Raw genomic sequence first — 247,103 nt, 5'->3', positions numbered from 1 at the left:
GCCATACAAACCGTAAAAAAAAAACAACACAACTTTTTCCCTTCTTCCTCCCCTTCCTTTCTCTCAGTGTCTACTTCAACTTTCTCCTGTTGTCTTTTTTTTTTTTTTTTTTGCTTCTATCAGATGTTCATGAGAGCGGGATAAACTCATGACACCAACCCCCCCACCCCCCCCAACAACAACAACCACACCCTGCCCAACACCGTGATAATGAAGTTGTCATTTAAAGTTTTCTTCCCCTCCCCCCTTTTGGTTTGCCGTGTCAGCCGTCAGCAGAGAGTAAATACCCATTGCTGACTAGCTTGAATTGGAGTCACGAGATCTCTCTCTGGATTAGCGCTGGGTACCAGCTATAATGATACCTTCTCTTTTTCTTTTTTCTTTTTTTTTTTTTGATATTTAATCAGAGATATCAAACTCTCGGGTCATATTCTTGTTCATTCATTGTGAAATAAATTATGTGTTGTTTGATTCTATTTAGAAAAATCAGATTAACAAACAAAAAACAAGAGGTCACCTGGCATGATTATTTTTAGGAGGTATCAAATTTGAAGTACAGTTTCCAGAGGTACCCAGCCCTACTTTGGAACTGTGCCTGTATTTAGCTGAGCCAGCTTGCTTTTGATTTGATTGCACGCATCTTTTTATTTTATTTTATTTTATTTTTAAATTAAGAGTTTCTGCTCTCTTTGGATACACCTCAGGAATCTTTGCTACTCAACACCACGCCCTCACATCCTCATCCTCACCTGTCTCAAACTGGAGTACCTCCTCTTTCGCCGAATCTTGCGCCTCCTATGTCTCTTTCTTGCCTCGTCTCCACTTGTTAGGGTTTAGCCGTGCGGTAATAGTTCAGTGTCTTTAGTCAGTTTGAGGAAAACGGTATTAGGTAAGGTTGGTCGATAACTAAAAGTGGACATAATCTGCTCCCCGTTCTTTTTAAGTAGCCAAGCATGAATCACAGTTCAAAATAATCCTTATTTATCTCATCTTCTGAAAGAAACCGTCACATGATAGAGATATTATATTATTATATTAGGACTATCCACTTTTTCTGACATAAAGTTCCACCAATCATTTAATGCCAGATCCCCACAGCATTCATTAGTCGTACTGATCTCATTACAAAAAAAAAAGAAAGTTGAATTATCAAGGGTGCAGACCACTGAATTAATTCCCACAAAAATGAAGAGTGATATTAATAAAGACAGGAAAAATATCAGCCTGCCCAACCAACACAGTCAACCTGACCTAATGTATCTGTAGAACCAAAAATCTGGTCTATGTTTTAACCACCTTCATTCTGCACTGTTCCAATTTAGACTTAATTAATTGGTTTTGATGCCTTCTCTTGAGCTGGGCCCACTGGCGTTGGAATTTGAGGGTTATTTCCCTAGGGCCTTGGTAACACAGGCCTAGAAACCAGTTGGTGACCCCATGACAACCAAAACCCTCCTCGTGATTTCTTTGGTTACCTGTAGCTTGCAGAGAAGATGCCGACTTATCTGCAAACACTCATTATTTAACCTCTGAGACGTACTAGAAACCAAGAATGTTCCCCTTCAAAGTAAAAGTTCTTAGAAACTCCTAAAACCACTTGGCTTGACAGTTTGAAACCCTTGCCGACCCAACCGGCACACTCACACAGCTAACCATGGTTAAATGAGTGGAGACGAGGGGATCTCTTCTTTCTGTCTTTCATCCTGGTGCCATTTCTACGTGTCGATATTAGTTAATCTTGTAGATGTCAGGCAAAACGGATGTATCTGTCGTTGTTGCGAAGGCGACAAATGACATATTTGAGTCTTTATTTCCTCTGAGGGATATTGAACACTGGTGCCGGCAGACCTGCAGTCTCTCCTCAAGCTTTGGGACGGTTTCACATATCACAGTTTAAAATCAAGCTCTGTGTGCAGTTAGAAAATACTGGGGGAAAAAAAACACGAAGAAACTTCTTTCTATCCAAACGATTCACATTCAAAACAGTGAGGCTTTCTTTACAGCACTGTATTATGACGTTTTGGTGAGCAAGAGCCAGTAAGTATACAAGTAAAACACTAAGAAATTAAATTGATTAGTAATCAGTTGAGCAAATCCTTTCATTTTGCACAAAAAAGTCTGTAATGAAGCTAAATGTTTGGAGAATGTAGATGTGTGCCAACATTTGTACCAATCAGGGCCAAATTGTTAAGTTATCCCACCTAAATCTAGAAGATTCCAAAAAAAGGATCTTCATAGTTGAACTGTAAAAGTTCTTTAAGCAAATTTGACAGCATAAGTTTGAGGTTATTTCCGCACACCATATTGCAACAACACCGCAAACCTGAAGGAAGTTGAAGCCATCGTCTTATTTACATATTGTAGCATGAGTACAATTTTTTGCATCAGTGTCGCTTCCTTATGCTGCTCCACTGCTGTTCAAAAGCACCCGTTGTCCGAGGTCCTTGCAAAGCTTGAACAGTCAGGGACGATCAGTACTGCAAACCCCAGCAGCCCTTCAGTAAGTACTACCTCACTTGCAGGGATTTCTTCAGTATAGAAACTATGGCAAATAAACCAAAATCATAACCAGGTTGCTAAAAAAAAAAAAAATTCTAAATGTTCTTGATTTAGGGGAAAGGTTTCAGTTTAGGGGTAAACTTAATTTGTTCCCTGAAGGTCTGACAGACAGAAACAGAATAAGGCTACAAAGAAGTTTCCTCATTTCCACCACAATGTGTTTTCTTGTCCCACAAAGGGAGATTGAACTGCAGAACGAAAAGGATCCTTGAATGACACCAACATAAGGGAAAAACACCAGTATTATTCTTTTTAGTTCCCATGTTTGTGTCCTCAAATGCAAAACCTACTCACCAGTTTTCCAGCAGCCAAGTGGATATCCAAAAACTGCCTCCAAACTGGTTGGTTACCTGCCAAAGTGGTTGACAAATCTTATCAGCCACGAGCAAAGAAACTCGCTGCTGTTTGGTTGGCAGTCACATCCTAAGCACTGTAGGGGAAAGACTTCCGGCTTGAGTTTAAACTGCGCTCAGAGAAACCGACCCAAACCGACAAATACCATTCAGGGATTCAGTACTATGCTTTTCTAAGTTCTAGCGAGTTATATGCAACCAGTGCCGCAAACTACCCTACACTTCTGTAGGATCAGCTGCAGGAGTGAATTTCAATACACACACACACAAATAACTTGTAGCATTTTTTTTTTTTTTTATCCGTGACCTTGCATATTGATATGTTGTATTTATTTTTTAATTTACTGGCCTGAGGTTTTGGGGATTGGAGCTCGAGTGCAACTCGGAATAAAGTTCTGGCACGAGCTTTGGTTTTTGTTGGGGTTTCAGGGTTTGGGGTGGGTTTTCAGTTGTAATTCAGGAACTACTTTCATTAATTGATTCAAAAAGAAAAAGATATAAACTGTACTCATGCTTCTTTCTATTCAGTCTATGGACAAAATGACCGAGAATGAATGTTCTTCAGACTCCTGGATTCCAGTATTGTGTGTACTTCGATGGATTGAGCCCGGCCCTGTGTAACTTTAGAGGGCTTTGCGTTTGGCTGGTTTCGTGTGATTGTGCCCTGTCCCATAGAAACTTGCAAAGCCCAGCGTATTTGGACATCCATTCATACACCTCTCAGTTGTACCGGCTCTGTGGTCCATTAGGACCAAACCGACCATCCAAAGGACGATGGAAAAAAAGGTCCTCAAAAACCTCTGGTCCTACCATTGTTTTAGCATCTAAACTTCCAAAACAAAGCAGATATTTGGGTCTGTTTGTCTTCACCTGATCAAGTACCCAATTAAAGCAATTGACGACAATCTCGTCTACCATACATTGGTTCCACTCAGGTCTTGACCATGCCTGTTCTGACTCCACCAAAGGAGCATCTACATGATGCATTGCTGAACTGAACTTTGAGGATCTGTAGCGTTAACTTCTTGCACTGAAGAGTTAGGAAACTTCACCAAAAGAGCTTCTAAATACGCAAGAATTCGGAACATGTCATTTTAATAGGTGGCGCTTCTAAAATAGTCCAGAATGAACATGACCCTACGGATCTATAGCTCAAATATTTAAATTTTGTGGAGTAAAGTTTTTCCTCTGGAAATTTTTGGAAAGTATTTGAGACATTTCATGTAGTAGATGTATATTTTTCTTTAAACTAGCAGCTTCTTCTGGAATCTCCTTTATTGGCAAAATTAGCTTCATTGTAGGGGGAAAAGGTAGAATTTTTTTTTTTTAAATTAACTTTTTGTTTAGAAGAAGCTTTAAAGAATTATTATTCATTGTCAGTGGTCTTGTGAGCACCCCCAACTGAACGTCAGCCAGTTTCTCAGTAATGGGTAGTGAAATGGATCCTGCTAGAGTGATTCAACTTTGGAAGCACCAGTTAATCAAGTCAGTGAAAATGTAACTGATTGGATGTTGTCTCTGTAATGAAGATGCCAGCAGAGGTACACCCCACCCCACCCCCGACAAATGCTCATGAGAATCCTCTTGATTGGTAAATGTTCACAAAAGAGGTTGCACAGCTTTCTAGATGGCAACAACAACTGACAGCCTGCAGGGCCTGTTGTACCCAATGTTCTCGCCCTTGCAAATGTTGGTGAACACTAAAAGTGCTGTCATATCCACTGGCCACACTTTGGTGTTTTTTTTAGCTAATAGCATCGGGGGTTTTGTCACCTTTTCAGCTAGTGCAGGAGCTACCAGATTAAATTACACTTTCTGAGTTTCCTGTTTTGACCTCTGGCACTGTTGTGGAGATTGTGTCTTTCGTTCAGGAGGATAGTGCAGCGAGTAGCGAGGCAGTGTTGATATCAGTGTTTGCAAGATAGGTGGTCACCTCAAAAGCTGAGGTGACCAGCTTTGGAAAATAGTCCAGTCATATTCGACCCCCCTGATTTGTATAATTTATCTTGAACTTCAGCCTTATCCTGATGAGGAGCAGTTGACTTGGCGACCTGAGAGGAGTGAAAAGGATGGATCTTTTGGATATTTAAAGGTGTATGGATGGGTCCTGCGCATGTTGAAGCTTTACATGTTTCTACCTCGACTTCCTCCAGCCCAGCACCTCACATTGCTGTGCATATAAACAGTGAAACATTTGTGTCTTGTTGCCCCCACTATTTTAAGCAGTCTAGGATCTGTACAGACATAAATACCTGTATCAACTATATACTCTGAGCTGAATCTTTATAAGTGCGTGTTGAACTTCAGTGTTTCCTCTACATTCATTTATACTTTTCTTGTGTTTTGACTCAGCACCCAGGCCTGTAAAAGTTTCCCTTCACTAAGCTGGAGGCTCATTGGAGTACTTTGTAAGGCAGAAAGAAAACGAATTGTGATGGTTCAGCCAAAGGTGTTCCTCAGGGAGCCTGCTTGGATCCCCTGATGGTTACATTTTAAAAAGCCCTCCGAGCTCTTTAGGAGCTGTTGCAATATTCCCATACGTGCTACTACAATCATCCACTACAGGTTATTTCATTCTAACTTCCCAGTCTCCTCCTTTTTCCTGCTGGTGGTAAAGAGTTTTAGAGGAAACATTGAACTCCATTGACCCCCACCGCTAAGACTGTCTTGGCAGTAAGAGAAGTCTGGTTACCAGGCCTGAAATTTCTACAAAAAAACCCACAAAACAAATCAAAAAAATAACAAAACAAACAAACAAACAAAAAAAAACACTACTTTGACCCCACATTTCTCAAGGCTCTCGAGTTGCAGCGCTTATCCAGGGTCTGCCAACACTGTCTCCAATGCTAATGATGCTCACAGGTTGTTTAAGGCTGGGAGAAACTGATCAGTCTGAACATGAAACTTCAGTGTGTCATGTTTTAAAAAGAAAAAAAAAATCCTCTCTTCAGTGATGAAAATGTCTTTTTTTCTTTGCTCCTGATACATGTGACTGTACATTTTATGTTACTGAGAAAAAAATGTGAAAAACAAGAAAGAAACTAAGGTCTGCAATTTCAAACTGGAAAGTGAAGTACATCAAACAAACAAACAAAAAAAGAAACAGCCCACTGGGTTTTCCTGAGCAGGAATGAGTCTTTACCAGCTTCAAGGATGTCCTCATCCTGACCTCTCACAGAAGGGATGAGAGGAAAACCTCTTGAAAAAGTGTTACAGCAGAGGAAATAAACTTCATGAACCCTGTGTACATTATGGCAGAGGAGGCAGGACTGATCCCTGATTAGCGCTGCGACTCTTGGCTAATGTTAGCCGGCCATGGTTTTTATCAGCTGAAGTGATCCACGTGATGTAAATAAATGTGTTTTTAGATTGTGAATGTGTTTTCTTTCCTTTTTTCCTCTCTCTGAATCACTGCAGTCTGGAGTTTTAACTCATTTTAGAGGCTTGGTGTTTTCCTGGAAACAGTTCGGTTTTCATTTTTAGGGACTTTTTAATAAAGATACATCAGATTTTAAGAGGTAAATCCTAACCAATGCAAAGACAGTTATCTTTAATAGGTACACATTGCTAGTACTAGATTAAGTACTTTTGCCTTTAGAGTTGTCTTAATTCTTTGTTAGCATCACACAGTTACTGCCGATGAGAATCTCCTGTTCCACCACATCTCAAATCTGCTCTATTGGACCTCAGATATGGTGACTGTGGAGGCCATTTGAGCACAGTGAAGTCTTTATGTTCATAAAACCAGTTTGAGATGATCTGAGCTTTTGTGACATGGTGTGCTATCCTGCTGGAATCAGCCATCAGAAGACGGGTACACTGTGTTCATAAAGGTATGGGCTGTGCCCGTGTCATGGCTCTGAACTATGGAGCACAGTTACCTCCTTTCCTCTCATTCAGAGAATTAGATTGGCTCTTCTTAAGGCTGATACTCGCAGGTCCCTTCACTCAGTTACAAGCCTTGCTTAAATGCTCAGTGCTCCATGTTTAAGAAAAGGCAGTTAATTTGAGGGTGGGAGGCTGGGTTCCCTGTTGGAAACATGAGGCTTATATTTGGAATTGGCATTGCCAGTACAGCATGGCATTGCACACTGAATAAAATCTTTAAAACTGTAGCCACAAATGCATAGCATACCATGTAAAATAAAACAAAAAAAACCTTCATGTTTATAAAGCTGGATTTATTCAACAATGTACCTTTGAAACTTGATTCTAAAAGAGCAGCAATGAGGCTTTTGAAGCCTAGAAACAAAATATCTACCAAGAGGACACCTTGTAATTAAATGAGTTCTTTTTATTGCCACTAAGGTGAATCTTCATTCAGCTCACGGTCCATCAGGAGTCACACTGCTGCCTCTAAAACGACAGATATGACCCCGACTGGAAGCACATTTTGGGTGCAGACCAGTCAGGTGATCATTGTGCATAAACTCTGTGTAAAACCATCGTGGGAGCAGCGATTCTTGTGAACTGTGGAGGGACACATGCCTCACTGATCCTTCAGTTTGTTTAAAAAAAACAAAAACAAAAAAAAAAAAAGACTTTTGGCACAATTACATTTTTGTCCAAGAAATCAAAACTACAACTTTTATCCAGGTTATTGTCAACTGCACAAAATCACCACTAGATGGCACCATTCAGCAGCCTGATGCTCACGACCTGAAAATGATGAAAGCTGGACGCTTGATGACACTTGCTAAGTCCAACTATTGATCAAATGACACAAGCACATTAAGCTGAGTTTTTGTATTAAGTCGTGGGGGGGTCTATCTTCAGCATAAACCTCTTTAACTTAGAGGGTGAAACATTTAATCGCACAAATGACAAACTATTCATTTCCTTTTATTTTCTGAACGTTTACAGTAGGCAGCAGTGCAAACCTTAAGCTCTTCAGTCCAAGTCAAAACAAGCTTCACAGACTCTGAATTCTAAAAGTTCTGAAGCTCTACCCAAATGCCGACATGGCCCACTGCTTGACGTCAGTGGGGCACTGTGGGTACTTCTGCAGGGCCTCCATGATCTGGCTGTGGTCCAGCGTGAGCCTCATGAGCTGGTACTCCCTCTGGACTTTGGCCGAGGAACCATCGACAGGCCGGATCAGCTCCAGCTGCTGCAGGTGCTCGAACGCCTAAAGGCGAGAAGAGATTAAGGGTCAGTCAGCAAACCGATTGTAACGGTGTTCAGGAAATCTCCACTTTCCCCCTGGTGTGGGGTGGGGGTTTGGTAGGAAAGACTGGGGGAAGAGTTTCGAAGCGTTTCTACCAACCTTCATGACAACAGGCTGCTCAAAGTTGTACATGGAGTTGGACTTCCTATGCAGGAACTTCTTAAACTCTGGAAACAATCAGGCACAAGTGAAGAAACAGACGGGACAGCTTCTTCTACTTGTGTAATTTAATCGTGCGATCGTACCATTATGGACCATCTGAAGGTTAAATGGCTCTCCTTCATACACATCATTGAGGTGCTTCATGGCGATGACCAGGCACAGCTCCAAGATGGACAAACCTAAAGAGACACAGCTCACTTAGACTCTTCGGACCATGGGTAAAAAACACTCCTTTGTTAGGATTTGTACTCACCATGGAGCATGTTAGCCGTGGTGTCAGTAAAACACATCCGGCTGGCCTCGAGCAGGTCGGCTGGTTTGATGGTAGGTTTGGCGACAGAGACGTGACTCAGGCACAACATCTGTAAAGACATTTAGTACGAAAAGCAACAATGAAAGAAAAGGAAACACCCAAAACTTCCCCAAACCGAACATCAGAAATGTTCTTCTCACCAGCAGCATGTGCAGAGAGCGAAAGTCTTTGCTGGAGTTGAAGTGTCTCTGCAGGACTTCCTCCACAGATTTGTCCTCACACAGAGTCTGAAGACCCAAGAAAACAAAGATCAGTACTTTGTGCTTTGTATGTCTGCACTTCTGTTCAATGTGGAAAAGGTGTGTACATCGTCTGCCGTTCAAATGGAGGCCAGAGATGACATCGCTGTCTGAACCATGTTAGCTGGGCAGTGATGTTACTACGGTCACTCAAACAACTCAAAATTAGACATTTTCTGAACTTTAGTGAGCTATTTAAGGCTTTTAGGGCACGAAGAAGGTAGAGCACAAAAAACAGCAGTACCATGCAAAAGCCAACAATCGTTTCGTTATATTTTGCCACCAAGCCATCAGACTGTCATTTTTTAAAGTGGTCTTGAGCAACAACTCTTCAGGCTTTCTGAAGGTCTTTCCAAGTTTTCCTTTGGATAATGCCTTCTTTTTCACTAAGAGCCATTAGCTGAAATCATGGCATATCTCAGTGTGGTATTCAGAGTTTTCTTAAAACATTTCAGGAAACTGGACAAGTGAATAACAAAAGTGGAAAGAGAAGAAGTGCAAGTCCTTAAAAAAAAAAAAAAAAAACTATCTACAGCAGATGAACAGTATATGAAGGTCATATCCACAGGACTTCAGAGATTCATCTGGACCTTTAGCTGATCCATCTACTATTCACCGAAGTTTAATCACAAACGGTCTCAGTGGCTGTGAAGAAGCCATTCTTAATGAAGGGAAACAGTAAGAAAAGGCTGAGGTGTGAAAATTACACAAGAACTGGACTGAAAATCAGTGACAACGGGTCGTAATAGTGATGAATCCACATTTGGAGTCTTTTGCTTCAAATCATTGTCAGTATGTACGGGGAGACAACAGTGAGTGTCTACAGCCATCTGTAAAACACGGTGGAGGCTCCATCATGGTTTGGTGCTGCATTTGCATTTGGCAACAGCTTCAATTTTTAATCACAACAATGATCCTAAACTCACTACCAATGCAGTAAACAGAAGGAGGTAAGGATCATGTTGACAGAACAGAACAAAAGGCAGAAACATCCAAAGAAGAGCTTTGAATGTCCTTCAAGAAGCCTGGAGAACTATTCCTGAAGACTACTTAAAGACATGACTAAAAAACTTTGTGTCTGCCTGCTAGCTTCACCTTTACACCAGTGTTCCACTCCTGAGCGAACTTCTTGTCAGGAAAGCTGTCCGGCACACTGAGTTGCGTCCAAACCCGTTCCAGGTACTGGGTGAAGTTGAGGCTGCTCAGCAGGTGGATCTGACGGTGGGAAAACCGCGACTTTACCCGCTTCTCCAGCAGCTCCAGAACATCCTGAATGGAAAAAGTATCACGACACTTATTAAAAACACCTACCATTATCTAAGTAGGGTTTCTGAGAGGTGTTCTGAGGCCCACCAGTCTGCAGGTGACGCCGACCACAGCGATGGGAGCCTGGGCGGACTGGGAGACGTCAAACAGGTTGTAGAGCAGAGTCTGGTTCTTGTGGTGGGCAAATAAGTCGAACTCATCCAGGACAAACAACACTGGGCAACTACTGCTGCGATTGCCTTTTAGGAAAAAAAACAACAACAAAAAACATCAAACCTGCCCCTCTAGTCTGAAATCAGCTTTAAATATTTGAACTTTCTCACCTTTTTTTAATGCCTCCAGGAGGAAAGCCAGATTTTCAGCAAAGCTTCCCTAAGAAATTAACGAGGTAGAAAGATCTTTGTAGGAGTTTTCAGAGCTGAAAATGTTTATAACAGTCTCTCTAAATACTCACAAACACTTTGTCTCCAACAACATTTTCCAGGTGGAGCTGTCTGGTTATTTCTTTCAGCGCTATTCTGTCATCAGTCTGCAGGAGACCTGCGGCAAACACACAAACCCATCCATCCAATTCAGATTTCCAGCAAACGTGTGGGTTCTTAAATTGTGAAGAATTTAAATGAGGTTTGGTACCACTGAGGTGAACCTGAAGAAGGTTCTTCTGCACCTTCTCCTCCTTCTGCAGGTCTCTCAGCACGCACTGCAGCAGCTTCAGGCACAAAAAACACAAACCTCGCAGGATTCACAACAAGTCCACACTTTAAAAAAAAAACAAAAAAACCACAAATTCATTTTTCCACGGCTCACCGTCGTTTTCCCTGCTCCTCTGGGACCCACGATTAGCACAGAGTTACTCTCCCCGTGGATCGCCGTCCGCCTCAGCAGCTCCAGGAGGTGTCTGCAAACACAATGGGTTTAACTACAATACCCACAATGCTTAGTAAATATACACCCCCATCTCCTGCTTCTAATAAGTGGGAATCTCTCACTGGGGAAGCTCGTGTTGTGGCCGAGTCGGCCAGGAAACTGGGACAGAGCTGTCACCCAGGTGCGACTGAACTGGGCCACTGAAACTCACACCGAGCTCCAGGTCTGCTCTTAATTATAGATGACAGTTCTACTACAGGCCTTCTAAACCATCCAACACCTGTAGGAACCGAAGCCAAAACAAAAACAAACACCCTTTACAGGTTATTTGCCTTTCCCAAACACTTAGGACAAATTATTCATGGTTTTATTTTCACAAGGCCAGATTACAACCGATTCCTCCTCTCCAGTATAAACAGTAAGGTTGTAATGGCCTCGAACTTTTAACCTTTTACTGATCACTAGTAAAGGTACCTTTCGTAATTACACCCTACATACTGTCACTATATGTTTCACCACAGTGGGCAGTGTTTTACCAGTCAGTGTGTTTTTACATTTGTAAGCCTCTTTCCAGACCTCCACTTTAAACAAGAATGTGTTTTTAAAGGACAACCATAACTAAGTCACAACACGCACGCACACACACACACACAGGCGCAGGCACACACACACGCAGACACACACACACATGCACAAACACACACACAGGCGCAGGCGAGGATTAAAACAGGCCGATCCAGTTGAAGCTATGAGGCAGGAACCTGTGCCAGTCATTTCTCCAGTTTCTTTTCTCGCACTGATTGTCTTGTTTCTTATTTTAATATCCAACTTTGTTTGAATTTAACATTCTGATTTTCTCTGTGATTTTCTTGTAAACTCTTTTTCATGATACTATGAAATGATTCTTTTTGGTAAATGTGTTGACATTATTATAAAATCACCTCTATCCACAGGCCCTGTTGTTATGAACTTACTTGTACTGAGCTTCTACTCCCTCCGGTCTGTCAGGGAGCCGCCTCTCACAAAACCGCTCCCTTAAAATCTGCTGCACCTGCACAGAAACATGTATTATAAATAAACTACATTTTATTAGGTATATTTCAGAGTATGACACTGAAAAACTCACTGGCTGTTCATACACACACCTGTGTGATGCATTCCCCTATAGGCAGATGAGCATCTCTGGCCTTCCTCTTACTCATGATGATGTGACTGTCAACTGCAAAACGTGAAAAAGTTTCAAAACGGGTCAACTTCAACATGCCACTAAATTCATTTATCAGGGGGATAATACTGACACTTTACATTGCCGTTAGGTGTCAATTAAATGCACTAACATGGTGGAAACAACGGTTTTAATTCCAATAAATAACTCTTTTTTTTCTTTTTTCTTTTTAAGTTTACGCCAAACGTAAGACTAATAATCACCAAAACGAAATAACATCACTTCAGGACATGTTTACAGTTGTGCTGTAACCAATGTTAGGGTCGATAACAGGTGAGGATAAAACACTTTTCAATTCGGCATGCAGCTGATGCAACAATACCAGTCTATCCCATAGCTGCCTTTGACTGCTTATCTTACAATTTGGTCAAAAAATGAATGTCTAAATAGATTTTATGTATGCCGAATTAGAAAGCGACTCATAAGTGTGAGAATCCGTCTCGGGCTGCATTCAAGGCTGAGATCATATCCGCCGACAAGTCAGGAGAACACAAAATTGCCATTTTTACAACAGAACTTCGGTGCTACACGCTTGCGACGCAACCCAGGGCTTTACTCGAAGATCTGCTTGCTAAAAGTGCGCTGAAGAAGCACGAATGTTTTCCATTTCTAACTTTGATTACTTCTACCGTTGTGTAAGACAGGTGTCAGCTAGTCGAGCTTCTTTTCCACACACACATCAGAACAAACATACCGGGAGCAACGAAGAGACGCCTCAATCTTCGCGGGAATACTCCTCTGCCAGCGATGACGGCTTCCGGCTTTGACTATATCTGCTTTCTGATTGGCTGTGACTCAGAGCAACGCAGAAGAGAAACGCTGTGGTTGTAGAATTATATTATTCACACACACACACACACGCACGCACACACGCACGCACAAACCACCAAATAAAAAATGATTTAAAAGAAAAAACATGACATATATTAATTTGCAAAAGTCAACAGTTGTTTCTTTATATTTTGTTACCAAGCAGACAGACTTTGTTGTATTGTTTTTAAAGTGGTCTTGAGCAATAGTTCTTGAGGCTTCCTGAAGGTCTTTGAACGTTTTTCTTTGGACATTGGCTGCCTTTTCACTTATTTTCTGCTCAGTCCTTGTCCCTGACCAATCTTTTGCTAGTTAAACCACTATGAATCATTCAAGCATAAAAAAGACTGAACCACTGTTGTGCAACCACAAAAACACATCATTTGTTCTGTCTTTAGTTGGATCTATGAAAAATGTCAAAGATAACACAGTTTGACAGACGTTAAACAGTATTTTTGTACTAACAAACATGATTCCTAAAAGCTATTAGTTGAAAACTTGGCATAGCACAACATGGTGTGCAGTGTGCCCTAAAAAAATCTGAGGAAGCTGGACAAGTGGAGGGCTAAAGAGCTGTCAGCCTTCAAAAACCATCTACATCAGATGAACAGTATCTGAAAATCATGTCCTTAAAAAATATGAAAGAATCCAGTAAAGAGCTGACACAGAACCATCTACTGTTCACTGAAGCCTCATCAGAAATGGTCTCAAGTACAGATTTACATTTGAAACTATGTAAGCACAAAGCTATTCAAATACATCAATAATATTAACATAAATCCACAACAATTTAAGTCACGTTGTGATTTAATAACTGTATCAGCAGTAAAGAAGACATTGCACAGAGGTTGTATTTGAATGTGAATATTTGAATAACCCATTCAGGTGTGTACAGATTTTTGAACTTGTTTAAAAATATATAAATTAAAATGACAAAATATTGTTTTATTTTTCATTTCAATTTAAAATACAATATTTTTAATCTGTTATTATAATAAATGACACATCCTTGTCTTGAGGGCAAGAGGTAAAAACAATGTGTCTTTTTATGCTTTTCATGAATTGTACATGAACATGATTTTATTTGTTGAATTTTATATACATTTTATTGTTTTTTGTTTTTTGATTGTTTTGTTTTTTTGGGGGGGGGGGGGGGGGGGGGGGGGGTTCCAAAAAAAAAACCCAATACATTTTATTGCTGAATTTGATCCAAGTCATTTTGGCCAGTTGTTATAGGTGGTTGCTAGGCAACATGATGGCATCATAACATTTGACATAGATAAGAACCTTCAGGAGCCTAAGACATACTTGTGTGCCAAGTTTGGTTGTGCTGCTTGTGATCATGTAGGAGGAGTTGGTGGACAAAGAAATGAACACACAGACAGATTTTATGTGTTATAGTAAGATATATAAGAAATAGTCTGTCGGCACTGAGAAAGACTACAGTTATGTGTTATTATATATATATTTATTTGTGAAACTATAACAGCCACTTCTGCTCTGGTTTGATAAAATTAGGAGGGATGGCTCATGTATATGTCTAAAAGGCCGCCTGCATAACAGCATCTTTTACTCACTGAAGCTCTGGAGACACTTAAACGCTTCCTGCGGCTTTTTGGTTGACTGATGAAAAGGAAAAAAAAAAAGACACAGCAAACCGCCAGATATCTCGCAAATCGTCTCCCTCTCTCCGCTCACATTTAGCCTGTCACATTATTCTAAAATACGACCCTCCGCTCGCACATTCAGCCCTCTGTGTTTGCCCTTAAAAATACATGAAGCGCTCCTTCCTTCAGCAGCCCTACACTGAATTCATTTAACGTCTCCTCAGGTTTGACCTTCACACAAAATTCAGGGGTTTGCACCCTGAGCTGCATCTCGTCCTCGCTTCAGACGGCTGAGCTCATGTTTTCTTCAGCTTTTATGACCTTTATTTATCTCAGGAAATTATTTTGCTGAGTGTCTGTTTTTGCTCCACTGCCACTTTGTGTTGTATTTTTTTGATTTTTTGTGCACGCAGCCAGTCAAAATTAACCTTAATGAGTGTCATCTTGTTCATAAATATGAATAGTTTAGTTTCTGCTAAAAGATGTTCTTGTAATTAATCATTATCATTGCAGTTTGTAGCTTATGGTGTTAAACACTTATCAAATTACACTTCATACACAGTATTTAACAAAATACCTGTAAGGTATTAGCAAAATAACTAGTAATTGGATTGTTTTTAATTAGGTGGTGACTTTTTTTCTAACCCTGTGAGTCCACATATTCTGAGTTTCAATATGTAGCCATTGGCTTCTGATCATTTTAGTACATTATGCTTAATATGTAAAGACCACCTTTTATTTTCGACAAAGTAAGACATGGTAATGATAACGTTACAAAAGTTAAAACTTCTGTAAGAGGTCTTTATGTTAGCTTACCTTCTGAAACAATGACCGCTTCCCCCGACCACCAAAAAAGGAAAACAACAGTTTTACTAAATTAATTTCCTGTCACTTTTTCTACCTTTTAGAATTAATCAAAGTGATTATTTGGCATTAACTCAAACTATTTTGCAGATCAAGTCAGCAGAACGTAAAGATCACTGTGTTCATTTCTATTGTTTCTGATGTGAGCCAGTCATGTCTTCCTGAGAACCAGCCTATTCATTTATGTCCTCTGTAATGGACATTTGTTTTTGGTCTATATCTTTTGAGTGATTTGAGATTCTTAAAGTCCTGATGTACTAAATAAAGGACATCCTGGGCTTTCCACTGATATCTCATGTGTTTGGGTGGCCTCTTTTAGCTCCAAAGAGGAAAGGAATCACAAAAATCCTTTTGCCTTGTCTTGATTCTTCTTTGCACAGATTCAAAAAGGTGATGGAATCATTCCTCTGAGATTTTGGTCCATGTTGACATGACAGCATCACACAATTGCTGCAGATTTGTTGGATGCACATCCATGACGTGAATCTGCTGTTCCACCACATCCCAAAGGGGCTCTACTGGATAGAGATCCGGTGACTGTGGAGGCCATCTGAGTACAGTGAACTCAGTGAACTCATTGTCATGTTCAAGAAACCAGTTTGTGATGATCTTAGCTTTGTGACATGGTGTGTTATTATGCTGAAAGCAGCCATCAGAAGATGGTACACTGTGGTCATAAAGGGATGGACATGCTCTGCAACAACGCTCAGGTAGGCTGTAGAGTTTCAATGATGCTCAGGTGGCACTAAGGACCAAAAGAGTGCCAAGAAAATATTCCCCACACCGTTACACATCCAACACCACCCTGAACTGTTGATACAAGGCAGGATGGAGCCATGCTTTTATGTTGTTTACACCAAATTCTGGCTTGATCCTGAATTGTATTAGTGGAAGAAAGTGGACAGATGTAATCAAAGTATACAGAAGAGCATCTCTGAACAGGCAACATACTGAATGTTGATGCAGGTGGTCTACGGCAGCAGAAGATCATAGCAGGTGACACTGCTAAGAACAGGAAACTGAGGTTACAGCTCATCAGAAATGACCACAGCCTACCCATCTTCCGTCAAAGACAAAGTGCAGCCTGTCAATCCTCGCTTAAAGTCAATTAATTAGACTTAACCAACTAACCTAACCCCATACATGTTTTTGGACTTTAAAGAAAGGAGTTTGCATCCAGTCCAGTGGATGAATCCAACCTAGGAGCCTCTTGTGAGGTGAAAGTGCTGATGACTGCACTGCCATGGCAGCCTTCCTTGGTTATAACAAGTGTCTTGTCTTGGTTGGCATATTGATTATTGTTTAAAATTGTCTAGTTTTAGTTGAATTTTTAGTAGTTTCATTTTTGCTTTGCAAAGTCAGCTGACTTGACATCTTGATACCCAGTAAACATCTCCGTGAAAACCTCGTTGGGGTGTTTGTGTTGTAAATGCGTCCAAACTGACAGAAAGAGTGAAAGCTGAATATGAAATGTATATAACTAATTGTTGAGGTTCGTTTTAGTACTTAATATAATCATGCCACAGTCAAAACAGTGTTATTACTAACAAGTTGCCTCTAAGTCATTTTTCTGCAAGTAAATTCAACATTATTTATTTGTAATACAAAAAATGACTTAGTATTTTGTTACCAAGAAGGTTATGTTTTTAGTAGGATTTGTGTCTGTAAACACAATAACTTCAAAAGTTGTGAATGAATTCTGATAAAACTTTGTATGAGTGTAGAGTGGGGTCATGTTCACAATCCATTCAAATTTGGCTTACATCCACCAAGGTCTTCAAGGTCAACTCAATGATGTATTGGTGGAAAATGGACTAAAAGCCTTATAACTTTGAAACTATGATGTGTAGTGTCACTGTAGTCAACATATATTACTAGTTTTATTAATTAATATTCAATAATCATCAATTTGATTTGATTTTATGACTTTGCTATGCACATTAAAGTAACAAGTTACAACTGTCAAATACATAACAATTGAATACATGTACAATGTTCCATTTTTGGGAAAACAAAACCTTGTGATTAAAAGCTTTTTCCACTTCATATTTATTTAAATAAATTTTATTAAACATTGAAATGAACAGTGTCTATTGTCCAAACTGTAATAACAAGAAATGGTATTAAAAAAAGGAGAAAAATATAGATCAGCAAAAAAAAATGTATGTACTTTTTTTTTTTTAACAGCAAGCAGAAATACTGTGTGTGATTTCCATGAGGTCTTTAGGCTAAGTCTTTATCTAATTCCAGTGATCTATAGTGTAAAAAAGTATATTAGTATGGAAAAATACCAAGGCAGTGAGGAAAAAATGAAAGAAGCACAAAACATAGTGACCAAAAACCATGAAAATCATGTGGGGAAAAAAACTCCAAAGGATTTAAAAAACGGAAGCAAAATTGTTAATAATAAATAATAATAAGAGAAATTAATAGTCTTTTTGTCAGTCTCCAAATAAAAGCAACAATCTATTCAAAATACAGTAGGAAAATGGAAAAAAAAAACCCCACAATGCATCTCAAATCCAACAGAATGAAAGTGAAAGCAGGGAGTTGTTTAGTATGGAAGGTTGTTTCCAGCACTGGTAAGTTTAAGTTTGAAACTGTTAAATTACTGACCATCTTGAAACTTTGAGTTACTTCTGAGTAACTCCAAATTTCGAGATACCTAACTCAGAATTTCACAAAGTTTTCATAAGTTGTTAGTGAGTATCTCAAAACACAGAGGTATCTTGAAATTTCAAGTTATTTCAAGCTTGAAATTTTGAGATGCATAACTCAAGATGTAAAATTTTGAGATACATAAATCGAAATTTTAAGTTGATTTGAGTGAAGTTGTTAGATAAGTTTTCAGTTTGTAATTTTGATTTATTATGTCTTAATGTTAAAATAAAAATCTTGAGATTTTGATTTATTAAGACCAAATTTTGAGATACATAATTTGAATACTTTCATTATGAACCCCAAATTTCACATTAGGTATTTTAAAATGTCACGTTACTGACGGATTATTTCAAAATTTCAACTTACTCAGAAGTAACCAAGGGTTTTTAAGATATGTTATCTTGGAATTTTAAGTTGTTAGCTGAAAATTTTTAATAACATAAATCAAAATTTTGAGTTATCACCTTGAAATTTCGAGACTTTTGGATAACAAAAAATATTCACTCTTTTACTGGCAGAAGAAAGCTTAAAAAATTGGGAAAATGACACAATAATGAAGTAATTTTTAGTATAATTTTTACGTGTTTTTCTGTATTTTTAACCACACATTGAATTTATTGAATTTTACCTTTTTTACAGGAACTTACATTATATAAAAAATGATAATATATTGGCAGTAAATGATCAGTATATTTTTTGTTTTGTATTTATTTTTGGTGGATGAGTGTATACAGGATGACCTCAATGACCCACAGTACATTCATAATGTACTGTGAAACGTTTCCGTAGTCTTTAGGAAATAAAATAATAAAAAATAAAAATAAAATAATAAAAAATAAAACCAGTTCTATATCTCCCAGGATTAAAGTCAAATATGTGGAAAAAGGGATCAAATAGTTTTGCAGCCAATTCTGCCTCAGGGGTCCCTGGAGGCCCCTCAGGCCTCAATGTGGGACCCGCCGGTTCAGGCTGTGGCTCAGTGTGAGTCCCCATCCCAACCCTCACATCCAGGTTACCCCTAACTTTTTCCCCTTTCTTTTTTTCCCCTTTTGGCCATGCAGAGCTCGTGTATGTGAGGAAACGTGCATCACCTCTCCCATCTGCTGGCTGGTTGAGCTCGGCGCATGCGCAGTGCGGCTCTCCATCATTTCCAATATCCCAGTGTAGGAGAACCAGCAGAGGCAGAGAACTAATGGGTAGGCTGCTTATTCTTATTTTTCCTAAGCTTGCAGACGCACTGTTGCTCGCCCGTTTCGCTGTTTCGGCTCCGGTACGCATTCGCCGGGATGCCCGGGTAAGAACGGACAGTTTACGGTTTGATTTGACGCAGACAGAAACGTTAGTGCCTGAAAAGCGTCTCTCTCTCTCCCTCTCTCTCTCTTCTTCTTCTTCTTCGCTCTCCCCTCTGCAAACGCAACGGGCTTGCACGGCTGTTAGCTAGCATGCTAAGCTAACCCGTGCTAACTCGGCCTTACCCCTGGCCTTGCCTGCCCCCCTCCCCCTTTGGCTCGAAACCTCAACGGCCGGGCCTAGCTGCTTCTTCTCTCTCTCTTTTTTTTACTTCGACAATTTGAAGTCGGAACCCCGGGCCTGCTGGTCCCCGGCATGCACGAACCCAGCTCCGCGGTTCCAATTAAATGCTGAAACGTTATTAGCGTAGCCGAGCTCGTCCTAATTCATTTTCGTTACAACAAGCTAGCTAAGCTAACGGCAGCTAGACAGCTGACGCTTGGCAGGCTAACCCCCCAGCTAGTTCAGATGCTGTGTCCAGTGCATCAAAAAGGCAGTCAGACAGGACTGAACCCGCTTGTTGACACGGTCCCCTCTTAATGCGGAGGCCCCTCACACGATGGAGCTCGAGCTAATGGTTATTAAACCAACATTTGGCTCAGTTGATGAGCAGCCCCAGCTAATGTCCACCAGGCTAATTGGCTATTATCTAACGTTTAGGTTGTTTTGGTTGTGTACACAAGCGGTTGTCATCTTCCTCCGGCTTCGGGTGGGTAAAAAAGTCTTGTCATTCAGGCTATGTGGCTGTCAACTTTGAAGGCTGCTGCAGGACAATATGGCTAATTTATCCCCGAAGCTTTCCTTAGCCAAATCCAGCAGGCAGGAGCTACAGCAAGATTTAAGTGCTGTGCTGAGAATTAATGGGTTTAATCTAGCCAGCGGTGGATATCTTATGGGTCAGGACAGCGTGTCTAACCTTTGTGGTGTTGCAGGTTTATGCTCAGCAAATAGAAGGTGCTTTGTGCTGGTAGCTCTTCACTTTCATGAAACTGGACAGCTGTAAATATAGATGGAAATTCACTAAAAAACCTTCATATTGAACATCTTCAGCGCAGTCTCGCAGCAGTTTATGAATTAGTTGCAACCTTTAATCTATTGATTAGTGTTTCATGTACTGTACTCATGCACTGATTTGTGTCGGTGTACGGCAAATTAATGTTTTCCACTTTAAAAAGGTGAAAGGCAATAGAAAAGTCTTTAGCGGCCCCTCATTTCTGTATACTTTTCTAGGAAATGGGAAATGTGTGCAAACATAAATGAAGATACAGTATATAGAGCAAAAAATGGACCTGTACAGTTCTGCTGGGCTTGAATGTCAATATCTGGTGTGACCACCTTTACTCTTCAGCACAGTCCGAACTCTCTTAGGCAGCGTTCTTGTCATTTCTTTAAGTAGTCTTCTGGAATAGTTCTCCAGGCTTCTTGAAGGACATTCAAAGCTTTTCTTTGGATGTTGGATGCCTTTGGTTCTGTTCTTAGTTATTATGAGGTCCGGGCTCCGGGGAGGCCAATCCATGACTGACAGTGTAGCATTTTGTTTTCTTTTAGTGCACTGGCAGTGTGTTTGGGATCATTGGTGCATCAAAATCAGACTTCTCTGCATTCATACTTGTTTTACCATCAGTTTTGACAAGATTTCCCACATCAGTGGCTGAAATCTAGTCCCAAACCATGATAGAACCACTCACAGTTGTACCTCTCTTTACATACTGGCAACAATTTGAAACAAAAATGTCAAATTTGGGTTCATCACTCCGTAAGACCCGTTACAACTGATTTTCCAGGCAGCCCTTTTGTGATTTTGCATAAGAACATGACTTTAATATACTGTTCATCTGCTGTAGGCCTTCCAAGTCTTCTTGTGTCCTCTACTTGTTCAGTTTCCTCAGATTTTTTTTAAGGACATGCTGCACACCATGCTGAGATAAACCAGCTAATAGCTCTTTGGGAATCAGTTTGTTACTTTTTGAACCTGTCAGTCTGTGTTATTGTTGGCATTTTTCATAGATTCGACTAAATAAATCAGGAAAAATTATGACTGGACTGAACCCCAGTGGGGAAAAAACCAGTAAATGCCCAAAGAAAAACTTTGGGAGACCTCCAGAAAGCCTGGAGAACTATTGTTCAAGCTTTAAAAAATAGCAAAGTCTGGCTCATCTGAAGCAAAATATAAAGAAATAAGGGGTGGCTGAAGATTTTCACAATACTCAGGTATAGGTTTAGGTACTAAAAGCTACTGTACAAGTTTAGAAAAAGATCATGGCTTGGGTTCAAATACAACAGTTGCTTCCTCTTTTATAGCTTTTTTTTTTTTTTTTACTTTGCTATTGTGACATGTCACTGCTGAAGGGTCTTAATACAAACACAATGCAAACACGAAATATACCATCTATTGAAATACATTGCTTATGAAGTTGTGCGACCTGCCACAAAAAATCCCTATAATTTGTGTTCTTGTACATCAACAAATAAGTCTTTTTGTGACACTTTCATGTTTCGCTGTGGAAAAAACTCTCAAAAACTGTCTGCACCTGATAACCCTCTCAACTTTTTTTCTTAATTAAGGAAAAAAATGACAATAAGTAGTTCTTTGAATGCACAGATATCTCATCTAAATAATGGGTAAGAGCATTTCTACCTGTAATTTTCCTCTTCATGTCTATGTTTACCTGGACTCTAATTTTCAGACTTTAATGGGATTAAAAGCCCAAACAGAATAAAAATGCTCCATATAAACACCTTTGAATGCATCTGACGTAGGCTCACTTTGTTGTAATTAGGGTACTTTTTCCAGTACCGATACACAGGCACCAACTTTCTGCTAATACCATGTACTAAACCAGTACTTTTGTTAATGAAACTGTCGTTCTTACTGTGAGGAACATTTGGGAAACTGTTATGTAGATATCCAACAAATTTTTCTGGCACAACTTCACCTAATTCCAAGGTGCACGAAGAAGACAAAGATCTGATGACATGAAGACTCCAGCGACACATAAAGTATTAGGGAACAACTTTATTGGTTTTATTTGAGATTTTATTGTATTTTCAAAGATTATGTAATTGCCATAGCCCCACGTTTGGGGCTATGGCAATGTATTTGCGTTTTTTACATCAGACTATTCCTAAATTAAAGACGTCTAAAAACAGTGGTATAATCTTTTTCATGCATTGACCTCATAAACTTGGTAAATTTTTTGCTGCGTTCTATCAGCTTGTGTCCTGCATCATAAATGCTTGTGGAGGTATGTTTCTCCAAGCTGGTGCTCTGTAATGACCTTATCTTTAAGAGTAAAAAGTGAAATAAAAAGTAGAAACAAATGTACTTAAAACCATAAATATTCAATTCAGGGAGAGATTTGTGACCTTCACGTCATAGTATTCTTGAAAATGTGCTCTATGCCTTTATCTAAATGTGTATGGAGGTATGTTTCTCCACAACTAATAAATGGCATTGTTATTCCTAGCTGAACTGGTCCTTTTAACTTAGTTAATTATATACAGACTATGAGAGTTAAGAGCAACCCCATAATAGGAACATCTGTCATGAAAAGAACATAAAATTTCCAAATTTAGAGTTTAAAAAGAATTATTTTCAAAATACATTTAAAACAGAGAATGATAATTCAGACATACATGCAATATTCATAATTCTAACAGTTAAAAACAACACAATAATGAGGCACAACAATAAAAAGACCATTTTAATCCAATTTCAGACAGTTCATTAAATCACATGCCAAAAAGGCTGAAATAAAAGACAAGATATATATTTGTTGTGTGTGTGTGACATCACACAACGTTTTGTTCAGATTTGCCCACCTGTTAAGATGGAGATGGGATAAATGCAGACATATGCTATGGTCATTAGTGCAAGATAGTCAAAATGTGCAAAATAATTATATATAAATGTAGTAGAGGCCACTTTGTGCTCCTATTTAGAGTCAGCACTGCATGTATCTCTGTATGCAAGTATTTCTGCTAGAAAGAGAGAGGATGGCTGCAATTTTAAGAAATCTGCCAAATTTATACTAAACAAGCTGTTCATCTGCATAAAGGCAGCTTTTTTAAGTATGTTTTGCCACTTTAAAAAAAACAAAACAATTTTTCAAGCTGTACTGGTCCTCTTCAACGAGTTTATTATATACCAATTCTGTGAGTTAAGAGTAACCCAATAATGGAAATAGCTGTTCTGAAAAGACTAAGAATTTCCAAATGCAGTGTTGTTGTTGTTTCATTTTTAAAATTATTGCTAAATAGGTGGATAACAAAGAAAATGCTGTTGTTAAAGTCACGTATGCAGAAAGTATTCATGACTATTCAAGTTTGTCAGATACTGCATAGAGAAGACCTTTGGAAGGGTGTTTCTCCTCTTACAAAAAAAGGGTTTCTGTAATTATTAATAAACTCTTTAGTGATTAAAATCAATGGTGGGCACATTGGTGCCAAAAGACCATTCATATCTAAATTTAGAGATTTTTATTCAAACATCTGCCAAAAATATGAAATTAAACAAAAAAGCTGTCGAGAAAGACGAGTGGATGACGTATTTGTGACTTTTACAAAGAAAGCAGTGTAAAAGATGCTTTTCACGTTTTTAAATTTGCTGTTCTGGTAGCTTGATAAAGACTCTTGTGGGCTTTTTACCGCCAGGATTTATTTATTTTTATTTTTATTTTTATTTTTTTGTTAAATTGTGAATAACGCAAAAATCCTGCTGATGTCTATTCTGGGAAAAAGAAAAATTGTTCATTTCACCTGGGGTCATGCTTTCAGTCGTGACACTGCCACTGCTCTTCCATAGATTCCCATTTTAAAATTAAAAGCCAGCATCATATAAAAAGCAGACTCTGGCATCTTTATTCCCTCACCACTCAACCAGTTACAGCAGGATGCTGGAGGTCTCTTTGTGTTCAAAGGGAGTTCTTCCTCCCTACTGTTGCCCAGTTCTTGCTCATAGGGATCATCTGATTGTTGGGGTTCTCCCTCTAATACTGAAGGGTCTTTACCTTACAATACAAGGAGGCTTATTGTGAATTTTCAGTCTACTTTTAGCCTCAAATACAGATGAGGGGTTCATGCTGTGGAGCTCCAAACCTCCAGCGTTGCCTTCCCGCTGTGTTTTCCATGCCAGTTTCTCTCAGCAGCCTCGTGTGCTTCCTGTAATGAGAAAATGCTCACTCACTTGTTAATGGGGTTTGACTTTATCTAGTGTTTTTTTTTTTTTCTTACAGTTGAACTGATTGGTTGAAATCAACCTGTGCAGACACACATTTTACTTTGCCATTGGTTATGTCAGACCCTGTGTAATACCAGTAAGACTAACAGATTATCTATTTTAATGCTTCTGCTGGACTGTGACTGTGCTCCCTTGATTTTTACAGTTCCCAAAACAACTACTCCTCCACTGTTATCTCTTCTAATTGGCTTTATTAGTTTGTCACTCTGCAAAGACCTTAAGTCTTCCAGTGGGTTATGTGCTCCATTCAAACTTACCAGAGTCCAAATGCTGGCAAACTGGCGTTGCGTGCTCCTAAAGTCGTTTGGAGCTCATGTTCTGACCTGAATTGTGAGTTGGCGAGTAAAGGTTGTCGGCTCATAGATAAAGAGGTTTTCCTCTTTCTCCTTTTCTTGTCCCGATGACTTAAGATCGGTCAGAGACAGATTGTCGTTAGAGTTGAGTGAAAGTCCAGCTCAGGCATGAACCAAAGCAAAGAAATCTACTTCTTGACCTAATAATGAAATGCACACAGGCCACTTTGTCTGATCATATTCTTTAATATTTGGACACTGAGGGAGAACGTTTTCATTTACATAAGCTGCCATCTTTAATGGACCACAAATTTAGTTACTCGAAGATCTTTGGCTGTGTTTCTGCTCGTCTTTTTTCTCTTTAATGTGATTTCTTATCTAAAACAGTTTGTAATTTTTTTTACTCATTTCCTATTGAGGGTGCATTTCTTCCTTTTGTACCACATTAACTTTTCCCTCTCTTGTTCCCTACTGTTTTGGTGACGTGTGCAGCTGGATTCACTCCAAACTGTAAAATTCCCATCACATTCAAGTGCATGCACTTTTGGATGTGTGAGATTGACCTTTCTGGGTTTTTCTTTTTTTTTTTTTTTTTTCTTTCTGGGTTTTTCCATACAAATCTGAGTTGGCATATTTAAAAAGGGGTTGCAACATTTACCTTCATTTTGTGAATACTTTCAGTTACAGGTCCTCAGAGTAGATGATGTACGGCTAGATACTTTCATAGCTAAGTAAACACTTATGATAACTGTTTAATAATTCAGTGTTGAAACGGGAGCGTAACAAACCTCAGAATTATTAACAAAATGTCACTTAGTGTTGTGGACGGTTTCTGCTGTCTGCAGCATCGTAGATGGTCATCTACAGTCATCGTTTCGGCACTGCTGGTATCTGCTACTGTTGCCAATCATAATTTTTAGCATTGATGTGTTTTTATTTTGTTTTTCTTTTCTTTTAAATTTCTGTTTTGTAATTTTAAAAAAAATCTAACACCTTTAGCCAGGAAAAACCCTGATAGCTCAGTAAAATAAATGACCATATGGCCAAAAAAATACCTTTAAGAGCTAGAAACAAATTTGAAGTCAAAATAAATACAATGAAGTTAAATTATTATAGATTTCAATGAAAACTTTGAGTAATAACAGAGAAAAAGTTCATGGAAAATAAAACAGAATACAATTAACCTACTAAATGCACTAGTGGAAAGTGCGGTGCAAGAAAGCATGAAGTTGTGAAAAATGCCTTTCATACAGAACCTAATTTTAGCAAATATTCACTTCTGAAAATCTGGATGACGATACTTTAAAGAAAAAAAGTAAAAAAATTCTTTTCATCCGCTGTTCAAGTTTTTGCTTGAGGTCTAACTTTATGCACTATAAGTTGAGAGATTTCCTCTCATATTTCTCTTCTATGGTTTAAGGAGACAAAGTAGGAAAACGAATTTCAAATACGTATCTCTGTCTTTTTTTTCCATCCACAGTTGGTGTATTTTATACAACTGCATTGGTTTGACTGCCAGTGTTTGATCTCAGACAGTCCAGCTTGTAGTAGTTTTATCCACCTCCTCCTGCATCTCTATGTAGCTGGCAGAGCAGTAGGTGGCAGGGTGCACCTTCACTGTTCCCCAAATTCACATCAGGAGTTAGAGACAGGTAGAGGTAGCTTTAGTAGGTGTGCTTTATTGAAGGCTGGGAGCCTTTATGCATCTTCCTCATTGTTCTCTTCATGACCGCCACTGCTATAAACAGCTGGCAGGAGAAAATGCAAACAGCCCGAGATGATGAATCATACTTCTTGTATCTTCCACGTGGTATCTCCAGCTGCTGCAGCCATGATGTGCAGTTATGTTTCGGGAACTCAGCTCTGCTGTCACCTATGACTAAGAAAACACACTTTCAGCATGTTCAAGCAGCAAAGGAAACACACAAAAATGGGTTTCATTTCCTTTTCCCACTGTTTTTTGTACTTTAGGTTTAAGGAAATCCTCTGTAAAAAGACACGTTTTTCTTAATCCTCCTGGTTGGGAGTCCTTGCTGACAGCGAGGACATTACTTGACCACTTGGAAGACGTCGAACTTGTAGATTTTAACCTAGGTGGATAGAAATTCACCATTCCTGTGATATCTGCGGTGAAGTCGTAGCCCTCAAGCTTTACAGTCTACCAGGACACAGAATTTGTTTGGGACAGATTCTGAAAATTAAGCGATCGAAAAAACTAGCATATGCTGTATTCACATGTACCCTGTTTTTTGTAGTGCAGATGTGTACTGATACTACTGGTATGTCCATTAGCATGGCTGCTAATGACAACAACTTTCATGTAGAAAGTTGTAGTTTGGACAGCATGTAAATAGTTTATTGATATCGGTTAGAGAAAGATTTTTTTTTTTTTTGTTCGTCCATGATTGCCAAGACTTGAGAGAACATTTTTCGAAAGTCAAATGTGGTTGTCCATAATAATTATATGTGTGGTTTGAGAGAAACTGATAAAATTCTGTTTACTTTTGATTTTTTTTTTCCCCTTAAATTTTGTATTTGTGCAGGGTTCAACATAAACAGTGGCCGAATCTTTGGAGCCAGTAATCATTAGTTTTTAATGATTAGTTTTTATTACCGTCAGTATTTTCACAATGAAATGCCAATGGAAATCAAACCACCCATATGGATTGTTTAAATATAACAAAAAACTGTTTTGTTTTTTTGTTGTTGTTGTTTTTTAACTGCTTCCATCTACTTTTTACACGGCAGCGGCTTAGTAATTTAAGTAGAGGCTAAAATGGAAACTGTCTGCTTGCAGATAAACTGATCTTTGTCCATCCAACGGCTGGAGCCATGGACTGGTCGCCAATCTGGCGCAGACTTAAAACACTCAAACCAGAGACAACCATTCACAGTCACACTTATGGGCAATTTAGAATCATCAATTAACCTAACCCCTATAACGGCATGCCTTTGGACTGTGGGAGGAAGCTGGAGTACCCAGAGAGTACCCACGCAAACACGGGGAGAACATGTGAACTCCACACAGAAAGGCCCCAGGCACGTGGTAGAATCGAACTCAGGACCTTCCTGGTGTGAAGCAACACTGCTAAACACTGTTGCTACCTGATAGAGCTCTAAATCTGTAAAAAATTTCTTGTAAACTTGATGCAGGCTAACAGCTGCCTCTCTTTTAGAGCCTGTGATGTATGATTTTCAAGACTGGTACAAATATTTAAAAATTTAATCGACCAATATTTTTTTGCTCAGTTAGATGAAGACAAAACAGATTCCCCTAACGTTTGTTATGTATATTTATTTTTAACTCCTTTACATGCATTTTACTTTACGTACTAACTGCACTGGAAGTATCAGTCTGCTAATAAATGACATGTTATTTTTATGCTAACAGTATGTAAAGTAATTTTAATTGGCTTTATTTTGGGGGAATTTAAAGTGATCGACCTGCCCCAGTGGGGGGAAAACTGTTAACACTGTTATTGTTATGTAAGCTTTTGTAATTCATGTGGTATGACTGCAGCATGCCTTAGAGATGATCCTAAAAAACTGATCCATGAAGCTAGTTCGTGCATAAGAAGAAGTTCTAAAGAAGGGTAAACCAAAAATAGGAAAAAGGAGTAGGATTGCGTTAAGTGAATAAGATTAACTGCTGATCAAAATAATCATGCTTATGAATTTTTGTGTTGTAGAGTAGCTCTTGGTGGTTGGTAATTTAAAAAAAAAAATCACAAGTGTTTGATTGAGGTCAGGCCCATGATTTTACGAGTCTGTATCTTTCCAATTTGATGGAATAACACAAGAGAGCATGCCTCAAAAAAACAGCATTTATAAAAGCCAAAGATGTCTTCAAATAGCAACGCTGCACTGGGCTCCTACAGGGAAGTATAATTCATTTTTCCCTCCAGTGTGAACCCAACGGTAGAAACAATGTCTTCTCCAGACTTAGACTTATGTTAAATTAGATTTTAACTGTGCAGCAGAGGTTTCTCCTTTTGCTGTTGTGTCTTTCCAGATAAACTGCGTACGTTTAACTGCCACCTCTTTCTTTTCTTTTTTCTTTCTTTCTTTTTTTTTTTTTTTTTTACCGTTCTTCCTCTGTGGTGGTGTCACTGAGTTTGGTCTCAGTTATGAGTCAGCAGCACCAGCGGCTGAGAGGAAGCTTTGCATGGAGCTCCATCACTCACAGGCTCTATTCAGCCTGATTACCAGCTTTGACGGGCTTCTCCTACTGTCTGATAGGGAGACGGGGGGAAGCTGACAAAACTGCTGCAGTTTTGTTTTTTTTGTTTTCTTTATATAGACTTGAATGTTGAGGCAAGATTAAAGACCTGTTGTTATGAAAGCGGTGAGGATAAATTAAAGCATTTTCAACAATCAATTGCTGTGTAAACCTTCGTCTAATATTTAAGCGATTAAGCTACAGACTCCTAGTAAGGATACTAAAGCAAACAAAGTTTGTAAATCTAGTCGACTGCTACGACTGAACTGGTGTACCACATTGGTATTGGTTCTGGTACCAAACTTATTAGACAGCTGATGATGATTTTCTTGCAGTGAGATGTTACTACTTCTAGTAGCCAGGCTTTCTTTGCATTAGCTTGCTTGACAAAACGTAAAACCCCAGTAAGAGTTAATGTGTATCACAATGCTGGTTATCACCTTTCTTTGTTAAGACCTTGATTATACTTTGCTACAGACATGGACCATTGGAGACTTGACGGCTGAGCTATCATTTCTGTTCCATTTCTTAGAAGGTCGCAGAATAACTCAAGTTTTCTGGCTCAAGTTTCTGAGCTGCAAAGAGGAGTTCATCTTGTCAAGAACAGTTTGTGTATTCATGAATTAATATTTTTGTCTCCCTCTTGATGAAGTCGTTGATTTGTAATCTGTACATTAAAGCTTTGAAACTTTAAACTTGCTTTAAACATTAAAATCTAGTCTTTTGCTTGCGGTCTGCCTCCGTCTCATAGCCTGAAGACCCAAAATTAACTACATTCTGGTCTACGTCATGTTTGCAGACTGTTCGTGGACTTTGCTTGTATTAAAAGCACACTTCTTGTCATTCTGCATTTTTATTGGTCCACTATATGTATGTCACATTACAGCAAGCACCAAGGCTCCCCCGGCGGGCATGCTTGCGCTGTTCTTTGACGGGTAACTGTTCTTGCATGGCGCAGTGGTGCTGTTGTCGTGTTGAAGGTGAAAGACCTTTAATAAAGTAAGGCACCTTGGTTTTACTATTACTTTTACTCAATATCCTACTCATAGACCAAGAACTCTTTATAATCTGTGGTCAACTATAATTCCCGGACTCTTAGTAGTACATTTACAATTGCTTTGGTCTCTGAATGATAGCAATAGTCTTCATTAATCGTCATCGATCAATCACCAATAGATCGTGGTGGTAGTGTTAAGACTGTCCTGCAAACTGGAACCAAGAACATTTGCCTTCAAAGTAAAGGTTGGACCTTTTGAAATGTGTTAAAGCATATATTTTCCTTAGAAGGTGAAATGCATTTTTGCAGGTTTCACTAACACTCAGTGGTTTGTTAGCAAATGTTTCTAGACAAATTGTCATCGTCCATGTAAAACACAAACAACCATGGCAGTCTGTTAGCATTCCTTGGGAAATTCTTTTATCACACTCTAATTGTGCTAATTTTGACCATAATTTACAAGGTCAAATTAGTGTTTTACTCAGTATGGCTTGAAATTAGTGTCTGAGCACATAAACTGATCAGGAAAATGTTTTCTGAGGTCACTCTACAGATGCAAGGGGTTTTCTTCCCCTAGACGTCTATAGGCAGTCCTCTTTGCAGAGTCAGAGAGTTCACCTCCTAATGCTCATTAAATAGAATACAGTTGTAAGACAAATCTGCATCGGCTTCACTTTTCAGAGCCAGGAGCTAAAGATATCTCTTCCAGCTTTTTGGGTCAGGAACCAACTGATATCAACATATCAGAGTGGCCCCACCCTAATTGTAACTGTCCATTGAGCCACAAGAAATTATTTAGATATAACTGCAGATTTTTGTTATACCCTGTATGTCCCCGTATCGCCCCAAAATAAATTAGAGTGCATCATGGGGGTTAAATTTCTTAAGTAATTTAAATTAGTTAAATTAGTTCTGAACAAAAGGCTTTGTGGCTTAGATATTACCTTTTACTCTCCCCTCCAAAAAGAGGGAGTATGTAATTGGTTCCGTTTGTCTGTCTGTGTTTTTGTTAGCAGTTTAGTCTCCACAGTTTACAAGATATAATTTTCAAATTTTGTGTGATGGTAGATACCAACAACAGCTCAAGCTGATTTAATTTTCATGAAAATCAGGTCAAGGTGACACCAAATTTAAAAAAACAGTAAAAACTTTATATTACCCACAATTTCACAACAATATACTAGGCCTTGGGGTACATGAGTACCTGGATTGGGTAATCATTTGACCTTGACCTTCATTGTTAGCACCCAAGGTAAAACTTAACCTGGATACAAAAAAAATAAAAAAGGAAACCATATTAAGTATAATGTTTCATGAACGGGCATGGGGAGGGCTGTACAACAGACTTTATCTTTTCAATGCAACGCCCTGCAACTGAAGCCCTTGCCCTTCGGGGGAGTTGCGCTCTTGATGTGCTTTTGTTAACTAAGAAATCATTTTCTATTAGGGCTGTACGCCTGTTAAATATTTTTGATGTGTAATTCTTTGTTTCTTGTTCTTACACCTCTGTCTTTTCTCCTCTGCCCTCAAAGGAACCATGGGAATACCACTACCCAACTGCATCTGGGAACCAATATGTTGAACATGGTCCGCAACATGTCCGCCTGAGGGGAGCCTGTTCTGGGCGGTGAGAGACAAATGGTGAAAAATTAAAAGTAAAGCGACTCTCCCCTCAACGCACAGCTGATTCCTCACCCCAACCCCCCACCCCTCCTCCTTCTCCCCTCCCGAGCCGGATGGCTCCGAATGACGAGCTGCAGTAATGGAAGTCCACCCGCCGTTCAGCACCGTGGCCATGAAGCAGCTCAAAGGGTAGGGTCTGCCGTGAGCTCGCCTCACCCTACCCACCCTGCATCCCCATCCCCCATCAGCTCCACCTGAGAGCACACTCCCACTCTGAAGTGAATATTCATCATCCTGAACCCTCCCTCCTACCGCCACCTCGGCCACGGCTTTGGAAGACAAACATGACGCGCATTGCGAAGACGCTGGTTGATGTCTGATATATATACCTCTGAGGTGTCGAGCGTAAAACCAGCGGAGCAATGAATGGCGGAAAGGACTGCGAGGCGGGAGATGAGAGGCAGGCCGTCCCTGTCCAGGTCCCCATTGGCTGGCAGCGCAAGACAGAGCACGGCGGAGGGGTCGTGTACATAAGGTAAGAAAATGAGATCAAAACCATCAGAGATTTCAAAGCAAACATGGCTACAGATTAAGAGAAATAGATCTGTGAACCACTGCACATGCTCAGTACATTTAGACTGAAAGCTGTTTAATAAAATGTTTAAACTAATTATGGGCATGAATGTCATGATAATTTCTGGCTTTTAATGATTTCTTTAAACTGTTCTTTTTTCAGAGTGGAATGATTGTATAGCATACATCTTTAATGACTTTATAAAACAAGTACTGGGTGCCCAAGTTTCAATTTATTTTGTATTTTCTCTAATCCACACACGGTATATATAGTATATATAAATACAGGCTGTTATACTGTCTATATACTTGCATTTATAGGGGATTTGGGAAGGCCATTTCAGAAACTTAGTTACATCCGAAACCCAAGTTTCATCCATCCACTTTTGATTTTTATCCACTTTGTGCAGTGCACCTTTACCACTGTCAGCAAAACAGGCCCAGAGAATGATGCTACCACCACCATGCTTGACAGTTGGTGCAGTGTTCTTGGGTTTGAAAGCCTCATCTTTACTCCTCCAACTAGTGCTGGGCGATATGGAAAAAATATTTATCACGATATGAATTATTTTATATCACGATATACCACCTGACCTGTGGTCATCTGGAAAGTATGCAGTCTGTAAACAGCGAGTGGAGAGGGTGCAGTCTTTGTTTTGAGTTACCGTAAAGCATGTCGCAAATCCGGGTTCACGTAAAGCAGCACCATGTCGCAAAACCACAAGACGAAGTTTCTTTGCAAAAAATATCATTTTTTTATACTTTATTTTCTCTTGCATAAAGTTAAGAGTATGTATAGTGAGAAGACAACACTAATATATTTGCCACAGGCTATTTAACCCTTTACAGGGCTCGCAAAATCGCTAGCCCGACGTCCCGGGGCTAGCGATTTTTCCAGTCGGGCTACCAGAATCTATCCCTGCCCTGCCCGTCGGGCTATCATAGGAAGGAAAAATATATGTCAATGGTTTTGCATTCTTTCGGAAATGTAGCTGGGTAAATATGTCATTGGCATCGGTGAACCACTGCCAATATGTGACTAGGGCTGCTCAATTAATCGAATTTTAATCTAAATTACGATCTGGGCTTTCAACGATCATTAAAAATGACTGAGCCGATTATTAGCACCTCCCTCGTGCTTTACTCTCGCGCTGCTCCGTGTGGCAAATCGAGCGCACCTCTCTGCGTTTCGAACACGCGGCACAACAATTAAGAGGAGCTAACAGAGGGAAGCTCGGAAAGCTAAGCAGAAGTTATTTGGAGAGGAGAGTGACTGCCGTTGGCTGAAAAGAGAGGTAAAAAAAACCCTTCAGTGGTGTGGAAACATTATGGGTTCGCGGAGTCAGACGTGGATCAAGTAGACATAGTGTGTAAACTTTGGTGTTGTAGCTGCACCACAGAGCGACATGGCAAAGTTCACTAAACATAGATGTTTACATTTTATTTTTTATATTGCAAACATTTGCACTGTTATCAGTATTTGCACACTATTTTATACTATTTTTGACAATCTTTAAAGCCATTATTCAATACATTGTTATTGTTAAATAAATATCAAATAATCGAGATCTCAATTTCAGTGAAAATAATCGTGATTATCATTTTTGCCATAATCGAGCAGCCCTATATGTGACATATTGAAATCGCATTTGAATTTGCGCTTGTTTTTTGCTTTCACTTTGCAATCGCGCGAACTGTGTATAGAGAGCGACGGTACTGATTGGTGAGTGACGATAATTTGCGCACCAATTCCTCTGACATCGTCTTATCAATCGTTAGTTTACTATCAAACATGACAAGTGAAATCTCCCGCAGGAAGCTTAAACATGTGAGAGGTTGATCGCGCAGAGAATCGCTGAGCGTTATGTGAGTGCGTGTGTAAAGGCAGCAGGATATATATTTTAGTTCTGCTGAGCCAAATAAGACCAGTCAGGGTGAAGAAGTGACAGCCAAAGAAAAGCTTACCACAAAACGGAAAAGTTATGACAAATCAGACTATAAGGCAAAAAGAAAGTGCAGCTTTATGGTTTCATGGACAAAAGAATTTCTGTGGCTGGAATATGACAAGCTAAATAACCAGGGGTGCACATAAGTGGTCCGCAGGTGCGCATTCGCTGTCAAAATAAAATACGCGCACAAGATAAGAAGTCGCAACGCGTGTTTGCGTCCATAAGATTTTCTGGAGGAGGACAGACATTTGTTTAGAACTCTTAAAGATGTCGAAGAAGCTCCTTTAAGCAATTACTTTGGTGTTCCTCCACCTCCAAAGAAGTGTCAGATGGAGTCCGAACCACAAAAGAAGCGCGTATTCTAGGAAAAGTGGTTGCAGGAGGTGAGCTGGCTTTAAACAAATGATGAATGCACAGAGATTTGGTGCAGAATATGCCGTGAAAATCCCACTCTAGTGGACAAAAACAGTGCCTTTTATATGGACGCAAACGCGCGTTGCAACTTCTTATCTGGTGCGCGTCTTTTATTTTCACAGCGAATGCGCACATGCGGACCACTTATGTGCACCCGTGTAAATAACATAATGTTCTGCCGGGTGTGCTGTTGGTTTCCCTCGATTTCTGAGTCCACAAGTGCCTTTGTTACTGGGACCAGTAATTTTAAGAAAGGCCCCCATTAGAACCCATGAGAAATGCAAGAAATGGATTATTGCTCAGTCTGCAAATAACATACTAAAAATCAACCTGAAAAATCTGTTTAGAACAGCGTACTATGTTGCAAAGAGTGAACTACCACTGGCAAAATTTAGCAGTCTTTGCAAACTTCAAAAAGCAAATGGCCTAGATCTTGGTTCCACTTGCCTCTTACCTGTGATTTCAGTGGAAATTTCAAATTCAGGATCTGACAGACTGATTCCTGTTGTACAGTTCTTACAAGTTCATAGAAATTTCTGTTCAATTACAACCAAGTATTTGAGTTGATAATTGTAATTTTTATACAATATTGTAATTTGTGTTTCAACAATTTTTTGATTAATGTTTCCGTTACAATATTATACATTAAAGTATAATATTGTAACGGAAACAAAACAGGAAACAAAACATAAAAAAAATTGCTCCCTTTTTTATTCGGGCTACTTAAATTTATTTTGGGCTACCAAAAACTGAAGAGTCCCTGCCCGAAGGGCTACCAGGGATTTTGAAATTTTGCGAGCCCTGCTTTAAGACCAACCATAGAACCAAGTCCGCCAGAGCTTATGTTTACATTTTACATGCTGTAGTGCCATTTGTGGGAGCATTTCAAGTTGCTATACATCAATACAACCGTTATAGCCCAAATTTTAATAATATGTATGCATTAAGTCCATAGTAACTACATAAATTGCAAAAAAGTGCAATAAACTACAAAAAAATTGAAAATCTTTTTTTTTACATATATTTCTAGTTAGAGAAATTTAAGAGGTGTATCCCTCAAAACTGTAAATACAAAAAAGTTGCACAAAATAGTTTCCTACCACGAGAAATTTATTTTGAGTGTCTTCATAGTTGTATTTTTGAGATACACTAATTTTTATATACTACAGGGAAAATGAATAAATGCAAATTTGCAAAAAAACAGCATGTGCATCAAAATAAACTATTTCCAACAGTGTAATTTGACTTCTAAGCATCCCAGAAACGATACAGAAAAGCATAAAGTCAAACATGACTTTTAAAAACACCAACATAGGCTTTGAAGCTAAAAAACTACATTTCCGTGAAAATGACGTCACTTCCGGTTTCGGACAGGTAATGGCGGACATGCGATAGTTCGCGCTGACTTATATTCCAACGTAGGAAGTGTTATGAACAGCTGATCGGATCGGCAAAGCGTGTTTCTGGAATATTATGTTTTTGTTCCTGCAAGTCTGGAATATTATGTTTTTGTTGCTGGAAGTGCTTTTTATGCAATTTTTGCAAAGCTATATGTGGAAGGAAACCGTGACCTAGGGCAAGCTAAATTAGGGTTAGAAACGATAGAGACGATAGAAGACAAATGGCACGATAGACACTTTTCTATCGTCCACACGATATATATCGTCATATCACCCAGCACTACCTCCAACTATAACTCTATATTTGAACTCAAGGCAACGATATAAGTTCAATCGTTGTCTTGCCACATAATAAACGTTTGTAAAAGAGGTCTATATTGGAGCAGGGGTTTCTTTCTTAATTGGCACCCTCTCTGGTGTTCCAGAGGTTTCCAGTTCATGTCAGGCTTGAACCTTGGTAGTTTCTGTGCTGTTTCTGAAGATCCTAACCAATTTCCTGTGTGACAGTTTGGGTCTTTTTCCACATCTGAATAACTTGTACTTACAATTGTTTGAACTTATGATCTTCGAGTCTGCAGTTATTTAGACCTTCCTAACTTGTGTAAATCTACAATTCTCCTTCTTAGATCTTCAGTGAGTTCCTTAGACCAGCGGTCCGCAACCTTTTTTGCACCACGGCCCGGTTTATGTCTGACAATATTTTCATGGACGTTCAAGGTGTCGCGGATAAATACAACAAAATAAAGCCAGTACCGGTACCAAAAAAAGAAGATTTATTCATAAAACACGGAAAAAGACCCAGGGAAACCGAGTTAACGATAAAAACAATAAAAAATAACGATACAAAACCGATTAAAAACCCTGAAAACCATAAATTTCACACCCGAGCCTCATCTCTCGCGGCACGGTACCAAACGACTCACGGACCAGTACTGGTCTGTGGCCCGGGGGTTGGGGACCGCTACCGTAGACTTCCCCCACTGTTCTGAGCATTTGTAAGTCCAATGAGGGCTGTTAAACAAATCCTTTCTGTGCTGCAAAGAAACTACCAGTTTTAGTCAATCGTGATCACTAAAAAGAAAAAGCCTTGTCAAGTTGAGACATCATAGAGCCTTCAGCACCACTTATTAAAAGATTTTGAGCCTGTATGTATATGTTTGAGCCTGTGTGGATTATAAAAAAAATCCAAACTTGTTTTGCCCCAAATTACCATGACATTCATGTTCTTGATGAGTGTATGTGTGGGGCTAAATGGCTGAAAGTCTAACCCCTGTCGTCCACCAATCGATTATCAGTCTTTTTAAATCAATCTTAAATTGCATCATTTTGTTCCTATAAGAGTCAAGAAGAAATGAAAATTGTCGCCACATCTATCAGCTCATTATTACCACTAGTCTATATCATGACTAAAAGTGTGTTCACGAACAACGAAGGTGATTGATGTCATGTATCAAAGGTAAGCGTCAGGTTTTGGTCCCAGTCATTTGAATTCAAAGAGCACCCAGCAGGCTTGTTTACTGTGCACACAGGGTAGAGTTTCTCTAACTGATCGATGAGCAGAAGCATGGCAACTCTTTGGTGATGATGCTTCCTGTGTCCAGTCACAGTCACCTGATTTAGTTTCCATTTGGCATGAACTAGACACAAATTTCTCCACTGATCAGCCCACGGACACAGGTAAGCTGCAGACAGTGAAATGACTAACAAAGCGACTGCTCCTCGTCGGTCTCCTCCGATGAGTCGAATCCTTGTAGGCTGTGAGTTGGTGTCCTTCCCGGCACGTGCGCTCACCAACCACAATGAACCGAAGCAGTTGGCTGGTGTCAGGTTTATTTTGGGTGTTGGAAAGAATCCTGTCTGTGACCGTGGCCTGATACTGTCACAGCACACTTGTATTTGCTGATGTTCTTTTACATTTGAAAGCATGCTTTTGCTTCAGGGATGATCCTCACAGTTGTTTTTTTTTTCATTCTTTTTCACAGCCACAGTGATTGATGATTCAGTCTTTGGCTGGTTTGTCAACCAGCCACTGTATATGTTTGATAGGAACTACCAGCGGTACATACTGTTCTTCTTTAGAGGTAGTTTCTTTGTGCCAGCCTTCGAGTGCATAGAGACCCCTTTTATATCCGTCTTTGGTTAAAGCTCGTTCTAATGTTTCATCCAGGGGTGTCAGACTCCTTTTATTATTACATGGGCCACATGCAGGCTAATTTTATCTCAAGCTGCCGTGACTAGTAAGAACATTGCATAATAACCTATATGTCTAAGTTTCTCCTTTCTTTAACCGGTGTAAAGATACAAAGGCATATTAGGACTAGATTAAAAACAATTATCACCCAGAAACCCAATTTGTCCTGTGCATGTGTTCCATCCTTTCACAATAAAAGTCCTTGATTGCTTAGCTTCTGCACACAAAATGGCTCACAGAAGTGTACTGAAGTATTAGATACACTTTGCATAATGTGTGCCTCCAGAACTGCCATAATGCTTCATGTTATAGATTAAACAAGGCACTGGAGAATTTGGTCCATATTCAGAGATACTCTTCTACACATCTGGGTTGTAATGAGTAGTTGTTTGAGTTACTGCTACCTTCCTGTGAGCTTGAAACAGTCTGGCCTTTCTCCTCTGACCTCTGACATCAACAAGATATTTTCTCCCAGAGAAATGCCGCTCACTGGATAATTTCTCTTTTTTAGGTCATCTTCTCTAAACTCTAGTGATGGTTTCTGAAATACCCAGACCAATAACCTTGCCACATTAAGTCACTTAAATCACCTTTCCTTTACCATTATGATGCTCATGTTGTCCTGACTATGCTTAAATGTAGCAAAAAAGGGGAAGTACATTATTAAGACAACCACATTTTCACAATTTCACTTAAGGAAAGATGAATGAAGAGAAAGTAAATGACAATTATTTTATGTCTTCATGTAAAGTGCATATATATTGTTCAGGTCAGGTGTTTTAATACATGTAGATGGAGATTATTCCTCCACGGTTGATTTCATGCTAACTACTATCCAAAAACAGTCTGAAGGAGCTGCCTCAGAGAAAGGGAAAAAAATCAAGTTTGTGTCCATCGTGTTTCTTTTCTTCTTCCACGTTAACACTAAAGATCAGTGTTCAGGAGCTCCAGTCTAAAAATGTTGAATCTTATTTCAAACGAGTGTTTCAGTAAGCTTCCCAGAAGGAGCATTTTTGCTGTGGATCGTTGCCAGCTTCAGCTTCAGCCTCACCTTGTTGTTGTTCTCTGTGTGCAGTCCCAGTGGCTCGGTGCTGTCCAGCTTGGAGCAGGTGAGGACCTACCTGCTGACAGATGGAACCTGCAAATGCGGCCTGGAGTGCCCACTCATCCTCCAAAAGGTATATTTATTTATTTGTTTTCTTTTGGCTCTGATTAAAACACAGTGAGATTTTTACAGCTGCTCCAAACTGAGCTCCAGATGATTCGCTAATTAGAGATTAAGATGGAGGAGCCAATCTGTGACGGAAATTAAAATTCTGTTGTCCACAAATTACGGCTAAACAAGGACCCCTAAATTTAAACTGGTGTGTGGTGTTTGTTTGTACAGGCTCCTTTCAGAGCTCTAATCATCAGGCAACTTGAGTGTACAGTGATAACTGCTGTTTCCTTTATTTACAGTAGAGATTTAATGTAACACAATCACGGTTTTCAGTTATTGTTATGCAGAAAGGAAAAACACGAACTGTATAAGCAAAAATTACATTTATTTATACAAACTGTCAGTTTTATCCTATTAAACAAAATCACAAGTTAAATCTCATCTTTGGCATTTTTTTGGGCCGTTATTTGACAGTGCAAAATAAACACAGTATGGACAGGAAAGCAGGGGGAGTGAGGCTCGGCCAGGGGAGCTATAGCACGGCTACATATGCCTCTTTTCCACTAGTACCTTCTCCACTCGATTCTACTCGGTTTCAGTCGTTTTCCATTACAATTCAGTGCTTTGGGCTGTTAAAGCAACAGGGCCAAAAGACCCGTCATGTCATTTGTATGCGACAAAAACAACACAAAAATGGAAGATGTTGTAGGTATAAAGGTGATGGTGTGCCTGCTGTTAAACCGAAAGTAAGCATCTTCACTTCGTCACTGGACCACGGTGTCGGTGTTTGTGCAGCCATTGGCAATAAGTGAGATTAAAAATACCCACTAAATAAAAAGTTTAATACCACTAAAAACTAATTACAGACTGCTAAACTATAAACTGTGCTTGTTTGCAAATACTAACTAACCACTAATAAAACTTTGCCTTCTAGGGAAAACTTGTTCTGAGGCCAACAAACTATACAAACCACAGGTGACCATGGTAACCAGCTAGCAACTGAAACCCTCTTTGTGACTGATTTCACCTAGCAACCTTCTGCAACCACTTGGCAACTTGTCTGGGAATGCACATTTTTCCCTAGTGACTGGTGATTGCTAGGTGGCTTGCAACCAGTTTCTAGGCCACTCCCTAGAGTAGACACTCCCCACACTCTTATTTTGAAAGTACACTTGCTGCTAAACCATTAGCATCCAGTCTTTCCAGTTTTCCTTACTGATAATGCCAATTAGGCGGTTGTTTTGGTGGTCCCCTACACTGGGCTCAAAATGGAAGAGTTGGGAGTCTACGGGATGAGAAACTCCAAAAACTACTTTGTTATTTATGGCCACAAAGTTTCTACTTTAGAGTCTTCTAGTTTCCTTTCAGGACCACTGCCTCTATTGTCTGCTCTGACAGCTTTGAATGGTGGTTCTGAAGTTTTATTCTTCAAAGAGTGCAGAGACTCAAATCAGTGTGGCTTAGAGTGAATTGCAGGAGTGAAATTATAAAAGAGTATACAGGAAAAGCTCTCCTGTAGCATAATCCTCTCCTATTTCATACTCAGGATGTATGAAATGAACCCAAGCTGACCCGCTGATCTCTGTAGGACCAAACTACAAATGTTGGGGTTATGTGAGGCGTCACATTACACGGGGTAATCTGACCGATTATCTTTCCTGATGCTAAATTTGTCCCCAACACTCCACGCCATTATCAGAATGATTTTGTAGCTGCACGTCTTCCCTTATGAGCGCCCCCTCCCTGCTGTCTTCTTAGTATCTGAAAATGAAGATGCAAATATTTTTTAAGACTCATTTTCTGGTCTTAAACATTAGTGCACTTTTACATCTTAACCGTCTTAAGATGTGGGATATCACATATCGCATATCATGAGGTGCTTGGGAGAGCCGCTGCCTCCATGTTTATCTGCGATTTAGTCTATGTACATCACTGCCTGTGCTGTTAAGACAGCCCCAAGAGATGATGAGCGTGAGGAAAATACAGTGTGCTGCCAGACCTGGATGTGATTTACATAATATTCAGGGGTGGTCACGTGGCTCGGGGAAGCAGCTTCCTGGCCTCAAAACTGATCCTCACCATCCTTATTCTGGGCCCACAGCATGCTTTCTTTTCTTTCTTTTTTTTCTTTTCCTTTTTTTGTGGGGGGGCTCTGATTAGTTGCAAAGCGTGATAATAAGCTTACTGTTATCTGTGAATCCATGATCACGGGAGATCCCAGTTTTCTCTTGAATGAATTGCAGTTGCTCTAGAAGCCCACGGGTGACTGGATGGATGGGTGGATATCTATGTTTCTGTGTGCACTGATCTAAGAGGACTGTTTAAGCAGGGTTTTTCATGCGTACTGATTTTGCACAGGTATGTCAAGGAAAAATACTATTTGATATTCACTGGAATTTCTTGGACGATTCCTTGAAGATCCTCCCCCAGCCACTCTCAGATGACTGGGCATTGTTGTGACACGCTGGCTTTACCTGAGGCCTGCACTCTGAAGCAGGATTTGGGGCGTAGTGAGGAAACCTCAGTTTTAGGAAGACGAAGGTTTACTTCTCATCACTATAGTAACCTATGCTGGAGAATTAAGGTGCTCCTTAGCAAGCTTTGTTTAAGATTTGACATTAACGGGTATTTAATCAGCTTGCACTCACCAGTAATTTCTCTGGAAAATGGTGTCATCATTCCTAAAAGATCCCTCTGGGAAAACAAGGGCAGTTGTTGACCTTTTATTAGCCTTGCGAATAGCCTCAAACACCAGTGATCGCCGTTCACATAAAAAAAAAAAGTTTAGAAATATTAACCTTTAGTGTAATGAAAACAACTCTGTTTCGTGCTACAATCAGACTAAGGAAAACAGTGATTGCAGACCTGCAGTATGAACAAAATTATAGCAGCCATAGGTGTTCAACACCCTTTCGTTTATACAGTGATACATTCGGAATACAACCAGTTACATTTAGTCCCCTACTGCAAAGAGTTGCGTTGCAGGAGGTAGTAGTCAGTCTGCACTTGTTTTTGCAGACTGACTCAGATTGATTATAGTATTTAGACTTCTGCCGGAAATAGTGCTGGGCGATATGGAAAAAATATTTATCACGATATGAATTATTTTATATCACAATAACGATATATATCACGATATACCACCTGACCTGTGGTCATCTAGAAAGTACGCAGTCTATAAACAGCAAGTGCCGAGGGTGCAGTGTTTGTTTTGAGTTACCGTAAAGTATGTCGCAAATCCGGGTACACGTACAACAGCACCAGCTCGCAAACCACAAGATGGAGTTTCTTTGCAAAAAATATCATTTTTTTATACTTTATTTTCTCTTGCATAAAATTAAGATCATGTATAGTGAGAAGACAACACTAATATATTTGCCACAGGCTATTTAACCCTTTAAGACCTACCATAGAACCAAGTCTGCCAGAGCTTATCTTTATGTTTTTACATGCTGTAGTGCCACTTGTGGGAGCATTTAAAGTTTCCATACATCAATACAACCGTTATAGCCCAAATTTTAATAATATGTATGCATTAAGTCCATAGTAACTACATAAATTGCAAAAAATTGTAGTGCAATAAACTACAAAAAAATTGAAAATCATTTTTGTTTGTTTTTTTACATATATTTCTAGTTTCTATTTTTGAGCTACACTAATTTTTATATACTACAGGAAAAATGAAAATAAATATTATAATGCATCAAAATAAACTATTTCCAACAGTGTAATTTGAGTTCTAAGCATCCCAGAAACGATACAGAAAAGCATAAAGTCAAACATGACTTTTAAAAACACCAACATAGGCTTATAAGGCCCTTTCGCGAAAATGACGTCACTTCCGGTTTCGGGCAGGTAATGGCGGACATGCAATAGTTCGCGCTGACGTATATGCCAACGTAGGAAGTGTTATGACCATCGGCAAAGCGTGTTTCTGGAATATTATGTTTTTGTTGCTGCAAGTCTGAAATATTACCTTTTTGTTGCTTAAAGTTTGGAATATTATGTTTTTGTTGCTGCAAGTGCTTCTTATGCAATTTTTGCAAAGCTATATGTGGAAGGAAACCGTGACCTAGGGCAAGCTAATGGCATTAGATGTAAGTACAACTCCTCTGGTTTCACATGCAAAAAAAAATATTGCGCTACCTTACGTGGTTCCAGTTCTACAGGGATTTAAAAATAGTTAGGTAAAACGGAGTGTACCTGCTCTGACCGGTTGTAAAGGGTTAATTATATATTTTATGTAATAATTTATAAAATTTGGGTTAGAAACGATAGAAGACAAATGGCACGATAGACACTTTTCTATCGTCCACACGATATATATCGTCATATCGCCCAGCACTAGCCGGAAATGTATGTCCTTACTTACAAAGTAACTGAAAACCCCTTTTAATCCTACGCCGTAACCTGAGTCGCACCTCCCAAGAAATGCGTTGGATTGAAGCAGCCCACAACTATTGTGAGCAACCTGTTCTGCACCGTTAGTTCCTCCTGTGCATTTCCAGCTACAGTTTTTTATTTATCAATGAGACAAACAATCGTCACCTCAGTTTAAAGAATAATAATCAGTGTAAATATGGAGTTCCTACTGGGAGATTGCTGAAACTACTGAAATGGACATGAGGAATTTTATGAAGAAGTTAAAAAAACAAATAAAACAAAAAAAAAACCTGGCTCTGCAAAGACTCCCTGCAGAAGTGAAACTCAGGCATATGTTGGGAATCGGACTGTGTTTATAAATTATATGGCAGTTGTTTGCAAACCTTCACCAATCTGAGGGTGATTGCAGTCAATCTGAGTTGGACTGTGATTGTTTGGAGACAGGTTGCCTTCCCACTCAGCGACCTGTATAGTGATCTTGAGATTGAAAGTGGTTGCCCAGAGGTTGCATGCTCAACTCCTGGATGACAAGTTAGCTCTTTTACTAGTCACGAGAAGACTGCTTACTCTGATGTGACTGGGACCTTAATGATAGAGGTCCCGGTTGATCTCTGCTGTCAGGTTTTTTTCCTGGATACAAATAGGCTAAACTTTAAAAATGTGCTGCTGTAATAATAGTCTTACTGACCAAAGCACTTAAAGCTCTCTCACATTCACACGGTGCTTTTAATGCGCTTCACTCTCACTCGCAGTATGCTGAGCTGTCTGCAGCAGCTGTGCTGGTTTCAGTCTGCTTTATGTCATTCTTTATCAGTTTTATCTTCCTTTGTAAAACCAGTTGTTGTGCTGCCAGTGCACTTCTCTGTTATAATCATTGGGGAGGTGCTGCTAACATCACCTCTTTCATGTGAACACGCTCGTAGCTAGATTGATAAATTGTGGGTTAACTTATCAAGTTGATAACAACCTTTGTGTGACTGCTTGACCTGATTGATGATGTGTTGGTAAATAAAGACAGATATGAAAAAGGCATCCTGGGTATGGTGAATTTGATTAACACTGTATATGATATATATGTATATATGACAGAAAATGGGGAATAAAACCAATAAAATGGCTAACAATAAAGGCCATTGCATGAGAGCACAGAAACATGGTGCAAAACGTAAATTAATTAAGCAAAAAGATTGTGAGTAAACAAGCAAAACGTTGACCAAGTCAGTTCAGTGACTTCTATCCACTTTTATATATCTCCTCAGGTGTTCAACTTCGACCCCGGGGCAGCTGTCAAACAGAGGACAGCGGAGGATGTGAAAGCAGACGAAGATGTCACCAAACTCTGCATTCACAAGAGGAAGCTGCTGGCTGTGGCCACACTGCACAAGAGCATGGAGACGCACCCGCCTCTGGCACTGACCAGTTCAGGAGGAGGTACGAGTATATGTTACAGCTCTGAAACCATTTGTCAGGACACTTGGAAGTTAGCTCCTATAAATCCAAATGAAAGAGGACAGTGTTGATGTAATTTATGTCCTAGTTTTGGGAAATATCAGTGAGTTTGGTAAGTAATTTATCCATTGTAGAAGTTCAAAATTCTAGCTGAACTTATACACAATAAGCAAATGAAATATTTGGAGGTTTTCAGGCCTTTCACGTTGCCTCGGTGATATTCTGTCAAATCCACTCACTTTTATTTGGACTCGAAAATGAAGACAATCATAAATACTTAAAATTACTGTCTATTCATATATAAATCATACTTTAAGATGTATAAAACAGAGAAAAAGAAGAGAGAGGGAGATGCAGAGAGAAATTTATTGACACAAACTTGGAAGTAATAGATATAGAGTAATATGAAAATAATCAAGAAATCACCTATCTGTTTTGTGTCTGCTAATGGTCAATCCACCTTTACAGTTGTACTACTGAAAGTGTGATCGCATCAGTTAAATGCAAGATTAAAAAGGTGTGTGTTTAAGAGCTTTTTAGATTATTTTCAGTTTGTATTATTAGGGAGTCCAGCATAGCGAGCACCACAATAATCTGGTTCATTTGAAGTGAATGCACAAGTGTTTCATAATCACGTTAAGTTAGGAATTGTCTTATTTTAGCGATATTTCCAAGAAGGAAGAAGGCTCTCTTGGTAAATAACTTGCCAGCCTATTAAAGTCCTACATTTTGAGTTAAACTATACATGGAGGTGAATAATAGTTACTTTCTTCTTCTGACTAATGTTTTCTCCAAGCTGTTGGTCCTGGTTTAACTCAGACTTTCCTTTTCTTTCTTTTTTTTCTCTTTAAGGTACATCGTCTGTGGTTGCTGTGCATTCCACAACTCAACGAGCAATAAGGACTAAACCCCACGATGGCGTGTCCAACTCTGTTGGCCCTGACTGTAAGAACCCTTTCAAGGTGATGATGGCAGCCGGACACCATCAGCAGCAGCAGAGGCTGTATCCACCCCAGGAGTTGGGTGGGGCCCAGCAGCCAGAGCATTACCCTGGGTACCCCAGGCTGCAGAGGCTGGGCAGCGGGGAGCCAGGCCCTAAATCCCCTTACCGGTCCGGGTATGGAGGCATGTTGAGCCCACCTCCATCTGGTGCTAAGCTTTATGGAGATGGCTCGCAGTCTCCCAGTACAGAAACTCTGGGCAGCCCTGAGGGCTTTACAAGGACCAATCCTTGTGGGTTTCCAGGAGGCGGTAGCCCTGGCTCAGCCTCTATCCACGGAAACACTAGGACACCTCTTTCCCCGCCTAGTGTGATGCTTCACGGCTCCCCAGCGGGCCAGCCATCGTGTGCCATGACAGGAAGGACTAGCACGCCCCTCTCCCCAACGGCCACTGCCAAAAGCCCTGTCATTAACATGAACATGCCGCGGGGGAACTTCCCCCCTGGTATGGATATGCCCCGTGCAACATTTCACCATAAAACACAGCCCCCTGTGCACCCTGTACCGCCCCCTCCATCCATACCGCCATCCTGTGCCCTCCAGAAAAGGCAGTTAACGTCTGAAAAGGACCCCTTAGGCATCCTGGACCCCATCCCTAATAAGCCAGTCAGCCAGACTCCCACCAATGCCCCAACACCCTCCAACTTCCAGCCTAACATCCACTCTCAGGTACCAGTGATGAATGTAAACATACCCCCTCCCGCCATTGTTCCCTTGCCAAGCAACTTACCGTTACCCACAGTGAAGCCTGGGCCTGTGGGTCATGGTGGCCATGTTCAAAGGACTCAGCAGGGTGGTCCGGCTTCCTCCATGTCTCCCTCCCCCGTTACCTCACCTGTCCACATGGCTGGGCCTGCGCTTGGGAGAATAGAGGCCTCCCCTCATCGCTCACGTTCATCCTCCACCTCCTCTGACCACGGTAACTTTGCGATGCCCTCGGGACATCAGGCCCCGTGTGGCACCATAAAGGTTCCTCCTCGTTCCCCTCGATCAGCTATGGGGTCTCCCAGGCCCGCCATGCCCTCCAGCCCCTCCACCAACAAAACCGATGCACTCCATCAGTACAAAGACTCCCAGCTGCTGCCCAGTATGGCAAATTCAATTGGCGCCCAGCAGCACGGCAACCCCATGTACTCTCCAACCTCTTCCTCCTCCTCATCATCTTCTCTGGCCACGCCCAGTGCTTCCCAGAAGGGTCACCCGGGACTCCTGGGGATGCCCCTCAACCAGATCCTCAACCAACAGAATGCCGCTTCCTTCCCCGCCAGCAGCCTCCTGTCAGCCGCAGCCAAAGCACAGCTAGCAAATCAAAACAAACTCAGCGCTGCTGGCAACAGCACTACTGGCATGGCTGCTGGTGGTGTTGGTATGTCAGGCATGGGGGCAGGTGGCGGAGGTAATGGAGGGGGTGGAGGGCATCCTGGCCCCGTGAGTGGCCCTCGAGGCATGGAAGGACACAGCACTTTAAATCCCATGCTCCCGCCAAACTCCACCATGCTGCTCAACACTCCTGAGGGCCAGAGCGGCCGGGCAGCTCTCAGAGACAAGCTCATGGCCCAGCAGAGGGATCCCATGCGCAAACGGAAGCAATCATCCGGGAGCGGTGCCGTAAACCACGACAACAACATGGTGTATAGCATGCTCAGCAAGCCAGGCATGGGAGGACACCACATGCCGGGCCCTAGTGCCACTGAGCAGCTACGAAAAGTGGGCCGACTCGGAAACCTTCACCCGAACACCTCCATGGCCCAGCTTCTTCAGTCCATGAGCAGCCACAGTTCCCACAGCCTGGCAGGCAGTGGTCATCGTCCAGGTCTAAATCCCGGACCGGCATCCGGCGCTTCAGGAGTCACACCGCTACACTACAACGACAGTACGGGCATGGTCCCCGGTGGCACTCAGCAGAACCTCCTTGTCCAGCAGAGGCTGCGGGGTCCAGGGGAAACCCTGCAGCACTGCCAGAACATGGACACCTCTGGGGGCCACCTGGGCCCACGTCCAGGCCAGTTCCCGGACATGATGGCTCAGATGCAGGCATCCTCCATGAGTAACTGTGGGCCTATGGGGCCAGGCGGTACACTGGTGGGACCTGACGGCATAGCGCTGGGGCGCCCAAACACTAACCCCCCACCACTATCGCATCCTGGCCCCCACCCCTCACAGCTTCATAGCATGGGACGGACTAACATGGTGATTTCACACGGAGGTGGTGATGGAAGCTGTACCCAGAGCGTCTCCGAGACAGGTGAGATGAGATTAAACCTACCTACTACTAGCTGTATGACAGGTAGAATTTATTTAGAGTAGAGTTTATTCAGGATTCATTACAACCTGTCACATTGTTCAAAACCTCCATCTAGGTAACACATCTCTATTAAGGTATGATTTTACGCAATCTCAAACTATAAGGGAAGACATTACTAGAGTGTCATTTACTGCCATGTATGTTGAATACTCTGGTGCTACGAAAGAAGTGAAATCTTTATCATTCAGAAGGGATGCATTTAATCTCCATTGTTTCTTTGTGACCTGTGTTCCAGAGAAGTACTAGTGGGGAATGGTCTGACAATGTGATTGGGATTAGGGCTGGGCAATATGAGGAAAATCTAATATGATATTTTTTGGCTACATCACGATACACGATATATATCACGATATGTTTAAATAACCTCCAAAAACAAATGTTATTTTAAACCATATAGTGCCTAAAATTGCACTGGTATACTCATTCAAATTAGCCATTCAATGTTTTTTTTAATTATCCGTTCGCGGCATGTGGGAGGGGGAAAAAACTCATAGTGAATTACATGCAGACAGCTTAGTATTGCCATGGCAATTTATACTCGATGGTTACGATAAAGCCATTTTAAGCATCGTGCGTAGAAAAACTTGCGATACATCGAGTATGTTCAATCCCTAATTGGGAGTATCTTAACATTTTTAATTCTATATATCTCTACTTGTGAGGTGAAAAATAAGTCTGTTCTAGTGTAGGAACAGTGTCTACTTGGGTAAAACGTGAAACTCCTTTTAGGAAACTTAGACCTTCAGACATCCACCAGGCCTGCTTCTGTAGCTTAATATTCAAGCATATTCTACTTACCTGTGATAAGGGAGCCCTAGAGGTTGGTTACCAGTCTAATGATTGAGACATCATACAATGAAAATCTTCCCTCATCAGCAACAGGCCTGAGCTATAGCTGATATTCATTTTAAATACATGTTTGACAGAGCCTAGGTCATCCTCACTGGGAGCATATATGTTGACAAGGCATACCTCCCATCCGTCAATTAATCTGTTCAATAAAATGTTATCTTCCCTCAGAGTTTCTGTAAAATTAATTTGTCTGTGGATGAGTATAGCTACACCTATTTTTCTTCCTAATTAATGTGAGAAAAAATACACTTTTCTGCCCAGGACTTTTTTTCAGGTGTGTTTCCTGCAGTAGTGCTATAGAGACCCTTAACATTATAACTTATAACTTTTAATCCATCCATTGTCTACAGATAAAATAATATTTTTTATGGAGAAGAGGATTAGGTAGGAGGGTGAGCCTCGAAAAATGCACTGCTGACTGGGCTGGGGTCTTGTGATTCTAGTGGACCTGCTAGCTTTAGCTGTGTACTTGTATTTTTGCAGTTTTTCTGCTTTTCAGCCCTCCAACATATATGTTTAGCAGTTCTTGTTTTTAAAGACACAATGAGTAACCACCCAGGACAGCCGGCACACGTAAGTAACCACTTATTTATGAAGTTTTTGTAGATTGTCCACTGTTTTCGATGTTAGATGAACAGATGCTAGCATGGCTGCTTGTGTACATGCAGGAGCGTGAACCTCTTGTCCAGGGATTTGCAGTTTACGGGTTGTTGTTCTGCTTTTACACAGTTTGGGCATTTCTTGGAGGGAGAAAGGCAGAATCACCATCATTTTTCTGACACTGTGCTTTGTGCCGAGTTGCCAGGTGGCTCTGTAAATAGCTTTGCAACCGCATGTATAAAAAAATGAAATAAAATAAGAAAGAGTTTTGTGGAAGCATGATTACTCAAGAAGGGCCTTCTTGAGTAATTGTAAACTTAGAGCTCAGGTGTGTGCTATGAAGGTCACAGGAATGTGAGATTACTGGCTGTGTTTTTGGAGAAAAATAATGGTGAAATGCTTAAAATTTTAGATGTATGTTGGTGAAATTGCCAAGATTTGGGAGAACCGTTTTCCAAGTGATCTATTTAAGGAAAAATGTGCCTAATAACACAGATAGAAACAGAATAACCTCGGCTTACATCCCTTCCTCCCCTCCCTGCGATAATCTCGATTAAGATGTGGTTTCTATGGTTATGAGCGAGCTAAAACCGAGGGATTTAGGTGATAGGCCCTGAGCCTAGACCGTCAGGTTCCTCCAGTATCTCTGAGCTAATGAGCGGGAGCCCCCTCATCCTTTGGAAGGCCGGGCTAATTGTCAGTCAGCCAGTGTTTCCCTTTGTTTTATTTGTATGCTAGCATCAGTCAATGGTGTAAGGAGATGGAAATGGGATCTGCATCACGCTTTAAGGGAAGCAACCCAGATAGGGCGCTCTAAAGAGCTTCTCCCAGCAAGCCGGTCGCTATAGTAACGATAGACCCTGAATGGAGACCAGAGTGAAGCCTTTGATGAGGGTTTAGGCCTGTGTGTGTGTCTGTTGCTGCTTGTGTATTACAGTGTGTGTATGTGCATCTGTTTATTTGTGTGTGTATGAGTGACTGTATGTTTTTGAAACTGCTGAAAGAACCTACATCTTGTTTTTTGGGGGGTTTTTTTATTTCCCCCTCCTCTTTCCTGCATGCTGAGGGGACTGGACTCCGAGTTTATGTATTCATTGTGTGTCCATGTGTCCTCATATGGTTTATAATAGCAATATCACCAAGGGCTGCTGCAGGCCACCTGTTCTTATCACCAGGTGCCCTGTTGGTCTGATTTTTTTTTTCCCCTTCCCAAAGTCAACTCATTGAAATTCAGGTGGTCTTCTGTAGGCCATGAGATAGGGATGGGAGGAGAAGCATATGTTTAAATGAGATTAATTATAGCCTGAGGTTTGGTTTCAAGTCTCCAGAGTCAAAAGTACTGTTTAATTCTTCTTTTAAGTACTTAAAAGAAGAATTTTAAAAAAGAATGACAAGTCATCCAATCTGACCCCCTCAGAATCTGCTGGATTTTTTTTCAGTTATTTTTTTAGTATATTTAATGTAAATTTTTACTTTCACATTAGGAAAGGATGCGTACTAGGAAGGATATACTATACTAGGTTGAAATGTGGCTCATTTTAATTATTCTTTCCTGCATACAGGATATTCACATGGAAACACTGAGGCTTTGTTAAACTACAGCAAAATTAAGTTCCAGCATGATTATTTCTATATCCTGCCCTGAGAATTAGATTCATACTGGAGGAATCACAGATACAAGATGAGCCTCAATGAAATGATTTCTCTGCCTCCTCAAATGTTGTCCCAACTCTAACAAGAGCTCAAACTGCCCCACTGACATCCTGGAATTTGTACCAATCAGGACCACCTCATCATCGCTTGATGTTGACTTCATTTTCTTTACAGTGCTTTGTCTTTTGTTGAGGATGAATTTTCCACAAAAACTCTTGTTGTGTATATGTGCTACACAACAAAAGAGTTCAGATTCCTTTAAAAGGGGGGGGGGGTAAAAGGGGAGTTTTTCCTTCCCACTGTTGCCAAATGCTTGCTCATAGGGGGTTGTCTAATTGTTGGGGTTCTCTCTAGTATTGTAGGGTCTGTACCTTACAATAATAATTGCCATATCACAGCTGTTGTTGTGATATGTTGTGGCTCCATTTTCTTAAGCACTCCATTGAAGTAGTCTTTTAATGCAGACACTAAACACCTTTCTGTTGAAATATTTCAGTTTCACAGTACTGAGGAACATTTTAGCTATGTGGATAAACGGAATGACTCCACCAAGGATCAGTGTAACAATAGAGATTATTTTGAGCTGTGACTCATGCAAAGCTACTCTAACCGAGTCCAAAAATAAAAATATGCAGCGAAAAATGAGCATAAAGGTGATGTTTTGATGAAAAATTGTAGGAAAATCTCCCAGTTCATGCAAGCTTTGCTCCGACTGTCAGAAGATGAAACCAATCCTGCAAGCTGTTTGGAAACAGAGGACTATATTCCACATTATAATTGAACCAGCATGTAGGCAGGTCTGACTCAACACCATATGGAGTCCAACGCTGCAGAAGAGGAGAAGCAGCCTGTTGCCTCCACCTGTTGCTTGTTACGTCTGTTTTCTATTAGTTGAGATTATGTTGCCACGTTTTACTGTTTTTCTACTAATTTCCACTGAATAAGTTCATTTGGTTTCCTGGATGGTCTCCTGTTGTTAACCTGTTCAGGGTGCAGAAGATAGCCTCAAGTGCCCTTTGTACCATCTGCTTTATAATGCCTCACGATGCATCTACAGCTGTGTTTCCCGCACTAGATCAGAACTAAAAATATTCTGTGATGCTTGTGAACCTTTAATCAAAATCTTGGTCATCACATGAGCCCAAAGTTGCCTCAGGTTGCCCCATGTTGCAGAGCGAGTGCTTCCAGTTTGCAATGCCAGTCATTGTTGGGCTTTAACACACCAGCCAATCAGGATTGTAGCTGATCGTTTTCTTTTTTGTGTGTATAAAAAGCACAGGGAGTTTGGCTGGATTTTAGCTGAGTGTATATCAGTACATTTGACTGGGAATTCCTTGTTCTGCTCAGTAGATGCCTGCAGTATAATTACTGCAAGAGAAGCTCAGCATTAATGTTTTTAGTGATCGTTAAAGATGTTCTGAATGCTTCATTTTGTTTTTTAATGTCAGAGAAGAGGGTTAAACAACATGAAAATAAGTGTGGATATTTTCATGGATAGGAAATTAAGCGTTATGCAACTCATATTAGACTATTATAAACATTTTTTGAATGATAGTTGAGCGTACTTACAGTGCTATGAAAATTTTCCAATTTCTTAGTTATTGCATTTTTTTTTACACTTAGTCCTTAGCCCTGCAACAGGCTGGCGACTTGTCCATGTTGTCCCCTGCCTCTTGCGCTGTGGTAGTTAAATATAGGCTCCAGGTTTTCTGTGACCCTGAATTGGATGAGTGAAAGGAGATGGTTGTGCTACCACTGGCAGTTGTCTTTGCAGAATTGTTTTAATTTAGCCACTTTGGGTGGTTTTCAAACATGAACGGCCTCTTTAAGTCCAGGCTTTGACTAGGCCACTCCAAAACCATTTGTGGGTTGTTGTTTTTTTTTTTAGCCATTTAGAGGTGGACTAGCTGGTGTGGTTTGGATCATTGTTCTGCTGCACAGCCCAAGTTCGCTTTAGCTTCAGGACAATAACTGATGGTCAGACATTATTATAGGACTGGGCGATATATCGAGTTTTTAAATATATCGATATATTTTTATATGAGATGTGACCCCCACACATGGGGGCTGCACGGCCTAAAATCCTTTCATTTTCTCAAAAATCGACAGTGCGCCTTATATTTTGAATTCTGGTTGTGCTTACTGACCGCGAACCAATTTTATGTGGTACAGTCGCTCAGCATTCTGTCAAATGTTTTAGTACGACTTTGGTAAGCTATAAAGCCGCACCGCGTAATGGATTGTCAGAGCATTACCGTACTGTGTGCGTATAAGGACCACAAATGGCACCTGTTAATAGACACGGTTACAAAGCAGATTTCAAAATCAAGGCTGTCAGTCACGCACTAGAACTTGGGAACAGAACAGCTGCGAAGTCTGTCTTTGTTATTATGCTCAGCGTCTTTTAGTTTACATTTTGACTGCACAATTGTGAGCTTTTTGTTATGCACAAAAACAACATTGTTTTATTTTATTTATGGAGCATTATTATTTAATAAATGCTGATAATTTATTTGTGAGTAATTTCTTCATGTACATCTACGCTGTATGTTAATAAAAGTCCCTGTGAGATCTGAGACACAGCTTTGACTAAGAACTCTCTTTTTGTTCTTACTTTATGGCTTTAAAAAAAAAAAAAAAAAATATATATATATATATATCGCCATTGAGATAAGAATTTTGGGTCATATCGCCCAGTCCTACATTATTATTTAGGATTTTCTGGTAGAAAGCAGAATTCATGGCTCCATCAATTACAGCAAGTCATCCTGAAGCAGCAAAGCAGCCCCAGACCATCACACTACCACCACCATGTTTGACTGTTGGTGTGATATTCTTTTTATGAAATACTGTGTTAGTTTTATGTCAGATGCAAATCTTCCAAAAATGTCAGCTTTTGTCTTGTCAGTCCACAGAATATTTTCCCCCAAATCTTGGGGATCATCCAGATGTTTTTTGGCAAATGTGAGATGAGCCTTTATGATCTTTTTTGGTGAACTCTCCCATGGATGCCATTTTTGCCCAGTCTCTTTCTTGTTGACTTGACTCATGAACTCTGACCCTAACTGTGGCAAGTGAGGCCTGCAGTTCTTTGGATGTTGTTATGGGTTTTTTGTGACCTCCTTGGCTATGTCCATATGTATATGGGTATTTTTTAAAATAGGGATTTCTCAGAGTGTGTTTTGGAAAATATCTCAAAAGCTGTAAAAAGTGTGCCAAATCATCAGGTAGTGATATAACGGTAACCGTGAAGAAATGATGGCTGATTAAAAGCCACAGCGCACAGTCTTTTATCATAAAGGGAGATAAAAACGCACACCTTTGTCCACATGTAAATGCAGAAACGCAGTTTTCTGAAATCTTCACCCTGACAGGAGTTTTACAAAAGCTCCATTGTCAGTGTGCATGAAACAGGCTATGTTTACAAAAAATACCCGTGTACATGTGGCTGTAGCAAAGGAGGTCACAAAAGAACATATAAAGAACTGCAGGCCTACGGGCAGAGTTCATGATTCACCCCTGGATGAGTCTTCGATGCACTCTTGGAGTACCTTTGGTAGGTTGGCCACTCCTGGGAAGGCTCGCCACTCTTCCAAATTTTCTCCATTTGTGGGTAACGGCTCTCACCGTAATTCACTGGATGTCAGTTACTTTGTTTCTTGGCTACTTCTTTACATTGTGTTGGCTAGTAAAACTGAACTTGGAAAAAAATGAGTTAATAAGGTTAATTCATGATTGAACAAGAGGGTCAATTACCTTTTCCCTTAGGGCCAGGTAGGTTTGGGTAGCATTGAGTAGCATTTCTCCCTTAATAAATGAAATCATCATATAATATTTGCTTTTCTGTATTTTTGTCTAATACTAAAAATAGTTTGATGATCTTAAATTTGCACAGTAAGAAATGAATAAGGATTGGGGCATTTTTACAGCACTGTAGATGAAGTTATGTTTTAACCACATGCTGAACAAATACACTTTTAGCTTTCAGCTAAAGTCTCATTTATGTATTTTGGCCTTGGAGTTCTCCTGTTGGCAGCGTTACCATTTGGACATGTAGGGGAAATATTCAGTAAATGTTGGTGGGTGGGAGCAGGTTAAATAGTGTTTTTGTCACTGAATGGTGGATGTTACTGTCTGAAGAGCCCTGAAACGCTTTGAAAGTGGCCTAGTCATTGGCGTCTTAGCTTTAGCCTCTGACCATCTGTTTCTATACAGCGCGCAAGCTTTGAAACCCCCCCCCCCCCCCTTCTCCACTCCACTCCTGCCATCAACAAATACTCCAAAGTTCATTGTAAACCCCTCCTGGTCCCACCCCCCCCACCCCCCCCTCAACCCAGCTGACCACCGCCCCCATCCCCCAGCAGGCTAAAATCACACCACCCGACCCTCGTAACCCACCCCCCCCCATCCACCACAACTCCCCCACCACCAGCACCACCTCCAAACAAGCTTCCTGGCAGCGGACAGCACCACCAATCATCACTCGGTTGCCAAGGCAACCTCCCCCGGCAACAGCCGTCACTATATCATAGCAGTAGCGGAGAGGACGTGGGGAGGAAGAGGGGGGATGGCCGAGTCGTGGCTCTCAGCATTAAAGAGAGAGTGAGAGAGAGGGGAAGAAAGAAAAGAGGAGGAAAAAAATGGAGAACACACAGCTGCCCTTCAGCTACGTCGCATCGCACCAGCTGCTCCAGTCGCTGCTCTCTCTCACACACACACACACACACACACACGTACGTCAGGCCGCTGAGATCCTGTATGCGCTCCGGCTTTGTCTGCATAACATTGCTGCTGGGCTTTCTCTTCATTCATTGATACATCTGTGGCCTCCGTGCATTTTCTTCATGTTCTGTCCTTGGATGCTTCGCTAACAAGTCTGGCTGTACCGTGCATCTGGCAGCGGGTCCATCTGTTAGCTTTGGGAGCAACAGATTGCTAATGTGGAACTTTTTTTCTTTGATTGTAGAAGCCACGGTCGGGGGACACTTTCTAAGCAACTCGTTTTCTAGATTTAAAATCCACCGAACTGAGAGGTTTATTACACAGATGAACACAAGGGCACAAGAGATTTAAAAAAAAAACAAACATGCTACAGCTGCTGAGATTTTTAATTATATTTATGATTTTTATTTATACGGCAGTGTTGTTAACAGAGTTACAGAGTGCTTCACTGAATGAAGTTAAAAAAGTATTATGGTGACGTTCCAGAAATACAAATGAAGACAAGGCAGAATAACAAAATATTAGACAGGATTTAAAACACACTACTTTAAGCCTTTTGATAAAATAACATAATATGATGACATTTAAATGAGAAGTTTGTATTCTGGTTTGATTGGGCAGACTGGTCCACTAATTGGGAGCACTAATGGCAAATTATCTTTGTTTGCTAGCTGAGTTGCTTTCACCAATTTTAGGCCTAGATATACCTTTTATTTTGAAGGCGAATATTCTCTGTTTCCTGTTTGTGATCTCACCACTCAGTGAGTAGTTGGCGAGTGTTTGCAGGCAAGTTGGCATCTTACCTGAAAACTAGGATTAGCAGGTGAACCTAAATTGCCCAAGGGTGTGAATATTTGTTCCCTGTGTTGGCCAGGATAGTTTCCAGCTCCCTGCTGTATAAAAGCTGTATAAGCGTTTAAGAAAATGGATGGATGGGTTCTAAAGTAGGAATGTACTCATCTAGTCCAGTCCCGACTCAGAGCTGGATTCAGTATAAGGTGGTTCGGCTTCCTAGAGTGCTCAGGTGTAGCAGAGGGTCCGCTTTTCTGTGTGGTCAGGTGAGACGGTATTGCTGAAAAGCTTTGACAGCTGCGGTGTTGTCACTTGTCCGGTGCTCATTGGAAAAGCTTTTGTTGCACTATTACGGTAACAAAATGTGTTGACACTGACGTCAGTAGGATTTCACTTATCAGCTCCCCTCTGCAAGTGAGTTTGTGTGCATGTGTGAGGAGGTGGGCACACAGTGAGAGCAAGTAAAGGTGAGAGCAGCATGCAGTCACCTGATGATTTTCACGCAGCATGTTGCGCTTTCTGCAAATTAGAGACAGTCAACACTGCACTACAGTGCACCTTAGGACGTGCCCTTTTATTTGAGTTTAAAGAATTATAAGAGGAATGAGTGCCAGTCTGCGGCTGTCTGCTTATTAAACTCAGGTTTTAGATCAGCACTTACAAAAAAAGGTATCAGGTATAAGAAATGAAAAGTTCTTGCAGACTTTGAATGCAAAATTATTATTAATTTATTAATAATTTTTTATTGATTATTGCACTGTAGAGGCTGGTGACGAACAACATTTTGTTTCAGCTGTGGATTTCTGTAAATACCATGTGAAATGACAATAAATCCTACAAACTTATATTAAGTTAACTGAAAAATGAGTAAAAACAAATAGGAAAGCAATCTCCTTATGTCCACAAGAAATAGATGGCTATTTGACGATGGCGTTATCTTATTGGTTAAAACAGGTACTGATTTGCAGTTAAAAATTTGGTGATTCCCACCTCTACGAAATACAGTGAAGGCTCCAAACACTGGACCCTTTGGTAGTCTGGCTGGGGGCCACAGGTCCTTTGCTTGACATCCTTGATGTAGACCATCCATTATTGTTGATGAATGCAGTGAATATTGTGGATTATTTAAAAAAAATGTAACTAGAATTACACTTCAGCGTGCTTTATCATATCAGGTTTTACCAAAAATATAAAATATTCTTTAGTTCCTTAGTTGTGAAGTATCAGTGCTGTCTGTATTAAAATACACACCACGTCTGATGGTTCGAGCTCACCGGCCTCTCTCTGTTGTTTTGCAGGAAACCCCTCGTCACTTGGATGTGGAATGGGCGCTCTACAGCCACATGTCAACGCCGGTGGAGGTCAGATGTACCCGCAGCAGGTCCATCAGGGCATGCAGCAAGCGGTGGTATCTCATCCTGCCTACCGGGGGCAGCAGCACTTCTCCGACAACCCGCCCTACGCTGACAGCAACAACGCCAACTCCGGCTCCATGGCCTGCCTCTACCAGAACTACCAGGTGGAGCAATGAGTCATGTTTTGATCTGTGTAGTATTTCAGATGTTTTAGATGACATTTCTAATCACAATGGCCCCTCTCTGTTGTGTCCACAGCAGGGGATGCTGCCGCACCCACAGTTCGGGGAGGAGCAGCAGCCCCAAGGCGAGGGACTTCCAGCGGGTAAACCTAGTTCTGACAGAGCCCCCGGCGGAGGGCCAGAATCGGTGGATGCCATCTACAGAGCTGTTGTGGACGCAGCCAGCAAAGGCGTGCATGTAACCATCACCACGACAGTGAGCGGGACAACGCAGGCGAGTCCGGTGCCTGCCCTCAGTGCCATGAGTGCCTTCACTGCCTCCATAAGGGAACCCGTCAACCTCCCCCAGGCAGTCAGCGCAGTCCTGCATGGGCACCAGGAAGGGGAGACCATACCCCAGCAAGCCAGAGTGCGGCAAGTGAGGCCTGGGCGGGGTCAGAAGAACATGGATCCAGGGAAGAGCACTCCGGATGGCCCTGAAGCCAGTGATTACTTCCGTTCTCCTGGACGCGGGACTCCCAGGGGGCAGTGGGACGGGGAGACTCATCATGGGGGAGGCTTCGACAGTCAGAACAACAACAACGCCTGGGGTGGTGAGGAGTTCCTGGAGTGCTCGACCCAAGTAAGGAGTAGTCCCTGCATGGAGAGACCTGCCAGTCTGGCCCCTGCGCCACCCTGCCCCACCGATGGGTCCAACGACCACAGCCTGGTGATGGCCCACGATAAGGCCTACCTCGATGATGGCTACCGGTTCAACAACTGCGGTCGGGCGCCAGCTAACTACAAGGAACGTCTGGAGCAGACGGTGGAACGTTGCGCCCATCTCAACGGCGCCACACCCCACTTCAACACCCGGGGCTACGGAGAAGTCCTGGGCCCTCCGCGGCAGGATGACGACCAGTCACCCAGCTCCTCCACGAGCCTGGAGGGCCCTCTGGCTACAGCCAAAGACTACAGCCACTACAACGGCCACTTCAATGGAATGGCGCCCAGCCCTTCGGACACGAAGAGCCTGAGCAGTGAGGAGGACCTCCGGCAGCCAGACTCGCCCTCGTCGGAGCTGCTCCACTACCGGTCCAGGACCTTCAACATGGGAGAGCTGGTCTGGGGCCAGCTGAAGGGCTTCCCGCCGTGGCCTGCAAAGCTGGCCGGGGATGAGCAAGTGCACAGCGCTGCCATGCAGCTGCGGGAGCAGGCCAAGGTGAGGGGCCGGGGTAGTCTGTCACCACCTGTCACCATTTTGCCAGCCAGCGCCTCAGCCTGAGGAGGCTATGAGCAGCAATCCCAGTATTAAAAGTTTCAGCGAGTCTTGGATTACAATGAATTATCTTTCAGTTAAAGGGAGTTGCTTGCCAATAAGTCGAGAATAACTCGTATTTGACTGTAACTTTCAATTATAGCATCCTTGAAAAGTCAGAAGGAAATAGAGCTTTTTAAATTTCTGTCCAGCGGCCATCGAGGCAGATGGACTCCAAATTACTCCAAAAACACATCCACGGCTTTACCTGCCAAATCAGAAGTGCAGAACAGAGCATGTCCGACAAACAGTGACTGCCAAATTATCCGCTAGACGTGCCGAAGCGATAAACTGGAGTTCAAATTGAGCATCAGTTCCTGGTGCTTGGTGGGAAATTTTCAGTCTGGTGCTGAATGTGCTCAAATTGATTCCACTTTTCTTTGTGCAGGTAGAACCAGAGAAGCTGAAAACACTAACTCATGACTTGGAGGCATTCGACCGCGCCGCCAAAAGAGGCCTGAAGTAAGTAACCTCACCCAGCACACTGGTGCTTCATTAATAATATAAACCCACCTTTGCTGTAGTTTGAGCTGAGCGAGGCCTTTTCGTGCTTCCTCTGATGATCTTTATCCAAAGTGGCATTGACACCTAGTGGTTAAAGATGGTGTCCTGCAGCAAAGGAGAGGCAAACATTTGTTTAAGTGAAACAATAAAAGTTTAAACGCTTTGGGGCAAAAATAGACCATTAACCCTGAAGTGACTGAACTAAAATGACAGAGGTAGAGTCGGAATACTTGATTCAGTGGCTCTGTTTCCAAAAATTACACATATACAGCTTCTTTTTTCCAGGGTAGATATTAAAAACTGTTCTAGTCTTTTATTTCAATAATCCAAAAATTAAAGCTTTAAAGGTATGTTTAAGTGACCTATGTGTTACAGCACACTCGTATCATTTTAACACCTAAATATGGACACATTCGAGGTTCCGTAATCCTCTGAACAACAAATAATGATGGAAGTCATCACAGTGTATACTATAAACTTGTGTCAAAATATTAGAAGAGTGTAAAATTACAATAAGATCAAATAGTATATAAAATCATATACTTCCCTGTAACTTCTAAATTATCTTTCCTACACTGCTTATTCTTTTGGCCGCTCCCGTCAGGGAATCATCTGCCTCTATCTCACCCTAACGCTAGCTTCCTCCTCTGATGCAAACCCTCTGCATGTCCTCCTTCACTACATCCATGAACCGCTTGGCACCATCTCCAAACCATATATCATAGCAGGTCTCACTCCTGTATTACAACAGTGGGACATTTTCAGTTAAAGAGCTATGAGAAGTTCATTAGAAACATAAATATACACGTTGGTCACATGGAGTTGAACCAGCTGCTTCTCCGGTCAGTTTCCTCATCATGTAGATGGATTCAAGTGTAACAATTATTTTTTAAGCTTCCTTTTTGTTGTAGTTTATAATTTTAAAGTTTTCTTCTGCCTAAAAGTAAATAATATAAATATTGTCTGACAGACCGGGGAAACTGAATAATCACTTGGAAGCTGCTATCCACGAGGCCATGAGCGAGCTAGACAAGATGTCGGGCACAGTGAGTATTTGCGCTTTTCCTCTCTTCTCATGCACTGCTGTTTCCCCCGCATTCACCACCACACCATTTCCTGTGTGTGTGCCGTCAGATCCCGTCGAGGGATCGTCAGGTGAAGCTCCCCAAGCCGAAGAGGAGGAAGATATCCAGATAACATTGAATGTGTTGGCCCAAGAACGTCCTCAGAGCCTTTCGGAGACTTTGTCCGTTCAGCCTTGATGCGATCTGAGCTCTCTAACAGGTGCTACACGTGGACTTTCAGTGGTACATCGTTGTTCCATGATATCAACTTGACTTAATGACTGACCACAGAAGGTGCTGGAAATTCCAATCACCACTACAGTTTATAGACTGTAGGAAAAAACATGAATACAGAAAAACATTAAAAACGGTTGCAATTTGTCTACAGCTCACTGAATTAACTATTTTTTTCTAGTATAAGATAGTAAAATAAACAAAAAAAGCTACAAGCATTACCTTACATATTTAAGAAAAATAGACAGTCCAAATATTTCTGATACATTTTCAATATGTATATAGATAATCCTGAAATTTCATGCTATTAAGAATTGTATGTAAATATTGTACAATGTCATGTACAACCGTACCTAATGCACATTTTATCTTTTATTGTACAAAACAAAGCAGAAGTGTACCAATGTCTTGGTTTCTATTCAGAAATGCGGTCGCATACGGCCGCATGCATAGGATAAATAAGAATACAGCCTAAAGCTTTTATATGATGAACTGTAAGATGTGCTGTTTTCTTTTTTCTTTCTTTTTCTTTTCTTTGTTGTTTTATTTGTAAGGGAACAGCGATGAAACTGACATGAGTTCACCATAACAGTAGTCACTCCAGCTAAGTGTTCATTTGTAATGGGGAGAAAAAACAGTTCAAAAAACACAGAATGAACTTTACCAGCAGAAAGCCACACACCCACACCCTGTATCCCTGTCCACCCACAGCCTGTATCCCTAACCTCCCACCGAGACCCCAGCCGGCTCCACCAGTCACCACGTTGACAGGAATGTCGTGTTACTTGGTCTGGTTCTGGGTTTGTCAGGTGTTGTAACTTATGAACAAAAACTTTTTTTGAGTGTTTTCAGAAGGAAAAATCCACTCACAGACACTTCATTTTCCAAAACCTCCACAATTATTGTTTTTAGAAGAGGTTCATTCATTTGAAGTAAAAATGATGGGAAAAAAGTCCTAAACATGTGTTGTCCAGCTTCTGAAACGCCAAGACTTTTTTTTATGTTGTTGTAAATTAAATGCTATTAATTAATGTTGGACTTCAGAAGTTGAGCTCTTTCTGCCAGCGTGCTTACATACACTGTAGTTAACTCTGCTGACTTTACATCTGCTGGCTGTGCAGAGTTTTTAACTGGAACAAGTGTACATTGCAAAACAGGTTTGAGCCCATTTTAGGCTACAGAAATTGGTGGATATTGGTGGTCTTGGTGCATCTCTGAAAAACATCCCCGATTTAATGATTTCAGTGGTTTGGGGCTGAGGTTTTTTGTGGTTTCTGAGCTGCGGCACAGAATAACGGAATGAGGAACCAGTTTTGAGGCTGCGTAGCGTTGGGTAGCAAGTGAGTTGGGGTTATTTCAGTGGCAGGAGATTAATTTTGAACAGAATTTCAAGGGGTGCATGAGTGAAATGTCTGAATTTCTTAGGTAGCCCATCCCAAATTTAATAGCATGAGCAGTTCCAACATTGGGGTTGGCCATTTTTGGTTGCCTTTGGACCGTTGGTCTTTGGTTAGCATTTATAGATTTGGCACCAGATAATATGACCCTGAGCTATCTTGTCCTGTCTTAGATGCCTTTAGCTTACCTTTAAACAGCTTTGAGAACCCCACATAGGGTTGCATTACACAGTGACACAGTAGCTTGGGGTAATATCAGTGAACACAATTTCCACTAGTAGCCCAGCCCATAATCTCTGATGTCAGTGGTTCCAGCTTTGTGACTGGCAATTTTGCAGTGCTGTTGGGAGTGGCAGTCTTTATTTTGTAAAAATCTATGGAATAGGCGTCAGATTTGGGAGCAGCTTAATGGATGTAGCGCAGCCAGTTCTGCCTTGTTGTGTCTTGAGGACCAGCCCGCATTTTGACAGTTTTAAACCAAATGTAATACAGTATTAGGTTGCAGAAGTTTAAGTAACTTCTTACAGTAGCTTCTCCCACCAGTGGGTCCAACTTTGAGACTGGCATTTTGTTTTAGTGTTTGTTTTCTGTTGGGGGGGGGGGCGGCATGCTAATGCCGTGCTAATGCCAATCTTTTTGGGATCTATACAAGTTGTTTTTTGAGGGGCATGCATCTGTAATACACTGTAAAACAAGAGGTATTTCCGGTAGTAGATACTGGGGGTTGTACTTAGGGTTGGGGAAAGTTCTCTGGAACTACAATCATAATGGAAAGAATCTGTGTGCTGTCTGTTTGAAATCACTGTGCATTTCATGTAGTCCCAGACATCTGCCGCTCCAAGTTTGGGACCAGTACTTTGTGTTGGAAATGCATAGAGCTGGTTCTAGATTGGGCACTAGCACCTGCTAATTGGGAAATATGTATCAGTGGTCTAATTAAGACTTTTTGTTCTATGTCCTCTTTTATGAGGTTTTGGTTGACATTATTTTAAATCTGCAGATGGCATAGCTGGATGCTCTGTTGGCATAGGGTTAACTTCATGTCATTCGAGTGCTTACATGTAAAATGGCTTTTTTCAGGAGAAATCTTTTGCTCCCTGATTACTGAAACCATAAAAGTCCATCACTACATGCATATAAACACACTGTGAGATGTTTAGAGACTCATCCTGGTCCATTTTCAGTATGATGAGTAAAATAAGCCCTGCTCTTAGATTTGAAAGCTTTAACTCTCATTGTTGGAGGTCAAAAAACCAGAAACCACTACATCTGAAAATGCAGACAATTTCAGTTTGCTTTGTGTTGTAATCACAAACTTTGGCCAGTTATTAACATGGGTGGATTTTTCCTTCAGCAACAAGAATCACAGGCTACATCGAACGATCATGTCATTGATTGTCGCGATCATATTCTCGTGCTCGTTTGTACAGTGACTGTTTTTATTTTTGTTCTCCACGTGTTTTTACCCACAGCTTTCAGTAGAGTAACTGACCTCCGAGGCATCTGAAGCAACACTAACTGGGCTTTCCAGAGCAGTGAAAGCGCTTTTATTTTATTTTGTTTTTCCATTTTAGGGGCCTTGTTGTTTGTTTTTCATATTGATGTAAATTATTTATGTACAGTACTCCATATTTATTTTAAGCTTTACAAATATGCTAGATGGCAATAATACTACCAAGAGTTGAGAACTCAAGCCTTATATGTGTATATGTATGTTTTCTTTCCTTTTTTTAACAAGTGAATTGATCATGTATTCAGAGTCCATTACAAACAAAAAGGTCATATTCTGTCTTATTTAAGAAGTGAACGTTACAGATAAGTCTTTTTAATTACAGTGAGGTTTTCTGGTCTTCATGTTTTTACTTGTTACAGATTGTGTCATGGTAGAGAAAAAGAGCATCTTATTTATGAATATGCACATCTGATGTTGGTAATAAATGCAGTTTGAACACTACAAGTTATCAGCATTTGAAGCGGAGAAGAAGAATCATCACTCGATCGGTCTGACAGTATTGGAAACGGATCAAAACCACCGGGAATCTCTACGGAATAACCAAGTGCAATATTACCAATCGATGGCAAAGATCAACACTGCGAAACACTGCATCTCTCATTGTTCGGACTCTTCTGTGTTGCCTGTTTTGCTTTTCTTTCTTTCTTTTTTTCTTAATAGTCATCTTTTCTGATGCTCTAACCTGAGAGCAATGAAGTAGAAATTGATGTGTAGCTTTATTTTTACACACCAGCCACCACCGTTAACCCAATTAGCCTCAAAGTTTGAACTAAAATACTGTTACTTGAACTTTATACGCGAGAACTCTAACAAATAAAAAGTTAAAACCAAATAATACACTACTGAAAGAACAGATTCCCTTTGTCAGCCTCTAAAACAAGGGGTGCACCATTATTGGCCAAATATCCATACTGACACTGGTATCGGCCAACTATCCATACTGATATTGGTATCGGCCAAATATCCATACTGATATTGGTATCGGCCAACTATCCATACTGATATTGGTATCGGCCAAATATCCATACTGATATTGGTATCGGCCAAATATCTGCATCTTTGGTAGATTTACAGATATTAGAGGCCAATATTTTGCAGCAAAGCACTAAAAAGACCTTTTAAGCAAATTAGTTATTTTACCTGACATCAAGGGTGAAATTTTGTGCAACAAAAACAGAAAAAATATATATATAATTGCCCTTTGAAACATCCATTTCTGTGCTTTCCAGATGAAAACACTACTATGACTACATATCCATAACAAATGGAGCCTCTAAGTCAAATCTAATTCCTGCATTTTTAAGTCAAGTTGTACTGTATTTTCCAGTGAGATGTCTCTCTACCTTATGGTGTTTTTGTGCACACTGAAAAAAACTGAGGATGTTTTTTTTTTTTTTTTTAAAAAGGTAATTTTTTTTCTTTGTTTTTCTCTTTTGTTTACTGTTAAAAATATCAGTATCAAACACGAACACAAGGCATTGTTGTTACCTTCACAGCGGCAACAACATAAGCAATACCTGTGAAGAATGTGTTTAAAAACACGTCCCCGTTATTTTCAGCGTGCACCCTTTTGAGAGTCGAGGTTTTGTTTTTTTGTCTTACTGTAAACCTTCGGAGGAGATGTCCTCCGGCCGTTTTCCAAAATGTGACGTTCGCTGTGGAGAACATGTGAGCTCTTTCGGTAAAGTTCATTCTGCCTCGTCTCCCCCTTCTCTCCACCTCTTTTTCAAAAAAACAAAACAAATTATGTTTTCTTTTTTGGTTTTTGTGCAATGACATGCAGGTTCCTGCACTTGTGACCGGAACCCCATGTGTTACGGATCTGTTATCGGTTTCTTGTAATTCGTGGTCAAGAGTTCAAAGCATTTTTTGTGTTTGAGGTGGTCCGTGCAGTCTATTTTACCCTCCCGTCTCCTTCCACCTGTGATTGTGTGAGGTGTGAGTGTGATTTTTATTTTTTCTAGTGTTTGTTTCTGCTCTTTAAATCTCCCATCCTTTCGTTGTCAGTATTTTGTTTCTTCAACTTGTAATTAAGTATATATTTTCTCACTAATATATACTTTACAAAAAATAGACCTGCGTGAAGTATGATGTGCACTTGATTGCTCTTGTTTATTTTTCTTTATTTGCATTAATGTGGGCTAGGGATAGTTTGTCAGAGTCCATTATTTTGAGATTGTTTGGACTTTTTTTAATGGTTTGATGTACGCAGCATTTTTTTGTAAATATTGTGAAACATTACAGGTCATGCAGTGATGTAACATTTTGAAAAATGTTGCACAGATGTTTAAGATATTAAAAACATGGTCACTCTTACTTGAATTATCTGATTTGTTGTGCATTTTTATGCCTTTTTGTGGAGGCCGGGTGCTTTTTTCCCCAGGTCTGTTATTAAAGATTTCTAAGAGGAAATTATTGAGAAAGTTTGGAGTAAAACCAGTCTAGTTTAAAGCTTGTTGTACACTGGCCTCTAGTGGAAAAGCAGGAAAGCACACTTATATGCAGGGTTTTTAACATTAATATTAAATATTACTCTTTGAATATCTGCTGTTTGTCACTCTTCAAATTGCCCCCAAATTTACCTAAATCCACACACACAAAAAGCCCTTTTGCTTGAAAAACATCTAGCTACTAGACCTACTCAGCAGCCCTAGACCTCCTTTTTTATTAAATGTGGATTAAATGCTTATGTTTTTCAAAGTAGTCACAGAACATTTAGTCACATTTTTCACGTGGGGAATACTACATAAAGTTTAAATATAATCAAAAGCTTCAGAGCAGTTCTTAAGAAGGAAGTAAATGTTAGCTTTTACTAACTTGGACACTGTTCAAATTTTGTTATTTCACAACAAATGTTTTTTCTTACTAAAAAACAAAACAGGGACTTTAATGTAATTTAATTGTGTTTCTATTACTTAATTATTTTGGTGCAGCGTGAATGGAGCAAAAGCTCTTTAACTTGAGAAAATAATGTTAAAAGTAAAAAGAAAATCTATTTCCTCCTCAACATTTTCCAAAGCTATGTTTGGAGTCTGCCAGGCTGATTCAGACCCCCGGACCTTATGTTTGATTCCCCTACTTTATTCTATAGCTATATTAACATATAAAGGATTAAAGTATTTATTTTAAGATATACAATTCTTCTGTAAGTAATGATTAGCAATAGCTATTTAGTCAGATGTGGTTGCTTGCTTAAATTTGAACCTGTGTGAAGCCTATTGAAAGCTGTTGTGAAGCTTTACCTATGACTAGCTTGTACATTTGTCAAATTATTTACTAGTTAATTGGAAAAAATCTTTAATATATATATATATATATATATATATATATATATATATATTTAAATAAAAAGTTGATTACCTTTTATTCTATATTCATATTAGCTTATAAAGTATCAACATATATTTATTAAAAATGTAAAGTTGAGGTAATGATTAGCTAGGTAGGAAAGGTTGCTTTCTCAAGTCTGATTTTTATCATCTGTGTGAGGCTAATGTTAGCTAAACTGGGATTACTTTAGACGCTTGTTGAACCGACACCGGCCAGTTGGGAAAGAAATTACTATTTTTTTTAAATAAGTTCTTTTTAGAGGACCAAATTGTTGGTTTACCTTTATTCTACATCTATATTAGCTTATAAAGGATTAAAATGTATACAGTTAGCTTAAGGCCCTCCTTTCTATATCTAAACAGTAACTTAAGCTAATGATTAGCCAGTGTTATTTGCAGCTAAAATGTTTACATTTCCAAAGATGCAGATAGATAATAACAAAAATAAAAGTTACATAAAATGTATTTTATTAAATATTCTAATTTGCCTAAAGTATAGGAGATTTAACACTTATTTGTACTGTATATTTTAAAAACTCAAGTGAAATACAATAAACTGTTGATTGAAATATGAAGAAATATGAAGATTCATAGAAAATTAGAGCAGGTTGAGTGCTCGTGCATGTGACTAACTCAGTGATGGTGGTGCTGATGTGAGGTGAAGGCACGCGCCGCGGAATCGTGCGAGCGCGCGCCCCGATCATCGGTAAAGGACGATGCGGCTGTGTGCGCGCACACCCTCCCCGGACTCGGTGTCTCTGCAGAGCGGACAGCTCCCCGCTCAGTCCTCCTCCGCCTCTGACAACCTATTAAAAACGCCACGTTTCCGCGCGGCTGTCGGTGCCACAGCCGCGGGGGGAGGAGGCCTGTAAGCTCCACCGCAGTCCGAGCTCCAATCCGAGACGCAGCGCTGCGGTTTGTCCGCTTTGGCCATGGCGCAGCGGAGGAGGCTCAGATGAAGGACGCCCTGCGCATCGGGTAAAAAGCTGGAGGAACTTTCCTACTGCTGAATTCCTCTGAACACAGATGTGACACTCTTTCTTTAGAACAGGAAAATCCTCGACTAGCTACAGAGGGAAGCAGACTAAACCGACCAGGCCCCACTGGAGGTCCCTAAACCTCCCTTTGGGCACCACCGGACAGAGGGGGCGGTGTAAACATTGACAGGAGGAGCAGCAGAAGCCATGGCAGACGCGGCGGAGTGTGGGGTGAGAGTGATGTGCCGCTTCAGGCCCCTGAACGAGGCCGAAATTACCCGAGGAGACAAATACATCCCCAAGTTCAAAGAGGACGACACCGTGGTCATAACGGCAAGTCTGCACACTCACTGCTGTCGCCTCAATGCTGTTTACCTGTGTATGTGTGCGCGCGTATGTGTGCACGCCCAGTGATTTAAAGGAAAAGACACCTGCAGACCAGACACGAGTGCTGAGCCATACTGCAAATTTCGTTGTGATCGATACTAAATCAATACAGGGCCAGTATTACCGATACTAATACCGATACTGTTTTAACTTAAACATTTTGTACTATATGTACTATGGGCTATAAATAAAATAGAAATAAAAAAGGTTAAGACATTTTTCATAGCACATATTTGAGGTTTTTTGTTTTGTTTTGTTTTTACAAAAAATATGTTTAAATAATTTAATATGAATCAGTAGGCTTCATACTGAACTTAGAGGATAGAAGCAACAGAGGAGCATCCTATTGCGCTAGTATCGATATGGCGCCAATACTAGCGTTGGTATCGATACTGTCGATATATGGATCGATCCATCCACCTCTACCTAATGCCAAATACGCAGTAAGTCTTTGGTGGTACAGAGGAGCATTACAGCAGCGTGGAAATATTTACTTACTATAAAGACTGCCTCTTTACACCTGTATGATGTTACTTATGTTATTATAACTGATCAAAACTGTCTGATGCACTCATATATAACATCTCAGTGGTTCTCAGTTGGATTCAGCTCTGTGGGAACTGCCTACACCCATCAGTAGGAATCCTAGGCCTACTGCACCAGTATTAGGCCTGATAGTGGGTGCATGTGGGGGACTTTATGGCCCTCCTCTGCAGACAATCAAGGATATTTTTATTTGTTATACAGTCAGCAGAAATCACACAAAATTAAATACATAATGAGGTATTTAAAAGACCAGTGACAGCTGGGAGTCTACTGGTCCTACGTGTTGATAGGCCTATACTGTATCTATAGCCAGACGTAAGCCAGCATAGACACTGCCTCCTTCAAAAGCCACTTTATAATACAGCCTGCTGCTAAGTGTGTGATTCAGTATGTTATTTGAAATTATAATAAAATTTTATATACACACAAATATTTAAAGGTAGGCACATTAGAATACATGTGTATCAAATCAGGTTTTTACACGAAAAACTAAGTAAATTTAGTACTATGTGAGTAATTCTAAGTTCTTTTAAATGCTGCATAAGTAATTTTTGGTACTTTTAAGTAAATGTAATTATCACATCAGTCATTCTTAAGTGCTTTTGAGTCTATTTAAGTACTGCATGAGTAATTTGTAAATGTAAGTACTGTGTAATATAATATATAGGATAATATACATTATATGGCCTGCCCCTCAAAAAGTACAGCATACTTATGATATAAGGTGGGCAAATATTGTTGGCATTTCTGTTAAATTGCCAGAGAATAACGCGGTAATTGCAGAATAATTATCACCTTTAAGTATTTGTAGGTAAATGTAATTGCATAATAATTTAAAATAAAATACATTGAAATTCCATTTAATTACAGAACAATTACTTCATTAGTGGCAGGGTGAATTAGTGTTACAACCTAACCTTATGCAGGTGATGAAGGTCACTGACCCACTGCCAAACCGGTCCTGCTGCATGGTGTTGCAGGCATCTCCACGTCTGTCGCACATGCTCAGTATGAGTCTGCTCTCATTTCTAAAGGTCTCACAGGTGGACCTGCTCGTTCATTGGAGCTGCACGACGCTGGGCTGTGAGCACACGTCCCACTACAGGATGTCAGGGCCTCGCGCCACCCTCACAGAGTCTGTTTCCAACAGTTTGTGGTTGAAACATGTAGTCGAGGAGCAAGGTGGGGGTCATTTCGTAGGGCTCTGGCAGCGCTCCCCCTGCTTCTTCAGCACTGTCCGTCTGACCTCCACACTCTGGAGACTGGTTCAAAAACTCTTCGGTGGAGGAGCTGGACAACCTGTGCAACCTGGGGTGAATCAGTCTCTCCATTGCACCTGCTGTCACTGCTGAAATGGACCCACACTGGTTTCTGCTTCCCAACAAGGCACAGTGGTATCCCTGGAGTTTAACTGACTGCGAGTCATGCTGTGATGATCAAGTGTTCCCTCAATATTTTTGAACAGTTCAGATCTCTTATTAAAAGGATCCGACCTCAATCACCTGATGCTCTGACTCTTCAGAAACGCCCCTGTTTATTTTGTACAGGACCTCTCATGAAAACATGTTCTTTTTATTCTTAATGAGCCTGTACCTCATGGGAAATTCTTATTTATTTGTACATAAATGGATAGTTTTTCTTTTTACATCAGATTTGTGCTTTCTCTGTGACCCCACTATCTTAAAAAAAAGGTGAATTTTTCTGTAAAATCTGCTGCAGAGGGAGGGTGACTGAAGATGAAGATGTGTCACCTCCATCAGCAGCCCTCTGTTATCCGTGCAGTTGCTTTAATCGCCCAGCAACACTTTCTCCTCCGTCAGGACAAACTTGCGCATCGCCGCCTCGTGCCATCAATCAGCAGAGCAGAAGCACATTACCGACAAACACACCCCGATACTGTCTGTGTCAGGGGTTTCTCTGCTTTATTTTGGGGGCTCGGAGTGCTGCTGCCGCTGCCTCCAAGTGCTGAGAGCAGCGTTTTTGCAGCAGGAATGAGGCTTTTCCCCTGAGAGCAGGAGTCAGGAGCTGGATGAATGATGGATGGCAGTTACTGGAGCATTTTGAAGAAACGGTAGAGATTTCTGGCCCAGCTTCACCCATTTCCAAGCTGCATAGAAAAGGAGAGAGAGGATGAAAACTGATAGGTTAAAGCTCTGAATCCATAATCCAAAGCAACCAATCACGCATGTCCACAGAAACATCCTCTAATGAGGCAGCTACAAGTACCATCTTTTTTTGTCCATAAACTGGACAAGTTCAGTTTCTTTGTCCTTTACAGCAGGTATAGAAATAACTCCATCAGCATTTTGATTGGAGAAACGGGACTATTTAAACAATGAGGACCTGAAACACAGGTGAGGATAGTCGGCACCAGCCAGTCTAACACAGGAGACGAAGGAAAACAAACCGTCGAAGTAAAAACAGGAAATAATGAAAGGAGATTGATGCAGGCGTGAATATCAACATTTAACAAGGGCGTGTATAAGTATAAGTTTATAAATGAGAGGAAGACTCAGGGAGGAACAGCTGGGGAAACACTGCGGAAGCTTATTGACAGAAACACGACATCCAAAAGTGAAAAATCACAACTCGATTCAAAGACGTGATGCAGGAAATAAAGGTTACGGTAAAGAGAGCATAGAACACAGGAACCCAGAAATCCAACGACACCAGGAACAACAATAAAACCTCAAAAGAAGCCCAAACTCATGCACTCAACAGACACTTTATTAGGTACACCTTGCTCGTACAGGATCGGGCCTCCTTTTTCCTTAAGAGCTGCTTTAATTCTTCATGGCACAGATTCAACATGTTGTTGGAAACATTGTGCCAAAGTGTGCCAAGAAAATATCCGCCCACACCATTACGCCACCATCGGCGGTGTGAAGCGCTGATACAATGGCAGGTTGGATCCATGCTTTCAGATTGTCACCCTACCATCTGAATGCTGCAGCAGAAATTGAGACTCATCAGAGACTCTTAAATATTTGAGCTAACGAGCAGTTAAACGAGTGTACCTAATGAAGTGACTGGTGGGTGTACATTCACAAAGAATTCAAAACAAAGCAAACCAAGTAGGCGGTCTTTGTATCCATGTTTGTATCCTTTTCCCAGAGTGTTTGAATCTTCGTGCCAAACCCCCTTATCTGGTTATTTCTAACAGTATATCTGTATTATTGATACAGTTTCGTGAATCATGCTTTAAATATCACGGGCGACTGGGAGCAGCTGTGTTCGGTGTTTGGTGCTGCGATGACTCTGAAGCCTGTCGCTGTGTGTCTTTGTCATTGTGAATCAGGGCAAACCGTACATGTTCGACCGTGTGCTGCCTCCCAACACGACGCAGGAGCAAGTGTACGACCAGTGTGCCAAACAGATAGTGAAAGGTAAGAAGCTTTAAACTGAGGAAGCATAGCTCTTTATGTAACCGTCATCTATCGAACATCTGCACACGGACTTAATCTGCTCTACATTCTTTTTCATTGTTGCTTTACATAATGGAGCCATGGAAATGAGTGATTCCCGGAGCAGCATGGCTGATGCTGGATTTTTGGGGGCCTGACATTAATTTCATCATCATTATTATTAGATTATGTATGCATATGTACATGCAATATGTTAGAGTTGTATTCGTAGGCCAGCTGTTTAAAAATCTCTCCTCCCACCAGAGTTTATATGTTCCACCTGTATGCCACGAATCCATGAATTTTCTTCTTTCCTTCCTGCCTGGCAGCTCCATCTTTAACATCCTTCGTCTATCATATGGGTTGTCCCTCTTCTGCACATGCTCAAACCTTCGCTTACCTCTCTAACTTTGTCCCCAAACCCCGAGCTGTCCCCCTGATGCACTCATTTCTAATCCTGTCCATCCTGATCACTCCACACCTCCTATACACTGAAGGTAAAAGCACTTCTGCACAGGACACACCTGTGCGTCCTTCTCCTCCAGCCTCCTCTCTCCTCTAGATGCATTTTAGGAGTTGAGATGTCCTTCAACCCAGCGTACAGTTACTGGTTTCTAGTATAACCTGCAGGTAGCATCAGTAGATGGATGCACTAGTGTTTATAACTGTGAAGGTTTAGTGCTCATTTAGCGGAGAAGCGGGCTGGACTGTGTCGTAGATTCGTTTGCGGGGTTCAGACATGCTGATGTTGTTGCACCCTTGTGTCTTTGTGTTACTCCAGATGTGCTGGGCGGCTACAATGGGACCATCTTCGCCTATGGGCAGACGTCCTCCGGGAAGACCCACACCATGGAGGTGAGACGCTCATTAGATCACGCGTGCTCTTAAATCCTGAGATGTTCACTAGTGACCAGATGTCAACTGCAGAGGGGCTTCATTCCTTTAAAGTTACAGCTTTTTTACATAACGGTGACTAAAGACTATCAAAGTGACAGCAAATACTCTCTATAGGCCTTTGTGTAAAGACGTGCGGTGACTTTTATTTGGAACTTTCAAACAGTTGGAGGATTAGAGCACAGCGAGCGTTGTGTAACAGGCTTACTCCCAACAGGAAACCCACTCAGGCTCGTGCGAGGGGTAGGATTCAAGGAATCAAAAGCTGGTAAGGTTAACATCTTGGAAAAGCCTTTAATCATCACGTCCAACTCAGCGTGTGTTTTAAAGGAGTGAAATTTAATGATTATTAGTAGAAAATAGTCAGAGGAGCTCTTCGTCATTTCGACATGTCACCAGTATAACTTCAGCTCGGAGTCTAATCCTAAAGCCTGGTTTTAATTCTCTGATCTGATCTCTGCTTCAGCGTCTTTAAGTCAAACTTTTAAGTCCACCTCTGAACCCAGATGTGTCTTCTTTAAATTTCTTCATTTAAAAAGGCTTTAAAATTGGGCTTTGCAGCCACAGGACCTGGGCACCTTCCAGCCATTGAGTCGACCATGAATTCATCTCGATACCAAAATATTCTAGAGTGAAATGTCAGGCCGTCTTTTTTTGACAGCCAAAGCTTGGCTCAAACTGGGTAACAACGATGATCCCAAGCACAGCAGCAAATCTACAACAGAATGACTGAAAAAGAAAAGAATCAAGCTTCTGCAATGCTCCAATCAAAGTCCAACTCCAGACCTCAACCTGACTAAAATGCTGTGTATACATAAATGCCCACCAACCTCAGTTACCTGAGCAACTCTGTAGAGAAGAGTGGGCCAAGATTCCTCCACCGTGGTGTGACAGTGTGATAAAGCTGCACAGAAAACCATGACTTCAAGTTATTGCTGCTAAAGCTACAAAATCATGAGGTGGACTTCTAGTTTTTCACAGGTTCTTGGTTCAGTTTTTGTTAAATCAAAAAAATAACACGACACATGACGGCAATATCGTGTGTTGTTGTTCATCTCAGGTTGCATTTACCTCATTTTAAAACCCGCTAAGTACCAGATGATTTCTTTAAAACTGTCCTGCTACGTGAAACCTTACAACTGACAGAGGATGCACTTTCTTTGCAACGCGCCTGTTCAGTTAATAACAATGAAAATCAGTTTAAATCATATAGCACCAGGTCATGACAACAGTCAACTCAACATGCTTTATATCGCAACATCCTCTGTGAGCAAGCAGTTGGGGACTGTGGGTAAAAATAACCCCCCGTTTATAACAGGAAGAAACACGGCAACATGCTGGAACTGTTTGGGGAGTTAAGAGGAAAGAGAAACGAGAACGAGAAAATAGTCACCATTTGTTGGTCACCAGCGGACGTTTCAGGCTCCGGTTGCCTAGGAAACCCTCTAATGTATTTACCACCCCCAACATATGGCAGCATTAAAGAGCCACATTACACACAAAATTATCAAAGGGAGAAAAAGACTGCAAAAACTGCATCGCTGTAATATAACACATGACTGTTGTTGTGTTCAGGGCAAACTGCATGACCCGCAGCTGATGGGAATCATCCCTCGCATCGCCCGCGACATCTTTGACCACATCTACTCGATGGACGAGAACCTCGAGTTCCACATCAAGGTGAGAACAGGAGTCGTTCACAGTTTACCTCCTGAAAAATGAACTAAATGTCAGGTGTGAGCTCCTGCACTGGAGACCTGCAGCCTGTGGCCGTCTCTGAGATGTTTGTTAACAAAGTCTGTGAAAGGAAAAACACACACACAACCCAAAAAGTTTTGATGTGAAATAAAAGGTAAATGATAGAGTTTACGGTGCAGTAAAGACCTTAAATCTGACAAACTGAGGAAGATGAATTCACGTTCAGGGCGATGAATTAAAAGTTTTTAGATTTGTGAGACAGATGCGTTTCTCTATGCAGGTCTCTTATTTTGAAATCTACTTGGACAAGATCCGAGACCTGCTGGACGGTAAGACAGGCTGTTTATCTGAAGCACTCAGCAGTCTTAAAATGTGACTTTTAAAACCACCGCGATGTGATTTGGATGATCTTTTTTCTGTCTGAAGTGTCAAAGACGAACCTCTCCGTCCACGAAGACAAGAACAGAGTGCCCTATGTGAAGGTTGGTGAGCTGAGCGAGAGCTGTGACACAGTCATGTGTTTCCTGCATGAGGATCCTGCAGGTTTAGCTTTTCATTTGTTAAGAAGTGAAGAGGTTTATATTTTTAATCTCCCCGTGTGCCTGAGCTGGAGCCTCAACTCAGCAATGTTTAATTTTAGATGAGCGAATGATTCAGTTACCGTTTTAGTCATCTGTGCAGGTTTACTACACCTAAAAACCTTAAAATGGCGGTTTTTCGGTCTTTTCTTTATCCTGTAATCGATGCTCATGTCCACACTGGCTGCTGCAGGTCATGATTCTTCTTTTCAGGGCTGCACTGAGCGTTTTGTGTCCAGTCCAGAGGAGGTGATGGACGTCATCGATGAGGGCAAATCCAATCGGCATGTGGCAGTGACCAGTACGTATTTTTATGTGTCTGCTTCAAAAGCGGCACATTTTTAAAAGGTTTCCTGGTATTCATTTCTACACTCATTGACCACTTTATTAGATACACCTTGCCTGTACCATGTCGGGACCTTCTGTTGCCTTCAGAGCTGTCGTGAATCGTCATAGATTCGACAAGTTGCTGAGACATTCCTCAGATTTTGGTTCATACTGTAGAGGAGCTGGTCTGTCCACACAGTGGTGGAGCTGTACAGCATCAGCAGCTGCTTCACCTCCAGTTTGTTCCTCCCGAGAAACTCTACAGGAGGTGGAGTCACTTTTGGGCCTTCCTCAGCACTGTAACTGTGTTTTCTGAGCAGGAGAGGTCCACAGTGATGTAAGGCCCCAAAATTTAAAAGAGGAAACCTTCGCCATACAGCCACCTTTAATATTGAGGAGGGTAGGGGCAGTTTCTCCCTGAAGTCGATGATGACCTTCTTCCTTTGTGTTGATGGACACGTTCGCTCTGCTCATCCCTGCAGGCTGTCTCATCTTCTATCATTAGTCATTTCGAACTGAGGTGGGGGGAGGAGGTGGCGCTTAAAGTCAACAAGTTCTGTGTTTATGGAAGTTAGGCGAGGGGCAGCCAATCAGAAGAGAGTGGGCTTAAAAAAGAGGAGCTAAAACGCCCTGCTTCAAACTTAGCGGCTACATTAGGATTGTTAAAAGCTGGGAATTGTTCAAAACTATTTGTATGGAGTCCCAGAATAAAAATAAGGAGTTGGACTTAAACACAAAAGGTCCTTTAACCTCTTAATATCCATCAAGTCAGCGGCAAAGCCCTAAAAGTTAGGTTAAAGATTTTAGCACAGCTCCTGAAACTTCTTAAGGAGGCAGAAACACCTCAATATCTAGATTTAAATGTTTTATTTTCACCTGAAATCTTAAAAGAAGATAAATAGCCTTTTCTGGTTCCTTTTCTGCGGTTGTATTGATTTTTTGCTTAATTTTGTAGACATGAACGAGCACAGCTCTCGCAGCCACAGCATCTTCCTCATCAACATAAAGCAGGAAAACGTAGAGACGGAGAAGAAGCTGTCTGGGAAGCTCTACCTGGTCGACCTGGCTGGCAGCGAGAAGGTTGGTCCAAGCGAAATCAGAAACGTGTCCTTAGGGTTTGCTTCGAGACTTTCCTGAGCTGTAAAGCTGATGGATAACCTGCTCGATTGCTGTTTGGTCAGGTGAGCAAGACGGGAGCTGAGGGGGCGGTGCTGGACGAGGCAAAGAACATCAACAAATCCCTCTCAGCGCTGGGAAACGTCATCTCAGCTCTGGCTGAGGGCACCGTAAGTCCATCCCAGTTCTGTTTCTTATGTAAGTGAAGAAGTATGAAATATTAGAAAACCTCAGCACAGCTGTATTTTCTTTTCTTCAGAAAACCCACGTGCCGTACAGAGACAGTAAGATGACTCGGATCCTGCAGGACTCTTTGGGAGGGAACTGTCGCACCACCATCATCATCTGCTGCTCACCGTCCATCTACAACGAGGCCGAGACCAAGTCCACGCTCATGTTTGGACAGAGGTATCTGCGAGCTCTTCTGTCTAATGTACTCGGTGCCAAAACAGGGCAGTGTTTTTTACTTTCTTTTTTCCATTTTTTCCATAATTAACCCCCAAAATACATTAAAAAAAACAACAGAAATTTTAAAAAGGAGTCTTTCATCCTTTAAACAGCTAAGATTTTACGTACCACCATATACAGTTTCATCTGAAGTAACCAAAACCACCTCATATTTTTCACAGAGGAAGAGAAACACACAAAAAAAGATTCAAAAAAGGGTTTCCTCCTCCTCCTATGTTCATCAAAGACCTCCAACTACCTTGTCCCTTCCCTGGTACTGCCCCCCGAACCCACTGCACCACTACTCCTGTGCAGTGGAACCACATCCGCCACATGCTTTCAGATACTTTTTGTCCCACTTCTTCTTTTGTCCAGTTTCCTCAAATTTTTTAAGGCCACACTGCACACACTGCTCATATATGTCAAGTTTTTAGCTAATAGCTCTCTGGGAATCACCTTGTTGGTCCAAAAATACTAGTTTATGTCTGTCAAACTGTTTGGTATTTTTCACAGATTCAACCAAAGAAATTGGAGCAAATTATGATTGAGGCTACGTCCACATGTACACGGGTATTTTTGAAAACTGAGATTTTCCGTTTTCGTTTAAAAAAAAGATCCCGTCCACACGTAAACGCAAAAACGAAGGAAAACGCTGGTAGGAACATGCCAAAGCAACAGGTGGCGATATATTCCTAACCGTGTAGAAATGTTGGCCAATCGTTGGGAAAGAGTAAACAAAGATGGCGCATAGAAGCAGAACTGAGTCCTATGTGTGGAGGGACAGAAACTGTGTTGTATATGTAAGCATTTAAACACTGGAGAGAGTAAAGTTAACAGTAACAGTATTTTATCTAAGTCCGCCATTGTAGAAATCCATTTCACCAAAACAATAACGTGGCGCACAGTGTGACGTCAAAAAAGGCGCACACCTTTGACGCTGCGTTTTCTCCTTTTTCCTCGTCCACACGTAAATGCAAAAACTGAGTTTTCGAAAATCTCCACCCTGGCAGGAGTTTTAAAAAATCTCAGTTTTCAGTGACAAAAAACGCCGTTTACGTGTGGACGAAAGGTGCAAACGCATAGAAAAATCTGCGTTTTCAAAAATACCCGGGTACGTGTGGACGTAGCCTGAAAATGAGTTAAAAAAGCAGCCAAAGACATTCAGAAAGCCTGGAGAACTGTTGCTCGAGACCACCTTAAAAATGACAAGAAAGTCTGACTATTATAAGTCTGACTCAGGTTATATAAACATTTCCTCACATACAGCTGTTATGAAGCAGGAAACTGGATCCTCAAATGGCTACAAGATGGACTTTTTGCACTTCTGCAAACGAAAAACTTACTTAACTTACTTAACTTAAACTTAATAATTACAAAAGAAAAAACTAATCAGGCAAATCAGACATTAGTCTAAAATCAGTTTTGAATCAAACACAGAGTTGCTGTTTGTGTTTGTGGGAGAGTATCAGTGTATCCAGTCCATCTGCAAAGGTACACGGTGACTCATTTGGTGCAAACTAGCAAACAGATGGCTCTGAGATTCCCGCTGTGCATCTGGGTTTATTCTTATTTATAGACCGACACTGCCGCCTTCTTGTTTTCACGTCATGTGAAACTGAGAATAATGAACATTTTCCATTTTCTACACAGTTTTTTTTCCTCACACTTCATTCTGAAGCACATTTCATTCATCTGCTTCACTTCTTTAGATGTTACAGTTTCATAAAAGTGACGCGTCTATAAAGATCCTCGACCGCAGCGATGTAATCATTTATTTTAAAAATCAAGCTGAAATCCACTGAGCCTTGATCAGTGAGTTCAGACTGAGCAGTGCCACAGAGGCTGATTACTGTGCAACCATCTGCCCTGTGCTGAGGAAATTCAATTAATTAGGAGATTTCCATCGTGAGAGGAAAGATCGAGAGGGGCGGAGGTCCTCTGGGAGAAAACAGACTCACACATGTAGCATGTGGAAGCGACTGTATTAGCTGGAAAGGTAGAAAACACACTCAGAAACAGCTGTAAAATGTGTTGCTTTATTTCCACTAAAACAGCAAAAACATGCTTACCTGCAGGGAAAAAAGAAAAAAGGCGTAAACTCTTGGATGCTCCAGCTACTTTCATCTCATCATGCTGAATGTTGCAAACTTGCATGGTCAGATGATCAAATTCCTGCATGTGTGGCTTTTTTTGTAAGCTCTTGTTTTCAGCAGATGATTTTTAAAGAAGTAGAAACTAAGTAGTGGAAAATAAACCTGAAAATGTTGCTTTTAATCATTGTAATCAGGGGTTAACTTGACATTTGGTGGTTAGGGGAAGCCTGAGATCCTGTGTAGCTGTGCAGCAGGAATAATCACAAATAAGTCACCAGATTATTTGTTTTCTTTGATTTAACCTGCTGAATCTAACACACTTTAAATAGATGTTACATGAATGTGGAACATAAAGGTGGAATTTGATGCCAATCTAACCCCTGTCCATTACTGTAAGATGAACCACACTTAAAGTGCAGTTCAGTATTTTGATTTGATTACTATATTAACTGAATGAGCTGCAACAAACTGTCAATAAAGTCCAGAGAAGAAGTCTAACAATCAGGCACGATGAGATTATTAAAAGACTAATGCTTACTGTCTGTGTCCGCTCAGAGCGAAGACCATCAAGAACACAGTGTCTGTGAACCTGGAGCTGACGGCCGAGGAGTGGAAGAAGAAATACGAGAAGGAGAAGGAGAAGAACAAGAACCTGAAGAGCATCATCCAGAGGCTGGAGGCCGAACTCAACCGCTGGAGAAACGGTGAGATTAAAGCGGCCTGCAAGGGCTGATTAAAGGAAACAGCTGCTGTGAGCTCCTGAGTGTTGATCGGTGGTTACGCAGTGGGATGCCACAGTAAGTTATGAATAGTTAACGTGCTGCCTTTCTGCTTCCTATGCACTCATTTCTATACCTTTAAATAAATGATATTTCAAAGGGAACCCACCTTCTGTTGCACGGTTGCTGCTTGGTGGGACTTATTACAGAGTTACGCATCAGATGTCCTGATTAACAGCCCTCAGCCTGAGATGTTTACCAAGGAAGCTAATAAAGAGGCCCTAATTTTAAAGCAACTGCTTTGGTGAACGTGTGATGGGAAGGTGGACAAAGGGTGGGATGGACAGTCGTGGTGATCTATTCTGTAAGATAAAGACCCTACAATAATACAGAGAAAACCTCAGCAGTCAGACGACACCCACCCTGTGAGTAAGCATTTGGTGACAGTGAGAAGGAAAAACCCCTATTTAACAGAAGAAAGCTAGCAGAGATTAAAATGAATTGCTGATGATTAAATAGTGCAGTAGTGGTGTGTACTAGTAGCTGCTACTTTGTTTTTAGGAGACTTTGACCTTTGAGAGTCAGATGCTCTCTGTGACACACACACACAGAAAATGTTTTTTTCTCCATGCATGCCAACAAGCAGAAATAAAAGAGAAAAAAAAGTGGGCGGTGGCCTGAGAAACTCGAGTTTCATTAACCTCACAGGCTCTTTTAGGTAGCTGTGTGTGCACATGCTCAGTCTGTGACGTCTGGAAATCACATGTAATTACAGCTCAGATTAATCTGCCGCTGTGATAATGTGTGGGGTCTGATCGGCTCACGCCTTGTCCTGCCCGAATGTTGTAGATTCTGTGTAAACCCACCATGAAGGACGCCACGCTGCCTGTGTGTGTTTCCTCACCACACTTCCTCCCTCTCTGCTGAGACTGCAGGGTCTCCTTCACAGCATCCTCGCCCTTTTTTCCCCCAATTCTGTTGCATAGTAACCACTCCTCCTCCTCCTCTCAGTCCTTTCTTTGCTTTAATGCCTCCCTGCCTTCACCCCCCTCCTCCCCCTTTCTTTCTGTTGCCATTGTTGCTTTTTTATGTTTAATTCCCCTGTGGATGCTGATAACACTCCCCCTCCTTAGCATCAAATCAGCTCAGCTGCAGCATCCAAAGCTCCTGACATGTAAATGCAGCACTCTCACACACACATACACACATATTATGCTGATACAGTGTTTGTGGTTTGAGTCAGCCGCTGGCTTCCTGCCCTGCCGTTTAAAAGGAAGCAGCTCTCCGCCTCCTTCAGTCTGTCCTCTGCTCCATCTCCTCATTAGCTGCTGGCTTTTATCACCAAACCCACAGTTAGAAAATCAATAATCACACAAACACTGGTGAAGTCAGCATGATTTCACTCAGTGCAGTATAACTGATGCAGTTTTCTCCTGAAGGAAAATCATCAGAATTGTAAAAATAGTAATAATAATAGTAAGTTGTGTGCTGGCTTACAAACGTAGCCAGCCCCCAAACCTGATGTTTCAGGAAATACATCAGGTTTATTTTAATTATCTTATAATAACTTATCTAATTTACTTTGATAAACTACAGTATCCTGGTGTTATCTTGACTGCAAGGCAACAATTGTTCCTTTTACGTTAAAAGACTGCTGCCAGGATCTACTACCCTACATGCACGTTGCAGACGATTTATTTGGTTTTGTGCATTACAGTAAAACATCTCCACTTTAGTCTCTAACGTCCAAAAGAATTTGTGGTTTGTTCAGATGCATCTTTGCAGACCCTAAGCTATGCTGCCATGTTCTTTTCAGAGAGATGAACCCTTCTTCCCACTTCATTTATGAAGCCTGCTTGAGCATCAAGTCTCTTTTAGTTTCTCAGCTTGGTTTTAACATCTGGTTTGTTACTTCAAAATGCGTAAACTGAGGCTTAGTTAATGCACTTATTACAGTATTTACACTTTTATCGTGATTTAAGAATTCTTCAACAAAATTAAGATTATATGATGCGACGCACTGAGGCATAATGTGACAACTATGGTGCTACTCCATGTGACACCATACCACAACATATGGCACGATCAGAGTGTTTAAAACGTTCTCACACTAACATGTGTGTATATAATGGATGCATGAGTAGAATATCTAACAAGTGAGTTCCTATCACAGGGGAGAACGTTCCTGAGGAGGAGCAGCAGAGCTCTAAAGATCAGAGGAGCGGCGAGCCGTACGACAACACTCCCATCATCGACAACCTGCTGCCAGCCGGAGGAGGTGTCTCCGTCTCCGGTGACGAGAGGAGGAAATACGAGGAGGACGTAAGGAACCTGTACAAACAGCTGGATGACAAGGTGAGCAACAGGACGAGGCTGAAGCTGGTTTATTGTAAACATGTCACATACAGCTATCTCAGGATGGGTTTTATTCATCTTCTGTCTGAAACAAAGTGTTCTAGCTCCTCCCCCTTTCTTCTGATTGGCTGCCCCTCATAAAAATAGATTTGAATGGCAGGTGGTTCACCATATATGTGACATATCAGCCCTATGTCACATATATGGTGAACCTATATGATGAACCACAGAGCCAAGAGTGTTTGATCAGTCTGAAGCCTGAGCTTTGGGCTCACAGGGATTACATGTACACATACTGCCCTCATTATTTAAACAATTCCTGAAACTCTGTATATTTTATTGCCGCTGACAGGATGACGAAATTAACCAACACAGTCAGCTGGCAGAGAAACTCAAGGAGCAGATGATGGATCAAGAAGAGGTTTGTCTCCCAGCTCATGACGGTTAATAGTAATGATAGAGCATGCCTGCTTATTTCCTCTGACACGTGTTTTTTTTTTTAATCTGTGCAGCTGCTGGCGTCAACACGACGCGACTATGAGAAGATCCAGGAGGAGCTGTGCCGGCTGCAGACGGAGAATGAGCTAGCCAAGGAGGAGGTGAAGGAGGTGCTTCAGGCCCTGGAGGAGCTGGCAGTTAACTACGACCAGAAGAGCCAAGAGGTGGAGGAGCGAAACCAAGCCAACGCGCAGCTGACCGAGAAGCTGCAGCACAAGACGGTGGGTCGTGACTTTCCTGAATCCTACTAGATTACACATGAAGTGCAGCGATGCAGAGGCATGCTGACAGACTGCCTTTGCGGCGGCATCCTCAGGCGCTGCTGTCGGTGCTTGAGAGGGAGGTGAGTCAGCTGCAGGAGCTTAACGGCCTGCAGAGAAAGCGTGCTGCCGAGGTCCTCAACCTTCTTCTGAGAGACCTCAGTGACATCGGCGCCATCATCGGCACCAGCGATGTCAAGACGGCTGCGGTGAGCACCCACGAGCACATGACAAAAACCTTACCAACCTTACCCGAAACAGACACATGACCCTTTAACCCGGCTCGTCCTCCTTCCCTCTCAGTGCTCAGAGATGAAGGGGAACGGCTCGGCGCTGGAGGAGGAGTTTACCGTCGCTCGCCTCTACATCAGCAAGATGAAGTCCGAGGTCAAGTCTTTGGTCAACCGCAGCAAGCAGCTGGAGAGCGCCCAGGCCGACGCCCACCGCAAGATCCAGGCCAACGAGAAGGAGCTGGCGTCCTGTCAGCTGCTCATCTCCCAGGTAAGCGTCACCTGACGTCGTCACGCTAACAGAGTTCTCCTGGAGTTTGGTAGAGTGTCAGTCACGTGTTGCTGTCCCTGCAGCATCAGGCCAAGATAAAGTCTCTGACCGACTACATGCAGAACATGGAGCAGAAGAAAAGGCAGCTGGAGGAGAGTCAGGACGCTCTCACCGAAGAGCTCGCCAAACTGCATGCTCAAGGTCGGTCCTAGAAACCTCCACGGGCTCTTAAAAACCAGACTAATTTATACAGTTAGGCAGTATGAGCACAGCTGACATGTCATCCCACCCCGAAAAAAAGAAAAGCTCAAAACAACAAAGAAAAAGATGTTCCTAATATATGAGACACCACTTTAACCTTTTAGTTGTTACTGATTCAATAACCATTATTTAATCAGTGTGTTTTTTAGGTTTTCTTTATACCTCAGGTACACACAAAGAAAGCACTGGAAGGTCTTTAATTTGAACTCTCACTGAACTTTATCCATCACTGGAATATCACATAGATTAGGACTAGACGACACTGTATCTTACAACATGCAGGGTGCTCTGAGCACGAGTGGCCAGTATATTATGTCTGAGTATCACCACAGGGGCTAAAGTGGGATCTGGCAGGCGGGGGGACCTTACGATCAGGTGCATCAGTGCTGTGTGGTGAAAATAATTACTTAATAATAATAACAATAATAATAATAATAATGATAATGATTATTATTGTCTGCTGCTGTATCACTAGCTAGACACTGAAGTATCACAACTACGACTTTATTTGCATCTGCACCATGAACGCATCACATGAAGGTATAAGTGGGCCGTGGGATTTTATTATTTTATTATTACTGAGCAAATGTGTCCATGCAGTCAGTCTGCAGCACATAAGAAATAATTGCCAGTAATGTGCATTAATCTGCCATTCTGAACCTTTGAGGCCCTCTTTAACCCCTGCATCCACATTAGTCAAATTTCACATGTGTATTATGTGTGCACTGTGTTTGGGAATCATGCGTTCCAAGGATCATTACACTTTCTTGATGCCCACATTTGCTTTTTGCTTTTGTGGAAGAAGACAGTCACCTTATGACATATCCAGGGGATGGATGTGATAGAGTCTTGCACGTCAGAGTTTTTTTTTTTTTTACGATTAAGATGAATTTCACAAAAAGGGTGGGCTGAGTAACTACGCTACGAAGGTGAGGGTTTGTCTTTGGTTGTGTTTGAGTCTGTGAGTCTATGGTTTGACCCCCGGTGGGAAGTCTTTTGTCTGTTTCATCAGACTTGATTTAAATTGTCTTTCAGTAAAATATCTCACAGTTTGAAGTTTGAGAGTTTAGCTTTGTGAGTAAATTTGGTCTTTGCCTTCAGTTTCTGACACAGCATAATTATTTTGTCTTTAGAGAAAATGCACGAGGAAAAGGAGAAGGAGGACATCGGCAGAGCGGGCGGAGACGATGACATCAAGGTAAAAAAACACAGCACAAAATTTGATTTTGACTTCTTCGAGACTGAAGAAGTCACTTGGATGAGTGACGAAATGTTTCTCCCACAAAACGCTACGTCCAGATGAACAGATTCAACTTTTGGAGAAAATTTGATTTTGATTTTTACAAAATATTAAAATCTGGAACCTAACAGAGTTCAGCACAGTCTGAACTCTGTTAGGCAGCTTTCTTGTTGTTTCGTTAAGTAGACTCCAGGAATAGTTCTCCAGGCTTCTTGAAGGACATTCAAAGCTCTTCTTTGGGTGTTTCTGACTTTTTTGTTCTGTTCTTTGTCAATTCAATTCAATTCAATTCAATAAAACTTTATTGATCCTGAAGGTCGACCCCGAAGGAACCCCGAAGGAAATTGGGTTAAGGCTGCCGACCTTTTGCCAGCGCCATCTTACCCTTCTGACCATACATACATTACACAAACATCACATGGGGAAGACAGGTCAGAGAGGTATAACAATGGAAAATGCACCACATGAGGAAAGATAAGGAGAAAAAAATAACTCCCCCCAGACTGAGCTCCAACAGGGAGATCAGTTTGAGAACAGAAAAAAAAACACATCAGCACATAGCACATGAAAAAACTCTTAGTACACCAGAGAAACACATGACAAGCAACAGGGGTGGGTAAAGGGTGAGAGACAGCCAATGTAGACAGTACATCCGGGCCTGCAGCATACAGGTCATACATGGTCTCCTTGATCCACCGTCAGCATCGGAGGGGAATAAGCGTCGAAGGCGTTTGGAGGGGGAGGGGGGGTGAGTGTACATCTGTATGTGTATATGTCTGTGTGCGTGTGTGTGTGTCCAGAGTTTAGCTGAGACAGTGTCCTTCGCCCTGCCAGGCTAAGTAAACAGTCTTCCAGCCAACCCAGGTGGCCTTGCATAGAATGGGAAGAACAGTCTAAACACAGTCGTTATCAGGGTGTTGTTGTTCAGCTCCAGCCTTGAGACCGCAGCTGGCAGCGAAGGGATATCCGCATTATGATGGTGGTTTTTACTTTAGAGTGAACAACTCATATGAATTTCAAAGCTGTTCTTAACACTCCGACACTGGTCTCTCAATCTCCCGTTGGAGAGCCGTGAGCTTCTCCATGATGTTATCAAACTTACGCTCCGTGATGTTGTCATTCTTGTGCTCAAAGAGCCGATTCTGAGAACTCACGACCGCAGTGAGCTTCTCCAAGATGTGATCCAACTTCCACTCAGAGGTGTTATTCTGAGTGAACTTCTCCATGATGTAATCCAATTTACGCTCAGAGGTCTTATTCTGAGTATTCACGGCAGCCGTAAGCTTCTCCAAGATCTTATCCGTGCTGCACTCAGTGAGCCCAGTCTGAGAACTCGCGCCTCGTCCCATCGTTTCAATCCCAGCGGGCAGCCCTGGGGGTTTGAACAGCCGGTTCCGCTTCCTTAATTCTTCGATAAGCCAGGGCCAAGCCAGCTCCGATCAGCAAGAACCCTGTTATCATGGTTCCGAATAGGTAGATATCTTCAGCGTCCTCGATCGACAGTCCCGCCAGGCACACGATCCTCCATTTCTGCCACCCATCCATCGTGTATCCGGCAGGGAAAGTACCACCAGGGCACTCGGGCTCTCCCGAGCCCAGACTTCTCGTTGAGAAAAGGGTGTCAATAGCATTCAGAGACCAGTTGATCAAATCCATAATTCTCTTTTAGGTTTTAGAGAACAGACTGTGAGAGAGTGTTCCAGGGAAAGTAATAAAAAACACGAGACAAGACAAGGACATAAGAGGCTAAGCAGGGAAGATAAGGGAGAGGAGGAGAGGAGAAAAGTGCGACCGCCTCCGCCGAGAGCAAGAGAAGAATGTCAACATGATCCCACACTGCTTCAATAATGTTGAGGTCCGGGCTCTGGGGAGCCCAATCCATGACTGATAGTGTTCCACTGTGGGTTTTTACTGCATTAACAATGTGTTTGGGATCATTGTCATGCTGAAAAATGAAGCTGTTGACAATCAGAAGTTTTCCAGATGATTTTGCATGGTGTATCAAAATCTGATGGTATTTTTCTGTTTTCATAGTTGTTAATTTTAACAAGGTCTCCACCACCGCTCGCTGAAATGCAGCCGAAAAAATGCTTATAAAGATGATCAGGTACAAGGACTGGACCGCAAATGAGTGAAAAAGCAGCCAATGTCCAAATAAAACCTTTGAAAGAGCTTCAGAAAGCCTGAGAACTATTGCTCAAGAACACTTTAAAAAAAAGAAAATCTGGCGGCTTGGAAGTAAAGCGTAAAGACATGAGGGTTGATTCAAGACATTTGTTCATATTTGTTCATGTTCCAGGTCAGATTGAAGGCAGTAGATCCAGTAACTAGTAGTTAACTACTAGTTAACTAGTAGCTGAGACCCTTCCACGTAGCCTGATTTAAAGTGTTAGACCTAATACAGTCTAACACAGTCCATGTCATAGGTTTATCCAGTATTTAAGTTCTCCAGACTGACCCAGAAATACGAGCCGCTTCTAACAGGAAGCTCTTTTATTTTGGATCATGGATTTGGGATTATCGTAGGGTTATTTTAGTGCGTCATGTTTCTGTTCAGCGTCCTCTGAGGGAATAATGTCGCCAACCTCAGCTCTAATGTGTTTTTATGTCTTCAGAAAACGCTGGAGGAGCAGCTGGAGAACCACAGGGAGGCTCATCAGAAGCAGCTCAGCCGCCTGCGGGATGAGATCGAAGACAAACAGAGGATGCTGGACGAGCTCAGAGAGTGAGAAAACATCAGGAAACGCACACACTGACACACACAAACCAACTCTGAGGATGTAACAGCACAGCAGGGGGGGAGACGATGGGAGATTAGGGGAGAGATATCACAGGGAAACCCACAGATGTGCTCAGGTTTTAAAGATTTGAACCCGTTCTACACAAATCCTGATCTTTTCAGACGAGCTCAGGCCACGAGCAGATACACACATATACCCATTTTAACATTCCCCTCAGCCCTCAGAGTAGGGATTTCCACTCAGGTTGTCTTCAAAGGGAGACTGCTGTGGGGAAGAAGCAGCTCAGAGAACAAGTGCGAGCGAGGAGCTGCTGCCTGAAAGCGATCAAAGATCTGGGCTCAAAGTCGGCTTCTGCTTCAAAAGAAGAGTTAACATGACTAGAAAGTGACTTTCAAGGCCTCAACCTGCAACTTTAGAGCCTCCAACTAAACATGCTTCGATTCCAAACCACATTTTCTGAAACTAGAGAGCATATTTATTAAAACAGTTTCTCCCTCTCAGTCTAAATCAGGGGCTGTTACTGGAGCAGGAGCGACTCATGTCGGATTACTACAAACTGCAGGCGGAGGAGCAGGACAAGAATGCAAAGCTGGAGAGGCTCGTGTAGGTGAACACAAGCATCTTAGAGCTAATTTGAGACAATAAAAGTGTCACATGGTTTGATTATTGCTCTGTTTTCTGTACAGGCTGCTGAATGAACAAAGGGAGCAGGCCCGAGAGGACCTGAAGGGTCTGGAGGAGACTGTGGTGAGACTCAGTGATGGCCCCATAACCACTCTCACCTTTGAAGTCACAGCTGTTCTAACCTTAGATGTCTGTTTAGTCACATAACAAAGGAAAGAAACTGCATTGCTGGAAGTCTGCACCAATGCAGGCTTGCTCAAAAACAGTGCTTTGTAATATATTTTATGAGAATGGAGGCAAGTCGGAGGATTAAAAAAATGTTGTTAGTATAGTGCATCTCATTGATCCGGCTGTTTACAACTTCATCCCAAAGAGTCGTGCGGACAGATTTCTTAAAAGTGCACTTCTTTTTCTTACATTTAGATAAAAAGGGGAGTTTCAGTGATCGAGCCTCAAGGAAACAGCTGTGATTTGATGCTGTATAAATGAAACAGAATTTCAATGAATACCCTGAGTAGGGATGGGAAGCTGGATACTGATGTTTCAACGCTGTGTCGAGCTTATGAAGCACTGATCTGAAGTGCCGTTCAAAACACCCACTTCACATGACCATGGCTTTTTCAGGTTTCACCCTAGCTTTAGCAGATGGTAGAATAAACCTGATGACATCTTTAATTTAGTTCAATTTAATTTAACAGTATTTACATACAAATGAATTCAACTGAACTGAATTAAAAAGAAAAAAACAACAGTCTGATGATTCCCTATGAGCAAATACTTGGCGACAGTGGGGAGGAAGAACTCACTTTAAAAAGGAAGAAACCTCTGGCAGAATGTAAATCCCAGAACTATTATGTGGGTCTAAATTTCAGCTTTCACTCCCTTCTTGTTCACTCAGGCCAAAGAGCTGCAAACTCTGCACAACCTGCGCAAACTCTTCGTCCAGGACCTCACTGCACGGGTTAAGAAGGTAGATCTTTTTACTGTTGACACATACGACTGGTCGTTTAATGTAGTTTGGTGTAATTTTCCTCTATTATAAGAGTGCAGAGCTTGACTGTGAGGAGGGACTCAGCAACATTGCACAGAAACAGAAAATCTCATTCTTGGAGAACAATTTGGAGCAGCTGACTAAGGTCCACAAACAGGTACGGTTGCTATACAGAGGCTGAATCCATAAAATTATTATTAAACAGAAATGTTGAGCGCTGTGAGATACAGTGCGGTAAAACGATGCTCGGTAACTTCATGCCGCCGCCCTCAGCTGGTCCGGGACAACGCAGACCTTCGCTGCGAACTGCCCAAGCTGGAGAAGCGTCTGCGAGCCACGGCCGAGCGAGTCAAAGCGCTGGAGAACGCCTTGAAGGAGGCCAAGGAGAACGCCATGAGGGACCGCAAGCGCTACCAGCAGGAGGTGGACCGCATCAAAGAGGCTGTGCGGGCCAAGAACATGGCCAGGAGGGGATACTCTGCACAGATCGGTGAGCTTTTACTTCCATTTATTATTTCACTGAAACAGATGTGCTCATGTGACAGCTGTCGGACAAAGAGGACCGGTTCACACTGGGGTTAAACCTGCCACCAGCAACGTAGCTGAACCTGGACACAAAACATTTCCAAATGAGTGATAGTATTTCTAGATAACTGCTATACGTTTAAATAACCATCTTTACGCTAAAGAGTAGCAATTTAAATTGGTTTTGCTGAAAATATGCTGATTGGCAGGATTGTTTCTGTGGCCTGGACACGGATGCTCTTGTTGCTGTACTTTTATAACACAGATTACAGCCATTTGTGTTGAGAAGCCTATTGCAAATTGATGCTTATCAGCACAATCTGACTCAAATATTTGCAAAATTTTCCAATTTGTCTGAGAGGGATTGTAGTCAGCCCAAGTCAGACTGCAATGTTAAACCTGTTTCATAGTACAGATGATACCCTGTGAGGAACATTTGGTGACTAAGGTGGGGAAGAATTCCATTTTAACAGGAAGTGACTTCTGGGAGAACTATACTCAGGGAAGGGGAGCCAGGGGAAAGATTCAATTCCTCTGAGAGTAGCTTTTCCAGTTGATATTTCAACCAGAAAAATTGAAATATCTGAGCTGGTTTAAACTTGAAACAAACAAACAAAAAAGAAAACACTGGATAAAAAAACAGACCTGAATATGGATCCCTGGGAGAAAGATAAATCAGGCAATGGATCAAGATGTTCCTTTTTTTGTGTTTTCAGCAAAGCCTATCCGGCCCGGACATCATCCACTGTCCTCCCCGATCTGCAGCTCCATCAGAGCCGGAGGTGTTGATATTCATAACAACTGAACCCACAACAGCAACATAATCCTGTGAGTGCAAAAATCTGTTTTCCATTTTACGAAATATAATTTCCTTCACTTGTCTTACACATGGCTACCACCAGGGGGCGGTTAACAACTATATCACTTACACATGAACTGGATGTAAGACAGTCTCAGAGATTTGCCTCTTGTTGCAGACGACCATAAACAACTCAACGCATGCTCACCACCCCACCTGGATCCACACATCCCCTCCTCTTGGAGCACCAATGGGAGGCCTTCACGACAGACTGTCATCGCTCGGAGAAGCACCATCCAAACATTGTGTAAATACTGATATGAGACATATTTAATTTGCTGAATGTAGATCTCAGAGGCCTCATTTATAACACATTCTCTGTTATAAGTTTAGTTTTCTGGATCTTCTGATGGTAGATTGTCGTTATTATGCAACAGATTAAAAGCTCGATGTTTATGAGTGAGGCCCTGAATCCGCTTATGTATTAGAAATGAAAATGAAGCTTAAGTTTTAGGTTTGTGCAGCTTTACAGGAAAAGGCAAACGTGTCAGTTTTTAGATAAGTATTGATTCTGCGTTCATTTTATGGATTGAGATAGTTTAACGTTTTAGGAAACAACTTGCTTTCTTTCCTTTTTCTCTCAGTCGTCATGATGAGAGAAGTGACACCACTCGAGTGTATCTGATCAATATGAAGCTACAGCCAACAGACGGTTAGCTTAGGTTAGCATAAAGACCAGGGAATGGCAATCACAGAGGTCTTTGGTCCTGTACTCTATATACCTCTGTGCAAACAGCCACTTGTCATTAGGTTGGTGAAAATACACATTTTTCCCTAGTGATCCAGTGGTTGTCAGATGGTTGCTGACTGGTGACTGACGCTACAGCAGCATCCCTCCAAAATGGCAGTTACACCGAAGACAGCAGTTTACTATGGATAAACGCCTCATCCCACTCCGTAGCCTAAATGGCGACCATTAGGTTGATAATTGCTCCGTGCTCTTTATAGAAATGCTGACTGGACAGTGTAATCACTACAACTCATTGCAAACTCTAGGAAGAAAATTTAACACGCATAATCAGCAAATTACACCCCAGCTCATTTACGTCAATGCCTGAAGATGATTTCTGCAGGTATGCTACCTGCATATTTTGGAAAACATCTACAACTTATTAACAGATCCTGAATTGAAAATCTCATCCATATTTTTTAGAAGTATTTTAACTATGGACCAGAAAATTGTACCCACCAAAAACAGACTCACTACAAGCTACTAAACTGTATAATGATGGTATGTGACATAAAACAATGTATTATTTATAATATAACGGAGAAGAACTACTCTTCCCGCAATCCTTAACTGAAACAGCGGCATCTCTGATTGGTGGAAGTTGCTGTTGAATGACATTGACCTTGGAAATGTGTAAACCCACAAACATCAGAATGGACGAGTGGCGATTCCAGTCAGGAACATAGCACCATGCCACATCGATAACTTGGCTATACTCGACTACACACGCACAATACAAACTACAAACACTAAATTCTAGAAGGCTGGAAGTCGGTTGCTATGGAATCTGGGATTTGATTGTATTATTGGATGAGTAGTTCTTTCACTGTTAAAAGTTATTATGTACACAGAAGTGGATCATCTACTAATTGGAAGGTCAGTGGTTCAACTCCCGGCTTCTCTTGTGTTCATGTTAAAGTGTCTTTGGGCAAGAAACAGAACACTGAGTTGCCCCCAGTGCATCCATGAGGGAGAATGCTAGGTTAAAAGCAGTTAGACACAGTGAATGGGTGAATGAGTCCCAGACTCCGTACCTTGCTTTTTTTCCCCTTTATTTATTTATTTAGTAGATCAAATAAAATCTGTTTATGGCCACGATTTATCTTGTTGCTGGTTGGTTCAAGGCTTAAAACTCTTTTCTGAAACGTCAGTGGAGAAAAGGAGTGGAATATTTATTTCTGGAAACAGAGAACTTAAAATAAAAATGGCTGTTTCACCATTTTAACCTAAGCTAACTGACTGCAGGATGTAGCTTCATGCTTACTTTTATGGATGTGATTTGTATCAAAGCAGGGCCTTTCTAACCTCGATGATGTTGAAGGTTATTGCTGGAGCTGGGCAGCAGAAACATGCTTCCACACAACTGTCTTTGCTTGTGTCTTGGTCTTGTCTTCCAGATTTTATAATTTTTGTGTTTAAACTTTTGATTACAGGTGACAATAAAAAGAAACCCTTTGATTTGGTTTTAGAAAACATGCTCTGGGCTTCAAAAATTTTTTTTTCTTTTTTTGTCATTTTGCGAAGAGGGATCTGCGCTGCTTTAGCTCTTGAGGAACACTGACCAGCCAATCAGTTGCTCCTAGGACTATGAGCCTAGTTTATAGCTCTGGTTTAAAGCTGATTTACCTTTTTTCTCCCCACACAATTTCAGTGTCTGGATCGTTGTAATAGTCTGCACTCAATCTGTAAAGTTTCTGATTGGCCAGTCAGAGTCTTTAAAAACAGATTCGAAGGCAGAATAAAGGTTTTTCCCCTCAGGCCAAAGTAATTAAAATCTCAGTGGATAAGCTGGATAAGTTTTTCCCTTTAGAAAACTCAAATCATCAAAACAGCACTCCAGCTTTAGAAATGAACACATTTCTCTACATTGACTTGTGACTTTGTAACTTTCTTTTTTAACGTCAAAAGGCTGTAATTTAATGAGGCCTCTTGACCCTTTAGTGGTACATTAGACGTTTGTGCTGCTTTCCTTTATGGTGCCTGTTTAGCATATTTTTATATACATTATTGTCTCAGTGTAAAAGGCCCAATTACAGTTGTTCTTTGGTTATAGACTACCATTTTAGTTTCTTTTAGGTATCAGAGAGTAGCAGTCATTAAGCTCGAGGACGATACCCTACAATCTAGCTTGATGACTGCTACCCTTCTAATGACGACCCCTACCCTTTGAATTAGCTTCTTGACCAGTGGCAGTCATCCAGCTTGATGACTGCCACCATTCGACCAGTCATTGGGCTAGATGAGTGCTGCCTTTCGACTGGTCATCACACTTGACTGCTACCCTTTGAACATAAGGCTGAGGACTCTGGTAGGACTGGGCCTTAGTTGTGCAACGTGACTTTTGGGCTAGTTGCTTTTGTTTCTGTGGATGTTGCTGTAGAATGTTACAATTTCGTAATGGTTTAGTTGCAGGACAGCAACAAGCACAGACGACGAATAAGTGAATGTAACTGCATGGACTAGAGCTTGTTGTGTTAAAGGCATGCTCAGGGAGGGCAGTTTCTATACAGGATGCATTTACCTCATCATGTTGTACATTTTGTTTGTTTTAGCTGTAGCATCGTGTATCCAAGTATATCTTACAACTGATGCAATTAAATCTAATAAAGATATATCTATTTAACTTGCTTTTTTTGTGTGCATTTCAAAATTAGAAGAAAACCGCAACTTCCAGGTGTCTCATCGTGATATAATCTTTAATCCCTATACATATTATTTCCCTCTGTAACACATCATCATTATCAGTTTTAGACAGAACAGACAGATTGGGTATTTTGGTCAGGTCACAATTAAATTAATAAAAATAATCGATAAATAATACAAAAATCTTCCTCACAATCACATAAGAAAGTTCTACATATTGAATACAACAATGTAACAGGACAGTTAAACCATTTTTATCTGTACAAATAGATTTTCACTTTTGTTTTTCCACATATTTCACATACTTTATGATATACTGCACTTTTGGCCAACATTACAGAAAAGCAGAGGGTTACAGGTTTAACCCCGGTTCTCTGAGTCTTTAAAGGTTCATGAGAGTGAGGATGTTCATCTCCAAACCCAGGTCAAATAATATTTAGAGCAGCTTTTATGTTGTTTGAAGTAGTGGTTTTATTTAACTGGTAAATAGAATTTGTCCCAGGTGTGATCCTCAGCTTCAGCAAGTTTCTTTTTCTCTTGCATTCAAGATGATGCTGGCAGACGATATTTATGTTATAAAGCCAACACACTGCACACTTTTACTGCAGAGAAAAATGAAATCAGTTGACGTGAACAAACACTCGAGTAAACAACAATGTTAGGGCTAGGTTTTTTTCTTTTTTTGTTTAAAAAGCACCTTTTGACTAAGCCTTGGGAACCCATTAGCTAGTCTGTAGACTTAGCTTCTGGTAGAAATGGCAAAGCCCAAGACAATTTGTTTCACATCCTGATCATTGTTTACAAAAAAAACCTATCAATTAAAATGCAAAATCTTCCCTAGAAAGAATCCAATTTAGTATAATCAAAGCAACAAGACTTACTTTTGATCCTTGATGGTTGTTCACTCTTGGCGATGATTTCCAATATTTAACATCGTGGTTAACACACCGAGTCTCAGTAAGGTCATAGCTATATCAGAGAATTGTCTTGAATTGAAATATACACAAGAACTGCCACACTTCCAGTTTGATAGGGGTTCTATGAGATAGTCCTGGATAACTGGGGAGTTCCCAGTTTAATCTGATTTAATCTTTCCGGGATTTAAAGCATACAAACTCTTCTCTAAGGATTTCTGGCTCTTACTGTAGATTGTAGAAGTCTATGCAACCTCAGTAAACATTTTCCCAATGAGTTCATGGTCTCAGTCGCTACTTTCAAGTGTTACTGAGTACAGCATAGTGTTTATTTTGCAAATTGTGGTCCCTGTTAGTGTCAAAAAGGATGAAAGGCTGATAAAGCAAGGTATGGGAGTGGGTGCGGTAGATCCACTCCTCATTTGTCACATTTAGCCAGAAAACACTCAGCTCGAAGGGACTTCACTGAGGGGGGTGGGTAAGGTAACGGTGGCTACGTCCATCTTTTAGACTGTTCGTGCCTCTAACCAACACCTTTACAAGTGTGTGGGAATTATAAGTTGTACGCAACAGCCAAACAACATGGTGGAAATATTTCAGAATATTCTAGTTTTGCAGCCTGAAGCTCATAAAACTAGCGAACAATTTCATACAGCACTGCTTCTTTATGTTATGCAATAAACCTCTGATAAAACTTTGACTTTTTTGTGTTTGTTTGGTTTGTTTTTAGCTTCGGAGTCAAAAATAAAGGGATAATTTTTTTTCGGGTATTATTATCGTGCGGTCTGACTTAGTCAAAAGCTGCACGTGGCAAACCAAGCCCTGGTCATTCAGCACAGTTTCAGTACAGACACACACATACATATCCACATGCATCCGCAACCTTTCACGCAGCCACACAACGCACTCCCTGCACACATACACCCACAGGAACGGACAGCCAATGTGGTGAAGACTTGATGTCCATGGCGTCTGTTTTCTTTCTACACCCACGAGTCGGGGGAGCCGGTGAATTTGTTCGCCCTGTTTGAAGGCCTCCGTGTGGTGGAGTAGAAGTCCACATAGTTGGTGTTGGCTTTGAATCGGAGCGACTGGGTGGCGTAGCCGTCTGGAGACGACGGGGTCAGGTGGGCCGGTTCGTCCTCAAAGTGCTCCTCGCCGTAGCCTTGTGGGGACGACAGGTACATTCTGTAGCTGTTGAAGTTCTTCCTGTCAGGTTCGTCGTAGAATGGCTCTGGGTGCTTGGAACACAATGTAATCAGTCAGTCTATATAAAATCAACCAAACTGAGAAAACATCATTACCTGCCCACTAAGAATCTGTCGATTTAGACAGAACCAAAAGAACTCAAGTTTTATTTTACTGTTTTTATTATAAACTTACATATGCTTTATGTTTATCGCCCGTTTTAAGCACAGTGAGTTTGTGAATGAAATAAATAATGAAATGTGCTATGAAATTGCCATTGCCATGGCAATTTCATGCTCAATCATCCTTACCTGGATGATTGAGCACAACATTATTGTATGATGTAACAACAAAAGGCTTCTTACCTGGGATCTTCTCAGATCCTCTCCTGACTGGGAGGAATAGGTCCCGATGAAATATGGGGTTTTCTTCTCTGACCCTGAGGTGAAAAATTCAGAAGTAGAGAGAAAAATAAATATAACTCCAAACTGAAATGTGTGGTTGTTTGAGAGAAACACCAGTGGCACGTGTATAGATCCCTCAGGGACGCCACAAACCTGTGTACTGTCGTTTGTGTAAACTGTTGTCTCCGTAATATGTGTCGAGTTGCATAGATGACTGGGCCCTCTGATAGTTTGAACTGTGTCTTCTTATCCCGAGCATCGCTGGCGAGGATGTTGCACTACCGCCTGAAAACAAAGCCAACCAGAAAAATAAAACAGTGATATGATTAAAACCAAATCCTGTCTCCCCCCCCCAACAATCTATTACTGAAATATGATCATCGGTTTGATGTCTCTCGCACCTGACTGAATGACGGGGGACATCTGCATTGGGCTGGTGGGTAGGGTCGGCTGAGAGCGGTATCGGTCCCGCTCCAGAGTGGAGACGGGGGTGACGAAGTGGGTGTAGTTCCAGCCATCCTGTTCATATGTACGACAAAAAGAAAATAAAGAGGGATGCTTGTGCACACATGTAGGAGCTCCTGCAGGGTTTGTTTAATATGAAAAAATATGAAAACATACATTTAAAACGTAACCCCAAAAAACAAAATTGGCTCTATAGAATAGACAAAAGACTTAAGGAATTAAGTTAGGGATATTGGAAAAAACAAAAACCATTAAACGTTTCCAAGGCTGTTGGAATTTAGATGCTCAAATTGCTGCAGCACCTGCTGGGGGAATGGTTGAGGACCTACATGTACTTAAATTACTGCATTTACTTAGATTTCATCCATTCACCTTCTGCCACAGACCTCCCTGACCACCCCCACCTGATCTTCTGTGGGGAACAGTATTGTAGGTTCTTTACCTTACACTATAAATCACCTTGAGGCAACTGTTGCTATATAATAATTTGAACTGAATTTAATTTTCTGTCAGAGAACCATGGCCTCAGACTTGATTCCCACCCTGTTGCTTCACACTCAACTGTAAACCACCCCAAAGCAAACAGAGGCCATCCCCCGACGGAGCCAAAAGAACCACATCATCTGCAAAAGACTGAGATGACATCTTGAGACCCTCCACCCTTTGGCTGTTCCTAGAAATTCTGACCATAAAAGTCATGACCAGAATTGGTGGCGCCCATCCAGATTTACTAAGCAGCAACTGGACCGGAAGGTTTCATCAGTGTGAATCCTGTGCCACAACACTTTTACAGCATAAGAGTTACAAGTTTGTTACGAATTTTGCCTGTGGCTGTAACAGTCAGTGGTGAATTCCTTTATTCTTTGTCAATTTGGCTTTCATAACAGCTGCTGTGTTTAATTGGTAATATCAGTGGCTGCTGTTTCAAATCTGGCTAACCTATGAATCATATAAGATAAGACTTTTACAGCATGTGTCATTTATGCAGATCCTACATCATGAGTCATCCTCATGGCACGAAACATGTCCCTTCGGCTGTGGATGTTTCTCCTTTCTTTATAGTTGAAACAGGAACAGTGATTTATTGAAGCATGTGCAAAAACACATGTAAATACAAGCATATAAGGGAAAAACAGTTTGTATCATGCTAACGAGTATTTGGTGTGACCACCTTTATTCTTCAGCACAGTCTGAACTCTCTTAGGCAGCTTTCTTGTCATTTCTTTAAGTAGTCTTCAGGAATAGTTCTCCAGGCTTCTTGAAGGACATTCAAAGCTCTTCTTTGGATGTTTCTGTTCTGTTCTCTGTCAACGTGATCCCACACTGCTTCAATAATGCTGAGGTCCGGGCTCTGGGAAGGCCGATCCATGGCTGATATAGTGTTCCACTGTGGGTTTCTCTGTCCAGGTATTTATTGCATTGGCAGTGTGTTTGGGATCATTGTGATGATCAGTGCTTGATTTTTTCCTTTCTTGAGGACATTTTTTTCCGGACACTCTTCATCTGCACTAGATACACATTTTTTTTAGGCCCGATACCTCTTGTTTTGTCCTCCGCTTGTCCCATCGCTTCAAATTTTTTAAGACTCCACAGTACATAGGTCACTTTTATCACATGCCCCGAGGGACGTGATATACTGATAGCCTTTTCTTATCTTAGCACCCACATTTTGATAGATGTGACCAAGGGACTCTCATTCAAATACAGTACAGAATTCACCTGCTTGCTGCATACAATGCTACTACTGCACATTCACCTAATGTATATAATAGATAATGTTCTTCCTCCCCCCATTTCCACAAGTCAAGGAGTGTGTCAGGTTACATTTCACCGTGTGTTATACTTGTATAACTATGCATGTGACGAATAAAGAACCTTGAACCTTCAAATGAAGTCAGATTAACAGAAGGGAGTGCACTTCTGAAAGAGACTTTGGTTAATGAAGGCCTTGAATTGATACCGTGCCCTGAATTACAAACAGACGATAATAATGATAATCAGCATCTCCCTGAAATAGCCTTTAAATTTCTTGATGTGTAAACGGAGTTTCAATTCCATCAGTGTGAGTTCTTCCACATGTGTCTGCTCGTACCCACCTGTTTGTAGAGGGTCCTCAGCTCTCTGTACTGCCACAGGGTGTTCAGCACCTGAGCAGCTGCCTTCACAACCTTCATCGAATATCTATGACACACACGGTATGTAAAATAAAATGAGTTAAACCAGTTAAGAAGTGCCTGATTTTCTGTCACCCATCACCTGTCACAGTGGTAGATGTTCATTATAAACATGGCGAAATAAGTTCAATAATAAAAACATGGAGGTGGTCACGTCTTACCCTTTCCCTCGACCTTTGCTGATATCCACCAGTTTCTCGATGCCTCCGCTGTCGGCTAAAGCTTTGGCGTTTTCCATGTTGCGGCTGATGACTTCATGCAGCGTGCAACAGACCGATGCCACCGTGTCGTCTGACAGCACAGAGGGACTGCCGCCAGGCAGCCGGTTCACCAGATCCCGCATGGCGTACTTTCCTGCAGGTGGAGAGACAGAACACAGATGTTAGATTTAGAGAAGGTCTGGATCTGCTCTTAGTGGATTAACAAACAAGTTTAACAAACAAGAATTGGTTGCACAAGTTTGAATTTATGTTGGAGAATTGTAGATTTACAAAAGTTGGGAAGCTCTCTTTGAGCCATTTCTAAACAACTGCAGATTCAAAGATCATCAGATCAAACAATAATAAGTACATGTAATTCAGTCGTGTCACCAATTTGCCAAGAAGAAGAAGACAAGATGACTCCAGGGCTCAAACCTGCCATGAACTGAAAACATCTGGAACACCAGCGTCACCGTCCACAGTGGAGTGAGTTTTACATTACCATGGACTTAAAGGGTGTTGATCAAGAAAGAAGCCCCTGCTCCAATATAGACGAGCCAAATACCTTCTGGCGAAAAGCTTTATAGTCAGAGAAGACAAAGATTGAGCTTTTTGGTCAAAATGACAAGATGTATGTTTAGAGGAGTAAAGGTACGGCTCTCAAAACCTGAGAACAAGAGCGTGGTGGTAGCATCATGCTCTGGGGCTGTTTTGCTGTGGCACTTTGCACAAAATTGATGGAATAATGAAGGAGGAGGACTACCTCCAAAATCTTGAACCTCACCTCTAATCAACAACTTCCAACAAATGGAAATGTGGGCACAGTTGGATGTTACAGCAGGTCAACGATCCCAAACACACATCACAACTGGTTTTCGAGTGGATAAAGCAAGCTAGCATTAAGCTTCAGGAATGGCCTTCCCAAAGTCTCTTATATATATATTTAAGTATATGTTTGAACCTGTATGGATGTATACTTCTGAAATTTGTGCACCCACTTCAGGATTTCATTAAGCACTGAACATGTGTAAATGTGTAACAGTGCTGTTTGTTTACAGGCAGAGTATTAAGAGATGTTTAGTTTTGCTGAATCAGTTTTAGTGGCCGTCTTTCGTTCCTTTTACTGCAGCTCTATACTTGGGCGTGGCAAGATGCCACAACCCAAGAATGACTGTTCACGGGTAAGTTTCAGGTGTTCACCCTTCCCAGGAGCAGCATTTAGGCATTAACTCTACTTTAACTGTAATTTGTTTGCAGATAGGAGAGGGCACAAATGTAGGATTGTGTCACCACTAGGGGGCAACGTAATGTCAAAGACTCTGAGTAGAGTGAATGCACTTTATGTGCTGGCTTTGAATAAACAGTTGAGGGGTGTGTGTGTGTACCTATCAGTTCCTTGTTGCGGCTGTCCAATGCCATGTTACGCAGAGCGGTGGCGACGGAGCAGACCACCCGGTCGTTATCCATCCTCAGCAGCTCCACCAGGATGGGAAGGCCCTTCTCCTTACGCACCGCTGCTCGGATGTAGGCCGAGAACTGCAAAAAAAGGAAACAGAGTTTTAAATGCCCCGAAAGGAGTAAAATATTGTTTTCCCCCATCAGATTAATACTGTGACAAACACAAGACTTGACCTGCGATGTCTCTGTTTGTATTCACTGGAGGTTTGAAGTTGGCAGAATAGGACTGAGATGAAAGCTGATGGCTTGTTCTGATGTTCCAAAGAAACAGATCAGAAAGTCTGGAGAACTATTGCTCAAGAGCGCAAACACGTCTGGCTGCTTGGTGGCTCAAGACTTTTCCACAGTACTGTCTATAATTAGGAAAATCTGCACCTTGTGTTAGCCGTAGACGAGGTCTTACCTTCCAGTTTCCTGCAGAGAGGTTCTGCAGGGACCCGGCAGCGCCCTCCAGGGTGGCGGGGTTGGAGCTTTCAGCCAGCAGGTTGAGGTACGGCTTCACCACCATCGGGTGCCACAGCAGCTCCGCTCCTCTCAGAGACTGGGAGAAACCCGGGATTGGCCCGACGCCGTCCCACTGCGACAAACGCACCAATCAAAGGCACAGAAAGTGAAGTCGAGTTTGTATAATTGGGATTGCTTAAACTGCTTAAAGGGCGATTCCTCTAAGGGTTGCTTGATCCAGGAGAGGGAAAATTTTATTTACATAAACTCTTTACATAAAAACAAGCACCTAAAACCAGCTTAGAATCAATAACTAACCCACGGAGCAGCCAATTCATTTCTCTTTATCCAAATTATACAATGATTCAGTTCAGATGGCTGTAAACAGAATATATTTGTGGAAAAATGACCTTCATTTTCCCTTATTTGCTTCCATCTTTCCTTCCTTTCTTTCAGGGTTCATTTCAGAGTTTTTGATTTCTCATTATGATTTGTATAACCTAATCAACCAATCAATGAAGAAGCTGTTCCCATGATGAGTCTCCACAGCAGATTATCTGCCTCCGTCTCATCCTGTCTCTATCATCTTCCTCTGTCACACCAACTATGAATCGATCCATGAAGCTTCTCTGTGGTCTTCGTCTTTATCGCCTGCCTGGCAGCTAAGGACTTTTGAGGATTTCAGTTTTCAGTTTAAATCTAGAGCTACAAGGACCCGTCATGGCTCATATTTGCTTTCACTTGCTGACGAATACAGAGGACAGCAAACCTCACAGCTGTGCAGTTGCCCAGTTTTCCTGTCAGGATAAATTATATGAAGGCAAAAGGTGAGATTTTTGTGGTTTCTGTTGTGGATCAGTCCCACTGCATTCAGGTAAAGAGTCCGTTTGGAGGGCAAAAGGTTTGAATATTCTGAAAAAAATAAAACACCATCCAATAGCTATTTAAAGATCTATCTGCACTCTGACCCCAGCAGACAGATCAGGGTACATTTTTGACTGCACCAGGTATAAACTGGAGGCTTCCCTGAGATCACCAGACTAGCTTTTGAGTTCTCAAATTGCTCAGCAGGTAACTGCTCTTCTACACATCTTGTATATTTTTAGTACTTTTAAAGCACATAAACATCTTTTCATGCTTTAAAAGAACGCCTGTAAATGGTCTCAGTCGTACCTTGGAGTCGGGCCAGCCGCCTCTCTTCCTGCCACGCCTCCTCTTGCCCCAGCAGAGGTAGTCCAGCTCCTTGGCTGGGGAGGAGAACCCCAGCAGGGTGTCCAGCTCCTGGTTGCCGAGGAGACGAGAGGAGGGCATCTCCATCTCCAGGCGGTACGAAAGGTTCCTCAGGGTGCAGACGCTGTTCTCCACTATCTGAAAGTAAAAATGAGAACTGAGCATTTCTTTTGTTTCTGCTTCTTCTTCTGTGTTTCCTGCTAATGAAACCTGATGGTGGTGCTAGAGGAAAGTTTTCACATAAAATCTAACATTAGACATCTGCTCTGCAGAGCTCTTGTTTCAGCCTGTGGATGGTGCAAAAGGTTTATTTCTGTTATATGACGTTTTGTCTGTGCAAGTAGTTTAGAATTTTCAGACCACTGACATCGATGTTTTATTGCTTAATCTATTTATTTCTATTTGTTAGCTAAGGTGGCTGGGACACTACATGCTCTTCTTGTTTGCATAATGATGATATTATGCCACACGTCTGCAACACTTCTGTGCTGTAGTTGTATTTTCTGTACTGAACATGTGATGCCCTTGGTGTTTCCCCAGTTTGCTTGTTTTCATGTTATAGAGGTTCAAGCTTTATATTAACTTTTAATATTATTATTAAAGATTAGCGTCTTTTATTTTCACATCAATGAATCTTTTGTGAACTACAGATGATCATTAAGCCTATATAGGTATATATATATAAATATAATTTTTTTACTTGGTGGTGCAATACAAGATAGCCACAACACCTATGTTTGATTCTTGAAACACATTTTTCTGTTCCTAGGTTTTCAATTATAGGAACTATTACCACAGAGATAGTAGGAGATGTGCAGTGTTGTGTTTTGCAGCCCTGATTGCTGGTTCTGACACATAAACTACCAAATATGTTTCCAGGAAATCATGCACAATATTAAACACAGTGTTTATACTGTTACTGTCAAACACAGAAGAATGCTCGGCACACGAGGTAGGATTAGTTCCAGTATTATATTAGCTAAGATTACCTTGTTATTATCAGGTTTCCACCAAAAGTCAGTATTTAAACATTCAAATGTATATATATTACCATTTTATTGCTAGCAGGCTATTATTTTTGTTACTATAACTACTACTATTACTATAGATCTGTTTGTTTCCACATTAGGTCAGTGTAATATTGCTCAGCTACAAGCGATATTTAAGACTATTATTGAATATTGCTTTGGATTTTAGATATACAGAAGTAAAACTGTGGGTCACTGTTTAAGTACTTATGGATCTATCTGTGAAGTGTTGAAGGGTTATCAACTGAAGATGAACACAGGCCAGGGTTCACTTCCATGCAATACCAATTTGTACCACAGGATGGTGCAAGTGAGTCAAGTTAGCATTTAAAAAGATTTGCCTACATTTCAATACATTATTGTATTAATAATTTAAAATCAGACAGCAAATGCTAAACATCTGCACACCCCTGAAAACATTTCATCACACACACTGGTAAAACGTTGCACCCTGGTGGTCAAAATTGTAGCTGAATTTATGAATGCGTAACATCTAAACACATGTATAGTACGTTTATGTGGCCTGGCCACATACAATCACATATAATGGTAACTAAGTAACTGTGACGACCACTTATTGTACTTAATAGGTCAAAATTAAAGTTTTAGTAGGAAAATTTGTCAGAAAAAAGAACTTTTGACTTCCCTCAAAGAAATCTTGAGCAGCAAGCAGTCAAAGGTCTCTGTCTAATTAAATACTCAACGTGTAACAAAAAAAAAAGAAACAAATAGTAAATATGTGTTCTGGCAGAGCCCTTTACAGACCACATAAATTATAAAGGATGGATGTTAAACTCTTACTGGTTTAAATCAGGGCATCCTTATAACAGCAGTCTCAGTAGCTGTAGTTTGCACATACTGCAGTATGTGAGTATTGAGGGATCAGATTCAGGTCCCCAGAGTGCGGTTCCAGCTGTGTCTGGGTCAGGTTAAGTTGGGATGACTCTCGGGGATAAACTGTGACAAAACATGACTCACACACTCATGTGCATCTGTGTGTGTTTGTGCTTTGCTGCACCTTGCTGTCGTAATCGGAGGTGTTGACGCAGGCTCTGAGGACGTGGAGCAGCGAGTCGACCAGACCTTCACAGCACCGCAGCTGACTCCTCGCCTCCTCCCCTGCTGAGCTCAGGTTCCTGACACACACACACACACACACACACACACACACACACACACACACACACACACACACACACACACACACACACACACACACACACACACACACACACACACACACAAAAGGAAACACACATTAATTCAGACTGAGGTGCAGTGTGTGGATTCCCCCACTGGGTGGATTCAAACCTGCCTGGATACAGTAAAGAAGGGAGCTGATCCTCCAATAGGAACTTCCAGCTGCTGCTAATGGAAAGCTGCCATGAGAAGACTGCACAACAGCAGCAAAGAAATCCCACAATGCATTTCCATACCATCAACCTACAGCCTCACGCCAGTCTAAGTGAAGCAAAGTGCCCGAGGCTCGTGTGCACGCGCCGCTTCCCCGCAGCACTTCAAAGCTGTCGTGTTTGAGACGCGTCGTGCAGTTTTCTGCTTCAGGGAGCACACCTGGACTGGAAGTCTCCACTCAGCAGTTTTGAAGTTTTGTGTTTGGTAAATAAATCTACAACTAAGGGAAGTATTGCATCCTTAAGACCCGACTCTTGGTGTTACCTTACAGGTACGGTTTCTCCCCTACTAATAACGGAGACACACATGAGGTGGACAAAAGATTTAACCACTCATGAAACAGATCACATACTGAAAAGAGTCTTAATGCATCAGGAGATTCATGTTTTACTTGCACTGTTGCTTTACATAAAATTACAGTGCTTCAGAATTTGGTGAAAAAAGTTGGAATACTGATGAATAGCTTCTTATTTCTTCAACAGCCACGTCTGGTCGTGGAAAAACTATTAGTGCGCGTCGTAAAGCTCAAATTATTGAGAAAGCAGCTGAAACGACTGTTACTAAAGCCCAGAAGGAGCGAGGTGACCCTTCATGTCTGAGGACGAAATGAAGTCAGGAAAAAGTTCTCAGTGAAATCAAGAGGAACATTTCCACGCGCACAATTAAAACTCGGAGATTGGGACTGAACAGCCCTGTAGCCTTAAAAACTAAATATCGGCGAGGCTAATTGGAAAAAAGAAAATGTCAGTCTGCTTGGGAGTAGAGGCTGGACTCTGGAAAAAGGTCATGTGGTCTGACGAGTGCAGATTTACTCTGTTCCAGAGTGATGGGTGCACCGGGGTAAAAGGAGAGGCGGATAAAGTGATGCATCCGCCTACAGCACAAGCCTGTGGGGGCGGTGCTATGATTTGTAGTTGGCTCGACCTCAGAAGATGAGGTCAGCTGATTACCTGAACACACCGAACGACCAGGATGTTTTTTCTTTCCATGACAGCACGGGCATGTTCCAACATGTCAATCGCAGGATTCATCACACTCAAAACGAAAGAACGGTTGGAAGTATTAATCGCTATCGCTGGACTACTTTTATGTTCAAGAAATCATAAAACTGGAGGAGTCAGCAATACTGGCCTTGTATTTACTTGATATCGGATCGATATCAACACTTGCAGTATGGCAGAGCGCTACTTTACGGTAATATTTAGGACATTTAACACCAGGATTTGTTGACTTATTTTGTTGTAGCAGACGAAGGTGGTGCAGGTGGTGACATAAAATAAATGCGTAGGCTGTGACAAACACGTCAAGCTGTTCACTGATGGAGCTTCCACATGCTGTCTGCCATGAAGAAGAGACAGACAAGGCAAGAAAGAGGAAAAGCACTTTCTTTATGATCATAAAACATCTCAGCCATATTCAAATCGTTCCATCATGCCTTCACACTGAAATGAGCTCAGATAATGTGAGATATTCTCGACCTACGTGGATTAAAGGACAAAGCCCTTAACGAAATATCAAGAGTTGTGAATCGTGATCACAGAAAGAAAAATGTTGGCATATTAATCATCGCACACTAGTTTTGACCTTCGCGTGGGCGGTAATAATGCAAGCAGATTGTTTACATCTGGTGCTCTTTGCAGAACGTTCAGCAGAAGTGAGCATTAAAGTGCCACGTGAGAAAGAAACAAGGCTGTTTTCTTTGTGGAAGCACGTCACTGCCTCCTGTCCAGCAGCGTGAACAGAGATCATCAGACCTTCCTCCCCTCGCCACCTTTCCCCTACAACTGAGAACAAACAGCCTCCAGAGGAAGCTCACTGTAGTTGTTTGTACTGACAAACGTGATGCGAAATCTCTACACAAGACAGATTAATATCGTCACATTGATCATCCTGTTAATGCTATTGGCTGAGTCCTTAAACGCAAAGTGGTGACTAGTCCGTTTAATCTCAGTATGCTGATTGGATGTTGGAGGGTTGAAGGCACTTCCTGTGTGTGTGTTTATATGTGAAAATGAAGGCATCCACCCTGCAGGTACCAAACCTTTAATAATGTTTTTAATTTTTAAGGTTTTATGCATCAGCATGTAATAAAAATCTTAAAATTATGTAAATACAACTTCAGATGAATAACAATACCCTGATAAACCTCACATTTCAGCAGCCTGCGGAACCACCTTAACAGTTAATGGTTTTCTGTGTGACTTTATCAGTTACATCATTTTGGAGTTACTTTGGCCCAGTCTTCTTTACAATGTTCCTTCATTTCATGTGTTTATGCACAGCTCTCTCAACTCCCCACCACAGCATTTCAGTCAGGTTGACGTCTGGACTTTGACTTTGCCACTGTAACACCTGTTGCAGACACGCTGCTATGCTTGGGATCATTGTCCAGGTGCATCACTCAAAGCTTTAAGGTGCCAATATATTGCTTCGCTCATCGTCGCTCGGTCATCACACACATGCACCCATTTATTGCTGTTGTTAAGGCGCAAGAAGCCGCTGCAGTATTCTCCTGAACGGCAGGTGTCTCCACTCAATATTGCGCCATATGCGCTGAAACAGGAGGAGAAAAGTCAAAATCGGAAGCATGGTCTGATGGTCGATGACTGCAACGTGGCCAAATGAAGGCTATCACATGATCCTCATTCTCCACCTCTTTTCTATTTCATACAGTCTCTTCATCTTTTTCACATCAGCTTTGATTCAAACCTTTTTCTTTTACTATTGTTTTAGTATCTCCAGTCGATCTTTCTCCTCCTTTCTTGCCGTAGTGATGCAGACTTCACCACTCTCTCCACTTCACCTCCAGGTGTTTCCTTATATAGAAAAATGGTGTGGCTGTATGCAGATAATGTAAAGAATGCTCGAGTTGATGGTCTGTTGATTTAGCACGAGTCTGATTTACTAAAATACACACAGCTGTAAGAACAAAATCAGCTGGTGCACATGTGGCATAAACGTGACGGCAATTTTGCCCGCAAACTGTTTTTTTTTTGTTCAGGGTAACGACATTCACACACATGTTAGTAAATGAGGGACATTATTCCAGAAGCCTTGTGGTTTGTTCAGACGTTCTCATGGCAGACCTTCCAAACAAGCCATACTTATTCAGTCTTTTTCTAATTGTGCTGTCATGAACTTTAATATTTAGCATGCCAACTGAAACCTGTAGAGTCTGAGATGTAGCTCTTAAGCGCCGAGGATCGCACAGTCTGACCTTGGGGTGAATTTGCTGGGACGTCCACTCTTGGGAAGATTGGCAACTCTCTCAAATGTTCTCCATTTGTGAATAATCTTTCTCACTGTAGAACGATGGACATCTATAACCCTTCACAGACTGGTGTCTCAGACCAGCAAACTAAACTTCTGTTTTTATAGAGGCGCTCACACTTGCTGCTACATAAAACCTGAGAACTGAAGAGGAAGTCCTTTCTTCTTCAGATGAGTGCGGCCGCTATTAATAAAGTGATTTCATGAGAACCACTCACGGCCCTTTACAGTAGATATTTTCATGTATGGTACATTAAACCAGCACTTTCTTCTGTGCACTTAAGCACTTAATGGACCTTACATTAACACCTATGACCAACTATCTTTGGACTGTTGGAGCTTGCCGGAGCACCCGAAGAGAATGAGACTCCACCCAGACTAGAGCCATATTGCTGTCAATCCCCTATTTTACTTTTAAGCCCAACTGTCTGTAAATATTCATGTGCTATTTACACTTTAATATGTCTTGATTTGGAAATTTAAAGCGTTTAATTCTTGCGGCTTCTCTGTAGCCCCCAGTGTGCGACTCTGCCATATGCCACTTTGATCTAATCCCAATTATTACCAAAACATCCTGAAGTGAACTAAATCATACGGGATAAAAGGAGCTTCTACTCTAAATTACATCTTTCAAATGAGTTCAAGACCTTAAAACTTTCTCTGCATGCTAAAATTTGCAGGTAATAAATCTCAACCTTCATCCTGGGCTTTCAGTTTGAAGATACACTTTCTCTGGTATTTGCGTCTGTAGGCCAATATGGTCAAATGTTTCTTAAAGACTTCACGGCTGCATAAAATCTCCATTACGGAGCCCCTTATTGACGGATTATACGGCCGTGATTATGAGCTGTGGTTTTACAGAATCGTTAAGATGAAAAGTAGACGGGGAGGGGAGAAAAAGCAGCACAGACAACCAATAAATCCAAAAGTCGTCCTTGCATTTCAAAACCAGAATCAATTTAATGAGCAAACAGCAAGCCGGGTTACTCAGCAGGCTTAGGAGGCGATTATTTTCAGGGTGGAAATGAGGATGGATTTGCGTGGTTTGAGGACAGTTTCGGCTAAAGAGGTGTTTAATGTGTTGATGTGACGCAGACAAAGTTTGATGAATAACGTCATAATACCAACCATATTTAAAATTGGTTCTTTTCCTCGATTCTATCATCATGTTTCGACTTAAGCTGCTTTTTGCGATGAACACACCCTGACTTATTGAGTGTTTGAGGGGGCCGTTTGATTTGTTTCTTACCTCAGGCAGCCGGTGGTGTTGCGAAGCAGCATGGAGGACTGGAACTTGACTTTGTGCTCGTCGCGGTGAGAAACGCTGCTCCAGCCTGAGTGGGGGATGATGACTGTGTTGGTCAGCGTGGTCAGAGCATCGCGGATGATGGTCATCTTCACCGCGTCGCACGAGGAGAGGTTCCACAGGACGCCTGCAGTGGATGCACACACAGTAAAATAAGTCAAAACTATTATTAGCTGTTCATCCATCCATCGCTGCCTATCCAGGTCTAGGTTGTGGTGGCAGCAGTGTAAGATCTCCAGATCTCCCTCTACCTGGCCACCTCCTCCTCCGGCTCTTTCAAGGAAATATCAAGGTCTTCTCAAACCAGCCGAAAGGTACAATCTCTCCAGCGTGTCCTGGGTCTCCTTCCGATTGGACAAACTGCCTCAGCTATGAGGCACCATCGAGGCATCCTAGTCAGATGCCAAAACCACCTCAACTGGCTCCGTTAAATGTTGTACTCAAACCTTGAGATACTGGAACTCCTCCACTTGTTGATGGCAACTAATTCCCAGCCCAGAGCAGGCACTCCACTCTTTTCAAACACAAACCACTCCAGTGTGAGGTGGAGGATGAAGCTAAAAGAACCACATCGTCTGCAAAAAGCAGAGATAAGATCAATAATTTGAACAAAAGATTTAAAATTTAGATTCATCACTCCATCAGACCTGTTGCCACTGATTTTCAGTCCAGTTCTTGAGTAATTTTCATACCTCAGCTTGAGCCAAGAACTGCTTCTTGACAGCCTTGTAGACCTGCTCCTTCTTCTTTAACGACTGACACTGTCACCCGCTGAGATATGCAAAGCTTTCTGTGAATAGCTCCTTGGGAATCGCCTTGTTGGTACAAAAATACTATTTTATGTCTGTCAAACTGTGTTATCTTTGAAATTTTTCACAGATTTCATAGATTTCACAGACTAAAGAAATGGGAACAAGAGATGTTCTTTCGTGACAGGCTGCTAGTAACAAAGTGCCTCAAGATACAATTTAAAATCTTTGCTTAGTTGTCTGTTATGTGTAGATACAAGACTGGTTCATTTCAGTGTTAGGTGCCTTTTTTATGCTTGAATGATTCATTCATAGGTCGAAGTTAAGCGGCTTACATTCTGAAAATGGTCAGATATAAGAACTGGACTGAAAAAGAGTGAAAAAAAAACAAACAAAAAACAGCCAAAAGTACAAAAAGACCTTCAGAAAGAGAACTATTGCTCAAGAGCAGGTTAAAATGACATGAAAGTTATTGCTGCTTTTTTATATATTATGCGAGATATAATTTGAATACAACTGCCAACCATGTCCAAGGCTTCACGTAAAAATATCCTTGGTTTAATAAACAAAGTATAAAAGAGCAATAATGGAAAAAAGCTTTGAGTTCAGCAAAAACAAGTGTTTTATTTTTAAATATGCAGCTTTGTTCCTGAATGTTATTCAGTGTAATTTGTTTTGGGGTGTGGAAGATCAAATTTAAGCAGCTACCAAAGAACAAAGTGCACCTTTAATAATCCGAGTCCCAACCCGAGCTAAAAATAGAACATTTCTGAAGCATTTCAACAGACAGAAGAGTCTCCTCTGCGGTTTGTGGAGCGTGTCTAGCAGCTTCTTATCTGCTGCCTTCAAACAGTATGTGTGGTGTGGCTGCAGAGTCCTGTTTCCAAAGCACATTATCTTAGCATCTGTCCCGAGGACTGTGCCGAGATCTGCTCAGCGCTGTGCGCCGAGTGTTTAAGCCGCTGCCGCTCACACCTCCCACAGAACAGCCGATACACAGATTAAAACACTGCCAGGCAGTCAGACGGCACCGCAGACCGATGCACAGCCAGCAAGGCGGCCAGTCGGCCGGCCAACCAACCGGGAAGTCAACGGACCACGCTGGCAGGCGAACACCCACACACACCAGACTTTATCGTGTCAAGCTATTATTCTGAGCCTTTTTTTTTGTCAATGTGGACCAGAGTGTTAGCTTATTTCACCCATTCAGGAATAAAAAGGCACATCTGAGTTTTGAGACGGTTAGAACCAGTCCTTATCTGAACGACAGGATTTATTAGTTGGTGAAATCAACCAAAATCCAGAAATATAGTTTAGAGATGTTCGGCTATACTCTCTTAAACCTCTGCACTTACTTTAAATGACTGTCTCTAGACAACAATTATGAATATTTGAATGTGAATATGAAAATTTAAAGCTTGGAAACATACAGATGATTAATGTTTTCATTAGTTATATCCAGTTTACTAGATTTTTCTCTGCTTTTATAAATAATTAAAGGTACCCCGTGTAGTTTCTGGGCAGTAGTAGGCATTAAGGACAAGGATAGGGTCACACACATTCCTACTGTTCCCATTTATTCTAATGTTAATACATGACACCTGGTAGTTTTATGCCTGGCCTATATTCTTATCATTTAAGGTACCGTACCTTCTAAGTAGGAAAAAAATAACCTTAACAAACAAAAGAGCTACAATTTTCTGACATGTAACCCTCAAAAATATATTTGATTGCACATTTTTATGTCCATAAGCATCATTCCACAATTTAACCCCAACACCATAAATACAGCTTCATTTAAATCCTTTTTTTTCTCCACAGTAAAATTACAAAAATCCCCCAATTCACACTGAGAAAAACACTTGAACACAGTTCAGGAGTAACTTTAGCTTTAAGCATTATTTGCATTATTAAAAACCCACCAATCATTACATTTAATTATGTGTCACCTATGTGTCAACAGTAGATTATATGTACAGCATTAAAAAATGTGTTTAATGAGATCTACAAATGATTGTTTCCTCTGGTTACTTACATTTTAAACAGTGTCACCTAGTGCTGGGCGATATGACGATATATATCGTGTGGACGATAGAAAAGTGTCTATCGTGCCATTTGTCTTCTATCGTTTCTAACCCAAATTTCTATAAATTATTACATAAAATATATAATTAACCCTTTACAACCGGTCAGAGCAGGCACACTCCGTTTTACCTAACTATTTTTAAATCCCTGTAGAACTAGAACAATGTATGGTAGTGCAATATTTTTTTTTGCATGTGAAACCGGAGGAGTTGTACTTACATCTTATGCCATTAGCTTGTCCTAGGTCACGGTTTCCTTCCACATATAGCTTTGCAAAAATTGCATAAGAAGCACTTGCAGCAACAAAAACATAATATTCCAGAAACACACTTTGCCGACGTTCATAACACTTCCTACGTTGGCATATACGTCAGCGCGAATTATCCCATGTCCGCCATTACCTGCCCGAAACTGGACGTGACGTCATTTTCGCGAAAGGGCCTTATAAGCCTATGTTGATGTTTTTAAAAGTCATGTTTGACTTTATGCTTTTCTGTATCATTTCTGGGATGCTTAGAACTCAAATTACACTGTTGGAAATATTATAATGCATCAAAATAAACTATTTATTTTCATTTTTCCTGTAGTATATAAAAATTAGTGTATCTCAAAAATAAAACTATGAAGACACTCAAAATAAATTTCTCGTGGTTGGAAACTTGTATTTACAGTTTTGAGGGATACACCTCTTAAATTTTTTTTCAACTAAAAATATATGTAAAAAACAAAAAATGATTTTCAATTTTTTTTGTAGTTTATTGCACTACAAGTTCTTCCAATTTATGTAGTTACTATGGACCTAATGCATACATATGCATACATATTATTAAAATTTGGGCTATAACGGTTGTATTGATGTATAGCAACTTTAAATGCTCCCACAAGTGGCACTACAGCATGTAAAAACATAAAGATAAGCTCTGGCAGACTTGGTTCTATGGTAGGTCTTAAAGGGTTAAATAGCCTGTGGCAAATATATTAGTGTTGTCTTCTCACTATACATGCTCTTAACTTTATGCAAGAGAAAATAAAGTATAAAAAAATGATATTTTTCGCAAAGAAACTCCGTCTTGTGGTTTGCGAGCTGGTGCTGCTGTACGTGCACCCGGATTTGCGACATACTTTACGGTAACTCAAAACAAAGACTGCACCCTCTCCACTCGCTGTTTACAGACTGCATACTTTCTAGATGACCACAGGTCAGGTGGTATATCGTGATATATATCGTTATTGTGATATAAAATAATTCATATCGTGATAAATATTTTTTCCATATCGCCCAGCACTAGTGTCACCACTTTTTCACAACTGAGGTTCAACGTAATCCCTGTGAGTTCAGGCTTCAGGTTGCTCTAAACACTCAGTTTTATATCGTTTTTCTACTCTTGACTCTGTATGACATCAGTGAGCGGGGATAACCCTAATATGGTCATCTCAGGCAGAGAAGCCCCACCCACCTGCTATACAAACCTTCTGTTTTTGACGAGAAGCAGCCAATCAGGAGAAAGTTGGCTTAAAAGGGGAGAAGCTGTAAATGAGCAGATTAGGTTGGCAAGTCAAGGCTATCGGGACGTACCGGTGACCAGTTCACGGACTTCATTGTCAGTCGTTTTCCGGAAGAGGCGGAGCAGGGCAGGCACACCACCGCAGTTCCTCAGCGTCACCTTGTTGTCGTCGGTGGCCTTGCCGTACACCAGGTTCCTCAGGGCCCCGCAGGCGCTCTTCTGAACCTCGGCTACCTTATGATCCAGGAGGTCCACCAGGTGCTGGATCCCTCCCAGGTGACAAACCTGCAGAAGAGGAGCCGTTACGCTTAATAACGTCAGTTTAAACTGCAGTGCAAAGCTTGTGTCTGCCTCTTGTGGCAGTACCCCTAATCAGTTATATTTGTTTCTCTGTTTGTTGTAGTCAAGCGTCCATGGATTTCACTATATCAATTTCAAATTTTATGTGATGGTAGATACCAATAACAGCTCGAGCTGATTTAATTTTGGTGAAAATTAGGGTCAAGGTCACACCAACTGTTAAAAATGAGAAAAAACACAATTTTTTATGCAAGGTCTTCAAACTTCACAACAGTATACTAGGCCTTGGGTGAAAAGTAGCTAGGTTCGCTAAGCATTTCACCTTGACCTTCATTCTTAGCACCCAAGGTCAAAGTTGACCTTGAAAAAAACATTTCAATAAACCATATGGAGTAATATATCATATGAAAGGGCCTGAGGAGAGCTGTACAACACACTTTTTATTTCCTCAATTTGACACACTATGATTTACTTTCCATCCACAGAGGATTGTCTCACCACAGACAAAGTCAAAAGCATTTAGCAAAAACAAGCGAAATGATTGCTGGTGACACAAAGTTAAACTTTCGGTAAATGGTCTGGTGCTTACATATCGCCTTTATACTCAACTTGAGCACTCAAAGCGCTTTCTAATACAAGCCTCATTCACCTAATCACACAAACAAAAAGCGCTTTTATCTACACCAAAACACTTTATCTAATTTACACAGACACTCTGATGGATTCATCTGAGGGGCAAAGATGCAAAGATAGTGGAGCCGGGAGACTGATTCAACGACCTTCATGACAGGTCGACACCTCGCTTTCCCATCTGAACCACAGCCACCCGCTTTTCAGCTTCGAAGGGAGCAACTGAAGAGACTACCAATTAGAGTGAAGGATAGCATTGACTGACATATGAGGGGTGTGGCAAATATATTCAAGTGGACCATTCAGCCTGGATGGTTCATCGGTGACCAATCATCAGCTACAAAGTGATGACCAATACAGCTGGGTACCTTTCATATTTGAACCAATACCAAACTGAAAGAGCAGGGACACGACTGGGGAGACAAAGGTAAATAAACATGGAGACAAGGCTAACTTCCACGGGAGACCCTGAGGACAAGACACAGAGACAAAAACAAAGACACAAAAGGAAACTAACAATATCAAACAAGAACCAGACATAACCTCAGAGACACTCGGAAGAACTAAACTTGAGACTAAGCGGTACACAGCTTGAACTTAAATAATCTCTAAATGCAAAAGAAGAATCATGAGTCCATAACAAAACTTGATTTTGGACTTTGACACTTGAGCCTTTGTATGGACATATCTTTGAAAAGGTAATTAAAAAAAACAAGATCAGAATCTCTGATCTCTTATGCTGTTTATAGATCGAGATTGGTTAACCAGTTTGGGGCAGATCAGGTGTAGAGATTTGTCTTTCTTTTGGAAATAATCTACCTAAAAAGCACATTTAAACAACTCATCTTCAGTCTCTCTTTCCAGATATCACCCAGTTCTTTAAAAATTATCTCAATGGTTGGGATAAAAAGTACTACGCACCAGAAGATAAAATATGCATATCTGATTTTGGAGGGAACCGTTACTTCAAGGTGGAAGCAAATGGAGTAGAAACACTGGTTTTCAGGCTTGTAATAAGTCACTCTTCATCAGTTTGTGCTTTCTGATCGGGTGCTGCTGGCTGAAGACAGAACGCTGAATAATCACAGCGCTTTCCCCTCCTCAGCTTCATATTAGAGAAAAGAAATTCAATCAGAAGGCAGAAATGGGAAATAAAAGCGTTTTCTGTGCCTCCTGGATGAGTTTTAGATTTATGTCTTACACACATAACAGGATAACTGTCACGGTTGCGCATTAGTTTCAGACTTTAACTGTTTACATACGCACAAGGTCACCGTTAGTGTGTCATGCTCACAGGAGGAGAGATTAAAAACACACATAAAAGACGGATGTATCTGTCGTTAAATGAATTCAAAGGAATCAAACAACTGTCAATATGAATGAGCAGCAGTTTTAGATCTATTTGGTAACCATGCATGCAGTTTCTTTGGACCTGTGCAAATGTTTGAAGGTGATTTTGATGGTTTAACTGGTTACATTTAACCCGTTCGAGACTTAACCTGGATTTAAATAAGCAAATACAGATGACCGTCAAACTATAGAAACTGAGTCTTTGAAAATGAAAGAACAATAAGAAAAATAACTTTTAAAGCACATTATGAAAATTTAGAGTTTTAAGACGTGTCCTTACAAAAAAAAAAAAAAAACATTTTAAAGACAAAAGCACTGATTTTATGTGCCGATGAGTTTCTGAAATAGTTTGGAAGGGAACCAGGACACAAAGCTGCAGAAGCTTCTCTGTGCTGTGTTCAGAACTTTCTCTTGTCATCTCGAAATAAACCCCGTCTCAGGAGAGCTGCAGGCGCTCCCCGATTCTCTCCGACTCCGCGTTCAAACCGTCATTGAAAACATTTGTTTCTGGCTAAATGAGCAGGCTTGTGTCCAGGCTGCTCCAAAGGCTAATTAAAAGCTCATCACCAAACAAACCCAACGGCACTAAAATGGCTCTCACGTGGAGCCGCGCCGTCCTGTTGGCGTCATTTAATGCACGGGAAGCCGAGCAAAGAAAGAGAGAGAGCGCGCGTCGGAGCGCCGGCACATTTGGCACCGACGTCACTTAAAGTTTTGTTGGAGCAGATGGCGCTTTGGCTCCAAATTTGGCAGCAAGCATCAAAAAAAAGAAAAAGAAAAAGAGGAAGAAATAAAACAAGATTTTGATTCCTGTAAGCTGAGAATACACTCAGAGATGACACAGGGATACAAAAGGAGAAACAGGAGTCAGAGCAAAAGAGCCACTGAAGGTGTCCTTAGATGGTTGAGACTAAGAGAAATCCAGAAATATCTGAAGTATCAAAAAAGACTGAAAATATCAAAACATTTTAATTCGCTTAATTTTCATGTTTATTTCTTATTTATTGTTATTTATTTATTCAGAGATCTGTGTGCCCTTTTAGGGATTTGTCTTGATTTGTGTTGATGTCTGATTGCCTGATCAAGGGTGATTATATTAGATGCAGTTATCTTACATCCGATGCTCATTTCTCTGTATATACACTGCTCAAAAAATTAAACGAATGCTTTGAAAACACATCAGATCTGAACAGGAAAAAAAATCATGCTGGATATCTATAGTGGTATGGGCTGGGTAATGTGTCAGGAGGGAAAGGATGCCTCATCGTTTAATGGGTGAATTTAAAGATACCGCGAAAATCAAAATGAAAAAATGATGTGGCAGGGTACTCTATTTTGACAAAATTTCATGGCAGCAGTTCAAGATGGTACTCAGTAGTTTGTATGCATGCCTGACAACACAGATGGTGTCCTGGGGGTTCTTCGCCCAGACCTGGAAGCAGGGCACCACTGACCTCATGGACAGTCTGAGGGGACTGGATGGACCAAAGATCAAAAGGTGTTCTTTTGGATTTAGGTCAGGTGAGTGTAACGGCCAGTTTCTTCATCCCACAGGAACTGCCTGCAAACCCTTGTGTGGTATGAGGCCGGGCTTTGTCATGCACCAGGAGAAACCCAGAACCCACTGCACCAGCATAGGGTCTGACAGTCGGTCTAAGAACTTCATCCCGATACCTAATGGCAGTCAGGGTGCCGTTGCCTAGTCTGTAGTCTGTGTGTCCCTCCATGAATATGCCTCCCCAGACCATCACTGACCCACCACCAAACCGGTCATGCTGAACGATGTTACAGGCAGCATAATGTTCTTCACGAGTTCTCCAGACCCTTTCACATCTGTCACATGTGCTCCGTGTGAACTTGCTCTCATCTGTGAAAAGCACAGGTCACCAGTAGTGAACCTACCAACTCTGGCATTCTATGGTAAATGCCAATCGGGCTCCACGGTGCCAAGCAGTTAGCACAGGGCCCATAAGAGGATGTCAGACCTTCAGGCCACCCTCATGAAGTCTGTTTCTGATTGTTTGGTCAGAGACATTCTCACCAGCGGCCTGCTGCAGGTCATTTTGTATCTCTGACAGTGCTCATCCTGTTCCTCCTTGCACAAGGGAGCAGATGCTGGTCCAGCTGATGGATTAAAGGCATTGTACGGCCCTGCCTCACTCTCATGGAGTAACTGCCTGTCTCCTCCATGCTCTTTAGATTGTGCTGGAAGACACAGCAAACCTGGCAATGCCCTGACTCCACTAGGATGTCGGCCTACCTGTGCAGCCTCTGTAGGGTCCAGGTATCTCCTCATGCTACAGTACCAGTAGTGACCCTGATGCTGGAAAATGCAAAACTAGTGAAAAAATGAATAAACAAACAAACAAAAAAACCTATAAAAGATGAGGAGGGAAAAACCATTCATGTTGTGGGGAGTATCTCATGAACCAGAATGGATCTAGCCTATCCTCTGAAGCCTGTTAGCATATTTATTATTATACTGCTTTTTACCCACATCCGTACTTCCCTGCACAGGGAAGGAGGCGTTACAATTACTGAGATCAGCAGCAGACTGATCTGACTGAGGTATAAAGTTTATAAATATGTGATAATGACACGACTAACATATTTTACAGCAGTGAAGCAGAAGTTCTAACTGAATGATGCAAAGAAGGGCCGTCAGGTTAGGCAGGATCCTTTCACTCTTGTTCCTCTCTATCAGCCCGTCACAGCAGCTGCACCATTACTTGCAAAGAAAGCAAACTGTGCACTTCATAACTGTGGGATATTGAACAGATGTTTCCTGATTCCCCCCCCCCCCCCCCCCCCCCAACAACGGTGTCACCTCTGCTGTCAAGGGATGGAGACCGCTGAAAGTGGAAGTCAGTTTCTGATTTGACTGTTTGTCCTGTAGATGCATCTCCTCTAAACCTCCCCTCAAAAACTGCACTCTGGATAATCCAAACACTTTTTGAGACAGCTGCCTGTCACTGTCATATAGGAATGTCAGTCTTACTAAACATGCTCATTCTGCTGGCACTTCTGGGGAACACTTAGTTTTATTTTACTTATTTTAGTTTTAGAGTGTTCTGTTTTGCTAACTTTAATAACGTTGGTGTGGATCACTGATTCGTGCAGAGAAAAGCACCAGTGTTCATGTTTGCAAACTGGAACCAGGTTTTACTCTATTAAATTGATGTTTTAAAAATTAACTGGTGATTAGACTTGCTAGTATTTCAAAGGATTAAGATATAATTCTTTCTGCACCGTATACAATGAAATCCCTTTAATCCTGTTTAAATAGCTTGTCCTGTCCCCGACTGGAACTCTTAATGGGTTCTTCCTGATGTTTTTTGGACAGGATCAACATTAATTAGGTCTCAGCACAGCTGTTTTTGAAACCTTTAGACACGGCAGCAGCGACTGAGTCATATCTGTGACGTTTGTCAGGTTATTTTTACCCAGACAGACTGCCCAGCATGTATCATCACCTTACCTCCACCTTGACCCTGTTGTCTCCATAGCACAGGTGCTGCAGGTAGGCGGCGGCGTTGGCTTGGACAGAGGGGAAGTGATGCTGCAGCATGTGGATGACCTCGGGCAGTTCGGGGTCACGCCAAGCAAACTCCCTGATGGGAAACAGAGAGAAAAGTCTCCATAGGGGTGGCTCACCTTCTACGCTCAGCCACTTTTGGTTTATTTGTGCTGTTTTGTAGCATCTTGGATTCATTATAACACTTCTGATGTTTTTTTTTTTTTAATGTTTAGCTGCTGGTCGTACTTTAGACTATTCTATTCTATTTTCAGAGGATTTATCCTTTTGATTGCCTGATATTTAACAGGTGAATCAGCAAAAAAGCAAACAAACCAGGACGACTGAGCTGAGCATTAGATGGTGCTAAAGACATTCCCACGTATATTGCAAGCATCTACTATGGGTTTTAGCAATTTTGTAAAAATGAACACTCTCTTTGTCAAGTAACAGAATTTGAATAAATTGAGAATATGTACCATATATACCCACTCTGTGACCACCTACATCACTGTGTAAAAGTTTGAGTGATTTGTGTGTTTATATTGCTCATCATCAGCAAAAACGGGGCCAAATTAATTCAGCAAGCTCAAACAGCCAGACTCCAAAAACAAAAAATCTACGGCCAAGAGATGAAAAAGAAGTCCTGCAGCAGATGGCGAGGCCCCAACAGAGGCCTGCAGACAACACAGAGACAGCCTAAACCCCCCAAAAATAAAGACTGTGGCAAGCCCTCTCACATTAATACACCAGTATACATGCTAATTAAACTGTAGTGTACTGAGAAGAACTGGTGGTTGAAGACTTTGAGTACCTGGGGTCCTTATGGATGCTCTCGATGGACGGGGTTCGGGTGACCACCTGGTCCACCAGTCCAGAGTGCCTGTGTGAGTAGACGGGCTCGCCGGGAACCCTGAAGGAGTCGACGTATACAGCTGCAGAGCTCAGCCCATAGCTGCTTCTTTGGTACGGCAGCGTGTTGCAATGGCTTGTGGTCCGAGGGAGAGTCCCCATTCCTAAGAAAATTAGGAAATTTAATTTGTGCTTTCTTTCATTCGTGATCAAGGATGCGTTTCTGGAGGCAGTTTATATCATCAAAATGCCTCCAAGGTCACATAAAAGAGAAAGTAATATTCTACATTAAGTGCTTCAGCAGGCAGGGAGACGAGTCTCAGGCCAAACCTGTTTAAATCTTGACTAAACAAAACTAATATGGCTCCTTAGATCCTCCACTATCAAACTCTACAGAGCTTTCAGCCTTAAATCATTCGGCAAAGACTTCAATTAAGAAGCTGCCGAGTACATGAAAGGTTTCAGCCTAATTAAAGTTTGACCTCGGGGAGCGATAGTAATAACAGTTCCTGTGCCTGTAAACCATGATTTCCGCCACAGATTTTAAAGGAATAATTTCTAACCAGATGTGAAACTGAGCTCCTTCTCAACCTGGGGAAACAAGAAAAAATAAAAACTGGGTCGTCTGAGTAACGCTCTCATTTCATAAAGACTGCTGCCACAACCCAATACCAGCACTGCTACAGGATATAATACAGATTTTTTTGGGGCGGTTAGCATTTAATTCCTTTTGATTTCCAGTTAGATTTAGTGCTGAAATGTATTGAAAATTCACAGTAAAACATATAAATTTGATTTATTACGACATAAAATCTGTTAATCTTGTTTAAATAACCAACTGTCACATGCAGCTAGCAGAAATATTTCCTTATAAACAAGTCAAAGTAACTTCTGCTGATGTGCAGTACCTGTGTTTGTCCTGTAGAGGGAGCCCTGTGGGTCGTGGGTGGGGCTGTGGTACAGGGGGCTGTGGAAGGAGCGCTCATCGAAAACAGGTGTCATGTGGCAGTCTGGAGACAACGCCGCCCTCAGCTCTGGATCAATTTGCCCGCTGTGACCGGCGTATGAGCTGTGGAGCCCTGCAGGTAGACAATTAAGCTTTTAAATAAACGTTATTTACACCACAGTAAACATAAAAATGTTTTTTGAGACTTTACCCTGTTGAAGCATTTTGCCTCTGAAAAAACTGAGGTGGCTTCCTCCATACTACACTCACAGAGGATGAGGAGACATCCTAATAGTGTTACCGGCAACTTTGTTAGGTACAACTGCTTATTAATGCCAAAATCTTCTCAGCCAATCACATGGCAGCAACTTATTTAGGCATGCAAATATGGTCAAGACAACCCACTGAATGGTGAATAAAGGTGATTTAAGCAACTTTGAATGTGGTACGATGGTTGGTCTGAATATTTCAGTAACTGCTGACTTACTGGGATTTCCACCACACAACCATCTCTAAAGTTTACAGAGAATGGTCTGAAAAAACAAAATATCCGGTGAGAAGCAGTTCTCTGGGAGAAAATGCCTTGTTGATGTCAGAGCTCAGAGGACAATGACCAGACTCCTTCATACTGAAGGCAACAGTAACTCAAATAACCACTCGATACAACCAAGATATGCAGAAGAGCATCTTCTACACCAGGTGTGTCCAACTCCAGTCCTCCAGAGCTACTTTCCTGCAGCTTTTAGATGCATCCCTACTCCAACACAGTTGAAACAAAGGGTTGGATTACCACTTCAGCATGCCATCAAGTTTGGCAAAGGCCCAGTAATAAGCCATTCTGTCGGAACAAGGATGTATCTAAAAGCTGCAGGACAGTAGCTCTCGAGGACCATGCGGTCTCCTGTTCTACAGCAACAGAAGACCGCATGGAGCACAGGAAACTGAGGATTCACACTGGCTCGCCAAAACTGGATAGTAGATGATTGTAAAAATACTGCCCAGTCTGATGATTTTCAATTTCAGCTGCAGCATTTGGATGGTAACGTCACAATTTGGTGTAAAAAGCAGTAAAGCATCCTGCCTTCTATTAAGGGTTCAGGCTGCTAGTGGTGTAATGGTGTGGGGGATATTTTCTTGGCACACTTTGGGCCCCTTAGTACAAACTGAGCATCGTTTAATCACCACAGCCTACCTGAGTGTTGTTGCTGACCCTTTATGACCACAGTGTACATGTTCTGATGGTACACCTAAAGGTGCTCATGTCACTTGAGCTACTTCACATGTACTGTGTGCAGAAATACTGAAAAATGTGCAAGAATACACAATGTCTAATATCTAAGAAAAAAAAAAAAAAGCCCAGAGCTGCATGACACCAGCCTATCATGGTCACACATAAAATCACCTCATTATCTGGCTCGCATGCTTGTCATGAACTTGTGAGACCGTGCCAATCCATACTGTTCAATACTCTGTATTTTAAGTCACCAGAAACTGTTGTTGCGCCTATAAAATGCATGAAGACTCTGGTCATTCAGACCGTGCTGCAGGCTCAGACATCAGCAAGTCAAACAAGTAGAGCAGAGGGTTTTTCCATCCTCCAATCTCAGAGCAGATCAGTTCAAAGAGTGCTCCAATTATAAAGAAGCTTTAGGGCACGAGGGGGGCAGCCTCGGCGGATCAGTCCAACAGCTGAAGCACACAATTTGCACTTAAAGCTGGTGATGAAGGAGCCAGTTTTCCTCTCTCGATTTACATAAATGTCCCAGTGAAAGAGATGGGCGCTCTGATCTCACATGGCTGGATGTATTTCTGAAAGAAAATGAAAAAAGCCCTGTTCAATCTGGACCTCGGGGTCGTACTCCAGGGCTCTTCAATGGCCCATAAAGAGTGTGACCTTCAGGTTAGAGGATGCTAGAGCTACTAAATGTATGAAATGTGCTAGAACGACACAGAATCAGGTTTCAAGGGGCTCGCAAAGGCTTGTATCAAACATCGAGCACTGCAGCGGCTCCTAAACTGGAGGTTACTACACTATTAATAATATAAAGACGACTGTGTCCTGTGTATAATTTATTACAGCTAAACTGTCAATGTCAAGGCTGGTTTGCATTGTTATAACTAAAAACCAATGGTAGAATCTGAATAATTCAGTCCTCTACCCGCTTATCTGGTGAATAATTTAACAATTTCTCTGAATCCGAATTCATCTTTTTATCCGTTACGGTTTAAGCTAGTAAACTGGTGTCAGCGGTTTACAGCCGGTTCTGTCATTTACTCAGACTACTTTTAGATATCCCAACCATTTAAGCACTCTGAGACACACTTTCACACACTAATCTAAAACCTTTAAAGTCTCCAGTCCCGTGGAAACTTGATTCAGCAGCTTGCGAAGCCTTCTTCAGCTGCCACATCTTGAAGTAATGTAGTAACAGCTCAAGGATGGTTTTTTCTTTTTTTAGCCATTCTGTTGCAGATTTGCCGCTAGGCCTCGTTAACTGGGATTCATTCACTAATATTTTAGTGGAAATGTTCTTATCTTTCACAAAAAAATACATCTGTACCCAAAATTACCATCAGATTAATTATAATTAAACACCTACCTATTTTATTCTTACCACATCTGTATATTTGTGAATCAGACTGAATCTGAACCCACAGGCTTGTGCATCCTGCATACCGCCATGCTCTCATTTCTCTAATATAGGACAAATACATTCAATTCCAGGAGAAGCAGAGAAAATGGTGACGATGTTGCAAGGGAGAAGTCTGCACTGGTAACGCAAGAATAACGCAGAAGTCATTTTGAATAAATAAAATGAGACATGAGATGATGTGAGGTAAGGAATATTGGAGTATCTTTAAATGAAAAGCCTGCAGCTTTACATTTAGTGTTTTGTTGTCTTTACATGCATTTAGCACAAAATTTCTAATTCACTAAGATTTCAGCCATCTATCGACAACTTTTAATTACCATTTCAAACAATAATCTTTTACGTTGAGCTTTTAAAATCATTTATCCAATAATTTTAAACAATTTCATACATTTTTATGCTACTTCTAAACCCAATTTCAGCCATTTACCCAATAATTTTAGCTAAAATGCTTATTCACGGCTTTAAACCACATTTTTAAGTTACTACAAATTTCTACAATATCAGCCATTTACCTACCTACCTATTACATTTAGCATCTATTTGAACAATTTACACATTTACATTATCCATATATGGTTTTACACTAGCCGCCCATTTCATCTGCTGTCTTTAGATATCTGTCCATGTATGACTTTTAGCTAATTATGCTAAATCAGACATTGCGGATCAATCCTTGTTACATGAAAACAGATCCTTCCTGTATCTATTTTTCTGTTTCAATCAAAAAGAGATCTGGGAAGACCAAAACATAAAAATCTGAAGCATAATAATGACAGCGCTTATTGAAAATTATTTCCACAACCCCCCCCCCCCCCCCCCCCCCCAAAAAAAAAAAACCCCCACCCCCAGCTCATCTTGCAGTTGCATTCCTGTTTTGGAGGCACACCGGGTTTCAGTACCTAAGCCACGAGTTTCACTGATCAGTAATAGCCTAATCTTGTATATCCATCTATTGCTTATCTCTCTCGTGTAATCTGGGATTACGCTGGATCTGCAGGATAACCGGGAATAAGGACTTAGGCGACGTATTAGGCCACTTAGCAGCACTGCAGGATGAAAACCAGTCAGCTAGAGAATAGAAGGCATTTTATTTAGTTCACTGACTCTGCCGCCTACCCACACACAGACATAACGCACAAGAAATCCTTCCATCCTGTTTTCACACATGCACAAACACAACAATAGCACAACACACAAGATGCACAAATGCATATTCATATTCCTGACACATATGCTCGAGCTGATGCACACAAAAACAGTGCAGAAGAAAACATATGAAGACTAGCACAATAAAGCCTTCCAGTGCAGTCAGCTGATAATCACATGCTGATGCTCCACGGGGCTTTGTGATAGAAACTCCCCTATATGGGTCAGTGGGAGCGGCTTAGTAAAGTGGCAGAGGGCAGGACGAGGCATAAATCTGTGTCGCTGCTGCAGCATCAGCATCAGCAGCGCTTCTCCGACAGTAAATCCTCCACCGGCCTCGTGCAGGGAGGAAGCTGTCGATAACCAGTTAACAGGCAAGGAGCGGCTGCGTCCTAACGTTTCCAGAGAACAAAGCTCACGTCCTTCAACATCACCACGGCCCCGGCGACAGAGTCAAACACGTCCAGTTCAAAGCCACTTTTGGGTCTGAAATGTGCTCCAAAGACGCCTCAAAGGCAGCTGTAAGCCAGGCTCATTGAACAGACTGGCAGCAGTACAGAAATAATCCCTTCTCAAGTTTCTCAGCCAGCCTCGGCTGTCTCAACCAATCGGAGAGGCACAAAGTCAAAAGGTTGGCTCTCAACGGAAAGTCAGTCAGCTTCTCATCATCCTCATCATCCACTTAGCGTTGTTATTAACTCTGTAGACTGACTGTAGCTGCTAATTTTGATGAGTGGTCAAACTAATTTCATCCCTCAAAGCTTCACAGTTCCCACAGTTCGCATAAAACAAAAGGAAATGTTTAGTGGCACTAAATGTGTTGACATTGCACCAGTTTTACTCTATTTTTAAAGGTTCCGACTAAATTACATATTAAACACAAGCAGGTTATTTATCAGGCAAACGGGCCAACCGTTTTCTGCTTCTGTTCTCCGTTTTATCTCATTTTCAGAATAAGCACAATGAAGATGTCAAAACTGACACTGAGCTATAATTAATAATAAAAATAATCACGGCGGCACGCATGAATGACAGACTTGCAAACTCACCCTGACTGCACTGGCTGCAAATCCACTCCTAGCACCTCGTTAGACAAACTGAACTCACCTGGAGGCCCGTGTGTTCGCCAGTCTCTCGTTAGGTGAGACCGAGCTGGAGCGGAGCTGCGGTGACTCAAGTGGACTGTAGTTAGTTCTAACAAATGCTCTGTGGCGTGTACTCACACTGAAAAGTACTCACTGCTTAAAAATACATAAATACACGGTGAGCTGCCAGACATCAGAGCAGCTTGAGATGACGAAACAAGGGTAGAAGCGTCATCTTTCTGTCCATCTAGAAATGGTTCAGTTTAGTTTCAGCATCTTTCCAGGCCCACATTTAACAAGCTCAGATCTGTTATGTAGACTTCCCAGTCTTAGAAGTTCAAACTGAGCAGAAAGGTGATCTAAGTGACTTTGAACGTGGCATGGTTATAGGTCAGAGTGTTATAGAAACTGCTGACCTACTGGGATTTTCCCCACACAACCATCTCTAGCGTTTACATAGGCTGGTCTGAAAAGGAGAAAATATCCAGTAAGCAGCAGTTCTCTAGGTGAACATGCCTTGCTGATGCCAGAGATCGGAGGACAATGGGCAGACTGCTTCATGCTGATGACAACAGTAACTCGAATAACCACTTATTATAACCAAGGTCTGCAGAAGAGCATCTTTAAATGCACAAAATCCCCAACCTTGGGCTACAGAGTCACAAAGACCACTCTAGGTGCGACTCCTGTGAAGAAAGTGAAGTTACAACTTGCACGGTCACCAGAATTAGACAATAGAAGATTGGAAAAATGTTGCCTGGTCTGATGAGTCTCAAATCCCCCTGCAACATTCAGATGGTGGGCTCAGTAACAACCTGGAAGCGTGGATCCGTCCTCCCTTACACCAGCAGTTCTGCTGGTGGTGTAATGTGTGGGGGATACTTTCTTGGCATACTTTGGACTCCTTAGTATCATGTGACCATGTCCATCCGTCTATAACCACAGTATCTTAAATCATCTCAAAGAGAGTGGTGAGGGAGGCAGAGCCTATTATGGGAAGTGAGTTTCCTTTCTTCCAGAAGATGTACGAGCACTGATGCACTGCCGAGCCAATGGTTCATCAAAGATGCTCACAACCTTAACCGCAACCTGTTCCAGGCCTGTAAGAACTCACACGAGCTATTTTCCAACCGCTATCAGGTTCCTGGACAAAGTATGACTGTTTATTAATTAATTAATTGCCAGACATATATTCTTATATTTTTGCATTTGCATATATCTAAAATATGGTGTCTTATTTATTGTGATCTGCTAATCTGGAGCTCCGCAGCAAAAACATTTTCACCAACTTCTTACTTTTGAAAATCTGAATCTGAGTGGGCTTCTCTGTGCGTATGTGTAAAAACTGGTAACGGGAATAGTAGCGGTAATAGCTGCTAAGATATGAGGTGTGATCAAACATCAAGCTATGTTTCCAAATGACCTGAATTCTCTATAGAGGATCATAAATGGTGATGAGAGCTGGTTCAGCAGCTACAAATAAGCAGTTTTCATTGAACCCAAACCCCCATAAAGACGGCATGTGACGACCTCCCCTGTACCCACAATGACTAGTTTTGACATCTCAGTATAAATCAATAAAGATTAGAACAGGTTCCAGGATTTTTCAAGGGTAGCCCTGGTAAGCTGTATAGGCAGAGATCACCCTCACTAACTTCTAACGCACACACAGTCGTTTTGTTCTGGAAGGCGGCCTGAAATATGGAAACCACTCAGTTCAGAAAAGAGAAACACGGGTTACTTCTAGTAGACATTTAAGGGGGAAAGAGTTAAAGGGTTAGGATGTCAGCTGAGGAGCAATACCAGGAGCCTGTACTCCTGACATTCTCATGGATGGACTTCGGCTGTAACGTTATGAGTTGTCTGTAAAATATCTACACTGTCATGCACACCATTGTGACGTTTTTTTGCAGACACCAACATAATCATCGGTTGCTATTTGGACCACTTGCCGCATTTGCCTCCCTGCAGCTTTGGCCAAAAACAAAAGTCAAGTTTAAGAATCTGGATTTTGACATATCCAGTGCCCACAGCAGATACACTGGGTCCAGTGTTTTTGCTTAGTTTATTTGAATTATCTATTTGTGTTGTGGTTTGTAAAGGGTTTACATTTGCTTCATGTATGCTTTGGTGTATTTAGTGCTACTACTTGCTCCTGGTTGCTTTAGAGTTTATTCCTCCCTCATTGTTTAATCCTCTTGTGTCTAGGCTCCTGTGTTTATGCTGCGTTACAGATACCTCAGAACTCGGATGTTGGGAGTTAGCGTGCTCTTGAAAAAGTGAGGAAAAACAGGATTTGATTTGGTTCCTTAGCAAGGTAGAACCATTCAGGTATCACTAGCAGTAGAGCACAATATATATATTTTTTTGCACTTAAAAAACACATTCATGACTAGAGCCTGGTCAGTGCTCTGCATATAGCTTATTGAGTGACTCATAAATGAACAACAGTGGCATTACAGGATAAAAGTTTAAGTTTTACCTCTGTTTATATTCAGTGGCACCATCTTGCATTGTTAACTCAGGGTTGCTGTGGCTGCTTCGTCTTTCTGAGTGGGAAATCTGAGTTAAAGGGACGTTCCGCGTTTCACAATGGGAACTTGGAAATTCGGACTTACTCAGGAACGCACTGTTAGTTAATTTGTGTGTCTGCATTTCCTGTTATCACACTTGCTGTTTTACTTTGAGAGTCAGTGTTCTTGGTGCTTTGCTTTTAGTTTTGCTTCCTTTGTCTTTTCTCCTGTGATTTAGTTCTCCTGTGTCTCCACTTCCCTAATCACCCTGTGTCTATCTATTGTCTCTGTATTAACTTGTCCTTTGTTGCATCCTCCCACGAAGTAATGTCTTTTCCTTGTTCCACGTCTCCCCAAAATTCCTAGTTTTTGATTGTTTGTTTCAGCTCAGCTGATGCCCTGTTTTTTATGTTCTAATGAAGACGTTAATGCTTGCTGTCAAAGTGTAATAGGCGCAAGTATAACAGGACATCTAAAAAAACATCTAAAAATAGCAGTGGACCTGAAAATGGTCCAGATGTGCAGGAGAAGGTGAACTTGAAACTGACATGGGCAAAATTTAAATCAGGTATGGACTGCTCTCCAAAGTTTTTCTTGCACAAGCCCCCTGCTAGATATGCTCCCACTGGGCATGTGCAGACTGATGGTAGTGAGACCACAGTTCATAACAAGCAGAAGTCAAGGTTCTTAGCATCCAGCAGCCTTCTGGTCAAACACTCCTCTATGAGCGTTACATGCAATATAAATCACTGTCAAATCACTGTCAACCTGCTGCACTGCAACCCCTTGCTGCTTCTGCTTCATATTCAGACCGATTGATACTAACGCGGTTTCCTCGCTCAGCCATCACTTTGCTGAACGGCACATGAGAGAGAAAATGCAAGCCCTGCGATCGTGCGCAGTGTGTTTTTTAAGCTGGGCTCTGTCCCTGGCTTGTTTTCCTTTAACCTGCCGCACATCAATCACAGCCGCCAACAAGATTAAAATGAAAAGACTTCAGAACATCTACCTGCTACAAGTGAGATCCTTCCCAGATGACATTGCACTCCTTATTTTTCATACTAGCGTACATCAAATAAAATTTTATCGAACCCAGCAGTGTTATCTGCCAGTGCCGGAAGATAATTTGACTGAAAAAAAAATAAAATGAAATGAGCTCCCCAAGCCTGGATAGGAGATAACATCACTTGCCGAGCTTGCACTTTGCCTCAAACTTATTTTGTTCAACGTGAGCTTCGATTAATGATTCTGGACGCTTGACAAAGACGCAGGAAACATCTGCAGAGAGCACAAATGTTGTGTGCTACAATATTAAATCAGCGCTGCTCAGTCAACTTTCCCCAGACCAAGGAAAGGTTATTAAATCAACAGAGGAAATGGTGTCGAGGCTGTGGAGCGTGGCTTTGTTTATTTACAGCGAGGAGAGCGCACAATCAGACCGCCTCCCGCTGCAGTGCAGCCATTTTCTCAAGGGAAACTTAACGTTTCTCCAGCAGCCCTCCAGGCCAGAGACTGACCTCTCTACCAGCTACATTACTGACTCAAAAGATGGAGGAGGAAAGGAGAAGCTGCGCCTTTCCACTCAGTACGTTTGCAATGCAATATCAGACCGCAACACCAAGGACGTAGGCTGCAGTGATCCCAGAGGTTCGTTTACACAGTTTCACACCTGAGATTTTTATCAGCCTCCGCAGCTCTGAAAGAGAATCAAGCTATTCATGAACATTTACTGGTTGTGATGGTTTTACTATGTCGAATTTAAGACTATGAATTTAATGCCTTATTTGACCTAGTTTCCCTCTGAGAACTGAAACAAAGAAGGACTTTGATCTAGATCACGCTTTTTAATATTTGGCTTTATTTTTAAACCATATTTTTTTTAGTTGGGATTGGATTTGTTGAAGCATGAAAGAGCCCTTTGTTTCCAAGTTTTTCTGTAAAGTCACACAGGCTTAACTGCAAGTGGACCAGTTATTTTTTACATTATACGCTCTGATTTTTATTGCTTTTTATAATATCTTGATTGTCCTGATTGCCAGGACCTGGGTGAACAAAAAGAAAAAGAATAGAAACATTTCAAAACCATCCAAAAAGTTAAAAACAAATAAGCACTGACTCACGGTTAACGTTGTTTAGAAGTCTTAAAATAATGATTTAGCGGGCTTCAATCTGCAGTTTGTGGACATAAGTAGATAATTACCAGCTGAAACGTTGAAACAGTAGTAGTTATTTCCTTTTTTCAAAACGTCTCTGACGATTTTTCAAGCTGTTATTTTTGTAAAACGGCTAATGGCTACAGGAGGCTAGTATGATACATTTATTAGCCTGCTAATTCAAAAACCAGAACTGCTAAAATAACAGTTGCAGTTTTTGCAGAAACAACTACACTGGTAGAAACCTTAAAAAGCTGTTGAATGCAATGTGTACTTCTGCTATAAATATTTCTGATTTTAGGGAGCAAATGGAAAATGTAAACAAATGCAAGAATGGAGCTAACAACAAACCAGAGCGTGGTTTGTGATGTTTTAATATATGACTATAAATACTGATTAGAACAGCTTCAAAAATAGAAAATCTTGTTGCTTTTTGGCAGTTTGAGGTACGTACACTCTAAGAAGGGAAACGAGACAACGTGACGCATCTGGCAGCTCAGGAAACAGACTCTGATGAGCTGATTTAATCCGAGAAATGAGTGGAGACTGCTGTCTGCAGACAGATAACCCTCTGTAACATTATGACCTTTATGTGGATAAAACAAGCAAGATAAAACATGTAATCGCTGAACTTTAGAGTCGATCGACACAGCCGGGCTTGCCGTTTACTCCTGTCTCAAGTCTTAAAGCTAATCTGTGACAACTCGCTGCATCTAAATCTCATCAGGAAAGCTAATAATCTGTTTTTAAGGTGGAGGCACATTAGAAAGACTGTTGACAATCTCATCCTTTTTCTGGGGACTGATTTCCTCAGGTACCGATGAGCATGACCGTTATTAGCTGGGTGTCACACTGACCTATGAGGCTGTCTGGGCGGGGCAGAGCGCTCCTCTGGTACAGGCCGTATGGATCGGCGCCGTACGCCAGCGGCTGGCTCTGCCTGGGGAGGGTGGAGCCGTAGTGCTGCGGCACCGCCGTCATTCCCGAGCGCAGCGGTGACCCCGTTGAACCCCTCCCCTCGATCAAGGAAAGGGTGGACCCCAGACGTCCTCCACTTCCTCCTCCTCCTCTTTCGCCTCCTCCTAGTCCCACTCCTCCTCCAATTCCACCTGCACCACCCCCTCTACCCTGGGTGCCCTCAGTCGGGGAGGTCGGCGACGGGCAGGAGGGCGGCATGGTAGTGCCTGGGAAAACAGCGGCCAGCGGTTTGGGCTCAGACAGGATGGGCGAGTCATACGTGCTGCCTTGGGATGTTCGCAGGGAGATGCGGGAAGGTGAGACTGTGCCGGCGGTGCCGCAGCCAGGAGACTGGCTCCTGGAGGGGAGGGAGGCCATCCTCCGTAACACCCGGCAGGAGGCCTGGGAAGCCAAGAGGAGAAGAAATATTGCAGTTTACCCTTCCAGAGAGTAGAGTGTGACATTTTATTCATCTGATAATGAGGCATGAATTTTTATTACACCTTCCTAAAGTGCCCTTTGCATCTCACAGGTCATTACGTTTGTGCAAAAACCATTAAATTGCCCTTATGTGCTGTTTAAAATGTGCATCATGTTCAGTAATGTGCTTGGAAGGGTGCAGAGAAACGAAACAATTAAAAACACTGAAAATTCTTATTCTTATTTTGGATAATTGAAATTAAATAAATATTACAGTAGTCCTGCCTGCATCATTATTAAATGACATTTAATGGCATTTTATTCATTTCTAATTAACATTCACTTGATTCTTTGCTCCTCTGTGACTAAAAATGTCAAGTATAATACCCATAACAGTGTTGACAATTAATCACTTCAGCATTTTGGTTTTCTAAATAAATACCTGACAAATGAACATTAAAGTCTGCACACTGCGCCTCTCCCATTTGCAAATATACTCGCCAATTACGAGTAATGCGACACTCTCAGACAGCGCACTTCATCACGTCTGATGAAGAGCATCATTATCTTTTCCATTTGTCCAAGAAGCTGAACGTGCTTGCCTCTGGGAAAACGTCCTAATTCATTACACTTCAGACTGAGCGTCACTTTTTAGGGAAGACTTGACAGAATTTTCCTGATTTATGGTGACAAACATTTTCCCTTTTTTCTTCTTCTCCTTATTTATGAAATATAGAATGTCTCCTAATTACAGACTCAGCCAACTGGATGCCGATCTGTGCCGCCTTAATCCATCGCAGCCTCGAACGCCTCGAAGGGAAATTAAGAGCGGAGACATGTAAGCCCATCCAGTGAGGCTGCTGGGTTTGGAATAAATCAGGAGAAAATTCAAACAGGCTCACCATTATCTGTCATTCCTGCTCCTACTTTCATTCTAAGTGCGTATAATTATTAGCCACAAAGAAAGGAGCTGATAATGTTTGAGCCTGAGACATTTCAAGGTAGAAGTGGTTTTGATTTGAAGGGTTTAGCTGATGTTCTTCGTAGCTCATGACAGTAATTACCGAGCCTCAACCAGCTGTCATTACTTTAAGAAAGAATATTATTACTTAGAGCAAAGAAATACATATTTTCAGGTGGCAACGCTCTGAAAACCATTCAAATGTGGGAAACCTGAATATGATTTCTCCTCATGAGGTTCAATTACCTGCGCTGGAGCTTTTGATCGTGTTACTCGATGATTCGCTAGCAGCTGGAATTCACCATGTTGTCGCTAATTTGCTTTAGTACCGACATCTCCTCCGGGTTGGCAGGAGCTGTGGTTCAAAGTTAATTAGAGCTTTCATTCATTCGAAAGATCAAAAACTGACTGAAACTGCCTTTATGTCCAAGCTTTCTAATAATCTCTGAACCTCAAATACACCAATCATTTATACAGAAAGTTTAGTATTTGCAGAACCCTGGTACAGTTGCTAGGTCTGTCATCTGTTATTTGGCTAACAAAGACAGAGGCGTGAGATTTTACAGTCAAATTTCTTTTGACAGATTTTATATAATTTTTGAAACACCCACCCCCTGAAAGGCAGGCTTGACCTTTTCTAGTACGAAAGTAGTTACTTTATAAGCTAAAATGCTATCTCTTAGCAGCTTTTGCTAGCTTAGCGTACTGTGACTGGATTTTTAAAAACATTTTTTGCATACATGTCATACTTGCATGTTTCAGATCATCAAACAAGGCTAGACAAATACAAAAAGCAGTTTTTAAATGACGATTAAATTTTTTAAGGAAAAAAAGTTATTCAAACCTACCTGTCTCTGTGCTTGTAATTACGCCCTAAACCTAATAACTGGTTGTGCTAATCTTGGCAGCAAGAAGCTCCAATCAAGTGTTAGTGGTTACTGGGAATGACTCTTTCACATAGCTGTGGGATCATTTTGACTCTTTGCACTTTTGAGCCTGTTTAAGGTCATGCCAAAGCATCGCAATCTGATTTAAGTCCAGACTTTAACTAGACCACTCCAAAACATTTTTAAGTCATTCAGAGGTGGACCTGCTGGTGTGTTTTGGAGTTCATTGTTCTGCTGCATAACCCAAGTGAGTTTGAGTTTCAGGGCACGAACTGATGGTCGGACATCCTCCTTCAGGATTTCCTGGTAGAGAGCAGAATTCATGGTTCCATCAATTACAGCAAGTCATCCTGAAGCAGTAAAACACCTCCAGACCATCACACTACCACCGCCATGTTGACTATTGGTATGAAATGCTCTGTAAGTCTAATTCCAAATGTAACGTGACTCAAACCTTCCAAAAAGCTTTTGTCTCATCAGTCCACAGAATTTTTCCCCAAAAGTTTACAAAGTTTTTTGGGAAATGCAAATAACACATATAGATGTGAGCAACTTTGATCGTACCATGACGTGTCGCTTTTTGTGATCTTTTAGCTTGCTTTACTTTGTCATCCAGCTTCTGTTTAAATGATTCTAATCATTAATCACAATTAATGATTTTAGAAGGGGAAGCAAATGTGGTACGAATATGCAAAAAACCAAGAAATGAAGAAGAGGGCAAATACTTCTTTCACCGAACTATAGTTAATGTTACCTTTAATGAGTTCCCTGAAAACAGCCCTCGTCCGAGTTTTACAACCTTTCCAGTTAACACACTAAAAAAATTGACACTGGATTTGCTTGGTGTAATTTTTGCTAGAGTAAAGAGCCGCTAATCAATCAAGTTCACTTCAGTTTGATTTATATAGGGCCAAATCATCATCTTATCATCTCATTAATCAAGTCATCTTAAGGCACTTTATACTGTAAAGACTCTACAATAATACAGAAACAACCCAAACAATGAGATGACCCCCTATGAGTAAGCACTTGGTGGAAAGGAAAAACTCCCCTTTAACAGGAAGAAACAAATTTGCTGTCACTCGTTGGGGGTGAGGGGAGAGAGATAGGACAAAAGACACACTGTAGAAGAAAGCCAGAGATTAATAATAACTCATGATTAAATGCATTAAGATGCATTTAATCATGAGTTAATATTATTCTTAAAATAATTAAGCATAATAAATACCTTACATATAGGGACCATGAACTCCTTTTGAAACATTAATAGACACAGGATCTAATTACAAAAACAGGCAGTCACAGTCGTGCTCTATTTTCAAACGTTCCCGAACTACAACAGCAGCATCGGCACAAAGGTCACTGTGCCCCCTCAGCTGCGTTCTCCTGATATCACTCAACTCCAAGTTACTTTAATTCATAACATTTGGTAAGAAAAAACGTGAACACCTACATCGCTGATAAGCTACTGCAAGCTCATTTTAATTATTTGGTTAACAACAGTTTAGCGCTTGTCCATTAACTAGCATGACTGAGGAGGACACTTCTGTATTTCATGTCAGCTAGAAAGAGGTCATTCATCAGCTTTGCAGCTAGTTTTGAGGCATGAGCCCACTGGAAAACTGGAAAACCAATGAAAATGTGTTGAGGACATTGTGAGCTCAACACATTGTTGTAGTTTGTGCTGAGTTCATGGGTATGCTACTGCACCGAGAGAAAATGCCTCTCCTGCTTTGCATCTGTGATCTAACATAGATATTTTTGCACTTTTATAACTGTGGCTACATTTCTCTATGAGTGTAAAAATCATAGCTGTGACTATGCATACCGATTCATGGTTGTGGTTGAAAGTAGCTCGTTAATTAAAATGTGTCACATAGCCTGTAAAGGTGGCACATACATTTTGTAATCATACAGGACTGACTCTGGTAGTACCCTTTATGAACTGGCAAAGCACTAACATTTATGTTCTCCACAGTAAGGGATGGATCTAAAATATTGGTTTAAGACATTTTTACACATTTGTATTTGTGGTTTTCACCTTCGTGCTCTTAATCTTACTAAATGTGGCTGAAAAGCTAAGTGGACACAGAGGTAAAATCTTACCCTGAGCTTTTCTTTCTAAGGAGTTTGCAAAGAAAAGCGTCTGGACTTCGCAAACTCCTTTGACTACGATGACCTGGATGACTGAGAACCTTCACAGACTTTTCTTTCTAAGGTTAGTAACTTGTGATGTAACCCTTTGGAGATCAGGCTTACCTGCCCAGAAGCTTGACCCTCTGCTCTTGGGCTTCTGGATATTGACGCTCGGGGCTCCGAACGCACTACGTTCTGGTTGCTGTAGTAACTGACGCTGCTGTCCTGGTAGCCGCTGTCAGAATACGAGGTCATCTGGACCGAGTGACCTCCTGAGCCTGGAAGGAAAGCACGATAAGAGGCCTCAGTGCTTCTTGTGACACATTAAAGCAGAACGTGGTGTGATCAAACCACAGCCACCCCGACATCAGTCACTGCGGTTTGCTGATTTGCATATTATCTCACTCGGCTTTCAACTTGTTAAAAAGATATTATGTGTATAAATACATACACACGGACATCTGCATTAAGCTGTTCCTGGAACAATCTGCTGGCCTACTTTCTCCTGTAGCACCAGGAGGAGGAAGCGTGGGTGATATTTTTACACTTCCAGTGCACTCCAGCTGTATGCAATATAAATAAGACCAAAGGCAAGTTTGTTTTAAACATTTCAAACCGCTGCTCAGATGTTACATATTTACTAATGGTACCGATAATAAATGTGGAGGGAGAAGGAGGCCGCGTCTTTTTCTGCGTCGTGCTTTAAAAACATGAATAAAACCAGCAAGCGTTCTGCACATATAAGAATTCACAGCTGCACCCACTGCTTCGCTTTGCTGGCCGTCCAGCTTTTTTGTGGTTTAACACAAGCTTCTGAGGTAGCTTGATGGACCAAAGTGTCAAACACTCCAGTGAAGATGCCTAATGTCCAACCGCTGTTGGACATTAGGCAGGCTGTGGCTGTAATGCAAAGCTCCCACAAGTGATTACGTGGGAAACATTTCCGCCAAACATGGCAGACTATAAAAAATAAAACTCAGACAGCAGAGCGGAGGCGGATATCAGGTTCTGGGTATTTTAGACTCATCTGAAACAGTGTGGGGCCTTTGGCATCTCTTAAATGTGATCAGATTGTCCAGTGTGGGTTCAGAATTGTGGACTTAAAATGCTGCTGTGAAGCCTCGGGCTGAGCTTTGGCTCCCTCAGCATCTGGTGTTTAGACTTGATGAGAGAGGGGTGGATCTGACTGTGAAGCTGAAGAATGCTACATGCTTGTATGGTAGAGACATTCCTTAAAACTTAGTACTGTAAAAAAGCCTTGAGCCCCTCATTTCTTGTCATTTGTTCAAGTAGTCTTCAGGAATAGTTCTCCAGGCTTCTTGAAGGACATCCAAAGCTCTTCTTTGGATGTTTCTGCCTTTTGTTCTGTTCTCTGTCCACATGATCCCACACTGCTTCAATAATGTTGAGGTCCAGGCTCTGGGAGGCCAATCCATGACTGATAGTGTTGCATTTTGTGTTACTGCACTGGCAGTGTGTTTGGGCTCATCAACATCCAAAAATAAAGATGGTACCCATCAGATCCTTTTCAGATGATATTGCATGCTGGATAAAATCCCATTGTTTTGTAGCCACAGGAAAGCGTATCCTGCAGTGATTGAGTAGACCATGAACTCCTTTGTATACCAAAGTATTCTAGAGTCAAATGTGAGGCCATCTGTCCAACAGCTAAAGCTCGGCTTAAACTGGGTCATGCAAAGGGACAATGACCCCAAGCATATCAGCAAATCTACAACAGAATGATTGAAAGAGAAAAGAACGAAGGTGTTGCGATGACCGAATTTGGACAAAAATTCCTCCACAAGAATATGAGAGATATATTCAAGTTACTGCTGCTAAAGGCGGTTCGATAAGCTATTGAATCAAGGGGTGATGTTGTTAATATAGATCATTTTAGGACCAGAAGATTTTGCTTTGTCCCAGTATGTAAGATTACAAGAGGGTGTACTTATTTTGCTGTATGGCTGCAGACTAAACTAAAAATGCTGGTGTTTTCCAGAATCTGCACTCAACATCATGAACTTTAGTCCCTTCCTAAAGCATCGTTTAAACCGTGTGCTGAGTATATTTAACAGACCCTCACTGCCATGTAGGGATGCTCGGTCCGGCTCCGGCAGGAAGAGTCCCTCCTCTGCTTCCAGGTGACGACCAGGACATCCAGACCCCTCTGTGGCTCCGCCCTGAGACTCTCCGCCTGTTGTACGATTAAAAACATGCAAAGACTCTAGCATTAATGCACGTACTTCACACACATAGATTCACACGCATTGAAAAACACAGGTGTGGCAAATCAACAGCATCATCTCTGCATCAGTTCTTTTTATACCACGTCTTTTATTTCAGGGGAAAGATGACAGTGAAGAATGGGATGGAAATCTGAGGAAAGGGATCTGTGACAGGATAGTAAATGGATCCAATTCAAAGCTTTTATACATACAGTATATATACCGGCAGAAACATTGCTTTGCTTTGCTTGACCGGCTGGTGCTGCATTCTGGCAATTTTCAGCCTTTTGGAGGCTATTATAGCTTTCTCATGTTAAAAAACAAAGTTCTTTCAGCGGCCTAATCATATGCACTTCATCCTATCTGAAGCTACTGCATTTACCATTTAAAAGAAAGTACTGCAGGCATGGAATAAAACTCCACTGAGCATCACTGAAGCTTTTTGCCTTCATGTAGCCTTCATGCCAACACTTTATATTACCATTTTGTATCTTTTATTTATTACATAATGTTAAAGGTTAAACAAAAGAAGTCATACCTGCGGATCTCCATGCAAACGACTTCTCGGATGAGCTTCGGCAGCAGAGCAGATGAGGAAATGGAGGAGGCGAGAGAGCAGAGAGAGAGGTAAATCAAATTAGAGTCACTGTCAAATAGTTTACGTCCGACCAGACCAGGAAGAAGAAGGAAGACAGTAGGGAAGATATAAGAAGATAAACAGGATAGGGAACCATCTTGTGAAAAAAAAAAGCATCCAATACACAAGAACAATGAAGAAAGTAAAGCTGTGCGAGTTCAAGTCACTTTTTACACAGACTGACTGAAGTCTGAGGAAACACCTGCAGCTGGAAACAAATCATTTATACTGAAATGAACACCGAAAAACCCCCATAAAAATACAACTACCTCTAAGAATATGACCAAAGTCAAAGCTCTGTTTAGGTCACTAGATGTTGTAATGCTTATTGTCTTATGATTTGTGGACCAATGTTACAACTTGAAGCATCTTTTAAGGGTCAAAATTACAGACGTCATGCATAAAGTGTCAAGTTTTCTTTAATAATTCAGCAGTTTTGTGGATTTCAAGGTTTCTGTTTGTGCTCAGAGTGATGTATGCTGGCTGTGACACCACAAAGTGACTGTCAGCTGGCTGAACATCACTCCTCATGAAGACAGATTTCACCATTATGTGGTTTGACAGAGCTTTCTGGAGCTGGGTGTGATTTACAGCCAGCTGTAATCCATATAACAACAACAACAAATATAGGTGCATTATTAGGGCTGTTTTGCTACAGATACAAGAATGAAATGAAAAAAAAAAAAAAAACTTCCAAGGAGCCAGAGTTCCTTGGAAGTATGTTAAATTAAAGTTGAGCAATAATTCTAGACTTACTGAAGTTCTTTCACACTATTTCTTTGGACATTGGCTGCTTTTACACTCATTTTCAGTGCAGTTCTAATACCTGAGCCTGTTTTTGTTTGTACATTGCACAAAATCACATCATTTGTTCTGTTTTCTTTCTTTGAATCTATGAAGAATGCCAAAGATAACAAAGTTGAGAGAAATAAAATAGAAACCAACAGATGCAAAAAATAGGTGATTCACAAAAAGCTATTACCTGAAAACTTGCATATCTCAGCGTGGTCTGCAGTTTGTCCTTAATCACATTTAGGGAACTGGACAAGTGGAGGGCAAAAGACGTGTTTCTTTTCTAACAAAAGATTTTTCTAACAAAAGATCGAGAAATGAGGGTGGCTCAGGACTTTTTCACAGTACTGCACTGTATATATTAATGCTAACATCCTTCTTCTTCTTACCCATTTATACATGCTTACACTGAAGAAACTAGGGTCCAACAAAAAATATGTCCTTGCATGTCCTTGAGTAACATCCAAGGAAAAACTCAAGGATACATTGCACATAGATGTACCACGTTTGTTAGTTAATGGGTCTTTGATAGTAATTTTCTTGGCACACAAATACTGAAATAATTTGAATGAAAATGGTCAGATACAAGTAAGGGCTGAATAGGGTGAAAAAGCAGCCAATGTTGAAAGGAAAACTTAAACGATAAGAGGTGGTCATGTGCATTTTTGTCATGAGATACTGTGTGTTTTTAATTGCAAATATATTGGTTCCAAATACTTGATGTGATCACTTTAGTCAAATCTACCTGCTACTGTCTCCTCCTGGTGACTCGGCTCCCAGCATGCACCTCTCCAGCTGGCTAGCCACGATCTGCCGCTCCTCCTCCAGCTCCCGAGTCAGCCGCTCGAACTGGAGCTCCTGGGGCAAGACATTAACAGCAGTGATTATAACCCAACATCCACCATGACGCGGCGATTTAAGCCTCTTCTTTAAGACCTATTTGGTGCCAGTTAGAATTAAGTGTAAAACCCATTTTGTATTCAGCCTGCGCGGCTTGACTGATTTCTCACCGTCTGTGAGCTCGCTGAGAGGCTGTTAAAGGGGGATTCAAGATTTTAAACACTAAGAGTGTGTCCGGCACCTTTTAACAGCCTTTGGTTCAGATAATGTAATTACACACATTTTTGAAACTTTTGGTGCAAAGCACAGAGGTTTAAGCACAGAATGATAAAATGTAGATTTCATGGTAAAAATTCACCACAGAGGGTGAAAACAGATGTTTCCTTTTTCTTTTATCATGAGTATTCTGGGCACAGCCTTTAATTCCACATTACTAATAGATACAATGACACAGCACTATATCTGTAAATCTGGGGGGTTTAAGCCCTTAGAGTGAATTGCTCAAGGTGGTGGCTGACCTTTTCTTTCTTCTTATTGTTCATTCCACTTATTGTTGTGATAAACAGAATAGTGTGTGAAATCTATTGAGCTGTAAATGCAGTTTACTTTCAAAGAAGAGGAAGAAAACCAGAAATTATTCACAATTTAGCAGCTGGAAACAAACTTTGTGGCATTTAAACTTTAAAAATTAGCCTGCAAGCATTTTATAAAGTCCCCACTGACATAATATACATAATATTGTAAAGGATTTTAAAAGAATTTCACAGGTGCGCGCCAATTGAGAGTGTTTGATTGCCAAATTTAAATCAGTTCACCTGCGAGTCTGAGCAAACATTCGTGTCGTATTTTAAGCCAAAGTCGTGGAGGCCTGGAGACAAGTTGTTGACTCCCCGCCTCCACAAAAAAATAGTTTTTCACTCTCACTAAACATAAAACAACAATTTTGAGTAGACCGCAACAGAAATATGTAAAAATGTAAAGGTTAATTCATTCACATACTTGTGCTTGGCATAAACTGGATGCAAACCCATCAGGTAGATTTCATTTGACCAGATTCCATTCCATTTAACATTTTATACCCTTTCATGGAAAGTTTACATGTAATTAAGTGATTCAAAGTCAACATTCTGGACAGAAACTGTTTTTTGGATTGGGCCAACACTGTTTGCAAAGGAAAACTGTGTATTTCCCAACAGGTTGGAGAGTGGTTGCTAGAGGTGGGGGTCCCAAGCCAGCCTACTCCTAGTGTCCTAATGTGCTCCTAAAATCTTTGCCAAATCAAACATTGGGATTATCAAGAACAGGGGTGATTTGTGACAGATGTAAAGAAGCAAAAGTGAAAGGGAAGGTTTACAAGATGCTAGTGAGAGCTGGTATGTTTTATGGTTTGCAGACGGTGGAAGTGACCAGAACTGACAGGATTAGAAATGACTTAATCAGAGGGACAGCTGAGGTCGAGCAGTTCGGAGACAAAGTTCGAGGGACAAGGCTGAGATACTTTGCACATGTGCAGAGGAGGGATAGTGGATATATTGGATAAAGGATGTTGAAGACGGAGCTGCCAGGCAGGAGGAAAAGAGGAGAGTGATGGATGTGGTGAAGGAGACATGCAGAGGGTTGGAGTGACAGAGGAGGATGGTAGGGACAGGGGGAGATAGAGGCAGATGATTTCCTGTGCAGACTCCTAAAAGGAGCGAGAAGAAGAAAAAGAAGAAATCTGCACTGTAAACCTAATGGTTAAACATGCTGTTGCATAACGAATTTCGGTGTTTTGCACCTTTAATATTCGTTATGATGTACAACAAAAGTACAGATGACAGTCACTGTTGCAAAACTACAACGATTTAAAGTATTTAGTAAAGTGCAATGTGTATAAAATACCTTAGAAGGAAGGACAGAAAGCAACTTGTGTTTTTTCTTTTACCGCTTTGAGCTTCACAAAATGAGTGTCATTTAATTCAATTATATTTCACAGAAGACAGACATTTCTACAGCTAATGTCTACCAAACTAGGCAAATCTCATCAAAACAGTCTAGATAGTTACACATCATTAAAATATGAAAACTGGATTTTCCAGCCTCGCTCCTCAGGCTGCACCACCTGCTAAACAAGGGATGAATAATCATGTGTATTGTAGGTTAATGGGGCTCACATGCGGCCACATGTCCTCTAGTTTCCCCTAAAAACCCATCCAGTTTGTGACTATGGAGCAGTAAAATAACTCTTTTAACTAAAATTAGGGATTTGCATGATTGCAAAATGAAATTAAACACAGAAAAATGTGATGTTGAGTTCAAAATGTCCACAAGATTTTGTCAGTAGATCGTGTTTTGGAGAATTTTGACTACTGAAACACCAAAGCATTTAAATATACCCAGTTCACTGCCATCCCCAATAGATGGTTGGGTTCCAATACCTTGCTCAAGTTTATGAAATTGGAGCAGATGTTTGTGGACTTTGACTGAATAGCAGGTATTGTTGGCACTAGCTCATTTGTATTCTGTAAAATAATACAGAAGCTTCCCAGTTGCTCCATAAATCATCCAGGAACCACAGCTGGTGTCATCACGGAGGTCCACTGGAGAATTAGCTGTCTGCAAATAATGTCTAAATATAAAACTGGCCTGCTGGAAAAAAACACACCTTCACAGGGAAACGTCACTGTGATTCAGCAGTTCACTAATCCAAGAAATTTTCAGAGGCACCAAAAGAGCTGATAGCTGCAGCTCATTATGACACCTGTGGTTTGGGTAAAAAAAAAACCCTCACTGTATCTCATTCAAATGCTTTACTTAGGTAAAAGGACCTCAGCATGCCTGTAAGTAAAGTAAAAGTACTCATTATCTTCTGGATAAATCAAATTTTATTGAAGTTTTAACCAGTTTCGTTACAGTGGCATGTTTTTTTTCTAAGTGGATCAACAAAGAATAATGGATGACAGATGATAGTTCATATAGACCTTGGGTGATACTGAACTACGACAGACCTATGTGGTCTAATATATGTTGATATCACATATTAGACCACAGACCATGTCATACAATAAGAGCATAATATGAAATAGTATGAAATTGATGATATAGAGAGGCCTTGCATTTAAATCCATCCACAGCAATGACACAAGCGCAGACATGTTTGAGGGGGTGTGTCTGATGACTAGTGCTGTGCAATAGTACAAAGTTGGCATCAATCCGATACCAAGTAAATACAGGGTCAGTATTGTCTGTACCAACAGAACAGTGTGTCATGATTTAATCATCATCTTTAATTTCCTTTCAGCTTTCGTTTATTTAGAAACTGGATTTTTTGGAGACCTGGAAGGAAAATGTGCTTGTCCCTAAAGCACTTTGGGTCACTTTGTTTAAATGTGCAATAGACTAAGAATAAAACAGAGGTGACAGTCTACAGAAAACGGTTCCGACATTTTTCATAGTGCAAGTTTGAGGTATATTTTTCATTTCTAAAAGCATATATATACACTACCATTCAAAAGTATGGACACACCTTCTCATTTATTGGTTTTTCTTTATTTTCATGACTATTTACGTTGTAGATTCTCACTGAAGGCATCAAAACTTTGTTTACTAAGTATTTCCATATGTGTTCATTCATAGTTTTGATGCCTTCAGAATCTACAATGTAAATAGTCATGAAAATAAAGAAAAACCACTAAATGAGAAGGTGTGTCCAAACGTTTGACCCTGTAGTGTATATACTTAACACAATTAAGTGGGCTACATACTGAACTTAGAGGCTAGAAACAAACATCGACCCAAAATATCGACTCTATGATCGATATGCTGGTATTGGTATATGATACCAATATCAGCACTGGTATCGATCCCATCAATGTTTGGATCAATCTGCCCACCTGTGTAGTACCTAAAATAAGAACTACTTTAACAATCTCCAACAAAACACAATGCTTTGCAAAATATGCAAGAAAACTATTCTTGCTAAAGGTGGAAACAACAAATGTGTTTCACCACTTGACCCCAAAACACACCATCGATTACAAATGCTAGCAATTGTTGATCCAAAATCTAACAAATGACTCCACCGACCATTGCTGGAGCACTCATTAGCTGTCCTCCATATGACAGGAAGAGCAAACAGTGGATAGAAAACACTCATTTGATTACATGGTGGAAATCAAGGCTTTAAGCAGCTGCTTAAAATGCTCAACCAAAGATACAACACCCAGGTAGAAAACACTTTTTTACTTGTATTATGTGACAGCATTGTGCAGCTCCTGAAGAGTTAGAGGGTTTAGTTACTTCAGTTATTGTTAAAGTGAAGTGTAATTCAGGCTGTTGAAGAATAAAGGTGGTCGTACCGAACACTGACTTTCAACCTGGTTAGAAACTCTGAATCCACATGGTTCAATAAATCACTGCACCCATTTCACATTTTTCTAGCAACTTAGGAGAAATGAGGGATGGCTCAAGAGTTTTGGACATTACTGTATCTACCCATCCTACCAGTACAGTATGGTGAAAGTCCTTCAAATCATAATCCCTCATAAAAAAAACAACAAAAACAAAACAAAAGACCCTTAAATCCACGCTGGCAGCTCTCCATCTGTTTACATCTCTTAATAAAAGCTTTTCTGTATTTGGGTCAGCGATGACCATGTGATGCACGGAGCCTTAACAGTCTCTTTAGTCAGATGGTGTACAGAGATTTAGCTAATGGTCTCCTCATGCTGGTTCTTTTCTTCGGTCTCCTCTGCTGTGGACTGAAAAAGTCTGTGTGTTTATCACAGCTGACTGCAGAAACAAAGCTGGCTGGATTTCAGAGTTAGCATGTTTGCTTCTGTAATCTAAGTAAACTCACAGAAATGAAATCTGTTAAAAGGCATTAATTCGAACAACTTAAAAAGCATTCCAGGCGATATTAGACAGGGGACTGTTTCGCTTGGGCAACATAAAAATTCAGTAATTCCCACAAGGAAATCGGCTACATGGCTAATTCTGCAGCAGTAATAAGTGTTGGTTTTTCTGCTGCTCCCTTCCAAGCTAATTGAGTAGATGTTTGTAGGCTTATGGGGCTAATGCAGCTCAGAGCTTGCTGCTACAAACTATTACAAAATGTTAATAATAATGATAAATCATGCAAACATGAAAAATGGTCTTTTGGTTTAAATCCAGCCACGCAGAGCTTATTTCAATACATTTTTTTAAAGAACTGTCATGTCAGTACAAGAGGTTTATCACAAGTTGGTGTGATGGTGCTCCAAGGTGAGTCATGCAGGAAATTTGAATGAAAAATAAAAAATAAAAGCGGGTGAGAAACTAAAAATATCATACAAAGTTCACACAATAACGGTAAAACAATGCAATACAATCAAACAAAAGTAAATGCAAATTAGTGATTTGCAGATGTTGAGAAAAACCTTGAGAGGTTTATAAAGAAAAGTAACAAGTTTCAGATTAAGAGGAAGGTAATGACAACAGCAAAAGAGAAGCTCAAATATAATAGGCGTGTGTCATTCAGACACGGTGCCTTAAGGGAACCTGCTGTGCTCATTTCCAGCTCTACAGCACGCTGTACGTCTCCGGGTTCTGCCCGTCTTTTTTACCTCCTATCTCTTTAAGGCACCAGCACACACCCAGCAAACTGTAAATGGTACATGAGGACTGACAGCAGTGATACTGGCAGCAACAAAGATTTCAGCAGGACATCTCAGCTCAGTAAATATTGGGCTCATAAGCTGCTTATTACATCACATAATGGAGGATTTAATCATACACTCATAATATCCTTTAAACAGTATCTATATAGTTCTCTCTCCTGTATATAGGAACAGGAGAGGGAAATATGATAAAGGTCAACTGAAATGGAAAATACTGCCACCAGAAAGTTCTAAAGGAAAACTGTAGTTTGACTTTCAAAGTTTGGTTTGCAATGAGGATGACTGTATAAGTCAGAAAAAAGCAAATATTCAGAGCAGTTTAAAGCCTGACCTTTTTCACTCACATTTACACACCTTTATCTATCTAACGCTTTAAACTCTTGCCATGTTTAAAATGGATCGACTCTGTTCACTTTGCTCTTTTCCAGTCCCAGTCATCCGTTTTCTTCTACTGGTCAAGGGGGCAGCAGTCTAAACAGAGATGCCCAGACCTCCCTCTCCACGGCCACCTCCTCCAGCTCAGCTGGGAGGACATGTAGGCATTCCCACACCAGTTGACAGATTTAATCTCTCCAGCATGTCCTGTCTCTGCCCTGGGACATTCTTCCTGTAGGACTTGCCTATAACACCTAGTCTAGGAGGCACCCAAGAGGCTTCCTAGTCAGATGCCCAAGTCACCTTGACTGCCCCCTTTCAATGTGGAGGAGTAACAGCTCAGCTCCGAGTCCCTGCTGAATGACTGAACTTCTCAGCCTATTTAAGGGTGAGTCTAGCCACTGCGTGGAGGAACCTTATTTCCACTTGTGTCTGCGATCTCATTTTTTCAGTCACTACACAGAGCTCATGACCAGAGGTGAGTGCAGGGGTGTAGACTGACAAATAAGTTGGCAGCTTCGTTTTTACACTCAGCTCTCTCTTCAGAACAAAAAACACGGGTACAGCGTCAACATCACTGCAGATGCCCCAATCTATCTGTCAATCTCCCAACTGACTACTTGAGGCACGAATTTGTCATTGACCCAGAGTGCACGCTCCACCCTTTTCAAGCTGAGAAACATGGGCTTGGACTCGGAGGTGCTGATTTTCATTCTTGCCACTTCGCACTCGGCTGAAGAACACCTCAGTGTGAGCTACAGGCCACCACCTGATGAAGCCAAAGGAACCACATAAAAAGCCGAAATTCTTAATTCACCGATTCTTAATCAGTGACAAAGGGCAGCCTAGGTGTAGCTCAACACCCACCGGGAATAAGTCTCACTTACTACCGATGTAGTAACACACACACACACACACACACACACACACACACACACACACACACACACACACACACACACACACACACACACACACACACACACACACACACACACAATTAGGATGTAATATATACACAATTAGGACCTGTTACTGTTCTGGCTGTTGACAGTATTTTCTGATTTATGAAGCAATAAAAATAGATTTCCAAAATCCCCTTAAAAACATTATGACAGAATCAAATCTGAAATCTGAGCCTTTCTTTATCCAAAGTTCAAAGTTACATTTATTGAAAAGTAAGCAGGTTGCCACATAGTTGGATAGATGACACCTCGCATGCATGTTTAATGTGTTCAACTGGGAAAGTTGAAGGGTGATATCTGTAATGGGAAGTCTTTTAAGTCTCATCGGAGCCGTGAACTCTGACAGCTCTGGGATTTTGCCTCTATCATGCGTAGCTGGCTCACTGCTTATAGAGAAACAATAAATATGTTTCCTTTGTGTTGATGAAATTCCATAAGATTGGAAGTTCTGCAGTGTGGACCTAACAGACTTTGTTTTCTGATGATAGTCAGGGAGAACCACCTCACCCAAAAACTGATAGCATCTTTTCCAGCTGTACAGAGAGAAAAATGCACAGAGAGTCATCACCGCTGTCCTAAAGATCATCGAATGCCCTTTTCCCTCCCTGGAAGGTCTTTAGAGTTTTCAGATTTACAGATTTCTTTGAAGTAATCTTTCCAAGTAATCCCAGGTAGAATGATTGTATATCTTTAAAAAACAAGAATTGGGTGCACAAGTTTGAATATATGTTGCATTTTCTTTAATCCACACAAACATATTCACACTTAAATCTTTTAATAAGTGATGCTGAAGCTTTTTAACTTGACAAGGCCAATTAACTCCTCTTTAGTAATCATGATTGACTGCAGCTTGCAGCACAAAAAGCATTTGTTTGACAGCACTCATTAGATTGACCAAGACTCAGAAAAATTAGAAAGTTCAAGGAACAGTGAAGATCTAAGAAGGAGAACTGTCCGAGGTCTGGAAGAAAGCCCAAACCATCACCCACACATGACAGGAAATTAGATAGGTTGTTCCCAGGAACCACCAGAGCTCAAGTCTGAACTGGAAACTTCTGGAACACCAGTGTCGCCGTCAACAGTGAAGATTAAGTCAACAGAATTTTATTTATATACCACCAAATCACAATAACTGTTGCTTTATACTGTAAGGTAAAGACACTACAGCAATACAAAGAAATCCCCCCAAATCAGATGACCCCCTATGAACAAACACGGGGCAACAGTAGAAATGAAAAACTCTCTTTTAACCATGAAGTGAGTTTTCAATCGCCAGGGTGTCGACTAAGAAAGAAGCTTCCTCTCCAAAATCGACACCTTGGAGCTCGACTAAAATTTGCGGCTGCAGTTTTATGGTCAGATGAGACAAAGATTGAGCTGTTGGGCCACAATGACAAGACATATGTTTGAGGCTTTTAACCCTAGAACACTATCGCTGGGTGATTTTCACCCGAGCAAATAAATTTACATGATTTCTTTCTCCTGCAGCTGTTAGTGTGTCGAGGAGATTGTGCCTTCACCAGGGAAGTCTCAAATGTCCCAGGAATGGGTGTATCAAAGACCAGCTTTCCAGCGTCATTTTTTTTTTTTTTAGGAATTTTTTGTTCTTGAATTCCAGATTTTTCTGTAATTTCGGAGCATTATTTTAGCATCCCCCCATGACACTTTTTTTCATTTTGTTAGACATGGCACAGTTGAAAGTAAAAGCTGACCACTCTGATTTGTCATGTGTTTGATATATTTTGATGACAAGTACTTTTTTGTTGGTCATATTATATCGGGTAAAAATCACCCGGCATTAGTGATTGTGTTACTATTTATAGCGATAGTGTTCTAGGGTTAAACCTAAGAAGACTGTACCAGCTGTCAAGCATGGTGGTGGCAGCATCATGCTCTGGAGCTGTTTTGCTGCCAGTGGTACCTCCAGATTCTTCAACCTTATTATTAACAGCTAGATGGTTGACACTTGGACACAGCTGGATGTTCCAACAGGATAATGATCCCAAACATAGACTGCTTTATGCATAAAGCAGACTAACGCTAAACTTCTGGTCTTCTAAAGTGCTGACTTCAACGGGTAGTGGTGATGTATGTATATATGGATTGGATTAGAGAAAATCCAAAATAAATTTAAACTTGTGCACCCAATTCTTTTTAAAACATTTTTAAAGTCAGTAAAGATGTATGCAGTACAACCATTCCACGGTGGAAAACGAAAATTTCAAAGAAATTATTAAAAGCCCCAAATTACTGTGACATTCATGCCCAGGATGAGTGGATGTAAACTTCTACGTGCAGTATGATGTGTGTTTTACTTTCCTTCTTACAATTTTTATACACATATGCTTAATTATTTTGCAGATTTTTGCTCTGAGAAAACATAATCCAATTTCGATCTACATTTGACAACAGAGTTATAGTTACTGCTGATATTTTTATCTCTTAACATCCAACACTGCAACACATATTTGACAAAAGATAAGAAAACCTAATAAGTACTCTTAAAATATGCAGCATGTATTCAGAGCATCAGTGCTGACTGTCCTCCTCTGCTCCTGCATCTCCTTACATCACTCTGGAGCAGCACAGAGACAGGGCAGCAGCACACAGCCCTCCTTATCTCAGCCTCGCCACGTCACGGCACATCTCGAGGGGCAAACAGAGCTGCATCGGTGCCGTGCGCCCGTCACCTCGTGATGTCTGGAAGCACGCCTGGCCCTGCCAGGCCAATGCAAAGCTGTGCCAGGCAATGTCTCGTACCAGCTGGGGGCCACTGGATGATTCGCCACGGCTTATTGGGAGGCGTCACTAAGTGTTTTTCTCTCCTTTCTGGAGTGACACCAACCGCAGACCTCTGTGTTTCACTCCTTCTCGCCATGTCTAATCATAGCCCGGCAGTTCAGTTTATCGGGACTGCATCTGTGATACCCGTGAAATGTTCGGCCTAGTTGTGCAGCTGTGACACGCTGCTGATTTTTGCTGAAACTCGCCATCTTAAAGAGTTTGTTAAAAAAGGCAGCTTGAAGATTTTCAGGCTCATTTGACCGCTCAGAGAAGACTTATTCTTGCTCTCACAAACGTCTGGCCATCATTTGGTCAGTGACGTAATGAGACATGTCAGACGTGGCAGTAAATTTTCATTATGGGACTTCTGTTTCTTTCTCGAGGCACAGAAAGAAATCATCAGAGGAGAAGCAGAGATACCAGCTGCTACACCCACAGTAGCCTCAATAAACCAGAATGCTATGCATCCACTTTTGTTTTTCCATCTCTCTCTCTCTCTCTCCACCCACACATGCAACCCGTATATGGGTTTAAACATTTGCAGTCTTTCTGTGCGCCCAAACAGGCACCTTTGATCGAAAGCAACAAGTTGTGTGAGTCGTTCTGCGAGGGCTCTGACAAGTAACTAAGCAGATGAGACAGGTGCAGGCAGCTGAGGTTCAATAAGAGAGTAAATAACTCCTGGAAATGCAAAGAACAGCCCCGACTGATGAGATCTGAAACAGTAACCCAGCGTGAATGTTCCTCTGTGATTTCCACGAGACATCAAGAGAAATCAGCGTCCTCTTCCGCCACACTGACTTTGCTGCAGACTGCTAACCTCAGGCGTCCGTGATCCCGAGTCAACAAGGCAGGCCGCCGCAGCGAGCCATCGTGAGCTCTCCCTTTTCTAAAGCATGACAGCGAGCATGCATTCAAATCCAGGCAGATATCCAACACAAACAGCAAACAGCACTGTGGCTCGGATATCATTGGGATCATCTGAAGCATCGGAGCAGGGAGGCGGTGGACGTTGACATAACTGGATTGACGGAGCTGGTTAAACCCGCAGATTCAGATTGTGACCCTGCAGGTCACGCGAAGCAGGGAAAGCGGTCACGGTGGCGGCTGCTGTCAATCATGCACGCCCAGATGATCTGCGCTGTAAATTTACTTTGACGTCAAAGAGTGGTCTTTTGGCTCTGAAACCAACCCGAGTGTGCAGAGCGCTGATGTGGCCCAGTTGTTGTTGTTTTATTGGCCTTTTTTTTCTCTCTCCTCCTCTATATATCCTGAGATGAGATTTGCTGAGCATGTTCTTTTTCAGCACGCCATGCAGCACGCTCATTCAGTGGGACCCTGCGTTTACACCTGGGAGCTGCCCCGCACAGTCTGCTACTGTCGGCTAAGGCGGCAGTTCTCACGCTGGGCGGGGTGGGGGATGACGAGGGGAAAAAACATGCCGTCAAACTAGGCTGCATAAAGATGATTAAAGCAGGGGAACATATATAAGAGTTTGCCGGAGCTGGAATCCTTTTTTAGATGCTGTTTCCTCTTGAAGTAAACTCTCCGATGGGGGTTGTTATACCAGCAGAAAAGCTGAAATTAAGAGAATCTCTGTATATTTCTAAACAGTGATAGATATGCTTGTTTTGCGTTCAGTAACAGGATGAAACTGACTCACTGTTTACTGACCTGCTTGACCGTGCTAAAACCACTGAGAGTCCAGCATCACAGGTTCACACTGTGAAGAGTTTGAGGTTTGAATATTTTATTTTCACAAGAGCTTTGCAGCTTTCATATGTATGTGTGAATTCATCAAGCCTAGAGCTCTACTGATGCTGGATATTTTGGTAGAGAATAAAACATTCTGGTATTGATATAGTAGCCCATAGCTTACACCAGGAGGAGTTTGAATATTTTACAATGTTTTCACTGAGCTGTGTAGTTTGAAAGAGTTAACCTATACCTGAGTTTTACAGGCGATGCAGATAACGATGAAAAGATTCAGACAGGTACACCCCATGATTCAGTAGCTTGTAGAAGCATCTTTAGCAGTAATAACTTTAAGCAATCATTTTCTGTAGGACTGTTGTCTCTCACATCACTGTAGAGAAATTCTGGCCCACTCTTCTTAGGATCATTGCTTCATTTCATTGGGGTTCATGCACAGCTCTCTTAAGGTCCCACCTCAGCATTTCAATCAGCTAGAGGTCTGGCCTTTGACTGGACCACTGCAAAACCTTGATTCTTTTCTTTTTCAGTCATTCTGTTGGAGATTTGCTGCTGTGCTTGGTATCATATTCTTGATGCATTATTTAATTTCAGCCAAGCCTTATCTATTCAACAGATGTCCTCACATCTGTCTCTCGAATACTTTGGTGTACAGAGGAGTTTATAGTCGACTCAGTGACTGAAAGTTTGTCCATGTCCTGTGACTGCATAACAAGCCCAAATCATCATGCCTCCACCACCACCGTGCTACTGTTGGTATGACGCGTTTGTGATGATGTGCTGTGTTTGGTTTTATGCATTATAGCCAAATATCTGCACTGTGGTCTCATCTGTATAAAGGACACAAGTCTTGTGGTTTGTTCAGATGTAACTATTGCATGTTCTGTTTAGAGTGAAGAGACTTTCTTCTGGCAAACCTTCTAAACAAGTCATACTTGTTCAGTCTTTTTCTAATTGAACTATCATTATCTTTACCTTAAGCTCTTGGGTTTTTTGACCTTCAGACCTTAAGAGTTAAATTGCTGGGACATCCACTCCTGAGAAGACTGTAACATTGTGTTAACACACACCTGAATGCTCCAGACCAGCAAACCGCTAAAATCTGGCTATATAGCAATACATAAAGTCAGAATTGATACAGTTATTTTTGACTTATTGAAAACTTTCTTCAGTTTTTGGATTTTATAAACATTTTTGAACGTGCAGTGAGTCAGTTAAAGACACGACTTCTCTCAAACCACAGTTGGGTTAGCGGAGATGCTACTGTGCTCTGCTACTTAACGCTGATTGGAGCTTTAATATTTAGAAGCCCATGTTTCTATTTATTTGTATGACGTTAAGTAAAGCATTAAATTTTGTGAAATGTATATGGGAGTTTCAGTACAATGTAAATGCGAAAATAGCACTATTTCCAGAACTTCTGCAGTTTCAGTCTCAACCCAAACAAGTACAAGATCTCACAGCGCAGCACTTTTGCTTATTACAAATGTACATTACAGCAGATCTGCAGACTCTCTGGATTTGATATCAGGGGGTCTGTTTCTTTGTTGATGCCGATAGGAGCTACAGAAGTCTCATCTTTCATTTTGGAGCAACTTTGCTGCAGGCTGTTGTCTCAACATCTGATCAGTCTCACCGTGTTTGCTGAAGAAGTGACAAAATTAAACTGCGCGCACACACACAGACACACACCGGGGCGGTTTTGGGTTTCACAAGTTGCCACTTTTGCAGGTCTGGTATTTCCCTGCTCACATCTATCACTCTGCTACTTTTAATGGGCTAAATGAGAGCAAAGTGGAAAGGCATCAGGGCCTAAACACAATGGAAGGCAATAACTGATGTGCTCTATTTAGCACGTCTAATTTGACATTTCTGTGGAGGAACTGCAGGCGGTAGATTTGATGCTTCAGCAGCACTGCTGCCTGCATGCCAACGCTGAGAAGAGTGAAGCAAGTTGATTATATTTTCTGGTCGCAGACTTTTCAACAGCCTGAGACGAGCTACACAATAAACGTTCGCTCTCCAGCAACATCCAAGTTTAGGCTGCAGTCGTCCTGAATGTTGCAGGGGGAATCTTTCTAATTTGTTAGCTGCTAATTATCCATTTCTCACATCAACATATGCTGTCTAACCAGAAGACACATTGAGTGTGTTTGTCTAACCTTTTCCATAAAATCTTCATAGCCTCATATTCATTGGCTCCCCCGGTGAACCTCTTCTGCTCTTGTGGGTGGTAAAACCTAAACTGCAGAATAATGTGAAGTTTTGTTTGACGGTTTTCACAGCTCATGTGAACTTTTCACAAAGAGCTCATATTAAACATACAAAGGATCCTTTTCCTGGTTTCTGTGACTACTGCTGCTAAGTCTGTAAAAGGTGTTGGAAGGAGATAAAGTGAAAAAAGCAGCCTCGAGTGTCAAAGACACACAATATTTCTACCCATTTTCTGACCTTCTCCACAATGTCGGGGCTCAAAGACTTCAGTGTTGCTTCTTGTGGCAATTGTTGCTCTAATGTCACTCAGGAAATCAGTGTTTCAAGTTTACCTTTGAATAATGAAAACCTTGTGAGTTGAAAGGTTGAACAAATAAGCTCCAGATGAAAGTGAGCCAGGGATGCTGTGCTCTTACAGTATATTACAAAGCCACTGGTAAACAAGGACCTGCGGAAGTGCATTTATTTCCAATTATCCTGAGGCACAACAGACAACACAAAAGATACTTTACAGCTAGTCTCACAGTTACTGATACACAAGATGTTCGATTAATTGAAGTTTTGGTTATTTAGCTGTAAAGTCTGGTTGAGTTTTGACTGTAGAAACATTTCCTTCAGAGTTAGAGGTGAGGCTTTGTTATGACCCCTTACACACCTTTAGCATTACTGTCTAACATGCCATTTGTCTGGCAGGGTCTTCATGAGCTTTTATTAAAGTCAAGATTGCCCCATTGGGTCACGACTTAGACAGGATCGTAGGACAACTGGACAACGACAAAGTCGACCAACAGAACTGACAAGCCTCGCATCTAGAGCCAGTTATGGTCACCACGTTGGTCGTATTGTGCACAAGCAAGGACATCACCATAGCAATGTCACTAAGTAACCAGGTGCTGAGGGAGAGGGTACTCGCTGTGGTGTTCTTCTGAAAGACACGCGTCGCCATTAAGCCAAAACCTCCACGTTAGAAAAAAGACACTCTTCCAAAAGTTTTCTCCAGCTGCTGCAGCAACTCCCTATCAAAGAGTCTCTGCACAGATCATTGAAATGGCGATACGACAACCAACATGATCAATGTACGCTCACGTCTTCAACCCAGCTGCAGCACCAGCAGATGTGACATAACTTCGAACAACGGAAGACAAATGCCCAACATTCCTGTTATATTGGTTGGTTTGGTGTTTCCACTGTGCACCGTCTCTGTCGTGTTTAGTGTTAGTTATTAGCCTTTGTAGGTTTGTCTCATCATGTGTCTTCTTGCTTTTGTTTCTTTCCCTCCTGCATGACCGTCTGCCCGCCCTCATTAGTTTCACCCGTGTTTGACCGTCTCCACCTGCTCCTGTTTCTTTAGACCAGAGAGCGTGTACAGTCTCATGTTTCCCTTTGTCTTTGTCAGATCTTTAGTTTGCTCCCTAAGAAATGACCTCACATTCTTCTTCTTGCTACTTTTGCAAATTCATGTTTTATTTCTTCGTGGACTTGCTGTACTTCTGGATTCTTGGAGAAACCAATAAAAAGTTCTCTTTTAATTTTACCTACCCAGCATCTTGCATTTGGCTCTAAAAGCTGAACTCACATGAAATTTTTCAATTTTTTTGCATACTAATGGTAACCGTGCCTACAAGAGTAAGAATATCAGAAGAAAACATCTGGGTCAATTTATTTCAGATGTTGCAGGACTTCTATTGAGGTCAGTCAAACTATTTTGGATGTAGACAAATTACACCAAAGATATCTTGTATGTAATAATGTGTCATTAATGGGTCCTGAGGTCTTTTTATCATTACACAATTCATTAAATTTTTTTAATTAGCTTCCATACAATCCAATCCACAGGACTCATGCTTCCCAGTTCATCAGTGTCAGTGTAGTGGTGCTGTTGCACACCTGTTTCACATGAAAGCCTCTTCTTTCTGTTTCCACCTGTGTGCACGGCTGCATTTTCCAACACAGAGAATAAAAAAGTATCTTTAAATAGATAACATCACTGCTATGAATATGATCCCATTAATATCTCATCTTAACTCCTCACAAGGTTATAGGCTGCTTCAAGACCTTCTTTAATGTGACCCCAACGTGACCTAAAGAATATGTAATCAACCTGACAAAGAAAAAAAGCCTCCGACTTCCCGCCAGTCAATCAGAGCTGAGGAAGTCCAGCTGCCCTTCACTTAACCCTTCAGGACACAGATCAGTTACTGAGAGCAGCCTTATTGGATCCTATTTCATCACCTCGCTGGTGCCTGCAGGAATATACCCACAACAATACCTTCTAACAAGCTCTGCAGCGCAATAACTACCCAGAGTCACCTTTTGTAGACGGTTTAAGGGTCTGAGCAGCTGGCAGGGAAGCTGGATTCAGATGTGGGGGATGAGATTTAAAAAGAAAAAGAAAATGCTGACCTTAAGGTTGTAGAGCAAATGCTTTGCAGCCCATGACACATGAAACAGCTAAAAAATGGTGCATCATAATTTGAAGATTGGTTTCTGGTTAATAACACAGAAAAAAACCTGGCGGGCAATAATGCAAAGGTTTAAGACTACAGCGGCACGTAAGCTTATCGAGAACATGGAAGGAGAAAAAGATTATATATGCGATTATATCAGACAATGTTTGAGTCAGCAGGCTTCCTGTCAGGACTGGGGTTCAATGGAGCTGCTATGTTACTACAAAAACATGTCCGATGACTCATGGTGATGAGAACGAAATTCTCCAACCTCTGCTGCTAGACTGCTACAGAACAACCTCAACATGTCAGAAAATGGCCAGTGTGGGTTTAACGCTGAATCTGTGATGCACGGACTCTTTAAGGAAACAATGTTGGGCAGTGAAAGGCGGCTCTGCTGGTTAGTTATGTGCATCATTAACACTCACATCTGGAAAATAAGAGCTAAAGTTGCTACTGAACAGTTTAAAAGTGCAGTTAGATTTTAGTTTATTTAATAGAAAAAATGAATTTTACATTTATGAATTTACACTGATTAGTGTGTAATTACGTCTTCCAACAAACTGATGAGCTCTCATAAAATTAGAATCAATTGAAAACACACAGGAGCAGGCTTTTGTGGAAGCTGCTGTGTTACCCTGCCATCTTGAAAACAGTGGCTGAGAAGGACATTGGTGTTCTGCCTAATCATGTTTTCTATATTTGGACAGAGAGTAGCCAGATGTGTAGCGCACCAATAGTGGAGAAGAAGAGAGCTAAAGAGAGCTCACAGGTGCAGATGCAAATTTAATTTGCATTCATGAAGTTTTACCATTCGAGATGGGATCCCCTTCACCAAAGAAGCAAAAAATGAGAAGGTAAGCGACTTGGCCACCATGTTGATAAAATGTCATCCTCTTCTTCCTCAGCTCAGGCCTCAGAGCCCTAACATTCAAAAAAGAGCGTAAGCGTGCTTATTTATTAATGATATCGTCACACTTACTTATTGTCAGCAGATTAGAGATGCGACCCTCCCGTCTCCGGACAGCTGACAACAAGCCGGCTAAACGACAACAACATCCGGCTATAAGCTAACATTACGCCAGCTAATGTTTGGCTCGAGTGTCCTAAAAATCACACTTTCCCTCTGATAAACAGCTTGATCAGATTCTCACATCGTATAAGGGTTTCTTCACTAAGCGCGCTGGGTTGCAGCTACACCCTCCAACTCACATTTCTTACGATATTTAAAGTGTGTTGTGATCTAGGACGCTGAATGTGGAACCACTGAGCAGAAGGAAAAAAGAAAGACCAGAGAGAAGATTCATGGATGTAGTAAAGGAAGACATGCAGAGGCTTGGTGTGACAGAGGAGGATGATAGAGATAGAGTGAGATGGAGGCAGATGATCTGCTCTGGTGACCCCTAAAGGGAGCAAGAAGAAGAAAAAGAAGAAGAAATCTAAACAGTTTTGCCTAATCAAGAAGAAGAGAAGAAGGGAGAATGTTGTGATCTCTTGTGTGAGTAGAAAAATCAACTGCTTCAGCCTCTAAATGTGGAATTTTTAAGCTTTTGAAAATGGAAAATGTGCATTTCATGAACGTGGACATGAATGAGCAGACATTAGAGCGGTCTGATTAAAAAAATTGTTCTCAGGGACACGAAAAAACTGGAAGATTCACGTCCACAAAAATGAATCAATGTCTTACAAGTCGTGACTACGTCACAAACTCCTTTGAGGCTGTTGTGTTTAGTATCGATCTTGAACTGACTCTTCATCCAACTTTTTCAATTCCAACCTTAAGTTTTTTTTTCATCATGCGGGGACCCGCTGTAGACTTTAATCAACAAGAAATGAAAACAACACAGGCAACATCTGCAACATGAAGCTCAAGCAGAGCTTTTTAAAGCACCAAGAGCGATCGAGGGGTGACAAAGCCGCTCCTGCTGCGTTCTACGAACACCAAAAGCAGCTGGAAACAACCTTTTCCCCAAATTCACATCAGCAGAGATTTAGGCACAATCTGCAGCGACACAGAAACGGCAGATTAAAAGTGAGAGCTGATTCTCTTTTTCTTGGACATCATAAGCCTTTAAATAGCAGCCTGCCTCATTCGGCGTCACACACACTCGGGGACTAAGTTGAGAACATGGCCACAGTCCAGGAATAATTAAAAGCAGGACAACAGACAGACTCCTGTGTCGACGGGACAGAAATCACCACAAAAATAACAGCAGGGAAGGGAGACAGACGGAGGCTGCGTTCACATGTGTCTCTGTGTTGTAACGCTCTCCCTGATCTCATGTTTGTTCAGCGAGTGTCAGCAGAAAGACATTTGTGTTAGAAAAACAGAGGTCAGCTGATATCAGCGTTCAACGCATCAATTTGAATATCTGAATGTTCCTGAGCTGTTAATTAAATTTTACAGCATTTAACCAGAGATAGGTTTAGTCACACTGGCAGGGCAGCAGTAGGAATGATAATGACAAGGGGAAAAACAGTGAAATACTGCAGTGGAATATAAAAGAAATGACAAAAGACAAAACACTACCTGAAATGTGTGGAAAGCAAGCAAAGGAAACAGGTACAAAAACACACTTTCATAACATCGCTGTCAGTTCGTATAAAGGCCTGTTTACATTGGATAAATATCACCAGGTGACCTCAAGCGATCTGTAATAACTGCAGCAGTTGTCTTTGCTCTTAATCTTGTGCAAATCTGCCATGTCTATAATCTTCATAATAAAAAAAACATCAAAAGCAGAAGTAATACATCTACTCCTGTGTGAGTAAATCTTTTTTAAATATGTTTTTTTCCCATCCTTTTAAGGGCAGAGCATCACAGAAGGCTGATAGTGGAAATTATTAATGAGAGTTTTAATAGAATTCTGGGTGCAAATTCATGAGGCTCAGCGTGGAGACCCATTACATTTCAGTCTCATCTGCAGATAATCCTCTGGATTTGCTCAGTAAATTTGGGTGAATCGCAGACTTCATTTATCCTGTGAGAAGGGGCGGGACCACAGGGATGGCTAGTGGTGTAGTGTCCCCTCATACAATCTGACCATCCTCCCAAAACAACTACGAAAGGATTTATAATGATCAGAAAGAGGAGGCAAAGTAAATACAAAAAGATGTAAGATGATCTTAAGGACATAAAATCACCAGGAAGGGATGCCAAATGAACACCAATGGTGTTACAGTTAGCCCAAAGAGACATGAACAACCACAATCAGATGTAAATGACTTCAGAGAGCAGCAAAAGACAAAACCACCACAGAACGGAAGCAAAATGAAAAATAAAAGAAGAAAAACAAAGACACAATGTGACCATAAAGGAAAGGAAAATGTAGAGAAAAGGATACAAAATGATGCATATAAACACAAAATGACAATAAAGGATAGTGAAAAGGTACACATGATTCTACAGAGGGATGGAAAAATATCCAGGGACACAAAACCACAACAGAGAAAAGGGATGCATAATAATACCAGAGATACAAAATTAATATAAACAGATGCAAAAGGGCCACAATGAGAATCAAAATGCCCCAAAAACATGCAATACAAATACAAAAGGATAGAAGATGACCTCAATGTTAAGCAAAATGCCCCCAAAATACACAAAAGAAACCAGAGAGGTAAAAAAAAAGAAAAAAAAAAAGAAGCCCAATAAGAAGCAAAATCAAATGAGAGTTGAAAGAGAAACGAAAGAAATGCAAAATGACTACAATGGAATGCAAAATGGCACAAGGAGGACTCAACAACAAAACAACAAAATAAAAGGTACCCTGGAAACAACTAAACAACATAACAACAACAGGTAGAAAGAGACCACTAAGTGGCACAAAACAACTTTAAGGTGCTAAAGATCAACACAATAAATAAATAAATTCCAAGAACCACAATAGGAAACAAAAGAATGTGAGCGAAGCAAAATGTCCCCAAAATAGATAAAAGAAACATAAAGCAAGACAGAGGAACCTGTTCTAAATGAATACAAAACAAAAAGCTCCAAAAACAAAGGGATGTGAAATGGCTCCAGAGATTAAAAAAATGACCAGAAAGGGATCCAAAACAACCACAATGGGACACAAAATGACCACAAAGAGACACACAAGACCATGAAAAAACCATGTAGGAGTATGAAATAACTCAAGAGTCAGAAAATATCCTCAAGGGGATGCAAACAGACCTCGAAGAAAAGCAAGCTAAACCCACAGACACAGTGGGACGCAAAATAGTGCAAGAGAGACACCAAATTATCCAAAAGAGATACAAAGTGACTACAAAGAGAAGTTACATGCCCCAGAAGCACACAAAACAACAACAAATGAACAAAAAATTAGCACATCCCAAACAACCAAAATAGGATTTAAAATAGCCATAGGGAGGCAGGAAATGTCCACAAAAAGCTATAAAGGAGGCAAGAAAAACCATCAAAGATAAGCAGCCTACCACAAAACAGATGAGATGAAAATTAGCTTGAAGAGAAACTAAATAAATAATAAAAACACAAAAATATCACAGTGGGATGTAAAATGATCATAAACAGACATAAAATAACCACAGAGAGTTATACTACATGACTCAAAAACATATGCAAAACAACCACAAAGCATGCACAATGAACACAAAATGATGCAGAATGACCCGAAAGAGACACAAAATGACCACAAAGAGACACAAATGACCACAAGGACAACCTCAGACAAACATAAAATCAATACAGAGACACTTAAACAGTTGGATCTTCCTAAGCGAGTGCCTCTGTGCAGAGATCTTCAGGCAGGTCTAATGCAAAGAAACAGCGAAAGAAGATAAGGTATGAGCTCCATCAAAAACACAGGGACTGTCAGTGTGAATGCAGCCTCAGAACTGGCAGTGTAAAGCCAAAGTCAGTCACTGATGAGTTAATGGAGAGTGAAAGGCGTGGGAATAATGTGGGAAAACGAGAAGCACACACGAACAAGGGTGTGACTGCAGCATCTTCTGCCGCCTACCTGCTCTTTGACAGAAGCCAGGAGGTTGGTGGTGGTGGTGCCGCTGGAGTCTGTAGGGTGGCTGTGACCACTCGGTCCCTCTCTGGCCACCATGGGCCCTTCCCCCTCTGTGTCACCCTCCTCCATCGCCTCTACCTGCCCGCTGTAGTCCAGAGCCGGCTGGCTGCTGAGGCGCCCTCTCTGACCCTGCAGGAGGACTACAAGCCGGTCAGGATGTGGACAAGGAGGAGGCACAATGACCAGAAAATCACTGTCACATCCCCCAGGGGGGCCACTGAGCATGTCACAGGGTGAGTTTACAGGGGAGCACCCTCTATAATAGCCCTGCAGCGATTCACACTGGTTTTTATAAACCTCCCTAATATCCCCGCAGAGACTCATACTGATTTTATAGTGACCTTATGGTATCACTACAACACCCCTATGGAGGCTCATGGTGTGCTTTTCTTTTATGCACCTACAGTATCAGCCTCTGTAGGGATTCATAATGAGGCTCACTGATGAGATTAGAGTGCTTTCCCTTATATATGCTTTAATCTCCGTGGAATTGTGAGGCATTTCAGCGGGGATTTAACCCTTCTGTGCCGCATGTGACTGCAAATGTCTCCACAATTTACAGTTGCAGTAGTGTAAATGTTATGCATTGCATTTGAAGGTGTGCATGCAATCTGCACGGGAGGCATTTAACAACATGTCACGTTCAGGGTCTTTTTTTCTTTCTTTTTTTTTTTACCCCCGTTTCTTTTCTGGGCGATAAGCGAAGAGCCTTGATCACATCTGCACACCAGCCTGACTGTCACACATCAATCACTCATCCACCATCCGGCAGCCAAGGACGAGGTCACACCGACTCACCGGACCGGAGACCGGGGAGCGCGGCTGTGTCAATCCGAGCCTGCCTCTCTTGTTTCGGGCACGCAGAGCTGCGCTGCCCGCCCTCCTGCCTGGCAAGCGGCTGTCAGTGAGGACTCACCGGCCAGATGTTGCTGTCAGAAGCAGGCCACAGCTGGCTCGATCCGTCCTGTTACACATCCATCCTCCACCTGCGGACGGCCGTGACAGCTACTACATTTCCCACGCGCCGACGTCAAAAATAAACAAACAGTCCCCGTGCACGTCCTCGCGCTCCTCCTGCAATTATGTGTTTCCCCCTCCTCTCCTCTTCTTTTTCTTTTTCACCTGCTGTGGGGTTTCGGTGCACTCATCCACCCCTGGCGTCCGCGCAGCACCCAGCCACCCACCCACCAATCAACCCGCCCAGCCACTATTACCGATCAGTGGCGTGACGTCACCATGCGGCTACGAATTGCTTTCCAATACGATAATCGATCAGCGGTCACCGATGCCCCACCGTTGCATGCGTTGCTGCAGCAGCTGCAGCCGTGCAGATGCGCGGAAGCTCCGTGCAAACACCCCGCTGGAGAGGAGGGATGCAGCCCGCGTGCGCGCGCGTGTGAGTGTGTTTTCTCCCCTACACAAACCTCCGTGGGCCTGACTGGTCATTATGGGACTCCCAACGGTAAATTTAATAGTAAAGTTTATGAAGCACTTCAGGATAACTTATGGAAATTATTTTATGGAAGCCCTTTTACGCCAGGATAATTAAATAATTAAACTACTAAACCACTGAATTCAAATTAATACAGATGAAATATTAAGAGATTTTTTTTAATCTATGTGAGTATTTTAATCCACATATTTTGATGACGTTTTTGCCTCGTGTTAGCTGACTACAGTGGCAGTGGAAACCCACCAGTACTTGTCCCTAACAGCTAGCAGGATGGGGAATACAACTGATAGGTGCAATCAAGTTAGCATATTTTGAAACTTACCATGAACTCCTGTGACTTCTGACACTTTTCCAGACTTCTCCTGTCACACAGCCCTGGTAACCTTGCTCTTCATTTCCGGTTTGCTGGTAGCAGGTTTTGTTTTTTTAGCTGAAATGTTTTAACTTTCAGACATCATGTTACAACTGTAGTGGAGCAAATTTACAATTGATTAGGAGATTTTGTGGTTGTATATCTGTTTAAATGCATATGCTATGTATGCCATAATCTTATCAGACTAAGATTTTGTGCTTTTATTTTATTTAATTATGTATATGCTTCTAAATTATACTAATGTAAGGTGACCTGGAGAGTTTTGAAAAGAGACTAAAAATAAAGAAAATATTGTTTTAAAGTTGTTTTTTTTAAAGCTACTACAAATTTCATTTTGTTTTAAAGCTTAAACATGAACACACCTTTACTCATCTTTAAATAGGTGTGTGTGAGAAAGCATCCACATTTGGTGTAGAAAGAAAAGGAAGAGCTTCGTTAGTAGATTCTCACGCTCAGAAAGAAAAGAAAAAGCAGAACACAGGTACATGCACATGCCCATTTATTTAAATGACAATTAAAGAGTCTGTGTGCGGTCTTAAACGTAAGCATGGTCTCTGTTTAACAGCTGCCTTCTTCCGTCTCCTCTGGTGCACCTTAAGTAAACTTGCAGATAGAAAGCAAGACGAGTGACAAGACTTCGGGAAGGAAGCTGCAAAGTTAAGCCACTAAAAGGTTTCCCACTACTGGTTTGTAAACCGATAACGCCACCGGCTCACACGGAGCCGAGGAAGACACATGACAAAACACTGCTTTTTTAAAATAACTGTGAATACCTGAATATTTAACAGCTTGTTAAAAATAAACCCGCTCTTCAAAGCAAACCGTTTCAAAAGATGATACATTCGACGTTCCTTGTACTGCAAAGTAAAACACCGTGCCGGTAAAAACATGTTGGAAACACCACACAGAGATAAATTATGCATCAATGATTAAATATATTAAAACCAGACAGCCGTGTTGAACATGAAACATCCCTTGTAAGGGTTTTAAATTCTTTCCAAACGAGAGTCCGTTACTGCTGCAGCATTTCTGACACACAGGTGATGAATTTGTTGGATGTATTAGGAGAAACACGTCACTGATATCCTTTTCATTTTAAGAGCAACACCCCCCCCCCCCCCCCCCCCCCCCCCCCCCGAACAAATGTCCCTGAAGGATTAGGATTTCTGCTGTCACAGTTACGCCTCAAAAGTTAAAACTATTAAATGACTCAAAGCTGAAATGTCCATCAAACACAGAAATCCATTACTTTTTTTCACTAGGCATCCTGACAGTCAAACTAATGTTGCAACAAGAGGAGGAGGAGATGGGAGCTTTTCAACTTTTATAGCATCAGTCTGCTCCTAAACTGAGCTTTTCAGGTCCTGAAAGTCTCCTGCATTTAATTTGGGGAATTACATCAAGCACAGGGACATTATCACCTTGAATTCAATGCATTGGTAAGTTAAAATCTAAAGATTCAACACTGGCTCTCGACTGATGTCGGCATATTAGGCAGGAGGAAGAAGGTAATTATCTGCTGTATCACATCCATTTTGCAAGGCTTGAATGTTCCAAAAACTGAGCCATAAAAAGCAAAAAGCTACACACACACACACACATATGTGTGTATATGTGTATATATATATATATATATATATATATATATATACATATACACACATACTTTTAAACTAAACATTTGTTTCCGGGGGGGGGGGGGGGGCATAGCCACCAGGGTGGTGGCTATGTGCATCTTTAACAACCAAAAGTACATTTCTAGGCTGTTTTATTATAACATTTTATAGTTATATGATACATATCTTAAATGTTACATGAACCAAAGTTTTCCTTGCCTTTAATGCTGCAGCAGTAATCGTCCTCTCATCTGATCAGAATAAACTCTCCATCGCGTCATGAGGTGGAGGGCTCAGCATGACTGGGCTGTGCACTAACACTAACTTCTTCCTACTGACGTCTAAGTCTAAACACTGCATGAGCAGGGAAAAAACTGCTTGGTTGGCACGTTCAGAACTCACTTAAAAAAAGATGAAGGGGAAAAAAAAATCCTCTCCTGCCTTAATCTTCACTGGGAATTACACTGGAATTGACTTTCAGCTTGTCGGCCTGCAGAAGGAAGTCGTTCTCCCCAAAGTTGTCCAGGATGTTTTATCTGTTTTGTGAGATTTGGGTTTTTTAAGCTGGAGGAAAATGCACTGATTTAGCAGAGAGGGGCTTTAACCTGGAGAATAGAGTCAATTTAGATCTTTGATTGGGAAACTGCTGACGTATCTGGCCTGGACCCCAACATTTGGTTCTTTGTTATATTCTGTTCTGTTGAGCCTTGTTACTGAGGAAAAATGAGTCTTTGTGAGTGCATGTTTCTGGATTTTATAGCCTCAACAACGACAGCGTTGTGGGGCGAAGGGGTATGCGAGAAAAGGCAACCTTTTGCAGAGCAGCAAGCTAAAAAAAAAAAAAAAAAAATCACTTTTGGTCCAAACAAACTGTGGCGGCTGTGGCCATCAGCATTCGTTTTAGCACGTGGTCACAGCCGCAGGGCTGCTGTCTCAGTGAATGAGCGTATTTGCCCCCGCATCAGCAAACACACAAACCTGTAGCATCCCTTCAGACAGCAGGAGCATTTGGTCAAAAAGAATAAATATGTCACGTCACTGGAACCACAATTTATAAGCACAAACACTTGGTTACTTCACTAACTCGATCTTCATACAACCAGGGAGGGGAACTAACAGCAGATGAGGCGGAAACGACCAGCCTGTTAGTTTCCAGCCCTGCAAACGACTCGTCTTTCAAATCGAGGAACGACAAAACAAATAAAAGACACCGTGAGCACCGACACTTCTACTCAAACATAAAACCCGCCTGACTTCTTTTTACAAATTAAAGCAAATAAATAGGGAGAGAGGACAGTACCTTTGCATAAACATGAGTACAAAAACATAACAGTCAGTGGATGTACAGTAAATGTGAGTGATTCCAAGAGGGGCAGAGCAGCGCCTTCGTGGATTTGTGACACCATGAATCAGTGTTAAGACGCCCCCCCCCCCCATTCCCCTCCAGACCAAGACCTGCGCTCACTACTCCAGATCGTCCACGTCCTCCGTCGCGACGGTGCTCGTCTGTTCTGAGGTCACACCTGAAAAACAAAACAAATGTGAAGAAGAGGAAACGTCTCTGAGGCCTATCAGACCAAACTGTAAACGCTCTCTCCCACTAATGACATACGAGTTAATACCACTGTAATCTACTGTTACAACCAGCTTATTAGTATTAGTGTTACATCAACTACTTCAAACGGACAGTTTATCCAAATAAATGTACACTATATTGGAAAAAAGTATCGCTCAAAGGAATTTGAATGTCATCCCATTCTTAATCCATAGGGTTTATTATGATGTTGGGCCACCCTCTGCAGCTATAACAGCTTCAGCTCTTCTGGGAAGGTGTCTGTGTAGGTTCTTAGTGCTAGTAATTGTAATCTAAGGAGCTTGGAAAGAAAAGCAAGCTTCTTCGGTTAAAGAAGCTTCTCGAATGAGAGATGAAATGTCTTCAAGAAACTCAAAGAAATCCAGTTGCTTTTCTTTCCAAGCTCCTTAGATCTTCCGGGAAGGCTTTCCACAAGGTTTAGGAGTGCGTTTATGCAAATTTTAAGCAGACACTTATGTTGGATTGAAGGCCTGGCTCGCAGTCTCCACTCTAATTCATCTCGAAGGTGTTCTGTTGGATTGAGATCAGGAATCTGTGCAGGCCAGTCAAGTTCTACCACACCAAACTTACTCATCCGTGCCTGGTCACACTGGCTAATTACTTTCAAATGTGTCACTGGTGCACAGTCATGTTGGAACAGGACGGGTCCACCCCCAAACTGTTCCCACAAAGTTTCATGAACATGAAACTGTCCAACATATTTTGGTATGCTGAAGCATTAAGAGTTCCTCTCACTGGAACTAAGAGGCCGAGCCCAACTGCTGAAAAACAACCCCACACCATAATCCGCCCTCCACCAAATTTTACACTTGGCACAATGCAGTAAGACAAGTACCGTTCCCCTGGCAACCATGGAAATGCTTACCATGAAGCTCTCTACACACTGTTCTTGAGTCAATCCGAAGGCCACATGAAGTTTGGAGGTCTGTAGCGATTGACTTTGCAGTCAAAGTTGGTGACCTCTGCGCACTATGAGCCTCAGCATCTGCTGAGCCCGCTCTGTCATTTTACGCGGCCTAACACTTCATGGCTGAGTTGCTGTCATTCCCAATCACTTTCACTTTTGCTTCCACAGCTGACTGTGGAATATTTAGTAGTGAGGAAATTTCACGATTGGACTTGTTGCACAAGTGGCATCCTATCACAGCACCATAGTGAAACTCGCTAAGCGACTGAGAGTGAGCCATTCTTTCACAAATGTTTGTAGAAGCAGTTTGCATGCCTTACTGCTTGATTTTAGCCACCCGTGGAAATGGAAGTGATAGGAACACCTACATTCAATGATTTGGATGGGTGACTGAATACCTTTGGAAATATAGTGTATTTTTCCAGTGTAACTGTGTCGTTATAGTTGGCCTGAGACCTGTACTATGAAGCAGGATTTGTTAACTTGTCGGGTTAACCTCAAGTTTTCATTCTTATGATGACTTCTGCCGCAGGCCTAACATGCTCCAAAGCACATCCAGTTTGAAATAAGAGATCACCTACTGACCAATCAATTCTCTGTGAAAGTACATCACCAATGCTGGAAGCTCGCTCAGTGCGCAGACAGCAGGAAGGTCTAATCTTTTTTTAAATAGTGTCTAAAGTCTTTGCCTTTCCCCGATGAGCGTCAGTAAGAAATACAGATTTCTAGAAGCAACTTTGTTCCCAGTTTTTCCATGTTGGCTGCAAACAATTTTAAAATGATTTCATTTTCCCGTAACGCTGAGCCAAGTCTATGTTTGATTTCTTTTTCTTTCATCTAGTTTATAACCACACACAGCTTCTGCATTTTGGCATTAAGTAAATAATTACAATGCGTCATGTGTTGTTGTTCCTCTGGGGTATTAAAATAATTAATTAATTAATTATTAATTAATTAATTTTTAATTATCCAGATATGTCAAACGTTAAAATTGAAAGAGGGTGTAGTTTTTTCACTACTGTAGCATCACAAAATGTAATTTTTAAAGAAGCCATAACAGTAGCCCGACAGCAATTTACAAGTATTTTACTTTCATGAACACCCAGCATAATTTATTATTTGGCATCATATTTGGTGAAGTCAGTCTAAAGACCTACATGATGCCTTAGGTGCACGCACTCTTTACTCATTTTTGATACTCGCTGTGAAAATTCATCATTGGTGCTGCTGTTTGAACCACCATACTGTTTGGACACATCCATCAGCTGATGCAGACTGTGGCTGTGGATGCAACGACCATTTGCTGGACCTGTAGCTGTATACCTTGTCTAGCATCTCCATTAGCTCCGCTGATAGAAGAACAGATGCAGGAAATTTTTACCAACCTATACCACAATACCTGCCTTCATTACTTATTTCCTGAGGTCTTCAACTCTTTGTATTTTCTATTTAATTGGCAACTTTTGGGACAAATAAACATTTCTTATCTCACTTTCCCTCGGGTCTGTATTAAATCTGTAAACACGATCGATACTATGTATTGAATTTACTGCAGGATTCACACATCACTGGCTAACACCCTGCGGCTGTTTAACGTCATACTTGAGGCATCGTCGTCATTGAGTGACTTCTTCTGCCCCTCCACGTAGCCGTGACTCAGCAGCTTGGACATGCTGACGGGTGGAGTCTTCTTATCATAAGACCTGAAGAGGAGGCAGAACGCAGCAGTTTTACTTTACGCTTTAACCCATATATATATATATATATATATATATATAGTTACTTTAAGGAACCAAACAACCAGAGTTATTACCTTCTTTTGTATTTGTTGCTTATTGTCAGACCCTCCATCTCAGAGCCTGGAGTATCAGGAGACATCTGCAGGTTGAGAAAGCTGTGGTTATCTCTGTATCACTTCAAGACATAAAGGACTTGCATGTAACAGCAGAATTATTCAACAAATACATCATTACTTTAAGTGGGCTACTAATATAGCATGGGGGTAAATCTAGGAAACAGAAAAAGGATGAAATGAAGGAAGAAAAGTGAAGAAAATAGTTATGCCATGAAAAATGATCCAAGAAACTGACAACAAAGCAAAACCGTTCAAACCCAAAATACTTAAAAATCATAAATATATAATAAATAGCAGTTTAAATTTTTTTTGCACTTCCTCTGCACATTTTATTTGATGCAAACTTTCCAATATCTGAAAACTATCTCTGTCACAGCTCAGGAACGTTACTTCTTCAGATATTGTACAGTGTAATATATTCAAAGCATCGCTTGTACTTACCCAGAGATTTGATTTAAATAAACAAAATTCCAGTAAATTATCACCCAAAGCACCGGCAGCAAATTAGACCCAAATAAACTTCAAATAAGCTGAAAATGCGTCAATGGAGCGAAACCAGGTGAAAACACAAGGAAAGGTGATGGGAAAAACTTATAAATAAATTAAATATGGAAGGCACTGGTATGGCGTCAGTGGAACGGCAGTGGAAGTGGGAGGGGGTGATGCATTTTTGGAGTCCATTCACCTTCTCTTTACCCTGGGTAAATCTATCAGTCTCTCTTTCCCAGGATGTACTGTTATCAGTGCCAAACGGCGGGGCGAGAGGCTGCCTGCCTCCCTTCATCTGGCCATCGGGAGACGTTTCCTTGCTTCCGCTGTAAGCACAAAACCACGATGACATGCCATGTGAAATTACTGCTGGACACTTCTGACAGCCTGCCAACTGTTAGGATGCAGACTGCATGGCTTGCTAATGCCGAGGCCCGCGCTCAGGATGACCAATGAGCGCAAACGATCATCAGATTTCTCTTTTATTAAAGCTTCACATCTGTGTGACAATCAGAGCTTTCAGCCGCTTAAACTATAGAAACAATCGCTATAACTGAAGCTTTTCAGTTAGTGACGCGTCCTCATCGCAGCTCGTCTCTCACCTCTTTGACTCATCTCCTCCAAACCAGTTGGATGGATTGTAGGGTTTCTTCGGCATGTCGTCATCATCCACATCGTGGCTCAACAGCCCTGCAGCAAAAAGAAAAAAAAAAAAAAAACACAATGAAACCAAAGCACTGGCAGCAGTAATGAAGCATTGTGTCTCACCTTTAAGAGCACAATGTGGCATTTAACTCACAGCCTATTCAGCCAAGCAGCTAAACAATTACTCCAGTCCAAGCTGAGGATGGAAAGCTGTTTTTTTAAGGCAGCCTAATTGTGAATTCATAATGTTTATCTTCTCTTCTGCTATTTGCCACATTATTCTCCTGCATTGCTGTTACAGCAGTGATTTGACAGTCCTTAACCATCTACAACAAAGCGCGGATCGCGACCCTGAACTTTTCAGTTACAGCACAAGGTGGAGAGAAGCTGTAGAGTGCCCAGGAGGCAGAGTGAGTGCCAAGTCACTAAAAGCTTTAAAGAGAGCAGATTATGTTAAACAAGCAGTGCACTTGAACTTAACACATCAAAATCTTTAATTGGAAGTTTTTCCAATGGACTCTGGTATCTGGACTCAAGCCTCTAATGCATGTATGTGCACAAAAACAAGCACTACAACTTCTACAGGGCTCTGATTATTCTATACCCTAGACATCATGCATACATTTTAAAATACATCTCCTTAAACTTAATTCAAAAGATAAATGAGTAATATATGTGGATATAGTGAGTAAATTAAAAATATTTGTCTTTAATTAAAATCTGAATAACCACAATATCACATTTCTTATCAAATGAGCCCACACATGCAGACTAGCATGAAATATTTATATGAAACTTTCTGTGCAGGAGCTCTGCTTCTCCCAAGAGAAATGAAGCCTGCAAAGTTGCAGTTTCTATAAACAAAAAGAGACTGTTGTGTTTTCCGAAAACGCAGAAGCTTTTCTTTCTCTCCTTCTTTTCATGTTGTGGACTTTTAAGCCTGTTGTTTGAGGTTTGCATTTCAAAGCCATGTGTGTCACCCGTTAGATGTTTTTATTCACAAAAATGGGGCGAGTAGTGTCGCTTCAAAGCCTCCACGCTGAGAGCAGCAACCGCAGAGGGCTCATCCAGGTAACTTCAGGGTATCCTGACCAGGTTATGTTTAAGATTAGACATCATCAGGTTTGAAATTGCTGCCTACCAACTAACTACTTTTCTGGAAAACAGAGTCACCATTCCTGGAAAAGCCCTCACACCTGTGTTGTGTGGTCAGTAACAGAGTGTGCAGTTTTTTTAAGAGCATCTGAAGCCTTTATTATTTCTCTGAAGAGCAACAGTAATAAATACCCGTTCTTTATTATTGATTTTTCTCCCTGTTTGCTGCAATTCTTGATCAATTTTATTGTTCTACACGTGTGAATACAGAATCCTAAAACACAACACCTATTTGTACTTGCTGGCCTTCTAACAAATTTGCACACAGACTATGACTGAACATTACCAGGACAGCGGCTCAAGGGATATCTAAAGATTAATTTAATGTAATATGTAACTGTAATCCATCTGATTCACCCGCTCTTTAAAGATAGAGCTGTGGTACTGAGAGGTCTGTAAACTCTTACAGTCAGCATTTTTGCCAGCTTTCCTCCTTCAAATAGGCTAAACTTTATTAATATAGCCCAGTAACGCTTCACTGCACTTAAAGCTCACATGCATTCATGCAGCACCTTTAAAACCTCACACACACTCACAGCTGATGTGTCTGCAGCAGCTGTGCTGTTTTCAGTCTGGATCATGTGGTTAACCTCTTCATCTTTTTATCTCCACTGTAAAATCTGTGGCTCTGCTGCTGAGTACCCTATCCATGTTTCGTGTGATAAATAAACCCTGGCTTCATTTATCAACCTTATAACCACCTTTATGTGACTGCTTGGCTTGACTGCCTATGTTAGGGTACGTGAAGCCAGGTGAATGAGTTTCCTCATCCAAATGCTGGTACAGACCGTAGAAGGAATCGCCTACGTCGGGTTGTGCTAAACAAAACTCCTTTCTTGCACAGCTGTGAGCCATTTTAAGGCCTTCTGACTTTTGTGTTTTTATGTTTCATTTTCTTTTGTTGACATTCAGATACTAAACTTTATTATAGAATTATAATATTACTCAATATCCATCCAAGCATTCACTTTATATGGGTCCAGGTCACAGGGGCTGCAGTTTAAACAGAGATGCACAACCTCAACCCAGCCACCTCTAAAACTCGTCGTGGGAAACACTGAGAGGCTCCCAAGCCAGCCAAGTGACCGAATCTCTCCAACATGTCCTGGGTCTGTTCCAAGGTCTCCTCTTGGTAGAACATGTCCTGTATACCTCACCTAGGAAGTGCCTAAAATGAGATGATCTCCAAACCACCTCAACTGGTTCTCTATATGGTTGTCTGTGTCAAAGTGCTGGCCCTGAGACAGACATGATCTGTCTAGGGTGTACCCCAACTCTCCAGCCTCCCCATGACCCTGAACTGCATAAGCATACTAGAGGCTGACCGAGAGACATATTTGATGATTTAAAAATGGAATAAATCAGACTCTTTCAGACACACAAAACAGACTTCTCTAACATTTGCTATATATAGCTCTAATACTTGTATAAGTACTTTATATAGTTTAGTCTCCCCTCAAAATATGTTTCTGTTTAGTAAATGGACAAAAATTATAGACTTCTTTTTAGTCTTCTACTCTGAGCCAGGAAAACTCTGAAACTCTTTATAAAATTAGAGCATGAATCACTTTTTTACACTGGCAATCTTCATATAGATGCATTTCGAGGCATCTATATGAACAGACAACAACTGTGTAATTTTACCTTTGTGTCCCCCCTGCTTCGCAAGCTTGACGTAGTCCGAGTCCGTCTCAAATATCCCAACTCGCCGCCCACTGATCCTCTCCACTGGAGCGCTTTCAGTGGCGGTCTGGCACAGCCCGGGGATCTGGGAGGTCGGTCCCGTCGCGCCGCTGTTCGCCGCCCCGGGCTTTATGCCTGCAATAAATGAAAATTACAACGCTGTGTCCTTGCTGATAAATATGTAATTAATTTTTTAGCCTTTAGTTTCAACATGTATTACAGATTATAGAGTTTGGATCTTACCACCGGGCTTGGTCCTTCTATGGTTGGGTACAGCAGCACTCATTTTATCTGAAGACAAAAAGGCAGGTCTGATGAGAAACAGGCCCATTTTAGAATGTGCAAAGAGTTTCTTTAAAACAACCTGGCATTTCTCACACCTAATTTATTGCCTAGTTGACAGCACGTGTGTTGATTTTACAAAAAAAAAAAAAAAAAGCCAAAAAACACTGGAAACACCTGCTTATATTTGTAATTTTTCTAGGGTATTTGGAGCCTTCTGTAAAGCACAGCGGCGGTACTGTGCGCCACAGTAATGACACTGACGAGACCATTAAAATAAAAGCAGTATTTTGCGTTTATTTTCAGAAGCTACCACCAATAAAAGCTAATAATTGCACATTTCTCACTCTTTAAAAACTAAAGCCGTGTAAAATTAAGAGTTTTACTTCACAAATACTATCCTGTATGTGCATACGGTCACACAGCTTGGGCAAACACAGCTGAGGCATCTTTTTTTTCTAGTGTTTTCCACGCTATAATTTAACAAAGCCGTGCTAATGTGGTTAGCCGCCTCCCTACTTGCCGCAGCAGCTCTCCTGCGTTCAAATATTTTGCGCTACAGCGGTGTCTTTAACAACACAACAGCCACGAAAACAAGACATATGTCTTACATTATATGTGGTTTTTAATTTCTCGTAATTGTGCAGCAGGGTGTTGCTGTTAAATACCGTTAGCTTCTCGTTCCTCTTCTTCTAGAAGCAGGGCTTGACACGGACACTTCCTGCGGCACCTGCTGCCCACTTCCGGTGCACAAGCAGGAAGATCGTATGTGTTTGACGGAGAAAAACTCTGTGATTTTCTCTGTGACACTCACAGTGGATTTAGAGATAATGACACAGAGCAGGAGTGAGAATGGGACAGAGTGAGAGCTCTTCTCGTGAATGTGCTCGGAGCATGAACCGCTAATCCTAACTGGGCTACGACTAATTTCTGTTTCAAACGAACGACTGTTAAAACAGGCTAGTTGGTTAATGAACTCAGTTTTATGTTTTAATGTCCCTTATTGTTTATTATAAAATAATTTATGCATAGAACACGACAATATTTACTCACCTGTGTCCAGGTAATCGTAATGAGGTTGGACGTGAGCTTTTTTTCCCCCTTAACCATACCATAATTTATTTATATAGCTCTTTAAAGGTTTAATTGTATGTATGGGTGCTACCATGGTAATTACGTTGTCCGTATTGACACTAGTTGTGTCTGTCATACAGATAAAGACTAATTGATCATTCAGACCTTCTGCTCGCTTGTCTGATTCTTGCATTTAACAGTCTGCACAGTTTTGTCTTGATGCATGCTCAATCATCCAGGTGGGTCATTCTTACTATTCGGTGCCATTTGAGTCCTAATGACATAATATGGTATATTTAGTGTAAAACTTGTCTAATGCTTATTTCTAAACCATTTTCTTGTATGTTTAACCCCCCTCTACCATAGAACACATTGATATATACACACAGGATAAATACATTAAAAGTAAATTACTTTTATTTTAGCACAAGTCACTAAAGTACTATGTCCCCAGTCATGCTTGCTCGACTTCAGTTACAAATATAACTTAAAAAAAAAGAAAATCTAGATTTTTCATCATTTCTGGATTGGCTCATTTCTAATGTTCCTCATCAAATGTTCTTTTTTATTATTAATGCATGTTTAATACTTAAAATCTTTAAAAAATGTTGTGTCCCTGAATCAACTGTCACCCCTGTTACTCTGATAAGAATTCCATAGAACACATCACCTGATTATTCTTTTAGTCACATGACACTCCCGGATGTAACATATTTTGGAGGGAAAACTTTCAAGAAGAAGACGAGTAAGTACCACTCTTTAATCAACCCTTTTTTCAATGTTTTAGCAAGATTTTGTAATGTGGCAAAGCATAACACGTCCAACCTGTTACGCTTATTAATAGTGGAAACAATTTTTTTTTTGTAATTTTTATAATATGGCTAATAAACATGTTAAAAATGGTTCTTAGTGGTCACCATGTACTAGCTTGTTGTTCATCATACTAGTAGTAATGGCTAAGTTTAGCATAAAATCTCCCCCCTGTTACCGTCACCCCTGTTATTGCTATGCACTGTAACAGGGGGGACACATGGTAACAGGGGGGACGTAAGATGATAGAAGTTTAGTGTTTAGGGTTATTTATACAAGTGTGTATTGGTAATTATTATTAACCTGTATATATATACTTTTAGAAGATTTTGAATAGTATACATTTTTCAGGGAATGGCACCAATGTCTGCTGCGGAGAAGCAGCGGCGCTACCGAGCACGTCGTGATGCTGACCCTGAGAGAAGACAGATATATCTCAATAAAGAGAAAGAGAAGTGGAGAAAGGACAGAGAGGAAGGGAAAAAAAAAAAGAAAGTGGCAGATCTCAGTGAACGACAGAAGAGAGCACAGAGAAAGCAGTGGCGAGAAAGGAAAAGAAAGCAGAGGGCTAGTGCCAAAGGCAGGACAGAATTTGAGGCTATGAATACTCCTCCCCTAAGTCCAGAATATTCCCTAGAGCCCGAAAATGCCCCGCAACCAGGACCCTCAAGGTTAGAAGAAGAGTTGACAGTTCAATGCTTTGCTGATTAGGTAGATTTTGTATTTGAATGATAAAACGTGATTTTGCCCTAAAAAGAGAGAGAGAGAGAGAGTGTGTGTGTGTGTGTGTGAGTCTACCTGCCTAATACATTATAAACATATAATATCCAACGTCTATCTTATACTGTATCTAAACATTTATCTAAACATATATATATAATAATTGTGACAATATTTCCTGTGTTGTAGGCAATACATTGTTGGACGAAGGAATATTAGACAGGGAAGAAGGAGACTCAAGAATGAAATTAAAGAGCTAAAGGCCTTGTTGGAAAAGGAAAAGAGAAAAAAAGAAAAATACAAGAAGAGGTGCCAGCGTTTGGGTGGGGAAAAAAAATCCCCACGTTCTAAAGTGGATGCACTGCTGCGTCATGAAACAGTTAGCAACACAATTAGGAAAAGACTATTACTGCAGGAATCAATCATTGAGGAAATCAGGAATAAATACAAAAACACCAAAAAGGAACGAGAGAGGCAAATTATTGCAAAAACGACAATAGGAAAAATTATAAAGAAATACAGGCTACAGAGGGCTGCACAGACAGCTCTAGGCTTTTCAAAAAAGCGTGGTCAAAGACAAGATGGAGGGCTCATAACCTTTGAAAGAAAGGAAAGCAATAGATTTCTCCTCTGTCCACCCTGTTACCTGTGTGTTTCTTTTGTTAATTAAATCAAATCAACAAACATAATGCATGTCTCTTTGGTTATTGGGAGGGAATGAATCAGCAAAATTAAGTTACTTAAAAATGGAGCCAATTTTTTTTTTATATTCCCTTTGAATCTAAAAACAATCTTTTGAAATTACACTGTGTCTTAAAACTGAACCTGTCTTCTTTCAATATAATGCTTGTTTAAAATACTTCCTTGAAATTTCCTTGCAGATTTTAAAAAGGGACATTGTAGCTTTTAGAAAATGTAAATATTACTATAACTGTGTATTCAAAACAGTTATTAATAGAAAATTGAATGTCCTGTAACAGGGTGGACATTTGGCACGTCATGGGTAAAGACTTTGATTTTAAAAAATATTATAATATAATATCCTTAGCTGGACCAATACATTTTTCTTATAGGTTGAAAATCCCTCTTTTAGATGAAATGTTAAAATAATTCAAAATTTTGTATTTTTTGATGAAGAGTGATCACACTGAAATGGCACCGAATAGTAGGAATGACCCAGGTAAGTAAATCCCGAAAGCTGACTGAGCCCACTTATTCAGTGGACTAGTTTCAGTTATTGTGCAAATGTACTGTTTATAAGGTTGGGGAAACCTGCAGTCAGCTGAGACTGAAGAAGTCACTTGGATGAGTGACGAAACCTTTGTCCCACTGAAAACGCTACGTCCAGATGAACAGAATCAACCTTTTGGGAGTCTGCACAGTTCTTTCATTAAAAAAAAAAAAACAAGAAAAAAATAAAATATTCATGTTACAGGATAATACAATCAGCTGTTTGGTTGCCATTATAAGCTTCTGGTTTTTAAGTGTTGCTGTTATAATCTAAAGCATTTTTATTACATTAATCTCTATCAGTGTGTTCTCATCCCTCTGTCTTGACTGCACATTTCCTTTGTTTAACAAGATATGAGGATATTGTTGCAGGATCCCTTCCCCCTCTTTCCTGATAGTTTAGGCTAAACCCAATATGATTAATTTCTGCACAAATTAATTAATTTTTTAATACTAAACATATAAAAATGTAAAATGAATTTTTGTAAATCGGGTCTTTTTTTTTTGGCTAACTTTGTCATGCAAACTTTGTGTCATAACTGTGTAAATGTATAGTGTCCTTCTGGATTTTTAACTCAACATAGCTAGTGGGCCAGCATGTCAAAGCATTAATCCAGTTTAGCATCCTTTAAAGCTCTTTATTGTGCCTAACAGATTGAAATTAGATTACATAGCAATGATTTAATTAGAACAAACAACATTAGTAGTAACAATTACATCATAGTGCTATCAGTTAAGAACAGCCTCACATGCGCTTACATGTGCTGTCACATAGTATATTTGGGTTATAGCATTCTTGACTTGAAAGTAAAACATGTTCTTGTTCCACGTGTGGATGTTTCCTGAGCAAAATGCAGAAATCCTGATGGGGAATAAAGGCTGCAGGTCATTCACATAAGACGCAGTATCTTCAGTGCATGCATAAAAAACCATGTTAATGTTTAAGACACTGATAAATGATTCAAATCATGCAAAGTTAGGTGAATGCTGCTGTGCATGCTGACAGGCAGCCAATCAGGCTCGGGCTGTCTTCTGGTGGATTTCGCTCAGATGTCCTTGCCGCAGTCGGGGCACAGGATGTCGTCTTTGCACGTCAGGAAACCCCGACCAACCAGAGACACGCAGCACCGTTTGCAGTTGAAGCAGTCGTTGTGCCACTGGCGCTGCTCGAAAGAGATGTATTTGCTCCCCCCAAGACCTGAGATGGAGAGAGGAGTCAGCAAAGGGGAGTCTCATGATCCGGGTAATGAAATAACTCCGTAATTGATGGTGAGTGGATCCATGCAGGATGCTGAGGAGGGGTGGTTTATACTGTGATCGTCACCTAAAAGCAGTTAAGATTAAGTTGCTTTTAAGGATGCTCCCGTGATCAAAAGTTTGCAGTATTAGATTTGTCTTGCTTCTGGGTGTGATATTTAAAGCGCTGCTTTAAATCGCACTTATGGTTGCCTGTTGGCCCAAAATAAAAAGTGATGAAAGCCACAACCACAACCATTTAAACTTGTTATTCAGTCTTTGAAGACAAGTAGAGAATTTGTCTCACCTGAAAGTATTTTTGGCCAATTATTTGTTTAGTAGAATTTTGACATTGCATGATAAACTCCCTGAACATTTTATTACGAAATGCAAATGGCTAATCAGACATTAAAAGACGAACCGGCTAAAGCTTAAACCGAGTTCGAAAGGGAAACTGGGACCAGTAAGGTGTACTAATTTACTCAGTCCTGAAGAATTAGGTTCATACGTTACATAGAAACTACGAAAGAGTCCATAATTTCAAGTGTTCCCTTATATATTATTTTAAACTGATTTTGTGTTTACCCATAGTCACAATTATTTAAGGGAGAATTCAGTTTCTGGAGAACAAACCTGCACTTCAACAAAAATAGAGGGTATTTTTACAGTAATGTACCATTGTTCATTTATCAGCAAATACCTTCAATGCTCACGCAAACAGCAGCTCCACTGGAATGTAACAGCTTCATGCTGGCAGATGAAGCTGCCAGTAGTTTAGTATAATTTAACAGGGAAAATTGTTAAAGTGTGGACTTAAAATCATAATTCCAGCATATTTCTAGTAATTCATTTTCCAATGAGCCTCGACCCAACATGCCAAGCTCATTTGGACAAGAATCCCCTTTGTACAGTCGTCAAACTGATACCACAGCTAAATTAAGCACCTTAATAGTTTATCCTGAACACTGTGGGTCATAAAAATTAAACGTGTAAAGCAAGAAAATGAAAATTTTAAAGGTGCAAAGTGTCGGTAACTCCCTGGTTATATGCTGGATGCTTAACATGAAGGGCAGTACTTCTGATATGAGTGTAGCATGACCTTTACCGCTGATTGGGGTGGTGCAGTAAGCACATTTCTTAGCAAACAGGTTGCAAAAGCAATCAAGGCAGTAGGCAAAATCATCTCGAGAGGTGAACCTCTGGCCGGCCAGCTGCTGCTTACACCCGATGCAAACAAAGCACTCCTTATGCCAAGGCTGGTCGTGGTAGTTCACACCTCCAGTGGTGATGGGCTGAAAAAGAGCGTTTTACAAATGTTTAAATGACCAGCAGGGTAACTGTGGTTGTGAAAAGACCCAGTGAAAAGACCCAGTCCCAGGCTTCAAAGCATGCTTTCACAAACAACCAGGTTATGTAACCGTAGCTACATGTTTTATACCATCTGCGTCGGACATATATTGAATCTTAAGGTCTAAAAATACCTTTTCAAATGTTTTTAACACCGTGTCAGAGCAGAAACACACTGATAATCCAGCTGTCAAGCATAAGCTAGAGCAAAAATTTTGAATAAGGTGAGAAATCGTTTAAAAGAACAAGACCAGGATTCCATGCCTTCAACTACAACTCTGTAACTCCCACTGAGTTAAATACTTTTCTCACTTGAGCAGCCAAACTTGTCACACAGGTACATCTTAAGCCCCCGAAGGCTCTTATCTATAGCTCATATACTGTCATGTTGCCTAGCAATTACCAAGAAATGGGTTTAAAAGACCTGTTTTTAACATTGATGCATCCATAAAGCTTGATAAATAACACTGTCATTTTTGATTTTACTATAAACGCCCTCCCCCCCCCCCCCCCCCCCCAAACAAACAATGATTTATTTACACAACTTGAATAATGCATATTTTATGCCATCATCAGGTTGCCTGGCAACCTCCTAGCAATGGGCTAAAGTGACCAAATTTTAGTATGCACATAAATTTCATTCAGATTTTCTCACTGTGATTAAGTATGATTAAATATTAGTGTGCAAACAATACTGTACATGAAAGTATTTTGCAGAAAGACTAACATGCTGTAAGTGGTATTACACCCAAATAAAGGTGCAAACGTCACCCAGTATTGCACCCAAAGCTAAGCAAGTCTTAAACATTTAAGCCTTGCATAGTTTGCTTTGCTTTATCCTTGGAAGTGACACTAGAAATTGAGGTATTTTGTTTGTTGTACTTGCTGTACTTGTGGATGTGGATTATCAAGCTACCACCATGTCATGTGATGTTGACTGAGAGGAACTGATCATCTTGTTTTTTAGTATTGTTCCTGTCTGTTTTGGTAATGTTGTTTGTAAAATGAAAAATCCTGTACGACTGCTCCTGTTATTACATTTACCGCTCTTTGCCTTTGTAAACCAGTCTAACTTCACATTCTTGTCATTTTTGTGCATTTGTTGCTGACTTAGTCACAGGGGAGGCAGATGACTGCTCTCTCAGCTTTTAGCACAAAAAGACGCCTCCGATCCCTGCCTGTGTGACCATCTGTTTCCTGCCCAGAACTGTTACGTACCATGGATGTGAATCTTTTACCCGCCTTCATTGCATGTATTTTCATTATGGCAGCATTTACATTGATTTGGACCATTTATCAGGCCAAGTATACAGAGCATGTGTAAGACCTTTCTTTTTACATGTCAGACCAGTTGAATCTGCAGCTTAACAAACACAGCGATGATTATTAGCCACAGCGTGTCACTTTACCTTCTTGCAGTGGACGCACTGCAGAGCAAACTGCTTCTCATAGCAGGGCAGACAGTAGTTGTTGGCATCCTTCTGGACAAAGCTCCTGGTGCCAATGGGCTGCTGGCAACGGTTGCAGGTGAAGCAACTCTCATGCCAACTGTTGCCCTTATGCTCCATCTTTTTAGAGCCTGGTGGGTGCACAGGACGGAGAAGGAAAGAAAGAGAGTGACTAACAAATGACATTTATTAGTTTAATCCATCTGGTGCTGATGTATCGATGGTTTGTCATTTGGGAAATCTCCAACTTGCTAAAGCTGCTGTGGCTGTAAAAACTTGGTAGCGAAGGTCATACTCTAGTCTACTCATAGCCCACACTGCAAACGCTACAACACTTTTGCAAGTGGGACACTGGACTATTTTATCCCTCCATGTTTATATCGTTATTGTAGTGGAGACTGTTTCCTATTGATATCAACAATTTGATGAATAAATTATATATTAGAATTTTGTTGGCTGCCATCTTGACAGCTGAAATTGTTGGTCAGACCTCTGTGTGCGCTACAGTAACCTTAGAGCAGGGGTAGGAAACTCCAGGCCTCGAGAGCTGGTATCCTGCAGGTTTTAGATGTGTCCTTGATCCAACACAGCTGATTTAAATGGCTAAATTAGCTCCTCAACATGTCTTGAACTTCTCCAGAGGCCTGGTAATGAACTAATCATTTAATTCAGCTGTGGTGACCCAGGGTGATATCTAAAACCTGCAGGACACCGGCTCTCGAGGACTAATGTTCCCTCCCCCTGCCTTAGAGTTTCCTGACCTGGCATGATGGTCTTCAGACACGCGTGGCACTTGGCAGAGTACTCGTTGCTGTAGCACTCGATGCACATGAGCGCTTCATCTTTGGTGGCAAAGGGCCGATCGACCAGAGACCGGCTGCACTTGTTGCAGAGGAAGCACTCGCTGTGCCAGTGGCGATCCTTGTACGACAGATCCTGCAGAGACAAACACTGTCAGGTTCTGTGGTTCGTGGAAATATTTAAACAATGGCAAAAACAAGAATCACTGTAAGAAAAATGTAGCAGTTAAAATGTGGGTATTTTACCTTGCTTGTGCAGCTGATGAGCTTCTGGCACACTTCGCAAGTGTTGGAGAATAGCGTCTCATAGCACTTGATGCAGTAGGGCTTTTCCTCCTTCAGGATGTACTTATGGCCGTACAGGGACTCCTGACACTCTGTGCAATCATAACGCTCGCCCATTGCAACTCTTCTGAGTCCTATGCTCTGTAAGAGAGTGCTATAAAAGTTGCATAACTGCAGCCACACACAGGAGCAATCACTGGCTCAAATGTAATCACATTTGTACAATTAGAGACTTTTCTACAAAAGAACCACAGTACTATCTCAGGACCACGTGGCACATAAACATATTAATGATCATCATGCCTTTATGAGCATGTGTAACCTAGCTGGAATTCCTGTGAAGTTAATAACGCACTACACTCAGCAAATTAGCTAAAGGAATGTCACCAACAGCTCTGAAAATGGGGATGAAATGAAGTATAAACTCAACTCTTCAATAGAGTCTAAAACTAATATTAAAAGTAGGTAAAAAACAAAAAACATGATGGAAAATCAGTGAGAGTATTGATGGAGGAGGAGTAAAAGATAAAGAGCCATTGAAGAATGATTTACAGTTAAATTCTTGCTTTAAGAAGTGGTGGATTTAAAGAAAGTCCCTATTGAAAGTCTTATGCAACATCCAGAAATCAGCTTTTGGAAGAGATCCTGCTTGTTTATACGACTGGAGGATTTTCAGTCGTGCTGGTTTTGGAGAAACTGCATATTTAATTACACCCATAGGCTCAGATCTCTTCTTAATTACTATAAAGGTCAGTTAAAAAGATTATTATTGACTTGAATTTGAAAGAAAAGTTCTAAAGCTGCTTTGTGATCAGGAAGAAGGCTTTTGGATGGTACCTTGGGGTGTCTTTGTAGAAATTATTTAAGAAAACAACACCGTAAGAAATAACAGCTACATTTGCCTGCACGAAACTGTTATTTTACTGTCTGTATACTATCATTCTTGTGTTTCTACTTCCAAAAAATATTTTATTATGAAGTAAGAATGTAAAATAGCATGCTATTTGAAGGATTTGTACAGTATCAGTTTAAATACAACAGCTAGTCTATTGGCAGTATTTATGAAGTTGTTTTCAGATGCTAGTTAAGTCAACTGATACTTTGAATAGTTAGGTTCAGCAGTTAATGTTTCCTTTTTAATTTGAAAGTTTTCACAGAACTTTATCATCAACATAACCCTTTTAACGTGCATTTTATTTCCAAATCTGTTATTTCTTTGTACTGTGCTTCAGCCTGTTTTAGTCACGTAATCGTTTGACAAATAGGAAATATGCAGAATTTCTTCTCTACTGTCCTCTTCATCCAAAATCATGTGAACACCTCTAAAATTCCTCAGAAACCCAAAGCAGCCTCTGCTAAGTAAGTGAACTCTTGGCATAGGCAATAATGTTGGGATCCTGTTTGGTGTCGACACCCACCTTTATCCACTATTTTCCCCAAATATATTTCAAAATCAGCGCCCACCATATTCCTCTGTAGCCTTTGTGCCTTTTTTATTCTGGCTTCTCTCAATATATATATGTGCTTCTGTGACTTATAAATCCTCTCTGCCATCTATACTTTTTCTCTACCATCTAAACAAACAAAACAACCACTGTATACTTAGTAGCCCCACATAAACAACCTCTAATCCTTTGTTAATCCTCAGTCCTTTCAGTGCTCCCCCCCCCCATGGGACCCCTTCATAAACCATTAATACCCCTTCACAAACCTTTTGTAGACCTTCATAAACTATTTATACCTCTTCAGGCATCCTCAAATACCTTATCTGCGCCTTAACTTGTCATACCCTCAATTAACCCTCAAAAGCCTCCTCAAAAGCCTCTATAAACCCACTGTGGCTATACCTCTACCTATGTACTTATTCATAAACCCTTCGTGCCCTTGAAAATTCATGTGTAGTCTTCTTTACTCTTCAACTCTTCAAAAACTATTGCATCCTCTATACCCTATCATAAACCCTTCATATTTCTTAATATTAAGAGTTTCTTTACCATTCTTCTCTACCTTTTAAAGTCTTGGTACATTTGTTGGGAACCCTTGTTTCTTTGACACTGTCTTATAAACCTTTAAGAACTGTGTACCCTTTTCTAAATCCTTTCTACCCTTTACAGATTCCCTTCATAGTGCCATCTAATCTATGAATCTTTTACACTATCTGAATTCCACTACAAAACATGAGTACTTTGCTATAAATCCCATTTCTACCTTTGTTCCTCTTACTGTACTTTCATAACCATTCCTCAGTAAGTCTTTTTGTGCCCAATACATCTCTTTAATTGAGTTTATTTAAATGTCATTATGTCATGGTGTACTGGCCAAATACCAGACAAACTTTTTAGAATTTACTGAAAAAAGTCTGTGTTCACTTTTCCCTCACTCCCCCTAAAAAGTTGCTCAACAATTAATCCGCTAAACCTCCAGAGAAAGTTGGATAATATTCAGCTAATCATGGGGAATTTACAAATACACCAACTATTGCTATACAAAATTTATCATGATGCAGATTTAATGAATGATTCAATTAGCGAGTAAAGCAACTCAACATAAAATCTTACCGGCGTATCAGAAAGGCAGCTTGGTAGCAGTCGAGGACCCGAGGAGTCTACTGAGCACTGTGGTCCATCTCCTTTATACAGCCCAGGCATGATGTGACCCACATTGGGGCGTGGAGGCGGAAGCAGTGGTCTGACCAGAGTGGGCAGGTTAAATTCAGACGGGTATAAAGTCGAACCAAAAAGCTGTAAATCCCAGAAAATCCTGCTGTGAAAAGCTCAAAACAAACTCTACCAAATAAAAAAGGATCTGTGATGAGCTTTAGTTTGACGTTTGCCCATTTATAAATAACACTTGTTTTTCCTACCCATTATAAAACTTGTGAGGGTGACTCCAAATGTGAGATAATAAGATAATAACGTCTGTGCTGGTCTTTAGTGGTTTATCTGCAGGTTTCATGCACATTTTGCCCAGAGGATTTTCCATTTTAATGACTTTAAACTAATTTTCATATCCTGTTTTATACATCGGCTGTGCAAACTAGAAATACAAAGGAACTTTGCCGCATCCTAATATGAGAGATGAGGCAGAGCATTTGTCTGCTGGTTTCTTCTGTCTAAGCCGATTTTGGTGAAACTTGTGAAGAGGTAAGGATTAAAGAAGAAGAACCAGTTAAATTTTGATGTGTATCCGAATCACATTCTTTAAAATTGTGAAATAGAGCATTATACTTCTTAAAGAGCTGCCTTGTATCATTTACAGATGTAATTAAATCTTGGATGAATTTCTGTCCGTCTGTCTGTCATTGCATGACTTCCACTCAGTCCAGTGATTATCAAACTTGTTCTGGTCTTCACTGAAGAAGAATCAATCACAGTAAAAGGGATGCGAGTGGAGTTTTACTTAATAAATAAAAATCAGAGGTGACTGCTGTGAAGTTTCATTCACATTCTGAAGACTGTTTCTCATTGTGAGGCTCAAACTTGTGTTTTCTCCAGACACTGATTATAATTTAATTTAGACTTTCATGTCTCTTATCAGTGAAATACTAACATATTATTATTTTTCAGTTTCCTTAGCTCTGAAGTTTAGAGTTTTGGATTATTTCCGTATACTTTTTTCTATGTATGTATGGACTGGATTTCTATTTGTATTATTAGTCTGTGTAGAGACTGACATAGGTATTTTTTTTCCCTGGTTAAATTATATTTTGTTAACTCTGACTTTGTCTGGTTTGGTTCTTGACCAAATAGCTAGAGGACCAAACAAACAGCAAATCCTGTTAGACAGTTTAACCCGCTGAACATCAGCTTTGAGTTTTGTTAAAATTGCTACAGCTTCACTAGCATGTGTGCAGGCCCATAAGTTTGTTTCTGTAGACCTGGTTGTCAATAGGGTTAGTTGACTCAACTCATGTCAAAACGTGGGTTTAAATGGAGATAAAGAATACAACAAAAACATACCACACAGAGGAAGATTTTGCACAAACATGTCTGCTACTCTTTGTATAAAGTGGGTTATTTCTAGCTCCAAAAGGCTGATCGTTGAGTCAAATCAATTCCTTTTCTGAACCTAAAAAGAAGCTGAGAAATGAGGGTCTTTTGAAGGTTTGAAGTATTTTTTTACGCCGTTTTCCAAATTTGTGACCAAAGTCTTATAAGATCATAACTAAACTCCATAATACTTTACTGACTGACAAGATAATATTTTGTCTGTAGGTGGCTCCATATCTTCAGTTTAAAAGAGGCCAATAATAATGCTACAGATTCACTTGAATATTTGTGCAATTGGATCAGATATTGGCCAGTTTTTTCTGTAATCTTGTCAAAACATCCTTGATATATGTTACAGTAGCAGATACAAGAAAATAAGATAATTTCTTAGAGGACATTTAATCTGATAGAGACAGAAATAAAAAGCGAACAACAAAAACATTTAACAACAGCAGTCTGTGATTGCATGCCTCTGCTAAGGCTGAAAACCCCCCCGACACAATGCGTGAGTCCCTGAATTTGGCATCTGTTTGAGAAGACGTGTCATGAATTTTCCCCCATTTCACAATGTTAGAGAATCTATGCGAAATACATGGAAGTCAACATCTGGATTGACTCCACAAGTTAACCATTAAATTAGACCAAATCAAAACTGTGATACACTCTTCATTCAAATCCATCCATACCTAACAAAACAGACAAACTGAACCAATTAGATAACCTCCTTAGCAAAAGTAACAAAAGACTCGAAAAACTCAGATATGAATGGCTGCACTGTCCTTAGAGCTCAGATTTGGCTCAAAATGCTGATCAGCAGTTACTGAGCTGACTACTGAACAACAGGGTTCACATAAATTTACTAAAAACTCTGACATTACTTACTGTGGATGGTTGTTGATTTGAAGTTCTGCTGTGGTCATAAGCCCGTTTGGATCAATATAAATGTTTTTAAATTTAGCTATTGAATTAGTCATGGACAATATCCAGCGAAGCCCAAAATGCAGCACTTGATTTTTATAAACCACTGAAACCTCTCATATAAACATCACAGGGCTGTTTTTTATTGCTTAAATTGAGAAATAACATTTAAAAATAAGTTACTTAATTTATTAACCTAGATTTCAATGTATTATATTACAAAAAAAATGTCTCTCAGACCACATCTTGTGTAACAGGAGGGTGGAAGATGTGCTAATTTAAAGCCAACTGAACCTACTTTCATCATTTTACAATGTAAAACTAACAAGTTTTCACGAAACTAGAGCTAACAAAGTGCCAGTATTTTTCCAGAATAATTTCTATATGGTACAGATTTTATTTTCTATAGTAGCTTTGCATGACTCACAATTCAAAGCAATCCTTGTTTATCTTATACTATAACCCTTAGCTCACATAGCTCATAAATAAGCCATATTGGCTCCTCTAGCATAAAACATCCTTTCTTCTAAATTGGCTGCCCCTCGTTAACGAAGAGTATGACTGGCAGGTAGGTGGGGCGACTGTGCCTGAGATGACCGTACAAGGGATCTAACCGATATAAGCTTAATGCATGTAAAAGGAGAGAAATATATCTTAATATAAATATTAAATTGGTGTTGGCTGGTCGTTGTTAAATATTAGCACTGGGGCAAAGATGGTGAATTAAATGCATTTTGAAGAGATGGGAGTTCTTCAGGGCATCTTTTGAGTTTTTTTTTTTTTTCTCAATAGCTTTTTATCCCTTATTTCCAAATAAGTATTTTTATTGCTGAACTTTACTAGCGTAACTTTTGCATGATTCATAGTTCAAAATATTGCTTATTCATGTAACACCATTCTTTGACGCAGCTTTGTTTCTCAAACAAGCCATTTAGCTCCTCCCCTTTTAAGTCAACTTTCTTCGAGAAGTATTAGCAGCAGGTGGGTGGGGCTCCTGTGGCCAATATGAACATATTATGGATCTACCTGACATAATTCATTCAGAGTAAATAACATTACCTGAACCTAAAAGTAAAGCTGGTAGAAGTCAGCTCCTCCTGACTGAAGCAAGTGCCCTGTGTTGGTCCTCTTGGGTTTTGATTAGCTTCCTATTAGAAATTTATTTTTGTCTTTATTTTATTTCCTTTTGCAATGAGTTTCTTTATTTTTTTTATATCTTATGTTTTTACTATTTTATCCTTGGTGTTTTCATTTATTCTTTGAGGTTTATTTCTCATATGAATAAACAGACAGGCATATGACAGTGAGTGTCTTGGTCCTGGGTCGGTGACCCAGTGTTTTTCTGTTTTGTATTATTTATCTTTGATTTCATGAGGTGTCTTTTGGTTTGGGTTCTGTATCTTATCTTTTCCTGCCGGTGTGTTCCTTCTATGTAAAGCCCGTATCTCTTAGTCTGTGTCTGTGCATAGGTGTTCAGTAAGCACCATTTATGTTTTTGGTGTAAGCACTTTGTAGCATATTTTTTGATGAGTGCCATTAAAATAAACTGTATCATTATATTGTAATTGCCATGACTCCTTGGATGGAAACACTTTAAGGCAGGGGTGCCCAATCCCAGTGCTTGAGAGCTACCGTCCTGGAGCTTTTAGATGGATCCTTGTTCCGACACACCTGAATCAAATGAATGGCTTGTTATCAGGCCTTTGCCAAACTTGATGGCATGCTGAAGAGGTAATCAAACCATTTGGTTCAGCTGTGTTGGAGTAGGGATGCATCTAAAAGCTGCAGGACAGTAGCTCTTGAGGACTGGGATTGGGCACCCCTGCTTTAAGGATATAGATTTCACAAAAAGTGATGGTTAGAGTTACCTGACAGGCAGATGTGGTAAAAGCTATCAGGGCAGCTAAAGGTGGCTTGTAAATCAATCACCTAAAATGAGCTGAAGGAGGACCCGCATCTCCTGATTCTCAGCTGAGTTCAACCTGTTTAGTTGGAGGATATTTATCTAATTATGAAACAGTAACATCCATTCACCCTCTTCTTGTCTTGCCCAATGGAGAGAAGGGAACTGAACTAAGCACCAGACTCTGTTTACTCCTCTTTCAGGCTATAGGTGGTTAGTGAACACAGTGAGTTTACTATGTCACAGTCTCGCCTCATTTCCTTAACTTCATTGCATTAATTTGGTGTCCTCACCAAATTAATGCAATTTGTGCTCAAAATACTTGGAACTTGCAATCCAAGTATTTTGTCTTTTGAAGAGGGAGTTTCCATACAGGTTCAGGATTGCTCGAGACATTGCACAATATAGGCTTGGTGTCACAAGATAATTGTTCCTTAATGCATGGCTTAGTTTCCAGTCACTGTTACCATGCAATGATGGCACATTGGTACTAACTTCTTCAGAGAAAATTGTAACAAACACACAAACATTTTTATCATTTAAGAATTTGTAGCATTCATTTAAGGCAAAAAGTGTTTTTGCTCACTTATGTGTCTTCTTTGATATTGTTGTCTTGCACAAAGGCTACTGTTCCCTTTATGTAGCATAAGCTTTTTCTATGGGTTAATGTGTATGGACAGAAGAGGCATCTTAAGCTTTTTTGATTTGAAGCCCTTTTAATCTTCTTTGATTTCTGTTTACTCAGGTGACCCCATTGCTACAGAATGTTAGACATTTTTGGGATTTAGCTGGAGACACTCTGAAAAGATCTGTTTTAACCCAAAGCAATAGTTGCACATCAAAGACCAACTTTGAGCTCCTTGTTGAAAGTCTTGTTTGTCATTTGTGACAAATTGAAATTTGTGAAACCTAAAAAATTTGGAAGTCATGGCTTTTCTTTACCCTTTACGCCACCATGAAGACAGCATATGAAGCCTGGCTTTTCAGGTGAGTTCAAATTAGTGAAATCTTTGGTTTCAAGAATTAAAAGGAGTCCCAAAAAACTATGTTTGCATTTAAAGCAGCAATGCGGGAAATGCTGTTCTATACTAGAGCTGGTGCCCAACAAGACAAAAGGCCAAATCACTGTATCACTGCACTGTAACACTGAGACAAGGTATCATACTGCTGAGACATACTCAACTTCCAGAACCAAAAATTTACAAAAGAAAGAGGCAAAAACTACACTCATCTTCTGGGCACTTGAGGGTGACTCCAAATGAGAGATAATAAGAAAACCTTTTTTTACACCCTTGCACAAAAACATTTTGGATAGTTTCCACCGTTATAACAATTCTGAATGGAGTTTTTAAAACTCGTACCTGGATACTGGAGCCAAGGCCATATTCCCTTTCATTTGCAGCTACATTTGCTAGCTGTGTGCTAGGCTTCCTGTCAGCTAATCTGAGTCATTGTCCTGGACCTTTTGACCACGTTTGTGCTGTTGGAGCCTGTTAATGCAATCGTCTGACAAAGTTTTTCCTTCACTTGTCATAAGCGAAATTCTATCATTTTGTCATACTGTTATAAAGCACCCATTAGCATGTCTGTGTGTCGTAACCCTTACAGCTTATGAATGCACCTTGCTAAGGCCATAACCTCACAGGCCTAGAGATCAGTTGGCAACCTCATAGTAACCACCATTCCCTAAGGAAAAAAATGTATTTCCAAGCTGAAAAACTCTGACATAAACATTCACCTTCAAAGTAAAAGGCCTAACCAAACTTAATGGTGTTAGCTCCTTACTTTCATCCAATTCTGGTCATTTCTGACTCTGAAATAATACGGTGGTGCTCAGAATGTTAAGGCTGAGACTTTAAAGTCCAGAATCTTAAACCGATGGGTGATGTCACGTGGTTGTGCCCATTGTTTTTATACAGTCTATGCAATCGCACACTTGTGGGGAAAAAAATATCGCTATTGCATGTTTTGTTTTCACTTTAAAGCATTATCATTCAGACTTAAGGAAAAATAGCTTTTGGAAAAACAAGAGAGGTACAAGTTTAACTAGTAAATAGAAATGATTTACAGCCATTCCAGCGTGTTCCTCGAATGTTTATTATACCTGTAATACTAGGAAAAAGCCTCGACTCAGAGTCTTAACAAAGTTTGTTTCCTGTTATTGCGTTTGGAGTTTATTTCGACGAAACCAAATGAAATAAGATTCGCTATCAGTTCTAGGAACTGTTAAGTAACCAGTATTGAGATGGGTGCTGGTTTAGTTCACTGGGTAGAGCAGGAAACCCATATGCTGTTAGTATAACACCGAAGCCCGTGTTTGAATCTGTCCTGAGACCATTTGCTGCATATCTCCCCCTGATCTTTATCCCAGTTTTTCTGTCTTAGCGTCACTGTCCAATTTTAATAAAATGTTCTAAACTATATATCAAAAAGTAACCAGTATTGGGATGATGTAATGCATTATACTGGTGGCACTACAAAGACATGAGATTAGACCTTTCAGGTTTTTTAAGGACACCATCATCAAGGTCATCATTAATGGTCATCATCAAAAATTAAATGATTTAAAGATGTAGTTTCTCATTTAGCTGGTTAATCAATTCAATTTCTAAGATCTAACTGATTACTCTGTGGTATTAACATGACATTAGCAGATGATCTCATGGCCTTTTTCTCAGGACTGGCAGGTTTTATTCTGGAGATCCCATAACAACATTACCTGTGTCCTCATACTTCAAGATGTTATATAACAACAATAATTGTCTTTGCCTGTCCGATAAGTAGAAATCAGTCATGTAGTTTAACAATAGAATCTTAAAAAAAAAAATAAAATTTTTTTGCCTATTAAAGAATAAAACTGTGAGACATCGGGTTTATTTCTGCTCAGAATAGTTGCATAAAGGCTTTCTCATACACTTAAGTCTTATTTATGATCTGAAGATGGACACAGAATGTGATTTTTTTTATGTTTCCAGCTGTTGCAGCTTTTATCAGCCGACCGAGTGATCATTGATCTCTTTAAATATACAGTCTTTTCATGATCTCATGACTGTTCAATTAGATTATAGAATAGCGATAAATACACTCGATTATTCCCTAGTTTCTTTGAATAAAAGCCTGATGTGTGCTTTGCTGGCACAGAGAAGGACAGCTCGAGTTTTTTAATGGTTCTGAGAACGGCATGTCATGTAAGAGCTAAACAGCAGCCTCTGGTTTGTAAATAAATGGCTAGACCGCACTAACGTGTCCATGTGTGACCCCACTGAGGGTCAGTGTGCTCTGCCGTGTGGCTTTAATCACACTTAGACACACATTTATAGAAGTTATTTAGGTCTGATGTTTTCAAGTCAATTTGGATTACACAGTTTTACCATTAAGAAATGAGCATCTGAGGACTTTTCAATTGTCAGTTGTTTTTCTTCTCCACAGCAAATCATCTGCCTCCATCTTACCCTATTTCTAGCATCCTCCTCTGTCATGCCAGCCATCTGCATGTCCTCCTTCACTACATCCATGACTCCCCCTCTTCTGTTTTAGGCCAACAGTGGCACAGCTTCTAGTGGGCAACAGCACTGGAGGTGGTCAATGTTAACCTGGGCCTTGTCTGATCCACGTGTTTGATTTAGCAAACCCCGCCCCCGTTAATTTAATAGAAGCTCTATTGTCCTGTAGATTCTTGAAATAAAAGTCTGATGCTTCGCTGGCAGAGAAATTGGCTATAAATGACATATTAATAAGTTTATACCCAATCATATAACAATATTAACCCAAGCAGTCTTGAGAGTTTCCACTAGAAGCTTTTGAAAACATTATATTGGTTAGCCAGTCGTTTGTCCTCCCGCTTCCAGTTATGCTGCTTCCTGGCTTTAAATTTAAAATTTATTTCACAGTTGTTTTGTGTCATTTTAAATAGGAAATATAGAGTCATGTGAAAAATGTTTTCTTAGTACTCTGTAGAGTTCTGTGAAAAACTAATTTCACCCTTACTGCTCTTACTGCTTCCATAGGAATTAAGACATTTGATCTGGTGCTGCTGATTGAATGCACTTGATTAACTGATCATCAGCAAGTGTGAGTACATCTGTTAAGTTTTGATAGTTTGTACCTCACTCCAATCTCAGGCCATGCAATGCTTAGAGAAACAGCAAAAACCAAAGAGCTGCATCTCAGACTCTACGGGCCTCAGCTAGCAGCTTACATGCTAAAGTTCATGACAGTACAATTAGAAAAAGACTGAACAAGTGTTTAGTCAGTTTAGTTTAGTTTAGTTTAGTCAGAAGGATTTCCAGGTGAAAGTCTGATATCTCTAAAAAACAAACATGGCAGTACAGCTTAGGTTTGTAAAGACTTCTGGAACAAAGTTCTTTGGACAGACGAGACCAAAGCAGAGATGTTTCGTCATAATGAAGAGGAAAACCAATCACAGCATGTCAGCACAATATTTTTTCTATCATTAAAATTTGTTTGATGATTTCAAACATTAAGTTGTACATGTAATATATGTAAACACTAAATAATCATGAAGGGGCAAATACTTTTTTCCACAGCATTGCCAAGCACGGTTTTGGAGTGGTGATGATTTTGGCTGGTTTTACAGCCTCAGGACTTGCGCACCATGCTGTCATTGAGTCAGCCATGAAGTAATTTGTATAACAAAGTATTCTAAAGTCAATTTAAATGAATGCCTGCAAACCTCAGTGAACTGAAGCAACACTGTAAAGAAGAACAGGCCAAAATTTCTCAACAGTGATATGGGAGACTGATGATAAAATCATATTCTCGTCATAGTCAAAGTTACTTGGGTTGACGGAACGCCATGTTCCACCTCTTGCATTACCTCTTAAAGCTTTAAGGAATAAAGGAAATGACTTTCTGTACTTTTTGAACCCAAATATTTGCCCACTATTCTTTAATATAGATTGTTGAAGCAGTTTGTAAGCCTCCTTTGTGGTCACTTTCATTTAATAATGCTCAAAATGCCTTCAGGGAATGACAGCTCTTGGAATGTGGTTTGCCATGAAAAAGACGGCTTGATCACAGCAAACTTTGCTCCAAGATCTTTTATTACCCAGTATTTATGGAGCCTTTACAGATGTTCCCCATGTTGTGTAAGCTAGTGCCCCTCTCCACTTACTCCTCTTTGTCTCGAGGATGAAACCTCCATAAAAGAACTCAAATCTTTCGACTGGGAGAGTGAGAGTTTTCTATTTCACTGCTGTGACCTTGGGCTTTTTGGATTTTATCAAATGTTGGAGTTTTTGCTTGGATTTGTGGAAGCAGGGACGAGCTGTGTTCGCTTACATTGGCCCAAGTGTTCATTTCTACCCCAGAAATCATGTCTGAATGTTACGCTGTGCTGCGTAAGTGCTTTATTCAGTATTCAGTATTTGTTTTCCACCTTGTTCCCTGTGGACAGAGATTTAATTATATTATGTGCCACAGACGATGAAATCATCAAATTATTCGTATTATTCGAAACTTTTTTGTTGTTTCGTTCAACTATTTTCCACCAGATACTTTTTAAAGCATCACATAACTTTTCCAGACTTTTTTGCCTCCGTTTTCCAGTTAAAAACATGAATAGCGTGCAACAAAACAAATCAGAATAGAATAGAATAGAACAAAGAGCCTCTATTGACATTGAATTTAGGATACAGCAAGACGTGGGGATCAACTCCGGTCACATATTTGAATTTACAATTAAAAAAATGTTACATAAGCACACAAGTGGCTACTGATAAAAGGAAAATTTAACATTAGGCACCACAAAGAACCACATGCCCATAATATAAAAGAGGAAGCTGGACCAAAAAGTGTCAGAGTCAATAAGTGCTGGAGTCGGGTGGTTTCCAGTGTACGGTTTTGTGCGAGTAAAGGTTTTAACCACGAGAATCGAGTATAATAATTAACCTAAAATACATAGAATATAAATATATAGGGAGTGTTATTGTGAGAGTGTGTGTGGGTGCTTATTTTGTATGTTGGTTGAGAGTGGTAGTGACCTTCAAGTAGAATTTTTTAATAAATCTATCTTAATGATTTTGAGTTTTTAGTGACCGTTAGCCTGTCTGTGGGCCGGAGGTCAAACAGCTGGTATCCAGGGTGAGAGCAGTCTTTTATAATGTTTTGGTCTCTGGAAAAAAGGTAGCATATGTGTGCAATGTCTTGGAAAAAAGGAAGCAGGCGACCAATGATTTTTTGGGGGGAGGGGGGGCTGTGTTGAAGACCTTTGGTAGAGGTTTCTGTCAGCTCCTGAGCAGCCAGCATACCACACTGTGAGGCTGTGTGTTGGCACACTTCCCACTGTGGAATGGTAAAAGGTCACCTGCAGCGTTTCCTGGAAGTTGTTTTTCTTCATGATTTTCGGAAAATGCAAATGTTGCTGTGCTTTTTTTTGACATCAGCTGTGGTGTTGAGAGAAAGCTGCTGGAGGGCTCTGTTCTGTATTTCCTGAGGTTTATGATGAGTTTCTTGTTTTTTTGTTTTTGTGTTGCTGTTTGGTGTCAGATTACTTCCTCACTTTGGGACTTCTGCTCCGTAAGCAGACTCATCTCCTCCTGATGTGAGGATAACTACAATGGTGTCATGTATTGATCAATAAATGTAGATTTAATATATATTATATTAATATTGATATATTATATCAATATTTGATATATATATAATTTTGCAGCACTTTAAATAAGAAATATAGTACAATACTGTGTATTTTACTTGCAAATTTGTCACATCTCATATTATCATAGAATTTCTAATCCCCAAAAGTTGATTCTGTCCATCTCTGTGTAGCGTTTTTAGTGGGAGAAACGTCCAGGATTGGTCATCCAGGATTTGCTTACCTGTGTCAGGGTTCCTGGGTCATTGACCCAGTGTTTTCAGTTGTTCATGCTCTGTTTATTTCTCACTCAGTCTCATTTCCTGTTTTGCTGTGCCATTTCCCTTCCTGTGTCATTAGTCAGATTAAGTTCACTCACCAGTCTCTAATCACTCATCATTCAGTCAATATATTTAAGTCCTCAGTTTCCACCAGTCCATTGTCTTGTCATCGAGGTTGTCACTGCTGTCGTTCCCGTGTGTGTTTTCAGGTCAGCCAGCCATTCAATCATCCAGCCAGTCAGCGTTCATGTTCTGTCCATCCACTCACTATAATAAACTTCCATATCCTGCATTGTAAGTCCTGCATTTGGGTCATCTCCTCCACGCATCCGCACACGAACCTGGAGAACAGAGTGGCGGATTTGGAGCAGTACACCCGGATGAACGATGTTATCATCACGGGGCTTCGCATCAAACCTCGGTCATACGCCCGGGCGGTCGCCGCTGACAATGTAGGAGGGCCGGGAGAGGAAGATGTCAACTCCACGGAGCATCAAGTGGTTACCTTTCTACGGTCCAAAGGTGTGGAAGTGGATTATAACAACATTGAGGCTTGCCACCCTCTACCCCGAAAAAATGACAGTGACAAACCAGCCATCATTGTGAGATTTGCAAACAGAAAACACAAAACAGCACTGTTAAAACAAGGAAGGAAACTGAAAGGATCCGATGTCTTCATGAATGAACATCTGATAAAAAGAAATGCGGACATTGCCAGGAAAGCACGTTACTTGAAGAAACAGGGAAAAATTCAAAATACATGGACCACCAACTGCAAAGTATTCATTAAACTCAATGGAACACCGGAACAAGCCAAAGTGTTGGTCATCAGAAATATGGAGGAGCTGGACAAATACTGAGGTTCAACTTACTCTGGAGGTATGAATACACATGTGACGTGACACACAACACAACACATGGCACAGTCCAAAAGAACTTCATCTGCATCCGGCAACAATATCAATATAACTCATTGGAATTCTCTTTATGATAATATGGAACTGAGAACATTTCGATACACAGACCATAATGCTCTAGACTTACAAAAGGATATAGACCCGGAAAATAATTTCTTTTACAACATCAGCAGTAACTGCTGCTACTTCACTGATGAACAGTTTAAACACACCATCAACACGGAAAATAAATTATCAATAATCCATTTTAATAGCAGAAGTCTGTATGCCAACTTCAACAATATAAAGGAATATCTAAATGAGTTGACAAATCCATTTGGAATCATTGCCATTTCTGAAACATGGATCAATGCTGAGAAAGGACTGGACTTTGGACTGGAGGGATATGATGTGAATTTTGTAAATAGAAAGAACAAGAGTGGAGGGGGAGTAGCTGTGTATGTGGATAAAAACCTAAATTACAAGGTGGTAGAAAGTATGACAACTGTAATTGATAATTTATTAGAATGTATAACAATTGAAATTTATAAGGAAAAAGAGAAAAATGTAATAATTAGCTGTATATATAGAACACCTGGCTCTAGTATTCAAGTATTTAATGATTTCATAGTGGAAATATTCTCTAAAACAAATCAAAAAGTTATGTTTATCTGTGGTGATTTTAATATTGACCTGTTGAATCCGAAAAAGCATAAAATGACCGACGAATTCCTAAACACTATGTACAGTTTGAGTTTACATCCTAAAATAACCAGGCCTAGCAGAATTACACCACATTGTGCCACCTTACTTGACAATATTTTCACTAACAATATGGAAAACAACATTGTGAGCGGAATATTAATTAATGACATCAGTGATCACCTGCCAGTTTTTGCAGTTTATGACACTAATTATAAGAAAAATCAGCATGAAGAACAACTGAGATACAGACGTGTAAGGACAGAAGAAACTATGAATGCACTTAAGAACGATCTATTAAATCAGGACTGGGACAATGTGTACAAAGAAACTGATATTGATATTGCATATGGCATATTTTTAAGAATATTCATGGAGTTGTACGATAAAAACTGTCCAACAATAAAATACAACAGAAAGCACAAATATTCAGATAGACCATGGATCACTAAGGGTTTACAAAATGCATGTAAAAAGAAAAATACACTCTATAGGGAATTCCTAAAACAAAGAACAAAAGATGCTGAAAATAAATATAAAAAATACAAAAATAAGTTGACCAATATTATACGTGTATGTAGAAAGGAGTATTATAGTAAAATATTGAACAATAATAAACATAATATGAAGGGAATATGGGATGTTTTAAATGGTATCATTAAAAATAATTCTGGACAACAAAGTTATCCTCAATACTTTATCGACAATGGCAATATTATGGAAAACACTGCTGATGTGGTCAACAGCTTTAATCATTATTTTGTAAATATTGGACCAAAACTGGCAGAACAAATTCCTGAGTTACTGCCATCAGTGGACTGTAGTGAAAGCCTGATTGATAGGAACCCTAACTCAATGTTCCTCACATCAGTGGAGGAAAAAGAAATAATTGACATTGTACACATGTGTAAATATAAAACATCTACTGATTGTAATGATATTGACATGAAAATCGTCAAGAAGGTCATTGAAGGAATTGTAGGACCTCTAACATATATTTGCAACTTATCATTTCAGACGGGAAAAGTGCCAAACAAAATGAAAATAGCTAAAGTTGTGCCGCTGTATAAAACTGGGGATAGACACCACTTCACAAATTACAGGCCTGTTTCTTTACTACCACAATTCTCCAAAATACTAGAAAACCTGTTTAATAAACGATTAGACAAATTCTTAGATAAATATAAATTACTCTCTGACAGTCAATATGGATTCAGATCAAAAAGATCAACATCTCTGGCATTAATCGAATCAATTGAGGAGATTACGAATGCTATAGATCAGAAACAGTATGCAGCTGGAGTATTTCTGGATCTCAAGAAAGCATTCGACACAATCAATCATGACATATTAGTTAATAAACTGGAACGGTACGGGATCAGGGGGGTTGTACTGCAGTGGGTGAAAAATTATTTAAGTGACAGGAAACAATTTGTGAAGCTGGGTGTCCATTCCTCATCATGCTTGGACATTGCTTGTGGTGTTCCACAAGGCTCTGTACTGGGTCCAAAATTATTTATTATTTATATAAATGATATTTGTAAGGCATCTGATATATTAAAATTAGTATTATTTGCAGATGACACAAATATTTTTTGTTCTGGGGGGAATCTAAAGGAGCTGCAGGATACAATTACTTCAGAAATGTGCAAAATTAAAAAATGGCTTAACAGGAACAAACTATCGCTAAATCTAAGTAAAACTAAAATAATCTTATTTGGGAAGTCCCTTAGAAATGCACAAGTGCAGATTCAGTTAGATGGTGTGGAAATTGAAAGAGTACTTGAACATAAGTTTCTTGGTGTGATTGTAGATGATAAATTAAACTGGAAGTCTCATATAAATCATATACATAACAAAATTTCAAGAAGTATCTCAATCTTGAGTAAAGTAAAACACATTCTGGACCACAAATCACTCCACATTCTCTATTGTTCCCTGATTGCACCGTATTTGAATTACTGTGCAGAGGTTTGGGGCAATACTTACAAATGTTCGCTATCATCAATCTTTATATTACAAAAAAGGGCCATAAGGATAATCCATAAAACTGGTTACAGAGATCATACAAATCCACTATTCTTAAAATCAAAAATTCTAAAATTCACAGATCTGGTTCATTTTCTCACTGCACAAATTATATATAAAGCAATAAACAACCTGCTTCCTGACAATATTCTAAAACTGTTTTCTAAAAGGGAACGGGGATACAATTTGAGGGGGGAATTAAATTTAAAACATCCTCGTATCCGTACAACATCAAAAAGTTTTTGCATCTCTGTGTGTGGAGTGAAGCTGTGGAACAGACTAAGTAAAGATATGAAGCAATGTCCGAGCATGGCGCAGTTTAAAAAGCGGTTTAAGGATATGGTTTTTACAGGGTACAGGGAAGAGGTAGAGATTTGACAGGGTGTTCTTGTCTAATATTTTCATGTATGTGCGGGTGCACGGGTATATTGGTATGGGTATATATATATATTTGTAGGTTGTGTATCCTTCAGGTGTTAATGGGGTTAGTGAAAATGTGTATATGTGCGTATGTGTATATACGTATGTATGGATAGATAGAAACATATATGTATATATAAAAAAAAAAAAAAAATTAAAAAAAAAAAAAGAAAAAAAAAAAAAAAGAAAAAAAAAGAAAAAATACACGACATAATGTAATTGCAAGGAGGTTTTTCTGTAGTCTATTGATACTAGATAGTGGAAAAGGGGTGGGATTAAATAAGCTTATGCTTCTTCCTGCTCCTTTTTGAACATGAAAGTTATTTGGAGTTGTGGTTGCTCGTTTTCCTTTTGTTTTGCTTTGTTCATTTGTCTCTTTTAATTCTATTTTGTTGTACTTTTTCAACATGTTCAAAATAAAGATTCAATCAACAATCAACCCTGAAAACCTGGATGATTGAGCATGCATCAAGACTAAGAATTTCTAATATTAGACAAAGATACCACAGTTAAATACAAAATGCAGTTTTTAAATTATGATTTAAATTTGTTAAGAGATCAAAACTATCCAAACCCACCTGGCCCTGTGTGGAAAAAAAAGATTTGCCACTCTTGTAAAGTAATGAATTAAAAGTGATTAACAGCATGTTTTTGAAAGCTCAGTTCAATTTCACTAGCCAACCTGTGTGACAAAGTGAAGCAGGCTAAAAGATCTCTAAAAGCAACACATCACACCACAAGCTAAAGAAACCAGTCTGGAAAGGGTTAGAAAGCCATTTCTAAGCTTTTGGGACCATGAACCACAGTGAGAGACATTATCCACACATGGAGGAAACTTGGAGCAGTGGTGAAGCTTCACAGGAGCGGCTGTTCTATCAAAAGTACTCCAAGAACAACTCATCCAGGAGGTCACAAAAGAACCCAAAACAACAAAGAACTGCAGGCCTCACATGTCTCAGTTAAGGTCAGAGTTCAACAATAAGAAAGAGACTGAACAAATTTTTTTTACCACTCTTTGAACTTGTTGAATTAGATTAAATTAATTTTAGTTTTTGTCTAAGTTGTAAGAAATTATTGTTTATTGTTGGTCTATATTTCTACAAGAAATAGATGCCAGATGTTTTTCAAAGAATCAAGTTGGAAGTGCGTTCTGAAACAAACCACCTGTTTCCACACACGGCCTTTTCTTGCAGTATTTTTGTTTTGGAACTTTAAGGCTAATCTCACATTTCCCTGAAAACATCTTGATAATTCCTAAGACTTTTGGGAAAATATTCTGTGGACTGATGAGACACGGGATACACACACACACACACACACGCATGCACACATGTACACTGATACCTCACCATCACCCTCCCTTCCCCAAATCCAATGCCTCCTCCCATGCTTACCTCTCATCCGATGTGGACAGCAGATCAGCTGGAGGCGCGACCGAAGATTGCAGCGGTCCCAGATCCAGCTGTACACACTGGAATACTCTCCCATGTTGCTTGTCTGTGTTTTATTGTGTTATGGTGTGATGGTATCTGTGCATTCCTGGATTATCCTTTTGTGTTACACATTTCTCTGTTTTTTTCCTTTGCTACCTAACCTGATCTGTCTCCCAAATGTGATGTTTGTGTATTGTATACGGTCGGCAAGGTCTGTCATCTCGGTTGTGGACAACTGCAACTGACAAATTAAGGCCATCTCATCTCATCTCATCTTATCTCAAAAGTAACATTTTTTTGAAAGGTTTGAGTTACATCTGATATAAAACTAACAGAGTGGCCTAGTCCAAGTCTGAATTTATCTCCAATTGAGATGCTTTGACCTGACTGCGACCTCAAACAGGCTGTTCATGGTTGAAAACTCTCCAATGTTCCTAATTAAAACAATTCTTCAAAAATTCCTCCAGAGCGATGTGAAAAACTCATCATTCCTAGTTATTGCAAATACTTGATTGCAGTTTTTGTTGCCAAGGGTGACACAGCCTGATATTAGGTTTAGGGGCCAAGTACTTTTTCACACAGTGTCAATTAGGTTTGGATACCTTTTGTTCTCTTAATGAATGAAATAGTCCTTTAAAAATCGAACTTTGTAATTTCTTGTGTTATCTTTGCCTATTATTAAAATATGTGAATCATGTAAGTGTGACAAATAAGCAAAAAATAAATATGCTTTTTACAGCACTGTGTAGTTTAAATGATTTACAAATGAATGGATTTTATTTTCATTTACACTCCACTCAAGTAATACTCTGAATTCGACTGAAATCCACACAAACCATTGTTTAAAAGACAGTCCTAAATATTAAGCCTAAGATGAGTCCTGGACCTAGATTACCCAGAAACCAATAGGATAACCTAATAGTGGAGCTAAAATAACTAGAGAAAATAAAGGTAGGTGCTTTCTACTTTTACCAGTGTTACTATTACTATTAACAGTAAGTTTGATGGGTTCCAGCCATAACTCACATTGTCTCCTTGACAATCTATGAAGGTCCTTCAGGAAACTGCGTTTGAGTCTGTTATCCTCTCTCTGCTTTCCTGTAAACAGTCCTATCCAATAAAAAGGCACAAAAATGCCAAAAATAAATAAATTTGATGAGTATCAACTGAGACACAGTAACAAAATTGTAATCTGAAACTTAATCTAAAATGACCACAGTGTCATTTGGCTGTCTGAGTCATACTCCAACCTAACAGTCACAAGCACAAGTAAGTTAATTTCATAGGGTCACAAGGTAAAAAGGTTGGCAGTCGGTTCAATTTAAGGACTCCTCATAATTCAAGCACCTCTATAACTGTCTAGTTAAATTATTTCTAGAGCATACCAACAGCTATGCTGTTTATTTACATGTGAAAACAGCTTCACATGATTATATGAAACTGAAGACAACCATAACAAATTAATGCTTTAAAATCATAACTTTATTTTATTACATTTAATTTTGACCGTGTGTGTGTTTTCACTTTGCTTTTCTGCCGTCTGTGTCTTGATTTAAGGCCATTTTTCATGCTGTCACATCACACTGATTTCTCCCTAGAGGTCACAATATGTAATTACACAAAAACTGCCAAACTTTAACTGCTATAGAAAAATGCACAATTAATTAATTGATAGCAATGACATTTTAACAGATATATTATATAATATATTAACATCACTATAAAAATTTATAAATAAGTAATAGTAATTAATAGTATAATATAAACAAAAATTGGCAATCCCTCCCATCCAGTAATTTAAGTGAGCACCAACAATCTTATTGCAACTTTAACCTGATCATTCATCATTCAGCCTCACATTCACACCTACGGCCAATTTAGGCCTGTTAGTCTGACATGCATGTCTTTGGACTGTGGGAGAAAGCCAAAATTAAGTCTATATAGCAGCTATTAGACTGTTTAAATGATGATGATGATGATGATGGAAAAGGGCCATTTAATCAGTAGTTATTATGAATCTCTGGCTTTTTCCACAGCGTGTTTTTTGTCCTCTCTCCTCCCCTCAACCCAAATGGTTGCTGCAGATGGCCACCCCTCTCTGAGCCTGGTTCTGCCAGAGATTACTTCCTGTTAAAAGGGAGTTTTTCCTTCCCACTGTTGCCAAGTGGTAGAGTGTATTATTGTAAGGTCTTTACCTAACAAGATAAAGCTCCTCACGGTTGTTGTGATTTGGCGCTACATAAATAAAACTTGAGTTAAATTGATTTGAGTCTTCAGGGTTTTTTTTTTCCAGTCTCTTTGTAAATGTTCTGTTTCTTCCAGTAAATTTGCAAGTTTTTCTTGTCAATTAAAATTTTTTTCCATTTTCCATGTCGATGGAAACCCTAAATATGGCCTTTTTTTTGTCTTCGTACATTTATCCATGTAAATGCAAACTCCACACACTTTTTTATTTTTTAACGTTATACAGCCTACAAACTGGATTTGGCATCAGAGCTCTTTGCACTTCGGTTTTTCTGTCTGAGCTTTAATGAAATGGCCTTTGTATTGCAACGTACTGTACAACAGACTCCAGTGAAGCAGAAGCATCATGTAGTTCAGCTTTTCTCCTGTAGATGGAGATAAAGGGCCACTCCACGGGCTCAGGGGGCAAGAGGGTTTGATGAACTTGCCTGAAGCTTAATCTGAAAGGGTGCGGAAGTTGAATGGGGGGGGTGGATATTGTTTTTATGAAAAGCAGGGCTAAATGACAAGACATCAATAAAAGCTCAAATCTGTTGTCTTGCTCTTTTTTTGTTTGCTTTTTTTTTGTTTTTATTTTTTTAGTGTCGGTGGTAAATTGACTACTATGGTTCTCATTTAAAATGTAAAATTAGCACACATTTTTACCGTACTTTTTATTTTAGTGTTCTAACTCTACTGTTTTTTTAAGCAAACTCTCGTCGCGTTTGGTGATTTTATTTTGGAAATCGCTAAAGGAAGTGGCGATTGACTACAACCGGAAGAGTTGGTAAATAAACCGTGTTCAGATCCCGAAGAAGCTCAAAGAGCATGTTGAACATCTGTAGTAGGACAGGGCGGTAAGACATGGAGGACAAACAGCGGGAGCAGCTCGGAGGAAACCCGGACTGGATGTCGCGTTTGCCGGAGGAGCTGCTGGACGTCCCGCTGTGGAACCTGGCATTACCTGGTAAAACAGGAGCAACCAGTTCAGCCAGTTCAAGACAGAAAAGAATAGAAAACACCCACATACAGATCACGTTTACTTTGAAAAGATAATTATCCTTAATCTCAGGTTAAACTGTAATTAAAAAAAATTGTCTCAGATGCTTGTTGACAGGCTCTTCTCGCACCACAGGCAGCCATGACAGCATGTCCTTCAGCCTGGATGTCTCCTCTCCTGTGGTGAGATCGGAGTCCTGCTTCCTCAGACTGACTGACAGGCTGTTCCCCTGCTGTACTCGACCCTGTGTTTACCGCTGGGCCACCACGCAGGTATTTTACGGTCCCCCTAAAGATGAAAGCAAACCAGGAACCTGCACCACCTCAGGTGATGCTCCCTACCTCGTAAAAGGTTTGGGGGATTCATCTGAGGTTTTGATAATTTGATAATTATTGAACTACCCTTAGTTTGGAAAGAGGAAGATGTTTGATCATGACTTACTGTATACAGTACTGTGTAATGAGCCGCCCCTCATTTCTTCATATTTTGCTTCTAATCAGACTATCTTCATTTTTTTTGTTAAAGTGGTCTTGAGCAGTTCTCCAGGCTTTCTGAAGGTCCTTGAATGTTTTTCTTTGGACATCTGGATCCTTATTTGATCATTTCCACCCAGTACTTAAACCTGACCATTTTCAGAGGAATGTTTTTTTTGTTTGTTGAGGCACTTAACACTAAGATGTGACTCATTCCAGCATCCAAAAAAGGCTCCTAACGCAAAGACGGAGCAAGTGTTGTGTCTACACATGCAAATATCTAACCAACTTTAAACTGTATCTTTAAGCGTTTTGTTACTAGAAGCCTGTCACAAAAATGGGTTGAATGTTAGAAAAATACCAAATATAAGAATTTAACAGACATAAAATGATCTTTTTAGCACTATCAGCTGAAAACTTGGCAGATCTCAGCAGTGTTTCATTAAAACGTTTGAGGAAGCTGCACAAGTGGAGAAAAAAGAAGAGGCGGATCTATAAAACTATTTAAAAAGGGTGACTGTCAAGTAACCTGAAACAGGAAGAAAAAGCTGAGATATGTCATACTACGCAAGAATTAGACTGAAAATCAGAGACAACAGGTGTGATGGAGTGATGAATCCAAATGTGAAATTGTACAGAGGAGATCAGGAGAGAGATACAGCCATCTGTACAACATGGTGGAGTCTCTGTCATTGTTTGGTTCTGGTGTTTCAATATTCATTCTCTTTCTTGGCTACAGCTATCGGTCCTTTCTGATCAGTGTGATCTTGGTGTTCGTTTCTTGGACCTGCGGATTGCCAGGAAGCCAGCAGGGAGCAGCAAATTGTTTTTCGCTCACGGCATATACACGCTGATAACCGTCAAGGTCAGTAAACTACACCAAAACTGCATTGATGCCCAGAGTGAAAGCTAATTTACAGCAAATTTTAATGTCTGTCTGCATGCAGGAGGCTCTGGATGAACTGGCCGGCTGGCTGGACGCTCACCCCAAAGAGATTGTAATCATTTCCTGTTCACACTTCGAATCTCTAAGTGACGAAGACCACGCCCATCTGATGGAGTTCATCCTCCTGCTGTTCAGAGGGAAGCTGTGCCCACCACAGGTAGATAGACATTATTAGGATAATGATTGATTTCTAAAGTTTAATAATGCCAAATATTCACTGCTTTCAGCCTCTCAGATAAGGATTTACTATTTTAACTTCAGTAGATATAAATACATGGAACTGATCTCAACCCCAGGCTCATTGGGAAACCCTGACTAAAACGAATGCATTTAAGACTGTAATCCTCCAATAAATCCTTTAATCATTTAGGTCATGGTGTTCAGTTTCTGTTGAAACTCTTTTCGACTCAGGTGTTTCAAGTATCAGAGGTATTGCTCTAGTCCAGAAACCTGCTAATATACCACACCACAAACGTCACGCTCCGAAAATTAAAACATGTTGCTGTAATCATATGTTATTAGCCTGCATTGGTTTTGGCACAGTGTGCCTAATAAACTGACAGTTTGATTCATGTGTATGCATGCAGGAAACTCCCACTCTGCGGTCATGTTGGTCCAGAGGTCAGCAGGTCATTGTATCCTATGACGACCAGGAGCTGCTGCACCCTGGGCTGTGGAATCGGATACCTTATTGGTAAAATCCATAGACTGTATGCAAAAGGGTTAGACAGACTTCGTAGCTTAAGTGTCTTCGATTCGGCCATTTTGGTTCTGATTGCTTTCTCTGGCAATATTAGCTGTTCTTTTTTTGTTTGTTTGTTTTGTTTTTGAGCATCTTGGTGTCTCAAAAGTATTAATAATAGATGTTGGTACAGTGACTTTAAACCACACTGAGAACAGCAACAGCCAAAGGTTCAAATATGACATAATTGGAGTGTCATATTTTAATGTGTGTTCACTGTCAGACATAATACGTGCTTGTTGGTTTATTTATAAATGGTGTGACATGGTGTGAAATACAATCTTAAACATGTAAACACTGGTTGCATATAATATAGACAAGTATGTAAAGATAGTTTGTTTCCTTCTATTTTCAAACCTTAGACCTTATGTGGTTTTCTTGGTCTTCTCTCTCTCCTTCTTTTTGGGTCTTTGACTGGTGACCAAGACTGGTGGCCATTAGGGGGAAAAAACAGATTTAAAGCACTGCCTGATTACTTTTACTTTTCAAGTCAGCTGTCTGCACAGTTGGTCATGTCACCAACACTGAAATGATTGAACCTGTCCTGTGTGTTCAGGTATGCTAACAGCCCAGATCCTAAGAAAGTGATCACCTATCTGGAAGGCCAGCAACGGCAGGGAAGACCAGGTATGAGGCTGTTGGAACAAGTAGTGCAGTGAGGGAAAGTAGTAGCATTACAGACCTGTATTTAAAACTTTAGAGCATAAGTACTGGATACAGAATATACTGTAAAGGTAGTTTTTCAAAAAATCCGACTGACACAGCCTGTGATGGCTTTCAGTACCACTGTTTCCTCCGATGCTGCTTCTTCTGCTGTAATTTTTTTTTTAATCATCAGGAAGCCAGTGGATAAAATCGGAGAGAAACTCCACGGCAACACAGCCACGCCACATACAACTATACTTGCTGCTAACAATGTTGGACACTTTTGCGGGTTTATGTAGTAGGATTGACAGATTCGGTGCAGAAGTATTATTTATGCTTTAGCTCAAAATTCAAAGCGTATTCAGACTACGCAGGCTTTTAATAAAAATCCAACATGGATTCGTATTTGCTGCCCCCATGTGGTGAAAGTTTTTATTGAAAGTTGAAAAGGTTTATACAAAAATTTAAATGAAATTTTTTTATTAAAACAGAATAATTCCTTTAAATACCAAATTTCTAATATTCATATTTTGTTGATTCAGCCATCTAAATATATAATATTATTATTATTAACCTCTATTAAAAAATTTAAAAAAAACCTCTTGAGATTAAAAATCTCTTTTACAAGACCGTCCTGGACAAGATGGACAGAAGTATTCTCCTAAGTTTAATAATATAATAATAATAAAAAAATAAAAAAACAGAAACAACCAAGATTTATAAACTTCACTATCAATAAGGAATGAATATGTTGGTAAAAGTATTTGTCTAATGTCAGTGACATAGTAAATATACTCTGAAGTGTACTGCTTCTGCAGCTAGCTGGGATTTTGTTTACCTCAGGTTTTATTTGCTGTTCGTTTCTTAAAGCACTGGCTTTACATACGGTTTTGTTTTCCAGATGGTTTTTACGTCACCGGTCTGAACCTGACAGAGACCATGTTTTACATCTTCCTGCACCCTTTCCAGAGCATGAGGACGTTGACGTTGAACTCTCTCTCACTGCTTCTCCGCTGGGCGGGTGAGCAGCAGCCAGGACCCGAGGGAGTCAACATTATGTGCTGTGACTTCGTCGGTATGAGCGAGTTCTGCTCGCTTGTCATCGAGCTGAACTACAAACTGGTGGGCGGAGGCTGCAGGAAGCCGCCAGCATCCTCCAAAATAAGTGCCAATTAATAATTTTGTGAGCCTGCCATGCTGTTTACACAGTTGTGTGCTTGATGTTTTTTAAGCATCACATTACCTTCTACATGTTTATTCAGGTTAATTTCAACATGCTTTACCTAAAACTATAAGGAGGTACACAAGTTGCATGTTCTTTACACATTCACTGTTTAAGTGTAGTTAAAGTTGTATATTTTGCACTACTGGACACTTTTCCACAAATATTTGCACAAATATGAAGCTATAATCTATATATCGTATGCATTTTCTCTTTTTTATTTTGACTTATTTTTAATTTCTAATTAATTTTTCTTTTTCAATGATTTTTCTTAGCTCATAACTCGTCTCTGTGCTGTGAACTTTTCTTTAGGGATCACAAAGTCTTATCTTTGCATTTTAGAATGGCACATGTTACAAATTTTAGTGTTTACTATCAACATCACGAATGCTAGCAGCCTTTTAATTAGCGTACAGCTATACAATAGTTAGCTTGGAGAGTAAAGTGCTGAATGCTAAGTCTCTCAAAGTGTTGCACTATATCTTGTATGATGTTACGTTTCTTTTTTGTTTTACTGTAAATTAATCAAATGCTGGTATTTCTAAATAAATATTTTCATATTTATTTTTCACATTGTATTTTATAAACAGCTGTGTGGGTGCTGTTTGGTGATTAGCATTGTCACCCCACACCAAGCAACTCTTGAGTTTGAAACTTTGACTGCGTGGCTTTCTTCCACAATCCAAAGAAACACATGGGTTATGTCACCTGGTTATTCTACATTTACCGTCACACTGCCTGCATACAAACCTGTGAGGAAAACATCCATATGAATAATAAAAATCAGTGATTTTTGTACCTCGATTTGTTTGTAATTAAGAAATTTAGAAGCCTCAGACGATGCGCACAAACGAAATGATGAAGGCCTGGCTAAAAATGACTACTACTACTACTACTAATAATAATAATGTTTTCAATTTCCAAAACACCACAAGCCACAAAATGTTCAGGATTAAATTAAATAAAAATTGCATGTAAAAACAACAACAACAAACAAGAACCCCCCCCTAAAAATGTAGAGTTTAACCTTTTAATTTAACCTCCTAAGACCCAAACTCTTCCATGGCATGTATTTTTAATTTCTCTTTGATATTTGGGCATATTGGGACCCAATGAATATAAAAACAAAGAATTACCTGAGTTTTGTTTCTAAGAAAAATGAGAGCCACATATGAGGATATTCGTTTAAAATTTCGATAGAACAGTAGCAGTATAATGTCCTCGTAAGTGGATATCAGGCCCTTGTAGAGCAAAATTGAGTATTTTGGTGTAAATAACCCAAAATGTGATGTCCACATATGTGGACGCCAGGTCCTAGGAGGTTAAACATATTCCAATAAACATGATCTTTACTTAAAAATGACTTCTATCATTGGCTGATCTCATCACTTACAGTCAAATTTCTTGGTGCTTGTTTTCTTCTTTTTCTTATAGTTGGTTACTTTTTTCATACCAAGCTTGATGTCCAAACTTTGACTTCATTAGCAAAAAAGAAGCAACATTTGTCTGTCAGATATTCAAATATTAAAACTATAGAAAAAAAACAAAACATTTTTTTTTTAGACAAAAGGTGCATTTTTAAAAATCTCAGCCTTACTTTCCACAGCCTCTTCTTTTTAACATCTATTAAATATTTTGCATAATTTTTTTTGCTGCATTACTGAGACCTATGACTATTTTACCAGGGAAAATTAGCCTTTTTTGGATAGATTATATTTCTAACAGTGACACAGAAGAGTCTATTGATAAGAACCCAAACCCAGGGTAAAGTGGTTCCGTGAAGGCACCACAGAAAAAGGTGTACAGGTGAATCTCTGAATCAGGCAAGACTGCGTAGAAAGCCAGAGTGCCCCTAGTCCAGTCCAAATATACTCCCACTCTTTGAGAGGCAGAGGACAGAGGAGCAAGGAGAGCTGTTTTTATATTATTGTGCCAGGCGTAGATGTTTTTATCATTGAACTCTAAATTCCATGATTTCTCATTCCATCCAAGCCTGCTGCCATCTAGAGCTCCCCTCCTTCTGACGCTTCTGTAAGTCACTCCAATATCAACCCCTCCTTTCCACTCCACCTCCCAGTAACAGCGGCCTGTCAGACCCGTTGTACAGAGCAGCTGGTAGCACCAGTCGAATCTGTCCGGATGTTCGGGATATGGCTGCTTCTCTGGTGACAGTCTTACTTTTCTGTTGTTCTCAAACAGGACAACATTTTTGTGGGCTGTGTTTGGGTCCAGTGTTAGTTCACATGCATCTGAGGAATGCACGGAGAGGAAAGGGTGAGAAATACAGCAGTAAGTCTGAAGGTTTTCACTCAAACCAGAAATATGTTGTGTTACATCTAACATACTTACACTTCCTCAGACCAGATTTCAGCCTCTGAAGACCACCGTGGTCCTCGCTGGAAGGGGAAAATCAAAGTCAGACCAGACTGGAGTCCCTTAGCATTTCTACAGTTCCTGTACTCCAATGTACATCATACCTGAGGGAGTCCAGTCTCCACTTTGGATCCTTCAGTCCCACAGATAGTAGCTTTACTCCCGATTCATCTGGATGGTTATAACTGAGGTTGAGTTCTTTCAGATAGGAGGGGTTGGACCTCAGAGCTGACGCCAAAGACGTACAGCCATCTGCTGTGATCAAACAGCCTGACAATCTACAAGAGTGCAAAACTGACATGGTAAGGATTTTTCAAAAGTCATCCATCCACCTAAAACTAATATATAATTTACATGATAATTGGAGCAGATGGTCATATGCAAGTGAGACAGTTGTAAAGTACCTCTCACGTCTCTTTCAAAGTAAAGAAGTAATTCCTCGGGTATAGCAGCTAGTTTTAAAAATGGTCTTGTTCAAGATTTGCAAAAGACACAGAAATGTGCTCATAAGAATCTGCACTCAGTCTGTCCACCACAACCATGAATTCATTAGTCCAACTTCAGACAAAAAAACCCCTCTCTTGCTTTGTACACTATGCTATCTAAGACGTTAGATGAAGATGTTTGCACTTTCATAACTGTGGCTGTTTGTGCATACTGTTTAGTGAAGATGGGGTTTTTTTTGTTTTGTTTTTTTGCTGTTGTGTAGGTTTAGGTTTCTATTAATTATTTAGTTTTATTGACTCTGCAGCAGTTTTAAATGTAGGTTGTAGTTTATAACCTTTGTCTTATGGAGATGGAGTGCGTGTGCAAACACAACATTAGTTCAATTTTATTTACATTATGCCAATTCACAATAACAGTCACCACAAGTCTTTTTTTTACATTGCAAGGTAAAGACCCTACAATATTAGGATGAAACCCCAGCCACCAGTTGATCCCCTATGAACAAGCACTTGGCAACAGTGGGAAGGAAAACCTCCCTTTTAACTTGAAGAAACCCCTAGCCAGGGTTTAGGAAGGGGCAACCATCCTGACAGCTGAAGACTGTGCCATCCATTCTACATTTAAATGCTTTAGGAACCACAAGTAAGTCTGCAATCGAAGAGCAAATAGTCTACTAGGAAAAATGGGTCCCCTTGTCACAGTTGGCTGCCTGTCCAGTCTTTTCACAATGACCCTTACAGTGCAACACATATTCCTCAGATGCATACCCAAACGTTTGTAGTCTACAGTGTGGGCTCCTCAGTCCAGCAGAAAGCAGTTTTACTCCTGAATCTTGTAGGTCATTGTTACTCAAATCCAGGTGTCTCAGACTGCAAGAGTCAGAGCTGAGGACCAGTGAGACATCTTGACTACATTTCTCTGTGAGATTTGTGTGATTCAACCTGAAAAATTAAGAATGTTTCTCCATGTAATTTCTGTGATCCATCTACCCTTGACTTTCATTATCAGAATGACCAAAATATGTGTATATATAAAGCTCAAACATATTTAAACTATGGTACAAACCAAACCAAATTAAAGGATTTTAGAAGTCTCAAGCATTGGCATATTTATAAACATCAAATATTAAGTCACAAACTCTGTAATTAAAATTAATTAAGTGATGTTAAAACAATAAACAGCACTATAATAAAAAAAAAAGTTTGGGAAAATTAGTGTAAAAATGTGACCTCACCTCAGAGTTTCCAGCCTACAGTGTGGACTCGTCAGCCCAGTAGACAAAAGCTTGATGCCTGAATCACGCAGGTTGTTCTTACTTAAGTCCAGCTCTCTTAGACTGGTAGACTTTGACATCAGAACGTCACAAGTTCTTTCTGATAACCTGCAGCCACTCAGGCTGAAGGATTAGATTCAGTAAATGTACAACTTGGATTAAATATATATATACATATTTAAATATATGTATGCAATATTTAAATATGTAGGATTAAGGTACAAACCATTCTACTACCATTTAGGTATAAAGCATGGTAGCAGAAATTAGAAAACTTTAAAATGTCAGTAACTATTATAAACAGTAGAACAGAGTGTACCATGACATAAAAATAACTTTCTATATCCATCACACTGATATAGCCTTTTCATTTAGGTGCACCTACAAAAAAAGATTAACACAAATTTTGCTCAAATTAAAAGTAACAAATAACCAAAACCGACCTTACGTAACAAAAATACATCTGTGAATGAAAGACAAGTGTGAAGAAAATGCAAAAGAGCTGCGTGATTAGAGCCACCGCAAAAAGTAATACAAACGGACCAAAAAGTATTAGAGTTTACAAGTTGAATTCTGACCTGAGAGTTTTCAGCATGCAGTACGGACTATGCAGTCCTGCAGACAAAAATGTCACTCCAGAATCCTGCAGATCATTGTTACTGAGGTCCAGATCTCTCAGACTCGAAGACTGGGAGCTAAGAATTGTTGAGATTTCATTGCAGCATTTCTCTGTGAGGTTGGTTTGAGTTAGCCTAACAAATGAGATACAGGTCTTTAACGTGTACTACTTCAGAGCATTGTAAAGACAAACTTTTTAAAAAGGTCCATTTTATAGAAATTTGCAGTATCTATAATCAAATACAAACAAAAAGTTCTCTGTACCAGGTTAGCTGTTTTCTTTATACTTATGAATAAGCACCTTATGAATAAGAAATATTTTACCAAAGGACAAAGTATTTGTAATTACATCTAATGTCACAGTTGCAGAATCAAGGTAGCCAAATACGTCTTAAGCTGACCTCACCTTAGAGTTTGGAGTTGACAGTGTGGACTTCCAAGTCCCTCACAGAGCAGTTTTACTCCTGAGCTCTGCAGGTCATTGTCACTCAAGTCCAGCACTCTCAGACTAGACGCCTTTGTGCATAAAGCTGATGATAACTCTTGACAGCATTGCTCTGTGAGACCAGTTCGACTCATTCTGATAAAATAAAAAGAATATATCTTAAAATGTTTTTAAACCAAACATTTATGGGATGTGATACAATGGCGTAGGAAATGTGTTTTGTGTAGCCCAAGAGAGTTTGATGGATGTTGCTATCAAACTCTCTCTATCATCACATATCTTGAATAAAAAAAAATCCAATGAGATTTTTAAAAAGAGATTACTTTTGGATGATTCTGCAAAATAAGTTCTGCAGGACATGTTTTGGAAATTTACATCTGTTTTTAAAGATAAATTTGATTATGTTGATTTTAATGTTGAACAAAATATGCAATTTTTAATGATATCTGAAGCATAAATTCCAAGTAATAAAATACACATTTCAGGCTACAAATGAATAATATCAAGTTGTGTGACTTGGACATCACCATCAATAAGCTTCTGTAAATGAAGTAATGATGCTGATTATCCCCCAAAACTGGAAATGTCTGAATTAGCTACTTGCTAGCAAACACCTTCTCAGGGACACTTGAAATCTTTATAATTCTGTTGTAGAACACAACTTTAAAGTCTGAAGGTTAGCGACCAATAAGCATGTAACCAAAAATTTATTTTAAAAAACCTAATGACTTTGAGATCCAAATGTAAAACTTCAACATAAAGAAGTCATAATCCAACCTGAGAGTTTCCAGTCTGCAATGTTGATTTTCCAGTTCAGAGAAGAGCATCACTCCTGAATCCTTCAGGTTGTTGTTGCTCAGGTCCAGCTCTCTCAGAATAGAGGAAGTGAGAATGAAACACAGCGTATCATGACTTTTCTCTGACAGATTACAGCCAATCAGCCTGCAGAAGAATTTAAATCAGTGCAGAATTTATTTATGTTTTTTTAAACAGAACATACAGAATTATTTTAAATATCACGCCACAGATTATTCATCGCTATGTAAAATAGGATATCCTGACCTGAGTGTTTCCAGTCTACAGTTTGGACCTTTTAGCCCAGCAGAGAGCTGCTTCAGTCCAGAGTCCTGCAGATTGTTGTAACTCAAGTCCAATTCTCTCAAATGAGACGTCTCTAGAACTAATGACAGCTCTTGACAGCATTTCTCTGTGAGATTGTTTTGGTTCAACCTGGTAATAAGATAAATATAAACATGTTTTGTTTACACATTTACTATTTCTGTTCAATTTTCAGCAGTTTCAGCAGAAACGACTGTGAAAATTTGCAAAAAATGTGTTGATCAAACCTCAGCTTTTCCAGTCTACACTGTGGATTCTTAAGTCCAGAAGACACCAACTTCAGTCCGGAGTCCTGCAGGTTGTTGTTTGTCAGATCAACATCTCTTAGAGTGGAAGACTGAGCGCTAAAAACTGAGGCCAAACCTTCACAGCATCTCTCTGTCAGATTACAGCTACTCAACCTAAGTTTATTATTCATACAAAAGGGAGGAATGTTAATCACAACAAAAAATCTACTGATATCTGCCAAAATGTATTATTATATGTTGGCCAGATACGTAGTTATTAAATGAATGTTCATGTGGTCACCACCAAGAAACTACTGTAAGTAATTATGGTATTAAATTCAGGTTTCAAGTACCCAAGTAAACAGCTCTGTATTTGCAGTGTGTTATTTCAGATCCTGCATAAATTGTATAAAAACTTTCCTCCTCATTTAGAGGATGCATCGTTCATGGCTTTTATAATCACAGCTACAATACTTAGAAAATAATGCATGCAGACCTACTGCGTTAAAGAGTCCAAAAACCTTCCTAAGAATTACAGCAAAATTAAGATAACTCTGGAACAAAGACTCAAAATCTTGTGGTAACTAAAATGAGCATTTCTCCATAAGAAAACAACCAAACTACTTAGAAAGAATCGGGAACATTGATCAGTAATGGAGTTTTGCTGAAGCTGTAATTGGATCAATTGCCAGTATGTCATAAAACCCATCAGAAATAGTGAAAATATAGTTATTAATAAAGTTGTATGATTTCATATTTTTGTTTTACGTTCTTTCTGTATTTACACACCGCTTGATTTCCTTTTTTAAGCTTTTCTCTTTTAGCTTTCTCTTTATTTAATCTATTTGTATTTTTAAAAACATATACATATATATACATGCATTGATTTTTAAGTAAATTTAAATTTCCTGACTTACTTTATTTTCAGCAGATTAAGCTAAATGCAGTAGTTCTTTAGCAATTGTTTCCTATTTTTCTGGAAACTTACAGAGATTTGTTGGAGGCTTTGATCACAGGCAGCAGCCTCAGAAGACCTTCATCAGAAGCAGAGTATTTCTTCAGGTCGAACATGTCCAGGTCTTCTTCTGATGACAGTAAGATGAAGACCAGAGCTGACCACTGAGCAGTAGACAGTTTATCTGTGGAAAGGCTTCCTGAATTCAGGTACTGTTGGATCTCCTCAACCAGAGAATGGTCATTCAGCTCATTCAGACAGTGGAACAGGTTAATGCTTCTCTCTGGTGACAGACTCCTCCTGATCACGCTCTTTATATACTTAATCGTTACCTCTTTGGCAACAGAGATATTTCCTGTCTGTTTCATCAACCCACCAAGAAGCGTAAGATTTGTCGGCAGGGAAAGACCCAGGAGGAAGCGGAGAAACAAGTCCAGGTGTCCATTTGGACTCTGTACAGCCATGTCCACAGCACCTTGGAAAAGGTATGATAGCTTAGATTTGTCCCTGAATACATTTGACCACCAAGTTTCAGACTGAAACAGATTCACGCCAGAGTTTGTCAAAGTCAGAAAGACATAAAGAGCAGCCAGAAACTCCTGAATGCTCAGATGAACAAAGCAAAACACTTTCTCCTGGTGCAGCCCCCTCTCCTCTTTAAAGATCTGTGTGAACAATCCTGAGTACACCGAGGCCACTCTGAGATCCATGCCAGACTCTGTCAGGTCTGATTCATAGAAGATCAAGTGACCTTTCTGCAGTTGCTCATATGCTAGTTTTCCCAATGACAAAACCATTTCCCTGCTCCCTGGATTCCAGTGTGGATCCGCCTCAGCTCCAATGTCATACTTGACGCTCCACAGTTTTGCTTGAACCACCAGGAAGTGGATGTACATCTCAGTCAAGGTCTTGGGCAGCTCTCCTCCTGCTCTAGTTTTCAGCACATCCTCCAAAACGGTAGCAGTGATCCAGCAGAATACAGGGATATGGCACATGATGTACAGGCTTCGCGAAGTCTTTATGTGAGATATGATCCTCCTGGCTTGCTCCTCTTCTCCAAATCTCTTTCTGAAGTACTCCTCCTTCTGTAGGTCAGTGAACCCTCTGACCTCTGTTACCATGTCAACATATCCAGGTGGAATCTGATTGGCTGCTGCAGGTCGTGTGGTTATCCATAGCCGAGCAGAGGGAAGCAGGTTCCCACAGATGAGGTTTGTCAGCAGAACATCCACTGAAGTGGGCTGTCGAGCATCAGTCAGGATCTTATTGTTTTGGAAGTCCAGAGGAAGTCGACACTCATCCAGGCCATCAAAGATCAACACAACCTCTAATTCCTCAAAGCTGCAGAGTCCTGCTTCTTTGGCTTCAGTAAAGAAATGATGAACAAGTTTCACCAAACTGAAATTTGTACCCTTCAGCAGGTTCAGCTCTCTGAAGGTGAATGGAAATGTGAACTGGATGTCCTGGTTAGCTTTGTCCTCAGCCCAGTCCAGAGTGAACTTCTGTGTCAAGACTGTTTTCCCAATGCCAGCCACTCCCTTTGTCAGCACTGTTCTACATGGCTGATCTTTACCTAATGAGGCTTTAAAGATTTCCTCACATGTGATCGTTCTTTCTGGTCTGGCTGGTTTCCTCACAGCGGTTTCAATCTGTCTGACCTCATGTTCATTGCTGACCTCTCCAGTCCCTTCTTCTGTTATGTAGAGCTCTGTGTAGATGTCATTCAAAAAAGTTGGGTTTCGCGTTTTAGCAGTCCCCTCAAACAAGCACTGGAACTTCCTTTTTAAACTAGTTTTAAGTTTACGCTGACACACTGCAGGGGATTCTGCATAAACACACAAAAACAACATAGAAATTTAGCCTCACAAGTAAAGTTAGAAATAATGTTAGAAGTTGAGGTCACTGACAATTTTGAAAGCTAAAACTATAGATAGAGTGGCTTGCGAAAGTATTCGGCCCCCTTGAACTTTCCCACATTTTGTCACATTACAGCCACAAACATGAATCAATTTTATTGGAATTCCACGTGAAAGACCAATACAAAGTGGTGTACACGTGAGAAGTGGAACGAAAATCATACATGATTCCAAACATTTTTTACAAATAAATAACTGCAAAGTGGGGTGTGCGTAATTATTCAGCCCCCTTTGGTCTGAGTGCAGTCAGTTGCCCATAGACATTGCCTGATGAGTGCTAATGACTAAATAGAGTGCACCTGTGTGTGTAATCTAATGTCAGTACAAATACAGCTGCTCTGTGACGGCCTCAGAGGTTGTCTAAGAGAATATTGGGAGCAACAACACCATGAAGTCCAAAGAACACACCAGACAGGTCAGGGATAAAGTTATTGAGAAATTTAAAGCAGGCTTAGGCTACAAAAAGATTTCCCAAGCCTTGAACATCCCACGGAGCACTGTTCAAGCGATCATTCAGAAATGGAAGGAGTATGGCACAACTGTAAACTTACCAAGACAAGGCCGTCCACCTAAACTCACAGGCCGAACAAGGAGAGCGCTGATCAGAAATGCAGTCAAGAGGCCCATGGTGACTCTGGACGAGCTGCAGAGATCTACAGCTCAGGTGGGGGAATCTGTCCATAGGACAATTATTAGTCGTGCACTGCACAAAGCTGGCCTTTATGGAAGAGTGGCAAGAAGAAAGCCATTGTTAACAGAAAACCATAAGAAGTCCTGTTTGCAGTTTGCCACAAGCCATGTGGGGGACACAGCAAACATGTGGAAGAAGGTGCTCTGGTCAGATGAGACCAAAATGGAACTTTTTGGCCAAAATGCAAAACGCTATGTGTGGCGGAAAACTAACACTGCACATCACTCTGAACACACCATCCCCACTGTCAAATATGGTGGTGGCAGCATCATGCTCTGGGGGTGCTTCTCTTCAGCAGGGACAGGGAAGCTGGTCAGAGTTGATGGGAAGATGGATGGAGTCAAATACAGGGCAATCTTGGATGAAAACCTCTTGGAGTCTGCAAAAGACTTGAGACTGGGGCAGAGGTTCACCTTCCAGCAGGACAACGACCCTAAACATAAAGCCAGGGCAACAATGGAATGGTTTAAAACAAAACATATCCATGTGGCTCAGTCAAAGTCCAGATCTAAATCCAATCGAGAATCTGTGGCAAGATCTGAAAACTGCTGTTCACAAACGCTGTCCATCTAATCTGACTGAGCTGGAGCTGTTTTGCAAAGAAGAATGGGCAAGGATTTCAGTCTGTAGATGTGCAAAGCTGGTACAGACATACCCTAAAAGACTGGCAGCTGTAATTGCAGCAAAAGGTGGTTCTACAAAGTATTGACTCAGGGGGCTGAATAATTACGCACACCCCACTTTGCAGTTATTTATTTGTAAAAAATGTTTGGAATCATGTATGATTTTCGTTCCACTTCTCAAGTGTACACCACTTTGTATTGGTCTTTCACGTGGAATTCCAATAAAATTGATTCATATTTGTGGCTGTAATGTGACAAAAATGTGGAAAAGTTCAAGGGGGCCGAATACTTTTGCAAGCCACTGTACATAGTTATATAGATAAAAGATATAGATAAAAGGGTAGCTTCTATGTTTGAAATATGAAGCCAGTGTTGAATCTGTATTCTTTCCAGCAAAGAACAAAGTTGTAATTAATCACTGAAAAACATGCAACGACCTAAACCCTGTAACTTCTGCACTTTTTACTGTCTTCAGCTTCGAAACCTGTGTGACTGAGATCTTAGCCAATTACAAAAGAATCCAAACAAAAGATCTGGTTTTGTCAAGTCTATATTTTCAAAATGGTGTAAGTTTATAAAACATACAAAAAATAAAAAATTACAGGATTATGGCCATAGTCACTGTCCCCATTGTTACATGTGGTTTCATGACACCAAGATGGCCACAGTCAAAACATTCAGCTTGAAGCACTAACAGTAAACTGACAATCAGTCAGTGATGAGGAATGGGCTTCAAGTACATAATTAACTCATTTATCATGTTATACCTGCATTAAATGCTCTATGTGGAGTCTAAATAGCATCTTTATATTATATATTTCTTTCCTTTTTCTCACCGTCTTCCTTTCTCACATACTGTCCATTAAAATGCAGCTGTAAAAATGTAATACTGCTCTGCAGACAATCAGCCAGGTTCTCGTGGTTTATTCTTCTCAGAAAGTGCAGTGCAATTTTTTGAAATGCCTCTCTGCAGCTCCTCGTGCCCTCATTCATATCGGTGTCCATTTCTTCATCTGAACACTTTGATTTTAAAAGCCCTTGAATCCGCCTCAACTCGTCTTTCACAAAAGTGAAAATACTCTCTTCAAGCAGCTGAAAAGTGATATAAGAAGATGAAACATATACTGAGTAAAACAAACAACACACACACACACACACAAAAAAAAAACTGCTGTGACTTTGCTAAGTGCACATTGAGACAAATTTACCTTAAATATTGAGTCTATGTCTGTTTGATGGTCCACTACAGATGAACCACTATGAACCTCTGAGATGTCCTGATACAGTCTGTGAAGAAAAATGAAGCAAGCCAGACTGAAAATGCTCTTTTTCATAAAGAACGACGATCTATTTTACTGGAAAACTGTTTTCCGGCATGTTGCCACTTCAAGATCATTCTCAACATAGTTCTCTTGTTACACAAAATGAATCCAATAATTCATAAATAAAGTGCAGAAGTTGGTAGAAAAACAGTGTAAATTATAAGTTGTAAAGTAGTTTTTTCAAAATTACTAAAATTAGTAATAAGCATACAAAGTCCCAAAAAAGTCCCCCATCATTACTAAAGTTTACATTGCGGGGTTCCACAGGCTCAATACTTGGTTCACTGCCATTTTAGGGTTTTACTGAATATGCAATGAAATGCTAGAGAACTGATCCTATGGATTGCAAAAGTCTTCAATGTATTTTCAATAAGCGCCACATGAAAATTATGCATATGACTACCAATGATATGGCAGCCATAATAATGATAAAGATATGTAAATAGCAAGCTACCTCAACTGTTCCATTATTGATAAGGGGCCACCACAGCAGGTAGCTTCACATATTTACAAGTGGTGGTCATATAATTAGAATATCATCAAAAAGTTGATTTATTTCACTAATTTCGTTCAAAAAGTGAAACTTGTGTAATGTATACATTCATTCCACACAGACTGATATATTTCAAGTGTTTATTTCTTTTAATTTTGATGATTATAACTGACAACTAATGAAAATCCCAAATTCAATATCTCAGAAAGTTATAATATTGTGAAAAGGTTCAATATTGAAGACACGTGGTGCCACACTCTAATCAGCTAATTGACTCAAAACACCTGCAAAGGCTTTAAATGGTCTCTCAGGCTACTTCTACACTAATCCGGATAAATTTGAAAACAGTGTTTTCGTATAAAAACGCTCAGCGTCCACATTATCATTTTCAGTCGTTTCCAGGAGTTGTTCATCCACACCAAAAAGGCAGACGTTCCTGTACTGCGCATGCATGAAACAACTGCTGTACAATGCCATCCGCCATCTTAGTTGAATTGGTCACATGACTGCATCATATCGCTAACATCATTTTTGAAAGCCTCTGTTTTCGCAGTCCACACTGCGATGCGAAAGCTGCGTTTTCAAATTTAGCCACTTTGGAGAGCGTTTTTAAAAAGCTCAGTTTTCCTTGACCAAAAATGCAGTCTCAGGATGGACGGAAGGCCAAAACTGAGAGAAAAAGATGCGTTTTCAAACGAAAACCTATTAGTGTGGACATGGCCTCAGTCTAGTTCTGTAGGCTACACAATCATGGGGAAGACTGCTTACTTGACAGTTGTCCAAAAGACTACCACTGAGACCTTGCACAAGGAGGGCAAGACACAAAAGAGGATGCAAAAGAGGCTGGCTGTTTACAGAGCTTTGTGTCCAAGCACATTTGTATAAAAGGCTCTGAGAGTTTATGTCTATGTTCTGCAATATTGTGTGGGGTGGAGTCGTAGGAAGTGACGTAGGCAGAAGTTTGGGGTACCGTGCTGCTACTGCAGAGGGGGAGATTGTCTTTCCGTGTTAGTTCTGTTTTACCTTATCACGTAAGCTGTGTTCCTGGTTGCCTCTTGTCCTCCTTCCTGTATCCTGACCGATACACCATCTTGTTAGCTGCTGAACCTAAAAGAACTAGCCCTCACCAAGTACTTCTCAACATTGGTCCTTTGAGCCGGATGCAGTTATCAAGATGGAGCCAGATGGAGCGACATGTCCTGATGTAAGGCCTAAACGCCAAACACGTCGACCAAGCCAGTTTGAGGACTTCGATGTTAACTATACAGGCCATCCCTTTAGGGAAATGCTGCAGTGGGATACCCGACAGCCTCACACAAGAAGTGGGAGAGTTCGGCCTCAGTATAGTCATATGCCACCCCTCCACAGCGACAGGGATGGGGCCTATTACAATACAACCCCTCCACTGGGAAGAAGTGAACAAGATGTGGACCTTAATAGGAGCCTCTCACCTGAATTTGCACCTTCCAATTGGCCAGGGTCTTCAATACACCCATTTCATACAGAATTCAGAGCCTTGCAGGCCGAAAGAGAGAAGCTACTCCAATCACAGCAAGTTTTACAGGAGGGCCTCAGAGAACTGAAGTAAGCAAAGAGTGACCTCAGAGAGCTGATTGAAGTGGCTCACCTGCTGAGGAAGGATATGGCTCAGCTGACTGCCTCACAGTATAGCACCAATCAGCCCCCCCAAGCGCGGTTCAGCAGAGATATACACCACCACTGAGACAATGCCACAGGAGGAGGATGAGGAGGTGTAGCCCGACCCACCACCATGGCCTGAACCAGTGGAAGAGTTGCACACAGGATTCTCCCAAATGAAGGTTGACGAACAATACTCCGATGATGGTGTACAGTACCACCCTCTACCTCGCACAGCATATATCGCTGGTGAGCCTTCGCTGCCGAGTCAACACTGCACCCCATATCAGGACCCTGTGGTTAAGACCGGTAACACGTTTTATGCCCCTCCACAACACTCTGTGCCACCCCCCTGCTGGGCACCAAGTAAGACAGGTTTGCTCCCAACCAAGCCTGTTCCAGCCTGTCCCCCCTCTCCTGTCACTGGAGTAACCAGTGGGCACTGCAATAACCCATCTGCTCCTCTTTTAGCTGAGCTAGTGTAACAGGGGGCCCAAACCAACCATTCCAAGGTTCATTCATTCTGATCCCTCTGAGTTTGCTAGGCTCCGCATGGCTCTAGAGAACCTACTCCCTCCTAATGCTACTGAGCTCTTCAAGTATCAGATACTTGTGGACCACCTCAAGCCAGATGAAGCTCTACTTATCTCCGATGCTTACCTGAACTCATCCAAGCCTTATACTGACACCATGGCAGCCCTCCACAACAAATTTGGACAACCTCATCAGCTTGCCTTGAGAAAGATAGCAAGTGTCCTGGATGGTCCTGAAATAAGGCGAGGTGATACAGTAGCCTTCCAAAGGTTCTCCCTTCAGGTGCAGTCACTAGTTGGGCTGTTACAAACATTAGGACTTGAAGGAGAAGTGGAGTTGAACTGTGGTTCCCACGTTGCTCGACTAGTAAGTAAGCTCCCTACCAAACAGAGAGCTGATTTTCGTCGACACCAGTTCAAGCACCTACACTCTGTACGATCTATCTACATGGCTTCGTCAGGAGTCATGGTGTCAAGGATTTGACGGCCAAGCAGGTGTAAAAAGCAGTAGAGAAAGGACTGGGGTGAAGGCTGAGGCCCGCCCAGGCCGACAAACCGTGACAGTCCTGCATAACCTAAAGGGGCCATCAGAGCACACCTTTCCGTCAGCAAAGGAGAGTCGAGTCAGAGGGAAGGTCAAGAGCAAAGCCTACTGTGCCTACTGTGAGAGCACAGAACACTATTTTAGCCAATGTGATGATGTAGCCAAGCTCTCCAAAGAGGAAATAAAGGACTGGATACAGGTCAACAAACGATGCTGGCGCTGTGCCCGAACTCATTTAGCTGCTCAGTGCACGCTAAAGAAACCCTGCAGCCTCTGCCAGGGCAAACATCTGCTGGCTCTTCACGAGGTAAATGCCAAAACGGAAGGAAACAACGCTGGCATGGCTGCAAAGAAGGAAAGCTGCCTAACCAGTTCAGCTTCGGGCTCACTCTACCTTGATCGGCATGGGGCTGGCAATCATGTCATGCTAAAGATTGTACCTGTGCTTTTGAGCCATGGAGAGCGGACTCTAGACACAATTGCTATACTTGACGACGGTTCAGAGAGGACCATGCTGCTCCCCGCTGCTGCAAAGACCCTTGGTCTGACAGGCATCCCAGAGGACCTGCCATTACGAACCGTCCGCCAAGGTATTCAGATGCTTCACGGACATACCGTATCCTTCAGCGTCTCTGCTGCTACCAACCCTGGATCCTACTACAAGATTGACGGATCGTTCACAGCTGATCGTCTCAACTTAGCTCACCATACCTATCCTATCGATCAGCTGCGAAGGAAGTACAAATACCTGCAAGGGATCCCGGTCCCTGCCTTGAAGGAAGCCAAGCCTCTGCTCCTTATTGGTTCAGACCAGCCACACCTGATCACCCCCATAGAACCAGTCTGCCTCAGCCCACCTGGAGGCCCAGCAGCAGTCCACACCTGGCTTGGCTGGACCCTTCAAGGGCCAAGTCTTTTCATGGGGCGGCAGACCCAGCCTGTCCTATCCCTGTATACATCCGCCCAATCAGACGAGTTGCTCAAGCATGTGGAGCAGCTCTGGCAGGTGGACGTAGTGCCTTACCGATCCAAGAAAGAGGTCACTCGGTCGAAACAGGATCAGCAGGCTGTGGCCCTGCTCGAGGCAAGAACAGCTCGTAGGATGGTCAATGGAGTCTTCAGGTATGCTACACCTCTACTCCGTCACACACAGATGCCGCCATTGAATGCACCAAAGGAATCAGTCATGCCCATGCTTTGAAGCACAGAAAGGCGCCTGTTAAAGGATCCCAGTCGGGCCGATGCCTACAGGGCAGAAATGCAGAAGCTGATCTAATCAGGAGCCGTGAAGGAAGTTACGCATGAGACTTCGCCCAAGGAGAACTGGTACATACCCCATCATCTTGTCAGTCATAACGGGAAGAATCGCCTTGTGTTTAACTGTTCCCATAAATACCTTGGACAGTTCCTGAACCAGTTCCTGTTGCCTGGCCCTACTCTTGGAGCTTCCCTTCTGGGGGTGCTGGTCAGGTTTCGTGAACACCCCATAGCTGTGAGTGGAGACATCAAGGGGATGTTCCATCAGGTACTGCTCCTCCCTGAAGACCGGCCCCTTTTGAAGTTCCTTTGGCGGGACTTAAAGGTGAATGAACCCCCTAAAATCTTCGAGTGGCAGGTCCTGCCATTTGGGACAACTTCAAGCCCCTGCTGCGCCACATTCGCCCTGCAGCGTCATGTGACAGAGCATACACAGCCTGACGACAGCCTGAGATTCTCCATCGAGAGGTGTTTCTACGTAGACAACTGCCTACAGAGTGTTGGCTCACCGGAAGAAGCTAGAGATCTGGTGGATCGGCTAAGAGAGTTGCTGAAATCGGCTGGCTTTGAGCTACGTCAGTGGGCTTGTAATGATCCAAGCGTCCTGAGCCATTTGCCTCCAGAAGCTAGATCACAGAGTCTGGATCTGTGGTTAGCTGAAGACAAATCCAACCCGCTAGAGACCACGCTCGGGCTCAGCTGGGACTGGAATACCGACTCCTTGGGGTATAAGCGCAGGCCCGTGTCCTATGAGATGCCAACCCTCAGAAACATCTATAGAGTCTTAGCCTCACAGTACGACCCTTTGGGCTATTTGTTACCCTTCACCACTCGGGCCAAGCTCCTCCTCAGGCAGCTATGGGATAAGAAGCATGGTTGGGACGACTCGAATATCCCCTCCACCCTCCTGCAAGTTTGGTCTGACTGGGAGGCGGAGCTTCAGTTTTTACCTCACCTTACCTTCCCACGTGTCTATGTTCCTGCCAGTGCTAACTCAAAGGGGGCCATCCATGAGGTGCACATTTTTGCGGATGCTTCTGAGAAAGCTTACGGAGCGGTGTCTTATATGAGGACGGTAGAACAGGATGGGCAAATTCACCTCACCTTCATCCTAGCTCGCTCCCGTGTAGCCCCCAAACGAGCTCTCTCTATTCCCTGCCTAGAGCTCTGCGGAGCTTTGCTGGCAGCGCAGCTGGCCAGTACCCTGAATAGGGAACTCACCTCAGCGATTGGAAGAACAGTCCTGTGGTCTGATTCAACCACTGTTCTCACCTGGTTGAGCTCACAGTCCTGCCGCTACAAGGTTTTTGTAGGAGCCAGGGTAGCTGAGATACAGGAGTTGACGGAACACTGTACCTGGCGCTACATAGACTCAGAGAGTAATCCAGCGGATGACCTGACGAGAGGGAAGGCTCTGGCCGAGCTCAAAGCGCCTAATCGGTGGTCTAATGGACTCCCCTTTCTGTTCAACAGTCCTGATACATGGCCAGAGAACCCGAGCTCCGAGCCCAGTAATGACGAACTTGAGCTCCGGAAGACGGTCTTCTGTGGAACCTCTATCACCTCCACACCTACCTGTCAGGATGGAATGGTGTGCAAGACTTGGCAGGAACTCTTGGACGTTACTGTTAAAGAACTTTGTGGTCAGGGGCTCTCGACTGCACCACCTAGTGCCAAGGACTATCAGAATGCTGAACAGGTCATCCTTCAGCAGGCTCAACAGGAGTCATTTCCAGAGGAGTGCAGATTGCTTTCAGAAAGGAAACCTGTCTCATCCAGAAGCCGCTTACTTACACTGGCAGCTGAACTGGATACCTCAGCGGGCCTCATCAGAGTAGGGGGTCGTTTGCGACGTCTAGAAGGTCCTGACGGACCTATATTGGATCCGATTGTCCTGGATCCTTCACACCCTTTCACACGTCTGCTTATTCAGAAATACGACGATGATCTGCATCATCCAGGCCCCGAACGGGCCTTCGCGGAGCTGCGGAGGTCTTATTGGATACTGCGTGGAAGAGAGGCAATTCCCAAGCACCAGCAAACCTGTTCTGAGTGCCTCAACCCTCTGTTCCCAAGATAGCTGACCCTCCGGCTGCTCGGCTTAGACTGTACAAACCAGCCTTTTACTCAACCGGTGTTGACTGTTTCGGTCCTATGTTTGTGAAGGTAGGAAGATGGCACAAGAAACGCTGGGGAATCATTTTCAAGTGTATGACGACAAGGGCGGTATATCTGGATCTCCTAAGTAGCTTAAATACGGATGCGTTCCTCATGGCCCTGAGGCGATTCATAGCCAGAAGAGTTATGGTCTGACTGTGGGACCAATTTCAAAGGGGGAGAACGAGAACTCAGAGAAGCCTTTGCCAATACGTCAGAGACATTGCAAGGGAAGCTCGCCCATCAGAAGATCAGATTTCAGTTCAACCCCCCGGCAGCCCCACATTTCGGAGGTGTATGAGAGAGAGAGATTCGTTCAGTGAAGTCAGCTCTCCGCACCTGTGTGGGTTCCCAACCTCTTCACGAGGAGGTACTCCTTACAGTTCTGCTGGAGGTGGAATTGATCCTTAACGCAAAGCCCTTAGGCTACGTTTCCACCGACGTGGCCGATGTGGACCCTGTGACACCTAATAGTCTCCTCATGGGGCAGCCTGATGGATCACTACCCCAGGTGGTCTACCCAGAGACAGAGAACCTCAGTGGAAGACGTTGGAGGCACTCACAGATTCTTGCTGATCAGTTCTGGGCAAGATTCATCTAGGAATACTTACCTGGCTTACAGGCGAGGCAGAAGTGGCAGTCAACTCCTCCTGAACTTCTGGAAAAGGCAGTTGTTATGGTTGCAGATCCGCAGCTGCCTCGAGCCTTGTGGCCAATAGGCCATGTGATCAAGATTCATCGTAGTGATGATGGACTTGTCAAATCTGCTGATGTGAATGTTAATAGACGTGTCTACACCAGACCAGTTGCTCGGTTGGTGGTTTTCCTGAGAAGAATAGCAAGTTGCCTCCTGAAACTGATTAGGGAGCCTTTTTGGGGGGAGCAAATGTGTAACCACATTTGGGGGCGGCTGTAGAAAAGGCTCTGAGATTTTATGTCTATGTTTCGCAATATTGTGTGGGGTGGAGTCATAGGAAATGACGTAGGCAGAAGTTTGGGGTACTGCGCTGCTACTCCAGAGGGGGAGATTGTCTTTCCGTGTTAGTTCTGTTTTACCTCATCACGTAAGCTGTGTTCCTGGTTGCCATCATTCACGGTGATGCTCCGAGTGTTAAGTTCATGACTGGAAGTAAGTTTCCTTAAATATGTTTATTTTCCGATCCTGATGTTTGCCGCGGCTTTAGTTACGTTCTACCGCATTGTAGCAGCGCATTTTTTCATCTCGTGATTAGAGGCATGTGCCGCTGGCTGCCGCCATTGTGTAGTAATTTTATTCGGCCACACGAATGTGCCAAAGTCCTTTTGTTCACAGTTAGAGTGGATGTTTCTGTTATGTATGACATTCTCACTGTGTTTAATTGTGTCCTTTCTGTGTTTGGAGCAAGAGATGTAAGATTGGCATAGTTCGAGTCATATGTTATGTTATGTATATATTCAGATGGATGTGTTGGTTTATTTCATTTAATACTTTATGTTTATCTTAGTGGAGCTGTTGCTGTATATATTTATATACTCATGGCAATTTGTTTGTTACTACAGACTGCTGTCAACACTGAGCATCTAGGTGGCAATAAAACAGCTGGCGGTGACAATCCAGCAAAGTGGAAGCCTCTTGTCCTACTTCCTGTATCCTGACCGATACACCATCTTGTTAGCTGCTGAACCTAAAAGAACTAGCCCTCACCAAGTACTCCTCAACAACATTAATAGTGAGGCGAAGGGAAGGAAAAGATGTGGTCGAAAAAAGTGTACAAGTAATTGGGATAACCACATCCTGGAGAGGATTGTGAAATAAAACCAATTCAAAAATGTGGGGGAGATTCACAAAGAGTGGACTGCAGCTGGAGTCAGTGCTTCAAGAACCACTACACACAGGCGTATGCACGACATGGGTTTCAGCTGTCGCATTCCTTGTGTCAAGCCACTCTTGAACAACAGACAGCGTCAGTAGCGTCTCGCCTGGGCTAAAGACAAAAAGGACTGGACTACTGCTGAGTGGTCCAACGTTATGTTCTGTGATGAAAGTAAATTCTGCATTTCCTTTGGAAATCAGGGTCCCAGAGTCTGGAGGAAGAGAGGAGAAGCACAGAATCCACGTTGCTTGAGGTCCAGTGTAAAGTTTCCACAGTCAGTGATGGTTTGGGGTGCCATGTCATCTGCTGGTGTTGCTCCAGTGTGTTTTCTGAGGTCCAAGGTCAACACAGCCGTAAACCAGGACGTTTTAGAGCACTTCATGCTTCCTGCTGCTGACCAACTTTATGGAGATTCAGATTTCATTTTCCAACAGTACTTGGCACCTGCACACAGTGCCAAAGCTACCAATACCTGGTTTGAGGACCATGGTATCCCTGTTCTTAACTGGCCAGCAAACTTGCCTGACCTCAACAGCTTAGAAATTCTATGGGGTATTGTGAAGAGGAAGATGTGATATGTCAGACCCAACAATGCAAAAGAGCTGAAGGCCACTATCAGAGCAATAATGGAACAGTTGAGGTTCTTGCTATTTACATATCTTTATCCACAAGGGATTTGTTTCTGAACTGAACTGAACATTTGGACATTTTCACTTACAGTGATTTAGGCAATAATGGCTGTGCGTTGAGTTATTTTGAGGTGACAGCAAATTAACACTGTTATACAAGCTGTACACTGAGTACTTTAGATTGTATCAAAGTGCCAAATCTTCAATGTAGTCCCATGAAAAGATATAATAAAATATTTACAAAAATGTGAGAGGTGTATTCACTTTTGTGAGATACTGTAAGTAATTTTCAAAATTAAATTAATTACATTAAAATTAAATATTCAATAACCAAACTTACATTAATTTTCATTAGAGTCACACATCTCAAAGTAATCAACAATTAGTTAGTACACTGACTATCAGAAAAAATGTATTCCTAGGAAATCAAGTGTGAGCTGACAGATCTGACCATATGCTGCTTTATTTGTTTCCTGATCTTGAAAGCAAATATCTTTAAATTGTGCTGTTTTATTTTTTTAATCTGTATTAATGTTGTCTTATAATTGTGCATGAATTAAACAGCAAAATTAGAAGATTTAACAATACTTAATCTGCAGAACCCAATAGAAAAAGAGTCTAAATCATATGTTTTAAATTATTTTTTCATTACAACGATTACTTTAATTTCTTTTATACCAATACCATAAGTACTAATTGGGTCTAGAGACCTATATTGGTATCAGTCACACTGGCTTTACATTTTCATGATATTTAATTTTTAATATGATTTGTATGAATACAAATTTACAAAGAAAGGAAACGGGTGGATAAATTACATTTAAAAGAATTAATTCGGGGGTTAATCTATTGTTTTAATAATGATATATGGTGCTTTTCTTATTGTGCAAATTATTTACATCACATTACCCCAATCTTCCCACAATTTTTAGTGTACACACAGTATTTTAACATGTACCACTTTTAGATTAGAGTAATGAGGTGGCACGCTAACTCACTCTGTGCCAGAAGCCTGCTCTTTGTTAAAATTATGAGGTGGGTCCTTTGAGTGGTCACTCATGACTGAATCACAGCTGGATACAGGACAACCAGGCCTCACCTCCCCAGTCCTGGCAGAGAAACACCGGACAAAAGTGTTATTGTCATTATATCTGCCAAAAACAGTTTAATAAATGCAAGTGTAGTAGATACTGCAGTGGACTAACTTTTTTCCAGAAGATTGTTGTCTGTTAAAAGCAAGAGGTGACTCCTTTGAATGATTGCTCTTCATCAAAACAGAGCTGGGTGCAGGTGATCTGGTCTGCTGCTGCTCTTGTCTTCAAAACAAGACAGTTGTTAGTTTCACTAGTCATGTAGGAACATATGGACATATCTGAACAAGATTCCTATGTCCTGAGTCCACTGTTGTTCACGCTGCTGACATGTTCACACTGCTCTACTTCTAATCACATCATAAAGTATGTAGTTGACTCAACAGTGGTGGGTCTCTTTAGGAACAACAACTACCTGCCCTACAGATAGGAGGTGAAGCAATTGGTGGACTTGTGCCATGTCAACAATCTGATCCTGAACTGAAGACCAAGGAGAAGATCATTGACTTCAGTCGTTCACCGCTCATTGACAATAGTGCTGGTGAATTATTCACGATCATTTTTTGGGGATACAGATAACTGACAGCCTTTTAATACATCAGTACTAGTTAAAGAGGGCTCAGCAGCATCTGTAATTCCTGCACTGCAGCAGGTCATCTTGACTGTGTCTACATTCCTAAATATATTGAATTGCTGCTGTGAGATTGGCTGATAAGATATGAGTTAACAAGCAGTTGAACAGGTGTATTGATGTGGCCAGTGAGCGTGTAAGTGTCAGAAACACAAGTAACTTACCTCTGAGCTTCAGTGGGCCCACAAAGTTTCCCCGGTGTAGCGTTTTTAGAGGGCAGGATCCCATCATTTTTCCCTTCCACAAGATCCATGGTGGAGCTCATATCTTTATACAAAATACACCCAACATACAAATCAGACTAAAGATTAGAACACGTCAAGGATATTGTTAAATTCAACACATATTTACAAAGTGTGGTCAGAGCTTCCCATATTAATTATATTTCCTCAAAAGAAGCAAATACCTTTTAATTTCTTATCCATCAACTCATCAGTATTTTTCTGTCTGTAAAGGAGAAGCAGAACATGGAGTTTATTGTATTATTATTACTTGTTATTAAAACCCTGCATATATTGGACTTGCACATATGTTTTCCACATTCACCTAAATGGCAGCACAGATGACTTTTAAGAATGATCACCCCCCACCAACCCGTCTTCTGATCGCTGTTTTAATTTTAGTTAGTTTAATCTCAATTAGCTCACAATATATGGATTCTAATTTATTGTTAGATTTATTGTTAGATTATTTGCTCTGTGTTAAGCTCTTAATATGTTCACACTTATATAATGCTACTGACCACTCAAAGTGTTTTTAACTACAAGTCACTTTAACTATGCATTTATATAGCCTTTTATTATTATTATTATATGCAACTGTGGTAGGATGACTTTTGTCTTATTAATGAGCAATATTAAATAAACAAAAGAGAAAAAACACAGGTCTTTCAAAATGAACTGCTCATCGGTTTCCATTTTAAAATTGCAATGTTTAAAGTTTAACTGCATACAACATCTCTCTAAAAAAAACAACTAAACCCTTTAATTGTATGTGCATGCCTTATTGAAATCAAATTTTTTGTAGTTCTTTCCAGCCAAAAATGAGTTTTTAACCTGGATTTAAAAACCACCACTGATGTAGATGGCCTAATGTGAAGAGGAAGATCATTCCAAAGCTTTGGGCCACAATAGAGAATGCTCAGTCTCCTCTAAGTTTCAGCCGTGATTTTGGAACCGAGAGCAACAGCTGCTCAGCTGACCAGAGTGATCGAGGGGGGACATAGGGCTTCAGCAACTTAAAATCAAAAAGATCCTAATAAAAGTCTAATTAAATGTGATTATCAAGTGGACCAATATAGCAAAAGCCATAATGGTCCACTTGGGAAAATAAATCTGTCAGGCATTTTGTTTGGCCTTCAGACAACAATTCTGATTGCTACACTACCAGACAGGATATGCAAAAAAAAAAGAAGAAAAGAAAAAGAAATCAAATTTTTTAAAGAAAGCATTATCTTAACTAGAAAAAATATACAAATAATCTCAAGTAGGTCAAAGTCAAGTAAAATAAAATATACTAAACTAAGGCATAAAAAAAATTATCTTTGTTAACTCTGTCTTCTTGGAAGGCTTTTTGACGTGAGCAGGAGGCAGGTTTTTGTGCTGCTGAAAACAGATGTTGTGATGGTGTAGACGTTAATTAATATCAATGATAATTCCGCGTTCAACCTAACAACCCTCAGATCAGTGCCTCAATGTTTACTGGCACATTGGCTTGTGAAAAAAGCTTATATTTTTATATTTTTAATTATAAAAATGTAAATATTTAATTAATACAACCTTTAATATTATTTTACTTTCAATCTGAAAAATGTTTCGAAAGCTTTAAAATTAATCTGGTCTAGTACACCCCGTACCCCCTTAGACTCACCCCGTTTGCTCCCGTAAGTAAAATAAGATGGCTGCCATCAGCCTTCAGCAAGCTGCATAATTTAAACATGTATCAGACTAAGTCAACATTGTGTGTACATCAGTGGTGAATTGGTACAGCCAAATATCCCAGAATGCATTTTGTCAAAAACTCAAATGTGGCAATGGCAGAGGAGCATGGCTAAAAACTTTTAAATATTACTTTTTCTGGGTCACAAAATAAACTTTTATGATATTCTCAGGCGAGAATGTAGCTGTGTAAACATCAAATATCTGCTCGGTTTATCAAGACCTCACATATTTGCCAAAGTGCTCCGACATTTTAGGAGACATCTGTTACCCACCAGCTTGATAGCTGACCAGGAGGTCAAGGATCACTAGAGCCGGCAAGAACAGCAAACGAATAGTTATGTTTATAACTTGTAATCCCTGAAGGAGAGGAACGAGGTACAACACATAAGTATGGCATAGCACGTCCTCGCGTGTCCTGGCTGAAGAAACCTTTAGTCAATTAAATTAAATTAAATTTTATTTATATAGCGCCAAATCACAACAACAGTTGCCTCAAGGCGCTTTATATAGTACAGTAGGTCATACAATAATAGATACAGAGAAAAACCCAACAATCCTATGACCCCCTATGAGCAAGCACTTTGGCGACAGTGGGAAGGGAAAACTCCCTTTTAACAGGAAGAAACCTCCAGCAGAACCAGGCTCAGGGAGGGGCGGCCATCTGCTGCGACCGGTTGGGGTGAGAGAAGGAAAACAGGATAAAGACATGCTGTGGAAGAGAGACAGAGATTAATAACAGGTACAATTCAATGCAGAGAGGTCTATTAACACATAGTGGGTGAGAAAGGTGACTGGAAATGAAAAACTCAATGCATCATGGGGAATCCCCCGGCAGCCTAAGTCTATTGCAGCATAACTAAGGGAGGATTCAGGATCACCTGGTCCAGCCGTAACTATATCCTTTAAGGAAAGTTTTAAGCCTAATCTTAAAAGTAGAGATAGTGTCTGTCTCCTGAATCCAAACGGGAAGCTGGTTCCACAGAAGAGGGGACTGAAAACTGAAGGCTCTCCCTCCCATACTCTGAGAACAACAAGTAAGCCTGCAGTGCAAGAGTGAAGTGCTCTAATAGGGTTATTCACGCCTTTAAGGCAGATGACGTGTGACACGCGCACGGCCCCGCCTGCACATATAACCGCTGTCATCACCGTCATCCCTCAGTTCGATAGCCGCTCTTCACTGAGCCAAACTGCTCAGTGGGGCCACCTTGTGTTGTACCTCGTTCCTCTCCTTCAGGGAACAGAAGTTATAGACATAACTATTCGTTCCCTTTCAGTTGATTCACTCGGTACAACACATAGGTATGGGACATATATACACACCCTGCAGAGCAGCCACCGAACCGGAATCAGACCGCCACCACCACCTTAGTGAGCGGTAGACCCAGCAGTAAGGACAGTATGAGCCATCGAAGGGGCTGAAACGTCCAACCGATAAAACAGCACAAAAGTGTGCGGTGATGCCCAACTAGCTGCTGCACAAATATCAGCTACAGACACCCCTTTAAAAAGAGCCCATGAGGTTGCCATCCCCCTGGTGGAATGCACTCTCACCCCCAGGGGCAAAGCAAAACTTTTGGTGCTGTATGCCAGTGAGATAGCTTCTATAATCCAGTGGGACAGCCTCTGTTTAGACAGAGGTCCATCTCTAGTTGGATTAGCGAAGCAGACAAACAGCTGGTCACATAAACGCACATTCTGAGTGCGCTCAATGTAGGTGCGTAGCACACGCACTGGACAAAGAGAATGCATCCTCCTCTGCTCCTCAGATGCAAAAGGAGGGGAGCAAAAGCTCAGCAACTCAAACTCCATTGAGCTATAAGATGCAGGCATGATCTTGGAAAATTTGGACGCATTTGGACGCAATACGACCTTGCGGCCATCAGGAGAGAACTGTGTGCAGGAGGGATGCACAGACAGCGCATGAAGGTCACCCACTCGCTTTGCTGAAACTAAAGTGAGAAGTAATGCAGTTTTATATGAGAGAAATTTCATATCCACAGACTCAGTGGGTTCAAACGGGGGGGCTACAAAGGGCCTCCAGCACCAAAGACAAGTCCCAAGCAGGAACACTGGAGTTAAGCACGGATCTCAGCTGGCGAACCACTTTCAGAAAACGTATGGCGAGGGGATGTGCACCTGGTGTCACCCCGTCAAAGCCAATATGACAAGCAGATATAGCTGCTAAATAAACCTTAATTGTCGACAATGAAAGGCAAAATAGAGCACTGAAATGGAAGAGTGTGGCGGTCTTGGCACCATTGTTCGAAGGCTTGTACAAGCCTCTAGTAGATGAGACCCTAGCGCTCTGAATTGTCGCTATCACACTAGGTGGCAGACCCTTAGCAATCAAGTTTAACCTCTCAGCAGGTAAGCATGAAGGCACCACAGATCCGGGCGCGGATGAACCACTTCTCCTCCCACCTGAGAGAGGAAGTCCCTGCGGAGAGGAAGCTGCCAAGGACTCGCTGCTAGCAGGCTGATTATCTCTGCATACCATGACCTTGTGGGCCACCAAGGGGCCACTAGAATCAGAGAGAGAGGCTGCCGACGCACTCTCTCTAGAACTGGAGATATCATTTCCACTGGGGGAAATGCATACAGGAGCATGTCTGGCCATTGGTCCGCTAGCACATCCATGCCCAAGATGTCTGTGAAGGTTCTCAGTCATCCAGGTCATCATAGTCTAAGGAGCTTGGAAAGAAAAGCGTCTGGACTTCTTTAAGTTGCTTGAAGACGTTACACCTTTTGTCCCTTTTTGGGGGGATACTCCCACTGGGTTTAAATCTGGGACCCTCCACCATTTGACCCTTAGAACTGAAGAAGCTTCTCGGATGAGAGGTGGAATGTCTTCAAGCAACTTAAAGAAGTCCAGACACTTTTCTTTCCAAGCTCCTTAGACATCCATGCCCAAGGGTACATCGTGGTCGATTATGGAGAAGAACAGGGGGCAGTGAGTATTTACCCTGGAGGCAAAAAGATCTACTTGCGCCTTGCCAAATAGATCCCAAATCTGAGCCACTATAAAAGGGTGTAACCTCCATTCTCTCACCAGAGGAACCCCCTGGAGAAAAGGTCCGGCACCAGGTTCAGGCAGCCCGGAACAAGGGTGGCTCTTTGAGACAGAAAATGAACACTGCACCATAACAGCAGAGAGCGAGACAACTTCAACAGGGGAAGAGAACGTGTTCCTCCCTGCCTGTTTATGTAAGACACCACTGTTGAATTGTCCGTCCTGACTAAGACATGCTGGCCCTCCAGGACCGGATGGAAATGTTTGAGAGCTAAGAACACTGCTAACAGCTTTAAGTGGTTGATGTGCAGCTCGCGCTGGGCTGCGGACCAGATCCCTCTCACTGATGCACCCTCGCACAGTGCTCCCCACACTCTTAGGGAAGCATCTGTGGACACCACCTTGCGAAACAACACCCTCTCAATTCGAGAGCCCTGATTCAGCAGCCCGGGCTCCTTCCAAGGACGGAGAGCTAGCATGCAAGACGCGGTTACCATCAGCCTCCTCCAGAGGTGACGCGATGCACACAGGCGGTGACAGAGAGTCCAGCGAACGGCAGCACCAGGTATTCGTAGTCCTACATCCTTGAATGCAAACCTCAGAAACTTCCTGTGTTTCGGGTGTATAGCCACATGAAAATAAGCATCTGTTAGATCGATTGTTGCAAACCAATTTCCCGGGCCGACTGCATTCAAGACCTGTCTGAGTGTTAGCATAACCCATGACAACGGTTTGCAGCACCCACGGAGAGGGGGCGCAAGGTGAGCAGACAGCCAGCTGACCTGCAGCACCGTTGGCGGGGAGTTGTTGCCCCCTCCAGTGTGTCTGCAGGGGAATGCATCCGATTGGCGTGGAGCTCAGGCCGGAGGATGTGCTCCCGCTGGCAGCACACCCACTGCAGCAGTGGGCGCCGGTCTCTTGCCAGTCGGCAGAGGAGCGGCGGGCCTGTGAGAGCTAGCTGCGGGCTTTGGCTTCGCCTGACATCTGGGGATGTTGTCGCGCAGAGCTTCCGTCTGCTTCTAGCCATTCAGGCTAGATCGAATCTAGCCTGAATGGCTTCAAGTGAGTGTCCGAATAACCCAGCCGCAGACATTGGTGCGTCCAGATATACAGAGGGGGTCAGCCACAGGTACTTCTGCGCCACTACTGTCGAAGCCATCCCTCTGCCCAGGGAGAGCGCTGCACAGCGGGACGCACGGATGATGTAATCCGTGGCGATTCTGACCTTGTTAAGACGAGGTGCCGTGCTGTCATCAGGAACCAGCGATCCGAGCTCTGCCAGGCCCAATGCCTGGTATGTCTGGAGCATGGTGACGGAGCTCGTGGCGCGAGCAGTGCCGGCCTGAGCCCAATAAATCGCCGACACCATGGTTATGGGATGGGGCCAGATAAGCAGCCAGAGACGGTTCCGTAGGGGGTGGGTTAACTAAGGCAGCCTCCTCAGCGCCGTCCAAATTCATGTACTGTCCATAGCCGGGCACAGTGATGCGGGTAGACAGAGGTTTGTCCCATGATGCTATTAGCTCGCAGACAAAGTCTGGGAACATGGGAAGGCAGTTTTTGGCCATTGTGGGCTCCGGTGGGAGGAAACAAGCCTGCAAACCGCGACAGCTTCTGAGTTGGCGGAGGAGAGGGTCAGTCCACCTGCAGCTTCTCAGCAGCACAGCGAAACAGGGAAAAAAGAGAGGCGAAATCGTGGCCGACCGGCGCAGCAGCGGCGGCATATTGGGCCGACAATAAGCTCTCCTGCTCATCCTTCGACAAACCACTGATGTCCAGGCCGATGTCCAGCATGAATAATCCTCGTCTTCTGACTCGGACGAAGCCAGGGCTCCAGTCTTGGAAACGAGAGGGTCATGCCGTGCGACAACCGAGCGTCCCAGCACTTTTTCCACAAACGTCACCCGTCTTTCCAGGGTCGAGCGCTGAAGCTGGCAACAAAACGCACAGGCTTCGGGCTCCCTCAACGCCCTCCTAGCGTGGATGATCCCCAGGTAAACAGGGCAGGCATCGTGCTGGTCGCTGTCATGCAAAGAGAAACCGCATCCCTGAGGAAAGGGGCGAAAAGAAGATTTCTGCTTTGCTGGCTTCGGTTTGGAGTCCACTCCAACACGCAAAGCAAAACGCTACACAGGAAAAACTCTAAATTAGCGCTCTGCGGGCAGCCTATGAGCCAACTGCGCGGTGGAGGCTAACACCAACAGGGGCAGTTAAGCTAAGTTCAAGTCGGCAGACAACGGAGCTCACTAGCAGCAGCTAGCTAGCCCAACTCAGCAGAGGTGTTCAGCGAGGTAAATAGCATAAGAACTTAGGGATGACTGTGGTGACAGCAGTTATATGTGCAGGTGGGGCCGTGCACGTGTCATCACACGTCATCTGCCTTAAAGGCGTGAATAAAGGTTTCTTCAGGGCGTGCTATCCCATACTTGTTGTTGTACCGAGTGAATCGACTGAAAGGGAACTCCCGCCACATCGTTTTCAGAGCCCACGGTCTTTCGCTACTCAGGTTAAACATGATATATAAGTCACTTAGATAACTTCAAAATGTTATTGTTTGGCTTTTTTCAGTGGTATATGTGCCTGAGTAAATCAGTTTGGCTGAGATTAAAGTTATATATTTCACACAGCTGAATAAACGTCAAACAGAAAACTGATTAAACAGAAGTGTGAGATCGTAGAGAATTTACTTCAACGTTGTGTTATATATTAGAGAGCAAGGAGCAGACGACTGAGTATATTAAATTCCACCAAGACAGCTGGTGACGCAAATCTGAAGGCTAGACTCTCCCATTTCACAGCCTCACTTCCGGCCTTCTCGGTCTTCGGAGGACCTGGCCTTCGCGGTCTATGTGGGCCGGGTCCTCCGAAGGAGGGGGGGGGGGGCTATGAATTGGGACGACGCGCTACAGAGCCATGTGTTAAACGAAGCAAAGAATTTGTGTCGAGAATTTTTTTTGGCTGTCCTGGCTCCAACAGGGTCAGGAGATGCTGCACTTCACTTGTTCTGCCCTAAATGAATTTTAAAGAGCAAAAATAGGATTTTACAGTACCTTTTCATAGTGACGGTAAAACTCCAAGGTCACTGAGGAAATCCACTACTGAAAGAAAAACAGAGTATCGGGTAACACCCGTGCACAAATCCCAGGTGTGACAAAGCTAGAATAAATGTAATGCTCCCTGGGTTTTTCCTTGCAGGCATTCAGCAAGCACCTCTGCTACCTGATTCGGAAGCATTATAAAGCCATAACTAGTAACCATAGGTGTTAAAAATAAAGGCATAACATTTTGTGTAAGCTTAAATTATACTGGTACGTTTCCATAAAGCTGCTAATCAGAAGAGGAGGCCTGCCTGAAGTCGCAGCTCAGGGCAAACAAACACGCATCACAGGCTGAGGGTGAGTCATAAAGATAAACTTGGACCTTACTGAAGCTTTTAGTGATGGGAATTCCGGATCTTTTAAGAGAACCGGCTCTTTCGGCTCAGCTCACTAAAAAGAACCGGCTCTTCAGGTTGTTTTGCTTTAATTAATTTATTATTAACAACAATATAAAATTATGCACAAAATGAATTAATAATGTAAAAATTACTAATGTAAAAAAAATCTTTAATTAAGGGAAAGGTCAGCATTTAGAAATACCAAGTACCTCAGCTTTGAGGAGCTGATCCGGTTTCTTCTGTCAGTAATTATCTGGCCTGTTTAGAGAAAATTCTCTCAGAGGGGACTGATGTTGCCAATGCACAGTCTCCATGTCATCACCTGGTTAAGACGTGATGACACGCCCCTCCCTCCCAGAAGGGGGGAGGGGCGCAAACGCAAGGCTCTGTTTGCGCCTCTCCTATCTCTGCTCAGCGCAAACACAAGGCGGACTTACAGTGTGAAGCGAAAAAAAGTGAGAGAGAGGGCAAGAGAAGAAAAAAGATCCACTGCTCCCATCGTTCACTTCAAAGATTCGGGTCTAAGAGCCATTTCGTTCGCGACGACCCATCACTAGAAGCTTTAAGTTTCACTCTGACTGGAGAAAAAACTGTGCCACGATGAAAAAATAAAACCTCACAGAATCACAAATGGACGTTTTAGACCGGGCCCTCTCATAACTTTGTATTATATGCAAAAGGTGAAGTTACCAAGTAAACGTCTGTATGGCAAGTTATAACTTTCGACACACAAAATGAAAGAAAACTGCTAAAACTTCACTACAGCTGTACGCGATAGCAACAAGAAATATGGCGGATGGGGAGAAGGAAATACCGCTTAAACTTCTCAACTCTATCCGGGAAACTAAAGAGGACCTCACAAAACACATTGACAAAAAAACCCCAAAAAACAAACAAACAAACAAAACAAAAACATCACCCAATATACAAACAACTTTACATCAAATTGAATCTTCGCTCTCTGCGCTTTCTGAGCGGGTTGAGGAGATGGGGACGCGAGTGAGCGCAAACGAATACGACATTGAAGAGAGACGCAACCGTGTCGACAAAATGGACAAACTGACAACACAACTCAAAGACAAAATTCACGACTTGGAGAACCACGGCTCTCATCGAACGTCCCGGAGCAGGCAGAATGTCATGATGCCCTTGGATTCCTGGAGAAGTTTATACTACAAATCATGGGAAATGATAACTACACCTCACCCGTCACCCTTGAAACAGCACACCACGTTGGGAAGAAATCGGAGAGACCGCAGCACCTCATCGCCAAATTCCTGAACTTCAGAGAAAGAAAGCCTCCAGACGGCCAGAAGTAAAGGCATCTTTCTTTCCAGATTACAGCACAGACCTGCACCGCGGAAGAGACGAGTTCCGTGACGTGAAGCGGATGCTGCGAGAGAAGGAATTGAGCATACGCTGATGTACGCAGCTCAGCTTCGTGTCAGGCATCAGGGTTCAGTTAAAGTTTTCTCTACTCCAACCGAAGCACAATGTTATCTGAAAGATCTGTCAAGTGAGTAGACTAAAGTAGACTAATGTGATTGCAACAAACAAACAATCCACCTTTATAGTTACAGATGAGAAGGGCTGTGACCTTCATTGTTAACTTTGGGGGTGGAAGTGACATAAAGGAAGCAAAGACTATAGCATCAAGCAGCGACATAAAAACTCATTATCCTCAAGTACACAGACTAACTGGAGATACGACTCATCATAAACCAGAATTTGATTATTAATACAATCAGTTATTCACTAGTCAACCAAACTGCATTCATCTAGAAGCTTGATGCTCCCACGTTGCCTAAGTTCATTTACCTATTTCAGTGTCTCCCTACAAATATTTCCAAAAGTTTCCTCAAAGAGCTTAACAAAATTGTAACTCCTTTTATATGGCAAAAGAAAACTCACTTCAGACTCACTTCCCTGCAGGCTCCATATTCAAGGGAGGACTTAACTTACCAAACTTTAGGAATTATCACCTTGCCTCTCAGTACCGGTCAATTTGGATCTGGCTACATGCAGAGAGCAGTGAGGTTAGATTAGCAGGATTTTTCCAAGGCAACTTCATAATACATGAGGCCTTGTGTGAGTAATTAACTTAATGTACAGGCAAATCAATGCAACAGGTACCAGCAAGACTGCAGAATAGAACGATGTTTGTGTTCATAGGATGTTTATACCATGAGAACTGGTATTTAGGGTTAATTCAGTCTTGAATTAAATATCCTTCTTATGACTGCAAACCTGTTTGAATATCATCATATATTTGCTGATTGTCAGAGTAATTCATGTTCAAACTGTTGAAAGGCACGTCTATGAGTCGATCTGGCATCTGGCATTTGCATAATTTATAACATTAGTAACATTAGTTCATTCCGCCTGGCAGCTCCATATTCAACATCATTTGTCCAGTATATCCACTCTCCCTCCTCTGCGCATGTTCAAACAATGTCAGCCTCGCCTTATACCTTTGTCTCTAACCACCTCAACCTAAGTGCCCCTGTGATGTACTCATTTCTTATCCTGTTTATCCTGGTCTCTCCTTATAAAGAACATCGTCAAGTCTGCCACCTCCAGCTCCATCACATGAAATTATACAATATACAAAAAACAATTAGATATACAACAAAAAGCAGAGTGGAAATATAAACAATAATTCATAGTAAGTTAAAAGTGATCACAAATCTGCTTTGAAATGAGACATTGTTGAGAAACGCTTTCAAAGTCTTATTATAATTCCACAATTTGCTTCCATTTGCTAACACCACATTTGATTTTAAAAAATTCCTTAATCTCAAAAGAATTAAATAAAATTAAAAAGTCCTAAAGATGATCATGAACAAAATTTATTAATAGGCTCTACAAACTCATATATATTTTTTCTTTGATTTTTGATGACACATCACATTCCTCCATTTACAGATATTGTGGTCCTGTGTAAACATTCAATTTACCGGACTTTGGACAAAGGATTTTCCAGGACTTTTTACAGTTTACACACAGACGTGTGATCATGAGTCACTCTTCTTTATCTAGCCTCCTGAGAACCAGCCCATTCATTTATATCCTCTGTAATGGACATTTGTTTTTGGTCTATATCTTTTTATTTATTTGAGCTACCCTATTAAGTCCTGACGTACTAAATAAAGGACATCCTGGGCTTTCCATTGATATCTCATGCGTTTGGGTGGCCTCTTTTAGCTCCAATGAGGAAGGAAATCAGAAAAAATGTTCAGTGGGAGATTCTTATTTCCTCGGATCTCAGGAGGCTAGAATGTGGCAAATAAGAATGCTAAATGTAATGTGTACTCATTATTATGTTCTCTCAGTTGTATCTAATGTCATTCCTATGGACTAGATTTCTTAAGGAGACTCCTGGGCAAAACATTTCCCACCCAGTAATCCACTGTTTGGAAATTTGTCATAGTTTGTAATTATTTCAGTAAACAGAACAAGATTTGAGAAATTTCTCCACAAGAGAGCAACGTGAAAGTGGACTTATTCTGTTTCCCAGAATACTTACAGACGTCTGCCGATGCATCACTGAAAGTATTCTGACTGGCTGTATCTCCTCCTGGTATGGCAGCTGTAACACTCCAGAGCGCAAAGCTCTGCAGAGGGTGGTGAGATCAACACAGCGCATCACCAGGACTGAACTGCCAGCCATGCCCGATCTCTATAGACCGCGCTGCATGAGGAAGATGCAGCAGATCCTCTCTGATCCCAGCCACAGACTTTTCACACTCCTGCTGTCTGGCAGGCAGTTCAGGAGCATTCAGACCCGCACTAGCAGACACAGGGATAGTTTCTGCCCAGAAGCCATCAGGCTTTTGAACTGCTGACATTCTGCACACACCATTACACACTCACTACAACTACTGGACTCTACAAACGGTCACTTAAACCACTTCAACTCCTCACTGCACAGTTTTGCACAAACTGTAAATACCAACTATTATTTTAAATTCTCTTAATATTTAATACTGAGTATTTTATTATTATTGTTATGGTTGTTTTCTTTCTTTAATATACCTGTACACTTCTATATGTTCATGTAAAGCTGAGGAACACGAGCCTAAGAATTTCATTATGGTTAAATGTTGCTACACTGTTTATCTGTATATGACAATAAAACTTGAAACTTTTCCTCATTGTGCCAAGTGTGCCAAGAAAATATCCCCCCACCATTACACCATGTGCATCCTGAACTGCTGATACAAAGCAGGATGGACACATGCTTTCACATTTAAAACAAATTCTAACCCTACTATCCAAATGTTGCATCAGAAATGGAAAGTCATCAGACCTTCTGTTGTCCAATTTCCTGCTCATATTATACAGGAGTGATACCCGGTGTGGTCTTCTGCTGCTGCTGCTTCAAGGTTCAACATCTTTTCTGTTCAGAGATGCTCTTCTGCATACCTTTGTTGCAACAAGTACATATTTGAGTTACTCTTTGCCAGATGTAATCCCTTTCAATGGTCCCCCAGTGGCTTCACATACCTTGGGCTAAAAATTCCACCAGTTCTTAAAGACTTATGGAAACTGAACTTATCACCAGTTTTAATAAAAATTAAAAAAGATTTAGATAGATGGCAAAAATTGCCGCTTTCTCTATTAGGTGCGTGAGCCTAATAAAAATAAATATTCTCCCATGTTTATTATATCCCCTACAAATGCTGCCTCTATGGATAACCCAGAAAGTTTCTTGTGATATAGAAAAAGTCTTTTCAAAATTTATCTGGCATGGCAAGAAGCTTAGATTAGGAATTCGAATTTTACAACTGCCTACAGATAGGGGAGGCTTAGGGTTATCAAATTAAATTTTTTATAATTGGGCATGTCATAGCTGTTTTTTATGGGAGTGGCTACATGCTTATCTAGATTCTCATTCCCACCTAGACTCTTGGTCTACTTCACCTTCTCTTTGGAGCCTAGTTGTCTGTGTCTGCATCTGTGTTCTTGACTCTT

The 247,103-nt window shown here is 41.1% G+C and overlaps 8 protein-coding genes across 19 annotated transcripts; 3 read left to right on the top strand and 5 right to left on the bottom strand.

The window, feature by feature from the left end:
• Window positions 1-7,095: 7,095 nt before the first annotated feature.
• On the bottom strand, window positions 7,096-12,897 carry orc4 (origin recognition complex, subunit 4). Its single transcript, XM_063465793.1, has 14 exons — window positions 12,846-12,897; window positions 12,072-12,145; window positions 11,901-11,977; window positions 10,867-10,957; window positions 10,693-10,768; window positions 10,514-10,599; window positions 10,383-10,431; window positions 10,147-10,298; window positions 9,889-10,062; window positions 8,695-8,781; window positions 8,495-8,603; window positions 8,325-8,420; window positions 8,179-8,246; window positions 7,096-8,040 (listed from the first exon to the last, which is right to left on the bottom strand). Exons 2-14 carry the CDS (start codon window positions 12,126-12,128, stop codon window positions 7,858-7,860), a joined length of 1,305 nt encoding a protein of 434 aa, XP_063321863.1. The 5' UTR covers window positions 12,129-12,145; window positions 12,846-12,897; the 3' UTR covers window positions 7,096-7,857.
• Window positions 12,898-19,232: 6,335 nt separating this feature from the next.
• Window positions 19,233-67,041, top strand: LOC134619965 (methyl-CpG-binding domain protein 5-like). 3 transcript variants are annotated; one of them, XM_063465792.1, is made up of 10 exons: window positions 19,233-19,289; window positions 31,664-32,289; window positions 39,357-39,459; window positions 45,083-45,254; window positions 46,125-48,518; window positions 58,496-58,716; window positions 58,814-59,935; window positions 60,420-60,493; window positions 61,506-61,581; window positions 61,670-67,041. In XM_063465792.1, the coding sequence occupies exons 2-10, from the start codon at window positions 32,177-32,179 to the stop codon at window positions 61,730-61,732; spliced, it is 4,338 nt and encodes a 1,445-aa protein (XP_063321862.1). In that variant the 5' UTR covers window positions 19,233-19,289; window positions 31,664-32,176; the 3' UTR covers window positions 61,733-67,041. The 3 variants fall into 3 exon arrangements, with proteins under 3 accessions (XP_063321862.1, XP_063321860.1, XP_063321861.1); XM_063465790.1 differs by having other exon boundaries at window positions 58,811-59,935; XM_063465791.1 differs by having other exon boundaries at window positions 19,283-19,387; window positions 58,811-59,935.
• A 1,731-nt stretch (window positions 67,042-68,772) lies between these two features.
• On the top strand, window positions 68,773-95,445 carry LOC134620007 (kinesin heavy chain-like). 2 transcript variants are annotated; one of them, XM_063465871.1, is made up of 27 exons: window positions 68,773-69,050; window positions 69,124-69,382; window positions 73,281-73,368; window positions 74,168-74,241; window positions 75,856-75,960; window positions 76,259-76,307; window positions 76,405-76,460; window positions 76,770-76,857; window positions 77,839-77,963; window positions 78,065-78,169; window positions 78,259-78,407; window positions 81,095-81,243; window positions 83,432-83,613; window positions 83,966-84,034; window positions 84,126-84,332; window positions 84,428-84,580; window positions 84,675-84,872; window positions 84,956-85,073; window positions 86,267-86,331; window positions 88,989-89,098; window positions 89,616-89,717; window positions 89,801-89,861; window positions 90,637-90,708; window positions 90,782-90,886; window positions 91,003-91,219; window positions 91,971-92,082; window positions 92,232-95,445. In XM_063465871.1, exons 2-26 carry the CDS (start codon window positions 69,257-69,259, stop codon window positions 92,057-92,059), a joined length of 2,862 nt encoding a protein of 953 aa, XP_063321941.1. In that variant the 5' UTR covers window positions 68,773-69,050; window positions 69,124-69,256; the 3' UTR covers window positions 92,060-92,082; window positions 92,232-95,445. The 2 variants fall into 2 exon arrangements, with proteins under 2 accessions (XP_063321941.1, XP_063321940.1); XM_063465870.1 differs by having other exon boundaries at window positions 69,119-69,382.
• Window positions 95,446-95,526: 81 nt separating this feature from the next.
• Window positions 95,527-164,836, bottom strand: LOC134619949 (plakophilin-4-like). 8 transcript variants are annotated; one of them, XM_063465747.1, is made up of 22 exons: window positions 164,407-164,836; window positions 163,434-163,630; window positions 142,223-142,335; window positions 140,587-140,621; window positions 139,901-140,017; window positions 137,947-138,101; window positions 133,320-133,821; window positions 122,874-123,044; window positions 121,928-122,129; window positions 121,078-121,210; window positions 115,391-115,604; window positions 110,924-111,107; window positions 106,010-106,127; window positions 103,907-104,101; window positions 102,693-102,866; window positions 102,217-102,367; window positions 100,793-100,985; window positions 100,554-100,638; window positions 98,394-98,511; window positions 98,146-98,277; window positions 97,954-98,027; window positions 95,527-97,641 (listed from the first exon to the last, which is right to left on the bottom strand). In XM_063465747.1, the coding sequence occupies exons 2-22, from the start codon at window positions 163,557-163,559 to the stop codon at window positions 97,384-97,386; spliced, it is 3,450 nt and encodes a 1,149-aa protein (XP_063321817.1). In that variant the 5' UTR covers window positions 163,560-163,630; window positions 164,407-164,836; the 3' UTR covers window positions 95,527-97,383. The 8 variants fall into 8 exon arrangements, with proteins under 8 accessions (XP_063321817.1, XP_063321815.1, XP_063321819.1 ...); XM_063465745.1 differs by having other exon boundaries at window positions 163,434-163,619; XM_063465749.1 differs by having other exon boundaries at window positions 139,907-140,017; window positions 163,434-163,619.
• A 1,616-nt stretch (window positions 164,837-166,452) lies between these two features.
• lg23h7orf57 (linkage group 23 C7orf57 homolog) lies at window positions 166,453-176,302 on the bottom strand. 2 transcript variants are annotated; one of them, XM_063466977.1, is made up of 8 exons: window positions 176,211-176,302; window positions 175,504-175,551; window positions 175,222-175,395; window positions 172,380-172,467; window positions 171,974-172,103; window positions 171,247-171,311; window positions 171,036-171,136; window positions 166,453-168,455 (listed from the first exon to the last, which is right to left on the bottom strand). In XM_063466977.1, exons 2-8 carry the CDS (start codon window positions 175,544-175,546, stop codon window positions 168,397-168,399), a joined length of 660 nt encoding a protein of 219 aa, XP_063323047.1. In that variant the 5' UTR covers window positions 175,547-175,551; window positions 176,211-176,302; the 3' UTR covers window positions 166,453-168,396. The 2 variants fall into 2 exon arrangements, with proteins under 2 accessions (XP_063323047.1, XP_063323048.1); XM_063466978.1 differs by having other exon boundaries at window positions 176,154-176,243.
• Window positions 176,303-180,004: 3,702 nt separating this feature from the next.
• On the bottom strand, window positions 180,005-187,171 carry LOC134620869 (four and a half LIM domains protein 2-like). The gene is made up of 6 exons (XM_063467188.1): window positions 187,051-187,171; window positions 184,454-184,633; window positions 184,169-184,343; window positions 183,369-183,538; window positions 181,718-181,904; window positions 180,005-180,574 (listed from the first exon to the last, which is right to left on the bottom strand). Exons 1-6 carry the CDS (start codon window positions 187,138-187,140, stop codon window positions 180,423-180,425), a joined length of 954 nt encoding a protein of 317 aa, XP_063323258.1. The 5' UTR covers window positions 187,141-187,171; the 3' UTR covers window positions 180,005-180,422.
• A 19,476-nt stretch (window positions 187,172-206,647) lies between these two features.
• zgc:112023 (PI-PLC X domain-containing protein 1) lies at window positions 206,648-211,477 on the top strand. Its single transcript, XM_063466762.1, has 7 exons — window positions 206,648-206,847; window positions 207,016-207,152; window positions 208,093-208,218; window positions 208,301-208,456; window positions 208,887-208,993; window positions 209,598-209,668; window positions 210,588-211,477. Exons 1-7 carry the CDS (start codon window positions 206,745-206,747, stop codon window positions 210,860-210,862), a joined length of 975 nt encoding a protein of 324 aa, XP_063322832.1. The 5' UTR covers window positions 206,648-206,744; the 3' UTR covers window positions 210,863-211,477.
• A 99-nt stretch (window positions 211,478-211,576) lies between these two features.
• On the bottom strand, window positions 211,577-243,472 carry LOC134620556 (NACHT, LRR and PYD domains-containing protein 3-like). Its single transcript, XM_063466760.1, has 19 exons — window positions 243,336-243,472; window positions 241,744-241,791; window positions 234,150-234,190; window positions 233,908-234,010; window positions 233,227-233,337; window positions 233,020-233,130; window positions 222,804-222,882; window positions 222,432-222,687; window positions 218,399-220,190; window positions 217,411-217,584; window positions 217,127-217,294; window positions 216,842-217,006; window positions 216,026-216,199; window positions 215,580-215,753; window positions 214,963-215,124; window positions 214,496-214,669; window positions 213,386-213,559; window positions 213,258-213,304; window positions 211,577-213,157 (listed from the first exon to the last, which is right to left on the bottom strand). Exons 2-19 carry the CDS (start codon window positions 241,749-241,751, stop codon window positions 212,619-212,621), a joined length of 4,452 nt encoding a protein of 1,483 aa, XP_063322830.1. The 5' UTR covers window positions 241,752-241,791; window positions 243,336-243,472; the 3' UTR covers window positions 211,577-212,618.
• Between the last annotated feature and the right edge of the window lie 3,631 nt (window positions 243,473-247,103).

Source organism: Pelmatolapia mariae, linkage group LG23 (assembly GCF_036321145.2).
Source record: "Pelmatolapia mariae isolate MD_Pm_ZW linkage group LG23, Pm_UMD_F_2, whole genome shotgun sequence".
NCBI lineage: Eukaryota > Metazoa > Chordata > Actinopteri > Cichliformes > Cichlidae > Pelmatolapia > Pelmatolapia mariae.
This window is presented reverse-complemented; position numbering and strand designations above follow the sequence as displayed.

Bases quoted from the DNA above. Each gene is read 5' to 3' on its own strand.
- orc4 (XM_063465793.1), bottom strand. From the start codon at position 12,128: ATGAGTAAGAGGAAGGCCAGAGATGCTCATCTGCCTATAGGGGAATGC. The intron at 10,958-11,900 runs GTAAGTTCATAA...TTGTGTTTGCAG, and splicing joins GGAGTAGAAGCTCAGTACAA to ACACCTCCTGGAGCTGCTGA. The intron at 10,600-10,692 runs GTACCAAACCTC...TGTTTGCCGCAG, and splicing joins TCTTCAGGTTCACCTCAGTG to GTCTCCTGCAGACTGATGAC.
- LOC134619965 (XM_063465790.1), top strand. From the start codon at position 32,177: ATGAATGGCGGAAAGGACTGCGAGGCGGGAGATGAGAGGCAGGCCGTC. The intron at 45,255-46,124 runs GTACGAGTATAT...TTTCTCTTTAAG, and splicing joins ACTGACCAGTTCAGGAGGAG to GTACATCGTCTGTGGTTGCT. The intron at 60,494-61,505 runs GTAAGTAACCTC...ATTGTCTGACAG, and splicing joins GCCGCCAAAAGAGGCCTGAA to ACCGGGGAAACTGAATAATC.
- LOC134620007 (XM_063465871.1), top strand. From the start codon at position 69,257: ATGGCAGACGCGGCGGAGTGTGGGGTGAGAGTGATGTGCCGCTTCAGG. The intron at 76,308-76,404 runs GTAAGACAGGCT...TTCTGTCTGAAG, and splicing joins GATCCGAGACCTGCTGGACG to TGTCAAAGACGAACCTCTCC. The intron at 81,244-83,431 runs GTGAGATTAAAG...TTCCTATCACAG, and splicing joins ACTCAACCGCTGGAGAAACG to GGGAGAACGTTCCTGAGGAG.
- LOC134619949 (XM_063465747.1), bottom strand. From the start codon at position 163,559: ATGGAGGAGGGTGACACAGAGGGGGAAGGGCCCATGGTGGCCAGAGAG. The intron at 123,045-133,319 runs GTCAGTGTGACA...GTCTACCTGCAG, and splicing joins CCGCCCAGACAGCCTCATAG to GGCTCCACAGCTCATACGCC. The intron at 98,028-98,145 runs GTTTGTGGCGTC...TTTTCACCTCAG, and splicing joins ACACAAACGACAGTACACAG to GGTCAGAGAAGAAAACCCCA.
- lg23h7orf57 (XM_063466977.1), bottom strand. From the start codon at position 175,546: ATGAGTGCTGCTGTACCCAACCATAGAAGGACCAAGCCCGGTG. The intron at 171,137-171,246 runs GTAATAACTCTG...CCTCCTCTTCAG, and splicing joins AGCAACAAATACAAAAGAAG to GTCTTATGATAAGAAGACTC. The intron at 168,456-171,035 runs GTATGACGTTAA...TTTGTTTTTCAG, and splicing joins CAATGACGACGATGCCTCAA to GTGTGACCTCAGAACAGACG.
- LOC134620869 (XM_063467188.1), bottom strand. From the start codon at position 187,140: ATGCCTGGGCTGTATAAAGGAGATGGACCACAGTGCTCAGTAGACTCC. The intron at 184,634-187,050 runs GTAAGATTTTAT...ACTCTCTTACAG, and splicing joins GCTGCCTTTCTGATACGCCG to AGCATAGGACTCAGAAGAGT. The intron at 183,539-184,168 runs GTCAGGAAACTC...TGCACCCACCAG, and splicing joins TCTGAAGACCATCATGCCAG to GCTCTAAAAAGATGGAGCAT.
- zgc:112023 (XM_063466762.1), top strand. From the start codon at position 206,745: ATGGAGGACAAACAGCGGGAGCAGCTCGGAGGAAACCCGGACTGGATG. The intron at 208,457-208,886 runs GTAGATAGACAT...GTATGCATGCAG, and splicing joins GGAAGCTGTGCCCACCACAG to GAAACTCCCACTCTGCGGTC. The intron at 209,669-210,587 runs GTATGAGGCTGT...TTTGTTTTCCAG, and splicing joins GCAACGGCAGGGAAGACCAG to ATGGTTTTTACGTCACCGGT.
- LOC134620556 (XM_063466760.1), bottom strand. The intron at 233,338-233,907 runs GTAAGTTACTTG...CTTGTTTTGAAG, and splicing joins GGGCCCACTGAAGCTCAGAG to ACAAGAGCAGCAGCAGACCA. The intron at 217,585-218,398 runs GTAAGTTTCCAG...TAATAAACTTAG, and splicing joins AAAGCCTCCAACAAATCTCT to GTTGAGTAGCTGTAATCTGA.